The following is a 282,206-nucleotide window of genomic DNA, read 5'->3' as shown; positions in this document are numbered from 1 at the left end:
CAGAGCCCCCTCCCAGGGGTCTCCTGCCCAGAATTCCCCTTAGGCCCATCTTGCATCCCCTCAAATATCTGGAGCCCAGGCCCCAGCAGGATGGCATCTCTTGAACAAACAACAGTCCTGGTAGAAGCCCAGGCACCTGTTGGCCAAGGCTGCCCTGAGGTGGGGAGTGGCCAGGACCAGCCTCACTCCCTGTCTGCGTGCTGAGAGCCAGGGGTCAGGCAGACATGGGTTCAAGTGCTGACTCCATCACGTGAGAGCTGGGTGGCCTTGGTCGTGTCAGTTAATCTCTCTGAGCCTCTTTGCAAGGATGAAATGGGAAAAGGTGCATGAAGAGGTCCAGGAGGTATCTAGGAGCTTGGCACACAGTAGGAGCTTAATTAATGTCAGTCTCATTTACACTTCCCTCCTTGAACTTGTGAATAGTTGGGAAGAGATGTTCATTCACTCATTTATGCTCCCTTCCTCTCTCTCTTTCATACACACACACACACACACACACACACACACACACACACACGCACACACACACGAGTTCCCTCCATGCTGGGGAAGACAGAGGGTCAGTGTCCATTAAGTGGCTTCCACTACTAAGGCCCTGAGACACTGCGAGGCCACACAGAGGCCTGGATCCACCCGGCAGGAGGGGTGGGGACACACTGGCTCCTGTGAGCCCCTGGAGAGTCTTGGGTTCAGGTGGGAGCGGGGTGAGGTGCTGAGATCCTAGAAGAGAAAAACCTTGGGACCCAGGGGCGCCCCATAGCCAGAGGCCAGGGAGCTAGCACAGTGGGTGACCTGGGTGGGTCTTTCCCGCTTCTGGGCCTCAGACTTCCTTCAATGCAACGGCAAGAGCCCCCCTGACTGGCCACCAGGGATGGTTATCAGGTTAGATACTGGTACTAAAACCCTGACACTCCATCACAATACATGGGGCCCTTCATGCACAACCCCAACCGTGTGCTGGTCAACCTTTAACAGTGGGTCTACAGGGGAAAAGCCCTGACGTGTAGCCTTTGCTGATTTCCGTGGTGTAAATGCTTCCACAGCAGTCCATTTCAAGCTACCAACCTACACACCCAGATGGGAATGGCTGTGTGCCGATGGCCCTCGGGAGCGGATGAGAGCCGTCACGACACCACAGTTTCCCTTTCGTCTCCTTCTCCCACCACCTCCCCTTCTGCCGCACTAGCCATGTTTCTAATCTCCACATACACCAGGTGTGTTCCTGCCCCACGGCCTGTGCACCTATCATTGTGTCCTCTGCCTGAACGTTCCTCCTCCAGTTGTGGCATGGCTGGCCATGTCTTGCTTTCCAAGTCTCAGCTCAAATGTCACCTCCTCCAAGTAGTCTGCCCTGACCACCTGGGTAATATTGCTCCCTCACCCGACCCACACACCCCTGACTCTCTCCGATTTCCTGCTGTTTTATTTCCCTCGTGGCACTTGACTCTATTTGAAAGTGTGGCGCACATTTTATCCGTCACGTGCATTTATCTGTCTATCGTCTGTGTCACCTACCAGTGTTTGCTGTCAGAGCCGGGCCTCATCTGCTGGGTCACGGCTGGGTCCCTGGTGTTTAGCACACAGTAGGTGCTCAGACACTATTAACATGAATGAATGTGTGAATGGTGAATGAACGAATGAAGGTCGGAACGTACCTGCCCTGATGACCCTGGGCCCTGCCTGGCCCACTGCACCCTCCGCCGTCCCCCAAGCACCCTCCCCCACCCAGCAGCAGCTCTAATTGGCGGAGGCCCCTTGACGGCACCCCATTGTGGAACCTGTAATTGCCAGCTCCGGCCTCTCCCCCCACCCCAAATCTCCCTCTTCAGCAGAAAGACAGACCCCAGCCCTATTGTGCGGTTCCTGCTGACAGGGATGACCTCACCGGGGGCCTCCTGAGATGGGGCCCAGGGAGGGGGAGGGGGGGATGGGGGGCGGGCCCAGGTTGGGAAAGCCTGGAGGCCTGTGGCCTGGGACAAAGGGCCAGAGGGGAGTGAAGCCCTTCCTGAGAGAGAGGGTTGCCAGGGGAAAGACAAGGGCGCTTTTCATTAGGGGAAATAATTGCTGGTAGGGGTGGGAGTTAATCCATAAGAAAGGATGCTGAGGGAAGACTGGGCTAAGAGGCCATGAGCCTGAGGGGGTGCTTTGGAGACACAGAGAGACAGACAGACAGACCTGGGCCTGAAACCTGCTCACTGTGTGGCCTTGGACCAGGGACCTCCTCACCCTGGGCCTGTATCTTCATGTATAAAGTGGACAAACTTTATACATGGTGCCTCCTGCATGGGGTTGTTACAGGCCTGTATTGGATACCAGCTGTCAGGTGACAGGCACACAGTAAGTGCTCAATAAACAGTCATTGCCCGCCACCCTCTTTCCTAGACTCTCCTCATTCCTCACCTTCCCATCTCCCAGACGCAGCTGACCGCTCCCCAAGCTGCTCACCTAGGAACCCAGAGCTTGGCAGTTCCCCTCCCCCAGGGCTGCCGGGCTGGGCCAGGTCCCCAGCACAACTCCTGCTCTGGGCTCCTGAGCTCAGGACCAGGTGGGCCCACAAGAACCTTCATTCTCACCGACGAGCCCAGAGCCGGCCCATCTGGTCTCTGCACCGGAACCTCTGCCTCGGGGCCCTGTCATCACCCCAGCCCTGAGCACCCTCCCTGCATGATCACCCTACCTGAGGATCCCTGGCAAAGGAGCACCTGCCCCACAGGGCCTGGGGAGCCCTGGCTGTGTGCTTCCTGTCCCTGGGAAGGGGGACAGTGTGGGGTCAGGACCTCTGTGGGATGGAGAGACCAAGCCTGCTGGAGGAAGAGCACGGCGCTTGCTGGGGCGGAGTGTGACGCCTGGTCCAGCCTTCTGACCCCTTGCTATGAATAACAAACATTTTCATCAAATTCTATCAGCACTGTGTCATTTTCAAGAGCAAGATTTTCCGGATTGAAGCGCCGTATGTTAATTTAGTTTCTTGGCCAGGCTTCTATCAAGTGAGGTTAACCTGCTTCTAGTTTATTATTTTTATTTTCATTTTATTGAACTCATTTTCATTGGGATCAATATTTTCCCATATGACATTTGCACTGACAGTTTCATCTTCCCAACAGTTTTTCAGCTGTGTCACATTTTGCCCATCATAGCTTGTGCCACTGTGGGTTTCCTTTGGTGGCAGTTTTTTTTCCACCAAGTTCAGTGTTTCAAAGACGCATGTTGAACGTTCTGAACTTGGTTGAGAAGGTTTGATTCTTCCATCAATCCCTAAATCAATAAGTTTTCCTGTGTCGGAGTTTGATTTGGGGTTGTTTATTCTCCCAGTGAGATTTCTCCTGCACTGGGTAAAGGGCTTGGGGTTTGTGTTGACTCCTGGCAGCAAAAAGCTTTAGAGATGGGTGTACATGGTAGGGTTGAAACACCCTGAGGGGCAAAGTGCCCTGAAGGTGGCCCTGGTCCTTGACAGCAGAATTGGGATGGGGAAAACTTCCATGGGAAACGACAGCCCAATCCAGGCAGGACTACTAATCCAGACCCTTTAGAAATGAAGGTTCAGGTCACTCCACCACCTGCAGGGCACCATGACCAGCTGAGGTGCTGGTCCTCTCTGCCTCAGGTCCCAGATTATTGCTGTGGCAGGCAGTTTCTACAAAGGCCCCCACGATCCCCCTGAGTGCGGGTGGGACCTGGGACTTGATTCTAACCCATGGACTATGGCAAAGGTGATGGATGTCACTTCTATGATGAGGTCACACAAGCACAAGCTTATGACTCTGGTCTTCCTAGCAGACCCCCACCCCTGCTGGTTCTGATGACGTTGCTGTCATGTCGTGAGAAGCCCATGTGGCAAGGAACGGAGGGTGGCCTCCAGCAAGGAACTGTGTGGAACCAACTACCAAGTGTGCTTGGGAGTAAATCCTTCCCCGGCTGAACCTTCAGGTGAGACTGCAGGTGCCGGGCCAACAGCTTGATTGTAGCCTTGTAAGAGTCTCTGAAGCTGGGAGGACCCAGCTAAGCTCTGCCCAGACTCCTGACCCACAGAAACCAAGAAATAATCAATGTGTGTTGCTTTAAGCCACTAAGTATTGTAGAGGTTTATTACAGACAATATATCAGGCAAACATAATAATGATAAGAAGTAGTAATAGTAGTAAGATATATTTATTTTACTGAGCACCTACTATGTGCCAGGCACCATTTTAAGTGTTTCCCATGCACTGTCTTATTTATTCCTCACATTCACCATAACCATCTTATAGTTACCATTCACAGATGAAAAAACAGAGAGGTTAACATGATAGAGCAAGGCCCAAATCCCAGAGCCTGGCTGTGTGCTAAGGTGAGTAACCCAGGGGCAACTACCTGGGTCCCTTTTTCCTCCCAGATCCATCCCTTGTCCACACCCTTTTCTTCCTTGGATACAGACACCCTTTATCCGGTCACAAAAGTGATCATACAGACACAAATGCACCTATGATATTATTCTGCAGACATATTTCCCAGAAACATAATATCAATTTTACCTGAACTTTTAATAAGCATTTAATTCCTTCAACTGTCTGGTGGTCCATTTGCAGGGGAAACTGAGCTACCTGGCTTCCTGAAGATTCTTCTGGAGATTCTCACTTCACCGCCGTACAGGAAATAGATTCAATTAGAAAAATCTATTGCTAATTTGAAAGCTCTGATTCTATAATTTCCTACAGGGAAGACATGTAAATTGCGTGTTACTTAACACCCTTTCATGGCAGGTGAGTTCCACGGGGGGCAATTATAATCCGCTCTCCACTCGTCTTACAGATTCCTGACAAGGGGCGGAAGAGGGAGGAGGGAAAAGGAGGAGGAGGGAGAACAGAAAATATTTTGAAGGCTGGTCTCTAATGGGCTTTAGGAACTGCTAAGCTGGAAGGGCCTGGGTGAGGTCAGCTGGTTTGGTGCCCGCCTGATCACCCATCCCTGGGTCAGAGTCCCCAGGTCCTTTGGCCTCTCCCTAACTATCTGGACCTGGAAGATCACTGGGGTCGGGGTGGGAGCAGGGTGGGGGAGTGCAGCCAGGACACTCAGCTCTACACTCCAGTTTCTGTCACCAGCTGTGTGGCATGCAGCTGTCCCTTTACCCCCCGGCCCTGGTCTCCATCTGTGCAATGGGGAAAGTTAATACTCCCCAACCTGAGCTGTCGGGAACCCCAAACCCAATATTGAGTGTGAAATTAAAAGGGGGGCTTTGCAAACTACGAAGCACTGTCCTTCGTGAAGGGTGCTAATATTGGGAGTCAGACCCTGAAGCACCCACTCAGGGTCTGATTTCCGTCCTCTGCCCCACCTCCACGAACCGCCAAGAAGGTCTTTCTCTAGTTGGACCCAAATCTTTCTGGCTAAGGGGTTTTTCAAGATAAGCCTGTCTCTTTCTGTACAGTGTGGATCTGGCATCCCCCTTCCACCCACACACACTCTCTCTCTCTCTCTCTCTCTCTCTCTCACACACACACACACACACACACACACACAGGTCTGGGTAGAGGTCTGGAAGAATCTTCAGGAAGCCAAGACCACAGAGGGCCCCTAGGCTGGAGAGCTTGGGGGTGGAGTCCGGGACGGAAAGACCTAATTTTTACTCCCTCCCTCCCTCCCTCCCTCCCTCTCTTCCTCCCTTCCCCCCTCCCCTCCTTCCTTCCTTCCTTCCTTCCTTCCTTCAATTATTTTTATATTCACCCATTACCTACTCAAACACGTGATTTTATACATTTAAACATTTATTCATTTTAAACAAACAAGACCTGGGACCCAGGGCTCTTCCTTTCTTCCCCCCGCCCCGCCCCGGCCGGAGCCCTCCTTTCTGACCCGCCTCAATCCATCCTTCAGGTCACAACATTTGAGCACCTTCCCCAGACAGACGCCGGGCTGGGCGCCGAGGAAGGGTCGCTTCTACCTGGAGCCGCCCCCTGAGCTGGGCCTTGAAGAATGCACAAAAGTCCTCTGCTCCCCGCAGGGAGCTGTGAGCAGACCCACCCCGAAAACGAATACACTGCCACGGGGCGCCCTAACAACCCGCCGCAAGCAGCCAGACTTCCACGGGCCTGCGGGCAGGGGCGGGCGCCACCTGCTGGGCACAGGTGAGAAGTGCGCCAGGTGCCCGCTTTTGGCCTTGGTCTCAAAACGAGGCGGTGCTCAGCCCTGGGCAGGTGGGTCCTGGGCTCCCCTTGCGGGGGAGGTGGGACGCTGCATCCTCCTCCCCACAAGTTTCTCCAAACAGCTACTCCGTGTGGTTTTCGTAGATGGGACGTTTTTTATACGTCAGAGGTGTGTCAGACACTATAAATCTTCATTAACTCCCCAAATGTGTACCAAGGGCCAGCCCCTGTGATCGGCACTGGTGACATAGTGACCAACAAGGTAGTCATGGTCCCTGTGGGCTCTGAGGGCAGGAGGCCGAGATTAAACAATTCGTTACTCAGGAGCCGTTTAATTACAAGCATAATCATGTTCAATGGGGAAGGAGAGAGTGCAACATTGCTTCAGCTGCCCTCCCAGGCGTTCTGCAACGTAGGAAGGATGTGACCTATATTTTACAAATGAGGCTCAGAGAGGTGGAGGGGGTCCCCCAACGTCACACAGCAGGAGGAGATGGAGCTCAGATAGGGAGCCAGGTCGGCCAGGCCCCAGGAGGTGGGAGGCTGCAGGGTCCCTGCAGACCCACTGCCGAGCTGCAGGAACAACCCCCAACTCCCTCCCTTACAAGGCCCCAGGGAGCAGCTATTTCTCCAAAGGCCAGTTTCGGTGGGCTTCCGCCATTGCTAGGAATCAGACCAGACCCCCTACAAGAGCCGCCCTTCTCCATCTAACGGGATCAGCAGACAGAACACCAAATCATCAAATGCCATCTGCCAGAGACCCTCTTCCCCACCCTTACCAAACCCCTTCTCACTGAATGAGCCCACCATCCTTCAGGGGAGAAGAGGGCCCTGCAGTAAGACATGCCGGTCCCTGGGGCACCTGGGAATTACTGTCTGCTCCCCGGCCTCAGTTTCCCTCCAGTCTAGGTTGATCTGAAGTATTAGAATCCTCTTCACCCACCTCCCTCATTAGCGAGTGCAGAGATGCACAGACCCCTCAGCGGTGCTCGGCGTCCTCAGTTTCCCCAAGGTGACCTGTCTCTGGGAGACCAAAACCAAGATGGTTTGGAGACTGTGAAGGCAAGCAGGACTCCCTGGCCACGTGGCAGCTCAGGGATGCTGCAGCCAGGACAGGCCCACTTCCCCTGGGGACACTGATGCAACACACTGGCAGCCGAGGGGCTCCGTGGACCAGACCCTGGGCGGAGGGGCCCTCTGTCTCCAAGTTTTGGCCCCTCCCTGTATCTGCAGCGGCTCCTGGAGCCAGTATCCTAAGGCCCCTTGTGGGTAAATCGTGCACTTCTTTATAAACGTAGTGGAAGAGGGGCTGGAACTCAACTCTCGTTCTGGCACTGCTGTTTTAGGAGCCACTGGGGCAGTTACCTACCCCATCCATGGTGTCCCATCTCATCACCGGTCCATGAGGATGCTGACAGCCCCTGTCTCCTAGACGGTGGAAGGATCAGTGCAGATGACCCTCTACACAGAGGGCAGAGCACGGGGGTGCCATTGGCACACAAGAAGAGTTGACCTGATGGTGAGTGTTGCCTAGGCCTCCCTGAATGTGGAATGAAAAACGCTGGCTGTGCACACACCAATCCCCTCACCAGTACTTGGCCCGCTTACACCCATTATGTCACTTTACCCTCACAAAACCCATGCCCCCATGGCCATTTTTCAACTGAGGAAACGAAGGCCCAAAGAGGGCTATTCCCAGCGTCACGCTGTGCTGGGGCCGCACTGCATGCACACCAGGCAGGTCTGGAACCAAACCCTGGTCTCCGGGGAATGTCACCTTTAACTCCTCAGGGGAGCAGCCTGGACCCTGGACCCTGGTCCTTGTGGAAAATCACAGACCCCTTTCTCCCCTTCACAGCCGGCACCTCCCCATTTTAGCCACAGGGGGGCAGCAGCGACCCAGCCATCTCAGGGCTGCGCTGTGGGGCGGCTCTCCCATCCTTGCTGGACCCGTGGTCAGTGGGAAGGGAGCCCCGGGAATTGTGGCACGGCCAAGCACAGAGAGAGAAGTATACAGCTCTGTTCACTCTACAGAGTTTTTCAAAAACTTATAATTAGTTGTCAGCATTTAGAAATCAGATTTCATACCCAAATCCAGAATTTTAGGCTTTCTTGAAAACCGGAGAATCAGGCAGCCAGAACTGGTGCCCGCAAGTTCCTGCTGGACTGGATGGCTTCTTCCCCTTCAACACCACTGTCCCCTCTGCCATCACATTTTTGCGGCCCTTGGGCCTCAGAAGACATCTGCATTTGAGACCAGGGGGGCTCCCTGGCAGCCGTGTCTTGCAAGGCGGGGTTTCTCAACCTTCACACCATTGGCATTTCGCATCAGATAATTCTTCATTGTCTTGGGGCTGCCCTGCACGTGGAAGGATGTCAGCAGCACTCCCAGGTTAGGATGACCAAAAACATCTCCAGACATCGCCAAATGTCCCCTATGCTACTGCTGTGAGCTATCATGAGTTGCCTACACGTACATACAATCAATGAACACTCCCAGCGCCCCTCTAGGCAGGTCCCTGAGCTGCAGGACTATCCCAGGGATTGAGCTGGACCAACACCTTTCCATCCTCCTAAAGCTGGGGCCTTGGGGGTGGGAGAGACATACACGCAGAAATTGCAGCAGAGTGTGGCTAATAGTGGCATAGAGGGGCACTCGGCATGGGGTGGGGGGCACTGAGCAAACCCCTGACCTGAGCAGGAGTCCAGAGCACCATTGTTCCATGATCCAGGCAGAGGGACCAGCTTAGAGCACAGTAGAGCAGCAACAGGGTCATGCCCATAGTTCAGCATAGCTAGGGATGCGTGTGGGCTAGAGCCACCCTGGTAGTTCTGGGGGGCAGCCTCCCTGACCCAGAACTTTCTCCTGCCACACACACACACACACACACTCACTCACTCACTCACACTCACACACACACTCACACACACACACATACACACACACACACCATCACTGCAGGTGACCCCCTCAGCTCCAGCTCACTGACGGCCTAGCACCTTGCCCTAAACCCCTCATGTGCCCTGAGCTCCAGGCCAGTCTGGGTCCTGTCCCCCCATAAGGGGACACCATAAATCTGATGGAGGAGCTGGCCTCCCATGGTTCTAGCCCCTCCCTTGGGTCTTAGCCCCCAGGGGAATGCTGCAGAGGTGCAGGGCTTGATCCTATAGCAACAGCTCCCAACAAGCCACCAAATCCCAGCCCCTGGGGCCTAAGGCTGGCCTTTGGGAGCCCAGCTAGGGTCTTCCGGGCCACAGACTCCACATTCCCTAGTGAAAGAGGGGGAGGGAGCAAGGAGTTCTGGGAGGTCCCTTTGCTGGTACTGGGGAAACTCAGTGGCCTGGCCATCACGTCCAAGGCCCAGCCGGGAGGTCAAGACCTGGACCCGATCATGGCTGAGGTGTCAGGTAAGGGGACAGACGGATGGATGGTCAGACCACATGCTCCCCCACGGCCCAGGGCTAGAAGGGGAGGTCCACTCGGCTCCAAAGAAATGAGACATAGGCTATGGATGAGAGCACAGAAGCTCAGAGAAGCCAAGCAATGCAGCCAAGGGCACACAGCAAAGAAAATGTTGGTGCCCGAGCCAGAACTCAGGTGGGCCTGGCTCCTAGTCCAGCAATGCTAGCTCTAGCCTTCACCATGAGTCCATTTTTTTTATTGGGCCATTTACTTTTTCTTATTGGTTCTCAGATATTCTGGATGTATTCTGCATAATAACCCTTTGTTCGTTATATATGTTGCAAGCATCTTCTACTACATATCTTTTCTTTTCAATCTATTTATAGTCTTTTGATTTTTAAAAAATTTTAATTTTAATGTAGTCAGATATATAAACTTTACTTTTCTACTCAAAATCATAAAGATAACCTCTCTTATTTATTGTCTTCTTATGTAAGCTGTCTATTATATGTTAGTGTTAACACGTCAGACCTGATATGGTGTGAGAGAGGGACCCCATTTCACTTCTGTTTCCCATGGATACCCAATTATCCAGTGCCATTTCTCAATGTTCTGAAATGCCAGCTCTGCCATAAATCAGGTTTCTACCTATGCATGGCTTTGTTTCTGGCTACGTTAGTTATGTTGATCTGTTTGTCTATGTAACAACACCTTACCTCTCAATTTTTATGTTATATTATGATATCTGATAGAGCCGGTCTTTCCCTTGTTCTTCATCTTCAGGAAAGTCTTGGCTACCCCTAGACATTTTCGCTTCTACATTTTAAAAACAGCTTTTCAGGGCTTCCCTGGTGGCACAGTGGTTGAGAGTCCGCCTGCTGATGCAGGGGACACGGGTTCGTGCCCCGGTCCAGGAACATCCCACATGCCGCGGAGCGGCTGGGCCCGTGAGCCATGGCCGCTGACCCTGCGTGTCCAGAGCCTGTGCTCCGCAATGGGAGAGGCCACGGCGGTGAGAGGCCTGCGTACCGCAAAAAAAATAAAAATAAAAATAAAAACAGCTTTTCAAAAAGGCAAAGATTTTCTTGGGATTTTGACTGAAATTGCATTGAACCTGCATACAGTAAATTGGGGAGGATTGAGTCTTTAAAATATTGAGTCCTCTTATCCATGAACATGACATATCTCTGCATTTATTTAGATTTTCTTTAAAATCTTACCATATAGGTTATAATTTTCTCTGTAAGGTGTTATCACATCCTTTACTAGATTAATTCCTAGGTAGTTTATTACTATTTTTTTTTTACTATTGCTAAATGGCATCTTTTTCAAAATCTTAAAATTTTTTATACAATTTTTAAAGGTTACTTTCCATTTACAGTTATTACAAAATATTGGTTATATTCCCTGTGCTGTACAATACATCCTTGAGCTTATTCTTACACCCAATAGTTATACCTCCCACTATCCCACCCCTATATTTCCCCCCAACGGGTAACCACTCATTCGTTCTCTATATCTACAAATCTGCTTCTTTTTTGTTATATTCACTAGTTTGTTTGTTTGGTTTTTTTTTAGATTCCACCTGTAAGTGATATACAGTATTTGTGTTTCTCTGACTTATTTCACTTAGCATGATGCCCTCCAAGTTCCATCCATGTTGCTGCAAATGGCAAAATTCATTCTTTTTTTATGGCTGAGTAGTATTCCGCCATATGTGGTATATATACCACATCTTCTTTATCCATTCATCTGTCGATGGACACTTACGTTGCTTCCATATCTTGGCTATTGTAAATACTGCTGCTATGAATGTTGTGGTGCATGTATCTTTTCAAGTTAGTGTTTTGGGTTTTTTTCAGATATATACCCAGGAGTGGAATTGCTGGGTCATATGGTAGTTCTATTTTTATTTGGGGTGGGGGGGTAAGCCTCCATAGTGTTTTGCACAGTGGCTCACGAATTTACATTCCCACCAACAGTCCACAAGTGTTCCCTTTTCTCCGCATCCTCGAATGGCAACTTTTTTAGATTGCTTTTTCTAACTGATGGTTGATGGTGTATAAAAATACAGTTGGTTTTTTTGTGTTCTTATATACTGAACAAAATTTCTAGACACTTAATTCTAATAATTTATTGGTAGATTCTTTTGAATTTTCTGAGTAGATGATCATATTACCTGTTTCTAGTATTAGTTTCATTTCTTCTTTTCAATCTTTATGCCTTTTATTTATTCTTCTTATAGTACAACCCTGGCTAGAAGCTAATTTCGTGTTGAAAAGAATTAGCATCACTGATTTGTTTCTGGTCTTAAAGGTAATACTTCCATTATTTCATTATTATGTATCATGTCATTTACATCCATTTCCCTTTATCAAGTTAAGGACATTCCTTTCAATTCCTGGTTTGGAAAGAATTTGTATAATGAATGAATGTTAAATTTTATTGAATAATTTTTTTATCTAATAAAGTAATCATATATTTTTCCTTTAAACAGTTAATGTGATGAATTATGTTCATTACTTTCCTAATAATAAGCCAACCTTACCTTCATAAGATAAACACAACTTAAACATGATGTACTATATTTTTCAATTATTATTGTTGACTTCACTATGCTAACATTTTAAAAGAATTTTTGGATCTATGTTCATGAGTGAAATTAAATTGAAAAGTTTTTTAGTGTACTGCCTTTATCTGATTATCAATCTTAGCTAATCCGATAAAGTAAGTTGAAGAGTGTGGACTATGTTTCTCCACTCTGGAGCAGAAATTTGGGTAAGCTTTGACTGCTCAGCAGAATTCACCTATAAAGCCACCAGGAGCTGGTGTTTTCTGTATAGGAAGGTTTTAAACTACTAATTTAATTTATTTAATAATTATGGAAACATTCAGGTTTTCTATTACTTCTTGAGTCAATTTTGATAAGTTGTATTTTTCTAGGAATTTGTCAATATCATTTACAACTTCAAATAAATAAGGTCATTTATAATATTTTTATATTATCCATTTAGTCTGTGCTTTGTCTATAATCACGCCTTTTCTTTCACTCTTAATACTCATTATATGTGCTTTTTCTTTTAATCTTGTAAGAGATTTGTGTAACATTTTTATTCTTTTCAAAGAATCATCTTTTGTCCTCAGTCATCCTCCTCTCTGTTTTCTATTCCATTAATTTCTGTGCTTATAATCATTTGATTTCTTCTACTACCTTTGGGTTTATTCTACTGTTCCTATTCTAACTCTTTAAGTTAGATACTTAGCTTATTAGTTTTGACCATTTCTTATTTGCCAATACAAGCATATAAGGTTATAGACTCTTCTGCAAATACTGTTTTGGTGGCATCTCACAAGTCTTGATGCAAATATTTTTGTTATTGGTCAGTACTAAGTATTTTCTAATTTTGGTTATGATTTCTTTCTTGGCCTGTGAGTCATTTAGGTGTCTGTTTTCAACTTTCCAAAAGTATGAGCTTTTTTTAGGTATCTTTTTGGTTATCAACATCTAACTTATTTGGATTGTGATCAGAGAATAGAGTCTGTGTACACATTGTGTCAGATGCTGTGATTACCGCTCAGGACCCCTGCAGGAATGAAGGACTTACTCCCCTAGATGCTAAGGCAGCCACCCAGAAGTTGGCACTCAGCTGTCAGCCTTTGGAGAGCGGTTGCATGGGCTAAAGAAATTGCCCTGCCCAACTGAGGTCATGCCTCCTTCAGGGGGCAGCCTGCATCTAATCAATGTGGGCGTATAAAGGCCTGGGCCCTTCCCCCAACCCAAGAACTCAGAAGGACCAACCCAGCTTCAGAGCTCTCCATGGAGTTGGTTAAGGCTTCCGTTGATGCTGTACTGTGGCTAAGTACCTCCTGCTGTACAAGCCTGCTTCTTCCCCTCCTTCCCACTGATGCCAGTCCCAAGAGTGTTCCCTAATAAATTTCCTGCACCTTAATCTCCTTCTCAGAGTCAAGTTCCCAGGAGATTCAAACTGCCTCCCTAATCTTTGAAATTTGTTGAGGTTAGCTTTACAGTCTAGCATCTTCTCTAAACTTTCTGTGTATCCTTGAAAACAATGTGATTGGGATACCATAGTCTACATATGTCGAATATATTGAACTTGTAATTGTGCTCCTCAAATGTCCTGTATCTTCACTGAGATGGCCTAAAAAATATCCCATCATGAGGTGGATATGTCTCTACTCCTGTCCTTCCCATGTTTGTTTATATTTTTGCAGCTATGATATTAGTTATATATAAATTGAGAACTGTTGAACATCCCGGCAAATTGAACTTTCCGTCATTATTTACTGACCATCTTATCTCTAAAAATGCTTTTCTCCGCAAAACTCTATTTCTGTCTTATGAATACAGCCACAGCAGCTTTCTTTGTGTTAGTATTTGCCTAGTATGTTTTTGCTACACTTGGACTTTCAACAGTTCTGGGTCCTTATGTGTGAGGTTTATCTCCTGTTGTAGAACATAATCTAGATGTTTTTAGAATCCAGTCTGAGAATCTTCTTTTAACTGAAGAGTTTGGTCCTTTTACATGTATTACTGATAGCTTATATTCTAGATGAAATTCTATAGTCTTACAATGTATTTTCTATTCATTCCAAATTTTCCTGCCCCCAGCCCTCTTCTTTACCTTCCTTTCAATCATTTGAGACTTTTATCATCTTTTTCTTATTCTAATTTTTCCAATTGTTTGGAAATTATTGTACATGCTATGACTATTTATTCATGCTCACCCTAGCCATTTTAACACTGAGCACTTAACTAATAACGTCTAAAGTTAATCAATATATTTGCCCTCTTCTCAAGTAGTTGAAGGAATTTGAAAACTTTAATTTTGACCATCCCCTGCAAAATTATGTGGTGGTGTTCAGTATTTTAGTAGCAGCCTGTGTTTCTCCTACCATAAATGAGACATGATTGTTGTGGAGTCATCCAGTTCTTTTTTTTTTTTTTTTTCCAGTTTCTTTCCAAATATTTGCCCATATCTTTGCCCATTTTTCCTTCTTATGTATCTGGCCTTTTCTCTGGAATAATTTTTATTCTGCCTGAAGTACATTACATTTAGAATTTTCTTTAGGGAGGCCTTTCAGTAGTAGGATCTCACTGCTTTTATTTGTCTGCATATGTCTTAATTTCTCCCTTACTCTTGAAGGATAGCACAGAGCTCTAAGCTGACTTTTTTTTCTCAGCACATAGAAGATATAATCCCACCATCTCCTGGCTTCCATTGAAGACGGTGAGAAGTCAGCTGTAAATCCAACGACAGATCCTTTGGCGATCATCTTTTTTTCTCTGGTGTTCTTAGCCTCTTCTCTTTTTCTTTGATGTTCCACAGTCTTACTATCATGTGTCTAGATAGGAATTTCTTTTTATTTACCTTACTTGGGATTCACTAGGCTTCCTGAATCTGAAGTTTTGTATTTATAACAATTTTACCAAATTACCAGGCATTATGTCCTCATATATTGCCTGTCCCTCCATCCTATCATCTCCTTCTAGAACTCTGAATAGATGTACCCTAGGCCTTGTCACTCTATTCTTCTGGATAATTCCTGTGGTTCAGTTGGTTTACTAATCCTGTCTTTGGCTGTAGCTAATCTGCTGTTCATCCTGTCCATTGAGTTTCAAATTATAAGTCTTATATTTCTCATTCCTGTCAGTTTTCTTGGGTTCATTTTTGAATCTGGTTGCTCATGACAGTCTCTTATTCTCTGCTCATGCTGTCAAATTTCTCTTTTATTTCTTTAGAAACACAAAAATAGTTGTTTAAATTTGTTTTAGTCTGCATAGGATAATTTCAAATCTCAAGTCTTAAAGGATCTATTTCTACCGCTTGTTGCTCCTGCTGGTTCTCTTTTTCTCCTTGTGAAGTTCATTATTTTTCACTGCGAGCTGCTCCCTTTCTCTGGAACTGTATTTGTGGACATTCTATAAGGCTGACACTTAGTTGAATTCTTCAAAGGAGGCATAGAGTTTGCTTCTGCCAGTTGACTGGGGATACAACCAAGCAGGGGCCACTTTAAATTCCCCAGTTGAGTTTGTTTGAAGCACACAAGCAGCGTGAATTCAAACTGAAAAGCATGTGAGGACCAGCATGTAGTTGCAAATTCTCAAGTGAGATTTTTTTTTCCTCTCAACCCAATGTCAAGGTCAGAACAGGCAGGTTTCCTTTCTGTTCTCTTCTGCAGGGTGAGATTTACTTTTCATTCTTTCCTTACCCTCCGGACATAGCCCTTTGGACTCTAACTTTGAAGGGAGTCTCCCATGAAATCCTCCCCTTGAGTGGTGTCCCGTGTTTATCTCCTGTTCCTTGCATCCATCTCACACAGCTACAGAAACAGAAGGTCAAAGGCTCCCACCTCCACTTCATTTCAGACATCCATCATTTCCCTACTTTCCCGCCAACTCAGCAATGTGTCAAGAAATAAGTTAAAAAAATATTTTATCCAGCCTGTTAATTATAACCAGGGGAGCTGTTAAAGGGATCTAATCTGGCAGAGTGCCAGGAACAGAAGTTCTCTTTGAGAACTTTCCAGAACTTGCTTTGGCCTTGAGCCTGTTTGCCACTGTTAACACACACTACCTCATCCTGTGATTACCCATAGGCTTGTTGTTGTGGTTGTCATTTTTGTTGTGTTGTTTTCCCCTCGAGACCACGGGCTCCTCAAGGACCAGGAGGAAGGGAAGTCCAGTGTTCTCACTGGGTGAAATAATGAAGGCACCAGAGAAATGTGTGCTGGAAGTTGAATAAATGAATGAACAAACCAGTCCTCATTACAACACCCACCCTGCTTCATCTGCACAATCTATGAATTTCAAGTCCAACCAGTGCCTTGACTTACACTTTCTCTTAGGTGTCGGGAGAAAGGATGGTAATTGTGCAAGACATTTGCACGTCACTCACTGTTCATCACAGCTGCACCCTGGTGCTTAGAACCACACTTCAACCAGGATATGGTCACAGAAAGCTTCAAAACTAACCGGTAAAAAAAAAAAAGGTTTCATGCCACAAAATGAAAATACTTCTTGCCAGCTGGAATCAAACCAACCAAATTTGGGACCTGTGGGTTTCAGCAACCCTAACCAGAAGGCCCAACCCATGGGCATCAGAGCCTGGCAGAGAATAAGCTGGCCTGTCTGACAGAGCATGGATGCCTCAGCCCTCGTCTTTCTTAAAATGGAACTAATCCTGGTACCTAAATATTCATGGGTCTTTCAAAACCTTGCTGCTTCTCCCACCTACCTTCACACTTCTGACTCAAGGGGGAAAAATAACCCACCAGCAATTCATCTTCTTCAAGGGCTGCCACAAGCTTATATTTTTTCTTTTTTCACAGCTGAGTTATTTCTGATCTGGGTCCTGGCAAAAAGCAACATAGAGCAACCGTGGCTGGGAGACTTTTGGAAGCTGTGCCAAGCCAAACAGTGTCTCAGAGTCTACATCGGATCCGCCAACCTCGCGAAAGTGTATTTTAACTTGACGGAAAAACACCTTGAAATGCTCGCGATGTAAAACCAGTGAAAATGAGGGTCAGAAAGGAAACGCTCACGAGTTGTAATGTGAGGCGGTCTCTCGGCCCCTGAACACGTGGCCTTGGGGCTTGTGAAGAATCACGAAAACATGAGCACTAGGGAGGCTCCAGGGACAGCAAAGTTCAGAGGTAAAAGGCAAGCTTGTGAGTCGGACAAAACCAGGTTTGCGGGCTTCCCAACCTCTCCTCAGCTTCATGACCCTGAGCAAGTCACTCCCCCAGTCTCCATTTTCTGAACCTAAGAGAGAGGTGATGCTAATAAACCTACCTCATAAGGTTGTCATAACAGTCAAATAAAAGTATATATGTAATTATATATAATCACAGTGTTTATCGAGCTCAGAGCAGACTAAGTGTTCGTCGTATGACAGATGCTGCATTTTAATGTGTATCAACACTTGTGAGATTGTGATGATGATGGTGGGGGACAAGAAATTGAACTGAGAGGGAAACAGACACGTTCAAAGTTATTTTTAGAAGCAGGGGCAGGGACTTCCCTGGTGGCACAGTGGATAAGACTCTGCCCTTGCTAATTTCTTTTTTTTTTCTTTTTTTTTTTTTTTTTTTTTGCAGTACGCGGGCCTCTCACTCTTGTGGCCTCTCCCGTTGCGGAGCACAGGCTCCGGACGCGCAGGCTCAGCGGCCATGGCTCACGGGCCCAACCACTCTGCGGCATGTGGGATCCTCCCGGACCGGGGCACGAACCCGCATCCCCTGCATCGGCAGGCGGACTCTCAACCACTGCACCACCAGGGAAGCCCCAAGACTCTGCCCTTCCATTGCAGGGGGAAAGGGTTTGATCCCTGGTTGGGGAAATAAGATCCCCACATGCCATGAGGACAAAAAATAAATTAATTTTAAAAAATGTATGGGCAGAAGCAGAACGACAGCCCAGGAGAGCTAAGGAACTATCATACCTCCTATTTACACCTTTGTTCTTTTGCTCTACTTTCTAGAATATTTCTTCAGACTTATAAGATTGGAAGAGTTCAAATTTATAAAATTTACAGATTTCCAATTCTGCATTTTTTTCCCATTGCCCATTTCTAATACTGTGGTCATACTTTCCTAATACTTACTATTAGCTAAATATCTAACCTGGTCTCATGCTCACTAAATGCCCTCATACATACCTTCTGGCTTCTGTTTTAGATCGACTTTGTGAGGTAATGTAGGTATACCCATTGTGCAGATGAAGAAACTGAGGCACAGAGAAACAAAATGACTTGTCCAATACCAGGAAGTCTGATTTGAAATCAGACCTCCTGGCTTGAGATCTGCCTCCCTTGTGGGAAAGTCAACCCTGATTTTCTCTTCGAAATAATCAAGCTCACATTTGCTGAGGTCTGCTTCTGTGCTCACTCAGGGGACTCAGCAAGGAATTGGACACACTCCTTTTCTTGAGGAAGCTCACAGGCTAATGGGCCAGAGAGACACTAAGGAAATAAAGAGGGGGCTTCCAATAGAGATGACAGATTCAACAGCTGCATCAACTTTTTCCCTCCCCAAACCCTATTAAAAATATAGCAAAGGGATTTTTGGAAGCCAGAAACCAAAGAGAATGGAAAGGATGGGGGAGGAGACAGCAACAGCTACATTTCAGAAGCCAAAGAGCAGATGGACTGACTTTGCAGGTGAGGAAGCTGAATGCTAAGCTGGTGGTGAGGCACGTTAAGACCAACTAGACTTCATGATGAATCCCCAGAAGGCTTGGGGCCTGGGCAGTGCCAGGAAGTGAGTGGGGCTTGGCTAAAATGAGGAAGAGGACTGGTTGGTCATCTGTTCAAGGAATAGTTAATAAAACAGAGTCTTCTCCTCAATTCCAGGCCACCAAGGACAAGCCTCCACAACCACTCCTTGGCAGAAGCCTGGGCTTTACACACTTGTTATGGGGGGGTGAGGCTGGGGAGGTGGTAGGACAGAGGCCCTCTGGACAGGTATATACAGGATTTGGAGAATCCTCGCATTTTCCCACCCATGTCCTAGAACACTAGCAGCCTGGCCCTCACCCTCCAAGCAAGAGATTGGAGGAGACTTCTCTGGGGAATTTGACCAGACCAAGAGGAAAAGTCTTTAGATACAGGTACTAACATTTCCCAAACTAAATATCCCAGACACATGACTCAGAGAAGCTCACATCACCAGATCCCACCCACACACTCAGGAAGACCAGCCAGCTCCTAGTCCCACAGGCAGACAACCAAAGATAATCAGACGCGGAAGCAGAGCAAGGCACATGAGCAGTGAAGACAGACAACAAACAGAGAAAAGCAACTTGGAAGAAATAGAGACTATTTGAGGGGAGAAAAACTTGGATAAAAAAGCTACCAGTGACATTCTTTGAGAAAGAAGAGAAGAAGATACGTTATCTATGAAACAAGAACAGGACACTACCAAAAAATGAACATTCAGAGAATTTAAAAAGAGCTCTTGGACAGTCTCTTCAGCAACTGGTGGTGGGAAAGCTGTACAGCCACATGTAAATCACTGAAGTTAGAACACATCCTCACACCATACACAAAAATAAACTCAAAATGGCTTAAAGACTTAAATATAAGACATGACACCATAAAACCCCTAGAAGAGAACATAGGCAAAATATTCTCTGACATAAATCGTACCAATGGTTTCTTAGGTCAGTCTCCCAAGGCAATAGAAATAAAAGCAAGAATAAACAAATGGGCCCTAATCAAACTTACAAGCTTTTGCACAGCAAAGGAAACCATAAACAAAATGAAAAGACAACTGGAATTGGAGAGAAAATATTTGCATACAATGTGACTGACAAGGGATTAATTTCCAAAATATACAAACAACTCATTCAACTCAATATCAAAAAAACAAACAACCCAATCAAAAAATGGATGGGCAGAAGACCTAAATAGACATTTCTCCAAAGAATACATACAGATGGCCAATAGGCACATAAAAAGATGTTCAACACCACTAGTTATTAGAGAAATGCCAATCAAACCCACAATGACGTATCACCTCACACTGGCCAGAATGGCCATCATTAAAAAGTCTACAAATAACAAATGCTGGAGAGGGTGTGGAGAAAAGGGAACCCTCCTACACTGTTGGTGGGAATGTAAATTGGTGCAGCCACTATGTAAAACAGCATGGAGGCTCCTCAAAAAACTAAAAATAGAGTTGCCATATGATCCAGCAATCCCACTCCTGGGCATATATCTGGAGAAAACTGTAATTCGAAAAGATACATGCACCCAATATTCATAGCAGCACTATTTACAATAACCAAGACATGGAAGCAACCTAAATGTCCATCGACAGATGAATGGATAAAGAAGATGTGGTATATGTATACAATGGAATACTACTCCGCCATAAAAAAGAATGGAATAATGCCATTTGCAGCAACATGGATGGATGTAGAGATTATACTAAGTGAAGTAAGTCAGAAACAGAAAGACAAATACCATATGATATCACTTATATGTGAAACCTAAAATATGACACAAATGAACTTGTTGATGAAACAGAAACAGACTCACATACATAGAAAACAAACTTATGGTTACCAAAGGGGAGAGGGAGTGGGGGATGGATAAATTAGGAGTTTGGGATTAGCAGATCTAAACTACTATACATAAGATAGATAAACAACAAGATCCTATTGTATGGCACAGGGAACTATATTCAATATCCTGTAATAAACCATAAAGGAAAAGAATATGTATTCTACATATATGTATAACTGAATCACTTTGCTGTACACTGGAAACTAATACAACATTGTAAATCAACGATACTTCAATTTAAAAAAAGAGCTCTTGAAAATTAAAATATCGCAGAGATTTAAACACTCAAGGAGAAGAGGTGGATTATAAATTTGAAGAAATATTCTAGAAAGTAGAGCAAAAGAACAAAGAGGCAGCCAGTATAGGAGGTGTGATGGTTCATTTCATGTGTCAACTTGACCGGATCACAGGGTGCCCAATATTTGGCTAAACATTATTTCTGTGTCTGTGAGGGTGTTTCCAAGGTGAGATTAGTATTTGAATCTGTAGACTGAGTAAAGCACATTGCTCTTCCCAATGGGGGTGGGTCTCATCTAATCCTCTGAGGGCCTGAATAGAACAAAAAGGTGGAGGAAGGGAGAATTTGCTCTCTCTGCCTAACTGCTGGAGCTGAGTTATCCATCTTCTCCCATCCTTGGACTGGAACTTACACCATCAGCCTCTGGAGCTACATCACTGGCTTTCCTGGGTCTCCAGCTTGCAGACAGTAGATTGTGCAACTTAGCCTCTATAATTTCATGAGTATAAATAGATAGATGGATAGATAGACAGACATACATAGAACCAATAAGATGTACAGATATAGATGCAGAACCAATAGGATATAGAGAAAGAGATAAAATAAAGATAGATCCTCTTGGTTCTCTTTCTCTGGAGAACACTGAATAACATAGGAGGAAAAAAAGTGAAGGAGTCCAAGAAGAATGACATCCAATTAACAGAAGTTCCAGAAACAGACCAGAGAAAATGGTGGGAAGGAACTCATCAACATTTTGGAGAATTTTTTTAAACGAAAGGGTCTAAATGTATAGATTACAAGGACCCACTAAGTACCCCCCTGGGCAAAGCATGAAAAGAGACTCATACCAGGGCACATCATCATGAAACTTGAGATACCTGCACAAACAGAAGATCCCACAAGCATACAAGGTAAGGAAGAGGGTCACACATGAGGGTCCAAGATAGCTTTAGACTTCTCGACAACACCAGCCGCTAGCAGGCACAGGAGCAATGCCTGTGAGATGCAGAAGGAGAAGTATTCCTGGGACTTCCCTGGTGGTCCAGTGGTAAAGAATCTGCCTTCCAATGAAAGGGACGCAGGTTCGATCCCTGGTCAGGGAACTAAGATCCCACAAGCCACAGGCAACTAAGCCTGCGTGCCACAACTACTGAGCTCGTGCGCCTCAACAGGAGAGCCTGCGTGTCACAAACTACAGGGCCCATGCGCTCTGGAGCCTGCGTGCCACAACTAGGTAGAAAAAACCCAGACGCGACAACTAGAGAGAAGCCTATGCGGTGCAATGAAGAGCCCGCATGCCTCAATGAAGATCCCACGTGCCGCAACTAAGACCCAACGCAGCCAATAAATAAAAAGAAAAATAAAGAAAAGAAAAGAAGTATTCCCAAGCTAGATTTCTTTACCCAGACAAGCTATCAATCCAACATGAGGGTAAAATGAAACTATTTTTAGATATGCAAAGTCTTGAAACATTTACAGTCCATCCTCATTTTTCACGGACTCCTTGTTTGCAAATTCAGCTACTCACTAAAATGTATCTGCAACCTCAACATCGATACTTGTGGTGCATTTATGGTCATTCACAGACATGCACAGAGTAGCAAAAAAATTGGGGCTCTGACTCAACACTCACACTGTAAACGTGTCCTTTTTGCAATCTATTTAACACCACATTTTTCACTTTTTTTGCTTTTTGTTGGTGGTTTCGCTGTTTAAAGTGGTTCCAAGCAGAGTGCCTAAGGGTTGTCTAGTGTTCCCAAGTGCAAGAAAACTGGGAGGTGCCCTTAGGGAGGAAATCCGTGTGTCAGATGAGCTTCGTTCAGGCATGAGTCACAGGGCTGGTGGCTGTGAGTTCAATGTTAGTGAATGAGAAACATATTAAATATGGTGTCTTTAAACAGAAAATACAGATAAACACCCAGAAAGCAAGGTTAGGTGATGATCAGTTGTGGGAGTTCCCTGGTGGTCTAGTGGTTAGGATTCCGGGCTTTCACTGCCATGGCCTGAGTTCAATCCCTGGTCGGGGAGCTGAGATCCCACAAACCGCTTGGGATGCTGTGACCACAGACTCGTAGGAAGTTAACCTCGTGCTTCCCCTGGGAGCAATAGCTCAGTATTGTCTAATTCAGTGTTTGCAGTGACTTCATAGAATGTAACTCCCTCGAATAATGAGAATGGACAGAACTTTCCTTATACTCTTTCCCAGGACATTACTTGTCAAGATACTTCACCAGAATATGGGGGTAAATCAAGAAAGAGGAAAGGGACTTCCCTGGTGGTCCAATGGTTAAGACTCCATGCTGCCACTGCAGGGGGCACAGTTTGGATCCCTGGTTGGAGAACTAAGATCCCATATGCCATGCAGTGAGGCCAAATAGAGAAATTGTAAAAAAAAAAAAAAAAAAAAAAGAGGAAAATATAGGATACAGGAAACTGGAAGAGGCAAGGTGAATCCCCAGGACAGCAACCTGGCCCCACGCCTGGGGAGCTACAGTTCACCAAGCCCAGGCTCCAGGAGTGGAGAAGGCGTGGTGTATCTGACAGTCCTGTGAGGCAAGTTCTGGACTGAATTAACAACAGCTGCATAGAAAACTAAGCAAAGGAGGGTTTCCCTGGTGGCTCAGTGGTTGAGAATCTGCCTGCCAATGCAGGGGACACGGGTTCGAGCCCTGGTCTGGGAAGATCCCACATGCCGCGGAGCAACTGGACCCGTGAGCCACAACTACTGAGCCTGCGCGTCTGCAGCCTGTGCTCCGCAACAAGAGAGGCCGCGATAGTGAGAGGCCCATGCACCGCAATGAAGAGTGGCACCCGCTCGCCACAACTAGAGAAAGCCGTCTCACAGAAACGAGGACCCAACACAGCTAAAAATAAATAAATAAATAAATAAATAAAATTAATTAATTTCTCCTAAGCAAAGGAGAAACAAGACAATTATTAGCTGGGATGGGGTACCACTGAGCCTCAAAGGTTGTCACAGGTATGGCCTTTGCTTCATCTTAACACTTGTGAGCATGTGCTCTATTGAGCCTTGTTTGAAGCAAGCATTTTACATGAATGAACTCATTTTTTAAATTTTATTTTTTTATTTTTATACAATTTTTAAAGGTTACACTCCATTTACAGTTATTACAAAATATTTGCTATATTCCTCATGTTGTACAATATATTCCTGTAACCTCTCTTACACCCAATAGTTTGTACCTCCCACTCTCCACCCCTATGTTGCCCCCCCACACACTGATAATCACTAGCTTGTTCTCTGTATCTGTGAGTCTGCTTCTTTGTTATACTCACCAGTTTGTTGTATTTTTTAGATTCCACATATAAGTGATATACAGTATTTGTCTTTCTCTGCCTGACTTATTTCACTTAGCATAATACCCTCCAAGTCCTTCCATGTTGTTGAAAAATGCAAAATTGTGTTCTTTTTATGGCTGCATAATATTTCACTGTGTGTGTGTGAGTGTGTGTGTGTGTACACACACCACATCTTCTTTATCCATTCATCTGTTGATGGACACTTAGGCTGCTTCCGTATCTTGACAATTGTAAATGATGCTGCTATGAACACTGGGGTGCATGTATCTTTTCAAATTCGTGTTTTTGGTTTTTTCGGATATATACCCTGCAGTGCAATTGCTGGGTCCTATGGTAGTTCTGTTTTTAGTTTTTTGAGAAACATCCATACTGTTTTCCACAGTGGCTGCGCCAATTTACATTCCCGCCAACACTGTACGAAGTTTCCCTTTTCTCCACCTCCTCACCAACATTTGTTATTTGTGTTCTTTTTGATGATAGCCATTCTGACAGGTGTGAGGTGGTATCTCACTGTGGTTTTGATTTGCTTTTCCCTAATGATTAGTGATCTTGAGCATCTTTTCATGTGCCTGTTGGCCACCTGCATTTCCTCTTTGGAAAATTGTCTATTCAGTTCTTCTGCCCACTTTTTAATCGGGTGAACTAACTCATTTAAAGCTCCAGCCCAGCAAGGCCTGGTGGATGGCTATGAACCAAGAGGCTGGGTAACTTGTCTAGGATCACACAGCTAGTAAGTGGTGGAAGGAAGATTGCAACCCGGGCAGGCGGCTCCAGAGTCCATGACCTTAATTACTGAAAACAAAGGTGGCCAGCGTTCTAAGACTATACGGAGAGGTCTGAGGACATGGGAAGGTGTGTGTAGTGGGGGTGAGGTGGGGAACGGCGAACTCCTTGCCTTCCAGAATAAGTCAGCCGATAAAGCTGACAACTACAGAAATCAAGATGCAGTTCCAAAGGCAGGGCGGTAAAAACCAAAATAATTAGTTAAAGGAGGTGAAATAGTTGCCTCTGGGAAGGGCCTATGGGAAAGAGTGGGGGACAGCGGCAGGAAACTGCTGTTTTTCTTAACAAACCTTGTAGAACTATTTGCCTGTATAAGTCTGATCAAAATAAAGGCTAAAAATAAAGAAAAGAAATAAACGACATCCCCCTGATCCTAGACAGAGCCTGCCAGCCAGTGCTGCCAGGGCAGGGTCTGGGCAGGGAGTCTTGTTTCCCCTGTGACTCTGCCTTTGACCTGGTAGACACCCCCCCGGCCTTCTACCGCCCCCAGGGCCATTTCCGCTGGGTGAGTTATGGCCCCGGATTGGTTGAAGGTTCCTGCTGAGACCCCATCTGCATCAACCCTCCAGCTCATTCAGGGGCTGCTGGTATTGACATCTCATCTCAGAACCACGCTTCCTGAAAGAAGCCGGGCTGCCAAGGGCTGTCACCACACACACTAATGACACAGACACGGGCTGACACACGGGCTCTCCAGAGACACTCCCAGTGCCTGAGGTCACAGGTACAAAGTAGAATCCATCCGGGAGGTTGCCTCAGGCATGTGGAAAACCTCTATCCCATCTCATGCCCCCAGCCCAGCCCAGATGGGGCTCCCTGCCCCTTACTCCTGATGCCCCAACACTGACTCATAGCTGTGGGTGGCAGCTTTACTGAAGATTCCCAGCTGGCAGCCCCCTGATCAATGAGGGTGAGTATTAGACGCCTGCTGCATACACATCCCCAGCTCTTTTTCTAAGTGTCAAACTCAACAACCAAAGGTGCTGCTGGCCACACAATTCCCTTCCTCCAGGGAATTTCAGACCCTAAAAGAACACTTTTGTTCCCTCGGGGCTGTGACAACCATGTTTCAACTAATCTGTCCCTTAGCCCCTGTCGGCCCAAGGGGACACTCAGCTAATGGAATTAATGCTTCTAGCCTCTTTCACAGGGTTCTTATGAGGGCCAAATGAATCATGCAGGCTGGGGTATTTTGGGAAACAGAAGGGTGAGAAATCCAAAAAATATTTTGAGAAACATAAGCAACCAGCCCTCTAGGAGGTTAACATAGATGATTACGCCCTTGATTAAATAGCAGAGCAGGCACGGATGAAACGGAATGGAGAGAGAGAAACTTTCTCATGTAAAAGAATTTAAGATATGATAAAGTTCTCTTGAACAGACAAAGAACAATGGAAGAGGTAGCACCTAAAAAATCAGTTTAGATGGATTCTTCCCACCTTTCACAGATGCTGGCAACAAAAACAGTGTATAAAGCAAAGCAAATCTTAGGAAGACTGGCCAAAAATATAAATGAATATTGACCAGACCTCTGGAGGAATGGGATGTTTCCAAGCTTTTAAAATTATTGAGAATATTTTTTTAAAAGGAGAGTGGAAAGGATTGGACTATATAAAGACCAGAAAATCTTCTGTACCACAGAAAAAATTAGCAGGGAGAAAAATGAACCAACAAAGGGTTAATAACAGTAATCTGTGGGGAGAAAGAACTATACTCACTGGTAAGGAAGGCCTTAAACCAACAGGGTTTTTATTTTCTTTTATTTTTTTGGAACTTGACAGAATGATACCAAATTTCGTCTGAAAAAATAAACACGTGAGACCAGCCAGGGAAATTCTAAGGAAAAACAAAACTAATGAAGGAGAGCTGGCTTTACCAGATGTTAAAACGTATTATGAAAGTACAATAATTTTTTAAGTTTAGTACTAGAAAAGAAGTGGACACTCAATCCAGCCCAGAGTACAGAAATCTGTGGGAATTCAACACATGGAAAAAAGGAGGCATTTCATATCAGAGGGAAGAGACCTATTAGTCAAAGCAGGGCATTGAGATAACTGGGTAGTCAGTCACCCATCTGGAAAAAATAAAATTGAATCCCTACCTCACCCCTTATACTAAAATAAATTCCAGATGGATTCAGGATTTAAACAAAAAATATTGAACCATAAAAATTCTAAAAGAAAACATAAGTGAAGTTATTTATAATCTTGGAAAGGAAAGCTCTTTCTAAGCAGGATACCCAGAAGCCATAATAAAATTCATTTGAGGAAATAAATGAGTGAGAAATCCAAAGAGATGAGGAATAATCCCTCTTTGATATTAGAATCCATGATAAATGGAGAGCAGAGAAACACTCTTTCCTATATAAAATAACTCAAACCATAATGACAGTGTCTTCTCCAACGAATGAACAATGGGAGGAATGTTGAATAAATGTGAGACCATGTGAGGAAAAATACAAGCTTAAATCCATTTCCATATACTGAAGAATAAATTGTTTATAAAGCAAATCAAATCCTAGAAAGACTGGCCAAAAATATAAGTAATATTGACCAAGTCTCTGGAGGGATGAGAACCTTCCAGGCTTTAAAATGATTGAGGAAATCAAAAAAGAAAGGAGAACTGATTCAACTGTTTTAAAAAATATATCTTCTGTACCCCAAAAAAATCAAAGTTTAAAAAATATAACTTACATACAATTTTTAAATGTCTAGGTGAAAAAGAAGTATAAGCAAAGTCATGACAGAAACCAAACAGGCTCATACAAGTGAGAAAAAGACTTAAAACCTATCAGAAAAACAGGCAAAAGCTGTATATGAAAAAGAAATTCACAGAAAAAAGAATTTAAAATGAACAATAACTATATGAAAAATTTCAACCTCACTCATAATTAAGGAATGTAAGTAAAAGCAATAAAATACCATTTCTTTACCTATCAAATTGGCCAAAATTTTAAAGTTTGAAAATACCTAAGTTTATAGAGAAATAGTCATTCTCAAACACTGTTAGTGGAAGTATAAAATGATCTACTCCATTCCTCTTCGTGGCTGTATAATACTCTATGTGTGGATGTCAAAAAGTTTAGTTAACAAGTCACCATTTATAGACATTTAGAGTTGCTGGTTCTTTTTTATTACAGTTTTAGGTATAAAAATCAGTACTGTGGTGAACATCTTTGTACATACATCTTTGCATACATATGTGAATATATTTGTAGGAGTAACTCTAGGCAATGGGATTGCTCATTGAATGGACCTTTGCATTAAAAGTTTTGATAGATATGGCCAAACTCGTGGCCTTCCCACGAGGTTACAGCACTTTACACTCTGATCAATTTGTGTGTTTCCCTGTACCTTTTCCAGCAGCAAAATTATAACAGTAATATTGTTTTGTTAAGTAATTTTTTTTAAAAGAAAGATGAGGAACAGGGCAGAAATGGACAGGAATCAACAAATTGTGGTACAAAAGTTTAAAATGTTTCTTAGTTCTGCCTTTGCCATTTACCTGACATATCCCTTCCCCACTCTGAGCCTCAGTTTCCCCATCTGCAAAATAAGAGGAATAAAATGAATTGAACCTGGGGCTTCCCTGGTGGCACAGTGGTTATGAATCTGCCTGTCAGTGCAGGGGACACGGGTTCAAGCCCTGGTCCGGGAAGATCCCACATGCCGCGGAGCAACTAAGCCCGTGCACCACAACAACTGAGGCTGCACTCTACAGCCCACGAGCCACAACTACTGAGCCCGTGTGCCACAACTACTGAAGCCCCTGTGCCTAGAGCCTGTGCTCCGCAATAAGAGAAGCCACTGCAATGAGAAGCCTGCGCACCGCCATGAAGAGTAGCCCCTGCTCGCCACAGCTAGAGAAAGCCCGCACGCAGCAATGAAGACCCAACGCAGCCAAAAATAAATTAATTAATAAATAAATTTATTTTTTAAAAAATGAATTGACCCTTCTTAAACCTACTCACCTAATAACAAAGAGTGAATGGGTCTTACCTGTGAGTGTCCAGGTGGCAACAGCAGGTGAGGGCCATCCCTGCCCACTCTTCCCTCCCACACACCAGAGACACAGTCATATCAGGGTTTCCAGCATGGCCCAGCCCAGGCAGACAAGACTGGGTCTCATTCCCCAACTGTGGCTGAGGAAGGTTGGGAAGCCAGTTTCTACTCTGTTGGAGCAGTCATTGTTTTTCTGCCGGGATGCAGAAAGCTGGACCTCAGGGCTGCCTTTCCTGGTGTCTTAGGTGTGGGCCATTGACTTGGTCACAGCCCTTGCTCAAAAACCATCAGTAGCTCCCCACTGCCTGCAGGAGTAAAGCTAAGCCTCTTACTGAGTCTGGCCTTGAGGCTCCAGATTCTGGCTCCACCTCCTTCTATGGTCTGGCCATACACATGGTCTCTGCTTTCCAAACTGAGTCCTGAATATACACCTTATCTGGGGACTTTCCCTCCTCCTGTGCTTTGTTCACCTGCAAAGTTCTCCCATCCATCTCTAATGACTTCCTCTGCACAATTGTTTTGCTCATAATCTGCAGTGTGTAATCCAAGGGCATCGGGTCAACAGGGAAATTCCACAAGCCTTTATCACAGCTTTCTGGCTTGATGAATCTCAGAAAAAAAAGCAGGCATATTCAAAACAGTGCATAGCATAATTAAGATCAAGATTGGGTATGTTTACATATATGGAAAAAAGACTGGGAGGAAACTACACCATAATGCTCTCATCTCCAGTACCTTCATCAGGGTAACACGGATGATGAAGACGATGATGACAGCTTACACAGACTGAGTGCTCACGCCACACCAAGCAGCACCCTAAACCTTTAACAGGTCCTTCTTTATTCATTTTTATATTTTTCAAGGTCTCCACAATTGACATGTATGACTTTTAGAGTCAGAAAAACAACTGCTGTTTTTTAGCTCATTAGAGTTAAGTCATAATAGATAGAGAATTATTTTCATACAGTTGAATTATTTTCATCCATTCAGGACTCAGATGGATAAGGTCAGACCCCCACCATCCCCTTCCCCATGGCCCCCTCCTCTCCTGCTCACTCCGCCCACCCCTGCAGTGTCCCAGGAAACTGGGCCCTCTAAGTGCCCATGGCCAGAGGCACCAAGCTAGAACCCGTTCCCAGGAGTCCCCTCCCCTGGCCTGTTCAAGTTTCCATGGCTACCTGGCAGCAGGTGTCGGTTAAGAGTCTAGACCCTGGAAATCAGACCAGCCCTGACCCTGCTCTATGCCCCACCCCCGTGTAAACTTGGCCGACTTGACTCCTTCCTCTGTGCCTGTGTCCCAGTTGTAAAGTGGCCATCATAGTAGTACCACCTCCTTCGTAGATGAGAATGAAATGGGATGAGGGCAGAAAAGTGCCTAACCCGAGGTCTGGCACACAGTAGGCGCTCACTACATAGGTACTATGGTCATACTAATTATTACTATTTGTTATGAATTTGTTGGGGATGCTCAAAGGCAGCAGACAGGAAGTCCCCTCAAATAAGTACTTATTTAAAAGCCCTCTGAACAGAGGCCTAGAAAACCATAATCTTGAGGATAAATAGTCTCCACGAGCTGGACAAAGTCTGGGACCGCTGTGTGTGGCGGCGTGGCGGGGAGGATCCGGCGCAGAGAAGGGTTTAAGCCTCGGACAATGGGCGCCGTCTGAACTAACCAGGGCCGCTTCTTTGAGTCGTGAGAAGAGCTATTTTCTTGTTTAAAGCCTTAAAGAGCTATTAGGTTGGGCAAATCACTGGTAAAACAGCTGGAAACTTAAGTAGCAATTTAAACAGCCCATTGCCCTTCCAGCCCCGGGGTGGAATGCGAGCCGCCGGCCGGCCAGTCTCCAGCCCTACATTGTCTGGACTAAGAGGATTGAGCGGGGACCTCTCCGCAGGCTCTGAATGCGGCCCTGAGCTTTATTTAGCAAATCCACAATTTCTACCCAACCCCCTCCTCTTCTTTTTTTCTTTTTTTCTTTTTTTTTAAGTGAGCAGACCAAACTCTAATTTTCCCTCTTTTCTCTCCCAAGCCCCATTGAATCGGCCCATTCTTTCATTATCTGGAACTAATGAAGGCCTTGCAGAGTCCCTGCCCGGGAATGGGCCTGTATGTAAAACATGTTTCATTGATCAACTTCAAAAAGTCTTCGGCGGGGTAGGGGGGGACGGGGGAGGGTCTTCCGGCCGCTTGGCAGGGGAGGGGGCGGCGCGGAAGCTGAGTGACAGCGCGGGAGGAGGGGCCGCGCAGAAAGTGTTTCTGTCCCCGTGATCCGTGTGTTTGTTTTGTGGCCGGCGATTCTGCCGGCGCCGGGACCGCCTGAAGCCCCACAGTTCACCCGCAGTGGACTTGGAAAGGAGGGCTGGGTTGCTTTAAATGTTTTATTTTATTTTTTCTTAATCTCCCCACAAATAAAAATTGGGGCCAACCAAGCAGAGCTCTGGCCCTAGAGCAGTGCCCCCAGGGAAGTGTGGCCACTGGCTTTAAGCTTCCCTTAACATCCGTTGCAGCAACATCCCGAGGCCCTGAGAGACGGTGGCGGGGTCGGGGGTACGGGACGTGGTGGGGGCTGGGCACCCAGACAGGATCAGGCTTGTCGGGCCCACCCGGGTGGGAGCGGACAGTCTGAGCAAGAAGGCACCGCAGCCCAAGGACAGTTGAAGCCCTTCCTTCAACAGATATTTAGTGAGCACCTTCTATGTGCCAGGCACCTCTACCAATTGATTTTATTTTTATGGGTTTTTCTTTTTTTAATTGCAAAAGCCGTGAATGCCAATTGCAAAACAACTCCATGGCACATGATGGATACACAGGAAAAAGTAAAAGTTCCCAGTGGCACTTCCTAATCCCACTCCCTGGTGGAAACTGCTGTTCGCATTTGGATGTCACTTTTTGAGACTTTAAAAGTACACACACAAACAGAAAGGGATTTTTAGTTTCTGTGCTTTTGCAAACGCAGGATCACAGATCTTGTTTTAAAACTTGCTTTTGTCACAATGTAGCAGGAACATTTTTTTTCCCCAGATGCTCTTTAATGGCTGCATATTAATATTCTGTTGTGTTTGTTCCCTAATTTACTCCACCCTTCCCCTACTGAAAGGCATTCGGGTCGTTTTCAAGTTTTCCTTGTTACTAATGATTGTGTCCTGAACATCCTTGAATAGCTATCTCCATCCATGAGCAAATATTTCTGCAGAGATTCCTGGATGGGCAATTGTTGATCAAAGGTAGTTTATTTTGTTTTTCCTTTTTATACAATACATGGAGTAATGTGCATAATATGCACTAATCTTTACTCAGCTCAATACATTTGACACAGGTATATATCTCTGTAGTCCCACCCAGACCAAAATATAGAACATTTCCAGCACCCCCAGCACGCTCCCGTGTGTGCCCTCCCACTCAATCCCCCACCCTAGAGGTAAGGAAAGAGCATTCAAAATTTTGACGGAGAAGCCTTCCGTAAGCTCTGGTCCAACTTACCTCCCACGATAGTGTCCAAGGCTATCTCCCGACAGCCTCTCCAGCACGGATGTTACTGATCTTTGTCTTTTTTGCCAATCCCATTGACCTAGTTGGCACCTTTGATAGGAGTGAAGCTACACTCCCCCCCCCCCCCCGGAAATACTCTGTCCTTTAGGAGTTCCTCCTCTGTTTCTCATCCTCCTCCTATTCACATCCTTTGCCCATTTACTCTAGTCCATTAAGAATTCATTCTCTTGGCCACAAGGAGCTTGGGATTGGTCTGAGCCCCTTCCCCTCCCTACACCCCGTTTCTGAACTCCTCACTTCACCTCTCCAAGCCTCGGTTTTGCCATCTGTAAAATGAGGATAGTCACGCCTTCCTGGCAAGGGTGTTCTGTGAACGAAGCAAGGTTGTGAACAGCTGGCTGGTTTTAAGAACTTAGTGAATGGTACCCACAGAAAGCGTGACCAGCCCTAGTCCTCACTGCATTCTCCCAGCTCTTTCTCCAGTTTCAAAGGGGAGCCCCTGGAATTGGATTTCTGTTACCTAAGGCAGGGGAGGAGCAGATATTAGAGGCTCTGGGGTCCACAGTGGTGAGGCCCCCAAGGTTTACCTGAAACCAGTTTTTTCAAATCCTTGGGATCAGAAAGGGTCTAGGATGTTTCTCAAAGAGTGTTGCAAAGAATCTTAACAGTTGCTGCATGATTAATATAAAGGAGGTGAGGGAATGTGATCAAATCAATGTGGGGCACACCCGGCCAAGCAAAGACATGGGATGGCTCTGCTGCAGGATCTCCCAGAGACTTCAATATGCTAAGAGCTGGGACAACTCTCCAAGAGGATGGGGTGTATGTACAGTGAGGTAGTTCCCAAGTGGATTTGACCCTGGGCTCCCAGAGGAGCAGGCTTTTGCTCTCAGAGAAAGCCACCTGCAGAGAAGACTCTGGGTGGGGTGAAACAAATGCCGTAACCCTATTCACACCGTCCCACCCAGGCCAGAGGGATCTTTCTAGAACACAAATCTGCCATGTCATTCCCTTGCCTTGAACCCTCCCGTGGTGCCCCACCACCTCCAGGATAAACTCATAGCCTGGGCAACCAGACTGGCCTCCCTCTGCTCCACATCTTTGTCTCCAGTCCCACCAAACTAGTTGCAGTTTCCTCTGCTTCCCAGGATGTTTTGCCCCTGTTCCTCTATTTGGAATGCTCTTAGTGTGCCAGCCACCTGTTGAACTCCTATTCATCCTACAAAACCCTACTTACCTCTTCTGTGAAATTTTACCCTCACACCTGCCCTCTCCTCGCCCAACCAGACCTGCTGAGTTGATGTCTACCCCCTCTTATCTTAAAATAGCACCTTGTACAGACCTCAGATGTCTCTCTGAGAAGTAACTATCTACTCACTTCTAACCCCAACTAGACTCTAAGCTCCTGCTGGGTAGAAGCTGTGCCCAGAATAGCACTCGGCATATAATGGGTGCTTTGTAAATGTCTGTTGAATGCCTGAGAGCATGTTGCTCTAACAGAATGTCACCCAAACAAAAACAGTGGTTTGATGGTAATTACAGGACTTTCTTCTCACTGAGTTCTATGGGATTGATTATTCAGGACCAGAATCCCAAAGAGGAAGTTAACGCCCAGTCATTGGTTTGGCAGGGAAAGCACTGCCAAGAATGCCACTGTCTCTTAAGCTCAGGTGAGGTGGCATCCTTCAGCAAGTCCTTCCTGGGTACACTATGATCGCAGAGAACAGCATCGCTTCCCCTATCCCCCATGCCCTTGGAGGGTGGCATTCTTCTTGCTCTTCTAGGCCTAGTGTCAATGTCACCTCCTCCAAGAAGCCCTCCTGGAGACACACAGGAGGTCCTCAGCAGAGTTTTCCCTTATTCTTCCTTCTCTCCTAGAGCAGACATCTGCTGTGCCTGCAATCTGGCTAGGGCACCTCCTTTGGAAACTCCCCAACCTCTCGTAGCCTACAGTCTAGTGGGCTCATCAGACCAGGCATCCAAACCACCCCAGCCAAGGTGGGCACACTACCCTAGCTTGACCCACTGGACTCACTCCTGGGAACTTGAACCTTGACTCAGGGACAGAGACTCATTGAAGCTGATTCATCCTGGACTTGGAAAGCATAGCCCCAGCTCCTGCTACCTGAATCCCGAAGCTGCCTTGGTCCTGTTTCTTCTGAGGCTATGTTTTAGGTTGTCCTCTCTTTTTTTCAGTAAGGTAGCCACCTCTTTCCAATGGAGCTTGTGTGGTTTAAGTTATCCAGAGCCCCCTTCTGTCCCAACCAACTAACTCTAAGCCATGCTCCTCATCCTGCCAAGCTGGCACTCCCTACACTTTGCTCTATATATGTTTCTTGACCCTTACTTTATCCTAAAGTTTATATCAGTTTTTTGATTGTTTGTTTGTTTGTTTGTTTTTAACGGTACGCGGGCCTCTCACTGTTGTGGCCTCTCCCGTTGCGGAGCACAGGCTCCGGACGCGCAGGCTCAGCGGCCATGGCTCACGGGCCCAGCCGCTCCGTGGCATGTGGGATCTTCCTGGACCAGGGCACGAACCCATGTCCCCTGCATCGGCAGGTGGACTCTCAACCACTGCGCCACCAGGGAAGCCCGAGAGTTTCTTATTCTCATTTTACATACAGGGAAGCTGAAACTCAGAGAGACTGAGGAACTTCCCTGAGGACACACAGCTGGTTACATTGTTGTGTCCACTCAGGTCTAAAAGCAGTTTGTGTGGTCGGTTGCAGGAGACTTGCAGTACAGCAAAGAGGAACAAGGGTGGATATGAGAGGCAGGGCCCTCTGGCTGGAATCTTGGCTGCTTCCTGCGGAATTCATGTGCCAGGGTCTCCCTCTCCTGCCTGAGCTTGTCATGAGCAGGGGCCAGGTCTCTTCCTGTGTCCCTCGTGTCCAGCGCCAGGAGTCATTGCTTAGTACATTTTTTTCTTTCTTTCTTTTTGTTTTGTGTTTTTTGTTGTTGTTGTTTTGTTTGTGTGTTTGTTTTGGCCATGCCACGTGACTTGCAGGATCTTAGTTCCCTAACCAGGGATCGAACCTAGGCCCTCAACAGTGAAAACGTGGAGTCCTAACCACTGGACCGCCAGGGAATCCCCAGTAAATTTCTTTCTAAAGGAAATAACTCCTCCTCTGTCTCTTTTGGGCAATAGCACAGCAACTAAATAACTCTTTTCCTTTCTCTAGCAATTTAGGTGGGACCAATGCAAGTCTACAGCAGGGAGTACTTTCTTTTCTTGGACTCAGGTTCTCTACCTACAAAACAGAGGTTATGAGACATGTGACCTCAGCCTTTGAGGATCAAACAAGATGATGGGTGTGAATGAGTCTGGTAAAGTCCTGCACAAATGCCCATTGTCAACATCACCCCACTTTGCCCAGGGAGGCTAGCTGTCAAAGAACATTGCTGGCCTTGGGGCAGAGCCAGAGAGCCCAAACTCCCTGGTCAAGCTCTTTCTCTCTCGGGCCAGTGTCCTTCACTCCCCCAACAGTCCTAGAAGATAAGGGTGTCAGGCAAGAAAACCACAATGGCTCATTGTGCGTGGGAGCTGCGTCCGTCTGCAGCCTGGCGTGGGTGGCTGCGAGGAGACCTTTATCATGGTGACACAAGCTCTTCCTCCTTTGCATTGGGGACATTCTTGGAGTTGAACTAGACTAGGCCTAGGACCAGAGAAGGGCTGGCATGTTCCACTGAAATGGCAAACTGGGTCAAGTCCCCAGAGGATAGGAAAGCCGTGGATCTCTGGGCCAAGAGCCCTTGACGTGTTTCGGGATCCTGGGAGACCCGCTCTGGGATGTCGCTGACCAGCATCATCGCCTCCTGATTGTCTGTTATCTCTGCCACTAATTAGCTCAGGAGAAAATGTGTGAGGAGATTCCAGGCAAATGTCTCCACTGCCATGCCTATTTTCAGTGCCTGCCCTGCCAGACCACTTGCTGGGCACTGAGAACAGAAGGGAGGGAAGAAAACTAGTGACCCCCTAATTCATTCCGGAGCCCCCACTCTGTACCTAGTATTAAGGCTCCTGCCCTGTCTACAGCCATGAATCCCTTGCTTGGCTTCCTGATGGTTCTGCCTCCTTGGAGGACTGTGTTGGGCTTAGGTTTTTAGAGATGCTTGCAGCTCAGGCAGGTGGCCTCCGTGGGCAGTGTCACTGGGAAGAATGCCAGGTAGTGACCCTAAAGGGCTGAGGAGATTGAGGAGATGGAGAGGGGTCCATAGGTTCAAGAGATACTTAAGAGGTGAAGTTGATAGTACACAGTAACCCCTTTCTGAGAAGCAATCTGGCAACAGGTATAAGAAGACAAAAACTGTTGGTTCCCTTCTACCCCGTTACTCCACCTCCATGGATTTATTGCAAAGCAATGATCAGAGAAGCAAGCAAAGATTGATACAAGGATATTCCACTCAGTGTCATTTATAACAGCAAAAAATTAGAATCAGCTTAGACTGGTTAAATAAATTATGTTGAAACTCTGCAATGGAATACTACATAGCTTATTAAAAAGTCAATCCTGAAAGAAGATGTAATTCTTATTCATTTGAATGAGACAAGAGAAAGCAGGTTGCAGAGCTGAATGTGTTGAATAAAACTTGAAAAGCATGCTGAACAAAAGAAGTCAGACAAAAGAGTACGTCATTAGGCGTGATTCCATTCATATAGTTTTAGAATAGGAAAAATTAATCCATAGTCAGAGACATCAGACCAGTGATTGCCTGAGTTGGAGGGGGGTTTGGGGCAATTGATAAGAATGGCAAGTGGAAATTTGGGGAGTGCTGTAAATGTTCTCCACCTTGATTTGTGGTGGAAATTACACAGTTGTGTGCATTTGTCAAAACTCATTCAATGGTGCAGCAACTGTGGAAAACAGTATGGCAGTTTCTCAAAAAATGAAACATAGAATTACAATATGATTCAGCAATTCCACTTATAAGTATATAGTCCAAAGAGTTGAAATTAGGGACCTGAACCAATAATTCTATACTGATGTCACAGCAGCATTATTCACAATAGTCAAAAGTGGAAACCCAAATGTCCATCCACAGATGAATAGGTAAACAAAATGTGATCTATACATGGAATAGAATATCATTCAGCCTTATATAGGAATAAAATTGTGACACATATTACAACAAGGGGTGAACTTTGAAAAAATCATGCTAAGCGAAATAAGCTAGACACAAAAGGACCGATATTGTATAATTCCACTTATATGAGATACTAAATTCATAGAGACAGAAAGTATGAATGGTGGCTCCCAGGGGCTGGGGAGAGGGGAAAATTGGGAGTTAGAGTTTAACGGGTACAGAGTTACAGTTGGGGATGATGAAAGCATTCTGGAGATGGATGATGGTGATGGCTGTACAACAATGTGAATGGACTTAATTAATGTCACTGAACTGCACACTTGAAAATGGCTAAAATGGTAAATTTTATGTTATGTGTATTTTACCACTAACAAAACGTTTTTAAAAACTCAATGAACTGTGCACTTAAAATGGTGCATTTTGTTGTATGTGAAGTATGCCTCTATAAAAATAATTAAAGGAAAATTTAAAAACAAACATAGAGGTCAGAAAAATGTGCTGTAGTGTAACATGATCTTAATTTTATCTTTTTAAGATAAAATTCTGTGTGTATGCTCATAGAAAAAAGGCTGGAAGGGAATACAGCAGAAAGTTAATTGTCATCCTTTCAGGATTTTTTTTCTGTATTGGGCAGATATGTCTTTTCAAATTGGAAAAGATGTTAATTTTTGTTCTTGCACAAATCAGCCTTTGCAGGGCATGTGGTGAGGGCACACTCGGGCCTGCATTTGGGGCACACGCCCCGCATTTCTACCCCCCCACACACACCTCCACGTGCCCATGATGCTTGTTAAGTTATCCTGGTGCAGGGGACTTGGAATAAGCTCCACTGTAGCTTAAAAAAAAAAAAAGATTCTAAGAGCTTTTGGAGATCAGGTCCACTCCATGACTCTCTAAGACAGACTTCCAACCACTCTCCCACACACCCCCTCCCACCTTGGCATCTTTGATATTCAGGTCCTGATACAGGTACCAGCTCTGGGAGATCGTGGCTGATCGCCCCCATCTGCATGGCCCCCGCACCCCACCATCAGCTGATCCTACCACCCTCTTTAGTTTCTCTGCACTGCCTTTTTCACCACCTTAGGCTTTTCTTTCTTGTTTCTTATTGTCTGTGCCCTTGAATGGACTGTGAGCTCCCCGAAAGCAGAGAATGTCTGACCTACTCACTGTTGTATCCCCAACACCTAGAACAGAGTCTGGCATGAAGCAGTTGCTCAGTAAACATCCTCTGAATGAATGAACTGCCTGGCTGCTATGGGCGGCAATGCCCACTCTGTGCCCAGCACTATACACGTGTGATCTTATGAGATTCGCATGCCTACTCGGTGAGGTAGGCATGCTTAGCTCAAGTTTACGGGTGAAGAGACTGAGTCACAGAGAGGTGCAGTGGCTTGCCCAAGGCCACAGAGCAGGTAAGTAGCAGAGCAGGGATTTAGGTCCTGATTTGCCAAGCCTCCGTTCTCTCCCTCTACCCCATCGCTGAACACCTAAAACTACAGGACAGAGGGAGGATCAAGGAAGGCTGGACAGGGAATCAAGAGCACACAGCTTCTCTCATCCTGACTCTGATTGGCTCGGTGACCAAGGGTAATACTTCCCATTCATTCATTCATTCATTCCTGGCTCTGCTGTATGACCTTGGGCAAGTCGCTTAACCGCTCTGTGTTACGTTCCACACCTGTAAATGAGGATAATAACACCTACCTCGTGGGGTGGTTGTGAGGTTTCATGAATTAATATATGTAGTGTTTAGAACAAGGCCTGGCACACCTATTTGTAAATGGTGTCACATCATGGAGACACCCCCCAACCCTGTGCTTTGATTAAGCAGGACTATTTTGTTTGTAAGAGACAGAAGCCAGCACAACTGTCTTAAGAGCAGAAGGGATCACGCATCCAGGGCCTTGAACACTGTCAGGTGTCTCCTTTCCCCTCCCCTCCTTTTCTCTACCCTCTCTCTCTTCTCTTTCCTTCCCCATATCTTCCCTCTGCTTCTCTCTGACTGACCCATTCTCTCAGGCCAGCTGTCCACGCCATGGTAGAACCACAGCGACAGGCAATCCTGACATCCATCCTTACTGCTCCATGCCCACATAGGAAAGTAGACACACCCCACCAGCCCCACTTAGAGAATCCCAGGGAAGACATCTGATTGGCTTGGCTTAGTCACATGCCCTTGCCTGGACCAAGTTTGTGGCCAGGGGCATGAAATACAATGAATGGCCAAGCCAGAGCCACCTGTTCACCACTGAAGCCTTGGGTTGAGGTCTGGAAGGGAGACTCGGTGACCAGGAAGTCTAACTAACCTGCACACCGCATCATCTGACCTAAGTGAAAGACAGATCTACTAACCAAAAGATCTACTAACTAAGTTCCAGGTTTCAAAGCTGAACCAGTGCCCCTGGTGGGGAATCACGCAGGATCAAGGGCCCCAGGTCACCCATTCTGGGCATCTGAGGATGGCAGTCCTGCTGGCTGGCCCAACTTCCCCTCGGGGCAGAGCATGGAGGTGGCCAGGAGAAAGTGGGCAGCTGGATTCACTCCCCAAGGCCCTGAGCAGGAGGTGGGCTGTGAGGACAGAGCTCCTGGGCCTTGAGTGTGGTCTGCCAGGCACAGGGATGGGGAAGGGCATTGTGAGAGAAGGGAACAGCGTGAGCTGTGGCTCAGAGGTGTGAGGCAGCATGGAGCAGAGGGGAAGCGTGGGGCTTTACCAGGCAGAGGGTGGACCCATCTCCCACGGTCTCGAGTGGACTTTGTCCTGTAGGCAGCAAGGACGGGAGAGGTCAGGTCTGTCTTTGAGCACCAGCTCCAGCTACCCTGGTGGGTATGGGTTTGAGCCTCTGTGGAGTCATGTGGATGAGAGCTGGTGTCATCTCAACAAAGTCAGCGGCCCAGGGAATGGAGAAGAAGAGAGCTTATGTGGTATTGACAGGGCTTTGTGGGTGGGGCGGGGAGCGGGGCGAGATGCCAGCCCCAAGGCAGGGAGCCCTCAGAGGAGCAGGCTTGGGCAGAAGGAGCTGAGGGCCCAGTTGGTGAGTTTGAGGTGCCTGAGGGGCTCCGGTGGACACGTCCATGGGGCAGCAGACCTGCGGGGCTGTGTTGAGGCTTCCGCCTCTGTGAAGCTGGGATGTCTCCAGGATTCATTTGCAGCTTTTGCTGTGGATGCGTCTATGGCCTTGCTGCTTGAGTCAGTTCCATACATACACCCCTGAGGGGATGGGTAGGGGTACGTGTGTATGTCACGTCCTCCCCGCTTCCCACTTCTACTCAACCCCTCCCAGTATCCTAGAGTGAAGTATTGCCATCCTAGATGGGTTGGGGGGGTGGACCTGTTAGAAAGATAGGGAGCATAAAACTGGGTAGTACCTCAAATCAACCATATGAATTGCGAACTGTTACATTTGGCCACTATGTAAAAACCACTTTTCTCAATATCAAAACCAAAAAAGTAACACTTTGTGCATTACATGGAGGAGCACCCTAACACCCTTCAGGTGGGTTTTATTAGCGGTAATGGCTTGGAGCACGTCTTTGGGAGTCGCACAGACTGGGTTCGGATCCCACGTCTGCCACTGGCTGGCTCTGTGGTCCCAGCAAGCGGCCTGAGTCTACGTTTTTTCAGGTGTAAGGTGGGGGTGGTAGCAGTTTCTACCTCTCAGGATAAATGATGTAACGCACAGGACATCTGAGCACAGTGCTGGGTACACAGGGACACTCCCTACGTGGTACCTGTTGTTATAATTGGGGAAAGAAGCAGACAGTAGGTCAGAATACCCTGAGTGCTGAATCTCAGGAAGGTCATTTCAGAGGAGTCTGGAATGTGAGCTGGAGGTGTCCAGGACTCCTGGGGACTGAGACCCTCATTTGACAAGTAGGGGCTTGAGCCAAGGAACCTGACCTGTGGGGCCCATGGTCACCCAGCGATCACACACAAAAAAACTAGCCTTGGAGGTCTTTGTGAGCAAACACGAAGCGGTATTATTATGAAGGTTCATTTTTAATAGGAGAGGATGACAAAAGCATCTAAAGTCATCAAGATGAAGCCTTCACATCCCTGTAATGACATTTCATGCCTGCAGAGAACTATATTTTCTCAAAGAACTTTCTGTTTTTAAAGAACAACTGTCTTTAATCAAGAGAATTCTTCCTGAGGAAATAAAAAAAAGTAAGGTCTTCTTATGCTGAAGACTGGGGTCAGCAGGCTGGAGTCGGGGTGGCAGAGGCTGTGTGCCTGGAAGGAACAGAAGCGCTCCTTTCCTCCTCTCCCCTCTGCTGCTCCTCAGACCTCTGCGAGGTGTCAGCAGGGGGACCCAAAGGGCCCCGGAGGACAGTGGTCCTGCTGGCCAACTCAGAGGCACAGAGAATGGAGGTGCCCAGGAGAGAGTGGGCAGCTGGATTCATTCCCCAAGGTCGCATCAAATAGCCAAAGAATCTTTATGCACTCCCTGGAATAATATGAATTCTCAGTTAAGTTATATCTGTCTTGCTTCTTTGTCCATTCATTCATTTATTCAACAATCATTTCTTAGGTCCCAGCTGGGAGCTGTGACTCCAGACATGGATCAGCTGTGAGCCCCACTTTTGGGAGCCCCCAGTCTGGGAAGAAACAATGTGAAACCCAGGGTGAGCTGGACTCTGATGGGGAAGCCCCAGGGTCTGTCGGAGCCCAGAGGGGACCCTACACCCTGCCTGGGGGCAGGGGTGGGCAGAAGAGGAGGGGTGAGCCTCGTGAAGAAGGGAAGTGAGGGCGATCCTGGCAGAGGGAGGCACGTGGGCAAAGGCTTGGAGGTGTGAAAGCAAGATGTCTGTGAGACCATCTCTGCCAGTGGTTTGTCAAGGAGAGGACCGCTGGGGAGGGCAAAGGGTGTCCCACAAAATGTTCACGGGTTCTTTGGAAGGTGATGGGGAGCCATGGAATGTTCCCTCCCAGAGTGACTGTCTGATTCATGCCTGGGCCTCCACTTGCCTAGCTCAGTTTCCAGAGGCTGCGAGACACCCCTGGCTGGAGTCCAGACAAACGGGATCTCACCCCACCAGCCCATTCTGGCTGCACAGACACCACAGTCTCTGTGAGCAGCTGTCTTCCATGCCACCATCACCCACGTGCAGCACTTAACAGTTTGCAAGATGCTTTGAGGACATCCACTCCTAGGCCCCCACCTTCTCTTCCTCAGACCTTGCACGTGGTTTTGTCCATCTCGGAAATCTCCTACTCATACTTGGTGCCCAATTCTAGGGTCATGTGCCCTGGGAGGCCTCCCTGACCACCCCTGGGGCAGAAGTGACCACCTCTTTCTCTGCCACCTCCTTCAGTGCATACCTGGGGGGCTTCTGAGTGTGTGTCTCCAGCCCTCTCCTCATCCGCTCCCTGACTCCTCAGCCCAGACCATGATCTCCTCCTGGAAGGAACCCCTTTTTCTCTGCATGCCCTGAAGGGGCAGGCTAGGGACTGGACTTGGTGTGAGTGAGTGAGAACTGCCTCCGGGATCTGGGGGGTCACAGTCTAACAGGCCACCACCCTGCTTCCATTTCCTCCTTGATCTGGGGGGACAGAGCCTGGAAGAAGAATCCCCTGCTACCGTCAAGCTTGGGAGGCACCTGGCCAGGGCTGAGGGGCCCCCTGACGAACAAGCACGTTAAAGGGCATTATTTCTAGTTGGTTAGAGCCCCTGAAAGGACCTACCCTCCTGCCCCAACTCACCTTTCTTGTCCTGTTACCTAACGAGCAAGAGCTTTCTCCCCCAGAAACCCGAAGCCACACCACTGAGAGGAGGGCAAAATAAAGCCTGATAACAGGGTCTCCCAAATTAAGCCACCAGCCGGAGCAACCACATGGAAGGAAATGTCTGGTGTGATGGGGGGTAAGGCTGGCCCTCTCTGCATGTGGGGGACCCCTTGCCTCAACCAGCAGGCCAGTGCCACGAGCTGTTTGTGATATGAAGTCAGATTGGGAGCAAGGTGGCTGGACAGATTCAACTTTCCAGGGCTGCGGAGACTGCCTACAGAAGGTTGTGTGAGTGTGTGTGTGGTCACGTGTCTGTGTGTGAGAGGCTGCGTGCTTGAAGTGTGTGAATGTGTGTGAGGGTATGTGTCTGTGAGGATGTATATGAGTGTGTGTATGAGTGAGAACATGTATGCCTGAGGGTGTGTGTGGGAGGGTGTATGTGAGTGTGTGTGTGTGTGTGTTGGGGGGCAGGATGGGAGCTGGTGGGGAGAGGAAAGTTGGGTGTGGACTGGTGCAAGCAGAGTGGACAAAAAGAGGAAAGTCTTGTCTTTCAGGCAGGCCTGGAGAGCAGGAGAAGAAAAAAGGAGCTCTTATTAGTGGTTGTCAAGGAGATGGGCCTTGGGGTTTGCTGAACTTTCTTCCCTTAAAGCGTTCTGCCTGGGGCTGAGAAGGGCCATTTATTTCCAGCCTCACCTCCCAGGCAGGGGTCTCAGGTCTGAGTCCCAAAGGAGTCAGGTGTAGACTCCAGGCCAGGCCAGAGCAATTCTTGGGTGGAATGACCTGATGCTTGCTCTGCCTGCCCCCAGCCCACTATCCCGCGGGCTCTGGCACTCGGAGGCCCTAGGCCTTGCATTCTGGGGCTGGGGGCGGTGGTGGGCATCAAACTTTGCTGGGTAAGCGGTCAGCCCCAAGATGGGCTGCGCTGGCCAGGACTGACCACAAAGCAGACACGGAGTTTTCCTGGCGCCCCTCCAGACGTGGATCCTGCGGCAGTCCTATGACAAGCACATTTGTAGGCCATTGTCCTTTGGGGAGTGGTAAATAGTTCATCTGTGGGTTTTTTGTTTGTTTTTTTAACATCTTTATTGGAATATAATTGCTTTACAATGTTTTGAACGTAAATTTTTAAAACGATCTTCAGGACTTTTTCCTGTCTGGCTTCTTCGCCGCTGCATTGCCAGAGACTGGCACACAGTAGGTGCTCAATAAACATTACCGAATGGACAAACAGGCAATTCTGCTTTGAGCGGTTTGCGTTTCTTTCACTACAAATGGATGCCGCTGGGCCTTTCTCGACCTCCGAGGGAGGGTTGGCAGGCCCCCTCCTCTCCCGTGTGTGTGTGTGTGTGTGTGTGTGTGTGTGTGTGTGTGTGTGTGTGTGTGTGTGTGCGCGCGCGCGCGCGCGCTTCTGGGTCGATGGGTACTGCCCCCAAAGGAGCTGCCACCCTCGACGACAGGGGCTGGGGGGCGCGGGTGGGGGGGGCGGTGATCCAGGGACAGAGGGAGGGAGAAGCCTCAGAGGCAGCTCCAGCCTGGCCTAGACCGCGTACCCCACGGCCGAGCGATCCGGCCCCTACCCCCCACCTGCCGCCCGCCCCGAGGGGAGGGGGCGCCCCCAGACGCCCGGCCCGACCCCCCGCCCCGCCCTCCCCTCCCCTCCCTTCCCCTCCCCCCGCTGGCTGGAGGCCGGCCCCCATTGGCCGGCCGCTCACGGAGCCCCGCCCCCGGTAGCAGCGGGCCAATGAGCGCGCGGCTGTCAGCTCGTCAGCCGCGCCGGCTCGGAGACTGGGAGCCCAAGCTTTGGCCGCGGAACCAGCAGCTGCGAGCGCTCGCCGAGCGGCCGGTCGGTGGGGTCCTCGCGCCCCGCACGCACGGCCCGGCCCGCAGTGAGCATGGGCGCGGCGGCCGTGCGCTGGCACTTGTGTGTGCTGCTCGCCCTGGGCGCGCGCGGGCGGCTGGCGGGGGGCAGCGGGCTCCCAGGTAAGCCCTGAGCCGGTGGGTGGCGGGCGCTCGGCGGCGGCGGCAGGGTCCCGGGCGGGCCCCCAGCCCCGCGCCGTCGGGAGGGCCACAGCCCGCGCGGCCCCGCGCCCCGCCCTGCCTTTTTTGCAAAGTAACTTCTGCGGCCGGCGCGGGGCGCCCCCTCCCCGCAGCCCGGGCGGAGCGAAGCTCCCAGAGCCTGGCGGGGCCGCAGCATGGGGCGGGGTGGGCTGAAGCCCCGTGGGTGGGGGGAGTGTGAGGGCGGGAGGAAGAAAGAAAGCACGACGGCCCGCCGAGGGCCCCCCGCCGTCCCCCGCTCCCCGCCTGAAGGCGGGAGGGAGTGGGGACCCCGGAGCCAGACGGGCGCTCCCCCAGGGGAGACGGGAGCGCGGGCGGCAGGAGGCCCAGAGGGGAGACCCGGAGGAGGTGAGCAAAGGGAAAAGGACGGACGCAGAGAGAAAGAGAAGGGGGAGGTTGTAGATGGAGAGACAGACAGACAGAAAAGGAGGCACACAAAAGGCCACAGGAAAAAAACCCCAGAGAAAGACAGACTGGAAGAGTGGAGACCAGAAAGACCGAAGAGGGAAAGGAGGGAACCGAAGGGAGTAAGGAGGCAAACGAGCAGCAGGAAGGAAAACGCTCAAAAGAGGGAGGTGTGAGGGCAGGACTAAGGGATGGGAAGGAAGAGAGAGAAGGAGAGGTGCAAGCGGAGAGGCACCAGAGAAAGAGGGGGGAGAACTGGGGGAGGGAGGAGGGAGCGAGACAGAGGGAAAGAGAGGAGGATGGGGATGGCTGGAAAGCCATGGACAGATGGACAGACAGGAGGGGGAGGGCTGAGGGAAGACACAGACGAAAGAAAATGAATGGGAACCAGAGGGAGGGGAGCCCAGACATCGGACACGGTGAGGGGGTCCAGGAGAGAGAGGCAGGAGGTACCGGAGAAGGGAACCAGCATCGAGCATCAGGCATCGGGCATGGTTGGGGCGGGCAGCAGAGGCGAGGTGGGAGTTCTCCATGGATTTCGCAGGGACCCTGCTCTCCACCCCTTCCCCTCCTGCTCTCTCGGGTGTCTGGAAGGGGCTGTCCCGCAAAGCTGAAGACACATTCTCTCCTCCCACATCTGACCCTGTCCCATGGAGGAGCTTCCTTCCTTTCCCTCCTTGGAGGGAGGGGAGAGACCCTGCTGCGCTCTCCCTGGCTTCTCTGAGCCCCCCTGGCTGCTGCGTGGGGCTCCCTGAGGTCTGTGTTTGGTGGCAGGAAGTCTCTTCCTGGGAGTTACACCCTGAGTGAGGATGCCGGGCCATTTAAACTATTCCACAATTGGAGCCGAGCTGTCTTTCCTGTGGCCCCAAGGGAAACTGGGCCCTACTGCCACACCCCCATGTGTCTGTGGGTGTCTCTCCTGGGCTTTGAGGTCCCTCAGCCCTGTTTGATTGTTCCTGTATGCGCCTGTCTCCCTCTCTCTTGGTCTCTCCGCTGTGTCTGTCTGCACTCCCCATCCCCAGCCCCATCCCATGGAAGCCTTGTGCTATGAAACCACTAATGTCAAACAAGCATGTGTGATGGGAGGACTGGGCTGGGTTGTCCAGGCCAGGACTGTGGCCAGGGAACCTGCAAGGACCCATGGCCTGTGTTTCCTCTCCCTCTGTCCTCTAACTCGCGTGTCCTCTCCCCAGCACCCAGCGAAAGACATGTTTAAAAGGTGTGTTGGGAGGCGCCCCCACTGCCTCTTGGCTGACATCCATCCATTTCCATCCCACGAAGACACGTACCTACGTGTGAGATTGGGGGCACAAGGGGCACAAGAGCCCTAGGCAGTTTACCTCCCTCATCACCGTGCACTGACCCTTGGGAAGTGGGAAGAGCTGTATCTGTGATCCATTGCCCCTGCTGGTCCTGTCTCAGAAGCGGCCCCAGTCCTGTCCCCCTAGAAGGGTGCACATTGACCCTCTCTGGTCTCTGGCTTCCTGCCCTTGAGGCTGTGCTACCCCTCCCGGGGGTCCCTCTGTGGTCACTTCTCCAGAGGGGGATGTTCTGCTGGCCTGATGTTCCTGCTGGCCCCTGGCCATCTGATGGCTGGCTCTGGTCTCCTACACAGGCTGCCTCCTGGCCCCCGTTCCACCTTCCTCTGGGCAGCTGTAGAGGATGGGCTGCTCACCTGAGCAGATACAACCACCCTGAGAAGGGATGCCACCTTGTGTGTGTGTGTGTGTGTGTGTGTGTGTGTGTGTGTGTGCGCGCGCGCGCAAGCATGCAGGGAGGTGATTCTGTTGTGTTTCTTTTTGATGCCTCTCTTCCTTTAGGGGCAGACTGGGGCCTTGGGGACTAGGGCACGGGAGGAAGAGTCCTGGGCGGGGGACAGTGGTTCTCTCACAGAGGCCCCCCCATGCAGATTTAGAGCCCAGATGCTATTCAGGGGAGTAATTCAGAGTGGACAATCTTGAGGGCCAGACAGGCTAGGGTGTGGCCAGAGGCATGATGAGAGGAGGGCATTCCAGTACTTCCGCAGGCTTGCCCCTGGGTGACTGCCCTCGGGGCGGCTTCTGAGAGTTTCTTGTGCTCCCCTCTGGGTCCTTCTGTCTGTCTGTCATCCATCTGTATCCTGTTCATAGCTGGCTGGAAGCAGCACGGCATGTAGAAAAGCTCTGGACCTGCTTCCCTGAGTCAGAGCCCAGGCTCTGCTCCTAATGAGCTACCGACCTTCCACAGACTTCTCTGGGCCTCAGTTTCCTCATTTATAACCCGAGGAATGAACCTAGATTACAGCTATGGTTTTCTGGCTATGCTGTTCTGTGCTCTGAGGGTCCTCTCCCTGTATGAGCTGGGGGGCAGGGGGGAGGTGTATACACAGCTACACAGAATCTATTCTACTTTATTTGCCCAACAGCTGTTCCGACTGAAGATGTATATGGGTGTATGGGTGTGTTGGGGGCAGGAGGTGGGGAGTGCCAGGAACCCTCACAACCTAACTTTAACTTGAATTTGGAAGTTGGCGTATGAGAACCAGGACTGAACCTAGATTTCCGAGGTGGGGAGGATGGGGAGATCGGAACCATCCATGAGGCCGGTTAGCCCCATCGAGGGTATGGGTCTGTGGAGGTGAAGAATCCTTTATTTCTACAGCCTAGGGGCTGGGTGGGGCCCATGTTCAGATCTCCTTCGTGGGCCTGCTGGCTTAGCCTCTGCTCAGTGCGCCATGCTAGCCTCTGTTTCCCCATCTGTAACCCAAAGGGGATGGATTTAAATTCCTCCGAGGACGCTTCTGGCTCTAAATTCTAGAATAAGGAGAGTGGAGGAGGGATGGAGAGATGCTTGTGAGGAGAGCAAGACATACAGAGAGGCTTTTCCTCGCTCTGTTCCTAAGCCTCCGTTTTCTCATCTTTTTAGTGGGAAGAATAGCTCTACTTACTGGAATTGTTGTGAAAATAAATAAGACCCGGCATTTTGGTAACGTTGTGCCTGGCACAGAGTAGCCACCCCATAGATGCTACCAGTCACTGCCTGTCACACCAGGTGGTCATATGATGGCTGTGAGTGTTAATTACCCCGGTGATCAACGGAAGGGCGAGAGACAGAAGGAACCCCCTGCCCCACGCTAGCTGCCCACTTCAGGCCACACCTCACTCGTGGTTCCCCCTCCAACAGGGGCCGTCGACGTGGACGAATGCTCGGAGGGCACAGACGACTGCCACATCGATGCCATCTGCCAGAACACGCCCAAGTCCTACAAATGCCTCTGCAAGCCAGGCTACAAGGGGGAAGGCAGGCAGTGTGAAGGTGAGCCCAGCCCAGCCCAGCCCTCCAGCCAGACCCGTGGGCGCCACAGTCATTGCAGGCGGCCTCTGTCAGCCTTGGGAGGGAGGCTTCGGGCTTCCCGGGAACCTGTGTTGCTTCCTTGGAGGAGGTATTTGAGTCATGGGGGTGCTTAGCTCTCCCTGGGTTTGAAACTTCGGGTTGTTTTTTTTTTTTTTTTAAGAAATTGAAATGGAGCACTGAATGATATATTTGTCCATCTGTCTCTGACTGGATGTGTGTGGGGTAAAGGCCTGGGGTGACCCCACCAAGGTCCCTAGTTTCAAATCTGAAGCTACCCGTGTACCCTCTGTAGCTTCCCCAAGGGAGCTGTGCCGTAGCAGCCACAGCGTCTGTGGGGCTGGCTCAGCTCTTCTGTCTTGAGGATGAGAGCTTGGGCAGAGACTGGTGGCTGTGTGATGTCCGTCTGTCTGTCCAGCCTTCGCTCCCTGCACCTGGGGTGCTGGTTTGACCATGTGGCCTTCGAAACCTCCTCCCTAGCAGGCTGAAGGTTGGAGGGAAGAGCAGCCTCAGCTGTCTTTGGAGCCAGGACTTTCCAAGCCGGACAGAACCTTTGGGAACATTTGTCCAGGAGGGCCTGTGTGGTCATTCTGCCTCTGAGGGTCTGGGGCAGGGCCCAGCATCAGGGGGCTGGAGACAGCTCTCTACATGACTGCTGTGCACCCCTGGGTGAGAATCAGGATCCAAATCTTCCCTGTCTGCCCCCACTTCACAGATGAGAAACACTGAGGCTCAGATTGGAGAAGCCTCTTCTGCAAGGTGCCCGTGTTTCACAGTGGCATGACCAGTACTCGAACCCAGGTCTCTTAATTCCCACCCGAGGCTCTCTCGCATCTCCTTATCTTCTCTCTGAGCCCTGCCAGCTTCCTTTTTCAAAGTGTGAGATTCGTGTTAGGAAAGTGGTACCTGAGAACAAGGTGGGTGCCTCTTCCTTCTGTATAAAGCTTTACAGGAGCTGGGTTTTGTAGGAGACGCGGCTCTGCCTCCTTGGGATGCTGACATTGTTTATCCGTCTCATTTGTTGGGCATCTACTTAAGGCTGAGTGCTGGACAGATGACACTGTCCTGGATCGTGCCTGGTTTGGCCACATCCCTGGCCTTGCTTAGGGCCCAGAAGCCGGAGGGGGGAGCTGGCGCCTACCCACGGACCTCTGGAAAGAGGCCAGGCTGGAGGCAGATAGAGCAGGCTGGCTGCTGGCAGGGCCTGGACGTTAGCTTGGTGGTTCCAACTGACACATGTGAGGCTCTGTGCAACTGTTTTCTGACCTTCTGCTCTGCCCTCTGACCAGGGAGGGCCCAGGGTGACCCCCATCTCTTCCGGTTTAAGCCACTGACCCAGCCTGTACCTCCTCCAGCCCAGCTCCTTAGGTCATCTCCTGCTGTCCCCTGCCCAGGATGCCCATGCTTTGTGTCCTACCTGTTGCCCAGAAGTCCTGCAGAGTCCAGCTCTAGCTTTCCAGTCTGCTTGAGCCCAGGTTGGGGGTCACACTGGCTCCAGGGGCCTGATGTCCTCAGTGTGAGGATAAAAGAGAATGAGGCTTGTGAATGTGCTTCAGGAACTGCCAGGAGCCCTGTCTCTCCAGCCTGGCTCTGGCCTCTGCCCTCACTTCCTGAAACGCAGAAGGCCCTATGCCCTGGCCACACATATATATACCAGGCCAGTCCGTGTTTCTGAGACCCAGCTCAGGTTTTCCCCCTTCTGGGAGCTCCTTTCCCTCCCTTTATGTCCTGGTTAATTCCTAATGAATCTTCAGGGCATCCTGAAGATTGAATGACACACTGTGTAGCATACCAGGGCCCTGCCAGCCTCAGTGCCTGGCCCACAGTAGGTACTCAGTATACAGTACATGCTCAACATACAGGGGAAGGTACCACTACCTGCACTGTCATCATCATCATCATCTGTTCTCACCACCTCTCACAGTGGTTTTAGGCTCAAATGACATCATGTATGGCGAAGACCTTTGAAAATCGCCCACTGCTGTATACCTCAGAGGTGATAGTTATGGTGCAACCTGGTCCCTCCCCTAAAGGAGCTTCAAGTCTAGTCGGGGTGCATGAGCTGAAATTATGTATCAGTGGAAATTCTTAAGGAACAGGTGAGGATTGTACGGGCGGTAAATCGGCAGCTGTTGAGCTGCCGTGTGAACAGCCTGGAGAGCAACCGCCAGGAACCGAAGGAGGGGCCGTTTGGCCACTTGCTCCCGAAGCGCTCTGTGAATGAGCGCTGCTGTGGGTTCTGGGGACCTGAGTGGACACTGTCCCACCTGCACTGAGGTTTTCTCATCCTGGGGGACCCCCCTACAGCCATCGGTCAGAACTGGTGGAGCCTGCTGGAGTGCTCACCCGTGGGCCTTCGGACCCCCACTGGCTTCCCCAGGAGGACCTTGCAGAGATTTCTGGAGGCTATGGAATCTGGAGGGGCTTGCAGGCCCAGGCAGTAGTTGCCTAAAGGGCCTGGGGATCATCCAGGTGTTCACTTCCTGGCTCACAGGTGGAGAAATGGAGGCGTGAGAAGGCAGGGGTCTTGTCTGAGTTGGGACTAGAGCCCAGGTTGGGTGGGCCCGTTTCTCCGCGCTGCCATTTCTGCACACAGTTATTGCTATCTGGGGCTCTCTGTTCTGAGAAGAGGGAATGAACGGTCAGTATTCAGTTGAACACGTAGCGGTTAAAGCATGGCCTTTGGAGCCAGACTGCTTGGGTTTAAATCCTGCCTGTGTAGCCTGGACAAGTTCCTAGACCTTCTTTTGTTTATTTGTGAAATAGAGATAATAATGGTCCTACCTCCTAAAGATGGTGTGAGAATTAAGTGAATTAATGTATATAAAGCATGTGAACAGAGCCTGACACAGAAGGACACACCGAATAAGCATTAGCTGCTGTTACTGGGATAATGATGGTGGTGACAGTGGTACTAATGGTGATGCTAACAGTGATGATGCTGATGATAGTGATATTGATGATGAAGATGAAGTTGTTGATGATATCGATGATCATAATGTTGTCCAGTATATGAAAGGGGTGAAGCCTTGTCTTCCCAACAACTCCCAGCCGGGAGATGGGGTGTTCTGGTTCATTGACTATTCGGATAAACCGTATGCATATATCCATATCCCCACAGAGACATACAGACGTGTGTGCCATTCACAGATGACCATTTACCAAGAATGTGCAATAAAAGATACGAGTGACAGAAGGCTTTCCTTTGTTCTACTAACCCTACTCCAGGATTGGCAAATAGTATGCTGCCACCTTCTCCCCTAGCAGACATCAATAATCCATCACCGGACCCTCCAGACAGCCATTTCTACTTTAGATGAAACCTGCTTTCCCTTCCTGGGCTCCTTTATCTGCAGGTCCTGAGCTGGTGTGGGTTTTGCAGAGCCTGGGGCTGGAGTCTGGGAGGAAATGAGCTGCCTTGTCCTAGAGATCTGATAGACTTTGCTGTTTACTGTGGTAAACACAGAGGACAGATTCTCAGCAAAGCAGGTCCAGAGAATATGGCTTCCACAGCCTCCCTAGCTCTCCCCAGGATGAAATCAGCCTATGGCCCCGCCATGTGGGACTGAGTGAGCCTTTCGTACCCTTCACTGTGTTGCCTTGAAACTCCTGCTGCTTGAGGAAGACCCTTTAGCAAACCTGGCACCTGAAGCAGCCGGAACCCCCTTCTGGGGACGATTTCTCACACGCCTTCAAGGCCATCTTGCCACGTGGCCAGTTCACGTGTGATGATGATGGGACTTCCACGTGTGCAGCCACTGTGTGTCCAGGGAGCAGCCTGGGGCCACATGTGGTTAGCTTAACGCTGGCAGGGGGCTTGCTGTAGCCAGAGTGAGGTGCCTCAGACATTGGGAAAGACCCTGAGCAAAGCTGAGGATAAATCAGTGTTTTCTTGATGATCTGAAGTTCATGGACAGGATCTGAAGTTGCTCGAGGTAAACTCATGGATGTGCAGAGCTGGAGTGAACTCTACCGGGCCTCCAGGGCAGCCCCCAGGTTTTACAGATGACCGCCCCATTTGTTGCCCTCCCCAAGCCCATACAGCCTTCGTTTAGCCCACGTCACACTACGTTGATGTTTCCCATGTCTCCTCCTGGAATGTGGGCTTCTCCAAGGCAGGGTCTGTCACCTGTTCAGCTCCGACCCCTAGAACCCAGCACCAGGCCTGGCACAGGGCTTAGAAGGCCTCTGTTGGGTGAAAGGGTGGATGGATGAGTCCCAGCAGTCACCTCCTCCAGGAAGCCTTCCCTGATGCCCCAAACAGGTCAGCTGTCACCTGTGAGCATCCTTCCTTCAGAGCTCCTGTCACACTGGGTTGTGATGACCTATGTGACTTCACTCAGGGTTGGGCCCAGAGCTGGTGTTGGTGGGCAGTGAATGACCCTTATCAACCTCTGGGATATCAGGAAAGGCCTCCCAGAGCCTCCCAAACTTTGTGGGGCTTTTTGTTTTGTTTTAAATTAATTAATTAATTTTATTTTTGGCGGTGTTGGGTCTTAGTTGCTGCGCGCGGGCTTTCTCTAGTTGCAGCGACCCGGGGCTACTCCTCGTTGTGATGAGGGGGCTTCTCACTGTGGTGGCTTCTCTTGTCGCGGAGCACGGGCTCTAGGCACGCGGGCTTCAGTAGTTGTGCCACGAGGGCTCTGTAGTTGTGACTCACGGGCTCTAGAGCACAGGCTTAGTAGTTGTGGCGCACGGGCTTAGTTGCTCCGCGGCATGTGGGATCTTCCCGGACCAGGGCTCGAACCCGTGTCCCCTTCATTGGCAGGCGGATTCTTAACCACTGCGCCACCAGGTAAGTCCGAGCCTCCCAAACTTTGAAGGTTTTGTAGATGAGGAAGCTGAGGCCTGAGAGGGGAAGGGATTAGTCCAAGGATATCTGGTGGGGACCCGTAGCAGAATTAGGTTGAGGAAATTGGGCCCAGGGAGGTCAGTCTCTAACCATGTCACCCAGCTGAGAGACAGCAGGGCCTGGATTCCAACCCAGGTCAGCGGTGGGGTCCCAGCAGTGTTCCAGGCCCCCATAAGCCTGTTTGAATGCAGTGGGAAGAGTTCCTTAGCTATGGAGTGTTAGAGGGGGCTGGGGAGACCCTTTCACACCTCCCCTCACTGCCATCAGCTCATGTGAGCCAGGCCCTATGAGCCCTGATAGCTGGGAGATACCCGCTCAGCTAACCACTTTGAACTGCTGTCATTCTCTCTCCTTTCCTCTCTAACCACACCCCAGCATCACTGTCTTTATCTAGCTCCTCAAACTTGCCAGCTCCTTCCTACCCCAGGGTCTTTGCACATTCTATTTCCCCATCCCTCTTCATTTAGCTAAGCTGCTGTATTCCCCCTCACCAGGCGCCTTGTGCATGGGCCTTTAGGGGGCCGCCAGGGCCAGCCCTGCACTGGTCTCCTGGTCTGAATTAGTTGGTCCTGTGTGTACTCTTTCTGCCGAGGGGGCAGACCGGGGACAAGGAAGGGGCATTTCATCCCCTTTAAATGCTTCAACTCATTTAACCTTAATTGCTTTGTTTTCATAGACATTCGCTAAGGAAAAGGACCAAATTATAGCCTGAATTGGGTCTTACTAATCTTAATTAAAAGCTCTCATTTATAATCAGGACCAGGCCCCAAACGTGGAGAAAACCACCCTCATATGGCTTGTTTAAATAACTGAGACCCTCTTGATAATCACTGTTTAGTCTGAACCAGCAGTGCACATCACCCCTTCTATGTGTACTTAATTTTTTAGACCATTTATTCAAGTGGTTTATTCCACTTGCATGTTCCAGCTCGGGCCTTTTCCAAAATGTTATAATTAAAACTCTGGAGGGAAATAACTTTTTGTTTTGGCCACTGTATATCAAATATATTACTATTTTCCCTTTTTTTGTGAAAAGGAAAAACATGACAACCTTATGGGCATCAGAGATCACAAAATTAGCATGTATGTAATGAATGTAAATAGTCACTTCCTGAATTTTATATCCCCAGGGTCTACTTGTCAGTCACTGAAGTTAGGTAGATTACAGGGCATGCTATTAAGTGTTTTAACAAAACTCCTAATAACACATACAGTGATCCATTTAGTTTAACATCAGAAAAAAAATCTTAAGACCAATTGGCCTTCTGAGGGAATAATGTCTATGAGCTTATTCAGTCATTTTCATCATCATTATTACACACTGTATTGAGACCCCAGATAAAATTCTGCTTTCTGGGAGGCCAGGAAAGGGCAGTAGGAGGTGGGCTGGGAGCGGGGAGGAGGGGAAATTCTTCTTCAAGTCTTAAAACGTGCAATTATGCATGCTAATGTGTGCCCTGCTGAAGATGAAAGCGCTCGAGTCCAGCAGAGCAGCGGGCAGGAAGAAATTGGATGTGACTTAAAATTCAGCTAGCAATTAGGCAGCGCTGCTTACAGCTGGTCCCAGATCTGCTGCAGAGTTTAGGCTTCTTGGAGTCCATTGTCCATTTCTGGAAGGAAAACTTGAAAGCTCGAATCGTTGGCGTTTAAGCATTGGAGGTGTTTGGCTCCCTCAGCCTCAGTTTGCCCGTGCGTAAAATGTGTCCACTGGACTAGATACAGTTTAGTGTCAAGAATGTTCACTGAGTACCTACTCTGTGCCAAACTTGGTGCTGGGGCCAAGGCGTTTTCCTGACCTCCCTGGTTAGGGGAGAGACAGATTGGGAAAGACGTGATCATAACAGCGCGTGGATAGTACAGCAATGGAAATACAGACCAGACTCAGTGGGGGTGAGGACGAGAGAGAGGGCGCATATCTCTGCCTGGGGAGGGGGGAGTTTGAGAGGGCTCCCTGGAGAGGTGTCATCTGGGCTAAGTTAGGAAAGCAGAGCGGGTCTCTGGCGTTCCTTCCAGCTCTGATGCTCCACAGGATTGTCTGTAGCAAGGATGCAGAGGCCTGTTTTTGTCCTTGCCGACTCAGTAAGTCCAGCAAGTGACTTAACCTTCCTGAGACCTGGTTCCTTACCCATCAAACGGGAGCAGTGGCACCTGCCTCACAGAATGTGCGTTGGAGTGGGGTTGGGGGAGGGAAAGCCACCTCACCATATGTGAGAGTGCGTTGAAGACAGCACCAGGGCCTGCACGTCGAGCTTTCTTTTTTCTCTAAATCCCCATTTCTCCTAGGGTTAGAGGGACTCTGCCCCCACCCCCTCCCCTCGTCTCCAAGCTCCCCAGGCAGCAGGCCTCTCTCGGCCCCTTCCTCCAGGCCCTCTAGCTTCCTCTTGGCCGCTTCTTATTACAGTGGCTGGATTTGTTTTTCCATTGGAGGAATGCTAACCAGAAAAAACCATTATTTCTAAGAAAATAAACCACGGGCCTGTTGGCCTTTGAATGCTACTGAAGTGGATGGCAGCCTTCCCCAAAGGCCTTGAGACAAAGAGGGCCAGAGGGCTTGTGTGTGCAGGCAAGGTCAGGGGGTCTCGGAGGGTACTTGGAGGGGGTCCTCCAGATGCGCCAGGGCTGCAGCCCCTGGGAGGAGAGAGTGTAAAACCCCATCTGGCCGGCTTGGACTTCTGGCCTGTTAATTACGGCTGCTGCTGTGGCTCAGCCCCGCTCCCTCCGTGGGCTCTGAGATGCACCCTCTCTCCCGGAGCCACCCTGCCTCTGTCTGGGCCTCCTGCCCCTTGAGTCTAGGGGAGTAGAGCTGGCTGTAGGTCCGTGGAGACCTGGGTGCCAACCTGTGTGACCTTGGGCAGGTCTGTGGACCTCTTAGGCCTTAGTGTGCTGACTACAGAGTTCAGGGCTGGGGCCAGGATATCCCAGGCCCCTTTGGACCCCTGCAGTGGCAGCTCTGTCTTCAGTGTGCTCCTTGCCATGGTGGCACACAGTGCAGGCTAAGTCTGTAGGGGTTCCAGGGGGGCTCCAGCTGGACTGTGAGCCGCCTGTCCCTTCCCACTGACAGCCCCAAAGGCAGGCCTGGCCCGGCCGGAGCGCTGGCGGCAAGGCTGTCCCTGCGTGAGATGTTCGTCTGTCTCTGGGTCACCCTCCCCCTCTAGGCTGGCGGCTCCTCGTGGCCAGGGTCTGGGCTGAGGGCGAGGGGCCAGGACGGGGAAGGTGCTGGTACAGGAGGGAAGAAGTCGGGGAGGTGGCTTGATCCTCAGCGAGGACCGTGGGCCCTGGCTCCCTATTCGCGGAGATGTGGGGAATTCTTCAGGTGATTGTGTCCAGGTTAGGATGGTGGAGTCTGGAACCAGCCTGCCTGGCTTCTTCCAGTTTGGGCTTTGCCACTTACTAGCTGGGCGGTCTTGCGCGAGTCACTTCAGCTCTCTGAGCCTGTTTCTCTTTCTGTGATGAGAGAAGTTAAGCCCTTCCTACTTGGCCTATAGTAAGGGTTTAGCCACCTGCCGTTAGAAGGTGGTGGTGGGGAGCTGTCCCTGCTCTTATTGTCGTTAAAGAGAAACCCCACTGGGGATTTGGAGAGAAAGAGAATGAAATCAAACTGCACCAGGGCAGCTCAGGCCCCTGCTGCTGGAGCACAGAGGGCGGCCTGTGAGGTTAGGGGAAGACGCCTGAGCTGGGAGTCTTGGTTCAAGTTGCTGTCAGCCTCGACCTGCTGATACGTTAGCTCCGCAGTCCCCCTCTCTGGGCTCGGTTACCCCTTTATCAAATCCAGGGGCGCATCAGTGGAGCTCTAGGACCCCAGCTTACCCATTCCAAGCGGCGGCTCAGGCTTTCAGGCAACTGTTTCTGATGATCCTCCTGTTGAGTTCCAAGGGGGTTGGGCCCGTGGAACAGCGCCTCTGAGCCTGCAGTTTGCTCAGCGGGTGGGAGAATGACCATGCCTCTGCCTGGTGGGAGAGTGGTGGGAGCCTCAGCTCTGGGCTAGCAGCCTCCTGGGGCCCCTTCTCGCTTCCATCTTGACCACTTGGATAGGTGAGCTCTCTGCCAACCAGGGTGCTTCGGTACCCACCAGGCCTGATGTCGGAGCCTGGGGACAGCCCCCAGTGAAGGGTCCAGGGTGCTTTGGAGGGAGAAAAGGAGTAATTAACTGGTACTTTGGGTTTGCTAGGCCAGTCCTGCCTATTACTTGGGAACCACAAAGCCCACCTTGAGCCCGCGCTGGGCAAGTGGCATTTGAGGTCAGTCCAAGGTGAGCATCTGCGCCCCAGCAGAGCCCCAGAGACTCGCCAGCACAGTGGATGAGAGTGCCGAGAGAGTTAACTTAGAAAAACAGCTGTGTTGAGATATGATCCAATGATATATATGCAATGATATATATCCAATGATACAATGCACCCACTTAAAGTATACGATTCAGTATTTACAGAGTTGTGTATCCATCACCGAAATCAACTTTAGGCCCTTTTCATTACTCCAGAAAGAAACCCTGTACCCCTTGCCATCACCCCCAAGCCCCCCAGTCCCCAGAAACCACTAATCTGCTTTCTGTCTCAATAGTTGTGGCTTTTCTGGAGACTTCCTATAAATGGAATCCTACAAAACGTGGCCCTGTGTGACTGAGACAGCATCCTCCGAAGTCAGGGAGCCTGGCTCACTTCCTGGCTCCACTTGTATTAGCTGTGTGACCTTGGGCAGGGCAGGTAACACCTCTGAGCCTTGGCTTCCCTTGCTGTCAAAAAAAGATGTTGGTACCCACTTCTCAGGGTGCTCATAGCAAAGGGCCTGCCTACGGTCTCACACGTCCACGGAGACTCCAATCAAGATGGCTACTCATCGGGGCTTCCCTGGTGGCGCAGTGGTTGAGAGTCCGCCTGCCGATGCAGGGGACACGGGTTCGTGCCCCGGTCTGGGAAGATCCCACATGCCGCAGAGCGGCTAGGCCCGTGAGCCATGGCCACTGAGCCTGTGCTCCGGAGCCTGTGCTCCGCAAGGGGAGAGGCCACAACAGTGAGAGGCCCGCCTACCGCAAAAAAAAATAAATTAAAAAAAAAAAAAAAAAAAGATGGCTACTCATTCGTTCAATGCCGAGCAGACTTTTGAGGAGACACCGTGCTACTGCTGAGCCTGCAGCTGAACAGGACACAGTTCTCGCCCCGTGGCACTCACAGCCCCGAAGGACACATACATCGCAAGTGAGAGCAGTGATAGTGTCCGTTCAGGAGGCCGTGGCGTCCAGAGGGTGGGGAGGAACCCCGTCTGCCAGGGCATCTGCAAAGCTTCAGGGAGGAGCTGATGCTGGGGCTCAGTCTGCAGAGGGTGTAGGTGTCTGTGAAGGGGCAGGAGCTCCGGGCAGAGGGAACAGCGCAGGCAGAAGCGTGGAGGAGGCCCGAAGCCGTCCGGGCCACTGGGAGAGGTCAGCCAGCAGCTCAGACCCCATGGTTACCTTGGATCATGGGTTGGCTGGGGGGAGGACCTTCCCACCCTCTGGCTGAGCCATGGTCATTGTGTGCAGTTAGGAATGAAAAAGTATATAGATTTGTGTTGGTTTTGCATGACCTTTGACCTTTCCCATAATTAACTGCTGGGCCCACTTCTGGCATTGTCTCAGCAGAAGGGAAACCTGATCGATGGATGCCAGGGGTCCACCGAGAGCGGGTCTCATTACTCAGTCATTACAAACCCAGAGCTTAACCCTGTGCCACTGGCGACGGGGGGGGAGGCTTAATCCTTCCTGCTAGGCGGCCCTGCGAAACTACCTTCTTCCCGCGAATGTAATTAGCCAACAAACTGGATTAAGATTTATTCACCAATAAGGACTCAACTTCCTAAGCCATACATCTCTCCCAGAATGGTTGCCTGATCTAAGGAGTGCACGGTTTTTCCTAAAGCCCCCAGACAAAGGAGAAGACATGCAAGCGCCCAGCCAGGGAAGGGCTCTTTGTTAGAGCATTTGGTCTCCACTATCTGCAAGGAATTTTGAGAAAAATGCCAATTTCAAGGGGAAACACGAAGATATTTTCGGTAGTGATCTCTGATAGTGGGGAGTGAGATGCTTTAAAAATCCTCATTTTGAGAACCTTTCCGGTCAGTCTTATTTTTAGGACTAAAATGCCCTAAGTAGTATTAAAATTAGAAGAATCTCTGACTCGTTGTAGTAGAATCTCTTATAGGCACTACAGAGTAGATATATATTTTATGGGGCAGCAAGAATCAGTTTTGAATTAAATGAAGAAAACCACACTCATCCCACTCGAGTCCTTACCAGTGTTGCTGGCACATAACCACAGCTGTGGGATCGTGTGTGCCTGCTGCCATTTTAATATAGGAAAAGTGGAACTGCCTGACCTTTTAAAATCCCATAATGAGCAGCTCCCCGTGCTGTTTTTCTCTGCTCTATTGGATGTTGGAAGCTGTTTTCTGTCGGGAATTGAGTTCTCATTAAAAAAAAAATTCAAGCTGGAGAAGGAGCAGGGATGTTTAAGGCGAGCTGTTGAGACTTCCAATCCTTAGCATTCAAGTCAGATTTTTTGTCCTGCCCGCTTTCTCTGGTATGAACCATCGCTGTCACTGCCCCTCAACCTCAAGGGCAGGTACGGACCTTGGAAATAAAAGCAATGATGCACGTGACATCTCCTCCCCACCTTTTCTCCTTGATAACTTTTTGGAGCATGAAGCACTTTTTATAAGTATTCACCGCATGCACCCCGAGGATGTGGCTCCAACGGGAATAGAGCCTGCGTCTGAACGCAGCCCCTGGCTGGAGGCCTGAAGACAAGGCCCTCAGCCATGCTGGGCCTCGTTCTCGGCATCAGTAAAATGGAATCAGCAGGGCTTCCCTGGTGGCGCAGTGGTTGAGAGTCCGCCTGCCAATGCAGGGGACACGGGTTCGTGCCCCAGTCTGGGAGGATCCCACATGCCGCGGGGCGGCTGGGCCCGTGAGCCATGGCCGCTGAGCCTGCGCGTCCGGAGCCTGTGCTCCACAGTGGGAGAGGCCACAACAGTGAGAGGCCCGTGTACTGCAAAAAAAAAAAAAAAAAAAAAAAAAAAAAATGGAATCAGCAGTCACACCTGCTTTCCACACAGCTTCATCACTCCGATCTCTGCTTCTGTGGTCCTGTGGCCGTCTTCCCTCTGTATGTCTGTGTTTTCACATGGTTTTCTTCTTTCTGTCCTAACATCCTCTCTGTGTGTCTATATCCAAATTTCCTTCTCATAAGAACACCAGTCACTGGTTTAGGCCCACCCTACTCCACTACAACCTTACCTAAAATTTGATTACATCTGCAAAGATCCTATTTCCAAATCAAGTCACATTCACAAGTACTGAGGGTTAGGACATCAACACATCTTTTGGGGGGGCACAATCCAACTCAAAACAGTCCTTTAAGAGTGAATATCTAGATCAGTCTCCCGAGGCAAAAAAAATAAAAGCAAAAATAAACAAATGAGACCTAACCCAACTTAAAGGCTCTTACACAGCAAAGGAAACCATAAACAAAACGAAAAGACAATGTATGGAATGGGAGAAGATATTTGCAAATGATGTGACCAACAAGGGCTTAATTTCCAAAATATACAAACAGCTCATACAACTCAGTATCAAAAAAACTAAACAAAACAAAAAACCAAAAAACCCAATCAAAAAATGGGCAGAAGATCTAAATAGACATTTCCCCAAAGAAGACATACGGATGGCCAACAGGCACATGAAAAGATGCTCAAGATCACTAATGATCAGAAATGCAATCAAAACCACAATGAGGTAGCACCTCACACCAGTCAGAATGGCCATCATCAAAAAGTCTACAAATAATAAACGCTGGAGAGGGTGTGGAGAAAGGGGACGCTCCTACACTGTTGGTAGGAATGTAAGGTGGTGCAGCCACTATGGAAAACAGTATGGAGTTTCCTTAAAAAACTAAAAATAGAGCTGTTATATGATCTAGCAATCCCACTCCTGGGCATATATCCAGAAAAGATGAAAACTCTAATTCAAAAAGATACATGCACCCCAGTGTTCATAGCAGCACTATTTACAATAGCCAAGACATGGAGACATCTCAAATACCTGTCAACAGACAATTGGTTTAGAAGATGTGAAATACACACACACACACACACACACACACACTGGAATATTACTCAGCCATAAAAAAGAATGAAATAATGCCATTTGCAGCAACATGGATGGACCTAGAGAATATCATACTAAGTGAAGTGAATCAGAGAAAGACAAATATTATATGTTATCACTTACATGTGGAATCTAAAAAATAATACAAATAGTTCTATATGCAGAGCAGAAGCAGACTCACATACATAGAAAACAAATTTATAGTTATCAAAGGGGAAAAGGAGTGTGGGAGGAATAAATTAGGAGTATGGGATTAACAGATACAAACTACTAAACATAAACTAGATAAGCAACAGGGATTTACCATATAGCACAGGGGACTATATTCAATATCTTGTAATAACCTATAATGGAAAATAATCTGAAAATATATAACTGAATCACTTTGCTGTACAGCTGAAACTAACACAATATTGTAAATCAACTATACTTCAAATTTTAAAAAAAGAGTAAATATCTAGAGAGCTTGGCTCACCCCCCCTCCATTCCTTTACCCTCTCCGCTCTCCAACTGCCTGTTCCTCATTCTCTGACCTTAACAGTCCTTAAAAAGTGGTCCAACATAGAGAACAGACTGGTGGCTGCTAGGGGGAGTGGTTTGGGGGAGGGATGGAGTGGGAGATAGGGGTTAGCAGATGTAAACTAGTGTATTTGGAATGGATAAACAACAAGATCCTACTATATAGCACAGAGAACTATATTCAGTATCCTACGATAAACCATAATGGAAAAGAATATTTAAAAAAAATATATATATATAACAATCACTTTGTTGTACAGCAGACGTTAATACAACATTGTAAATCAACTATACTTCAATAAAAAAATTTTTTTTTAAGTGGTCTGAGACTGATGGGCATCTTGGAGGCCTGCAGGACCTCCTCTGGGGCTGATGGCTCTTTGATATGTCTTTTACAATAATAAATCTACTAGCTTTGGCAGGGATTTTTTTTTTTGGTTGATTTGTTTATGTGTTTATCTCTTATGTATTAAAGGAGGAGGCTCACATGATTTTAAAAAACAAAAATTCAAGGCACATACACAGAAAATGAGGGAAGGTTTGGTTTGTGAGCAGACGTTCTCCGTTCAGGATGGATGCTGGGTGGGTGGGTAAAGCAGGTTGGCCTCAGAAGCCTGTGAGAGCATTTCAGGTCTGGGGACTGGAGAGGAACCGACAATTCTAAGGGGTGCTCAGATCTGGGGGAATTCTCTGGGACTGGGTTAAGGGAAGAAATGTGAGCAGCAAACGTTCCTGCACTTTTCAGCCCATCAGCACCCACTGTGGCCTACAATATGAGGAGTCAGAGGGAGGAAAAGGCTAGAGTTGTTTTATGGACTATCCAGCAATCTCTTTATAATGTCTTTTGTGTATGGTGATCAAGTAGTTTATCATTTTGATAGTGAAAATGTTGCTGTTAAAAATTATACCCAGACAACAGGCATAAACTGGAACTATGCCAGGCAAATATGGGTGTATGATTATCCTAATTGGGGAAAGACAATTTTCTCAGACCTTATCACCCTGAAAACAGCTTGTTCAATTGAATTTTATGGATGTGGTCACTCTATAACTGATTGTGTTTCCTCCCTTGCCTTGGTTTCTAGGAAACTCAAAGTCATATTTGTGGCCTTCCTTTTGTAATTGTGCTGGAATTACCAAATGTATTTCTGCTACATTCCCCAGCTTTCCCTTATTCTGCAGCCCTCATTTCTTTTTCTTCATCCTAACATCTGTTCTTTTTGAAAATCTTATTGTATGTACTTTGTAGGCTGTTTAGATGGAGGATGTTTGAAGTCACTGATGGATGAATAGGTGTTTGGTTGGATGGCTGGGTGAATGTTTAGCTGGATAGATGGATGAACAAGTAGGTGTGTGTGTGTGTGTGTGTGTGTGTGTGTGTGTATATGTGTGTATGTGTGTGTGTTTGGATAGATGGGTGGGTGTTTGGATCAATGAATAGATGGATAGATGGTTAGACATTTAGATGGATAAGTATTTAGATAAATAGATGCTTAGATGAATGGAAGGATGGGTGTCTGGCTGAATATTTAGATGGATGGATACATGTTTGTGTGGGTGGATGTTTGACTGGATAAGTGGATGGGGGAATAGGTGATTGGATAAATGGAAGGATGGTCAGCTGACTGGATATTGAGATGGATAGATTTTAACATGCATAGACAAATGGAAGGATGATTGGGTGGGTATCTGAATGAATAGCTTATTGGAGTGACTAGATGGATGGATAGCGGATGGGTGGATGGATGTTTGGATGAGTGGATGCATGACTGACTGGCTGGCTAGCTGGGTTGATGGATAGGTGCACACACAAGTGGGTGTGTGTGTGTGTATGGATGTGGCGCAAGTGGAAGGATGAAGGTGTGAATGGATGTTTTGATGATTAGATTACACTTTCTTGGTACATAGGGTAAATGTGCCAAGAGTGCAATAACATATATAAAGTGCTTTGCCTCTCAATGCCTGGCATGTCATGGGCATTCTAACTTACTAGAAAGGACATGGGCTTTGTAAATTGAAAGACACTTGTTCTGATCCTTGCCCTACCACTTACTATGTGACCTTGAACGATTACCTCTCTGCCCTTTACTTTGCTTAACCATAAAATGGAGTTAAAATACCTACTCCAGAGGGTTGCTGTGAAAATTAAATAAGCTGGTATACGTTTCAGGAGTAGATACCTGCATACTGAGGTACAGCATGAGAGAGAAAGAATTCTTCTGCCCAAGCATGGAATAAAAGTCCTTCCCGGGTTTCCCTGGTGGCGCAGTGGTTGAGAGTCTGCCTGCCGATGCAGGGAACACGGGTTCAAGCCCCGGTCTGGGAAGATCCCGCATGCTGCGGAGCGGCTGGGCCCGTGAGCCATGGCCGCTGAGCCTGCGCATCCGGAGCCTGTGCTCCGCAAGGGGAGAGGCCACAACAGTGAGAGGCCCGCGTACCGCAAAAAAAAAAAAAAAAAGTCCTTCCCCTCGGTCTGACTGATCCAGCCTAAGTCATGTGCCCACCCTGGGACCCATAGCAGTTGCTATGCCACCTACTGTCTGAGTTAGACTGATCAGGCTCCACCCCCACAGGTGGAATCAGGCCGTCTTCTTTTGAGTCACCTGCTTGAATGAAGGAAAGGAGGGAGGCAGCAGTTTGCGAGCTGCTGATTCGGATCAGATGAGAGATGATGCTCACGCGTACAGGCGGTGGAAACGGGTGACCAGTCAGCAGACTGTACCCATGTTAAGAGTGTAGAAGATTCACGTGTTGGTAGCTGATAGGTGTTAGTGGAGAGGTGGAAGGGTAACAGTATTCACTGCAATGGGGAACCCCAGGCAAGTGCAGACTGATGAGTTAAAGTTGGGCCGTGTTGCCTTTGCAGTGAGTGTGGATGATCTAGGGGGAGAGGTGGTTGGATTGGTGTATCTGGGGCTCTAGCAAAAGGTCAGAGCTGCAGAGATTGGGAAGTAATCAGTATCTGTCTTTATAAATCCATGTGCCCTTTCAAACACAAAATCTTACATCCTGCTTTAATGTTATTTAAAACTTCTAAGTACATTAAGTATAATGATTAAAAACAATTCAAATGACTTACAGAATTGAGCCTGCTTCCCAGCTGACACTGATGGCCTCTGCAGGCAGGAAACCTCCTGTCTCTTGCACCTTTGGGGATCCAGGCAACTTTATTCTTCCCTCATCATGGCAGGATGGGTGGGCACCAGGAGGAGGCTGCGCAGCTCAGACCCTATTTCTAGCACTTTCAGTGCTGCAGTTTTCAATGAAGTTATTCCCTCTGCTGGCAGTGTCCCAGACAATGCTTGATCACCTCCAGAGTCAGGGAGCTCACTACCTCCTGAGACAGGCCCTGTCTTCCAGATGGACATACCTACCCTTGAACATTAATTGGCCCCCTTGGCTTTCCCCTGCTGTGAGTAGCTCTGCCCTCTGGACCGCTTGGAGAGAGCATGGAGCTGGATGTCTCCCTGTGCCAGCTCCTCAGGCATTTGCAGGAGCGGCCAGGTTTGCTTTCAGTTCCCTCTCTCCAGGCTGGCCCCTTCCTGGCTTTCATAGCTGGAGCCTGGCCTCAAAAATCCCTCTTCGACCAGGTAGAGGAGAGACTGCTTCTCCCCACGTGGTACCTCTTGCAAAGCACTTCTAGTACTGCTGAGACGGGGCAGTACTGCTTCTGGTTTGGCTGTGGGAACACTTCCGGTTCCACTGGGGAACTTCTGGTTCTGCTGTGGGACACTTCTGGCTGCCCCCTTTCCTGCTTCTCCGCAGAGCCTGTGGAGGTCTGGGTGGGTAGGTTGAACACCCCCTCCCCTCTGCTGCCTTGGGGGGTTGCACTGGTCGAATCCCACTTATAGCCCTTCTAGGTGTGTGACCGTTGGCAAGGGTTTGGCCTTCTTGTGCCTCGGCTTCTTCGATGCCCTTGTAAAATTGGAATAACAACGATGGTGCCTATGTCTCAGAGTTAGCACGGGGACTGGGTCGATGATGACGCCTGGTGTTGCCCCCCGGGACTTGGGCACAGAAGGAGCTCATTGAATGTTAACTAGACTCGCTTCTGTTGCTCTCCAGGGTGTCTCAGATCTCTCTGGAACTTCAGAACTGATAGCTCTTTGACCCCTGATGGGAAATGTTGAGAAAGACTTAAAACAGCAAAAAGGGTGACCTTTACAAAGGCTATTGGCCATTGTTTATGAGACAGAAGCCTTTGTTGTAACAAGGAGCAGTAGAAATTCAGACTTCAGACACTGATCTGGAAGGAAACTCTGGGGGGAGTATGTGGACTTTTCTCTCATTCCAGAGGTTACATTTTTTGGTGGTGTGCAAAGTTCATTTATTTCATACCCCCTGCCTCACAAGTAATGAGGTCTCCACCTCTGGGAAGCTTTCAAATATCCTGAAAAGAGGCAGTTTGGAGGCATTTTAGACAGGGTCCCTGCGTGCTGTTAGTGTTGAGAGGGCTTCAAAGGGGGGAGATATGGGTGGGAATCTTGCCTGCTTCTCTGTAGGGGGAATCTGAAAATCACCCCAAACATGCCCGGCACGTGGCCCTGCTCCTCAAGGCGGCGGCCAACCTTGTGGCAGAGCCAGGATCTTCATCTTTGTAACCTTTGCGTCCCCCGCCCCCAGCAAGGACTTTAGTGAATACCTGTTGAGTCATCCCCGAACCACTCATGTCCTGGTGACTTCAGCAGTGGGGGGAAAGGGGACCCCCGGGCTCTTCCTCTGACACCTCTCATGCACCTCATTTTGCAGACATCGACGAGTGTGAGAATGACTACTACAACGGGGGCTGTGTCCACGAGTGCATCAATATCCCGGGGAACTACAGGTGCACCTGCTTTGATGGCTTCATGCTGGCACACGATGGACACAACTGCCTGGGTGAGTGAAGCAGCTGTGCCTGGCCCGCTGGGCACACCCTGCCTGTTTCTCAGCTCCAGCTGGCAGTGTGGGGGGTAGTGGGAAGGATTGCCCTCTTTTGGTTCCTTGTATTAGTTTGCTAGGGCTGCTGTAACAAAAAAGCACAGCTTGAGGGGCTTAAACAACAAGAATTTATTTTCTCCCAGTCCTTGAGGCTAGAAGTCCGAGGTCACGGTGTTGATGGGTCTCTTTTTATTCTGAGGCTTCTCTCCCTGGCTTGCAGCTGGCCCCCTTCTTGCTGGGTGTTCACGTGGTCTTCTCTCTGCGTGCAGGTATCTGACACCTGTCTCTCTCTCTCTCTCTGTCCTAATCTTCTCTTCCTATAAGGACACCAGTCATATTGGAGTAGAAGCTGTCCCAACAACTCATTTTCAACGTAATTACCTCTTTAAAGGTCCCATCTTAAATACAGTCACATTCTGAGGTACTGGGGCTTAGACCTTCAACAAACGAATTTGGGGGAAACCACAGTTCAACCCATAACAAGGATTCTTACACACCTCCAGATTCTCCTGGTTCAAATACATATAATTTTTAAACAGTTGTATAAAATTTATGAGTAATGCAAACTTTCTGGGTAAAATTGGGAAAACGTAGAAGAACAAGGAAAAACTGGAAAGTATCTTGGTTACACTGGTGTGTTTGCCTTCAGGCGTCTCTCTGCAGCCAGGTGTGATTACACTGTAGCTGCGATCAGGTACCTGGCCCCTGTTATCACCCTTTTCCTAGTTGCCTCATAGTTTGATAAGTGACTCACAACCGGGGCTGCTGTAACAAAGTAACAACTGAGTGGCTTAAGCTACAGAAATTTATCCTGTCTTAGTTCTAGAGGCTAAAATATGAAGCTGTGGTGTCAACAGGGTGGGTTCCTTCTGGGGGCTTTGAGGCCTGTTTCATGCCTCTCTCCTAGCTTCTGGTAGCCTCAGGCTTTGCTTTGCTTGTAGATCACATTCTCCCTCTGTTTTCACATTGTCTTTGCTCTCTGCGTGCCTGTCTCTGTGGCCAGATGTCCCCTTTCTCTAAGGACACGGTCATATTGGATTAGGGTGCACCCTACTGACCTCATCTTGATCGTCTGCCAGTAACCTACCTCCGGAAGGGGTTATTTTCCCCGGCGCTGGGAGTCAGGACTTCGCCATCTTTGGAGGGATGTAATTCAGCCCATAACAGAGGTGGTTTGCAGCCTGTGGCAGGAGGAACATCTCCTGGTAGAAACCACATGGTCTCAAAGCAGATGCCCCGGCCCCCCAAGCCCTCTTCTGCTACCGGCTGCTGAGTGACCTGGGGAACGATGGCTGGAGCCTAGAGGGTAAGACCGTGGTCTTGGCCGGAGTGTGGTGTGGCTGTGAACCCGTTCTTAACATCGCTGAGCCTCAGTCACTTGTTGGTAAAGGGAGGGTGTGAAGAGCAGCTGTCTCACACGCTTCTGTGAGCAGGAATTGCGATCGTGCCCGGACGGCTGAGAAGTGTGCCTGTCCCAGGGTTCTCGGTCCTCAGAGCAGTTCCTGTCACCGTGACTGCAACAGAGGTAACACGCTGTCTGCCTCACTAGGTTGTGTGTGAGGATAAAATGGCACAGTGAAGTGGCTGGCACTTGGTGAGTATAAATAGTCAACAGACAAGCATTAGTATTACTGTAGGTGACTCAGCCACCCTTCTGTGGTTGGACGTTTAAACTGCCTGCTTATTTTGTTTGTTTTTACCATCAGAATCCAGAGGTGATTCTGGGCATAAAACTTTTTTTCTTGTTTCCCCAACTGTTTCCTTAGCAAGTCTTCCTGGAACTACTGGGTCAAAAGGATTATTTGGATTTTTTTTTAATGGCTTTTGATGCAGTGCTTCCTGGAAGGGCTCAGTAAACCTTCCATTGTGCCAGCTGGTTTTTTGGTGTATGGCATAGGAAGCTTGCCATCCCAAGTGCTCCGAAACTTTTCCAGAGTTAGTGGTGTATTCGTCTTCAGTTCCTCTGCCTGTTTTTGTTGAATGCATATTGGATCTTAGATGAGCGTGTTATGGGAAACAGATCCATAAACATGTAATTACACCCCAAATAACTGCCAAAACGGAGGTCTGGACTGTTAAAGCCCAGAGGGGTCTGTGAAGAGCTACCCCCGCATGGGGTTGGTGGGGGGCGCTGACTCCTCAGGGGAACTGCATCGAACAGGATCTCCAAAGGTAGGTGAGCAGTTTACTGGGTCGAGGGCAGAGCCTGCGTGGAGAGCTGTGGGTGGCTCCTTGAGGCTGGGCTGGGGGCGGCGGGGGGCCGGGGAGGAAGAGCGGGAGGTGGGGCTGCCGAGGCAGGCAGAGCCTTTGGCGAGATCGCGGAGAACTGAGGCTGTACAGCATTCATTGTGCCAGACGCCAAGTTCAGTGCTGTTCAAGTTTTCTCTCGTTTAATCCTCCCAGGAGCATAAGCATTTAACTTTACTAGTTGCTCGTCCCTTTTTTCAGATGATAGAGTACAATTTCAAAAATTGATTAGTCCATGAAGGCAGAGCTGACAGTCTCTATGGAGCAGCAGGCAATATCCCCAGTGGTCAGGAGGACGGACCTTGGGAACTGCCAGTTCTGGGCTCAGATCCTGGTTCTGCCAGTTATCTGCTGTGTGACCTTTGGCCACCTCTCCTCCAGGCCTCAGTTGCATCACCTGTAAAACAGAATTTGCAGTCCTCTGTCTTGCACGGCTCTTGCGAGGACTGAGTGGGATCGTGGATGTCGAGCATCTTGAGAGTGCCTGGCCCCGAGCACACAAACATAATGGGCATCGGTCTGGTCATCGACTTGCAGACCAGATGTATTGCGATGGGCTGGTCTGACGCCCCCGAGACCTTGTGGGGGCCAGGCCTGCTGTCTGCAGCCCCCGGGCTGCGTGGGACACACAGGCTCCCCTCCTTGTCACAGCTCTCTTACCTGGGCAGTCACCTGTTTGTAAACACCCTTGTTCTTGGCTACGGCAGGTGTACCCAACGCCTCCAGACTAATGGAGTCTGTGCGGGTCTTTGTTTCAACAGGATTTTCACAGCGGATTCTTTTTTTTGTTGTTGTTGTTGTTGTTTGCGGTACGCGGGCCTCTCACTGCTGTGGCCTCTCCCGTTGCGGAGCACAGGCTCCGGACGCGCAGGCTCAGCGGCCATGGCTCACGGGCGCAGCCACTCTGCGGCATGTGGGATCTTCCCGGACCGGGGCACGAACCCGCGTCCCCTGCATCGGCAGGCGGACTCTCAACCACTGCGCCACCAGGGAAGCCCCACAGCGGATTCTTTTTACACTAATCAATTTAAGGAACTGGGTAAGACTCCACCCACCCCCGCCTCCGAGCACAGATTGCAACTTCGTACGGCTCTAAGTCACACATATGGCAGCCGACAAAAGGCTCTCTCTGTTGCTCCTCTGCTTTTAGCTGGGGCAGACGCTTCCCGACAGACCTCCTTATGTTTGGGCTTTTTCCTTCTCAAGACGGAACTCCGGCTCTAGAGAAGACAGACCTTGGCTCCCACTGGCTCCAGCCCCGCCTGACCGCTAAGCTCCCAGGGCCGCAACCCCCTCACCCATAAAACGCTGAAAAAGTGCCCAGCACAGTGTCAGGGTCATGGAGGCTTATAGAGACTGGCTGAAACAAGTAACGCTGTACGAGGAAGCTGGACTTGCATTTGGAAGATGTGGCCCAAATTCTGTCACCACCACTCACGAGTTCTATGTTGGAGACCAGTTACTGACTCTCCATGTGTCAGTGCCCCTAACTGCAGAGTGGGTCAGAAATGCCTGTCTCGGGGTCACTGTGACAATTAAATATGAAAGTAGACCTGGAGAGCTGAACGTACTGATGTGAAATTCTCCGCGGGTGCTGGGTGTTGTCGTCATTTTGTTGCAGAGGTTTCAAGCTGGCAGCCCACAGCCCTCCTCCAGCCTGTAAACATGTTTGGTCTCTCCCCGCCGTGTTGATGATATGACCGTGACGATGGTGGTGGTGATTGAATTATTTGTCAACGTTTATAAATCAAGGGGTGTCACATAAAAATCAGTATTTCCAGCATTGTTCCTGATTGGCCATAGTCACCCGGCCCCTGACTTTGTGGGACTTGGGCAGGGGTGCATATCCCATGTGGTCAAATGTGGAAGTCATTACGAAGCTTCAAACTAGAATATGTTCAATCTTTTCTACCTTGACAAGTATTCCTAATGACTTGGAAGGCTAGACTGGAAGTTAGAAATCTAGGACTCCTTGGGAGTTTTGTGCCAGAAAGTGGTAGCGTGGGCAGTGCCTGCTCTCCGCCCCTTCTTCTCACCCCTGGCTCCATCCTACACCACAGGGAGCCTGAGGACACCCTAACCTGAATGTGTAAGCTCTGGCCATTTGCCCCCAAACCATCTTCCCTTTGGCTTGGTCCTGTTATTTGTCCCTCTGAGAAGAGACAGGCTTGGGCCATTTGGACAGGGAATTTTGGGGTCTCAAACACCCAGAATGTGGTCTAGAGGGATGGGTATGTGTTCCAGGTGCCATGACCCCTTGTGGACTCCTTACTGTGTGGGAAGGGCTGCAGCCGCAGGCAGGGCAGCACAGGGACCCTCAAGGCATGGAGCCAAGAGCACGGGCATCTCTTGCCCACGTCTCAGTGCGGTACCAGCAGCAACCAGCAGGAGCCGCACTGTGGCCGCCCCCTTTGGAGGGTGTGTGTACGTCCCCGATTGCTGCACTCCCCACCATTCCCTATTGCTCACAACCTGTTGGTCATTTGACTGCCTGCTCGGTCTCAGTAGGAATTGTGTTCACGCTGGCTGATGAAGCTTCCAGCACAGGGTCTGCCCTCAGTGGGTGTTTGGTGGGGGTGAGAAGCTGACCGAGTGGTTGGAAGGTTCTGTGTTCTGCGTCCTCGCTGCTTTGCACGGTCCTGACCGTCTCTGGTCAGTCACTCTGAGCCCCACTCCACAACCCACCACCCGTCAGGGACAGTTAGGCCTGTTTGCGTCTCCTGTTGTTTTGTCTCCAAGTCTGGGTCAAAAGTCTCGTCCGGTTGTAACATTCCACTCTCAACCACCACTGAATTCCTTCGGAGTGATGGCTGGAATCGAGCCTGGTCAGCACAGTTTGAAAAGCATTCTGAGCTAACTAGGAGAAATGAGGCTGACGGCTGAAGGGTTATTTTCTTGCCTGGGTTTTCACAGTTGAACCTTTTCTTTTTTTTTTGAGCAAATGAGGTTATTTTCTTGTGGAGATGGCTTGCCTGGGACTGTGTCCTGGAGGATGGCCAAATCTGTCCTCTGGGGAGTAAAACCCTTTTTCTATTTGACATCTTTATTGAGGAATTTCTCAAATATAACAGAAAATGACACCAGAGGGAATTGAAACCATGATGAGATCCTTGCTCAACCCCAAATGACTGCTTTTAGCATTGTAATTACTTGAAATAGCAGTAGTTCTGTTTGAAAAATATTATTCCAAACTCCATGCAATTGGACATAAGAGCAATATTTAGGCTAATAGAATAAGATTTTTTTCATCTTAAATTAAAACCAGCAGTGGATAATTTTTTCCCGACTCCACAAAGCAAGGCTCCTTTCTCCCTAAAGCCATTAGTTCACTTAGCCAGATGTTTTCTGCGACCCCAGTCTTTATCTTGACTTACTGAAAAATATGGTTCTCAGGTTGCCCGCAGTCTGAATTTTGGACTTGCTTCTCAGCACTTTTTCCCCTGATGAAGAGGAGTCATCTGTAGCCAGGTTCAACAGAACAGTTGTTTTGTTAACCAGATCGCTACATTCCTGTTAACACTTATGGAGCACCTACCGTATGCCAGGCCTTGTGCTAGGTAGTCAGCTTCTCTTAGGTGAGATGAGGGAACTTCGGCTGCACCTCTGCCGTGCACCTGGAGTCACCCAGGATGTCATGCTCACATTCTGTCGTTTAGTTCTCACAGCATGCATAGGCAGAAGCCATTAGTATCCCCTCTTTAGAAATGAGGAAACTGAGGCTCAGAGAGGGAAAGTGACCTATGTAAGGTCACACAGCCAGTAAGTGGTAGGGCTGGGACCAGAGCCCAGGTCTGTGCATTTGCCAGTTCAAGCCTGTAAGCCACTGCGCACCCCTTGCCTCATGGCACCATGACAACAGAACCAGCTCTGGGGGGCTGATGCGGATCAGGGAGGGGCTTCCTTCACTGGGGGTTAGATATGCCCTGCTCTGAGTTTCAGAGTCACTGAGAAACCCTGGCATCTGCCAAGCCAGGTTGGTGGGTGGCGTGCTGAAGGGCGTGAGGGCGGCCCCTGCTCCAGAGACTTCCCCCAGATCTGTCCTGCCTCCCAGGCCAAGGCAGGATCTTGCTGCCCACGCAGGAGCGTTGTGTCACCCTTGAGCTTCTTTGGGGCATTGTCTTACCCCGTGTGAACGAGCAGAGCCCTGTTATTACTGAACCCGCTCGTGTGGCTCCCATCACTTTCACAGGAGCACCCAGTTCTTCTGCCCGCCAGCTCACGAAGCCCTCAGGCCAGGGTGCTTGCTGCCAGCCTCCTCTGCTCACCTCTCATCCTTGCCCACCTGCGCCCTCTGGCCCAGCCTTCCTTAAATCCACCCGGTCCTTCTACCCCTCCCAGCTGTTCAGGGCTGCTCCCTGAGACCCCTCCCCCAGCATGACCTGGTGAGGTCCTACTTTTCATTCGAGACCCAACCTCCATCTCCCTTTGCTCCAGAGTCTTCTGTGACCACATCGTACACACCTGCACAGTGGTCCTCCCTTCTCCTGCAGGCAGAAGCTATCTTGTTTATCTTGTCTTCCTCCTCAGAATCTAGTGTGGTGTCTGGCATATCACAGACACATAATAAACATTTGTAGAATGAATGAATGAATGAGTTTGAAGAGGGTCCTCAAGCTCAGCAAACGTCTGTGCTGGGCACATAGCAGAGATCCAGGTGAGTTAGATGGAGCATGTGTCGCAAGACTGCCAGGTTCATGAGAAACACAGAAATGTTCACACTTCTAATGACAGGTAGAAAGGGCTATATTCGCAGTGACACAAGCCTCCAGCCCAGTATTCATCCATTTGTTTATTCAAAAAAATTGTTCTGAGCACCTGCTGTGTGCCAGACCTGGTTTTAAGTGCTGAAGATAAAGTGAGTGGTGAACAAAAGCAACCAAGCACCCGCACTAGGGAGGGGGGAAGACAGTGCACAAGTAAACTCATAACTCAGTAAAGTAAGCTCAGTCAGGTCAACTCCAGGGAAGAATAATAAAATAAGGTGATAGAAAGTGATGGAGGCAGGATGACAGTGTTGGAGAGGGTGGCATTCCTGTTACTATTGCTGCATAAAAACCACCCCACACTTAGTGGCATAAAACACCCTTTGACTCTGCTTGCAGATTCCGTGGGTCAGGAATTCAGACAGGATGCAGCAGGGACGGCTGTCTGAGCTGCACGGTGTTTGGGGCCTCAGCTGGGAAGACGTGAGGCCAGAGATGACTTGATGGGGGCTGGGCTCATCTGGAGGCTTCTCTGCTGATGTCTAACGGTTGATGTTGGTTGTCAGCCAGAACACTGACGGGCAGCCTCTCGGTGCGATCTTTCCACATGGGCTGGTGTGGGCTTCCTCACAGCATGGCCACTGGGTCCCAAGAGAATAAGACACAAGTGCATGGAAGTTTTCCAGTCTAGTCTCAGAAGTCACTTTCACCCAACTCTACCTGTCAAGGCAGTTACAAAGGTCCATCCACGTTCTTTGGGGGGGGGGGGCGGCACTTGGGGAAGGGGGCCTCAGAGAGGAGGAGGAAGCTGCTCTGTGAAGATCTAGGGAAGACCTTCTCTCCAGGCAGAAGGGGAGGACAAAGGCAGTGGCCCGAGGTGGGGACAAGCTGGGTGAGTTTGGGCACAGGTCACTGTGCCTGGATGATCTGGAGGGAGGGAGAGGGTCTGGAGACGAGGTCGGGAGCAGGCAGGGCCAGGTCATGTGCAGCCTTGTGGGCCCTAGAAGGGAGTTGAGATTTTATTCTAAATTAGTTGGGAAACCATGGGACATTTTAACCAGGGATTGATATATATATATATATATATATATATATATATATATATTTTTTTTTTTTTTTTTTTTTTTTTTTTGCGGTACGCGGGCCTCTCACTGTTGTGGCCTCTCCCGTTGCGGAGCACAGGCTCCGGACGCGCAGGCTCAGCGGCCATGGCTCACGGGCCCAGCCGCTCCGCGGCATGTGGGATCTTCCTGGACCGGGGCACGAACCCGTGTCCCCTGCATCGGCAGGCGGACTCTCAACCACTGCGCCACCAGGGAAGCCCAGGGATTGGCATTTTAATTAAGAGATTTGCTTTCTGGCTGCTCAATAGAGAATGTGTTACCTGGAATAAGAGGCAGAGACCCCTGTGGCGATTTGGGTCAGAGATGTTGGTTGGCCAGGTGACAGTGGTGGCAATAATGAGAAGTGGTTGAATTCATGTATGTTTTGAAAACAGGGCCAAAATGAATTGATGATGGACTAGACGTAAGAAGTGAGGGGAAAAGAGGAATCGAGATGGACTACTAGTTTTTTTTTTTGTTTTTTTTTTTGCTGTACGCGGGCCTCTCACTGCTGTGGCCTCTCCCGTTGCGGAGCACAGGCTCCGGACGCGCAGGCTCAGCGGCCATGGCTCACGGGCCCAGCTGCTCCGCGGCACATGGGATCTTCCCGGACCGGGGCACGAACCCGTGTCCCCTGCATCGGCAGGTGGACTCTCAACCACTGCGCCACCAGGGAAGCCCTGGACTACTGTTTTTTTGCCTGGAGTTACTGTGTAGCTGTGCTGCTGTGGCTGAGATGGGGAAGACTGGGGGTAGGACAGATTTTGGGATGGGGAGCGGGGTGGGCTAAGAGTCTGTTTGGCCAATTTCAATTTGAGATAATCAGTAGCCATCTGAATGGAAATGGTATACAATTCAGAAGTCTGTGGGGTAGTCAGGTCTGGGGTTCGGGGAGAGTGTGACAGCCTAGAGCTTCTAAACAGCGTCAAAATCCAGAACTCTTAACGTTCATTCGTTTCATAAGATTCCATGAGCACCTGCCCAGTGCCATGTCCTGTGCTGGGAGCTCACAGTTGGGAGATGGATGACATAGTCCCTGCCCTCAAGAAGCATCGGGACTCAGCCTCCCTAGCTTTGAATCCTGGATCCATCACTTAACTGTGTGACCGTGAGCAGGTAACTTCACGTCTCTGGGCCTCTGTATCCTCATCTGTACGGTGTGGCTGATAGCAGTGCTTATTTGACAGGGGTGATGCAGAGGCCGAATGAGAGAACCTTTGCAAGGCACGTGCCTGGCACACAACAAGGGGTCAACAGATGTGAATTATCTAATTATCACTCATTCCTGGTGTGCAAAGTCAGAATACTTTTTAAAGAAAATGGATGTCCTTTCTGAGCTGGCGAAGAGGCAGGGGGACGAGCCTCGTCCCTGAGCTGGGGGTGAAGCTCAGGGGACAGTTGGGGACACTTGGGGACTGTTCCTTGTGTTCCACACGGTGCCCCTGCCAAGTGAACCACTGCTCACCACCCTCCCGAGTCAGAATCCTCTCCTTCCTCCTGCACTGGTTCTCGTGCTCATCCATCGGCAGGGGTCACGTGGCATCAGGGCTTCCAATCCCAGCTCTACCACATACTCATCTTGCGACCTTGGACCCTTGTCCCCTCTTTCTCAGTCTCAGCTTCGTTTTCTACAAAATGAACATGATCCCCGTCTGGTAGGATCAGATGTGCAGGTGACACCACAGGGCACCAGGCAGAAGGAGAAGAGGAGGAGAGTAGCCTGGGAGGCGGCAGCAGGGCCCAGGGGCCGAGCTGCACGTGTGGGAGGGAAGCACCACAGAAGCCCAGATGCTCCGCGTCGGCGCAGCAGTCACAGCTCTCCCTGCGCCGGGCTGGTCCCTGGCAGGATGAAAGGGCCGCGCTCCAGCCCTTTTGAAGGCGCCCTCTCTCATCCTGGAGGACAGCTGGAGACAATGTGTTGCTCCCTTGAACCCCTAACGAAGGCTCGAGTTGCCTCTGTTTATTTGTCTTTATACTTCAACAGCTCAAATGCATTTCTTGCTGGGAAAAAAAAATGCTGAACATTTTAATGTAAAACTAAACAGCTTCGGACAGTCATACACTTACTCCATAAACACCAGTATCTTTCAAGGTAAACTGGAGAGGTTTCTTCCTGTTCTATTTAGGCCCTCCCCTCCCTGCTTTTCCCTAGTCTTGGCCCACATTCACGTGGTCTAAACACACTTGGTTGGAGGGCTTTGCTGTCAAAGGACAAGTTGGATCCAGACTTGCTTCTCCTCCCAGCTTTTTACAAGTGTTAATCTGATGGAAATTCTTTGGCTTGAAGAAAAGAAACACACGGGACAACAGTGTGCATCTTTATAAATGGGCTTCCTTCTTTCCCCAAGTCACTACAGAACCAGGGAGATCCTGGAGCAGGGAGGGAGGTAGATTGATTGAGACCCAGGTGTGTTTTGGGGGGTGGAGTGGCCTTCTCCAGCCTCAAGCCCGCAGCCAGCTCAGGACTGGGGGCCAGGGGGGAGGGGTCGGGCAGAGCAGCGGGATGCTTCTTACAGAAGGGGCAGGCGAGTGCTGGGGGAAAAGGGCAGCGGGCCAGGAATCAGGCTCTTTGGGCCGTGGACTTGCTGGGGGAGCTTGGGAAACTCCCTACCTCTCTGTGCCTCAGTTTCCCCATCATCTGTGAAATAAGGGGTGGGATTCGACCAATGGTTTTGAGATTTCATGGGGTTTTGTTTCTATCAGCAGAACCATTTGTTTCCAGCAGGATCATACGGTGGTCACACTTCTCTGGCTGAAATGGGAGGCAAGACTGGCAGGGATGAGAGCCCTGCTCTCCATGGAGCCCATCCCCACCTCCGCAGGGTCCCTGGGGTCAGGAGCACTGTTTGGAACCCCTGTTTGGCCTGGCTGCTGTGCCAGAGCCCTTCTCCCTCCAACACCTTGTGATTCGATGACTTGGTGGCCTGGAGTGTCCTCAGGGACAATGGTCAAGCTTCTTGCCCCTACCAACTGCAGTCCCTGTCTGCTTCTTTCTCCTTATTTCTCAGAACTGTACTCTCCAGCATGGCAAACAGCTTCCACTTCCCTAAATGGTACCCCACTCTCCTGCTCTGGCATATCCTTACACCTGCTGTTCCTTCTGCCCGGATCACCCTTCCCCATGCTCTTCGTTACTGCCTTCTTTGGCTGACGCCTACTTGTCACGACTCAGCTCGGGCATCAGCCCCTCCAGAAAGCTTTCCCTGAGTTGCACACCCTTCCCCTGGGGGCCTACAGCCCCCTCAGGCTGCCCTCTGCCTCAGCACTGAGCTCCTGGCTTGTCCCTGGACACCAGGGCCGGGTCTCTCCTGCCCCGGGAGGTCCCGGAGAGCCATGCTCCAGAGTGACTTAGCCCTGCGTTCCTGGGCCCAGTACAGGCTGCTTTGTGTGATGGAGGGATGGGCGGTTGGCCGGTGAAGGGGGCTGACTCTCCAGGAGAGTGCGGTTTGACAGTGGGGCATGCACGAACCCGGCACGGGGGCAGAGCTTCCGCGCTCTCAGAACTCTGAGACCTGCGTGGCGGTAGCAGGGGCGGGTGGTGGGGGGCTCTTAGCAGCCCGCGTGACTGCAGCTCCCTGTGGCTGGCTGAGCTTAGGACTCCCCTGTCCCTGTCCTCATCTCCAGGCCCAGCTCCTTCTAGCCTCTGTTGTAGATGCGGGGAGAGCAGGGACCTAGGAAGCAGAGGCATCAGCCTTGGCTCCCAGCTCCCTTCCTAGCAGTGCTTTGGGGCCAGCACTTCACTGTTCTTACCCCAAACGGAGGTGATGATGTTCCTGGGAGGAAGCTGTAGGCATCAAGCAAGGTGGTCCGTGTGGCGGCAGGGAGGCACCCAGCGGGCGTCAGGAGCCTTCGCTGCCTCTCCTTCCTGCTCTCCCCTTGGTTGCATGTTCAGGTCAGAGACCACATCGCAATACGAGGCGGCCCTTCCCATTGGTAGGACTGTGTTGAAATCTGCTGTCAATCGCCCTGTGCCAGCCTCACCTTTGAATAGGTCTCAGTTTGGTGACCTGGGGAAGAAGTCCTGCTCTGTCCCAGGGCAGAGAATGCCAAGTCCATAAACAGCAAAGAAAAACACCCAGTTGCAGAGGACAGGCCAGGCGAGCAGACACGTTCCTTCATCTTTCTTGTTTGCAGTTCATGTGCCAAGGGCCGGGTCAGAGCTCAGAGAAATAAACAGAAAATAAGTGTCTTGTGAAGGCTCTTTAAAAATACTTCACCACCAAAACATACGCCCCAAACCAGAACTGAACTGTGTGCCTAAAAAGGGGCATTATCAACAAATAAGTGTGTCCCAGCGTATCCAGTACCGTTCTTCCTCTGCCAGTAACCTTGCTTACTTTGGAGCAGTCTGTGCCCTGGGTGGTGATGGGGTCACCCTGGACGTTTGCTGGGCCGGGCTGCCTCTGCACAGCTGCTGCAGCGACCGTCCTTTCCCAGCACCGACAGGCTGTTTATAGTGGCCGTTCACCACCCCCATGCCTCGCCTGCTCCAGCCCCCTCCCCGGATCTGCCTCATCCCAACCATATGCAGCTGGAAATAGACTAGCCGGCAGTGAGGGCTTGCACCCGGCTGGCACTCCTTGTTTGTGGGAAGTAGGTAGCCATGGTGGCAGCCTCCCAGCTGCTTGGTCTGGGGTCTTTGGTAACCCCTCAGGTGTTACCTTACTGGTGGGAGAGGATCCCACAGGCCGGATTGCCCTGCCCTGGCTTATGTGCTGGCCGCCAAGGGGTCAGATGCCAGTGAAGTCATCTGGATGAGCCTTGGTGGAGGCCTCTCTGAGTGGGATCCTCCTGGGGCCCCTCTTGCCATTGGAGGAGTCTGGGGTCCTCAGCCTGGCAGCTGGCTTCTCGGGCTCCGGGCTCCGCCCACCACTCCAGCCTTGCCTTCTCTCCATGTGAATATGAAGCCTGTCCCCCTGCCCTCTTTGCTTCCTCCCACCTGGAGAACATCTTCCCTTGCCTGTCCCAGGTGCTCTAGTCCATCCTTCTGTACCTCTTCCCTGGCCCTCCTGGCAGCCTGACTGGGTCCCCACCCTGCCCTTGGACCGACCAGAGTCACGGTGCTCGTCTCGCAGAGCTGAAAAGGTCTGTTTACTTATCCATCTTCCACAAGTGTAATAATTATACAGAAACACTCAGAGAAATCGATAGAAAAGAGAAAATAATTCCCCCATTAGCTCGCCACCACAACAGGTCAACAGCTTTCATGTCCTGATGTTCTTGTCCGACATCATCTGTGTGTAGAACTGACTATATATGGTTATGATTGTGCATTGATGTTTGTACGCTGCTTCCCCGGCCCCAGAAGACTTTTTTCTCTCTTGGTGTGTAATCACGTAGCTGAGGTGTGGGACTGGAGTCAGAGTCCAGGATGTGGGGGGCCTGGTGGCCTGTGGGCGCTGAGTCAGAGCTGCTGCTGCTGCTGTGGCCGTCTGGTTGGGAGAAACGATTTGTAACCTCTGGGTCAGCAGCTGACCCCCTGAGTGCCCGTATCTGCCAGGTCAGGGGGTCCAGAGATTATTGAGATGTGCCTGGCACTCAGGGAGTTCTAGGCTCTGTGCAGAAGTACTCCCAGAGTGGCATCCTTGGTGTAATGAACACTGCACCGAGTACTGGGGTGAGATGGGGGAGGGATGGGGGCCACCTCACCCTGCAGCAATAAGTGAAAGGTCACCAGGTGGGGGCGGAGGTGGGGTGAGGGCAGCAGGGAACAGCAGATGCCAAGCCTAGAGGTGAAAAGGCTTGGTCAGGTAGGAGAGTGGGCTCAGGCGTGGACAGTGGTGTGGGAGATGGTGGCCTGTCAGCAGAGCCACGCGTGCCGATAGCTCTCCGAGTCTGAGATCTGGAGATTTAAACCTGCAAATGTAGGAGTGGCAGGGAATCACCTTTAGCTGCATCTTGGGCATGTCAGATGCAAACCTGGTTCCTAGCCCCTCCTTCGACGGCCACCAGGGCCCTACCTGCTATTCCAGCTTCACCAAACCCGTGCAGGCGTGCGCATACACACTCACACACACACACACCCGGCAGGCATCCCACGCCCAGACACACCTCTCCCTGCACTGGTCCTCGTGCAGTTTAGGGAGAGGCTCCCCTGCCTCTCAGCTTGGCTCCCGACCCCTGGTCTTACCTGGTCTCAGCACTTCTCTCCCCCTGGTTGGGCAGCTCCCTGAGGGCCGGCCTTAGCCTTATTCTCACTGCCTATTCCCTGCCTTGTTGAGTGAGTGAACGAATGGACAAACACATTTGACTAATCCCAGTTCTCTCGGGGAAGACGTGGGCGTTAGAAAGATGACTTCAGATGAGACGACTGCTCGTGCAGATACACTCTAGGGCGGGAAATCAGCAGACCGTGTGCAGAGTCACAGGGGTCTAACGGGGAATGATGAGAAGTAAAAAAGCTTGTGGTCTTTGCCCCGGAATACCACTTCTGGGAATCCAACTGGAGGAAGAATCCCTAAAATAAGAAGGGCTACGGCTACCCAGGCGTGTCCCTCACAGGGGAGTTTACTAATGGGGTGGAAGAGAGACAGCGCACCGAGGTGGGAGGGGGGTCCCTTACGGCCTGGACAGCGGCAGGTGAGAAGGGTGGCCGGGACTGAGCCCCAGGATGACAAGGGCACTAACTCAGCTTTCAGTGAAGAAGGGTGGGATGGTCACATACAGAGTGATTTGTTACCACTAGCAGAAACTCAGGCCGTGAAAAAAGGCCGAAATAAAATATGCTCATGATTGGGGTTGTAGTTAGAGTGTAAATTTGTTGATCTTTTTTTTCCCGCTGTTTTTCAAAATTCCTTGTAAATTCAAATTTTGGAATAATAAAAGTCTTATTGGACAAGTGATAGGGACCCATGCTAAGTTCTCGAGGGCAGGAATGCTGTGGAAAGGTCATGCCACAACCTGGGCTGGAAAGGGGCGGGGTAGGGTGGGGCTAGCCATGGGGAGGCACACGGGTCTCCCGGGGCTTTAGCCAAGCCCGGTGCTGCCTTTTCCACGAAGCTCCCTGGTGCCCACGTCAGCCTCCACCTCTGCCCTCTTCCAGCCCCTCCGCCTGCTACTTTCTTAAACGTGTCAACTCTATTGGCGTAAAATCATTTCACAGCCTTGCTGTGGCTGCATGACCCACCCAGTGCCTGGCAATGAGGGACTGCTAAGCGTGGGAAGGAACAGGCTGGCTCGCAGAGAGCCAAGTGCAGGAGCCATGGCAGGCGGGGGCGGGAGCCCTGCCACTCACAGAGAACTCCCAGAGCCACTCGTGGAGCCCACTGGCAGGAAGGAGGACGGGAACGGGCTTCCAGGAAGCACCCACAGTAGCCTGATAAGTGGAAAGGCCCGGATTTTATACTCAACAGCTTTGGAAGGTGGAAGAAAATGCTGAGTTTAATTGGGAAGATTTGATGCTTGAATGTATTCAGAATTCCAGGCAGTACCAGTGGTGAGAAATTTGTGCTGGAAGCAAGGCATTTGACCTGGCCAGAGTCAGGCGTGATGGACCAGCCAGAGGACCTGTGTCCATTAGGGCGGCATGGGGAGCTCCTGGGCCCATCTTGATTCTGTGGCGTTTTTCCCAGGGCAATGGGACTCCCTCTGCCTGCCCCATCCACAGGCCCGTGGAGGTCATCACAGCCAGCTGGGCCTGTTTCATTTCTGAGGATGTTCTCTAAGAATCCTGTCAGAACATTTCCCCTTCTTTTCTTAGAGCTTCTTGCTTTGGTTCCAGGGTTTGGTTGGTTGGCTTTTGTCCCCCTCCCTCTTTCCAGTCCTGCATTCTTATCCCCATCAAAAGAAATTTTTAAAAACTCCAGTGCCGGGCTTCCCTGGTGGTGCAGTGGTTGAGAGTCTGCCTGCCGATGCAGGGGACATGGGTTCGTGCCCCAGTCCGGGAAGATCCCACATGATGCGGAGCGGCTGGGCCCGTGAGCCATGGCCGCTGAGCCTGTGCGTCCGGAGCCTGTGCTCCACAACGGGAGAGGCCACAACAGTGAGAGGCCCGCGTACCGCAAAAAAAATAATAATAATAATAAAAACTCCAGTGCCTCCCATAGATGTCCAACCAGGATCACATTCACAGCTGTGCTGTCAGAGGCCCGAGGGCGGGCGGACAAAAGCATCCAGTTCCCATGCTGGCTCCGTCACCCACACACTGGTGACCGAGGGCAGGCCGCTCACTGCTTGGCGCTCCTGGTTATAACACTGCTGCTACTGCCCCGGGCTGAGGCCAAATGGGACATTGTAATGAGAGTGCCTGCACAGAGCAGGGGCTCCGGGAACGGGGGTTCCCTTCCATCTCCTGCAGCCTCCTGTCCTGCCCATGCTAGCGAGATTGAAGGAAGAGGTCTTGCCATAGGTGGCATAGAAAAAGGACAATGAAGTGTCATTCAGCAGGGCACTCCACTGTCTTCAAACCCCTACCCCCTCCACCCGCTCCTGAAGCACTACCCAGTCAGAATGGCTTTTCTTCAACAGAAGACTTTGGTCCTCATACTGGTGAAAGCACACACAAAGCAGGAAGACACTTTGGGCTGTGCTGACTTACCAGGAGCCCCCCATGGCTCCGTTCATTCATTGAGCACCAAAGCTCACGGACTGGCAGTGTTTGAGGGCATCTGTTCCTGCTCCATCCTGACCCCTCCACAAGCTGCCCACAGGCGGGGCTGTGCCCACTGCCACGATGGGACTTACTGCTGGGTGAGGCTGAGGCAGGCAGGCACATGAGCACAGCTCTTCTCCCACCAACCCTCACTCTGCGCCCCGAGGACCCACCAGCCGGTACTCACTCGCGTCACTCATCTAGAGCTGCCTCACTGGGCAGCCCCTCCAGGGCCACACAGCCCATCCCTGATGGGACAGGCCTGCAGCCAGCACCTCGGGGCCAGAGCTGCCTCTCCCAACCAGTTCTCAGTCAGTCACTCGCTCCGCAAACACGGATCACGTGCCCCACGCACTGTTTAAAACCCTGAGATACAGCCACACTCAAGATGTCCCTGTTCACAAAGACTCTATATTCTCTGGGGAGACAGAGGAACAACCGCAAAGCAGACACCAGTGCGTGGACGTACCAGGTGACTACCAGGTGTTTTGGCTGAAGCAGCTGTGGGTTGGGCTGCCATTTGCTGAGATGGAGAAGGCGGAGGGTGGGACCGGGCTGTGCTTTGTTCTGCTCTGTTTTCTGTCATGGGAAGTGGACTTAGGAGTTCGCATGGGCCGTGTTCAGTTTGTCCTGCCTGTTGGACCTCCAAGTACAGGCGCTGATCTCTGAGTCTGGAGGATGGTGGAGCAGGCAGGCCTAGGGGTTTGGGCAATGTTGGCACGTTAAGTGGCTGGAAAAGCCATGGGACAGGGTGACATCTTCCAGGAACGGAGCCCAAGAGGAGCCCAGGCCTTATGGATGTGGCCCCCATAGGTGCACTGACCTCCTGGGGCCTGGGGCCACCCAAGGCTCCTTTAAAAGAGGGATTGTCCATGAAATCGGAAAGCGTGATCCCACGAGGGTCTAGTATCGAGAATTATATATCTTATATAGAACTCTTACAACTCAACAGTGAAAAGGCAAACAACCCAGTTTAAAAGTGGGCAGAAGATTTGAATAGGCATCTCTCCACCGTTAAGCAGCTGATAGGCCTGTTCCCCCAAGAAGGGCGACTCAGGCGGTGAGCAGGCCAGAACCTACGTCAGGAGGGAGCAACTCCAGGAGCTGAGGCTGCTCTGCTGGGAGACCAGAAGGCCGAGGCAAGACTGACCTGCTATATATATAAATAAAAAAAAAAAAAAAGACGGAGCGCTCCCTTCAGATGCGCTTTGTTGTCAGTTTTCCAACTTGGGGGGGACTTTGCCATCCCCCAGAGGGTGTTCCCACCTGTGGCCCCTGGAGCACTTGTGCTGGCTTTGTTCAACAGTTGTTAACATGTATTGGTGGCCTGTGTGTGCCAGACACTGTGCTAAGTGCTTTACCTCCATTATTTTCTTAATTCCCAAAACAACTCCAGATACTATTATCCCTGTTTTACAGAGAAGGAAACCAAGGCCCAAAATGGTTAAGCACCATGCCGAAGGTCACACAGCAAGTTACTTACTGAATCTTGTACCCCAGCTGGTGTGACCTGGGAGCCAAGAACCAGGACCCATAGGTAGCGGTCACAGGGGGACACCATGTAGGTTATTATAAGGTGGAGTGGTCGCCAGCTGGAATTAGGCAGCAAACTCCTGGTCCTTAGATGTACAGTGCTGCTCAGCCATCACTGGGAGACCACAGGCAGCAGCTGGGATTGAAGGTGAGGCCCAGATGAGGGACGCAGTGACCAGACCCTGGAGGCCAGCAGCCTTGGCAGAACTCTGGCCTGCCCTGGGCTGGCTCCTTGGGTCTGGGTGTGAGCAGTGGGCTTGCTGGTCTGGAAAGCTGACCCCACCAGTCACGTGCCTCATCTCCCAGCGCTGAGCTTGGACTCGGGCCCAGCCCAAGGGGCTCGGCGTCAGAGCAGGGCTACAACGGGAGACCCTGTGTCTCCCACACACAGCCGACCTGCTGGGGAGCCAGGAGCCCCAGAGAAGGCCCCAGCTGATGCCCAGACCAGGAGATAGGCGGGTCCCAGGAGACCCAAGTCACACCTCCTGCCTGCTGTGCCAGCACCTCTGACAGCTCGGGGAGTGTCCTGGATCTGGCAGAACCCAGGCCCCAAAGCTCTAAGACCCTGTGTATTTTACCCGAAATCTAATCCATCTGGTTCTCATTTATTTACACTTAACTCATCAAATGCAATTTTGCAAGAGCCGCTCGATAGCCAAGAGGACTTTCTGCCTAAGCCTCCCTTCTGAAAAGGAGCCTCAGAAGGGGAGGGCTGGGGCCTCAGCCCTCGGGGACCAGGAAGGCGTTCTCAGGGTTGGAGGTTGAGTTTGGTTTCTGAGATGGGCCAGTGCCTCTGCCTCTGTTCCCAGACCCGTGTTGGGAGCTGGGGTGCTGGGGCCGGGCACAGGGCCTGACACACAGTAGGCTCTTGGCAGCCAGGAGAACATGGGTGGGGTTCAGGCAGAACATAGAGTCTCTGTTTCAAATTGTGAGGCGTTCATGGGAAGCACAAAGCAACCAAAGCTGGATCCAGAAGTAATTTTTAGTTATTATAAATAGCTGCAAACCTGGATTCTGGGTCCAAAATAGGACAGACAGTCAGCTATTAATAAAAACAAACACCGGCACCTTAGGCCAAGAAGCAGACCTCCTGGGCAAACCACAGGCCTGCCTGCAGAGGCTTTTCAGAAGCGGGTCGACCTGCAGCCCGATGGTGCCAGCTCTGGAATGCCTTCTTGCTGGAAAACAGCCGCGTCCGTCCCACACACGGGCCTATCCCAGATAGGACCCTTCAGCAGCTGGTGGGAGTGGAGGCGGCCTTCTCCCTGTGAGTGGTGGGCACACTGAACAGAAGTGGGCAGAAATCACAGCTGAGGTCCGTCTCTCCCAACCCCGGTGCCCAGACCTATGCTCATGCAGAGCAGAGTGAGGCAGGGGCACCTGACCCCAGACCCCTTGTTTGGACTTGATCTTTGGTGCCGGGGTGCTGTGTCTTGTTCCGACTAGAGTCGTCACAGTGGGCTCTGGGATTGCGAGGGAGAGATGAGAGGCCGGGCGATCCAGGAGGAGCGTGTGGACGCCTGTAGGGAGAGGCTGAGGCCCAAGGCAAGGCTGCGCCCTGGGAGTAGAGGCAGGGCAGACGGGCAAGGAGAAGAGGGAGAGTCACCAGGCTTGGTGACTGCTTGGGTGTGGGGCAAGCGCCCGGAGGGAGGGGGCTTCTCGGGCCAGGGTGGCTGGGAGGGGGGCGGGCAGAGCCAGAGCGAGGCCCCTCTTTGGCCCTCCTGGGCGCCCTTGTCCCCCTCCCTCCCTCCCACCTTCCGTGTCCTCACTGTGCACCCGGCGTGGGGCCTCGGGCTAGGGAGCAGCCTCCCAGGAGCCCAGGCCATACGTCTTTACCCCAGACCGCACGGGACGATCTGTTTCAGAGGGTGTCCCCAGCGCCACCAGCTGGGGCCCCCAAGGCAGGGACTGGCTGCCGTTCAGCTTCCTCCCCCTGCCAGCACCCTGGCCTGCCCCCCACACCCCGACCCAGAAGAGCGGGGGCTCCAGCAGTCCCGGATGCAGCTGAAGACAGGTCTGTGGGAGACGTGGGAGGGAGAACGTTCTCCCGGGGAGGCTGCAGGCCGGGACCTTCCCAGAGGGTGACCTGGCTGGACCAGGCAGCCCTCGATGAGCTCTGTGCCAGACCCTCACAGCACTGGAGCCTTTGGGGTCCTTTCTCCACACTGTGTCCTTCAGCTCTTCTGCTGCCCATTGAAAGGGCTTCCCGAGAGGAGCCTCCTAGAGTCTGCCCCAGGACCCACGGGGCCTCCTCTCTGCTTTGTAGCCAAGTCCCTGTGCCGAGGAGCTCCCCGCCTTCTGGGAACATTCTGCTGTGGTCATAAATAATGATGAAGGACCACGAGCTGCCAGCAGGATTCAGAGGTGGAGCGCTCCCCCGTCCCGTCCCACTCAGAGCTCGCTCAGGGAGCATGGATCGTGGATCAGAAACAGGCTTAGCCTCCACCTGAGGCCTTGGTGGTTGGTGACACTCTGGCTTGTTGTCTGCCCCAGGGACTGTCCCCTCCGCCAGCAGGACTGGTGGGAACAGGGGCCAGGAGGACCCAGACGGGCTGGCTTTGCGAGAGCCCTGGGGGAATCTTCTTGAGGAGGGATGTGCAGGCCACAAAGCTTCCAGAACTCCTCTCCTGCCCAAGTAGCTGCGGGCCCTTCCCCACCTGTGCCCCGCTCTGCACCTTCCACGAGACTTCGCTTCCACACCTCTCACTCCTTGTCCTCCAGCCTCAGGTCACAGATCTCTCCACCCTCGGCCCCCATCACTTCCTCCACAAAGCCTCCGCCTCTGCGCTCGGGTCCCACACGCCGGCGGCTCGCTGAGCAGGGGCTTAACCAGTGGTCTTCACTTCGGGGAGTGGAGCACGTAGCAGGTGCTCAGTGGCTGCGGAGGGAATGAGCAAAAGTGCTTCCAGCGTATTTCGAAGGCAAGAAGGACTTCTGTCTGGACAAGGAGGGAGAGGGCGTCCCAGGAAGAGGTGCACATGTGCGCGTGAAGGCATGTGTGATCGACGGGGCGTTTTCAGAGAACAGCGGGTGTCGATGGGGCGGGCAGAGAGGTGGGCAGGCTATAGAGAGCCGTGAATGAGCCCCTCGGCCTGCCCAGAGGGAACCGCAACGGCGCCCTGCTCCAGGGGACTGGCCTCATATGGTAGAGCTCCCTGTCACTGGTGTGTGCAGCACACGTGCGCCCTTCAGTTTACCCTGCTCTCTCCTGAGCACCCACTCAGCCCGACCCTCTGCTGGGTGCAGGGATGTGCAGGAGACTCTGGGCTGACAACAGCCCAGAGCAGAGACAGGATGGCCAAGCCCGAGGTCCGGGGCAGAGGAAGAAGTTTGTGAACAAAGGTCTGCTTGGTCTGGGAGCCAGGGGTCAGCAAATTCTGCCCGGCGCCAGGAAGACTTCGGAGAGGAGGGAGCTCTTGCCCTGGGTTTTAGAGACATGAGCACGTGGGCCGGGGGTGGATTGTAAGCACAGATGCCCAGGGAACTTACACTCGCCTCTACGACTGGGCTCGAAGCATCCTCACTCAGAGAAGCCAAGTCATGGAAGAGTAGAGTAAGGGCTTTGGATCCAGTCTCACTGGGCTTCCTATCCCCCTCCACTGGTTCTAGAGCAGTGGGCAAGCCTCTTCCCCTCTCAGCTTCTCATGTGAGAATCCGCTTGATAAGAATAATGCCCCGGGCTTCCCTGGTGGCGCAGTGGTTGAGAGTCTGCCTGCCGATGCAGGGGACACGGGTTCGTGCCCCGGTCCGGGAAGATCCCACATGCCGCGGAGTGGCTGGGCCCATGAGCCATGGCCGCTGAGCCTGCGCGTCCAGAGCCTGTGCTCCGCAACGGGAGAGGCCACAGCAGTGAGAGGTCCGCGTACCGCAAAAAAAAAAATAAATAATGCCCCCCGTGTGGAGCTGTCATGCAGATGTATTAAGACAGTGCCTGAGCTCCCCGGCCAGGCCCTGGCCAGCAGTGAGGGCTATTATTTATGATACCGAGGCTGCCAGCCCCACCAGTCAACGTGAATACTCATGTAGGAGGTGGGGGGCTTCCACATAGGGGCCCAGCAGTGCATGGGGCAGTCAGTTCCCCAGGAGAGAAGGAAGAGGACTGCGTGTATCTCAAGCACTTCAGGAGGGCTTCCTGGAGGACACAGTCTGTGTCCTTCCTGTGGACGAGACCTGGGCACCCGCCACAGGCCAGAGGCCGGGGGAAGAACTCAGGTTGCCCGACTCCCAGGTGTAGGCTCTCTCCTTGCCACGGGGCACCTCATATAACAGAATGTGCCAAGTCCGTGGGGACCAAGGAGCAGTGTGCGCTGGGCTTGCCCCAGTCAGGAGGGCCAAGGAGCTAATTGTTTCCCACAGTGCCTGCTGGGCCTGCTCCGGGCCTCCAGGGGAACCCAGTCTGTCCTAGGCCGGCGGGCAGGCATCTCAAGGACCCAAATGCTTCTGTTGGTACCATTCAGACCTCACCGTGGGTCCCATTTGGAGGGCCGGGGACACAGGGGTGTGAGGGGTATGAGGCCAGTCTTCAGCCAGTCTCTAGAGAAGTTGGTGATGACGGCAGGCTACCCAAAGGAATTCTGAGACTGACTTCCTGCCCACCTTGGGGGAGGCCTGTGTTTGGGCCACAGTGGAAAAAGGGTGCAGAGCGGGCAGCCCCCTCTTCCCTCCTGCTTAATCTTAGGGCTTTATCACTTGGGAGCGGGGGTGGGGGGCGGCGGCGGGGAGAATGTTTACATGGCTTCGCATTTGTTTCAAATTATTCTTCTGTGTTGGAGAGTCATTGTTCCCCGCTAGTGTCAACAGTGGCAAGGCCCAGCCACCCTGCCAGCTCACTGAGGCTTTGTAGGTGTGTGACGTCAGTGCCCTTCGGTTCCTAGCCTCCAGTGAGGTGACGGGGTGGCCAGGCCCGATGGGGGCCACCCGGGAGTTCACTGATGATGGGGTGGAAGTAGTGTTTCCACACTATGAATTCAGGGTTTGAGGGCCTGTATCTGTCGTTTGTTTTACCCATTGAACCTTTGCGAGGGCTGGGGAAGCCGAGGTACAGAGCAAAGAATCTGAGAGCCATGGGAAGAGCCTCAAAGAGCGTGACTCAGTCTGCACTGAGTCCCAGGAGCAGCTCCCCGTGTTCAAATCTTATCGTTATGTGTGTGCCGGCACGTGGGCATCGGAGCCTCTGGCGGGTGTTATTGGGACAGAGTCGGGGCTGAGCCAGTATGCTGGGACTCTCCTTAGTTACTCATGCAGGCTGGCCCCAGCTTCGTGTTTACAGATACTTTCAAGGTGACACCCAGCAGCTTGAGTTCAAGAGTAGCCAGTCCTTCATCACCTTAGTCTGAACGCACTTGCTGGTGTGGCCAGCTTAGCAGGGGCTCCAAAGGCACGTGCTTAGGAGCTGGACAGCAGGTTTGAGTCCTGCCTTTGCTCCAAGCAGCTCTGTGACTTTGCCCAAGTTACTTCAACTCTCTGTGCCTCAGTGTCCTCATCTGTAAAATGGAGTCGGTAACACAGCCTGTCACTCAGTGTCGCCGCAAGGATTGAGCGTGTGGGTGGAGTGAGGCCCTGTGCCTGACACACGACGAGCACTCCAGGAAGGTTAGCTTTATGTTGTTATTAATAGGATGAACAGGACACAGTGCCTGGCTCAGAGCTGTTCATGGTCTAGTGCAGGCGGGGGCAGACCCCCAGAGGCAGACACCGCTGGGGTGTGGAGGGGAGGTGCCCCTGGCACTGGGCCTTTAGGGAGCCATCACGAAAACTCGTTGAGTAGAAAGGTCTTCAGAAAAATCCCTCTCTGTCCTTCCCAGCTTCCCCCGGAACCCCCTGTCAGTCTCCTCTCAGCAAGAGCCACCTTTACCGTTTTAGCTCTAATTGTTGGTGGCTTTTATAGTTCAGAGCTCTTCCTCCGTCCTGGCTGCCTCACGGCTGACATTTGAGCTTGCAGGAGAATAATGACCTGCCTCGCCGTCAGCCTCAAAGGCAGCAGCGTGGTCTCATGGTCAGGCAAGTGGTCCGTTGTCCCTGAGCCGAAGTAGGACCCAGCTGACATAGCGCCAGCACTGAGTCCTCCCCCGGTTCAGTGCAGGTCAGTCAGTCTGCCTGAGTCTGTACCTTTTCACATCCTTTTGGTGCCAGTACTAAAAGATGGCTGTGTTAAAAAGAACTGTTTAAAAAGTTCAGTGCCAAAGCTAGTGAGTGTGTGTGTGTGTGTGTGTGTGCACGCCCGTGTGTTGGGGGTCGTGGGATTGGCTCCAAGCAGCCAGTAGCTCACGTTGCCTTTGTGGTTTCATATATTTGCCTATTAAAATGACAATACAGACATGGCACATTAAGGTTTAAGAAGCCGTTCTTTCATTAAACAAGCTGACAGTGTAGGGGGTTATGACTTGGGTAATTGAAACATGCTGTTCTGTTCAAGACCAGAACTTCATAAAGACTCCTTTCAGCCAATAGCACCCTTTGTGCCAGCAGCCTCTGGTCAAAAATGAGTGTCGGCCCTGAGGTCTGTCTCTCCCGGAGAGTGGGAAAGACCGCTCGGCAGCTTTCCGCAGCAGTCTTGGCAGCCAGAGGTCAGGGCCTCTTAAAAACCTCCCCTTCTCGGGGCTTTTGAAATCAATTTTCGAGGCAGAAAGCAGGCTGCCCTGGCCTCCAGCCTCTCCCTTGCTGCAAGGTCTGTACTGCTGGTTGCAAATCTGAGGTGTGATTGAAGAAAGGGGACGGTGGGATTTAGTTGGCGAGGCCCTTTGAGTCGGGGGTAGATGGTGCTAGTTGCAGGTCTTCCTGGAGAGGGAGGGTTAGGTGGCATCAGTGAGAGCCCAGGTTTGGGAGGCGGACCACCAGACTTGAATTCTGCCTCTGTGGGACCTTGGATAAGTAACTTCGCCTCTCTGTACCTCAGTTTACTCATCTGTAAAATAGGCCCAGACCTAGATCTGATGTATAGTGTTTCTGTTAGAATTAAAGGTGTTAATGCAGGTAAGATGCTTGGAGTAGTGCTGGCCACACAGGAAAGCCAGGGCCAGCTAGCATTCCAGCCATTGTAAGTGTCTACCTCTGTGGAGTAACTCCATGAAGTACTGTTGGAGGGTACCACCGTGGGGTACCACCAAGCGGTACCTCTGTGGTATCACTCTGCAGCCAGGGGAGCTGATGGCATCCGTGTCCTTCCAGGTGACCACGCCTCACTTCTAGCTCCAGGTGTGATCTCTCTTGTCCCCTTCTCTTCCTTTTCTCACAGATGTGGACGAGTGTCAGGACAACAACGGTGGCTGCCAGCAGATCTGTGTCAATGCCATGGGCAGCTACGAGTGTCAGTGCCACAGCGGCTTTTTCCTCAGCGACAACCAGCACACCTGCATCCACCGCTCCAATGGTGAGTACTGGCTCGTGCAGCCCAGTCACGCCCCCTCCCCTGTGGAAACAGGTGGCCTCTGGGAGCCCCCTCTCCGCATCTTGATTCTGGGGGCCTCGGGGTCAAGGCAGGGAACTTTGGTGCTGGCCTGAATGGCTGTTTTGTGCTTCTGGTGTCAGTTCTGCAGGGACACCTCCCAGCTCCCGCCCTCTGCCCCTACAGCAGGGCTGTCGGTGTTTCTGGTGTTTTTATGTGGGGACGAGATGGGGCCACAGATAGGCAGATGTGTCCAGAGAAGCTATTTTCCGTTCTGGGCTGGGGGCTGGATGTGGCTAGGAAGAGTGGGGCCCCATTCCCGACGGTCCCCTTTCCCTGAGCGGGGCTGGAGATCTGACCGCGCCGAGGGCTTGTTTCTCAGTCTCTTGTGTGTTCACTGGGTCACCAGCCAGCAGAGGGTCCTTGGGGTCAGGAGCTGGCTGCTCTCTGTAGGCCAGGTGGGATGGCAGGCCGGCTCGGGGCAGTGCAGAGGGTCAGAGGGGGAAGACTCCAGCCAACTGGAGCGCCTGGGGAGCCTGGGGACAGCCCCAGTCTGGGACAGAGCCTGGCCTCTAGCTGAGCCCAGCAAGTGAAGGTCCTTGGTGTCAGGGCAGTGGTGGTCAGTTTGGGCCCAAAGCAGCAGGGCTGTGAAATGGGACAGCTGGCCAGAAGCCAGGACCCACATGGCTTCCAGGCAGAGGAAGCAGTATTTTGGAAGGCATGGAGGCACATCTTGGTTAAGATAATGGCAAGGCCCAGAATCTCAAGGCGGGCTGTGTGCTGCAGCAGAGCGGTTGTGCCTTCCTGCGGCCTGGCTGTGCTGTGCCTTCAAGAGAGTAGATGCGGAAGGAGGACCAGGCAGCCCCATGGTTCCAGCCTCAGCCCCTCGCCGATCGCTGACCCTAGACAAGGAGGAGGTGCTGGAGGGGCCCTGTAGGGCCTCATCTCTGGTCTGTGGCATGGTTCACACTGAAAGGCAGGGAATAAAAAGGGCAGGCGCTGGGCTCCGGGTCCGACAGGATGTGAATCCAGCTCTGCCACTCCCTAGCTGGGAGCCCTTCCTCAGGTGGCTCTGCAGCTCCGAACCTCAACTTCCTCATCTGCAAAATGGGGCCATGACATTGACCCGGCAGGGTCTTTGGAGGATAGGACCAGATCCTGGGAGTAAAGTGCCAGTGTGCACTAAAGCTAACAGAGGCTGTGAGGTGAGACTTGGGGGCCCTGGGCATGATCTTTATTTGAAAACAGTTCCTGAGATAGAAAAGCAAAAAACATTTAAGAAGTACAAAACCCAGGGTAATTAAGTAGAACTACTCTACTGGACTCCTTAGAATTCTTAGTGTTTGTTTAGGTGGTTTCCTCAAAGACAAGGCAGCCCAATAATCCCCATCCCTGCCGGGTCCCCAGAAGGACGGAAAGGCCGAGCTCCGAGGTCCCTGGGCACCTGCTCCGGGCACGTTGTCCAGACGTTCACAGCACTGTAGAAGACCTCCCAGCTGTGGGGCTGTGGAGTTGAGCTGCCCAAAGCGAGGACCCTGGCTCCACGCTGAGTTTTATGAAAAGCAGATTTATGAGGAAGAGAGTGAGTGTTGGGGGTGGGACGGGGGTCCTGCTCTCATCCAGGAGAGGGGTTTACCAGGCGGCAGCTGCTCTGAGCGAGCTGTAAAGTCCCCGAAGCCGGGACGGCCGGAGCCCCTGTCAGCCGGGCTGTGTGGGCCCTGTTCCTTTGAAGAGCAGCTTTCCCGCGAGCAGGGCTCCAGGTGAAGCTGTGCCCCCACGTTGAAAGGAGGGTGAGCAGGAAGGGGAAAACAGCATGATACAAGACAGCGGCCTGTTTGGAACCAGGTCCTGGTTTGGCCTGTGAGCATTGGTTGTACTAAGGATGTTACAAAGCAAACCTCAGCATCAGCCGGCGGTGGGGGGCACGATGATGGGGGGGACAGCGACAGTGGTTGCTGTGAGGTTGCACGCTCACTCTGAGCTGGACCCTCACTTCAGCCTGGCAAGGCCGGGGTATTATGACCCTGCAACAGGTGAGGAAGCTTAAGCCCAGTCAAGTTAGGGGACCTGCCCGAGGTCATACCTTAGGGACACGGCAGTCAGGATTCCAGCCCAGGTCACTAGCTGTGACATGATGAGGCTGGTAAGGAAAGAAACCAGGTGGAGGAATAGACAGAAATAGGCAGGCGCTGAAGACCTCTTTGAGGAAGCCACATGTGAGCTGAAATGGAACAAGGAGGGAGAGCAACTGTGAGGCCAGGTGGGGTGTGTGTAAAGGTCCTGAGGTGGGCATGGACCAGACTCCCGGGAAACGCAGAATGAAGGGTGGGATGGAGGGCACAGTGACCCCAGGATGAGGGGAGCTTGGCAGGGGCCAGACCATGAGGCTGGTGGAATGTGGGCGGGAGTTTGGATTTTGTGCAGGGAGCAGCCATGGGAAGCTGGGTAAGCAGAGGCGGGGAAATGATGCTGGAGGGGAAGGGCGGGGGACTTCTAGGGAAACCAGATGCTTCAGGGGCTGGGCCTCAAATTAATCATGCAGTGGAGCCTGGAGTCTACGTGCCTCACTCCACCCAAAGGCCTGGGTGGCCAGATCTGGATTTATAGGTGAAGCCAGGAATCTAGATGTAACCAGAATACAGATCTGGGGGACTAACCCCAATCTACATGAACTGACATATTGGTTAAAGAAGTCCCTTTTCTCATTAGGACTTTTGTGTCAGTCTCTTCATTTTTAAGTCTGGGCAGTGAATCAATCTAAAAAACAGGAGACAACTTCTTGGAGACCTGCTGAAGGACAAGGGCAGCATTTCCGGGGTCCCCGAAGGCTCTGTGGAAGGTCCGAAGAGGACGGGACAAGCGCGCAGGACGTTGGCCAGCCACTCAGTAGTGCCCGTGGGTGGGGCCGGGCCTGGGTGACCGGACACGCTGCTCACTCCTGAGCCTCTGTTGGTTGTCGTGACAGTTGCCCATCGTGATCGTGTGTTAACTTCAGTGACGATTGTTTGAGCTCAGAAGAGCCATGTTCAAGGTGCTGAGACCCAGCTTGTTTTGTACCTAAGTGGCCTCTGTTCCCCAGATCAGATTCCTCATGTCACCTGACTCTTCCTAATGCCTGTCAGCCCCTTGGAGCCTCCCCTGAGCTGGGTTTGATTAGAGGGGACCAGACCCATGAGCAGGGTCTGCTCCAGGCTCCTGGCCAAGAAACAAGGCCACGGGGCTCAGCCCTTCTGAGTGGCCCCACCTCCCAGGCGATGGCACAAACCCTGGCCGGAGGCGTGTGGATCTGGCCAGGCTGGGGTCGCGGGTTTCAGGTTCTCAGCCATTCTCACCTCCACTGGTCACGTGGCCTCTGCAGTTACTCCTGCCTCTCCGGGTCTCCTTGTCTATAAATTGGGACCAGCAGTCCCTCCCAGGCAAGTGAGGGCTCCGTTAGGGGAAATGCTTTGAGGAGGTCAAGTGCAGTGCCCGCCCTAGGAGTGGCAACTCACATGGACAGCTTCTTTAGGCCTTTAGAACTCATGTTTGATTTGGGGACACAGGCTGTTCCTCTCTCCCAGCTCTGGGTGGGAGGGGACCCACCTGTGGCCTGTCTGTCTCTGCTCAGCACTTCCTTGAGCTGGTTCTGGCTCCATCACAGCCCACACTCACTTCCCACTCAGCCTCTGGTCCAGCAAGCCGTAAGTCCCTCTTCCACCCCACAGCCTGGGAGCAGCTGGGCCAGGCCACTCCCAGCCTCCGCCTCCCCATCGTAGCCATGCACCCAGGGGGCCTCCCCGGTCCCAGAGTAGACGGGCCACCAAGCAGCTAGCACGTTCGAGTTCCCTCCCTCTCCCGTGCCTGCTCTTTTTTTAAAAAAACTTATGTCATATCTATGCTCCAAGAAGGTGTTGACTCCTGGATGAACTTTTCCCTTTCCTTCCAGTGACGAATTCTTTCTTTCAGTCTGAGCAAAATTGATTTAGGGAGAAGAAGGAGCTCCAAAAGCTCTGACGAGCTGTGCGATGGCAGGTCACTATTCCATTCATTCATGTGCCAGGTGCTGGCTGGTGCCCAGGATCCCCATGTGGGAAAAAGCAGGGATGACCCCTGTGAAGCTTTGCATCTAGAAAGGGGATGAAATGCTAAATAAGGATCCTAGGAGTTACCTTCTAATAATGAGCTGAGAAAACCACTCTGGAGGGAGGGACTTAGGGGCTCTAGTGTGGTCGTCTGAACAGCAGAGACAGTAATGAGAATGGTCTCCTGGCCGGCCTGGTGGAGGATTGCTCTCTCACTGGCACTGATCCTGGGCCACCACTGTTGCCGATGGTAGTGGGTTTGAGACATGTGTGCCCTCTCCCCGACACAGGAAGCTGTCCTGCATGGCTGGGCTCTGAAGCCTCACCAAGTGCCCACAGTGGTCCAATCTGTGGTGGTGGTGGAAGGCCCCAGAGTGAGAGGAAGTGTCACATCGTCCCCACAGCTGTAGGAAGCAGGAGAGGCTGGCAAGGGCGCCTAAGGGGCTGTACCTGTCAAAGTTCATCCCTGAGGGCCCTTTGGCACAGAGGAGACCTGTCATCTCTGTGTTATGCCATGACTAGGAGCACAGGTTCCAGGGCCCCGCAGCCTAGGCTGGAATCCCAGCTCCACCACCTGTCATCTGTGTGACCTTGAGCAAGTCACTTAACCTCTCTGTGCCGGGTCTGTAAAATGGGGAGAGTCATAGTCCCGACTTCATAGAGTTAAAAAGATGCTGAAAAGAAAGTTTCAATAAATGTGGGCTCTTATTATTGTTATTTATCACGGATGAGGAAACAGGCCCCAAGAGGGCAGGGCCTCACCCTCTCTGGGCCAGTTTCCCGAGCCAGCAGCAGAGTCAGGGCCTGGGTGCACACTGAGCAAGGCTCTGCTGGCTGAAGCCTGAGCGTCAGCCGGGGGTGAAGAGGCGATCAGGAGTCAGGCCTCATCCTCAAGGAACTCCCTTCCGAGGGGTGAGCCGGTGGCCCTCGCACCTGGGTTTGTCTGTGCTCAGGGCAGGACATGCCCATCAAGACAGCCGTTCATCCGGCACTAGCTCACTCGCTGCTTGACCCGCCTAGGGCTGCAGAGGTCAGACCAGCCCCTGCCCCCCAGGAGCGTCCAGCCCCGTCCTCCCTGTGGAGGTTTGAGCAGTGCGCCAGGCCCCTGCTAGGCACGGGCAGTCGGGAACCCAGACATAAAGAGGACATCGGGCCTCTGTCTGCCCCCGCTGCTCCCCGGGCCCGGGGAGCCCCGCCCCACCCTGTCTACTGACTGGTGCCCCACTCAGCGTTGGTGAGAGCGCCCAGTCACTGCACAGCCTGTCCTGAGCCGGCCCAGGGAGCACTGTCAGGCTCTGCCTCGTCTGTGCTCAGAGGGCTGCCTGTCTCCCACCCTCCACTGTTACTGGCCACCGAACGCAGTTTTCTACCTGCTGCCTGCATCCCTGCAGCCTGGGAGCTCCCTGTGGGTGGAGACCGTGTTCCCCACCCCTCTGTGTCCTGTGCTGACATGGGGCCCATGGCAAAGGCCTGAGGGAGGAAGGAGAGTGATGCTCAGTTCTTGGCGGCTCCCTGGGCCCGGATGCTCCACATCCTCGGGTTGTGCAGGTAGGTTCCTGGTCAGCACGTGCTAGTGGACGCTGTGGTCTGCCCAGGCTCTGGACCAAGTGGTAGGGGCCCAGAGGCTCTGAGAGGCCATTGCACAGTTGACTGCACGCTGAAGCCCTGCTGTGCTGCCTCCTTTCCCACGTTGGAGGCACTGGAACTGGCCATGGGGCAGCTGAGCATCCGTGTCCCTGCAAGGCTGAGGCCCGTGCAGAGCGGATGCCAGGCTGGCATTCTCTCAGCAGGGGCGTCACGGGTTTACCTGAGTGCATTTAATGTTCTGTTTAATATCCTTCTGAGCCTGTTTAAATGCACATATAAATGCACATATAAATATGGGTAGGAAATTGCACTGCCCGCCCACCACTGGCATTCCTGGTGACACTCAGGGCCGCGTTTTCACAAAGCTCAAGATTTGGCATCAAGGGTAATACTGGCTCCAGCCAAAATCAGAGGTGGGAGCCAGGAATAGGAAAGCTTGGCTGCTTCTGCGTTCAGTGATGATGGTGATGGTGAGAGCTGCATGTCCTGGGGGCTTCTGCCTGCCAGACACTGTGATGAGCACTTTTCATGCACTAGTGTGTTGCATCCTTACAGACTAAGAAACCGAGGCACGGAGAGGATAGGAAACTTGCCCAGGGATGCAGCCAGCGGCACGGCAGGATCCCGTCCTCTGGCAGGCTGGCCTCTGAGCCTGGGCAGCCTGTGTGGAGGGTTCCAATGAGGCTTGCAGCCGGTCCAGGCAGGGTGAGGCCTGCGAGAAGCAGAGATGCTTCTCAAGTGTGAGCGTCCCAGGTACCAAGTGTGCCTCTTTAAGCACCAAGAGTTCAAAAACATTCCGTAGTGGAGATCCCCTGAGATGGCTCACCCAATCCCTTCTCTCTTCAGGGTAACAGCCTAAGTTGGCCCCGCCTCTTTTCCCTACGATTCACAATTTTTGTTACAAACTCAGTGACTGAGACAGCCACTCCTGTGAAGGCCAGAGAATGCTTGTTAATGTCTGTCGCTGTGCTGAGTGGCCCAGCTTCTGGGCTGGAGTTAACTCTTCTGATACTGCTGTTGCCTGCCGTTCCGCACTCCTGTCTGTAGGGGGTCTCGATGTGAAGCCAGCAGCCCTGGGTCCACATGCAGAGGCGGAGACTGTGTGAGCCTGAGGGCTCCTGGCTTCTCAGGAAAGGCCTTGGGCTCTGCCACAGCTGTTTGCTCACAGGAGCCATTTTCACCTATTTCCGAGTTTGTGGGTATTCTCTGGGACCTCTCTTAGAGTTCATCCTTTTGTTTATTAGACCCCTGCGTGAAGTATTTTTAGGATCTGTTTATTTTATCTGCAAGTTTGTACTCAACTGTAGCTAGAGACCAAACAATAGGGTTTTTGAAACTTTTTATTTTGAAGTAATTGTAGAGTCATAAGGAAATGCAAAAATAGTAAGGCAAGGTCCCACATACCCTTCACCCAGTTCCCCCCAGCGGTCACATCTTACATCACTAGAGAACGGTATCGAGTCCGGGAAGTTGGTGTTAGTACGGTGTGCGCGTATGGTTCTCGGCCACTTTATTACATGTGGCTCTGTGTAACCGCCTCAGCAGCCAAGAATTAGCATTTTAATAATAATTGAATAGCTGAGTACTCGTCCAGGCACATTATGAGCACTTTGCCTGTCTTAACCAGGGGGCTCTATAAGTTAATATTCGAACCAGTACACTTTTGAGAGTGAAAGGAGGTGCTATTAATTGCGACAGGGCAGCAGGTATACACTGGGACTGTCCCACGCAAACCAAGGCATATTGCCACGCTAAAATTACCTCATTCATAACCCCTTGAGCCCTACGGGGTAGGTACTATTACTTCCCATGTGCAGATGGCAAATAACAGAGGCAGGTAATGCACCTGGGGTCACGTGGATCCTAGGAGTAGGACCAGGACTGACACCTAGGCGGTCTGGGTTCAAATCATGACCACCTTCTGTGGCTGCCTCCCAGTGTTTAAAGAGACTACAACTATCCCGTGGTTCGCCCCTTCTTTGGTCAGGCATGGAAATCGGGTTCTAAAGAGAAGAGGGACTTCCTCACCCAGTGTGCTGGTCAACCTGGACTGGGGCTGTGATGCTCAAATCTGCACCCAGGGTGTGGCGTGGCGTGGCATGGCGTGGCATCACGTACCGGGTGGTCAGTTTGGGCCCTGGGCCACAGTGCTGAGGGGCTCAGCCAGCAGCCTGTTAAGGTCACAGGGAACTTAGTTCTGCCTGAGGGCTGGGAGCCTGGGGGAGGTGGAGAGGGATCGAAGAAGCCCCTGAGGGCGGGTGGCCTCTGAAGGAGCTGAAGAGTGGAGAGTGGGCGGCATGGCCGGGGGCTTTTGGGGGATTGTGCAGCAGTAATGGGAAGGAGAGGGCGAGAAGCTGGCGGGGCCACCTGGGTCCAGACCTGGGTTGAAAGTAATGGAGGCAGCTGACATTGAAAACCAACTTGGAGCAGGGCTCTGAAGACGGAGAGGCAGAGACCCTAGACAGACGTGCAGTCCCAGCCCTCTCTGGGCCTGAGTTCTGGGATGGTGTCTGAGCAGAGAGGGCCCTCAGACACTTGTCACCCTCCAGCACTGTCTGACTGAGGAGGTGATTCTGTGGCGGAGCCTGGTGGGCTGGGTGCCAGCGCTGGTCCTGACCTCAGGTCATTTCTGTAAGCCATGCAGCCTCAATGGAGAGGAAGGGGGACTCGGATATGAGCCCCTTCCCTGTACCAGATACTTTTCTCACGGGGTCACGTATAGATTCTGGGTCTGCTGCCGCTCCCGCCCCCGGCGCCCTTCCTGTCTTTCCACCCTGTGGTCGTCCAGCTGCTCTTCACTGCCTGGGCCCTTCATTCAGGCCGGCCTGGCCTCTCGCCTCCGGCCAGGGGTTCTCTGCCGTCTAAGGTGCCAACTTTATTTTGGTAGCCGGAAGAGTCCGTGTCCCTGCAGCCTTCTTTGCCCATTGGAGAGAGTGGGTCCTAGAACCTGAAACCAGACCCAAAGCTGCCAGAAGTGAGAGGGTCAGGAGACCGTGTCTGGCAGGGGTTTGAACTTTGCTGTGACAGTGACGGGGCCCCCATCAGCCCCAGGGGTGGACGTATGATCCACATTTGGGGAAGATCGCTACCCACTGTGGGCTGGAAAGGGAGATGAAGCGATTTTCTGGGAGGTGGCCCTGGTGGCCATCAGGGTCAGGACCTCATCAGGGGCAGTGTGGGTGGACAGGACGGTGGCTGAGTGGAAGGCGGGCAGCGGGGCAGGCAGGCCTTTCTGCAGAGAGGCCCGGCCCCTGCATCACGTAGGTGCGGAGTACTTCAGTGGCGGTTTGAAGTAGGGTCCAGTGGCTCTGGTCCACGTGGGGCCTTGTTCTTGTTAGAGTCTGGAACCCTGGAGGGGAGCCTGGGGCCCACAGCGGGACCAGCCAGTCTCTACTTCTCATGAGACTGAAGCCCGCGTCCTGCTCAGCCTCTGGCTCGGCGTCCTGACCACAGGTGCCCGGGGCAACGCATGCACAGTGAAGGCGCCCACACTCTCTCCTCGCCCACTCGGCCTGGGACCCGAGCAGGTGGCCGGGATGGTGGGCGTGAGCCCGGGAACCGGGCTTGGTCAGGGGGCAGGGGCTCGGGAGTTTTCTGAGCTCCCCGCAGGGGGCATGGGGACAGCCATGCTCTGGCTTCTGTACTGCACTTCACCACCCCGGGGCCAGGCCGGGGAAGGGGGCTGGGCTCCCCTGTGGCACTTGGAGAAGAAGTGGAGAGCCCTCCTTCCAGCCACACTCAGACCCTGAAGTGGAGCACAGGCCCCGCGCCCTCGGCAGCTCCGGGTCAGCCGCCGCCGGGAGCCTCGCCCTGAGCCCGCTGCCCAAAGCCCAAACCACCACGGGGCCAGCTGGGGACCCCTCAGCAGAGGTCCCCGGGCAGTTTTCAGGCACGGGTCCCTGGGGACGAGTCAGGGCAGAGGGCCGGTGCTTCTCAGGGGAGATGGCCGCCCTTGCCTTCCCATCCTGGCCCTCGTCCAGGGCCCTCCCCTCACGCTCCTCCAGGCTGGTCCTTGACCCTCCTCCGGACTTTGTCTCGGCCGCTTCCGCCTCTCCTCGGGTCCCAGCCAGCAAGGGTCCTCGCCCGGCCGGCCCCACCCTCCGCAGCTCACGGTGCTCTTACACCCTGACCGCTGTGATGCTCGCAGCTACCCCGGGAAGAACTTCGGGCGAGCCCTGTCACCCCAGCGTGGGAGGGAACCCCAGCTGGGCCACAGCCCAAGGCAGCCCTCGGGATGGGAGGCCAGCTTTCTGACGCCCAAGTTAGTTTTTCTTCTCCTGTTCCACCCCCATCTCCGGACTCAAATGCCTGTGGACAAAGGCTCACGGTCCCTCCCGAGCCACCCCAGCCGAACGCCAGCTTAGGGTCCTATCAGGGTGCCTGGCTGGCCGGCTCCCATTGCTTCCCGGGGCGTGATTCCCACATGATGGGGTCTGGGCCAGGCCCTGACCTAAGAGGCCCCAGCGTGCTTCCTGTAGGACCAGGGACATCCCCTGTCCTGTTCCAGGGCTTTCTGTCATCAGCTGTGGGTTCTAGGTTCCCCATGGGTGTGTGTGGCCGGGAATTTCCTGTTTTAAAAGAGGGGAAACGGTGGCCATGCCGGAGAATACCCCACCCCAGCCTCAGGGCTGCCCCTCTGGCTGCTCCTTGGGGCGGAGCGTGGGGCAGGTTCTTCCCCCCGGCCCCCCGGCCTACAGACCAGGTGGGCGGGAGAATAAACAGCTCTCGCATTTAGTGGGCAGATTTATGGTGCTGCCGGAGAAGGCCTGTCCCGGCCCTTTGCAGTCCAGAACGGCCCTTGAGGCGGGGACGATAAATCCAGCCCATTATTTTTTACGAGCCTCCCATCCCATAAACAACTCCTTTGGCTGGTGTGCCCAGCTTCACGCCCTTCTCCTGGCCTGGCCTCCGGCCAGCCCCTGCCAAGCAGCCCTGCAGGGACCCCAGTACTTAGTGGCGTTGGCGGTGGGCTTTCCTCCATGCTGCAGGACCTCGGCCTCCTAGTGTGGACAGCGCAGGGGTAGCTGGCCCGGGCCCTGGCTCCCTTCTCGGCTGCACGTCCTGGGGCCTCAGTTTCTCATCTGTGAAATGGGACAAACATTAGTGTTCATTATAGAAATTTTTATGAGGACCAAAATGAGAGAATATGTGTATACTCTGTCCCCTAGAAGAGTGCCTGGACCTGAAATTGGTAAAACTGTCAGCTGTCACTGGGCATCACTGTGTGCCAAGCACTGTGCCCAGACTGTGACGGGAGTGACCAGATGTGCCGTGTAGCTGTATTATCCCATTCTGCTGGTGAGAAAATGGAGGTTGAGAAGCCAAGAGATTTGTCCATAGTGAGTAAGTAGCACAGTCAAGATTTGAACCCACATCTTACCAGCTCCTGAGACCAACGATGCTGAATGAACAAATGGATAGAGGGGTGGGAGCAGGGCTTGCCCACTGCCTGGAGCCCCTTGCAGCCCTGGGGCCCTGCCTCTCCACCCTCCTCCAGGGGCCAGGCTTCACCCTTCCGCTCAGTTAACTGTTTCTCCAGTCTGCCTGTCCCATCCGCCTTCTGACAGCAGTGGGAGCCACTGTTCTGCGTGACCCTCTGGCCATGTCATTCCCCACTGAGGACCTTCCTGTGCCTCCTCTCCCTGCCGTGCGTGTCATGAAGCTGCCACAACAAACCCTTGTCTCTCCCGCACCAGGAACTCGGCCTTCACCGCCTTCCAAGGCCTTCCAGAGCGCGGCCCCTCGCCCATCCCCCACCTGCCTTCTGTTCTCCCCGTGACCGGGGAGCCCTTTACCAGTCATGGGCCTCGCTGTGTGCTGTTTCCTCTGCCTCAAGTGCCATTCCCCATCCCCCTCACTTCCTGGAGAACTCTTCGTCATCCTTCAAAGCCTATCTCGCTTCGCCTCCTCTTGTGAAGCCGTCTCTGACTTCAAGGCAAGCATGTCAGCCTCTCTGCACGAGCTGATTCCTCTCCTGGAGCACTGATCCTCCCTGCTGCCCCAAACTTGACCCCTCGTCCCCCAGGCCCACACGGTGGCTGACCCAGTGCGTGCCCATGTATCTGTTTACCGAGTGAAGTGACCATTCGGCAGTCTGTTCGAGTTAGAATAAATGGTGGGAATCAGCGGAAGTTGCCAAAGGTGGTTGTTCATGCCCTTGATACGGCCCCTGGGGAAAGGGAAAGGTACTCAACATTTATTGAGTTCCTACTGTGTACCCAGTCCTTGGCGCCCTTTAATCCTCAAAGGACCCTGGGAAGTAACAGCTGCCACCCTGTTGTGCAGGGTAGGGAACGGAGATGCAGGCAGGGACAGCGGGCACAGCTGGGTTGGGACGAGCCAGCACAGAGCCCAGGTGTTGGCGACTCCAAAGCCCAGCACGTGGTGGGCAGTGGAGGTGAGGCACCGGCTGAGGTGCCTGGGAGCTGCTCGTGTCCTTAGGGAATCTCCTGCTGGCACATCCCCCAGCATTCTTGTAGCTTCTCTTCCAGGGCCCCCCAGAGCTGCTGGGGGAGCACTTGCTCAGCTGCCACATTGGCCTTTCCTGCACCTGGGCTACGTTAGTCTGGTCACCTGTCAGGAAAGAGAAACAGACTTGCTCCCTGGTCACAGCCAGGCCATGGCCTGGGTCCTGTGTGAGCTGACTGTCCCCCCATGGCTCCCTTTAGGGTCCCCGTGGAGGGAGGGATAAGGTTGCCAGATAAAATACAGGACACCCATTTAAATTTGGATTTCACATAAATAATGAATACTTTTTTTGGTGTAAATATGATCCATGCAATACTTGGGATATGCTTACACTCAGGAAATACTTGTGTTATCTGAGATCTGGACGTAACCAGGCATCCTATGTTTTTATTTGCTGTGTCTGGCAACCCTGGGGAAGGAAGGGGGCACCCCTAGCCTCTGGAGCCCAAGCAGAGTGAAAACCCAGGAGGCAAGTCTCACAGGCCTGTGATCCCAGCCACCTGGGCCTCAGAGAGGCTTGGATGTGCTCCTGGTGACGCCTAGTGATCAGCCAGGGAACTTCAGGGGACGGGAAGAGGAAGGACGGTTAGCCCTGCGAGGGGATGGAGGGGGCAGGGGTCCAGGGTGAGGGGCGGCTCAGAAGGGACAGGCACTGCAGAGCTGGCCAAACGGGGCCGGGGTAGGGGGTGGGCAGGGCAGTCTTTACTGAGCGCCACCTCCACCTTGAGGGGGTGGGCAGGGACCCTGAGCTGGAGCCATTACATCTTTAGGGCCCTTTAATGACCTTCCTTCTCCACTTCACAGAGGAGGAAACCAAGCGACTTCCAGGCCACATACCTTGGAAAGGGCTGGAATAGGCATAGGAAGTAGATCTGGTAAAAACCAGGCCCGCCCCACCTCAGTGATGCCGACCTTCCTGTGGCACCTGCAGCCCTGCAAATATTTGTCCACGTGTGTCTGCACGCACTGCTGCGTGGTCCTCACAGCCACCAGGCAGGCTCCCTCTCATCTCACAGAGGAGGCTTTCCAGGGGCTCTCAAGGCCAGGACTGGTCAAGGCACCAGAGGTGAGGGGCTGAAGGGAGGCTGGGGTCCACCCCTGCTCTCCGAGAAGGCCAGCCCTGCCCCTCTGCTCTCATCTGGCACTCCAGGAGCCAGCCACAGTCTCAGCTGGCCATCCGTCCATCTGTCCACCTGTCCATGTACACAGAATCTGCCCACTCAGTGAGCAGCTGCAGCAAAGGACTTGGTCTTAGCTGAAAATGCCCCTGTGACGCGTGTGCATCCTGGCTGGCTCTGCTGGTGGCCTCAGCACAGGGCCTGCACACAGGTGGTGCTCAGCAAAGGTGTAGAATGAGTGAGTGAGGGAAAGGGTGAGCCTAAAGGCTGGTCGACAGCCCTGAACCAGCAGTGCCTCGTGAGCCACCTCCTGATGTGATGGAAGGAACACTGAACTTGGACTTCCCTGGCTGTCCAGTGGCTAAGACTCTGTGCTCCCAATGCAGGGGGCCCGGGTTCGATCCCTGGTCAGGGAACTAGATCCCACATGCTGCACCTAAGAGTTTGCCTGCCGCAACTAAAGACCCCACATGCCGCAACTAAGACCCAGTGCAGCCAAACAAATTTAAAAAAAAAAGGAACACTGAACTTGAGGGTCAAGGCATGGGGAGTCAAGGGAGCCATTGGGAGTCAGAAGGTTACATGTGCTAATTGCTGCATGGCTCAGGGCAAGTCCTGTCCAGTGGGCTTCAGCCTCCTCAGTGGAAAAGCAGAGGCTTCATCTGGATGCTCTTTAAGTTCCCTTCCAATTCTTGCTTTCCAGAAAACCAGTCCATTCTGGCTGTTTGCTTGTGTGTAAACTCACTCAAAGCAGGATGGCTTGGTTTCAGAGACGGGCCTTTGTCTGTAAGCGAGCAGGCGCTTCGGGGCCAGCCACGCTGTGGGTGTCGGTTGCACACCTACAACGGGCTCAACTGTGGTCCAGCCACTGGGAGAGCAGGGCAGGATGAAAGGCACAGACAAGAAGCGGGCTGGTCCTGCAGAAGGAAGGGCCTGGTGTCCGGGAGACCCCACCTAAATATTGGTGGAAGGAAAGCACATAGGCAGGTGAGCAGATAAACGTGGAGGCAGTTGGGGGTCAAATCACACAAGGGCTGGACTGCCGAGGCTGCACCAGCTGGGCAGCAGGTGCTGCGGGGGAGGCAGGGTGCACACTGACAAGGGCCAGTCCCCCCGGGGCCCTGGCAGGGGGCATCCAGCCTGAAGGCAGGGGTGGAGGTGGTGGGACGGCCCAGGGGTCTGTGTGCCAGGGAGTGGGCAGTGGGGAGCAGTGAGGAAAGGATCGGGCTGATGAAAACAACGAGGCGCCGGAGGAAGGGCAGAGCAGAGTCCCCTCGAGGGCCCCCGAGGCAGCCAAGTGAGCACAGGGCTGGGGGGGTGTGAAGTGAGCACTTGGCCAGGGGTCGGGTCCCTGCACCACTGCACAAGGTGGGGGAGCCCTCTCCGAGCCTCAGCACTGTCACCTGTCTGGTGGGCCTGCTGACGGTAACTGGCACTCAGGATCGTGGAGATAGTCAATTAGGGAAGTTTGCAGAGAGCCTGGCATGGGGCCTGGCATTGAGGTGCTCTGGGCAAGTGAAGCCCACAGACTTACTCCTATTTCCCAGGTGGGGCCATCCGTAGGGATGCAGCCTGGGGTGGGCTGGGCTCGTGGTCAGCTGGGGGTCTAGTCTGGGGCAGCCAGCTGCTGGCGCCCTGGCCAGGCCTGGAATTGCCCGGGAGGATGTAATTTCAGGGGCACAGGGTGGGAGACAGAGCCCTGCATTCTGCTAAGCCCAGGCCCCATAATGAGAGCCTCTCCGAGCATCATCCAGGCACAGATGCTGTTAGAGTGTAATTAGGGGATCGAGGTGGAGCCGGACCGGCGGGCGGGCAGGCAGGCGGCACAGGCTTGGGGCCAGCACTGCGCTGCAGGCGGCAGCCAGGCCTGGGCCTGCAGACAGACATGTCCTGTTGCCCGAGTATTGGCCGCTGTTCTGATGCAGAGTCCAAAGCCCAGAGTGGCTGAGCCCAGGCCCCTCGCCAGTGTAGCCAGGTTTAGCGAACATTTCTCAGGCCTGAAATGGGCACTGTGCAGTGGCCGGGGGGTGGGGAGAGGGCGAAGGGGTGACTCAGGCTTGGGCCCTGCCTCTCAAGGACCCCCCCCAAGTCTGGTGGGGGAACCCAGCAAACCCAGAAGTTACAGTTCGTGTGGTGGGTGTTATGAGAGAGGGGAGTCCAGAGGGCTGTGGAAGCCCAGGCCCCTAATCCATCCGAGGGACTTGAGGGGAGGGTGGAAACAAGGAGGGCTTCCTAGGAGAGGTGACACCCAAGCAGAATCTCAAATTGCTGGCCGAGAGCCAAGTGTCCCTGTTCCCTAGAGCCATGGCAAGCAGAGGATGGGGAGGACCTAGAGTGCCATGCTGAGAACTTTCAGCCGAACCCTGGGCCCTGGCTGGGGTGGGAGCATTGAAGGGTTTTTAGCAATGGGAAGATACAGTCAGGTTTATGCTCTAGAAAGTTCCTTCTGCAGCTGGAGAAGGGCAGGTCTTCAAGTCAGACAGAACAGGGTTCAAGTTTCAGCTCTACCACATCCTACCCAAGTGACCAAGGGCAAAGTGCTCAATCTCTCTGAATGGTTCTGTAAAATGATGACAGAACTACTTACCTTGCAGAGTGATATGATAAGGGCCTGGGTTCTCACGTCTGCCTCTGTGCCGGGCCTGGGGTTGGGCCCTGCAGATCAGGAGAGAACAGGGTGTGCTCCCAGCCCACAGCCAGCTCAGGCAGGGGGTCTGAGGACCATGGAGGGGTCACTCCCGACTCGGGGGAGGTTTGGGGTGCAAAATCAGGCATCCTGGAGAAGCTGGCATTTGATATGGGCTTGGAGAGACAGAATGTGGAAAAGTGGACATAGCCAGGGAGGGCAGAGGCTGGGTCGTTTCCGTGCTTCCCACCCTGGGGAAAGGTAAGGAAGAGAAGGGGACAGCTCCGGTGTCCCTGCCCCTCCCCTGGCCGTGAATGCTCCCTTGCCTCTTAGAAGTCCACGGGGAGCACAGGTTTTGAAGTGAAACACGGTATGCCTGTCTCATCCGTGTCCCTTGGGCAAGTTACCAGCCTTTCTTGGGTCCTACTCTCCTCACTTGCACAGAGGGGATAATAGCATCTACTTTGAAAAATGGTCCTGAGACTTAAAGGTGGTTATTCACGTAAAGTGCTTAGGGCACAAAAGGCACTCAATAACGGTAGCTACGGTGGGTCGTCTGTCTGCAGCGAGTTTCAGTTTCCTGTTTCGCAGCCCAGAGCTGCCCCCCTTCTGTCTTGCTTCAGGGCTGCCCCTAGATCCGGCCCCCGCACCTCAGTTATTAACCACTCTGTGCTTCAGTGTTCTCATCCATTAAGTGGGCCAGTACAGGACAGAAGCGCCCTGCTGAGGCGGTGGGGAGAATTCGTGAGATAACATATGTAAAGCGTGCGGCTCAGCCTGGCACACAGGAGGCTCTGGGCGGACGTGCACGGCTGTTGTCCTCGTCACCTCTCCCACGGTCCCATCCTTGCTGCCGCCCCTGTGCCTTTCCCCCCATGGCAGGACATTACTACCGTTCCCTTCAGCACCCCCATTCGAAGCATGTGGGAGCCCATATTTGTTTCTCCCTGCCTGGCTTGGCCAGCTTGCCGAGTCTGGGCTGGGGAAGGCAGCAGCCTCTTCCTGTCACCCCCACCCCCACCCCCAAGGCTCCAGCCTCTTCCTGGGCTCCGTAATTTTCTACTGATGAGGTGGAAGGGGAGGGAAATCCCTTCCTCCCGAGTTGGGGGAGGATGTAACAAGGTAATTGTTCTCTTCTCCCTGCTCTGCCGTTCCCAGCTTGCCTTCTCTTCCTGCGTGTTTAAGGGACAGGGATGTGGAAAATGATGTTATTGATGAAGTCGCCATAGCAACGACCCCTGAGAGGCACACATTCCAGCTTTGTTATTCTGGGCCGGGGGCTACGAGAAAGGCTGGCCCCTAAGTACAAACAGATTGGCCCCCAGCCCCACTGCCCTGCTTTAGATGCATCCGTGAACTTTGGTCTACAGAAGACGCGACGTACGCACTGGTTTGGGGCAGGCAGAGTCCGCCATCGTTTACCTCTGTGCACACTCTTGTAGAGCATTAAAAAATGATAGGAGGCCTTTGGGAAAATAGGCCCTGGTGGGAAAGGGCTGCAGGGGCCCGTCACCGGGCCTAGAGAGTGCAAGAACCTGAGGAGGGGCCCGTCAGAAGGAAGCTCGGGGCGCTTGGGAGAGGAAGGTGCAGCCCGGAGTTCTTGTGCATGGTGTGGCCCTGGCACGTCTTTCCCCAACCCTGATCCAGCCTCTCATGGGCTTGTTTGTAAAATGGGCACGGCCATACCCACTTCTTAGGCTTACGGTGAGGGTTACGTTAAATGAAAGTACAGTCAGAGCCCGAGTCCCTACATCATGTCTTCTGGAAAACTGAGAGAAGGGGGCTCTGAAGTGTGTCCCAAATCCAGCCTTTGTCCCTGTCCCCACACACGCTGCCATCCCTCCAGGCTCCTTCGTCCCTTTCAGGGTGATAACAGTAGCCTCCCACATGCTTCTGGCCTGCACTCTTGCCCCAGAAGGTTGCCTCCGTGCAGCATCCAGAGATCTTTCTAACACAAAGTGCATCGCTGCCCAGTTTACAACCTTTCAATGGCTTCCCCTGCCCAGTATAAAGCCCCTCAGGTCCTTACCTGCACCCTTAGCCAGCCTCACTGGCCCAGAGGAGGGGCCTGCACCTTGAGTGAGTGCCTGGGAGGCAGGTCCGACAACTATTCACTTTTCACAGGTGAAAACTAAGGCTCAGAGAGGTGAAGGGATTGCCCAAGGTCATGCAGCAAGCGTCAGAGTCTGAATATGGACCTGGCGATGTGTCAGCAAAGCTTCTGTGCCCTCATCGCTCCCCGCCCCATCCTGGGCACCAAGGAGACACTCGGTCCGAGTCTGCAGAACGTAATTGGATTTGGATGGATTGGATCAAATTAGATTCGACCTGGCGGGCAGCCTGGCCTGACTGGCACCAGGCCCCTGAAGACCGGGATTTCTGGGAACAGCTCTGAAATTATATCTCACTTCCCCTCGAGGAGGGGAGATGAACAGGGCTTTCTGCTGGACTCAGCACTGCATGGTATCAAGATGGGGAGTGAGGCCAAGGGAGTGGCTGCACCTGGCCCCGGGGCAGCTCTCTTGTGGTCCAGCTCCCAAGAGTAGACACGGTACAAAGCAGGGGGCCACAGGAAGACGGAGACAGGGCCCTTCGGTTCCACAGGCTCGCAGAAGCCTGCTCTGTGCCCAGTTCTGGGCTCCGCCCTTGTTCTGGAGAAGCCTGTGGAGCCAGTGTGCCAGCCAGAGCTGGCGGGAATGGGCCGGGCTGCCTCAGAGGAGCTGGGATGGGGCTGCAGCAGGGTGGGGGACCTGAAGTCCATTCCATTGTGGAGCCCAGGTGCATTCTCCTGGAGCAGAAGTGCTTGGCAACACGCACCTTGCATGCCCCGGGGTTCACCTTTCCCATCCAAACTTCCACTTGGCCCCGTGGCCCTCAGCAGTAGCCCCCCCAGTACCACCCCTGTTAGCTCGCAGTGCTCAGGACCGCCTCCCTGGGCGGACAAGAAGGGAGAGCTGTCCGCTCTACCCCTGAGGCTCTGAGGCACAGAGGAGGCCACGCCAGGCTCCACGTGTTCCCCGACCCGACCTGCGCCCTCCGCAGTCCCTCTGCCAGCGTGGCTTCATCTGTAAGGTGAGGGGCTGAAGTGGGCCACCCTGGGGTCTCTAAGCCTGTAACCCAGAGCCTCCCAGAGGGGCTGGGGCAGAGCTCCCCAGGATACTGTGTTAAGTGAGGGGGAGGGGGCTATCCACGAGTGCCTGCAGGACTTCCCAGAGCCTTTAACGTGCATTGTGAACTCCCTACATCAGGCAACCTGGGATGCTGTGTTTCACAGAACACACAGCGCGAATGCCACAATAGTGCTTTCCAAATTCTCTATGCCTCTCGTCTTGTCCCCTAAACAATAGGCAATGGGTTTAATCTGCTCTGAGGTAAGAAAGGCTTCATTTCTCTCTCCTCTTCCTCCCTCCCTCTTTCTCTCTTCTTCCTCCCTTCCCTCTCTTTCTCGCCCCCATTCTTCTTTGCTTTCTTTCAGTTACTGTTTGCTGACCCCTAACTCTGGGCAGGCCCCGTGCTGGGTACTTGGGATACAGAAAAGGATAAAGGTCAGGTCTCCCCTCAAATTACCCACGGTTGGCAGGAGAGGGCAACTTAGCAGCTACTCGCATTTTACACAAGGCAGAAGGAAGCAGGAGCAGTGTAGAAAAGCTTTAGGAACAGCCCTGCTTCCTTAGGAACCCGCTCTGTGCCACACACATTTCACGGTCTTCTCATTTGAGCCTCACGGCAACCCTTGGAGGTACACGTTCTGACAACCCATTTGTCAGCTAAGAAGAGGGAAGGAGGTATCTGACCAGAGGCTCAGGTACGAGCAGGCGAGCCCTGGCCCCGGCCCCCTCTGCCTTCCTCAGAGCATTTTGATGGTGTGAGCATGTGGCCAGGCTGGCCTGCCGGCCTGGGGGCTGGACTCTCCCTCTGGCGCCTTTGCATCCGCTCCCCAGTAAGATCTCCTGAACATCTGCCGTGTGCAGCCAGGGTTCTGGGCGCGGGACACAGCAGGGACAAGACACGGCCTCTCGGAGCTCGCTGGCTGGTGGGCGGGATGGCCGCAGGTAAACAGGCATGGGAGAAGTACAGAGCCGGCCCTCAGCGTTGTGCCAGCTGGAAGGAAGAGACAAAGCCAGGACCCACGGTCTGCGGGACAGAGCTTGAGCCGCGCCCAAAGAGTGAAGGAAGGCATCAGTTAGCCGCCAAGGGGAGCCACTCAGCTCGGCGCTGCCCTGAGGCGTGGGTCTCATAGGCCAGCCCTTTAGCTCTCCCCTTGCTTAGGATGCCGCCAGAGTGACCTTGCTCATAAGAGCCCGTCACCTTTCACAGAGCAGCTGCAGAGGGCGTGGGCCAGGCCTGCCCGAGGCCGCTCTGCTATACGTCCCTCCCAGTGGGAAGGCTGGTGGTGGCTGCAGAGGGAGAGTGGGGACTCAGAGGACAAGCAGGTGAGAGGTCGGGACCCCAGCTGTCATAAAGCACGGCTGCTCAAAGAACGCCACGCTGTTTGGAAAGGCTAGAGAGGTGCCACCAGCAGGAGAGACGAGGCTTCGTGATGGTTCTGCAGGTGAGCTGAGGCTCTGCCCTCATGCTCAGCCGCAGCCGGGTGAAGGTCAGAGAGGAGCGAGGGGCTCTGTGCTTCGTTGAGGGGCTGCCTGGAGAGCTTCACAGAGTCTGAATTTGCCTTGAATTTTCATAGGCTCTTAATTCTGAGGACAACAAATAGTAACAGGTACCATTTATTAGCCCAGCTCTGTGCCAGGTTCCTAGTTCCCAGAAGATGCATGCTGCCTGTCAGTCATCTCAGTCCCACAAGGGTAGCTCAGTGACGCCCAGACCAGGAGAGCCATGGCTGGGAGCCCAGCGGCCTGGGTTCCAGGCCTGCCGTATGATCTGGGACTGTCACCCCTGCCTCGAGGCCTCATTTTCCCCATTTGGAAGATGGATGGCAAGGAGCCGTCCAGCCCTGACCATCTGTGGTCCTGCCAACCATGAAGCCGAGCTTCTCATGGCCCGCGGAAGCCAGTGCCGCCCCAGGGTGGAGGGGAAGGTCGTGCAGTTCCCGCGTCCACAGCTGGGCAGGGGGCTGAGTCACCCGCACAGAGGAAGCTGTACCCCCGGCCCCTAGCTAGGCAGTTGTGGCCTTCTTTGGAGTGGTTGCTAGGGTCATTTTTAAATGTGATGGCAATGCTCTCACGACCACCATGTCAGAAGCCTCCAGAAGCGCTTGGGCTGAGCAGAAGCACTCCAGCCGTACGTGAGCCCGGCTGTTGGTGGCTGCCGCTGCCAGCTGGGAGACCGAGACCCGAGGCTATTCCATTTCCCTTCCCTTCACTGTGGGGACTCGGAGCATCCCCTCCTGGGCAAGACCTGCCCTGGACGGTGAGGTCACTGAGGAGGCCCAGAGCTCAGCCTGAGTCACCTGGAGAGCAGAGGGGAGCCACACAGCTACCCCACAGCGAGGAGTCCAAAAGGCCCTTGACGGGCCTGAGGGCCAAGGCAGGCTTCCCGGAGGAGGGAGGGCCGTAGTGGCACGGGCCTTACCGTGCACACGCCTTTTGGAGCGGCAGCAGTAGCCGACTGGCCCCTATCGGTCAATTCTCAGTTGCCCCGTTCCCATGCTTAAAGTGGCCGAGGTCAAGATTGAGCTAGTCCTCACCTTGAACAGGAGGCTAGTGAGTCACCTGGGGAAGGAGGCCTCAGGGCGGTGTGGGCGGACAGCAGCTCTTCCTTTCATCTGCACTTAGCCTCTTGATGGACTTGTGACCTCTAACCTCTCACTTGACCCCTGACCTCATAAATTCTGGAAACTCCTCACAAATCACCAGGAGGATAAACATCAACCGGGGTCAACTGAAGGGGGTTCCAAGCCGCTCCAGGCAGACAGGGAGGGGGGATCAAGTCTTCTGGGGTGGAGGGGGTTTCCCAAAAGCTGTGGGTGACTCAGGAGAGGGGCCAAACAGACCACCCCAGGGAACCCTTGTTCTCCCTGATCACACCAGGGCCCTCAGAGTGCATTTTGGCGAGATGCTTGGCAGGCGCTGAGTGGGTGGTGTGTAGAGGCCAGGCCTCCGGAGGTGGATGGTCCATAGTTCCTGCCCTCAAAGCCCATGGGCAGCCCAGCTCTGCACTCAGCGAGGCCTCTGGGAGGGGAGAAGACAGGGAACCTGGCTGGCCTTGGGAGGGACAGGGCTTCCGAGTCGGCCAGAGGACGAGCTGCAAGGGCCTGCCAGGCAGGGCCAACGTGGACAAGGCTCCAGATAAAAAAGCCCATTGCAGCTAGAGCATGGGGGTGCCGGAGCAGCCAGTGGTGTGGCCCAGCCCTGAGCCGCTGCCGCAGTCTCCCATTTCTGAAGTTTCCCAGCCAGCAGGGGAGTCCATTGCTAACTGCCCTTTTAAGTTGAGGCCTTGGAGGAAAAGGTGCCTGAGGTTTGCAAACATTTTTGCTTTAAAGAGGAACATCTGCCAACCAGCAGGAATCTCAGGCTGTGATTAGGAACACAGTGACGTGTGTGGCCTGGACCCGGAATAAGCCCGGAGGGCGGAGGGACGCCTGCTCGGGGCTCCCGGGCCTGCAGGGCTCTGCACTGAGGCTGGGGGTTCCGTGGGTCCTGGGGAGCACTGCAACGACCAGGTACACGTAGAGACCCCTTCTGGAAGCTGGGGGATTGTGTGTGGCGGAGCGGTGTCTAGTTCAGGACACAGCCGTGGAGCTGGTGAGGACGAGCCTCTGCTGCCCCGGCGTCCAGTGGGCCAGCACGGCAGCGTCTGACTTGTGCAGAAGTGCAGTGCGAGGGGGCTGAGCAGGCTGCCGGCGCCTCTGGGTGTGACAGCTGGAGGCCGGCCGGGGCGTGTCGGCACCCTGACCCATCAGCACTCCTCTGTGCGCCCAGGCTGAAATGCAAGTCTCCACCTGCCCCACAGGGGCTTGTGGCATCCCCGTACAAACTGAAAAGTGCTGCACACCGCCATCGTTTTAAATGCCACCCACATCCGCTTTCATGGGGAAACCATCTAAACCTCTGACCTGGGAAGCATTCTGTAGCCCATGCCCTGTAATCTGACCCAGGTCAGGAGTGTTTCCTCCGTGGGTCCCGCGAGCTCATTTATGGCCCTCCGAGCAAGGCCTGGCTCTAGACCTGGGCACCGTGTCCTCAGTTTCCCCCTAGGGGATCGCCATCTGGATGACTAGGTGCACCCCCCGTGTGCATGCCATGCACGTGCCAACGGCAGCCCAAGAACACTACGTTTGCTTGTGACATTTCACCGGTTATCTCTTCTAAGCCTGAAATTTTCTCTCTCCCTGGTCCCCAACCCCTCTCTTGTCTGTCTCTTCCCAGAGGGTATGAACTGCATGAACAAAGACCATGGCTGTGCCCACATCTGCCGGGAGACGCCCAAAGGTGGTGTGGCTTGTGACTGCAGGCCCGGCTTTGACCTTGCCCACAACCAGAAGGACTGCACATGTAGGTAGATGGAGGCAAAGGGGTCAGACATTCCCACGCGTCTCCTGCCGTTGCTTTGCGGGGGGGTGTGTCCAGTCTGCTGGACGTTGCCTGAGAAGGGCACTCAGTTCTCGGCGGGGGAGAGAAGGGCAGGGCCCCCCACCCGAAGGGGCCTGGGAGGCATGAGGGACAGGGGCCGTAAGCCCCAGGCTCGGGGTTTCCCTGGCATAGTGCCACTGACACAGCCCCAGACCTGGGCTGGATCTTAGGCAGGGCCCTGTGTGACAGCCCTGCCAGTGCTCATCGTAACCTCTTCCTTCCCCCCTGCCCCCGACCCAAGAGACCCATTGGCCCTGTGCTCGAGCTCCTCAGCAGGAACGGAGGGACTGTGGGTTCTCAGTGGGCCAGGGCAGCCCTTGGTAACAGAATGGTATAAAGAAGGCAAGGAGGGGACTTCCCTGGTGGCGCAGTGGTTGAGAATCCACCTGCCAATGCAGGGGACACGGGTTCGATCCCTGGTCAGGGAAGATTCCACATGCCGCAGAGCCACTAAGCCCGTGTGCCACAACTACTGAGCCTGCGCTCTAGAGCCCGTGCTCTGCAACAGGAGAGGCCACCGCAACGAGAAGCCCGTGCACTGCAACGAAGAGTAGACCCTGCTCACCACAACTAGAAAAAGCCCGCGCTCAGCAACGAAAACCCAGTGCAGCCAAAAAATAAATAAATAACTTTATTTTTTTAAAAAAAAGAAAGAGGAAGGCAAGGAGCTTGATTCTGGGTGGGGGGTGGGGGGTCCCAGCGCAGACTGTGCTGAGCTTATTTCCAGGATCAAAGACCAGAGCTCATAGCCTAGCCCTGAAAGGCCCACTCTAGATGATGATACCTGGGAAATCTGGATTGAATGAGGCCTCTGGTCAAAGGTGCCATTTCAGGACCGGCTTGGAGGTCAGCCCGCAGGACGCAGGCGTAATCCAGCCTCTTACTGTGGTCACCCAGCACTCCCCAGGAGGAATGGGAGCCAGCACATGAAGTGAGACAGTGGCTGAACACGCTTCGTCCTCAAAAGCTTGGAACGCAGTGCATCCTCCCAACGCTGCGTGGGGAGTGGCAGGATGTGGCCTCTGCTCGCTGGGCAGCCAGGATGCCCAGATGGATGTGATGTTTGCTGTGTGTCTGAAAAGAGTGGAGGGAGGCTGCCCGTCTCTGGCCAGAGACAAGCACTTCATAGCAGGCCCACTTTCTGCTGCAGAAAAATGGTATGAAGGAGTCTGAGTCCAGCTCCCAGGCTGGCCACTGAACCAGGAGACAGGTGCTGACCAGCTCTCCTAAAGAAAATGGCCTTTCTTTCCATTCTTCATCCTGTGGAGAAGACAGCTGGCCTTTGCCAGCCCGTCGTCCTTAGTCATCGTGATTCTTCCAGTTGTCCTCCACTCTCCTCAGTCATGGAGATCTCAGGGACACACATGCCTCAGACATTGTCCCCATCACCAAGGGAGCTCGTGCTTCAGCCCCCACTCCTGATTCATCCATTCCCCAAGGCGAAGACACTTCCTCCTGCACAGTTTGGTCCCAGATGTGGACCAGCCTTCCTCTTCTAGTCGTTCCTGCAGGATCGCAGTGATCAATACATATGCTGTCACCAAGGGGAGGACCAATCCGGGACGCTGTTGACAGGGAAATGCCCGGCTCTAACCCAGGCCCTCCTGTCCTCTACACCAGATGGATCCCTTTAGCTGCAGAGAAACCTCCTGCCACCTGGCAACCTTCAGAACAGAAAAGGAATAACTCCAGCTTCCCAGTCCTCCCCGTGGGGTAATCTGAGCTTCCTCAGGACAAGGGCCAAGGACCAGCATATGTGGCGTGGGCAGGCTTGTTGACAGGCTCGGCTAGGAGGAAAGCACATTCCTTCAGTCAGCAAGACTGGCTGACGCCCGCCCTGGCCAAGCCCTGAGCTAGGTGCCGGAGAGAGAGCTGTGGGCCCCAGGAAGTGGCCGGGACTGACTGACTGGCTGCCTAATCCTATAATTCCGTGTGGGGCGAGTGCTACAAGTGCTACAAGGGGACGGTTTGCTCAGAGAGCATCTCCTGAGGGACCAACCTGGTCTGAGAGGTCAGGGATAAAGAGAGCTCTGTGCACGGCCAAGACTCCCCCGCCCCACCCGGACAGAGAAGAGCTATGCCCACGCCCCGAACTTTTGGTAAAGCAGATAGAGTCCCACCCTCTCTGCTCAGTGGCTGGGTGTGGCCAAGGTGTGTGGAGAGTCCAGGACCCATCCTGGAGCCCAGGAGTGGGTGACTGCCCTGCAGCCCTCCTGCCGAGGGATGGCACCCCTGCCTGTCCACCCCGTCAGCTTTGGTTTCTTCTGTGTGGTTACTGTGGATTAGCGTAAAGTTAGCTCTGAGACTTCCCTCTAGCCCTTGAGCTCACTTGAGGCCCAGGAAATTCTAGATCTGGAGTTGGGTCGGGGGCTGAGGCCTGGCCTAGGCAGCCGCTATGAACAAGCGGGACACAGGGGACTGTGCCCAAACTTTCCTCCCTCCAGAGCCCAGGACTCACTCCAGGGCCAGAGGAGGTTTTCTCCATCCTTCTCTGGGTCTTCCCGGAGCTCAGGGCTCCAGTATTTACTTACGTGTACGTGCTGTAGGCTCTCTACGTGTTCACAGCTCCGCCTGTGTGGTCTGGGAGATGCACGTGGGCCTGTAGAGAGGGAGCAAGAAAGTGGCCCTCGCTCCGGTTGCCTCAGACAGGCCCGTGTCCTCCGTAGAGCCACTTGCAGGGTGCCGTCCATCTCCTGGAGCCCAGAGCCTGGAAAGAACTGCCCCCTCACTGGTCCACCCCTGCCCACCCTGAATGGGGCTTTTCTCAGTCCGGAAAGGCACATGATGTCCAGCCCAAGGTGGGGGTCTCCCCTCACCTGAGATCCGTGCTAAGCGCCAGCCCCCCGGGACCTTGGCTTCCCTGAGGCTCCTCCTGTGCAGAGAGATGAGATACCCTGACTGCAGGCTGCCGGGCACCCAGAAATGCTGGGAGAAGAGACACTCCCACACAGAGGGGCCAGAGGGCTTGGTGACAAAGCCCCAGCTGTTTCCTGAAGCAGTCCTGCATGTCCTTGAAATGTCACCCCGGAAGCTGGGTCCCTCCTTCGGATGGTCATAAGCTCCCTGTGGAAGAGGCAGCCCGCCAGGGCCACCGGTCGCTGAGGACAGTGTCTGGGGCAGTGAGGAGGAACCATTCTCCTCGCGTCCTCCTCACCTGGCAGGGAGACTGTGTGTGGCCAGGTTGGCAGGGCCAGCATCACTCAGGCTTGAAACCCCAGAACCTCCGTGCTGTTCTCTGGGTGAAAGGAGGAGTACCTGGGAAACGCAGCTGCAGAACTCAGTTCTGGAACACCTGGGATCCTTCACCGGGGAGTTGCCACCAAGTGACCTCCCTCTGGCCCCAGCCCTGCCTGTGGGTCACCTGATAAAACATCATTCAGGCTGTGCCCGTTTGGAATTTTCTGCCCCTCTGACTGGGGTTGGTCTGAGGTTTACTTCTGCTTACCCGATCATCATTAGGGTTTTCAAATAAGTTCAGAGTGTAGATAGAATTCTGGACAAATGGGTAAGGTCTCCAGGAAGACACCCTGTCCTCAAGGCCCCGGTGTACCATCTGCATACAGATGACGGGCAGCCTGTCATCTTACAGCGGAGTAAAGCAGGGACAGCAAGAAGCCGTGCCATGGAGGTCTTGGATCTCCTTTTGCGATATCCCTCGCCCTGGGAAGAGAGAACAATGTGCATTCTTTTCAATAAACTGGAATTTCTCCTTTTCCCTACTTCAGACGGGCTCCTGCTTGTTCAGCCCCCTTTTCAGCGACCCGGGTTGCTGATGCTGTGAAACATTTTAAGATCCTGGGCTGAAGGGCAGCAGCTCCTCCAGGCCGTAGGCTATGTAACACGTTTAAATAAAAGGTCGCTTTCAAACCTGCATCTGAGATGACATTAATTTGCACATGTTCTGTCTGTTTGGACATTGCCTTGGGAGGATTAGGGCTTAGAGTGGATAGAGATTGAGGTGGCTGCTGGGACTTGGAGGGAATAGGCATCCGTGGGGACATCCTTCCACGTGCCCCAAGACGTAAGCAAAAGAAGGAAAGGTCTGCGAGAGCCAAGGAAACGAGCGCCACCCCTCACGTGGGCCTCCCCCTCCCGCCGCCTTGAAGAGTATGCCTGGTATTAACAGGCATTTGCCCCATCGGGACAGGCTATTGTAAAGTGTCTGTTGCAACGTAAGAAGGATAAAATTGTCTAGCTTATCCCTTTCTTCAACTAACACCATCTGAGTGCATCAGCTGTGTGCCAGCTCTGTTCGAAGCCCAGACGACCCAAAGTCCATTCTCTGTCCCACCCCAGTTCGCCTCTAGGGAGTGAGCGATTCCATCCAAGACTCCAGAGGGGCTGATGTCCAGGGAAATGTGCGCCTCTGCACTGACTGTCTCATGTCCCCACTTTCCTCCCCCGTCCCTTAAAGAAACAGCCAACGGCGATAAACTAATCGTTTTTGTTGTCATTCTGTTTATACACACGTATGTACACTTTGGGCCTAACTAGTAACCTGTAACTATGGAAACGGAGGCTGCCAGCACAGCTGTGAGGACACGGACACAGGCCCCACGTGCGGCTGCCACCAGAAGTACGCCCTGCACTCAGACGGTCGGACGTGCATCGGTGAGTAAGCGCTTTTGCCAAGCACCAGCACTCTGCGCCACCCTGCCCCCCGGGGTGCCCGTGTGGCCCCAAAGTGGCCACACCCCACTGCATCCTGGTTTCCAAGAAGGAAGCTTAGGGGGAAAAAGAAAGGGAGCGCCCCAGGGTACTGATGGGGCTGGCGGGCGACCCCAAGGGGAGCTTTCTGTGAACACTTCCCAGGGTCGCCCATCCACCCAGACCAAGCGCCTCTGCTTTGTGTCACTGCGGGTTTTCTGAGGGGCCTCATCCTCCGCATGCAGGTGGTTCCAGGCAGGTGATCTGTGGGGGAGGAAGGTGGTGTGTGTGCCTTTGGAGGGCAGCTTCTGTCCCTGAAGCACAGGGGTTTCCTCCCCTGATGTGGAGACACACCAGAGACTCGGCCGGCCTGCATCACCACCTCCTTGGTGGTGTGAGCTGCCCACAGCATCTGGAAAACCAAGAGGTGTTCTCAGAAAACTGCTTTCAGGCTTGGTTGTCTAGAACACCAGGGGAGAGGGCTGGTGTGAATCCCGGGTCAGGTCTGGGTGTTTTTAATTGCTCTCCACTCCCGAGCTACGGGGCCTCTCGCCGGACGTCCTCTCCCACCTAGAGCCCCTTCTTCTCGGGTGCCCCCTCCTGACACCCCTCGGGTGTCACCTCACCTGTTACAAGAGTGTCAGTTTCAGTCTCTGTCACTTCCGTCCTCCTGGTCCTTATTTCCAAGGGGAAGCTTGAGTATTCGTGATTATCTCAAGTTATAATCACTAGTAAGTTCTTTCCCCACTCAAAACTAACAGCCTATTTTTTAACTGAGAAAAAGAGGAATTTCAAAGTTGGTGCCCACAGTTCATCCTCTTCTTTCTCTTCAAAACTGGCAAAGTTCAGCAACCCCCCGGAAGTCAGTTATCATATTCATTTTTTTTAAAAAGGCCCTGTTTTTTTATTATCGACTCAGAAGATATTTCTTGAGGGACTTACAAGTAACAGAAAAGGGTTGGCAAGCAAGCAAAGCCATGAAGCCCGGAGTCTGCTGTCACCTTCTGTCCCCTGTGACTCTGCTCCCTTGTACCCCGGGGGAGTCGGGCAGAGGGGCCGGGCCGGGCACCAGCAGTCGCGTCCCAGTCCCGGCTGTCGTCCCAGGTGCTGCCTGCGTGGTTCTCCCTTCCTCTGTGTGGTCTCTCCTCTCAGACAGCCATTTTGGGTTTCATTTTACCTCATTCCTCCTGCTTTTCTGGTGATGGTCCCTGATTGCCTGTCTTGTCTGATAACTGACGTTCGTTAATTATTTTCAGAGCCAAAAGCCAAACCAAACCAAAGAACCAAAAAAAAAAAAAAAAAAAAAAAAAATTCAAAGCAGAACCCGGTCTCAGACCAGTGTCTCTATTGCAGCCTGATCCCATCTAGAACTTCCTCTCCCACCTCTCTCCCTGTCTCCACTGCCCCCCGGGGGCTCTCCCGGCCCGCCGGCCCCCTTCCTGTCTCGTCTGCTGGGGTCTCCCACAGCGTTTGCGTCTGCAGTGGAGCTGCCTCTTCCAGCCCCTGGACCAGCGCAAACAGCTGCCGGCCAGACACACGCCCAGCCTCGTCTAACACTTCTTGTCTTTGTCCACCTGGCTCATCCTCTTATTTTTTTATCCTTTAGTGTCTGCTGCACGTGAAGGTCCCTGCTTGGATCTGCTGTCTAACATAGCTTCCCTCACCCTGCCCCTTCCCCTCCCCTCTCCTTAGAAGTCCTTTCCCAGACCCAGCTCCTGGGCCCTGGACCATTACCCCCTGCTGGCCCAGAGAACCTTTCATCTGCCTTTGCTCACTGCTCCCCGGGCTGCCCGGGAGCGAATGTCCCCACACATCTCCCACTGAGCAAAGAAACGTGAGCCAGCTAACCTCACGTGCTCCTCTACGGGGAACATGCCGGCAGCTCCCGGCCGCCCGGCCGGCTGTCTCTCTCTGTGCACGCTCCTAAAACGGCCGCCCCTCTTTGCAGCCTCTCGTTGAGCACTTGAGTGTCTCGCTCCAGTCCTCCATAGACAAGCAGGCAACCAGCGCTGCCCAAATCGACCCCCTGGTTTCTCTGTGTCTATTTGGTTGGATCCACTGTCGAGTGTCTGCGTGTTTGTCCTTCCGTATGTTTTGTTCTTAATTTTGCATGAGTGTTTGACACATTTTCACGCCCTTGAGACAGGGCGTCTGCTGTCCAGGCGCATCCATCACCGGACCTCGCGGGTCCTGTCCCCTTGTCCTGGGCCTGCCTCTTCAGCCTGAGCCGGGGTGTCTGTAACTGCCTGGGTCTTCGCGAGCTCCGCAGGGGTGCTGTCCACCTCTCCGGCCCTCCGCACGTGGGTCCTGTCTGCTCTGACCTCAGCCTCCTCCTGTGTGTGTTTGCAGATGGGCCCTGTGTCCCACCCGTGTCCTTTTGTGGTCACCCCTCCTCTGCCCCCCTCCCCCGCCCTGCCGCCTCTTCGCTCTGCCCTGAACACGCCGTCTGGAGGTTCCTGGGATGAGCCCCTTGGCGAGGACGCCGCGCTGGCCCGGTATGCTGTGTCAGCTTTGTGTGCGCCACGCCAAGAGGCTGACTGTCTTGGGCCGTGGGAAGTGGGCTCTCATTAACCACCGGCTCCATGTTTGTCCCTTACTTGTGTTTTAGAAAAGGATGAGGCTGCAATTGAGCGTTCTCAGTGCAATGCCACGTCAGTAGCTGATGTGGACAAGCGGGTGAAACGGCGGCTACGCATGGGTAACACTTTTCTTCCACTTCCTTTGTTGTACTTGCACTTTGTTCGTGTGTGTGTGTGTGTGGTATGTGCTGGCGCGTGGGGTGTCTGTATGCGTTCTTGTATGTCAGGCTGTGAGAGCCGTGCTGGCGTGTGGGGTGAGCGTGTTTATCTGTGCGGTGTGCCCACGTGTGTGTGATCGTGCGTGCCGTGGGGGAGTGTGAGGGGCTCTGCTCCAGATGTGAACTCCCTTTTTCCTTTTTAAGGTTTTTACCCTCCATCGAATACATGTATTTCTCTGTGTGTTTGTAGCAAAGAATCCAGAGCCAATGTCTAGTGGCTTCTGCGTGTAAGGAGATGTGCTCTGTAAACCCCCTCTACTTGCAGTAATGCCCACATGTGCAGTTAGGATTCCAGGGTCAGCAAAGCAATGCTGAGACGCAGAAGCAAAGTGGGTGTTAGTGTAGAACAGGGGTTCGGGCAGCACGTCCTCACCTGTCTCCTCGGCAGAGAGGAGCCACGTGCAGGGGGGGAAAAGCTACATCTAGATGCAGGGCAGCGGGGTCTCAGGGGTGTCCAGTCCACCCTGCTTGGTTTATAGTTGGGAAATCTGCTACCCAGAGAGGGGAGGACCGGTCAGGGTCACCTGGCAGCCCCTTCTGGCCCCAAGGCTCCCCAGTCTGTGAATGACCCCAGCCCAAGCCCACTGGGCTGGCAGTCTCAGCCCACTTTTCCCCAGCCCGCCCCCCTCGGGCCCACACTTGCCTTGGGGGTCCATGTGATGTCAGCTGCGCTCTGAGTCCTGCCCTGGGCTGGATCCAGTCTCTAGGGAAGCTTGCCCAGAAACACTTGGGGCCGCTCTGGGCGGCTAGAGGCCTGCTGGCGTGGCTGATCCCGGGCAGGGTGAGGAAAACGGAGAAAATAACTGCTCTGCAACCGTGCTCGGTCTGCAGAACAGAAGAGCCATCCGTCTCCACATTCATTCGTTCCTCTGTTCCTCAGTCAGTGCCAGTTCTGGGGTCGCTGGACCCTGGGTGGCACTAGCTGCCAGGCCTCTGGAGCACAGCTATCGGGTCACCTGGGATTGTCACGGCCTTCTTTGTGGCACTCGTTAGGTCACACCAGCCTTGGGAGCTGTGAGGTCAGGTGGTGCATTTCTCACATCTCGGAGGAGGAAACTGAGAGTCATTGGGGTACCCTGGCTTGCCCAAGGTCACACGTAAGTTACCCTGCACAGCTGAGCTTAACCCAGAGGTCACGGCCACGTGGGCCATCTTAAGTGTTGGCATCACAGGACCGTGGAGGTCGGAGCCTAAAGGTCCCAGAGAGGTCACTTAGTTTTGTGGTCCTCGTAGGGACCTCAAAGGAGCCCAGGCATCTAGGAGGAGTCTGAGTGGGGCTGAGGGAGGGATGTGGCCTTGAGTGCTGGGGAGTAGGCTTGAGGTCTCCCCCAGTGAGGAAGCCATGGGCTGGCCGACAGCTCTGTGAACCCCCAGTCCATGCTGGGCAGGACAGATACAGCCCTGTTCTCAGACGAGAGGACTACAGGCCAGAGAGGCCAGAGGACTCATTCTGGTCACACAGGGACAAGCTCAGGCTAGAAGCCCACTCTCTGCAAGTTCTCTGTACGAGCCTGGCTCACTGACTTGGGCCGTCTGGGTTGGCCTGGAAAGAGCTGGAAACCACGAAGGGGTGGGCTTAGAGGCTCCAGCAGTCAGGCGTGTCCACTGCCCTGCACAAAAGGCTGAGTCAGTACTAAGGACTTTCTGAAGAGGTGGCTGGCAGTGGGTGATGGGGACCTAAGAGCTGCTGGTGCTCTGAGGCCCAAGAGGGCCCAGGCCCCTAGGCCTCGCTTACAGGAGAGGTGGGCACTGCTGCCTGAGGCCAGAGCTCCAGAGCAGGGCAGGACCAGGAACTGGGCCCCCAGGTGCCAGGCACCCTTCCCAGCAAGTGGATGGTGGCAGACGAGGGCTGAGCTGAGTTGGCATCAAGCAGGTGGGTGGGTACTTGCTTTTTCTAATTAGAGTTGGCAGAGAGTGGCTCAGAGCCAGACCCTGGTGCGGGGTCTGGGAGGTGAGGAGGGAGCACTGAGGACACAGGTCCCCTCGCCCCGCGCTCGGGAGGCAGAGCTGGGGGAGCAGATCGCGGGACTTGGTGCCAGGCACAGGAAGGGCCAGGGAGATGGATGCTGATTGGCTGCCCCTGCATTCCCACCTCTCTGTCCCCACTCCCACCCCCTTAGAACCTGTCCTGCCCCACAGACAGAAGAGACCTCTCCCTCCTCTGGTCTCCTGACAACACTTACAACAGGGGGACAAGGGCCAATGGCCAAGACCACACGCCTGGCACTAGGTCACTATCCTCAGAAGCTTCCAGGACAGGCACTCTCTAGAGCCCAGGTGAGCTCCTCCCTCAAGAGCTCATAACTCGTAGCACCCGTCTCCCCTGAGAGCAGCCCATGCGGTACACACTTGGGATCCTACTGGACTTCAAGCCCAAGTAGTAGACCCCACGAGGCCTGGCTGCTCCCAGGCTCGGTTAATAGAGGCAAGGAATGGAGATGAGGGAGGTGACCATCCCCATTCTGCCCTACTGGTCAGAGCACACCCGGGACATCACGTTCAGAGCCTGGCCCCCGTGTGAGAGCAGCCTAGACGGTGTTGGGTCAGCATGGCCAGCCTGCGGAAGGGAGCACAGGCCGTTCATCCCAGTGGCTCCTGGGGCTGGTGGGCCGCTTGAGCTCTGTTTTAGGTCCTGGGGTGGGGGTGGGGTGGGTGGGGGGATGGGGGTAGAAGAGACAGAGGGGAAGGAGCTTGTTCTGTGGCCCAGGAACAGATGAGGAAGCCGAGACGCTGAGGAGTCCACAGCAGGGTCAGACACTGGGTTCCCCTGACTGCTGCGCTGGCCAGCGTGGGAGGTCAGAGACAGGGACTGTTGTGAGAGAAGCCTGGGGGCCCGAATGCCCCACCATGGTCTGCTGTGAGCGGAGCCCGTTGTACTCATGGTACACGGCTCCATCGGAGCAGGGCACGCGTGCTGTGGTCACCTGGTGGCTGAGATGGCCTGGCAGGTGTCTTCCGGCCCTGAGGTGCCAGTTATCTCCTGTGTGGCTGGAGCTTGTTTTTAGGGGGGGTCAGACAGGACTGAGAGAAAGGACTCCCTTCCCCCTCCGCAAGCAAGTGGGCGCAGGACAGCTCTTGTCAGCCCGGAGAGGCTCCATGAGCACCCGCCCATCCTCACCACTCTCGGTGGTGACCACACCTCAGCAACAGACTTGTCCTGCAGGCCCAGGGTGAAAGCCCCTTGCGTGTCTCAGAGAGAGTAAGTGACCTACCTCCTCACTGCAGGCTGCTCGCCCCAATATCCCTTCCCCAAATGGAGATGGAGAATTTAGGTTTTATGTGCTTTTATAGGCTATTTGACCCAGAACTATTTCAGAAATATTTTGCGCCCAGACTGCAGAGGTTACAAGTCCCTTAGATGTCTGCAAGTCGTTTAATTAGCAGTCTCACCTCTTAACACAGCCAAGAACCAGGATGTAAGCAAAAATCAGAGCTTCATACAAAATGTGTGGGACCCTTTACCCACATTTGAGCCTCTCGGTTCCTCTCTGGGAACCTGCCTACTTTTGTTTCCCCAAGGGCTAGCATTTTAGCTACAGGGCTCCAGGTTTTGAAACACTAACCCAAGCGCTGACTGAACTGTGGCAGCGTCGCTCCCTCATTATGGCGCTGGCTGCTGGCCTGGGGCTCTCAGAAGCTCCCCTGAAGGGACAGGGCTCTGCAGCACCGTGGCCTGGGGCCATTCATGGCCAGGTGGCTCTGCCCCACTCTTGGGGTCTCAGTTGCACCCAGTAATTGCTGTTTCCAGCTACCCCCAGTCCCTGAGCACAGGCCAAGAACAGGTACAGTTATGTTTAAAGAGGCTTCAAATATGTAACTGACTTTAGATTCCCATCAAAATCAATTAAAATGTTTGGATTTGAGGGTTGGAGGGGTAAATTTCAATTATCTGGCCAACTGACTTGTGTGAAGCGTCCAGGTAAGTTTACCACAGGCCGCCTGGGACCCCGCTTACAGCAAGATTGATGAGACACTGTGAGTCAGACTTGTCAACTCCAGGTCTTAAATCGGCTCTTTTCCCACAAGTACGCTTGGGATAGATGCTGTGTTAGTTTCCTATTGCTGCTGTTAACAAGTTACCACAAGCTTAGTGCCTTCAAATAACACAAATGTATTATCTCCTATCTCCTGTAGGTCAGAAATTTGACTTGGGGCTCACTGGGCTAAAGCCAAGGTGTCAGCACAGGCTGCGTTCTTTCTGGAAGCTCTAGGAACGAATCCATTGCCTTGCCTTTTCCACTTCTACAGGCCACCCACATTCCTTCACTGGTGGCCGCTTCGTCCATCTTCAAAGCCCGCAGCCCTGCATCTCTGAGCCCGCTTCCATCTCCACACCTCTTTCTCTGACCTCCCTCTTCCACCTCTCAGTATCCTCATGACCACATTGGGGCCCCCCAGATAATCCAGGGTAATCTCCCATCTCGAGCTCCTCAATTTAATCACATCTGCAAAGTCTTTTTTACCACGTAGGGTCACAGGGGGTTAAGACATGGACATTTTAGGGGGCTGTTATTCTGCTGACCACAGATGGTTCAAACTTGGGCTGGGAAGAACCTTCCAGGTCATCTGGCTGCTGCGAGCTCCACTGAGACAGAGCCCACATCTGCTCTCTTCACTGGCTTTATCCCCAGGACCACCAATCTCCCAGCACAGGGCTGGAAGTGTGGGAGTGCAGGACGGTGCCTGAAACCCCGCCCCCGCCCCTTCGGTGGGCTTCTGGCGGCCCCTGCAGTCTCCCCAGCGCCCACTGCTCCCCCAGGCAGTCAGTGCGCTTTGGCTCACTCCCTCTGCTTTCCAGTCAGCACCCCCAGTGTCTCCCCACAGCCCTGAGAGGCAGCTGTCCCCACTTTACAGACGAAGAAGTGAGGCCCTGAAAAGGGAAGAGACACAGTCCAGGCCACGCCATCAGTGAGCAGTAGTCTGGGCCAAGGTTCAAGGCCTGTGGGCTCACCCCCAAGTCCAGGGCCCTAAGTCCGGAATAGAGCAGGCCTGAGGCTCAGGATATAGCTCAGATCTGTAGGCTCAGCATCCATTCCAGGTGGCATCTTCCCTCCTTAAAGCAGGTGCACAGCCAGCCCATTTGAAGGGTCCCCCTAAGCCCAGGAAAGCAGAGGTACCTGTGCTCGAGGCCCAGTGACCACAGCAATAGTTAACCTTTAGTCCCAGCTCCCTCTGGGTCTTGCATTGTCCCCAGTCCCACCTCCCAGCCACCTAGAGGTTTGGTGCTAAAGTAATTCCCATTTTACTGGTGAAGAAACTGAGGCACAGAAAGGTAGCTAGGAGCTCCTCTCCCTGCACTCCCACAACTGGCACCTCCGCATCTCCCTGCCCCTCTGCACCTCTGGGCAGGGAGCCCAGGTTCCCCTTCCATTGAATGGGTACAGTGCCATCACACGTTCCCTGGCTGGCCTCAGAAGATGGGGGTGTGAGCGGAAGGATGGGACAGGAAGAATGGCTGGGGCCCGGCACACACATAAGACAGCACTCGGTAAGGGAGCTGTTGAGAGAGTTCCAGGCTGGGGGCCAGAGGGGCTGGAGACCTGGAAGGCAAGGGGAGACAGGCAGAGTGCGGCAATGACGGTAACAATGGCTAACATTTGGGGGGCACAGACTAAACCCCATGCTGTCCCCAGCCTCATATAACCACACAGCCACCCTGAGAGGTCACTACTCTTGACACACTGCTTCTCCCCAGCTCCCGGCTACTCTGTCTACTCAGGGGTCACCCGCCCACCACGTCTTTTCTGCAGCCACCATCTCTAGGGTCCCTGGGTGTCTCCTAATTTCACCAACCTGTGTCCCAGGCCACCTCGTCCAACCCCTAATTCCAGACCCACACATTCAGTCACAGCCTGGAAGCCACCCTCCACCTGTCCCTCAGGCCCCGTACACGCAGCCTGTCCCAGGCTTCCTGCATCAGTGAGTCATGTCACCTGCCACTCTATACCCAGGTGCCATCTTGCACAGTTCTACCTGGCACAGGTTTATCCAGACCTAACTGGACCTTCCCTGCCACCCCCATCCCAACTGCTCTCCACCAGCGCCCTGTTTCGTCACAAGTCTGGGACCTCCCGACTAGGGACAGAGGTCAAGTTTGTGCCAACTCTGATGGCCCCTGGGGACACAGTGCAGGGCCTTGCGCAGAGAAGGAGCACAGGAAAAGCTGGTCGGCTCGGAGCAGGACCGAAGGCTTCCTGGAGGAGGTGCCCAGGGATGAGTAGGGCCTCACTGCTCACTCTTCACACAGGCAGGTGTCTGGCGAGGAGAGAAAGGGCGGGACCTGGAGCCTGGATGAGCCTGGCAATGGGAAGAATAGATCTGAGGCAAGGAGGGTGACGACACAGAGCAGTTCCCCAGGTCAGGCTCAGCAGGAAGGCCAGCTGGAGGGAGATGGCGGGTGAACCTTGCGGCCCGGGGAAGGCCCCTTCCCCTCCAGCCACAGCCTCCCTGCTAACAGGGCTGAGCCCCAGGCACTGAGCTCGTGTTCAGGAAGAACCGAGGTGGTCAGACTTCACCCCTGTCACTGAACTGATCCCACGTGCGGCTAGTCTCTGGTCAACTGGGGTCCCCGGCTGAGGCTCTGAGCCCCTGTCCTCAGTTTAGTCACACACACGTCCTCAGTCTCTCTCTCTCACACACACGCACCATGGGCTGGTGGAAGGAGGTGGGACCTGGTGACTTAGCTGTGTCGGGGGGTCGAACTTGGGGGAGAGGGAGGGTGCCAGGCAGGGCTCATCAGAGAAAAAATAGGGAGGCAGGGCACTGGCTGGCCCCGGGTGGGGGGACCGAGGCTCGGAGAGGATGGCACTCACCCACAGCCCCCCTGTGAGTTGGGCAGAACCAGGGATCCTGGCACCTGGGCCCTGGCACGCTGGGGACCAAGTCTGGCCAGAGGGAGCAGTCCAGCCCCTGTCCTGAGAAGCAGCCAGCCGTAAGTCCCTTGGCTTCCTTTGGAGCCTGAGGCCTTAGAGCTTTCGCCTCCATCTGGGCCTCAGACGAAATTTGAGTCTGATTCTAGCTGGTCTGTAGGCTCATCTCATCAAGTGTGAAAGCTGTGGGAGACTTCACCTCCACAGCTGACACACAGCACACTTTTGAATGCCACTTTCCCAGCCCACAGAAATGAGAGTGGGGCAAGGGCAGGGTCCCGGGGGTGGTGGGTGTGGGCACGCCCTCCCCGAGACCCTGAGGGCGGCTTCCGTGAGGTGGGACTGCAGGTGGAGGGGGTCCCTGCAGCTGTGTGGGCAGTGGGCTCAGAGCGCACCTACCGGGAAGCGTGGGCTGGGGCACACCTGAGCCCTACGCACTCCTTCCGGGCCTGACTCATCTACGAGACCGTGTTCCCCAGCCGCCCACCCCATCCGCCGGTCCCCTCTCGGTCCCCAGTCCCCTCTCTGTCCTGCTTTAACTCTTTCCTTCAGGATTTGGTCCACGTGGGTCCCCAGTCCCTTCAGGGATGTGACCTCAGTGTCCCTGGCTGCCTGATCGCCCCTCCCCGTGCCCACTTCCTGATGTTTTTGCTGGTCAGCGTGGCTCCCCTGCCCAGCCACACTCAGGAGGGCCCTGGAGTGGTAATACTGATTGTCCACCAGAGCCACGAACGGAAGGCACCCCAAAGAGGCCAAGGCACCTCTTTTTTTCCTCAGTACAGTTTTCAGAGGAGCCCCGGAGTATAGAAACAGATGACAATGACCAAGCGCCTCGGTACCCCTGCCCACTGGTTCCCATCCCACCCGCCTGGGTAAGGCCTGCCCCTCAAGCCCACGCTTGCCTCCATGGGGGTGTCTCTAGCTGGCTCCAGCAAAGGGCAAGGCCAGGTGGCGGCCGCTGACTATTGACCAGCGCATAGCCAGAGCTCAGGGCTTTCCGTGACGGGATTTCCTGGTCTGTCCCAAGGAAGTTGGGGCGGTTTGGGGTTGCTCAGCCAGGCTGTATCTTTCTTTTAAGAACTGTGTGTTTATCCTCAGAGCAGGGACACTTGATGGGAGTGGCGCTAACCATGGCTCCTCTTTCTGGTTTGTGTTCCTGGCCCAGGCTCTGGAGGCAGACCCGGGCTCTGCACCCCCACCACCGCACTCACGTCTCTGAGCCTCGGCTTTCTCTTTTGCAGAAAGAGGGTTGTAGTCCCTACTCTGAAGCAGGCTGGTGAGACCCTTGGCATGCGGCACCTGGCCGTGTGTGTGGCACATGCCAGGTGCTCGGTCACATCCCATTCTTCCCCCGGCCGTTAGCATTTTACTGCCAGCAAGGAATACAGCTTCGAGATGGTGAGGCCCAGGCAGTGAGGCGGGAAGCCCAGGGCCTGCCTGACCTTGGTCAGGTCATAGGTGGGCTGATGCAGTCAGAAGGGGGACCTGGAGAACGAGAAGGGTAAATAAGCACCTCTCAGAGGCCAGCCAGGTGCCCAGAATCTGGACCCTTCCAGGAGGCCTGCCCAGCTCACAGACTGGAACTGTGGAAAGAAAGGGCAGATGCAGACCCCAAGGGCCAGCTTTGCCCGGCCCTGGCCCCAAGAAGTCACAGGGGAGGAGGCGTGGGGGGCACACACCAGTGCTGAAGGCCCCACCCGGAAGCAGGGAGGTTTGTGCACGGGGGCTGGGCCCTGCCTTCCTCAGCCCCAGACTGTCATATCGCCTGTCCTTCCCCCTGTCCCGTGTCCCTGGGGCAGCCATCAGGAATCTGGAACGAGGCTTCCCCTCTGTTGAGCAGCCTTGGGGCTAAGTGTTTGTGTGCCTAGACATATTCAGTGTTCCCAGGACCCGCAAGGGTGCCATTCAGCGTTTCGGATGAGGAAACTGAGGCCCAGGGAGGTGAGTGGCTGACCCAGCTCCACACCATCCTGCTCTACCCCCGCAGCACAGCGCACTCCCTCCAGGGCAGGGGTGCTGGTGACGGGCCTGTCTCCCCACTCTTTGCCCAGGACCGGCACTAAGAGCTCAGAGAGTGTTGGCTGCTGTTGGTGGGTGTTCTGGGGAGAAGGGTCTAACACCCAAACCTCCCCGCTCACACACCGCTGGAGGGGCGGCGTAGCACCAACGAAAGGTCACCGGCCAGGTGACCTTTCTCAGGCTGCTTCTGCTCACCAAGCCTCCTGCACCTTCTGTGGAACGGGTATATGATGCTGTGCCCTCACTCCTGAGGATGGCCTCACGGGAGAGGCTGCCTGCAGCCCCCTTGTCTGCCCTCAGCATCTCTCCACTTAACTATCAGAGTAAAGGCAAGAGGCAGAGGCCAAGGATGAGGCTTGCTGCCATGGCCCTGCTCTGCCGCCTGCAAACCTCCGTGTCCTTCTGGGCCATTCGAGATTCCCCCAAAGCATACAAAGACACCTCCCCCCAGGGTCTGCTCACCTCTCCCCTGCCCTCAGCCCCTGCAGCTCTCGCCACAGACCGCAGGGCACCGTCCTCAGGTCCGGGAGGTTCTGCTCTCCGAGCAGTAGTGTGAAAACAGCCCTCACGGGGCAGGCCCGTGAGAAGGCCTTGCCCTGAAATCCCAAGCCCCCTGGTGTCTGCAGGAGACAGTTCTCCGGACAGAAACTGACCCCACAGCGAGCGGCCCTGCGCAGGGCCGAGTTCCCCGGCAGGCGGAGCCCCGAGGGCTGGCGTGGACCCACTGGCCTGTTACCTCCTCGCGGCCGGGCTGCAGTCAGCAGAGGGCCGAGGGGAACTCACAGTCACCGGGCCGTGTGCTCCAAGGCCAGGCCAACCCCTCGAGGACTGGGGTAGGGCGGGGCTGGGTGCCAGGTGGGGCCTGGCGAGGCCTCCTTTCCTACTTGCCCTCACACTCAGGCTTGGGAGCCCCCTGCTCATCGGGCTGCAGTCCTGGCCTTCACGACCACCTGCCCCCAGCCACCTCCTCCCCCCAGGACCTCCACACGCACTGTCACCATCCCAGTGGCCACCAGCCTGCACCCCAGGGCCCAGCTCCACTCAGAGGCCCAGGCGCGCTGGGGTGGCTTTGTCCAGCACCGTGGGTTAGAGCGCCCCCCGCAGCTGGTGCTCAGCAGTGGACGCGACCGAGGCAGAGCAGGGGCTTCTGGGCAGACGTGGAGAGGCGGGGACCCAGAGGCAGGGTGGATAGGAGCAGGGTGCGGGCACGCAGCAGGCGGGCATGCGGCCCTGCTCCCAGTCCTGGCCGGGTGGCCGGGGAAGCCACTTCTGTTGGCCTGACCCTCCTCATTTCCAGAGGGAACCCGTGAGGAAGATCAACCTCAGTGTGGGGCTCGGTGAGGGACACAAGCCTGCTGACAGTGGTCATGGCGGGTTGCAGGGTGATCCAGAGGCCAGGGGGCAGCATGTAGAGACTGGGCAGCCAGGGAGACCAGGGCCACTGTATAAGGACCTTGCCGGGGAGCGTGGCCTTTATCCCAAAGTGATGGGAGTCCTAGAAGGCTCAGGAATCAGCTGAGGGGAAAGGGTCAGAGGTCAGGGAGTCCATGGCTGGGCCGGGAGAGCCGGTAGCCGACCCCTCTTCGCAGCGAGCTCCAGGTGATCTTGGCGGCAGAAAGGCAGGTGGACCAGCCCCGACTGAGGCCTGACAGATCTCGGCAGGGGCTTTGGGCTACTCCCGCCACCAGGGTGACGCCATCAAGGGGCAGGGCAGACCCTGGGCTCGCAGGGTCTCTGTAGGTCGCTGCGCCCACACCTGGCCCACCGCTCAGAGCCTCTGGGGGCGGGGCCAGAAACCTACATGGTCGACAGGCTGCAGGTGGAAGACCCTTTGCCCAAAGTCCCAGAGCTTGTCGGGAGCTGAGTGTGGCACTCGGGCCTCTGGACCCGCGTCTCACCGCAGGCGGCTCACCTTGGCGCCCCGTGGTCAGCGTGTCGTGCTATTTGCAGACGGTCTCCGAGGCCTGAGCTCCCTCCCACCCTCTCACCCTTCAGTCCAGCCCACCTCCACCTCAGCGTCACCTTCCAGTGCCCGTGACTGTGGCTGCTGCTGGTAGACTCATGGTCCCCTGTGCTGTCGGGTTCATCTCCGACGCTGTCCCCCACCAGGCCCAGCAGGGGACAGGGGCTCAGTCACCTCGCTTCCTCTCATTCTTCACGGGGCCTCCAGAGTCCTGTTCTTTCATCTGCTGATTCAGCAGAAATCAGACCCTTTGCCGTGCTGGTCCTGCACTGGGTGCTGGGCACTGGGGTCATCTGGAGAGTGAGTAGTCACTGCAAGCCCAGGGCCTGGGAGAGCCAGGGGGGCCAGGAGAGCTCGGGAGGGGCCTCCTGAGTCGTGACAAAGGCGGGAGGCTGGGCCATGGCAGCCACCCTGCTCGGGGCGGGTGAGCTGAGCGCTGGGGGGTGAGCCCAGGCTCCTGCGAGAAAGGCAAGGCAGGGCCCTCTCTGTCTCCCCTGATAAACCACTAACCCCTGAGGCCTGGGTCGGTGTCGGGTTCATCTCCAGCTCCTCTCTCAACGGCCACCCAGCACCAAAGGAGTCGATCCCAGACTGTTGGTTGGACAGAGGAGGGAACCGTCTGCTGCCCCGCTAGGCTGAGACCTCCAGAGACCAGGGACTGGGCGTAAGGCATGTCTGCCCAGCGCAGAGCAGGGATCAGGTGAATCAGCAGCTGACTTTGGGTACTGAGGCTTCACAGGCAGAGGTTCTAAGGGTGGCACCAGGAGTGAGCGTGCGGTCACAACTATGACAGTTCACCGAGCACCATCACATGCGCACCTTGTCTGGGCCTTGCAAGGACCAGGTGGCAGATGTTACATCTCCACAACATGCAGCCAGAAGCTCAGGCTCTGAGACATGAAAGGACTTGCCCGAGCTTGCGGGGCCAGCATTCCAAGCGGTGTTTTCTGCCCCTGTAGCTCCTGTGTCAGCCACTACACTGTGACTGAGACTGTCCTTCAGGCCGGACCTTGCCCCAGACCTAGGGTGGTGCAAGCACCCAGCGCCAACTCAAGGGGCGTCCTGCTGCCGTCCGAGCCCTGGCCGGGCTGCACGGCAGGTCCTGCTGAGTGGCTGCCCCGCCACTGCTCCCCTCCCCGCCGACCCCGCCCGGCTTGGCCCAAAGCGGAACTCCCCCAGGGAAGGACTAAAGACTGGCCTTTTAACACATCTGGAGTTTTCCCATCTGCTGGAAAGGAGCTCACTCCCAAGCCCCCTCCCACTTCAGTCCCCCGATGCCATGCCCCGCCTTCCCCCCTTCACCAGCCCAGCCTTGTGAGTGAGAGTTCTCCCCTCTCGCTGGATGAGGAGGCCCGTGGGCGCACCTCGCTGCCCCCTCAGGCCACTGGCTCTGCTGCCCCACTTCAGGCCACCCCCGAGGATCCCCCCCGGAGGCCTGGCTCACTCAACAGCCTGGAGTCTCGCAGTCTTGGGTTCCAGTACTGGCTTCTCCCAATGGCTGTGTGACCTCTGCGCTCGCCCGGGGCCCTGCCCTTAGAAGGGCCCACAGTTGGCTGAGCGCTCGGCTGTCTGTCGGAAAATTCTTAACAATTTTTGAACAAGGGCCCTTCATTTTTATTTCACACTGGGTCCCACAAATCATGTAGCTAATCCTGCCTAGAAAAGGTCCTTTACTTCTCTGAGCCTCAGTTTCTCCACCTGCAAAGGGCCCAGGGTGGGGGAAGGCACCTCCTAGTACGCATCCTTGGGGCAGATGGAGTAGCATTCGTGGAGACGGGGAGCACTGGGCTGGAGAGCCGAGTACGCGCTTGGCTGTGCGGGCCCCGGGCTGGGACTGGCTGGGGTGGAGATCTGAGGCTGCTGGTGGGTTGGAGTACACCCACCGGGTCCCACCAGCCCTGCCCCTTACCAGCCACGCTGCTCTGCGCCGATTCCCAGTGTTCAGCGCCAGTTCTGTACCTGGGAGGCGAGGGGCCGTCCACAGAGCTGCTGTGAGCGTGGGGGAGGCTAGTGCAGCGACGCCTGTGGGATGGGCTGGTCAGCACCCAGGGGAGCCCAAAGAGCTCTTGTACCAAACATTGTCTAAGGTAACACAGGAGACTGAAAGGGTGCTCGCTACAGGGGAGAGACCTGCCCTGAGGGCGCAGAGAGCAGGTGACCCTCCAGGCTTGACCCCAGCCCCACCTCGGCCTCCTCCTCCTACCCAGAGGGCAGGTGCGGCCAGCAGGTCTCCAGGGCCCCGGTCGCTCGGGAGGCCCAAGATTCTGAGTCCCATCAGGGCCTCCAGAGACGGGAAGGGCCTGCAAGCCCCCTGGAGCCTGGTTGGCCGGGTCCATTTCTCAGGGACACAGCCCCCAGTGCCCACGCCACGTCCCACCTCCACCACCATGGAGAGGCCCAGTGGTCATCCCGCTGTCGCCAAGTAAGGCCACCCAGCCGTGCCCCAGCCCAAGCTCTCAGCACCTTCTGCTGCCCGCCCCCTGCTCTTGGGCGTTCCCCCGCCTCTCCAAGGCCTGAGCCTTAACTACCTGCACCTGGAAAACAGGCAGGTTCTCTGCCCCCCTCTCCAGAGAGGGGCTCTCCCATATAAAAGGCTGGAAAGGCACATGGGGGTACCTTGGCTCTGGATTTGAGGGCAGGAGGTGGGATTTCCCTCTCTGGTTGTAACCTCAGGGTAGGAAGCTAACATTTGTTGAGCAGCTACTCCAGGCTGGGCCCTGGGCCAGACGCTGTTGAGTGTGGGGTTTCTTTGATCCTCCCCTCAGACCTGGGAGGGAAGGCTTGCTATCCTCACCTGCCAGGTGTAGGTGCTGAGGTCGAGCCCCGAGGGGCGGACTCGCTGGGTCACTCAGTGAGTGACAGAGCCAGAGTCACACCCTGGCCTCCCCACCTTCACTGCCCCAGTAGACGGGCAGCGGGGGAGACAAGAGGGCCTGCGCAGGCGTGTGCGGGTCAGAGCTTGGCCCACGCGCACATCGAGGCCAGCCCGCATGCGCACACGGAGGGCGGGGTCCTCCTTTCTGCGTCTGGAGGTTCCTCGTGGAGGTCTCTGTGCTGACCTTGAACCATGAGCAGGCAGGAGGCCTCCCAGCCACTGGGCAACACGCCCCACAGCAGGCAGACAGAAGCTGGAGGGCTAGAGTATGGGGAGACATGCTGAAAGCCTGGGAAGAGGCAGGGGCGAGGAGACTGGCCTTGCGGTAGCGGTTACAGCTTGTTATACCATGGTGAAGACTTCAACCTCGAGAAAACGGGCAGCGGCCCCGTGCAGCAGGCAGGCCCTGAGTTCAGGATGTTAAGGACAGCCGCCATCGTGGTCACCCTACAGAATCTCACACACACACACACACACACACACACACACACACACACTCACTTTCCTCCTCTTCCTGCTCCGTCCACCCCCTACAAGTTGAAGTTCAAAGGAAAGGCATTAGCAGCAGAGACTCCTGGCAACTGGGCGTTTCTATCCATTTAGTCATCACTCCTGTGTTCATCCCCAAACTCCCGGAGAAAACGGAATGCAGCTTGCAGGAATGCAGACACCACAGAAGGACAGATAGAATAAACAGGGTAGGGGGAAAGTTCTGGGGAGAGACCCGCTGGGGCCAGGCAGCCAGGGGCAGCCACGGTAGACAGGCAGGGGATTTCAGGTTATAAGAGGCCCTTGGCGCTTCCCTTCCTAGCAGCAAAGGGGAGAGGGAAGTTCCCACAACATCAAAGCACGCCAGATGCTCAGGAAGAAACCCAGGTTGAAAGGCTCAGAGGCCCGGGAACTAGGCTCCTCCACGTGCCCCGGTGACCCAGCTGTGCCAGCCCCTTCTCCGGGCCTGGGGAGGATCATTCTCACCACACGACGAGCTCAGTGACCTTAGTTATGCCCCAGCCACTCCAGCCCTTTGAATTTGCAAGAGAAAAAAAAAAAGGCACTAGACTAGCTTCAAGTGGACAAAAAACAGACGCCTTTGGCTTATCGTTCAGCGAGAACAGACGTTGGGCTGAGAGCCTCATCAAGGTGATGGATGGTGTGCGGGCTCTGGGAACCTCCCCTTGCAACTCCACGGCCAGGGCCACAAGCCATTCCGCGCTGAGACGAGTTTGGGAGCCCCAGTAACTGCCAGTCTGGGTTTGGAGTCCAAGTCCAGGCAAGGCAAGGGTTTAGGAATCTGTCCCTGGGTGGTTAAATACCAGCCCGGCTGATCTCAGCACTGGCCCTGGTGGTGGTGTAGACCCTGTTGGCACCGCTCCCTGCAGTTTGCAAACAGTTTTCCCATCCATCATCATCAGAGGGGAAACAGTGTCATTCTCCCGTTTTACAGATGGGGAGCCTGAGGTTCAGAGAGGCCCCACAGCTAGAGTGTATCAGAGCCAGAATTTGCATTGGAAACATTTATTTATTTATTTATTTTTGGCCACACCACGCGGTACATGGGATCTTAGTTCACCAACCAGGGATCGAACCCGCATCCCTTGCATTGGAAGCACGGAGTCTTAACCACTGGACCGCCAGGGAAGTCCCCAGGGCCAGAATTTGAACTCAGGTCTCCTGTCTCAGGAGATTCCCCCCATGGGTGGGGAAAGGCGGTGGCTTCTGTCCAAGGAGACTGAGAGTATCTTTTTCTCTTTCCCTCCTCAGAGACGTGTGCAGTAAATAACGGAGGCTGCGACCGAACGTGCAAGGACACGGCCACCGGCGTGCGCTGCAGCTGCCCGGTTGGATTCACACTGCAGCCGGATGGGAAGACGTGCAAAGGTCAGTGCGCACCACCTCCCTCGCCAGGCCCCAGGTGGTGCAGGCAGGGCAGGAGCGGGGCGGCACACTTGGGCTGGGTATGCGACCACATGTGGCTTCAGGGGCGAGGGTGGTCAGCTGTCACGTGCATTTCTGTTGGAGAAGCTGAGAAGAGGGAGAGTCAGCACCAGCGCTCCCCAGCAAGGCTCAAGGGAACCCCGGTTCCACTGTATATTGACAGGTTCAAGCGGGGCTCTGATATCAAAGAATGTGGCTTCACCCTGGGTTGAACAAATGGGGTACCTTTACTTCGGGCTTCCTAGGCCGGCAGAGGTTCCTTGTGGCCTCCCAGGGGGCAGGGCGTGGCCGGTTCCTGTGCTCACTCACCTTGGCCGGGGTGCGTTTTGCAGAGCTGGGGACAGCAGGGCACAGGGCTCGGACCAGGCCAGGATGGTCTTCTTGTCGGCGTTAGAAAACTGAGGACACTGTGTGTCCTCATCACTGGAAGAGGGAAGGTGTACGGGGGTATCTCAACCAGAGGACTAAGGATGCAAAATTAGAAATAGGGATTGGGAAGGTCAGGAATGGGCCGGTCTGCCGGCTGCTGGAAGCCAGAGAAGGGTGAGCTTTCTCTGCCCACTGTCCCCGGCTCACTCCGAGGTTCCTGAGGGCCTGCGGGGGCTCAGCCGTGTTGGGGACCCCTCAGGAAACAGGAAGCAAAGGGGCTGGGAAGCCAGAGCTGGCTGAGCCCTAGGACTGAAGGGGCCAGCCCTGCAGCACAGGGGCACCAGCCCAGACAAAGACCTGGGGTGTTATGGAACCCCCAGAGCTGCGGGCCTTGGGCCGGGAGTCAGCCCTTGCGAGGAGTGAGGTGCAGCCCCTCAGCACTCCCCAGACCAGCCCTCAGATCCCTGCCAAGGCCGGCTGCCCTCCTCCCATCACCCTGCCGGGAAGCGGGCAGGCCCGGAGGCCAGCATGGAAGGGCAAAGGAGCTAGAACTTCCAAAGCCCAGTGGGTGAGAATATGGACAGCAGAGGCCCAAGGTGATTTTAAATAGTCTGAGATGGGCTTTTGAAGCCTGTAAAAATAGACAGCATATGACTTCTCCTCCCCAGCCGCTCTGCTGGGAAGAACCTAGAGATTATTGACAGAAATAATCGTTCTTCCACCTATTTATTTGAAAATAAAGCCCTTCTGTAGCCTCCGCTCAGCCCACTTAGAGCGAAGTGTGTTCCGGGTGGGCGGGGGCTCTCTGAGGCCTTGCCACGTGGGCTTAATGCCAGGAGGGCTGGCCAGGGTCCACCACAGACCCAGCCGTCCTCATAGCCCAGCGATGTCACAGCAGGCCCAGCCAGTTGCCCTTGGAGCTAAGACAGAAGAAGGTAGAATCGGGCCACCCACACCCCGTCCAAGGCACAGCGCTGACGCAGGACCAGAGGGGCGGGGCAGGGCTTAATTCCGGACTCGAGGCCAGGAGCTCGCCTCTGGGAGCTGACCTGTCTGGGCTGGAAAGGGGCCTCGGCAGTCACATGGCCCACAAGGAGCACCTAAGGGGACGCTGACTGCTGCCCCCTGCCCATCCTTGCTGGCGAGAGGGGCATCCATCCTCCCCCCACCTTGAGTCTGAGGTAGGGGGAGGTGTTGAAGAGAGCTGTCTGAGCCTCCGACCATGTTTCCTGTGTTGAAACAACTGGGCCCTTTACCCAGAGCTGCTCGTTTGCCTTTAGCCAACCCTCCTCACTCCCACTGCCCTGGAGTCAGGAAGTTCTCTCGTTCACGCATGCACCAGATGGGTTTTCTGGGCTCCTCCTGTGTGCAAGTGCAGGGGAGACCAGGGAATGAAACAGAAATTCCTTGTGCGCAGGGATCTTCTATTGAGTAAAGAAGACAGACTTTAATTTTTAAAGTCCGGGCAGGGGGTAGGCAGAGCGGGGAGGTTGGAGGAAGAGGCTCTAATCCAGGCAACATGACTGCTGTGCAGAGGCCTGGGGTTCCAGGACCCAAAGCAGCCAGTGTGCCCAGATCTGGGGCAAGTTCGGGGGAGGTCCAGGAGAAGGGGTTGGCCCTTCATCCTGCGAGCCTCGGCCAGGTCCCAGACACTCTTGGGCAGGGGGACACAGGCCAGGCTTTCGTTTGGAGACAGTCCCTGACACTGTTGGGACGGGTTTCTAGGCAGGGTCGGGAAGAATAGGCTCGAGGTGACAGTGGTTTGGGCCCGGGGTGGCAGCGGAGGTGGAGGAGAGCAGTCTGGGTGCTGTTATACATGTTAGAATCTGAGGATCGTGGGACTGGTCCAGAACTACATAGGATGAACATCATAGCGTCTTCAAATCAGGGAACCCTGGAAACCAAATGTTGACCTCGAGACCCCAGGGTTTGGTGTCTTAGAGCCTTGGGCTTACAGTCTGAGTTTCCTGGGGCCTGGCTGGAGGGGCGCAGGGCAGGGTGCAGGGGCTCGGGGCAGGGGACAAGCCAGCTGGGGATCCCCGACAAACCGAGGCCCTGGCCCTGGGGTTCTGGCTCCTCGGTCAGCGTGCACGCCCTGGTCTTGGCAGGGCCCAGAGGAGGATATCAAAGGTTCAGTGTTTTCTGGAAGCCAGAAGGTCATTGCTAAGCAAGACCAATGGCTGGAGGTCTCGGAAAATCCAGACCTGAAAACCCAGGACGGACGAGGATCACGTGGGCAGGTGGAGGCCTGCCCTGAAACATCAGGGCCATGGGGGGCTCTGCAGGATTTGCCCCATGCCCTTGCTTTGTCTCAAGAGTGTGGACAGTCCAGTCTCAAGGCTCGCTGTTTGGCGCTGTCCTGCTTGATATTGGGAAGCGGGCACCTTGCTAATTGGCCCTTCTGAGAGGAGGGAGGTCTGGGGCCTCAACTTCCTGAGCCAGAGCCTGGATTTCCTCAGGGACACCAACCCCTCCTCCCAGCACCTGCCAGAACAGTCTGGGAGAACCGCCCCCAACCCCACCTGTTTGCCCTCTTCCCTCACCTGCCCTCTGTCCGGCCACCCTGGCCCAGCAGCTTGCCCTCCCCACTAGGCTGCTCCAGGGTGATGCCAGCCACTCCCACAGGCCCTCCCTCTGCTCCCACCCAAAACCCTCATCCCCGTGGCCCCTGCGTTGCCAGCCTGTGCCCCCTCAGTTGTATGGGCAGAGAGGGACAGGAACAATCAACCTACTGTGTGTTCCCATAGCTCACCCCTCACCTTTCCCCCCAGCACGCATTGATGTTCAAACATTGGGTGATGCATCGAATGTTCCACTAACCTTCTCTCAGCCCCCCAACTCACTTATTCACTCATTCATTCATCCATTCGTTCAGTGCCCCATCCTTCTGTGCAGGCCTCATGCTGGGCCCTGGGGCTCCAGGTGGGAGCCAGGTGCCCCGTCTGTCATCCCCCTGAGGGCAGGTCCCATGACAAGGGAGCAGCTAACTCTGGAGAGAACGTCAGGGAAGGCTTTCCAGGGGGGTGCTTGTTCCCCGGGCAGGGTGGGGTGAGGGCTGCCGAGGCAGGATCCAAGCGTGCAAAGAGGAGGGCGGGGCCGCCGGGCCGGGCCAGGCTGTGGAGGGGAGACTGTGAGCCTCTGTAACCAGGTAGGGGACTGCTGGCCGCTGGTGGGGCCCGGTGGGAGCACAGTAGAGAAGGAGGGGGGTCTTGGAGGGATGGGAGGTGGAAAGGGGGCAGAGGCTTATCAGAATGAAGGCCGAGGGGCTGTGGGAGCCCACTGCCCCCTCACTACAGCTGAGGCTAGAGCCTGGGACGGGGCCTCCCCCACTCTGACCCCCAGGCAGCCCGCTACACCAGCCTGGGCCTCAAGCAGACAACGCCTCGCACCTCCTGTCTAGTTGCTATGACAGCCCCTTAGCCGACAGGCCCAGATGGCGTAAGGGATGGGATTACGGGGTTCCAGAAGGCCTGAGGCATTCCCAAGGAGGCAAGCCCCATCTGTACATTCAGTCATAGTGAATGATGCTGGAGAGGTACCTGCTAGCAACCCAGTTTGCAGATGGGGAGCCTGAGGCTCAGAGAGGTGCCTTGCCTTGCCCAGGGTCACAGAGCTGAGAGGGCCCTCCGTTCTCCTGTCAGAGGCTTTTAGCCAGAATCTCCCCTGTCTTCCTGTAACCCCCAGGGGAGGGGGCGACGGAGAGCCCCAGCCTCCGTCCTGGACAGGCCCTCGCTGCACTTGAGGTCTGCTTCCTCTGAAGGCCGCAGGGCCAGCGTGCTGAACTGGCGAGGCTGTCTTTGGAGTCACCTGGGGCTGGACTCAGGTCGGCCTCCTGCGTGGAGCTGTGACCTCCCCTGCAAAGTGGGAGATCTGGCCTCGGGTTGTTTTGACCATCACACGAGACCTTGCCAGAAAGTGCTCGGCCTGGTCACCAGCACGAGGTGATGCCCGCCCAGCAGGTGCCGTGACCCCCAGAGGGTCCTACTACTTCCTCTGGGGCATGGGTTCATCCTTAGGCCACTTTGTTCCTGAAACACAGGCTTTGGAGCGCATGCAGAGTTCCCAGTGCTGAGCGGTCTCTGGTTTTAGCCATCATCTTGGTGCACACGTAGAGTACCTCCTGTGTGCAGAGAGCTGAAGGCCCAGCCTGTGAGCAGCGGACCCAGGGTCACACACACCCTAGCGGCCTCCCTTAGTGGGGCCACCTCAGGTCCCCCGCCCTTCCCATCTTCCTGGCACCAAAAGCGCCAGCATACACAAACAGAATGGGTCCTTGGGGAGGTACCTCGGGGAGGCTGGCCAAGGGCAAGGAGGTGGCGGGCACACCCCCTGGGTGTCCTGTGTTCCCCAGAGCCCAGCCCCACCCGGGCCTCCACAGGAAGGCAGCTCTGGGTCTGCCCCTGCCCGACTAGCTGTGCCCATTCCCCTCGCAAAGGCTCCGAGAGGTGCCCACCCAGGGGTCTCAGCCCTGCTGTCTTTAACGCCCCCGCCGTTCTCCTGATGTTTGGGGGTTTGTTCTGGGGTGAGGATCATTATGTGGGGGTGCTGCCACAGGGCTTTTCAGCAGGTGTCAAGTCCAGCCTGTTTGGTCTGAGGAAAAGTGCTGGGAGCGGCGTGGTGAGAGGCTGCGCCTGAGGCCGGAGTCTTTGGAATAGAACCAAGTCTCCTCCGCGGGGCTCGGGGAAATGGGCACAGATTGACCTTGACAACTGGCGGTGCCAGTTACACAGGACAGGGGTGTCCGGGCCTCACGCTCAGGCCAGGCTCAGCGGGTGCTGGAGTCTGAGTCAGCAGCTCTGTTAAGATGTGGCCAGTGACCAGCACAGAAAGTCCTCTCTCTGCCGGGGGGCGGGGGGATGCCTCTTTCACCGCCTCCTTTTGTGCCCTCCTCCAGTCAGCGTGGGGACACCTTCCTGGACGTCATCTCCTACTTCTGTTTCCAATTGCTGGGCTAGGTCTGGGGGGCCGGGGGGGTGACCAGCATGGGGGGCCCCGGGGCCAGAGCCCAAGAGGAACTTCAGAGTGAGAAGAGGTACCTCAGGGACAGGGTCTCTGACGGCTCAGTTTGCCAGATGGACCGGGAGCCCGGGGAGCACGCCCAGGGGAGCAGGGCAAGGAGGGTGGGAGGGAGCTCATGGGGGTCAGTGAGAGCTCGTGAGGGAAGAAGCTCCCATCACTAGAGGTGTGCAAGCCGAGGCCCACCGGCAGGGATGCTTGAGGGGGTCGCGCTGGGGGGCCTTCAGGGTGCAGCCGCAACTCGTGACATGATGAGTGAAGAAACAGCTCAAACTCACCGGCAGGCATGGGGAGGGGGGAGCGGCAGGAACCAGGCTGGGAAGGGAGGCGGCCCAGGAACGCCTGCTTCCCGCCACCAGCTGCGGCACCTGGAGCCAGTTACCTTCCCGGCCTCGGTCTCCCGGTCAGTAAAGCAGGAGCAATAAACCTACTTTTTTTTGCGGTACGCGGGCCTCTCACTGCTGCGGCCTCTCCCGCTGCGGAGCACAGGCTCCGGACGCGCAGGCTCAGCGGCCATGGCTCACGGGCCCAGCCGCCCCGCGGCACGCGGGATCCTCCCCGACCGGGGCACGAACCCACGCCCCCTGCATCGGCAGGCGGACTCCCAACCACTGCGCCACCAGGGAAGCCCAATAAACCTACTTTTTAAAGAGTTGTTTGGGCACTGGCTGAGCACCGGCGCTTTAGGGATGTTATTTCATTTCATCCTCATGATGTCCTTCCAAGTAGGGGTGCGTCTGATCCTTACTTTAACAGACAGGGAGCCGAGGCCCCAGGGGTCCAGTAGCTCGCCCAACCCAGAGTCACAGCCACCAGGAAGCAGCCCCTGCTCCTGGCCTCCCTGCTTCCCTGGCACCTCCCCGCCTCCCTGGCACCTCCCCGGGGGTGAAAGGGCGTGGGAGCGTCCTGGTCCCTGTTGTCTGGCCCGGCACCGCAGACACCAGTTCCCCTCCCTTCGGTGCACAAACGCCAGGCTCGCCAAGTCCTAGGGGCAGCGGTGTCTCCCGTCCTCCCACCCCCACGGCTGTGAGCCAGCCCCCCTTCCTGGGCTCAGCCGGGGGACCCGAGGCGGCCCGGGCAGCGCGGCCCAGCCCACTCTCTTCGCCTCCTCCTGCCACCCGGCTCCGCAGACATCAACGAGTGCCTGGTCAACAATGGGGGCTGCGACCACTTCTGCCGCAACACCGTGGGCAGCTTCGAGTGCGGCTGCCGGAAAGGGTACAAGCTGCTGACCGACGAGCGGACGTGCCAAGGTGAGCCGCCCTCGTCCTCGTGGGGTCCCGCCCCTCTCAGGCCACACAGGCTCCCAGGAGGGTAGGCGAGCCTGGGGTGGGCTTGTCCGCTGGCCGGGCCGGGCCTGAGGGGCCGGGGGTAGTTTCTGTGTCCCTAGCCTGTGCGCTTGCCCTCCTGTCTTCCCGTCCTTTATGATTCTAGGGGCCCTGAGAAGCCATCCAGCCCCACCTCTCCCTGATATAGATAGGAACTGAGGCCCAGGGAGGGGTCAGCCAGTGTCCCAGGTGGGCCAGCGAGTAGGTAGCAGAGCCGGTTCCTCCCTCCAGAGGGGGCCTCCCAGGCCACCGTCAGTGGCTTCAGAGGCCAGGTGGATGCTGCCACCTGGTGGAAGCTGTAGCACGTGGCAGGCATGCTCCAGCAGCCCTTCCTCAGGGTCCCTCCACTCGGGTCGGGGGGAGCCAAGCATCAGAGCCTGGGACAAGTCCCGCAGACGCAGACGTCCTGGATGCAGTGACAGCCCAGAGGATGGGCAGTGGAGAGACGGGTCAGGGAAGGCTCTGGGGGAGGGGACACTGGTGAAGTGCTTGAAGGATGAATAGGCATCTTCCAGGGGGAGCCAGGGAGGTAAACCCAACCAGGAAGTGGCGCTGTTGGGCTGAGGGGGGTTGAGGAGCCAGAAGGAGCCCTGTGGAGCTAGATGAGGCCATTGAGAAGGAGCCGGCTTCGGGGCAACATGCAGAGAGTGGGGCCGGGGGGTGGGGGGCTGGCTCAGTTCCATCGCGGTTCCCCTGTTGCCTTCCCGTCATTGTGTCTCCACGAGGTCCCAGGAGCCACAGGCTGCACCGGGCCGCATCTGGCTTGCGGTTGCAGCATCTACCTCGTTACGTAGTGCTGCTCAGAGGCCGGCCTGGGGCAGCATGAGGCCCTGAGGGCCCCGAGGAAGGCGAGAGCAGAGGCTGGTAAGGGAGGGTCCGGGCCAGCCTGTCCTGGGGCTCAGCACGTGACCTGAGCCCGTCGCTTCCCCTCCCTGGGCTCGGCCTCTGCCTCCCTGCTCGGACGACCCAGCCCCGTCTTCCTCTCAGGGCACAGGGGCCCACTGGGAGCTCGGCACCTGTCCAGGCTCCGATCAAGGCTCCTCTGCACTTTGACTTTGTTTTTCCGTCTGCCTTGCCGCGTTCTGTGGAGGGCTGAGGGAGGGCCCTTGACTTTGCATCCCCAGCTGCCCCGTGAGAGGGGCAGGCAGCAGGGGCCACGGAGGAGGTGACGGCAGGACTGCTCCGGGCTCTGGCTGAGTCTCCTCCACCCTCTTCCTGACTCAGCTCTGCAAGGCCCTGGGACTCTGGCCCACCCCTGCTCCAGCACAGCCCCTGGGTCCCCAGCCCCAGCAGGCACTCAGGGCCCTTGGGATGGGGACCCCAGACACCTCCCCAGCCCCCCTGAGCTCCACACAATCCCTGAGGATCCAGTGCTGCCACCTCCCAGCCTTTGCCCGGAGCGCCCTTCCCCCACTCTCATTCCTTCATTCCAGGCTAGCCCCATCCTTCAGGGTCTAGCCCAGGTGCCACAGCACCAGGAGGTCTTCCCAGATCCACCCCCTGGAGGAATCACATCTTCCTTTGAGCATCCACAGGGGTTCCTTCCTGGTGCTCGGGTTATTACAAACACATATGTTATGAGTGCGTCTGCAGTCATGTGAGCAAATGTATTCAAAGAATAAATTCCAACTACAGTGCCCGTGGAGAGGCAGGTCAATGTCTGCCTTGCCCTCAGGACCCCCATCAACTGTCCCATGGAGGCCATCTTGCTCAGAACTTACGGCCAGGATAGATTTGTCTCCTGCAAACATGTAGTTCATTTCCTCCTTTCCAGTAACAAGCACTCTGTGGCCGTCCCTCATTCCCTTTTTACCCTGGCTGCCAGGGTGGTCAGAATCAAATTTCACATACTATCAAGGCTACTTTGTTATTCCTCGTGGGTAGCATCTTCCCTACCCCCATCCCCCTTTCTGTCTGTGCTGTTTTCCCCATTTTCTCCAGACACATCTTGGGGTGATGGGAGAACACACTTTGGTCGGCATTCAAGTGGCCTATTTTCATGTCCCAGTTCAGCCCCTTCCTCAGGCAAGCCCCTTAGTTTCCTGCAGGTGTGGATTAAGTACCTACCCTAATCACACTGGAACGGGAAATATCAAAATGGCAGGGATTCGTAATAATCCCTTCTACTCAAAATGTTTCTACCCTGCCCACCTCAAGAAAAGATGTGAGGCAGCTTCTCACCCAGACACATGAGGCTAATGGAGACAGAATGGGAAATTGGGCAGCGACACGAAGTCTGACGTTTGCTGTGTGTCGGCTGTGCACTGAGCCTGGGGCCCCAGGACTGTCGGGCACAGAGGTCTGTTGAGTGACTGAGCGAGGGGCAGGCCGTGCCATCTACCACACCCTAAACCTCCTCCCAAACTTTGTCTCCCTGTGGCCACACAGACATCGACGAGTGCTCCTTCGAGCGGACCTGTGACCACATCTGCATCAACTCCCCGGGCAGCTTCCAGTGCCTGTGCCACCGCGGCTACACTCTCTATGGGACAACCCACTGCGGAGGTCTGCAGCTCGCCCGCCAGGGCCACCTCCCCCCAGAGGCACGCGCCCGGCCGCACGGCCACCTGCACTGCACCCCACACCCCAACCTTGACCTTGACTCTGACGGGCCTGGGAGGGACTGGTGGGCAGAGGGGCTCAGCCAAGGGTAAGGCAGGAGGGTGGGGGGATGGGCAGCAAGCATCCACTGGGTACCAGGCCTCAGCCAGGCTGTGGACACGGGCCTGGAAACAGCAGTTTCTGGGGAACCCCAGTCCGGAAGGGAGGATGGCTGCACAGAGGATCCCACAGTTCATTCCAGTGGAGGGGGTAACAACAGAGAAGGGCAGAAGGTGGGGACAATGGGGGTCTCCTAGAGGAGGAGTGTTTGGGTCACGGTGGGGGAAGCGTGCCAGAGGGGTCAGCGTGTGCAAAAGCACTGAGGCAGAGGGAGCACAGAGGGACCGAGAGGCAGCCAGTGGGGGCTAGAGTCCCATGAGGGAAGGGGCACACGGTGGGAGATGCAGACAGAGGGGACACAGGGCTTCGTGAGCCCCAGGGGACTTGTGGCTTTATTCCCAGTGCGATGAGAAGCCATTGGAGGGTTTATGCGGGGATATGACGGGCTCAAGTTCATGTAACGAGATTCCTCCAGCTGCCACATGTTTAGGAGAGTGGAACCCAGGGCACCAGTGGGGACACGGCTCCAGGCATGGGAGTGAGAGCTACTGGAGCCTGGGCAGGGTGGGGAGGGATGTGGAGAGAGGGAAGGTTCTAGATGCCTTTAGGTGCCACGGATGATGGGACATGGGGAAGTACAGGCTTGGGAGGTGAAGCTGGCAGAGGTGTCAAGAATGGCCCTGAGGTCCCTGGTGTCTCTCCCTTTCCTTTGACCTGGTGGTAGCCACACTTCCTCTGTGGGCAGCTGTGAAGTTTAGGTGGGCTCAGGCACAGCTGGTGCTAGGGGCGTGGCTCGTGGGGTGAGCTGCAGATTCTTCTGGAGGGACTCCCAAAAACCTGGGCACCAGCTTCTGCACACAGGTCTTTGGCCCAAAAGAAGGCGGGGCCTTGGGAGACTTCCTGCGCCCAGGTGCCTGTTGTGCAGGAGGGAAACTGGCTGGGAAGGGCACGTCCGAAGTCCCACAGTGAGATACGGCCTCAGGACCCCAGGGCCGGTGCTGGTCATTCCGGCCCCACAAGACCTGACTGCAACTTTATTTTGTCCCATTTCTCTGCCCTCCCCCAAGTCTGGGCTCAGCTGCCCAAGTTCAGCAAACCACTGAGGTTCCTGGGGGAGGGATGTGTGTTGGTGCCTGCGGGAGCCCTGTGTGTGTGCAAGCTCGTGTGTGTGTCGTGTGCGACCACATGTCTGCATCCAGTGACAGTATCAGGCTGGGGTCAGGGTCAGGGGATTCTCGGCCCTCCTGTCCTGGGTGGGTCCTGCCCTGCCGGCCCCAAGGGTGTGGCCTCGGCTGGACCGTCCAGCCCCCCCTCCTGCCCTTACGCCTACCTGTGCTTCCAGATGTGGACGAGTGCAGCATGAACAACGGGAGCTGTGACCAGGGCTGTGTCAACACCAAGGGCAGCTACGAATGCGTCTGCCCCCCAGGGAGGCGCCTCCACTGGAACCGGAAGGACTGCGTGGGTGAGTGCCCTGGGGCGAACCATGGCAAGGACCCCTGAGAAGGGCCTGGGTGCCAGGTCCTCCCCTGGTGCCTGGATGGCTGGGGCTCCTGGGCAGGTGCTCTCTGCTGCTGGGATACGGCTGATGGGAATGAGGGCTGACAGAAGAAGAGGGGTTGCAGCGGGGAGAGCACGCTTGGTGTCAGCCAGAGGCACAGAAACGGGCTTGGGGGGGGGCGGGGCACGGGGAGCACGGAGGTGGAGACCTGGGGGTCCGCGTGTGCAGCCAGAGCTGTGGACTCAGGAGGATCTGACACGTAGAAGCAGCAGAGGGCGGAGGCCTCAGTAGCCCCAGCTCCCCTTGTCCTGCCAAGGAAGCTGGTGGGAGGGGAGGGCTGGTTACACGGGGTGCAGCAGCAGCAGAGCCTGGACTGGGGAGCGACTGGTTCTTTGTACACCCGCCACTGGCCCGGCAAGGGGCGGGCCTCCTAGAGAGCTCAGGGCTCATGCGCCTTCTGCTGCTGAGCTCTGGGGCCTTGGGGCACCTCTCGGCTGAGTGCTGGACAGTCCATTTTCACTGGTTCCATAAACACACACTGACTACCTGCTGTGTGCCGGGCCTGTACTGGGTCCCAGGAACGGCTCTCAGGTCCTTGCCCCGCCATGCTCCAGCATCCCCAGGGCCTCGAGAGTAAGCCTCTAGATCTCAGAGTTCATCTCTCTCGGCTCAGAGCCCTCCAGGGAGTCCTCGTCGTGCAGAAGCAAAGTCTGGATTCCTGGAATGGCCCAAAGGCTGCTACAGCCCGGCCAGCTTGCCCTCCACCCTCACCCCCACCCACCCCGTGCCAGCCTCCCTGACCTCACAGGTGCAGCCCCCCGACCTCAACATAGCCACGCTCGGGCTCTTCTCTTAGCCTAGAGGACTCGTCACTCCCTGCACAGGGGTCTGCTTGGGGTGGGGGGATTCCTGACCACACCTGGAGCAGCAGCCGGCCCCCCACCGCGCGCCCTCCGCCTCTTGTCTCCCGTGCTCGCCTCCTCCCATCGCAGCCACTGGCTGCCCCGGGGTGTCATCGGTCTGGCCTCGCTGGACACACACTCTGCACACCCAAGCAGGTATTCTTTGCCTGTCTTGTTCACTGCCATATCCCCGGCACCTAGAACAGGCCCAGCAGCCATAGACACTCAGTGAAGGATTTGTTGAAGGAATGAAGGAAAGTATCAGAGAATGGATACCATCACTTAGTAACCCGAGGTCAGACAGCTGAATTTATTGCTTACTTAAGTGAGAATTGCTCTGCTGCTCAGGCAGTCTTGTTGAGCAAAGCAAACCACTGGTTTTGCCTAGAGTTTGGGGGAAGAGCTCGTGTGGAGTTGTGCTGGTTAAAGGCAGGTGATAGTCTCAGCAGCATGCCTTTGCAGGGCTCTGAGGGAGACTGGGCTCACACCAGCCTCAGAAGCCTGGTCGCTGAGTGAACTGGCCCAGAGCTGGCTGACTTTCCACGCCCACGCCCTCATCAATTGATTGGCTTTCCAAGGTGTGTCCACTGATCATTCGGGTCATGTGAGGTCTGGTATTTACTGATGACCAGAGCTATTGGGTACAGGCTTTCTCTAGGGATATGAGGACACGTTTCTTTGTTTGTTTGTTAATTCTCAGTCCCCTTTTTGGTCGTCCCTCCTCAGTCAGAGCTGCAGGAGAGGCCACCAGGGCTTGTCCAGATCTTCACCACTGCCACCAAACCAGCCTCTATGGACGGTCATCGGTGGAGGTCTGATCATCAGGTCACAGTCAGTCGGGGAGGTTTTATCGCATTTTTGTCTCTGAGCCGTTTGCTGGGACTAGGACCAAGCGAAAGCAGTTGATATTCTAGACAGTAGATGTGGAATGATGAGACAGACAAGTGCGACTGCAGGTTTTACTAGAAGGTGCTGGAAGGAAGGCCCTCTAGAACCATGATTTAAGGGTTCCCAGGGCTGACCGGGAAAACCGGTCCCACCTGCCCCCTAAGCCCACAGTATGCAGGTTGCTTTCTCATGTAGCCTTGAAGTAGGCCGTCCCACCTCACCTGGACTGTGAATCCAGGCTCAGAATGAAGTGCCGGCAGGGGCACAAACTCCCCTGGTTGCCCAGAAGATCCAAGGTCATACTATTATCTATAACTACTTGCACTAGGCAGTCAGACTGCTTTGTCCTGCCCCCCACGCCATGCCCTAGGCTGTATTATTCGCTGTATCACCCTAAGTGAGGGACACATTTTTGATGACCGCTAAAGCTGTCCAGTCCCTCTGGTTGGGGCCAAGAGCCTCCACCATCTGCTTCACCAGGTATTATTACGTCCCTCAGGTGTTCTACGGTTAGATACTTTGCAAGGAGGCATCGTTCACTGAGGGTACTGGCGAGTCATTCGCTTGTTACAGTCTCAGAGACCCACAGGGCAGGTAGCTGAGGTCCTGGGGTGGCACCCATGAATCAGATGTCCATGTGAGACACGGGGTCAACCTCAGTGGAGCGGTAGGTATATTGTCTGTGGGTGGTGTTGTGACAAACAGTCAAATACATTGCAGGACAGCTAAACTGGTCTCTCCTGATGGGAGGGCATTTTCCTTTTTTATGTATTGCCTACAAAGAGAATCATAATTACGTTCGTGTAACACACTTTATAACATTTTAAAATGTTGGCTTCCCTAGCAATAGCTTGGGAGAACCGATTTAAAGAATCAGGAGGGTAGGGACTTCCCTGGTGGCACAGTGGTTAAGAATCCACCTGCCCATGCAGGGGACGTGGGTTCGAGCCCTGGTCCAGGAAGATCCCACATGCCGGGGCAACTAAACCTGTGTGCCACAACTACGGAACCTGTGCTCTAGAGCCCGTGAGCCACAACTGCTGAGCCTGCGTGCCACAAGTACTGAAGCCCACACGCCTAGAGCCCGTGCTCCGCAACAAGAGAAGCCACTGCAATGAGAAGCCCGCGCACCACAACAAAGAGTAGCCCCCCCTTGCCGCAACTAGAGAAAGCCCGCGCACAGCAACAAAGGCCCAACGCAGCCAAAAAATAAATAAATAACTTTATTTTAAAAAAAGAAAAAAAGAATCAGGATGGTGGTTATCACTAGTAAGGCCTAGATCTAGGTGAGTTATTTGTAAGGGAAACATGATAGGGTAAACCAGAAGTGTGCAGCCTTAAATGCATAAGGTGGGAAAACGTGATCCGAAGAATGAAGAACAAAGATATGCAAAAGAGCGTGTGGAAATCAGTGGGTACAGACGTCTAGGAGAATTCATTCCAGTCGTCTTAGGCACAACCTCTCTATTCTGTGTAGCCATCAGCTGGTTCTGAGAATCTTGGGTAACAGTCAATTTCTGTGAACTGTCTGCTTTGGGGGGTTCTCTGAAAAACCTCAGTTTAAGACCTCTAGGGCTTCCCTGGTGGCTCAGTGATTAAGAATCCGCCTGCCAATGCAGGGGACACGAGTTCAAGCCCTGGTCCGGGAAGATCCCACATGCCATGGAGCAACTAAGCCCATGAGCCACAACTGCTGAGCCCACATGCCACAACTACTGAAGCCCATACGCCTAGAGCCTATGCTCCGCAACAAGAGAAGCCACTGCAATGAGAAGCCCGCGCACCACAACGAAGAGTAGCCGCCCCTCGCCGCAACTAGAGAAAGCCCACACACAGCAATGAAGACCCAACACAGCCTAAAATAAATAAATAAAATAAATAAATTTATTTTTTTTTAATCTGTAAATGGTGACTTTACAGTAAGTTCTGAAAAATTCATTTTTATTTCTTAAGAAAAATTAGGGGTAATAAAGACTGTGATATTTCTGAGTAATTCATGAATAACTCTCCCAGTAAAATGTGTCTGTATGTTACTAAGTAAATAAATTGGAATATCTCAAAGAAGGAACACAAAATCTAATAATATTTTAGCTCCTATGAGTGCTGTTATTTTTTTCAACAAGAGACTGCTTCAGTTCATCCAGAAAGTAAACATACAATTACTAGAGCGTAATTATAACCCATGAAATCCATCTGGACGTGCTCAAAGTGTCGCTTAGGGCTTGGTTCAAGTCCATGTCCCATCTTTACACTTTACCCAGGATTCTGAAGGTCACAGCCACACCACGAACTGGCCATTTCCTCTGCCACCCTGGAAAAGCTTCTCACCAACGTTGTCTAATGTCACCGCCAGTTTGTCCCTACAAGGATGGGTTGTCTTAGGAAAGATGTTAGCAAACGTCTGAGTGAGGTGGTCTGGTGGTCCCAGGAGGCCGCTCTGGCTTCACCAGGCATCATCCTCATGGCTCTTACAACTTGCTCCCCCTGCTTCTTTACAGAGTAGGAAGCCAAACCTAGTGTGTGATGGAACCCTTGGGCCCCTCTGTCCTTGCCCCAGGACTTCGGCCAGAGCAGCCTGTTTCACATGATGATCTGGAAACATTTCCACCAACTTCCACCTCTTCTGCTGTGGGCCTCTGTGCTCCCGTTATGGGCAGGAAACCTCTCTGTTTTCAAAGCATTCTAAGGTTGAGTGCTTCCGCTCATGTGCATATTTACCTTTTATGTTTAGCAATTTAACATGCTAGAGAGAGCCACGGGTGCGGCCCTAGAGCCAACTGGAGCCCCTCCGGGCTTGATTCCAGCCTGGAGGATTCTTGCCTGTCCAGCCTGGTACTATCTCTCTTCCTTTTTTTTTTTTTTAAGTACTTTTTTTTTTTTTTTTTTTTTTGACTGCGTTGGGTCTTCGTTGCTGTGTGTGGTGTCTCTCTAGTTGTGGAGAGCGGGGGCTACTCTTTCTTGCAGTGCGGAGCACGGGCTCTAGGCACGCCGGCTTCAGTAGTTGTGGCTCTCAGGCTCTAGAGCGCAGGCTCAGTAGTTGTGGTGCACGGGCTTAGTTGCTCCGCGGCATGTGGGATCTTCCCGGACCAGGGCTCGAACCCCTGTCCCCTGCATTGGCAGGTGGATTCTAAACCCCTGTGCCAACAGGGAAGTCTCCTGTCTCTCTTCTTTTTGTTTTTTGCTCTTATTAACAGCTTTTTTGAGACATAATCACATGCCACAAAATTCACCCATTTAGTGTACAATTCAGTGTGTTTTAGTATAATCACAGAGTTGTGCAACCACAATCCACTTTAGAGCATTTTCATTACTCCCCAAAGAAACCCCATGCAGTCACTCCCCATTTTCCCTCAAGCCCCCCGGTCCTAGGCAACCATAATCGACTTTTGTCTTTTATGAATTCGCCTATTCCGGACATTTCATGTAAGTGGAATGCAATGTGTGGCCTTCTGTGACTGACATTTCATTTAGCGTAATGTTTTCAAGGTTTACCCACGGTGTAGCATGTGTCAGTGCTTCATTCCTCTTTATTGCTGAGTTACATTCCACTGTATGGTTATACTGCATTTTGTTTATCCACTCATCAGTCGATGGACATTTGGGTTGTTTCCAGTTTTGGGCTATTATGAATATTCATGTGCAAATTTCTGTATGAACGTATGTTTACAATTTTCTTGGGTATATACCTAGGGGTGGAATCGCTGGGTCATATGGTAACCCTGTGTTTAAATTTCAAGGAACTGCCAGACTATTTTCCAAAGTGGCTGCACGATTTTACATTCCCTCCAGCAGTGTGTGAGGGCTCCAGTTTCTCCACATCCTCACCAATACTTGTTATTAGCTGACTTTTTGATTATAGTCATCTTACTGGGTGTAAAATGGTATCTCATTGTGGTTTTTATTTGTAATTCCCTGATGGCTAATAATGTTGAGTATCTTTTCATGTGTTTATTGTCCATTTGTATATCTTCTTTAGAGAAATGTTTATTCAGTTCCTTTGCCCATTTTTTGATTGGGTTCTTTGTCTTTATTATTCAAGTGTAAGAATTCTTTATATGTTTTAGATACAAGTTCCTTATTAGATATAAGATTTGCAAAGATTTTTTTCTCATTCTGTGAGTTGTCTTTTCACTTTCTTGATGGTGTCTTTTGAATCATGAAAGTTTTTAATTTTCGTAAAGTTCAGTTTATCTCTTTTTTTCCTTTGGTTGCCTGCGTCTTTTATGTCACTTCTGAGAAACTGTTCATTGCCTAATCTAAGTTCCCAAAGATAACACCTGTTTTCTTCTAAGAGCTTTATATTTTTAGCTCTTACATTTAGGTCTTTGATCCATTTTGAATTAATTTTATATGTGTGAGATAGGGGTCCAACTTCATTCTTTTGCATGTGGCTCTTCAAGTGTCACAGCATCATTTGTTGGAAAAAAACCATTCTTTTTCCCCATAGAATTATCTTGACACCCTCTTGAAATCAGTTGGCCATAAATGTATGGATTTGTCTCTGGACTCTCAGTTCTGTCCCATTGATCTATTTGTTTGTCCTCATACCTATACACCACTGTAGCTTTATAGTGTTTTTAAATCATAAAATGTGAGTCCTCCTACTTTGTTTTTCATATTTCAAGATTGATCTGGCTATTCTCAAACTTCCCTTGAATTTCCATATGGATTTTAGGATCTCTTCATTTTTTAAGATAAGTCCCATCAACAAAACAATATTAAGTTGGGATTTGGTGTGGAGCATCCAAAAGATCTGTTCTGGATATGAACACTTCTGAAGTACAGATACACCGAGATGAGTCTCTCCTTCAGGAAGGGGTAGGAGAGGGAATTCCCTGGCGATTCAATGGTTAGGACTCGGCACTTTCGTGACTGTGGCCCAGGTTCAATCCCTGGTCCGGGAACTAAGATCCCAAAATCCACATGGTGCAGCCAAAAAAAAAAGAGGAAGGGGTAGGAGAGTTGCTCGATGGTAGTATGAGAAGGAGAAAGGAACCAGACACCATGATTAGTTCACTGACAAGCAGAAAAAGTACTGGGTGTTTTCAGGTCACAGGAGCGATCATACTGTATGTGGTACTCTCAGATTTAAACGTGGTTCTGGTACAAGATCTGAAGATGTTTCAACTACTTTATCCAAGGCTATGATTGCTCTGAGTCAGGAAGGACAAGCCTTGGTCACGGGTGCTCCCCATGTTTTTGAGTTTGTCCCCTGAGAGCCTGGCCTAACCTTTGCATGTTGATACCAAAAAAAAAAAACAAAAAAAGATTTCTTGCAATCGGGGAAGACTCAGTCTGGACTCTTCCTGGGCTCTCCTCCAGTCGTTCTGCTGATGCCGTGGAAACTTTGCCCCAGGGATTCTGTTTTGTGATCATACACAATAGAGGTATATTAAGGTTCCCATCGGCTGTAATCTGAATCATGTGTAGGAGAATTTTCTGAGACTTCAGGGAGTGAACCTTCTCCCAGAGAGCCCGGACTGGTGTTGGAGGGAGAAGGGAGCAAACCGCTCCCTGGGCCCAGCGTCCCCCTACGTCCAAACGGATGTGGACCCTGCTATCTCCCAGTCCCCTCCCACCAAGACGGTCTGGCCAGGGGACGGACGTGTGGTGGGCGTTCCTCTTGGTCCATGCTCAGGGGCCCTGCCGGCTCCAGAAAGCCACCCCTGGCCCCTCAAGCCTCTCTTGTGTCTTCCTTCTCCTCAGAGACGGGCAAGTGCCTTTCTCGGGCCAAGGCCTCACCCCAGGCCCAGCTGTCCTGCAGCAAGGTGGGCGGTGTGGAAAGCTGCTCCCTTTCCTGCCTGGCCCACACACTCTTCATGCCAGGTAACCCAAGGCTGTCCCCGGGATGGGATGGGGGGCGGGGCTCCCTTCCCTGGGATCCAGCCTCTGCTCCCTGCTGTTCTCCAGGAGGGGAGCCCAACCTAGGAATGAGGACCCCCAGCCCTGGTCACTGAGTGACCCTGGGCAGCTGTCTGGTTCTGTGGGGGCCGCAGTGTCCTTCTCAAAAGTGCAGCGGACGCATTCCTGCCCAGCCACTTAGCCTGTAGTTGTGTAGCAGAAACGGACTGACGTGAGGGTCAGTCCTGACCCTCATCGCATTCAGTGACCCCTCCGAGGCCCCCAGGATGTGCGGGTGCTGGAAGGGGGGGCACCCAGGCCCATCTCAGCCCTGGCCTCTCTACAGACTCGGACGACAGCTACAGCCTGAGCTGCGGTGTCCCGGGCCTCCAGGGCAAGATGCTACAGAAACGCAACAGCACCGGCTCCAGCACCGGGCCCAGCTGCTCAGGTAGTCCCTGGCCTGTCCACACTGCACGCACCTGCGGGACCCCTTGACTTTCCGTCCAGCACCAGGCCAGGGACAGACAGAGAGGCATGGCCCAGGGAAGGCCTCCTGGCCTGGGGCCTGCCCAGTATGGCTCAGGGTGCCAGGGAGCTAAGAGCAGGGCCAGGACCCAGAAGCAAGCAGGCTGTAAGCTGAGTCCCAGCCCAAGGGCAGTGGACCATGGAAGGGCCCTTCCGGCTCTGGGCCACAGTTCCAGGGTGGTTTAGTGACCCTAAAGTGCTATGGGTCTATGGATCTCAGATTCCATTTCAGTGAAAGGACTCACATCTGCTGCGGCCACAAGGTTCTAAAAACTCCCAGAGTCAGAGCTTCCCTGGGAGACCACCCACCCGCCCCACCCCACCCCCCAGGAATACTGGAGGCACGCACACTCCCATGCACTTTGGGACACAGCCAGATCCCCTGCCAGCAGGAGGTTGTGCTTCGGCAGCTTCTCCTATTCAGGATGCTGGATTCAATGATATGCTTAATACATATACGATGTAATCCTAAGCTTCTGTGACTATAGGATTCTTTGGTCCAAGGGTCTGCTTTGCTCTTGGAAGGAATCAGCGGCTCTGGGATCTGTATCATTTAAATCCCCTTCCCTTCCTTGCTTCCCTCTCTCGTCCGTGCTGCCCCTTTTCCTGAAAGCACCAGCCGCATAAAGTAGCTCTGGTGATGGGGGAGAAAGGCAGGAGGCTTGCCCTTCCTCCTCCACCGACCGCTGGCTGGATGGCCCCTGGGGCGAGCATGACCCCACCGTCCACCCACCCTTGCACCTTTTTCAGGGCGAGAAACAAGGCGGCAGAGGTCCCCACCCACGGCTCCCGGTGGGTTTGTCCCCCTGGCAGCCCCCTCACGCTCAGGCACTCCCTCCACAGCCCCCGGCCGAACCACCTCCCTGCCCAAGGGAGAGGCCGCCACCTGGGGGGATTTGGACTTTCCCCAGGTGTCCCTGCCACCCTCATCAGGCAGAAGGCCCGGTTCAAGATTCGAGATGCCAAGTGCCACCTCCAGCCCCGAAGCCGGGAGCCAGCAAAGGAGGCCCTGAGGCAGCTGCTGCTGGGTGAGTGGGCCGCCCTGGCACCGCCCACACGGGGGGCAGGGGGAGGTCCCCAGGCCTGGAGGCTGGGAGCCCAGGGTCCAGCGGGACTGGGTTTCCAGGGGTAGGGGCCTCTCTTCGTCCTCACCACCGTGGTCCCTTAGCCCCAGGAGCCACGCCTGGTGGACCATAGAGAGTGGTGGTGTCCCTGGGGAAGAAAGCCAGCATTTGAGTGGAAAAGCATCCCTGGGGTCCACCGGTCCACCTCACTCAGGGTTAAATGAGCTCCCCCAGAGCAAGGGCTTTCTGCACAGCCTGGTCGTGTCCAAACGGGAGGAACCCTGGGCTCACTCAGCGGCTCTCTCTAGAATGAGGGTGACCCAGAAGGGTGTTCCAGGCTCGGGGAGAGACTGGGGAAAAGGACCAGGAGGAAAGCATACCAGCTCTGTTTCCATGAAGATTCCCGAACACCTTAGGATTCCTCCTCAAATCTGACAAACCTCGGTGCCCAGCAGGCCTAACCTGGGCCGAGCGGCCCTGAGCTGGAGCTGCACAGCTTTGCTAAGGAAGATGCACGAAGTGCCTCCCATGCAGCGGTGTGATGGCCTCTGGAGGGCTGGGTGCAGGGCCTGGCTCAGCACCCCCAGCCCCTCCTGAGACCTGGCCTTCTCCAGCCTCAGTTTCCCCGTGTGCACATGGACTCTTAGGCAGGGTGGGACCCTGGCCACCAGCAGTCTGTGTGCAGGGTGAGGTAGGACCGTGCCACCTTCGCCACAGTGGCCCCTTCCTTGTCCAGAAAACTGCCACGTGACCTTTGTGACCCTCAAGTGTGACTCCTCCAAGAAGAGGCGCCGTGGCCGCAAATCCCCATCCAAGGAGGTGACCCACATCACAGCAGAGTTCGAGGTTGAGACAAAGATGGAAGAGGCCTCAGGTGGGTGAGGAGTCCCCTCGTGAGGTGCTGAGGGCCTCAGCGAGGACAGTGGGCTGGGAGGTCTGCTGGGCATGAAGCCAGGCTCCCACCCAAGCCACGGCTACCGGAGGTGGAGGCCAGCCAGGCCAGCGGGGGAACTGGCAGGGCTCAGGGCCGGACCCTCAGAGCAGCTGCCCAGCCCAGGGTGGAAGCGGAGGCCCGGGGCCGTGAGAGGAGCAGGGCTGGGGCCTGCAGTGACTGCCACACGCCTCTCCCCACTGCTCCACGCCCTCACCGGGGCCTGGAAGGGCCCATGCCTGCAGCCTCCCCGGGACCGCTGAGCCAAGGACCTGTCTTTCCCAGGTTCCAGCAGGGGCCTTGTGGGATGCTGGCTCGTGTTTCATACCAGCAGTTCCCTCTGGGCTGTAGATGAGAGCTGAGTTGTGACAGAGGAACAGAGATCTGTCACAAGCGTGTGCTGTGTGTGCCTGGCCCTGGACGCTGTGGAAAGAGGGGACAGACCCTTGTCCCCACACTGGCAGCATGGCCAGCCAAGGGAGACACCGGACGGCGGGCACGTGAGAACGAACAGGGCACAGCACCGAGGGCCCTCCCCTAGAGAGGGGCCCGGAATCTCCCCCAGAGAGGTGCCATTTGAATCGGGACTTGAAAACAAAGTTCACCAAGTGGAACTGGTGGCAGGGATGGCGCTCAGGCAGAGTGAACAGAACAGGCAAAGGCCCAGAGGCCAGGGAGAGTAGGGCGTGTTCCGGAAGCAGTGAGGAGGGCAGGGCGGCCGCAAGGCAGAGTTCACGGTGAGTGTTGGATGCTGGGGGTTAGAGCTAGCAAGGCAGGCAGGGGCTGGACCACGAGGGGCCTGGGATTCAAGGCAGCAGAGCTGGATGTGGTCTTGGGTGCAGTGGCAGCCTCAAGGGTTTTTGAGCAGCAGGCGGGGCCCCCATGAGTGAGCTGTGCCCTGGGCAGGGGATGTGTTGCAGTGGCAGAGGCCGGGCTTCTACTCAGATCTGCTGCGGGGCCCTTGAGCGGCTCATACCTCTCGGAGCCTCAGTCTTCTGGAGCCTCAGTCTCCTGCTGTCAGACATTCGCAGCAAGGGCGCCTCGGCCCGGGGCTGCCGCGGGAAGGCTCTGAGCAGAGGCACGGCCCAGCGCAGCGCCTGGCTGGGCAGCCTGGCGGAGAGACGGCTGGCAGCGGCGGGGCGGGGGGTCTCAAGCTCGGGTCTTGCCCGCCCCTGCAGACACCTGCGAGGCCGAGTGCGTGCGGAGGCGAGTGGAGCAGAGCCTGCAGGCCGCCGTCAAGACTCTGCGCAAGTCCGTCAGCCGGCAGCACTTCTCCGTCCAGGTCGCAGGCACTGAGTACGAGGTGGCCCAGCGGCCGGCCAAGGCCCTGGAGGGCCAGGGGACGTGTGGCACAGGCCAGGTGCTGCAGGACGGCAAATGCGGTGAGTCCCTGCCCTCAGCCACTCCAGTGTCGCCCTGCAGACTTTCTCTGTCCTTCCTTCCGTGTGGGCCCAGGTATAGAGCCCACGGGAGACAGACACGTTGGGCCGGGACAGGGAGACGAGGCCTGCCGGGGAGGAGTGCCGTAGCACTTAGACGTGACGGCTGTCATTAAAGGGCACTCCCCTGGTGCCGGGACCGAGTACACGTGTGACCCCGCCTGCGGTCCTGAGGAGGGGCGGGACAGAAGGGCCCCAGGGAGGGGTGTGAGGGGCATGGAACCAGTCCATGGGGCTCGAGAAGCCTTCCCGGCGGAGGCATGTGGGAGCTGAGGGCAGAGGAGGAGCAGAGTGAAGATGCCCGGGAGGCTGAGGGCCCCCCGGCGGGGCGGGGGCGGTGCTGCCAGGTGCAGGGAAGGCCAGGCCACCGCAGGGGCCGTGGGCAGGGCGGCCAGGTCCAGTGAACGAGGCTGGGGACCTGACCGGCCCCCATCGAGAGGGGACGGGTTTAGAGACAGCCCCCCGTGGCTCAGAGGTGAACTTGACTGAGTCCTGGTTCTAGTGGGGTTGACGGTTACGTGGGAGAGAAGGCAGGCAGCCACCGTGTGAGCATATCCACAGGCCAGATGAGGGCTTGCTGGCCCCGGTGCTGCCCTGGGCGCGCTGGGAAGCACTGGCCCGCGCTGAGCCGGCAACAGCCTCATTCGCCCTCTGCCGTGGGAAGGCCAAGTGGGGGGCAGCAGCGGGGCGGAGACCTAGCCAGAGATGGTAGAGCCTGGAACCAGGGGTGGCAGGAGAGGCGGACAAGGAAGAGAGAAATTGAGAGCACGCTTTGAGAGGGAGGCGAGGGAGAAGGAGGCTTCAAGGACGACTCCAAGGGTTCTGGCCACTTGGGCAGAGATTGCATCGTTTTCGGATCTGGGAGAAACTTGGGGGAGGGGGCTGGCGGAGGGGGTGTCCCAGCTGTCCTTGTTAGTCTGAGACGCTCGTGAGTCGTCCTGGTGAAGGCGCTGACTAGGTTGGAGGCACAAATCTGGAGCACAGAGTGTAGCCTGGGCCAGAGACACAGGCTGGGAGCCGCTGGAGAGGAGGTGGGATTTAGGAGTGGGGGGAGGGGCGGTGGAGCGGGCACAGCGCCGTTTCCCCGCAAGGGGGGAGGGGGAGGGACTCGGGATGTCATTCTTTTATTTTTAACCACTTATTTTGAAACCATTTCAAACTTTCAGAAACACTGCCAGACAGAACAAAGAACTTCCGTATTTTCTTCATGCAGATTCCCCCACTGCGGATGTCTTACAGCATTCGCGCTGTCACGCTTTCCCGTGCGTGTGGCGTGCTTGTGCGCCTTTACATCACCCGCTAAATTTCACCAACTCTTCCGACAGCATCCCTTTCCTCTCCGAGTTGTGTTTAGTGGTCATGTCTCCAGAATCCTTCATCTGGAGCAGTTCCTGGCTCTTCCCCTGCCTCTCCTGTCCTGCCCCCGGCTGGCCCTAAGTTCTGTAAAGTGACCCTCAGCTGCATCTGGTGTTTCCTTGTGACCAGACTCGGCCTGCGTTCTTGGCAGGAAAACCACGCTCCACGTCTGCTCTTCAGCGCCCCCTTCAGGAGGCACAGGGTATTGCCCTGGTCCACCGCTGGTTCCTCCACCTTAATTCACCCTTTTCCCTCTGCAATTGATTAGGATTTCATGGGGACGTATTGGAGTTGCACCAACACCCTGCTCCCCATCAAACTGCCATCCACTCGCTGACAGCCACCAAATTAGCCACTTCTACAATTGTTGCCAAGCCGTGTTCTCTATTTCTATCATCCTTCCTACATTTATTAGCATTCTAGTGTAAGAAAGAGCTTTCCCTTCTCCCACATGTTGGCATGTATCTATATATCTATGCATTTATGTCAGTGTGGACTCACAGATTCCTCACTGGCTTGTAATCCACTCCTAACATGACTTAGTTCGGTGCTCAGATCGTCCCCGCTTCAGCCAGTGGCCGCCCCATCAGCTTGGCCCCTGTGTCCTTTTGACATGGCTCCATCACTCATCGAGCATTCTCTTACTGTCCGGCACTAAAGATGTTTCAGACTCAGCTTGTGCTTTCCCTGCCTTGGAATCAGCCAAATCTCCAAGGACCCCTGTTCCTTTTAGAGGAGGAGAGTGTGTAGAAAGCGAAAGCTGAGGTACTCATTGCTACTGGCGTGTCACTGCTTCTAGGCCCTCTCATTGGACAGAACTAGAAAGTATAGGTATGCGTATTTTACATGGAGACCTATGTACCTATGCTATTCCTGTAGCTCTGCGTGTGTGTGTGTGTGTGTGTGTGTGTTTTATAAAACCATGAGTTCATACCAATACCTCCAATTCAGTACCTCAGTATTCTTTCTAACTTTTTTTTTGCATGTTATTTTTCCACGTTTCTCAATATCTTGTCCCATGAGGCATTCAGCTCCCTTTCTCCTTAACTTATTTTCTCCATCAGTTCCCTTACTCACTCATCAGTTTGCTTATGTGGCCAATGCAGCCAACCACACTGGCTCTCCTCAGCCCAGCATCTCTGTATCCTCAGTCCCCAGGCCCCTGTCACTCCCACAGCCCCTCTGCACCTGAGCCCCACGTCCTCAGGTGCCAGCTCCGCCACACGGGGAAGGAAAGGGGAGCCGGCAGGGGAGCTTGGTTTGGATGAAGTTGACTGTGGGGCATCTAGGAGGCCGTTGGTACACAGGCCGAGGGCCCAGGGCTAGAGGGCAGCATGTGGAGCAGAAAGGGGACGACAGTCCCTGCAGAGACACTTACGAGAGGGCTGAGACGAGGGGTCTGCAGGGGACCCTGAGTGGCAGCAGCTGGGAAGGCGCATGAGACCAGGACAGGGTCTTCACAGATGACCACCGCCTGGCTCCTACCCCCTGCTCTCCTGGGAAGGGTCTGGGCCCCTCTGTGCCCCTGGAGCCACAGGGGCGAGAGCTGGGCCCTATGTGGAAGGGCAGAGCCTGGGCTTGAGGCACCAGCAGACAGACGGCCAGACCGCCTGGACACTGCTCCCCACCTCTGCCCCCAGCAGTCTCTCCACGTTGCCTCCGCAGTGGCCTGTGGGCCTGGCACCTACTTCAGCGGAGAGCCAGGCCAGTGTGTGCCATGCACGCCGGGGACCTACCAGGACGGGAACGGCCAGCTCAGCTGCACACCGTGCCCCAGCAGCGACGGGCTCGGCCTGGCTGGTGCCCGCAACGTATCCGAGTGTGGAGGCGAGTAGGGGCCCTCCCTGAAAAGAGGAGCCGGGGGTGGGGGAACAGGGCACCTCCTGTCTCCACCGAGGTTCCCAAGGCAAAGGCTCGGGTGCCTCGTGGTCTTTTGTAAAGCTCTTTGCCATTTCCAGAGCCTGTCAGGACTTCCGCACAGCTGCACTTACAAAGTGCGTTGCAGACCCACAGTGCATGTGCCAGAGTGCACGGTGGTGAGCAGGCGCTGGGCTGCACTTGGTGCCATTTAAAACTGCACCATGCAGGTTGGAAAGGACTTTACAGTTTACCACTTGCTCATTCACAGGTCAGCTTATAGCGGAGGTACATAGTGCTTTATAGTTGACCAAACACGTGACACCTCATGGGGCACCCATCATTGTCGAAATGCTTTGTGGAGTGCAGCCAGATACTTGGGGAAGAACTGTGCTCTACACAAAGAACTTTACAGTTGGCCTTCTGGATGGTTTGGAGAGCCCTTTTTCAACTTACCGAGCACAATTTGGTTTGCAAAGAGCTTTTCCATTTACTACCCCCACTTAACCTCATCTGTGAAATGGGCTTGTAGCCTTCCCCCCGTCAGCCTCCCTTCCCGGGCCATTGTGAGGCTCACCCAAGAGAACGGATGGGAAAGGTGTGCTGGTGAGTGGGACCCTTAGGGTGGCGGAGACCTCCAGCCTTCTCTGGGGGACAGAAGAGATCAGAGCCCGGCCCTGAGCCCCTGCAGGCTGGCCCGCTGCCCTCTGGCCCCTGCCCGCTCCAGGAGTGTGGTCTGTGCCCCAGGGGAGGTAGTACCTGTCAGAGAGCACAGAGAGGCCACTGGGGGAGCAGAGAATTCCAGGGTCGGGGCTGAGAAGGCACTAAACCCATGCCTCACTCAGCGCCGGAATACCCTCTACATCCTGACTTCTTGCTAGAATGTGTTGTCTCCTCCCTTTGTCCCAGCTGTGCCCTAGGGACCTCACAGAACCCCCTCCCTCTGCTCAGGCCCAGCCAGGCAGATAGACAAGGCAGCATCAGCCTGGAGCTTAAGAGCCCCAGGTCCTCATGTGAAGACAGTGTGGCCCGCCCCCTGGGCAGAGCCCCCTAAATAAATGGCCTCCACGACCTCCCGCCTCCACATGTGGTGTCCACACTTCTCAGCTCTGGAGCGAGGCCACTTCTCAACCCACAGCCCTTCTAGCTGGTGGGAGGAGAAAAGCCAGGCCTGACCAAGACCACACAGTGCCCTCCTCCCCCTCGACCCCCCGCCTTGGTGCCTTTCCCAGGACAGGTGAGGGCTGAGCTGAGCGCCAGGCCTGGACCGAGGCGCCCCGCCCCCCAGCCTGAGCCGTGACCTCTGACTCGCAGGCCAGTGCTCTCCAGGCTTCTTCTCCACCGACGGCTTCAGGCCCTGCCAGGCCTGCCCCGTGGGCATGTACCAGCATGAGCCTGGGCGCACGGGCTGCTTCCCCTGCGGAGGGGGACTGCTCACCAAGCACGAGGGCACAGCCGCCTTCCAAGACTGTGAGGCCAAAGGTGAGGACTCCCCCAGTCACCCCTCCGCTCAGGGTCCGTTTCCCTGGATGCCCCTCATTTCCTGCCCTGGCAAACCTCCAAGGTCAGAGGAGGCTGGAGCCTCAAGCAGTGGACACTGGTGACGAGCTCTGTGCTGCACACGAGGACGGGGACGGCGGGGGTCCAGCACATGCCTGCCTCGGCTCGGATGAGAGAGCCAGGCAGGCACTGAGGCTCCAGCCTGGAACTTTGAGCCCCCATCCCCCAGCTCCTCAAGACACTGGGGAGGCTTTGAGCTGCACCGGGAGGAAGGTTGGGAGGGGCAGTGGGGCGAGGTCAGAGGTCAAAGGTCTTCAGGGCTGCCAGGGCCCTGCAGTGCGGCCCCTCCTCCCCTCCACACCACCGAAGCTCCACCGCCGCCCGAGGCTCGACTCTCCATGGAGGGACAGTCCTCCCCACCTGCTGATGGCCCGACATACAGACTCTGAATCTTCCCCAGCTCTCCAGCCCCACCTCCCCCTGGCTCCTGCCAGGTTTTCCCCCCTTTACCGTTAGCCTCCCAGGAGTGTCTGGACTCCGCTTCCTCTCCTCTCATTCTCTCCGAATCCCCGCCAGCCAGTCCGACTGTCACCGCACTACGCCCGCCCAGCGTTTGCTCCCATCAAGGGGGCCCACAGGGTCCCTGAGTTGCTGGAGCCCAAGTCAGTTCTGTCTGCATCTCCCGAGACTGGGCCGTGGCCCCCTTGGGGCGCTCTTCCTGCTGCTCCTCGGCCTGGGCCCCAGGCCCTGCTCAGCCTCCCCCAGCCCCGCCCCCGAGTGCTGGGACGTCCCAGGCCCCTTGCACGCACTGCTCTTGAGTCTGGATAAACTCATCTGCTCGCCTTAAGTAGCATCTCTGCACGGGTGCCCCCAGCTTCTGTTTCCCGTCCAGCCTCTCCCCTGAACTGGACTCTGCCCTCCCGCCAGGCCACAGCTCCACATCGTATCTAACAAGCATCTCAGATTCCACAGGTCCAGGCTCCCCGCCAGTGCACGGTGGCTCTTCCTGCCAGGTGCTCAAGGGGACCTTGGCGTCACTCTGAGTGCTCTTTCCCCCTCACCTCACACCCAGTCTGTCCGCAGCCCCTGCAGCTCTAGCTTCTAAGCAGCCCGACTGGGCCTTCCCTGGCGGTCCAGTGGTTAAGACTCCGCACTTCCACTGCCGGGGGCACGGGTTCGATCCCTGGTCGGGGAACTAAGATCCTGCATGCCGCACAGCGCGGCCAAAAATAAAATAAAAAATAAACAAACACAGAGTGACCCTGACCCAGGCCACCGCCACCCCTCCCCGATGGCCCTGGCCTGTCCTGCCTGGGCCTCCACGCCCCCCCTCCCCCAGAGCCCACTCCCAGTGCAGCAGCTGGGGACACGGGGCAGCTCCAGGTGGCCTTCCTCGCTCAGAGGAAAGCCCAGTCCTCACCGTGGCCCCTGACCTTTGCTCTGGCCACAGCTGGCACAGACACGGCCCACCTCCGGGCCAGCTCCGCACTCCTTGGGTCTCCACGCCGGTCCCCTCGGTGCCGCCCTCCCTCACCTCCCTCCACAGCCGGCCCTATGGCATCTCACTCCCACGCAGCCAGAGTACGATGTTGGCCTCGGGGCAGGGCTCGGTCTGCCTGGCTCGCTGCTCAGAACCCATGGTCCACAGCACACCCTGCACTGTTGTGGTCAGGGGCAGGGAGCAGAGGGGTCGGCCACTCAGGGACTGGGCATGGGTGGTGGAAGGTTACCAGGCAACGGGGAGGGGCCTTGAACTCTGTGCTGAGTCAGCCCTCAAGGGCAGGGAGCCCCGGGGAGAATGCCGCCTGCCCTTTCCCACTGGTCCCCCCCCCACCACAGTGCACTGCTCCCCCGGCCACCACTACAATACCACCACCCACCGCTGCATCCGCTGCCCTGTCGGCACCTACCAGCCCGAGTTTGGCCAGAACCACTGCATCACCTGTCCGGGCAACACCAGCACAGACTTCGACGGCTCCACCAACGTCACACACTGCAAAAGTAGGTGCTGCTTTTCCCACGGCCAAGGAGCTGCAGGTGCCGGGAGGGGACTGGGGGCAGGTTGTGAGGGCAGGGTGAGCCCTGACCTCAGGTCGTGTCCACGGTGACACGGATCAGGAGGCCGGTGACTCCTCCCTGGCCCGTCACCTCCACACAGGCACTTGGTGGGACACCCTGTGGTGTGGAGGGTGCAACCAGCTTGGCCGGCCCCCCCTGCGCTCCACGGAGCGACCTGATCGCGCCGTCGTTCGTCGGTCCCCGTGGCTCACCTGTGCCTCAGTGCCGGGCCAGGTCCCACTCCAGGGTCTGGGTCTGCGGAGGGAAAAGTCAGGGCCCGTGCCAAGGAGGCTTGTGGGGCAGCTGCCCGCACCAGACCCTGCAGCTCTGAAGGCGCAGGATGCTCAGGGTGTACCAAGGGTGCAGGCGGAAGAGGGAGACCAGACGGCCGCCCTGTGTCTGTAGGAAGCTCCGTTTTAGCCCAAAGAAACGTGGCAGCGTAAGACAATCTGGGAAATAGATCGTCTCTGAGCCCCTCACCAGCAAGTCATCGGGGCCTAACCCACAGGATGCTGTCTTTAGGTATTTCTAATTCACTTTTCAGAGCCCTTTAGGGCATGTGTTCTGGTATTTTACCCTTTCCCTAATCAATTTCCAGCCAGTGACCCCTTTCCTGGGCTGCTGGTCATGTTTGGAACAGCCTAATGGCCCGTGAAGGAGATTTAATCCTCGACGTGGACTCCATCCCCTCTGCCCCGGCTGGGCTCGCGGCCTCCTGCGACAGCTCAGCATAGGCAGGGTTTTAAGTGTTTAAACGTCCTAATGAGGAAAAGTGGGGGAAAATTGGGAGGGAAGCTTCTGGAATGATAAGGTGAAAATGAAATGTTGCCCAGAAATTTTGATGTGAGGAGATCTTTAAATGAAAATGTGTGAGAAAATTATGTATATTTAGTATTTACACTCAATTTTCTTTGCATAACTTCCTTTATGCAGTTAAGCTAGGAACCGTTTAGCTCATAAAAAAAGTCACATTTGGCCTCTTTGAGGATGCACGGTTTAGCTAAACTTGAAAAGGTAGGGAAGCATGTCTCTTGCTGGTCCCTGAGCCTGCCTGCTCCCTGGAGAGGGCCACACCTGGCACCTGGGGGGCACTCAGGGGATGTTGAGCAAAGGGATGCACAGACGAGTGAGTGGAGAGAAAGGGGACGTTGGGGCACACTTGGCCTTGGCTGAGACACGGAGGACAGCACGGGCTGGCGGGGAGCTGGCAGCTGCGGGGGCATGGACGCGCCTGCCGGGGGGGCGAGCAGCTCCAGGCAGGAGGCAGGTGAGGTTCAGGTGAGGCAGCCCAGGAAGGAGGCACCCGGGGCTGGGCCTCCGAGAACCAACACGGAACGGGGTCCCCCCCCCTGCTGAGGGGTCCCCGAGGGAAAACCGGCCTGGAGCCTGGCCTGCTGGCGGGGAGGACCGGGTAGAGGGGGGCCCAGGAGGGGGCAGAGCACCTACCAGCCCTGCCCTGGGCCACCAAGGCTGCTGAGGGCCAGCCGGGCCTGACCAGGGCACGGGCCGTGGTGCCCACAGACCAGCACTGTGGCGGCGAGCTTGGCGACTACACGGGCTACATCGAGTCCCCCAACTACCCTGGCGACTACCCGGCCAATGCTGAGTGCGTGTGGCACATCTCGCCGCCCCCCAAGCGCAGGATCCTCATCGTGGTCCCCGAGATCTTCCTGCCCATCGAGGACGGGTGTGGCGACGTCCTGGTCATGAGGAAGAGCGGTACGTGCCGTCCAGGGGTGTTGCCTCAACCACACGCCCACCCCTCCCCCGTGGCACAGCTCCGCAGGGCACTCACCTCCGACTTCAGGGGCTGGGCTTTCCAGAGCTGTGTGGAAAGGTCCGGAGAGCTTAGGGTGTGTCCTAAGTGTGGGAATCAGGACCTGGTCAGGTCTGGTCTCGATGCTGACCACAAGCCAGTCTCTCATCCCATTTCTCCCGCATCCTGGCACACCGCCCAGGGTGAGCCCCCAGGAGCACCCCCTGCCCCACAGGGCCTCTTCCCCCCTCTGTGCTTGGAGGGGTGGTGAAGGGCCAGCCTGTGCACTCACACAGGGCGCCCCAGGGCCCGCTCCCCCGCTCTGTGAGCTGCAGCCTCCCAGCTCACCACCCCCATGGGGGCTCCGGGTGAGACTTTGGGCTAGGGGCCAGCCCCTCAGCAGTGGGTGGGCACGAGCGCGTGCCCAAATGGCCACGGCAGCAAGAAAGGTGGGGAGCCCTGAGACCCCCCAGGGACTGGGTAGAACCCCTTATGGCCTGTGCCTCGGCTGGGGACCTCGCTGCTATGGTAAGGCCGCAGTGCCCCCAGGGAGCAAGCTCCAGGTCAGTGTTAGGGAAGAAGGAGGGGGACAAGACAGACACAAAAACGTGGCTGCCCACCGGGGCCTGGGATGTGTCCGATACACAGAGACCGGCCAGAGGAGCAGGAGAGTGGGGGGATGGGGGAGGGGGGAGGGCCTTGTCCACTGTGTGCTGCATTGTTACCAGGTGCCTGCACCACCCACTCAGTGGAGCTGATGAGCAGGAAATGGCCCCCAGTGTGTGAATGGGAGGCCTGGGAGGCCAGGAAGGGCAAGGTACCCGGCCAGCGTCCTACAGCCAGTCAGAGCCCAGCCCGGGACCATCCCCTGCCCATTCCCGTCACCAGCCTCCCTAGTCCACAGCATCTTCCCCTCTACTGTCTGTCCACAGAGCTGAGCTCTAGGGAGGCCAGCCTCTCCCACCTCGAGGACACCTCAGGAAAGCTCCCCCAGGGAGCAGTGAGGAAGTGGGGCACCCTTTGGCCAGCCCCAGGCACCCCAGGGGTCAGCAGGCTCACCCTTGTTCATCTGCTCACCGGGAGAGGAGACTGACCCTCCACCCCAGCCCCGGCTCTGTGCTGGGTGCAGGCGTGAGCCCTGTCCTTGAGGAGCAGTTGGCAGGGAGACAGTGACAACCCTATAGAGAGGGGCTGTAGTACAGTGTTCACAGAGCAGAGAGAAAACAGAGTAGGGTGGGGGTGGAGCAGCCAGGGAGGCTTCCTGGAGGAGGAGGCACAGAAACTTGTCTCAGAGGGACAAGTAGGAACTGGGGCTGAGGGTCGGGAAGGGCGTTTGGGGCCGAGGGAACAAGTGCGGGGACTGGAGAGCTGGAGTGTTTGGGGGACTGGGTGCTGTGGGTGCTGGATGGCTGACTGAGTGGGGAGGCCAGAGGCCTGTGGCAGGTCAGGGACCGGGTGAGGAGCTGTGGATCTGGGGCAGCTCAACAATGACGTGCCTCCTCCCCCTGCCCCGCCCCCAGCCTCACCCACCTCTATCACCACCTATGAGACCTGCCAGACCTATGAGAGGCCCATCGCCTTCACCTCCCGCTCCAGGAAGCTGTGGATCCAGTTCAAATCCAATGAAGGCAACAGCGGCAAAGGGTTCCAAGTACCTTATGTCACCTACGACGGTGAGTGTGGCCCCAGTGCGCACCCAGGCTGGCCCTGGGGACACAGAAACAAATCATACCTCCCCGGCCTCAGGGAGCTCCAGCCTTGGGGGACTGTGGGGTCCAGACAGGCCCATAAGGGGGACAGGGTGGTGCAGATGAGGGAGTTATTAGTGGTGTCTGCAGGCCTCAGAGGGAGGTGCTACCCAAGCAGGGTTTTGAGGGTTGTATAGGGGTTTTCTAACTAGTCAAACCTGGAGGAGACCAGTGTGGGTGGAGGAGACAAAGGCACGCAGTCTGAAGCCCTGGGGGAGGGCTGAGGCTGACGGGAGCAGGAGGCAGGAGGGACTTTCGCCTTCAGCCTCTACCCTCACCTTCCTCCCTTCCCACCGGTGGGCTTCGCAGAGGACTACCAGCAGTTAATAGAAGATATCGTCCGCGATGGACGGCTCTACGCCTCAGAGAATCACCAGGAAATTTTGAAAGTGAGTGAGCTTCCCTATGGGAAGGGATCATATAATCCTGGGATAGTGGCCTGTGATGATCCAGGGCCATCCCTGCCCCCAGCCCCAACCCCAGCCCTGCACAGAAGTGAGGAGAAGAGTGATAACAGGAGAAGAGAAGGTGATGGGAGCAGGCGGTCAGGGGCAGGGCTGGTCCAGTGCATCTGTCCTTCTAGCCCAGGACCTGCTGACGTGCCGGTGGGCAGGTTCCTTATGAGCTCTTGGCCTCACTTTCCTCATCTGTGAAATGGGGAGAGCTCGACAGCGTGGTCTCTTAAAATCAGGAGAATCCTCCGCTGCCTTTGGGACTGACTCCCTCCTCATCCCGCCCACGTCCTGAGAAGTAGAGCCACCTAGTCATCCTGGGGCTGTGGCCGTCACACGGCGGGCACAGGCCGGGTCAGGGCCCAGGTTGTCACCGTGAGGAGCCAGACTCAGGGATCTGCTTGGGCTCTGGGGGTCGGGCCCCGGCCCAGCCCTGGGCAGACAGCACCCCCAGCCTGGGAGCCGAGGGTGGCGTGGAGGGCAAGAGCGGGGCCGGCCAGTCCCTCGCTAACTTCTGCTCCAGCTGCCACCTCCCAGCTGGGCGGCCCCAGGCAAGCTGTCTGAGGCCCGCCTCGCGTCTGAGAAACTGGGATGGCTCACAGAATCTCCGAGCCCAGGCCTGGAGCACTCCTGCATACAGTAGGCAGTGTGTAAGCCAAGAGGTTTGCCCCCTGCTGCCCTACCTGGATGAGACCTGGGGGTCTCGGGGCACGAAGCCCCTCGTCGCCCTCCTCAGGTACCTGTCTGTTCAGTGGGAACCAGAGGGTCGTCCTGACTCTGTGCCTGACCCTCGCATCCTTGTCCCGGCCCTCTGCCCTCAGCTCCACCCTGCAGCTGGCAGCATCTTTTCAGAGCTAGAAGTGTTCCCATCTCTTAGGACCAAGCCTTGGCCAGCGAGGCCCAGCCTGGCACAGCTACCACCTGCCTCTGCGGCGGCTCTCAGGCCTCCACTCCCCACGTCACTGGCCATGGCCTCCCAGGAACGCTAGCCCCATTCTCTCCTCGGTGGACGTCCTCCCGTCCTGCTGCTCTCAGCTCAGGCGTCCCATCCTCTGGGCCTCCCTAGCCAGGTTGCACTCTGAGGACCCCAGGTGGCCCCCCTTCTTGGCCGTCAGGCCTGCAGTTTAGGTTTGTCCTGTGATTATTTGGCCCCTGTCCCCCCGCCATGGGGAAGGAACCACAGGGCTTCCCCCTCAGCACCCTGTCCCCAGCACCTGGCACTGCGCCCAGCACATGGGAGGAACTCCACCTGTGTCTCCAAGGGCATGGGTGCATGTGTACACGTGGGAGAGGGTGTGTGTGTGTGTGTGTGTGCGTGTGTGTGCCCGCTCGCACATGCCGGGACGAGTCACACCCCAAGACGGCCGCTTGAGACGATGAGCTCATGGGGCAGGAAGCACGCAGTGTGGTGGCTGCCGGTCACTGGAGGTTCTCCTCCAGGGTGGCATCGCTCCACTTTACAGATGATGACCCTGGGCTCTGAGAGGGTGCCCAGCTGGTGAGTGACGGCGCCTGAGTGTGGGCCGCCTGGACCCTCGCGGCACACCTGTGCCGAGCACCCCTGAGCCAGGCTCCTGGCTCTCAGGACTGCACTTCCTCTTCCACCCAGCCCTGAGAGGAGGGCTCGTCACCCCGTCATTCAGATGAATAATTCAAGTTCAGAGCAGCAGGGCCATTTTCCCAGGGCTAAGGCACTAGGGAGGAGATGGTGCAGCTGCGGTTTCCAGTCCGGCCCATTGGCCTCCAAAGCCTTGCTCTCTACTCCGTGTGCTCTGGTTTTCAACCTGGGGGGGGGGTTGGCTGTTGTGTTTTTGCATTGCACCCTTTTAAGATAAAATGTGACTGGAACTCCAAGAGTTAAAACGAATAGACTATTAAAAAACCAATTAGGCTATTAAAACCGAAAAACTATTCGTGGCAAAGAGTCTGTAGGGTCCTGAAACACACCAGCCAGCCCAGCCTCTTCCCCCTTCCCCCATCCCTGCAGACACCCTCAGGCCCCGCCAGGGCGACGGGCATCGCAGAGGCGAGTGGCCAGGGCCCTCCAGCCTGGCCCCAGGCCCGTCACCCTGGCCTCACCGTGTCTTGCAGGACAAGAAGCTGATCAAGGCCCTCTTCGACGTGTTGGCACATCCCCAGAACTACTTCAAGTACACAGCCCAGGAGTCCAAGGAGATGTTCCCACGGTCCTTCATCAAACTGCTGCGCTCCAAGGTGTCCCGGTTCCTGCGACCCTACAAATAACACTGGTGCAGCTGCCCTGCTTGGGGTGCCGGCTACCCGGGGAGGAGAGAGCTCCTCCCCTCCACAGTCGAAGCTAAAGGCGGCTCCGTGGGCCTCCACGCTGCCTTGGGAATCGCCGTGGCGTCTGCCCTTCAGGAATCGCTGACCAGCCCGTGGCGGGCGAGACCACATCCAGGCAGAGACCCCAGCCCAGCTGCATTCCTCTGATGCCGCCCCCGTGGGAAAACATTGCTTAAGGCAGCCTTTCTTGCTCCTTCCAGGACACCAATAGCGCCCTCTCCTGAGCTGGCACCAGCGGACGCCACCCGGACCAGGACGCTCGGCCACCACCCAGGCGGGTCCCGGGCAGAGCTGACCTTTGGAGGTTGCACGTGCCCTCTGCCTGGTGCTTCGGGGAGAGGGGCATGGCGGCCATGTCTCAGGGGGGCTCTCAGAGGCAGAGTCCAAGACAGGAGGCCAGGCCGTGGAAGCAGGGGTGGTGAAGGCTCGTCTGGGGGCTGTGATAAGCCAGTGTCGATGCCGGCAGGGCGTCCGCACCCGCCAGCTCCTCTGGCCGTGGGCCCAGGACACGGGCGAGTGCGGTTGGGCTCTCAGGATTCTGTGATGGGACAGAAAAGAGGTGCTGGGAGAGGAAACTGTAGATTTCTGCTTTCCCGTGATAGAGCGTCTAATTAAGTACTATGTGTATATGAATATAAAGATAAAGATATATATACTTCTATTTGTGGGTACTTTAGGAGAATTCTCTTTAGCAACTGTAAATATTAATCGCCACCCCGTCTTCTCCCAGCTGTTGCTGGCTTCCCTGACTGATTAAACTGCTCCTCCAAGCACTTGCCACGTCTGTTTACGAAGGCCAGGAGCCTCCAAGACCAGGGGTGAGGCAGGTCGGCCCTGGACACGCGGTGGAGTACAAACGCTTGGGGGACTGGGCTCCACGCTCTGCCAGCGTGTTACCCTCCGATGGAATGCAGTGGAAAGCAGTGTCCCTTCGGACCCCTTCCTGGGGTCACAGGGCCCAGTGGTAAACTTTAGAAGGGGCCTGTGTCTGACCCAAGGCCATGACCGTGGGGTTCAAGCTGAGGACGCTTGCCACCAGAAGGCAAGGCTTTGCCCCTGTGAGCACAGGCTGTGCTGAGCACCGGGGCCCAGGGAGGAGAACGGGCCCTGGGACGGGGGGGCCGCCCCCAGGCAGAGGCAGGCCGGCTGTCGGAGGCTGGGCTTCCGGTGCAGTCTTCTTTCTGCTGCACCCTGTGGCCTCCCTCTCAGAGTCTCTCTGTAAAGAAGCAAAGTCTGGAGTGTGACCGGGCTGCACTGTGTCCCGCTCAGCCAGGAGCCAGGGCCTGGGATGGAGCTAGCGAGGCCCTCTGACAGGCCGTGGCCTTGCCCACTGCCACGCTGCTGCTGCCACCAGCCGTGGGACACACAGACGTTCTGTGGCTTTAGGGTTAACAGACATTCAGAATCCCAAGGAACACGGTCGAATCCTCAGACGAACTCCCGTCACCCATTCTGGTGGCCTCTAGGTGGTTTCCTCCTCGCTCCAGACCCGTGCATGCCGCTAGGGACGAGCACGCCCTTTGAGGACGGCTGTGGCGCTGAGGGCATGAGGCCTGGAGGTCCCGGGCTGGGTGGCGAGCAGGTCATGGCGGCTTTTACAGTCCACAGCGGGGCTCGGCGCTCAGGAGTTCCTCGCCGCCGTTACCTGCGTCCTCAGCAGCGGGTCCCCAGCTTGACTAATGCTGCCGTCAGCACCTTCTCTTCCAAAATCCAACTCAAGCGGGGAGGGCGCTGCACTCGGTCGGTAGCTCAGTGTCAGCTGGGGAGCCCCGTCCAGGCCACACTGCCCCTCCCCTGGTCACAGTCCTTGAAGGCCAGTCACAGTTTCCAGAAAGAGGCCTGTCCTCCGTGTCAAGCCCTTGGTCCTCCCCAGAAATTAGGTGTGTCCTCCAGAATCAGCCCCCAGCAATAGCTACCCAGGGGAGGGCACTAGGAAGGGTTTTTGGGTTTGGGTTTTGGTTTTTTTTTTGCGGTACGCGGGCGTCTCACTGTTGTGGCCTCTCCCACTGCGGAGCACAGGCTCCAGATGCACAGGCTCAGCGGCCATGGCTCACGGGCCCAGCCGCTCCGCGGCATGTGGGATCCTCCCGGACCGGGGCACGTGTCCCCTGCATCGGCAGGCAGACTCCCAACCACTGCGCCACCAGGGAAGCCCTTGGGGTTTTTTTTTAATGCTCTCAAAAAGGGTGTTTTTGATCCAGAGAGGACCAGGAAGAGCTGTCATATCTCTTGAACTCTTTCTGCCGCTCCTTTGGGTGGTTTCTGGCAGTTGCCACCCACATACCCACTAACCTACCCACCCTTTCGGTGGGTCCACCCTGATCCACGGCTCTCGCCACCACTGTGGTCAGACCCTGCCCCGTGTCTCCCGAGCAGAGCAGGACGGGGCAGTGCAGATGTGGGCCCCGCACCGTCTCGAGTGCCAGGGAGCCCGCAATCCAAATTCGCCAGCCGCCCACTGTCACCATCCAGCCCTCCCTCCCCAGTAAAGCCACCTGCCGCGCCATCAGGGGACTCAAAGTCCAGGGGTGGGGTCTTTTCTGAACCTCGTCAGCCCTCAGCCCCATGCTGGGGACCCTGGGGGTCCCACTTATTAAACGCAGAGCTGTCGCCACTCCTTGGGGCCTGGTGGCCCCAGGAGATCTACCCGGGCAACAAAGCTTGTTTCTTCATGTTTCCATGTCGTGGACGCAGGTGGTAGATTGGCTGACACAAGGTGGCTATTCCACCTGGCTCCAGGTGGAGGTGGAGAGAAAAGGGAAGGCGGACAAGGACTGGCCCAGGTAGGGCCGTTCCTGCGGTGAGTCCTGAAGAAGGACGGAAGCCGAGACAGGAGTGCAGAAGGCCTGAGCTGCCCAGGGGCTGAGCCAGAAGGAGCACATCCCACTCCTGGATGGGACGTTGGCCTTGAGCAGCCACAGAACCATCCCAGCCAGGGCCTGCCTGGCACGGACCCTCAGGGGCTAGCCAGTTGATAAACTCCAAGGAAAGGGGCTAAGCAACACATTTCTGGAAGCAAAAGCCTGCCCGCTGGCCAGGGCTGAAAGCAGGTGCCAAGGCCTGGCAATTCTGATGAGCTTGGTTCTGGCCTAGCAGAGCATCAGGCTGGGGCGACCAGAGCAGCTCTGCAGAGATGGCAGTGGAGACTGAGGGACCTCTGCCCCGTGGGCCAGGCACCTCCTGGTACACTCTGCTTCCATGGAAATGCGCCCAGGAAAGGGAAGGAATCCGCTCAGGTCTAGTGGCCAAGCCCTCAGCGAGGGAGTGTTGAAGTCGCCTCATCTGCTTCCCCGAACTAGGCTCCTTTTCCCCGATTGTGCCTTGCAGCTGCTGCGCGGTGCTGGCCCCCCTCCTCCCCCCGGGCTCTCCGTTTAGGGTCAGACAGCAGGTCGCACCTGCCAGGGGTGGTGGCCTCTTTCCTCAGTCTCTCCCATCTCTTCGCCTCTGTGGTGACAGGCTGGAGGAGGCCGTGGGGCGTGAGGTGGTGGCCTCGGGCAGCTTTCCCTCCTGCCACCCATGGGTTTGGGACACGCAGGTAGAGTAGAACTGAGACCCCAGGCCAAGAAGTTTCCAGAGAGCGATGGCCCCCGGAGACCCTCTTCCCCACACCTGTTACAAACCCACCTCTCCTACCTGAACCCTCGTTCTCCCAGAAACACAGCCAAGGTCACCCCTCTTCCACGACAAGAGGCCCCCCGCCTGCTGGAGCTGAAGCAGGGGCCTAAGTGACATTTCAGGGGCTGAATAAGACTTCCAGCACCTCCGCCGCCCCAGCTGAAAACTAAGAGACTGAACTAAGTTGGGTCACTTAGCAAACCTTTGCTGAGCACCTACTGTGTGCTAGGCTCCTAGAAAGGCAGAGAGACCATAGCCCCAGGGGCTGACAGGATGTCCTGGAAAGCCCTCTGGTCACAGAGATAAAGGTGATGGAGGCCTGGGTGGCAGAGCCCAGCGCTCCCGGTCAGGAGAAGTCCATCCCTCCCTCCCGCGCCTCCCGGGACCCTGGGTGGGTGCGGTGCAGGGCACCTGCAGGAGGGGCAGAGCAGAGCCTGGTCACCAAGCTACACTTCAAGAAAGACACCTCGAAGGAGACGCTGCAGCCAGCTGGGCGGAGAGAGAAGCACACAAGCCAAGACCGCGGACCCCGGGAGCCCAGCCAACACGCCCAGGACACCGGTCTCCGCCCTGACGCCTCGCCCGCTGCCAGCACCCGGCAAGGTCAGTGCTCCAGAAGGGAGGCTCCTTTCTCGTCACCCAGGGACCGTGGCTGCGTTTGCCTCCTCTACTGCATGCTTGGGGGGTCCGACAGCCTGGCAAACTGCATCTTATACCAAGGACCCCTTTCCTCGCCAGAGATACACTTGGTGGCAGCTCAGCCCTTCTGACAAGAGCAAAAGCGCCGAGCCGACGTCACTCAGGCCAAAGGCAGAGGGACTCGATGTCTGGGACACTGCCCGTCGCACAGGTGGAGACGGAGCAAGTAGCTGCTGCTCTCCCAGGGCTGCCCCTGCCCCTCAGCGCCCGCACATCACCTGCAGCGCTGAGTCCTGAGCGCTCACTGTGCGCCAGCCACAGGGCCGGCCCGCCTGGCTCCATGGAGACGGCACCAGTGGGGGCCCAGGCGACACGGGCGTGGCCGCACACCCCCTCCCAGCAGCCTGCACGGATGGCCCCCGAGAGCAGGACCCTTTGTTTCCCTGAGGCCTCCCAGCCCCTGGATGGAGTCTCTGAAATTGTCTGTGCCCCCAAGTCTCAACAGGAAGCAATGAAGGGCCAGAGTCGCCTCCCTCGCCCCCGCCCCCCCCACCAAACCCCCCAGGGCTCAGCCCCATAACATGTGCACGTGCTCAGTGCTCTTCAGGCTGGGAGGCCCAGCGACAGGCCCAAGGCGAATTGTTAGGAACTCATGGAATTGGGAATCCAACCCAAGCCCGTCTAATCCCAAAGTAGGAAATGTCCCTCTGTGAAATGCTGATCACTGAATGGTACAGATTGGGAAACTCAGCAGGGCAGCCTGGCAGTGGAGGGCCCGGGGTGGGGGGACATGAAGGAGAGGGCAAGAGGGAGGAGGGGGTGTGGACCTAGTGACCTCCCCCCGCTGGAACAAGTGCTAAAAGCTCATTCAGAGAAAGATGGCCTTCTGCCTTCTCCCCGGGTGGACAGGTCACTTCCATTCAAGCTGAGCCTGCCCGGTAAGCTGGGCCATGGCTCAGCACTCAGCCTGGGGGGTTCTGGGTGCCTTGAGCCGAGGCCGGCGCACAGCCCTGCAAGATGCCAAGTGTCCCTCCCCTACCTGCCCTTCTGCCAGCTCCTCAGCGGACAGGCGTGGGGAAAAGTAGGGGGAAAAAGGGAAAGCTGGCTGATGCCAAGTATTTTGTATTTCAGTCCAGAGGCCACGTAGATCTGCAGGGAAGCTTCTTATTCCACTGAGCTCAAAACCTTAAACAGTCTGAGTGAGCAGATCCAGCCCATGTGGCTCCTGAAACAGGCTGTCTGAACACCACTGGGGGCGGTGCAGGGTTGGGTGGGGGACCGCAGAGCTGACCCTCGTTCTCGCAGCCTTCAGTTTGGGCTTCTGCGAAGGCGCCGGCGGTACTGTGCAGGCGCTTTGGCAATCTCTCTGCCTGCAAGGGTGACAAATATCAATGTAACCACATTTTTATTTTAGTTGCCTCAAATATTCAAAATTTTGTTTTCTCCGTCATGTTCATACATATGCATGTAATTAAACATTTGTGAAAAATCACTTTAATAATAAACAGGAAATGAACTTAAATACTGCCCCTTCCTCTCATTCATCAGTGGTTAGGACAGAGGCGGCAGGGGGCGCAGAGGCCGGTGGAAAAGTTAACTGGAATCAGACAGTTTTTTCAGAAATTCCCTGGCTGTATCGAAGACTGAAAGGAAAGGAGCTACAGAAAGCTTCTGGCACACAAAGCAGCAGTTTGAGACGTGCGTGTGGAGGACACCCAAAGTTAGAAAACATGTTCCTAAATGAGCCCCCAGAAAGTAAAACTTCGTGTTTCAAATCCCATTTCTCCTCATGACCGGCATCATGAAAGGAGAGATGTTCCTTTACACAGGGGTCACGGTCAGTGAGCACCAGGGCATCTGGGACCCCTTGAAATTGGATGCACAATCAGTGTTCTGTGTGTGTGTGCAGGCACGTGCCTGTGAGCACACATGCATGCGTTTCTCTGGGAATGTGACCCATGGCTTTCATCAGATTCTCAAAGAAATCTAGAACCACAAAAAGGCTAATAGCCACTGTTCTCCTCAGTAATGTGGAGACCCTCTGGTATCATGCACTCGACAGGAGAAAAAAACAATTTTATAAATGACATTAATATCCCAAATTACACAATAAACACCAGATTTTTTTCTTGGTTTAATGAAGTGATTTAAAAGTCTAAGGAAACTTCTGGGAAGGTACCCAAAAGAACTGAAAGCAGTCTCGAAGAGATATTTGTACACCCATGTTCATAGGGGCATTATTCACGACAGTCAAAAAGTAGAAATGACCCAAGTGTCCATCAATGGATGAAGAGATAAATAAAACAGCGTCTATCCATACAATGGAATATGATTCAGCCTTAAAAAGGAGTGAAGTTCTGACACGTGCTACAACGTGGGTGAACTTTAAAGACATTATGCTGAAGGAAACACACCATCACAAAAGGACAAACACCGTATGATTCCACTTATATGAGTCCCTGGAGGAGTCAAATCCACAGAGACAGAAAGTAGAATGGGGGTCGCCAGGGGCTGGGGAGGAAGGAGAAACAGGGAGTTGGCGTCTAATGGGTACAGCGCGTCAGTCTGGGAAGATGAAAAAGTTCTGGAGATGGCTGGAGGTGATGGCTACACCAGAATATGAATGTAGTTAATGCCACTTAACTATATATATATATTTTTTTTTTTTATTTTTATTTTTATTTTTTTTTTTCCGGTACACGGGCCTCTCACTGTTGTGGCCTATCCCGTTGCGGAGCACAGGCTCCGGACACGCAGGCTCAGCAGCCATGGCTCACGGGCCCAGCTGCTCCGCGGCATGTGGGATCTTCCCAGACCGGGGCACGAACCCGTGTCCCCTGCATCAGCAGGTGGACTCTCAACAACTGCGCCACCAGGGAAGCCCAACTATATATTTTTTAATTAACTGTTATTGGAGTATAATTGCTTTACAGTGTTGTGTCAGTTTCTGCTGTACAGCAAAGCAAATCAGCCGCACGCACATACACATCCGCTCTTTTTTGGATTTCCTTACCATTTAGGTCACCACAGAGCACTGAGTAGAGTTCCCTGTGCTATACAGTAGGTTCTCGTTAGTTATCTATTTTATACATAGTAGTGTATATATATCAGTCCCTATCTCCCAGTTCATCCCACCCACCTCTTCCCCTCTTAGTGTCCATATGTTTGTTCTCTACGTCTGTGTCTCCATTTCTGCTTTGCAAATAAGTTCATCTGTATCATTTTTCTAGATTCCATACATAAGTGATATTATATGATATTTGTTTTTCTCTTTCTGACTTACTTCACTCTGTGTGACAGTCTCTAGGTCCATCCACATCTCTGCAAATTGCACAATTTCGTTCCTTTTTACGGCTGAGTAATATTCCATTGCATATATATATGGACCACATCTTCTTTATCCATTCTTCTATTGATGGATATTTAGGTTGCTTCCATGTCCTGGCTATTGCAAATAGTGCTGCAATGAATATTGGGGTGCATGTATCTTTTTTATTAACTGTATTTTTTAAAGGGTTTAAATAGTAAATGTTATATTATGTATCTTTTACCACAGTTTTTTTTTTTTAAGGAGAAAACAATGATGACATCCTCTGAGCACACAACACATGATATTTCTACCAAAACTCCCATGAAGACACGATCAAAAGATACGGGCTCCTTGGACTGGAAAATGAGCTGAGAAGCAGGGCAGCTCACAAATGCAAGAGAAATGGGGTGGTGAGCGTGGACTTACTTATTCTCCAGATTCCAAAATCCAAGATGAATTCCAGATTCTAAGAGAGCAGAAGGCCCACAGTCCACCTTGTTCCAGCCTTGCTCTGTGAGCTGTGGAGACAGGGGAGGAGATTCCAGCTCTGCCTCAGTCTGGAACTGGCCTGGTCCACATTACGCTGCTCCCAGACTCTCTCCAAACTCTAAGAGAGCATCTTGGCATATAAAGTGTAGATGCCACCTGTTGCTTTTCCTTTCAATTTTAGGATTAAGAGATTAAATACATAATATATTTGCACAAATGAAATTCACATTTTAAAGCAGTTGTTCTTAACAAGCAAGCTTCTGGGAGGGTCAGTATAAATAATATTTTGCCAATAGATTGAAAATTTAGATACCAAAGGAAATTCCCTGGTGGTCCAGGGGTTAGGACACTGTGCTTTCACTGCTGAGGATGCAGGTTCGATCCCTGGTTGGGGAACTAAGATGCCGCGTGCCACACAGTGAGGCCAAAAAAAGTTTTTAATTAAAAAATTTAAAAAAAAAGAAAATTTAGATACCATGGATAAATTCCTAGAAAAACCCTAATTTAACCAAATGACACAGAAGAAATAGAAAATTAGAATCATCTTACCACTAATGATTGAATCTGTAATTTAAAACTTTCCCGTAAGTGTGTATGGAAAAGCAAATGGCTAAAAATGGCCAAGACCCTTCTGCAGAAGAAGGATAATTTGAAAGAACTAACCCAAGCCAAAATCAAATGCTACTAAAATCTAGAGAAATGAAAATTGGATGAATTTCGTATGGAGATGAGCACACGGACCAACTGATGATCACTGAGCCTGGAAAGAAACCTGCACACATTTGGGATGACAGAGGTACATGACATGTCACTGGGGAAGAGTTGACTTTTCAGTAAACAATGATGGGAAAATTGCTTATCCATATGTTAAAAAAAAAAGAAATTGGGTCCCTATCCCATACCTCACCCCAAAAAAATCAATTTCAGATGCATTAAGACAAATATGAAAGGAAAACTTGAAAACTTGTAGAAGATCTAGAAAATATATATTTCTGAACTTAAGAGGGAAAGATTTCTTAAACAAGACATTAAAAGCACCAACAATTAGGGGGCTTCCCTGGTGGCGCAGTGGTTAAGAATCTGCCTGCCAATACAGGGGACACGGGTTCAATCCCTGGTCCGGGAAGATCCCACATGCTGCAGAGCAACTAAGCCCGTGCGCCACAACTACTGAGCCTGCTAGGCTCTAAAGCCCGCGAGCCACAACTACTGAAGCCCGCGTACCTAGAGCCCGTGCTCCGCAACAAGAGAAGCCACCGCAATGAGAAGCCCACGCACCACAACAAAGAGTAGCCCCCGCTCGACACAACTAGAGAGCCCGCGTGCAGCAATGAAGACACAACACAGCCAAACACAAATAAAGCTATTAAATCTGGTCAAAAGTATGGACCATTTAAAAAAAAAAGAATATCCCATAAATCATAACTCCATATCTTTAATCTCAAAAACCAACAAAACTAAGCAGTATACTGTTTAATTAAACATACAATCATATGTAATGAAAGAATTTTTAAAGCATGGAAATAATAAACCTCTAATCCAGTACAATGACTTCCCTTGCCAGGGGATAGAAGGTAAATTAGTGGAGGAAAGCACAGCAGTGTTGTTGGTTAATAACCTACGTAGGGTTTCAGCTATAATTTTGTACGCATTAACTATTTAAAAAGATAACAAAGGGAGAGGCATGGTTTTAACACATTTCCTTAGGAAAATGCCATTGGGAGACAAGCCCACAGTCTCTTGGTCAGCGGTCAGTGCAACCGGCCAACTCGTTCCCCTAGCGTGGAAGCAGATCACTGCCTCTTTGGTTGAGAACAGGCTCCATGGTGCAGGAAAAACACATTTTCTACGAGCACCCTCAGCACAGCTCCTAGCAGGAGATGCTTTCAGGACCAAAGGTCACCTTGTGCCTTTGTCATTCTTTCTCCCCCAAACTCTCTCTTTTCCTCTCTTCTTGTCCCTGGGTGGGGGCGGGGGAGTGGTGAGTGAAGCAGAGACGTGACTTTATGTTGATTAGATTGCATATTCATATGACATTTGTCTTTCTCTGTCTGACTTATTTCAGTATGAGAATCTCTAGGTCCATCCATGTTGCTGCAAATGGCATTATTTTGTTCTTTTTTATGGCTGAGTAATATTCCACTGTATATATGTACCACATCTTCTTTATGCATTCATCTGTTGATGGACATTTAGGTTGCTTCCATGTCTTGGCTATTGTAAATAGTGCTGCAGTGAACATTGGGGTGCATGTATCTTTTTGTATTATAGTTTTCTCCAGATATATGCCCAGGATCTCTTATATGTGGAATCTAAAAAAATGATACAAGTGAACTTATTTACAAAACAGAAATAGAGTCACAGATGTAGAAAATATACTTATGGTTACCAGGGGAGAAAGTCAGGGGGAGGGATAAATTGGGAGATTGGGATTGACGTATACACACTACTCTATATAAAATAGATAACTAATAAGGGCCTATTGTATAGCACAGGGAACTCTACTCAATACTCTGTAATGACCTATATGGGGAAAGAATCTAAAAAAGAGTATATATATATATATATATATATATATATATATATATATGTATGTATGTATAACTGATTCACCTTGTTGTACACCTGAAACTAACACGACATTGTAAATCAACTATACTCCAATAAAAACAATTTTTTGTTTGTTTGTTTTTAGGAACTTCCCTGGTGGTCCAGCGGTTAATACTCCACAGTCCCAATTCAGGGGGCCTGTGTTCAATCCCTGGTCAGGAAACTAGATCCTGTATGCCACAACTAAAGATCCCTCATGCCTCAACTAAAATCCCGCAAGTGGCAACAAAGATCCCGCATGCCACAAGACCCAGCGCAGCCAAATAAATAAATAAATAAATAAATTTTAGAACTGCATATTCAGAGGCCCCCTGTATAGGTAACATTTCAGCTGAGACCTGCAGAATGAGTTGGAATTAACAAGGTGGGAAGAGGGCAAGGGCTCCCAGGCCGAAGGAACAGCACGTGAAAACCCTGGAGGCAATGGTGAGGCATTGCAGTCCTAAAGCTGAAGAAGGCCAGCAAGGTGGAGCTGAAAACTGAGGGGAAGAGTGTGCTGAAAGGAGGCTGACGAGGTCAGCAGAGCTGGACCATGCAGGACTTTTGAGGTCACATGAAGGGCTGAGTTTTTATTCCTGGGCACTGGGTAATCACAAAAGGTTTCAAGTAGGGATCTGATTCGATTGGGTTTGCATTTGGGGAGGAGAATGAAAAACAGGCCTGCCCTGTCAAAGGGGTGAGTCACAGACATTCACATGACCTGACCAGTGTGAGAGAAAAATCTGTGAGACTCAGGTTCCCTTCCCCAGTGGGACTGGATCCCTGGCAGGATGTAGGCTGGAGCTATCGGAGCTACTTTATCACACAAGAGGGTAGCCTATCAGAGAGGGAAGCCAATGCATAGAAGAGCAGAGCAGAGACAAGGACAGAAAAAGTAGATCCTGGTGATGTTTGTGCCCCTTGATCAAGCTGAACCTGAAGTCCACTGAACTCCTTTGTTATGTGTCATGTGATAGTTCTGGCTGCCATAACAAAATACCACAGACGGGGCAGCTTAAACAACAGAAATTTATCTTCTGGAGACTAGGAAGTCCAAGATAAAGGTGCAGGTGAGAGTTCTCTTCCTGGCTTGCAGATAGCCACCTTCTCACTCTGTCCTCACTAGGTGAAGAGAGAGAATGTTCTGGTATCTATTCCTCTCCTTTTAAGGACACCAGACTTATTGGTTTAGGACCCCACCCTTATGGCCTCATTTAACTTTTATCACCTCCTCACAGGCCCTATTTACAAATTCAGTCACATTGGGGCTTAGGGCATCAACATATGAATTTGGGAAGAACACAAACATCCAGTCCATAACTCTGTGGAAGCCAATAAATACCCTTTTTCCTTAAGCCAGTTTGAGTTGGATTTACTGTCCCATGGAGTGGGTCAACTACAGACTGATACGGAGGGGGAGGAAGATGCAGATGCTAAGACAACAGATAGGTTTTCAGCTAGTGCAACATATATTTGCTCATAACAAAATAATTATTATTAAGTATGATATATATCTGTATAGGCATAGACTATAAGGCAAGATAAACAATATAACATAGTTGCTATTAGTGATCAGGCCTGTGAAGTACACAGTCATTCTTACCTAGTTATAATATAATATTATGTACTAAATATTCACAGTGAGGTCCTGCTGCCCCTGCCTACCTACCACCTGAGTTGTGCCTGTTCTGTGGCCTACAAGATGCATGAAGCCTCTGGGAAATTACAGAGTTTGTGTGCATGAGTCACATGTAGGAGTTAGAGGCTGAGTGGTCCTGCTGCAGATTGAAAAGAGAAGTCTGGACACTTTTGCTGTTCAGAGGGTTTTGTCCCCTCTTGTACAGTATAAATCCACAGCTTTTTATTTATATTTTGTTTACTAGTATTTTTTGTCTTATTGTGCAATAAACCTTTTCAGGAGCAATAAACTTTTTTAAAAGTCCACATTTAATTTAAAATTAAGTTTTATATTTCCATTTTTCAGAGTCGATTATGAAATTGAAACTTCGACAGAATGTCTGTGGACATTTACCTTTCACCCCGGGGGCCAAAGAGGTATTAACTGAAAACCAAACCAGATGACACAATTCTCATTCAGAAGTATCACATTGACTTCGAAAGTTAGTAATTATTTTAAGAAGGCTGTGCCCCAAAATGAATTAACATGTGAAGCTGCAGAAGTGGGTTGACATTTCATTCTGTAAATCATGACTCTTCATTTAGATCAAATGACTTTTTATACATTAGCTTCACTCGTTTTTCTAATTCCAAGTTTTCTTGTGCTCATTCCACTGTTAATGTGTTGGCTGAGGAATTATTCCACTGTGGATGCCATATTGTTATCAGAGTCATTAGATGCTGCCATTTCTTGCTTCCCATTCATGGAATCAAAATTAAGCTTTTGGAAGTTCATTCTCTCCAAAGTGCAAAACTAACATCATTGTGAATGCTACTCAGCTAATATAAGTTGAACACTGAAGGCATTTTTTTCTTGCGGTGATAATACTCACATAAAGTTCAACAGGCACAGCATAGGGGGACTAACATTCTTACTAAATCAAGAACCCCTCAGGAATTCCCTGGCGGTCCAGTGGTTAGGACTCTGTGCTTTCACTGCTGAGGGCCTGGGTTCAATCCCTCGTCGGGGAACTAAGATCCCGAGTGCCGAGCTGCACGGCCATTAAAAAAAAAAGAACCCCATGAAGCAGAAATACACCTGGAATTGGATGTGGTTAATAATTACATCCAAACAAGCTGTAAAATTGAATTAGAAATCATAGTTGTCAAAAATTTACAAATATTTTTTCACAGTTAGAGTAACTGAACTGCAGAATTTTCGTGACAAAGCTGATGTTAAATAGAAAAAAAGCACTTCAGGGCTTCCCTGGTGGCACAGTGGTTGGGAGTCCGCCTGCCGATGCAGGGGACACGGGTTTGTGCCCCGGTCCGGGAAGATCCCACATGCCGCAGAGCAGCTGGGCCCGTGAGCCATGGCTGCTGAGCCTGCGCGTCCGGCGCCTGTGCTCCGCAACGGGAGAGGCCACAACAGTGAGAGGCCCGCGTACAGAAAAAAAAAAAAAAAAAAAAAAAAAGCACTTCAGCATGGTAGTAACATGTTTTTCCCTGTAACATGTTTCTTCACCATGTCAATGAAAAAAATTAATCAGTCGATCTAAGAAAGAAATGGAAAATTTTATTTGAGCCAAATTGAGGATTATAACCTGGGCAGTCTTTCAGAGAGCTCTAAGGACTGTCCTGCCTGTTAGAGGTCAAAGCACAGGGATGTAAGTTTTTGAGACAGAGGGCTATATGTTAAATGACATATTATCGACAGTTTACACAATCCAGATCTACGTGTACAAAACAAGTAGTAGGTCATGGGTCACGGTGGCCTCTTCTAAGATTAAGAAGGAAGGTTATCTCCTAAGGACTAATGATCCTTGATGAGATTAAGAAAGAAGGTTATCTCCCAAGGAGGTCGGGTTAATGTGGATGCACAATATACACTAACGGGCAGGGAGAGGGACTTCCCTGACTGGTCCAGTGGTTAAGACCCCGTGCTTCCAATGCAGCAGGTGGGGGATCAATCCCTGGTCAGGGAACTAAGACCCCACATGCCATGCGGCACGGGCAAAAAAAAGTAAAAAAATTAAAAAATAAATTTAAAATTGGTGGGGGGGCGGCAGGGAGGAGGACCAAACAGGCAGATAAAAGTTTGATGTTTAAGTTTTTCTTATCTCACCATAAAATATGAATTTTATTTCATCATCATCAATTGGAGTTTGGAAGTTTGAGCTTTTGCATAACAACTTAAGTGTCCTAGTCACATTGAACGAGTCCTCTACATTGGTGCATTTTGTTCAAATTCAGCTTAAAAGTTTTAATCAAGGACTTCCCTGGTGGCACAGTGATTAAGAATCCACCTACCAATTCAGGGGACATGGGTTTGAGCCCTGGTCTGGGAAGCTCCCACATGCCATGGAGCAACTAAGCCCGTGCACCACAACTACTGAGCCTGCGCTCTAGAGCCTGCAAGCCATAACTACTGAGTCTGCGTGCCACAACTACTGACGCCCACGTGCCTAGAGCCTGTGCACCACAACGAAGAGTAGCCGCAGCTCACCACAACTAGAGAAAGCCCGTGTGCAGCAACGAAGACCCAATGCAGCCAAAAATAAATAAATAAGTTTTAATCAAAATATTCAGCAACTGAAGCACAAAAAAAAAACCTTTAGTCTTTGAGCTTTCCAGCAAATTACAATTACTGAGAAGTTGCAAATGGGAAAATAACAAAACGCATCCCTATGGAAGCAACATAACTTGAACAACTAGGACGATCAAAGAATGATTTTTGAAATTCTGTAACTGCACTCTGAGCTTGGGAAGATGTCGGTGTGGTCGGTGCGGGACACCGGTGGTCGATACGGGACACCAGTGTCTCTGGGCCTCGGTTTCCCCTTCAGGCACTCGCTGGAGTCCCTTCGGCTTCCGACCGCGTGGAGGATGGAAGGCCTCACTCCCGGCACCCCCCGGGGCAGCCGCGGGCTGAAAGAGAAAACACCGCCCCCACCAGGCGCGCGTGCGCACACGCCGGCAGCCCCAGGCCACAAACGTACCACCCCCGCGCGCTCACGCACGCGCAGTGGCGCGCGCGTACCCTTCGGAAGGCCAGTCCTTTGGGTTCCCCGGGTCCCGCGCTCCAGCTTTGAGCCCCGGCTGCCTTCGGCTAGCCTGGAGGCCAGGCGTGTGGGCGGGCTTGCGGGCGGCGGTGGGCGGGGCGCCCAGAGGAGGGCGGGGCGGGCGGGCGGAGTCGAGAGGGCCGGGCCCGCGGGCTGCGGCGGCGCTGGACTTGGTGCTGGCGCTGGTGGAGGCGACATGCAGGCCGACGCGAGGCTGGAGCGCGGCAGCCGGGTCTTGACGCCGCAGTCGGCGCCGAGCTCGGAGCCGGACCCGGAGCTGGGCACGGACCCGGAGGAGGACGCGCGGGCCCGGGCCAAGTTCGCGGCGCTGCACGGCCCGGCGCTGCGCGCGTCTGGGGTCCCCGAGCGGTACTGGGGCCGCCTCCTGCACAAGCTGGAGCACGAGGTGCGGGCTGGGGTGACGCGAGGAGGGCGAGGCGCCGGGCGGGGAGAACCGGGGTGCGGGGCGCGTCCCGAGCGACCCGGGCTCCCTTTGAGAGGTGCAAGGGAAGCTGGGATGCGGGTCCTCGAGGCGCGCATCCTCCAGTCCGTGTCAGCGCGAGCCCGGGGCGCGCCGGGGGTGGGTCGCTCAGGACCCTTCTACCAGGAAGGGTGTGGTCTGCGGGCCAGCTCTTGGCCGAGAGCCGCTGGGGTGGGGCGGCCGAGGGCCTCCTGGAGGACGCGTGCGGAGGAGGTTGGGCGGGCGCCTGGGGGAGTTGGTGGCTGGGAGAAGGAGAGCGAGCGCGTTCCGGGGCGGGGCGGGCTTCTGTGAGACGCGCAGCGGAGAGTTGGGGGGCGGCGTTGATGGACGATGCAAGGAAAACAGGCCGGTGGTCTGAGGATGAAGAGCCACGAATGCCTTAACGACCAACTTAGACTTTACCTCCATGGCAGTTTGTGGCCTAGGAGTGGCGGCCAGAGCCTGTACCTGTGGCCCCGGTCCTGCCAGCATCTGGGGCTGGGCCAGGGCCGCGGCGAGAACTGGAACTAAAATGAACTTTGGCTCCCGTTGTGTGCCAGGCCCTGTGCTGCGTCCTCCACACTTCCGAGCCCAGAGCAGTCCTGGGGGGGTGGTAAGATTCATCACCCCCACTTTATACAGTGCAGAAAACTGAGGCTCAGGAAGAGGAAGTGACACTCCCAAGGTCTGTCAGACTTCAGAACTAGAAGCATGCTTTCAGCCACTACCTGCCTCAGGGAAAACAGACGTCCAATGAGTTTGTGTGGCTTTAACTGTTTAGGTCATAGAGTTCTTTCGTGTTTCTTCATTTGAGTTGAGCCCCGGGTCACCTTCATTTTGCAGATCAACGAAGACAGGCTGTGGGAGGTGGCGACAATCTAAACAAAAATGAAAAGAGCTCAGATGCTTCAAGGGTCTCCCTTTTTGTGGGGTCGGCTCCTTTCTGCTGGCCTGTGCTCTAGCCTGTGTCTCCAAAGGGCCTCCGCAGGGTCCTGGCTGAGGGGTGGGCCCTGGGTTTTGGTGGTTTGCCCACGTGCTGAAGCCAGAGCACGTTCACGGGCCCTCTGTTGGGGCCTTCTGAGCTGGAACCAGGCTCCTGCAGGGGCTGCCTCCTGGGCCGAGACAGACTGAGCAGTGCAGGTGGCGAGGTGGGACCCTGGAGCCAGGAAAAGGCTGCTGGACAAACTGCACCCTTTCAGCCAGTCTCTCTGCCTCTAAAATCAGGGTTGGACCAGGTACCTTCCTGCCCAAAACACAAGTAGTTGCTATAAAAAAAAGGTGCAGTATTATTGGTACCTACTTTTTGTAACAGTGAATTCCCTTCCCCCTTATGACTTGCCTTCAATTCGCCAGCATTTCCTGAGCACTTACCCTAGTCCCAGGCCTGTGCTGGGCAGGAGGGGACCCCAGCGGTTTGTTAGGATAAAAAGGTCCTTGTGTACTGGGTGAAAGGAGCACCCTGGAAACACCCTGGCTCCGGCCCCCAGCCTCTGCGGGCAGTGAACTCACCTGGGCAAGTCACTTGCCCGTCTGAGTCCAAGTCTCCCTCTGGAAAGTGAGGACCAGGAAACATGGCTCCGACTTCCACGGTCTTGGTGGGGGATTGGGTGGAGAGGCATGCCCAGCTCATAGTCACCAGAGTGTAATGTCCCTTCCATCCTGGCCGCAAGATCTGCAGGCCGCCTGGCCACTGTTGCTCTGCTGAGGGACAGCCAGTACTTTTCCATGACCCTCCCTTGCCCTTATGGGTTATGGGCAGAGCTGTGAGTCACCACTGCCAGACCCAAACCTGCAGCCATTGTTCTGACAAACCTGCTGCTGTGGGCCCAGGTGTGGGGGAGGTCCACAGGCACCTGCTGACCAAGGAATGGGGCCCCTCCAGCCCCCCACAAGCCAGGGGCCCCGGTGTCTTGGGAAGGATGGGGAGTGTTTTACAGTAAATTTCAGCTCTTTTCTGTCTGCAGGAACTTCCCAGCTGCAAAACCATTCCCCTTCCTTACCTCGTTAGGGCCTCCTCCAGACCCTCTGTGAGGGGATGGTGATCACCCCCATTTCACAGCTAGGAGAAGCCAGGCCCTGTACTGTCCCCCCCGTCCTGTCAGGTTTGGGGGTAGAGGGCTGAAGGTATGGGGTTCTGGGTGGAAGCCCAAGGTGTGAGTCCCAGCCTCTGAGCTGCTCTCTTCTCATCTCCAAACTGGAGGGAAGGTAGTGGCTTCACCCTGGGCTCGGGGGGGTGGTTAAAGGCGCTGTCCCAAAAAGTGCCCGAGCTCCCCTGCAGATGGACCTGGTCGGCTCCACAGCCCTTCCCGCCCCAGCTTCTCTGCCTGGAGTCCTTGCACCACCACGGCATGGCCACACGTTTAAATCTTCCCCTTCCTTCACCGCTCACCTCAGGTGACAGCTTCCCCGTAAAGTCTTACCCGGCCCTCCAGGCCCCCGCACCGCTTACCTGGTCCTCTCAGATGGCCCCTCTGCCACTCTGGGCAAGGTCATGAGTGATTCATCCTCACAGCCCCAAGTGCCCGTCCTGCCCAGCACATCCCAAGCAGCTTGTGCCTGAATAGATGGCTGATTTCCAACTACTGGGATGAGTTTATCTTCTGTTTTTAATGGAGTCATGAGAAAGGTTTTAGGGGCAGCTGGCCTTTGCTGAGTCCCTGCTATATGCCATGGACTCTCTGTGTACTGTTTGATTGATGTATCGCTCTCAGCTCTCCTGGAAGGTGGATGATGCCCCCTTCCCAGGTGAGAGACTAGTCTCAAAAGTGTCGTGATGGTAGCAAGTGCTTACAGAGGGTTTGCCAAGCTTAGCTTCTTCTAAGCTCTTCACATGTGTTAATCATTTAATCCTCCCAACGAGCCCCTCAGGTAGGTTCTTGTATTCCCATTGTATGGATGGGGAAACTGAGGCACAGAGTAGTTCAGTGTCTTATTCAAGGTCACATAGCCTGGCTGCAGAATCTGCCCTAAGGCCCCTTGCCGACTTGTGGCAGACACCAGGTACATGAGTGTGGCTATATGGGGACCGACTAGCTCGTCACCTTCACCAGCTGCATGTGGTTGGCAGTTGCCCTTTGCTAGGGAAACTCAAGGACCAAGGCCCTTACCTTCTGTCCCATCCTAGCGCAGGACCTCAGGAGACTAGACCCAGGCCATGGTTTGTGCAGACCTGGGCTGGCGTGGTGGCGTCAGGAGGCTCTTGGGCCCCTGTTTCCTTCTGGGTCACCTCCGCTGCCCTGGTGTTGGGTTGGTGGTGCTGGTGAGAACAAAGTTGGGGTGCAATCCCTAGCCGCCAGGATCCACACTCTTCCAGTCATTTCCAGTGTGACTGGAGCCACCCTCTCTGCCTTTTGAGCCGCATTTTCCCTGTAATGCAAGAGGCCAGACTAGATATCATGGGACACATGCATGCAGTCCCACCTCCAAGCTTGGGTCCCACGGGCTGAGGGGCCTTGGACGATAGCGCCAGCGATAGTGGGGGAGGTTAGGGCCTCATTCTCACTGATGAGGAACCCGTCTCCCCACCTGTAAAATGGGTAGCTGAGCAATAAAGAGGTCCTGCTTCTCCTAGGGGTTCAGTTTGTCCTCGGGGTCGGGGTGTGGCGGAAGGAACGGGCCAGGTGTCATGCCAACACCCCCTCCTGTGGCCCCCAGGTCTTCGACGCTGGGGAGATGTTCGGGATAATGCAAGTGGAGGAAGTGGAGGAGGAGGAGAGTGAGGACGAGGCGGCCCGGGAAGCACGGAAGAAGCCCAACCCAGGCGGCGAGCTCTGCTACAAGGTCATTGTGACCAATGAGAATGGGCTTCAGGCGGCTGACCCCAACAGGTAGGAGCCATAGGCCGGCGCCTTTCGTCCGCACCGTGGCTGTCAGGGCCGGGCTCCCTTTTAGAAAGGTGTCACCAAGGCCGTTGCCACTAGGGAGAAGCTGTCATCGCAAGCACGCGTGCTCCTGGGTGCCAGGCGCTGGCGCCTTAGCCCTGAGACAAGGTCCTGTCAGCCCCGACGCTGGCGACACTCCTGCGTTAGTCGTGTTTCATGCTGTCCTGGGAGCAGCGTCCCCCCCACACGCCTCTTAACTGTCCCAGCGGTCCCTCCATGGAGGTGTGACAAGTTCCTGTTTTGCCAATGAGGAAACAATGGGGAAGGACTTGCCTAGGGTCACACAGCTGGTTAAGATCGTGGTGTCGACCCCAGGGCAGCCCTAACTCGTGAGCCCGGGCTTGTCCAGGGACCCCGGGCCTCCCCCCCCGCCCCGGTCCTGCTGGATCTCAGTCTCTGGGTGGAGCCCTGGGCTTTACACCCCGGCACGTGAGGAGTGTGGCCTGCTTGATTCCTCGCGTGAGGGCGCCGAGGCTGGGAGTGGGCCTGGGCCTGGCACGAGGCCACAGGGTAGAAAGGCTAGAGCCGAGACTGGCCCCCAAGCTTCCTGCCTCCCAGGGGCCGAGGGGCTGTCCTCCGCCAGGAGAGGCCCACAGGCCCCTCTGCCCAACTTTGCCGGAACCCCAAGGGAGAAACTTGCTGGCCTCTGGGGGTTTCCGGGCTCCTGTGACCGTAGCTCCTCCAGGAAGTCTGGCTCCTTCACCAGCCCCTGGTGGGGTGGGAGGGCCCCCACGGGTCATGACAGCAGCCAAGGTCCTCCACTCCCATGCCCTCCGACTCAGAAACTTGCAGTCTCCCCTTTCTCATTAAGTTCGGTACAGCAGACCCGTGCGGGCGCCTGCTTTGCTGCCGCCTGTGCCAGCCGTGGGGCCCAGGCCCAGTGGCCACCTCGAGCAGCTCCTGGCCTCTGCCCCCTCCACGCACACCGCCAGGCAGGCTTGGGGAGGGATGGGGCTGGCGTCTGGGCTGGAGCCCGGCTCCGCCGTCTTTCCTGCTCCTGGGCCTTCCTTCCCTCCAGACCTCCGTGAGTCCGCCCCACCCCGCCCCAACGGCCAGGCCCCAGCCTCCATCCTCCCCCGCCCCCACCATGTCCAGCAGCCATTGTGTGCATCTGCCCAGGTCACCCCCAGATGCTCCACTTTGAAGGCCTGGCTCTGTGCCGTGTCTCACATGGCCATAAACTCTACGCATGAGGACAGGAATAAATCATTTGTTTCAGGATATGCGAACAAAAAATAATATAAGTGCAGTAAAATAACTACTGCTGAGCTTGCCCCCTAACCTAAGAACTGGAGCGGTGGCTGTTCCTTCCATGTTAGCAGGGGGCCGGGCCAGGGCTGCTTCCCCAGCAGGCAGAACCCCGTGCGTTCAGAGCCTCTGAGTCCAGCAGGGCTTGGATGGTGCCCGGGCAGCCTGACCTGTGGGCTGGGAGCAGTCATGTCCTTGGGCCCGCAGTGGGGACACCCTACCCTCCACCACGCTGGTGTGAGAGCTGTGCAGCTGGCCCACCGGGCTCCTGCAGAGAGAGCGGACTGTGTGGACTGCAAGTGTCCGTGCACGTGGGGACTTGAAGCCTCTCCCGCAGAAATCCCTGGCGCTTCCCAAGAAGTGCCCAGAAGTCCTGGGCAAGCACGAGTGAGCTCTGAGTGGGGCTCCTTTGCATGTCTGCCTGCAGGTAGCAAGGTTGGGGGGCGTGGGCCTGCCCTGCAGCAGTTCCAAATCCAGTTGAGGACAGTTAACTGTCGCGGTGATCGCTGTAGTAATCACTGAATACATGAGGATTCAGTGTACGGTCAGCATGCTGTTTTGTCTCATTTGATGCTCACGTCATTCCGGTGATAGGGGATAGGGACCGTGTTGCCCTGTTTTAGAAACTGGAAAAGGGAGAGGAACTGTCCCAGGCCCGCACAGCGGGTGGTCGGCAGAGCCAGGATCCCCACCCAGGCCCGGTGTGGCGTCCAGGCCTCAGCCCAGCCTCTTCCTCAGGCGGATCCCGCCTGCTGGCCCTCTTTCCACCCTCCCTTCTTGCCCTGCCTGCGTGGTAGCCTCGCGCTCACCTGTAGCCTGTGCCCACAGCATCTTCCTTATCGACCACGCCTGGACGTGCCGCATGGCGCACGCCCGCCAGCAGCTGCAGCAGGTGCCCGGGCTGCTGCACCGCATGGCCAACCTGATGGGCGTCGAGTTCCACGGCGAGCTGCCCAGCATCGAGGCCGTGGACCTGGTGCTGGAGGAGATGTGGAAGTTCAACCAGACCTACCAGCTGGGCCACGGGGTGAGCGGGCAGCCGGGCCCCAGGGTAGGCAGACAGGCCTTCGCTGCCCTGTGCTGTCAGGGCTAGCGGGAGGCGTCCTTTTACCCCGCAAGTGAGCAGACTCATCTTCTGTGGCCAGTGGAAACTACCCTGGTTCCCCGTGGCTCTGTCACGGGCCTGTTACTCTTTGCCTTGGGCCAGCCGGTGCCGGGACCCAGGTGTCCACGGAGCCTTTGCGCTCACGGTACATGACCCTCTCCCAGGCCCCAGTGACCTGGCTGCCTCTCTCCTGGCCTCTTGTGGTTCCGTCACCCTCCTAAAAGCCCTTAGTGATACCCTGCTGCTTTCGGGAGTAGAGCTGAGTCCCTTCAGCATGTCCTTGGGCTTACATCACCACCCGCCTCCCCAGCCTCCCCAGACCCACCCTTACGTTCCAGCCCCTCACCACCTTCGGTCCGGGAAAAGGCAAAAGTTGCTTCTCCTGATCTCAGCTGTTGCCTCCTCCAGGAAGCCTTCCCTGAACTCAGAAGTCTCCCCGCTCCTCCACCTGCACACAGAACCAAACACATCCATGTAGCTACTAGGCTAAATGCATTCTTTCCGTACACCTTTGCCACACACGTGATCACACGGCAGCCCGCTGGCCTGTTGTCCTTGTCTGCCAGGGCAGGGCCGCCGGCCCGGAGGCCACGGGTTCAAGGGACTGAAGGCATGTGTGGTGGGTGCTCCAGGCTCTGAGAGTTGGGCATAGACGGGCCGGTGGTAGGTGTTTGGGGCGGGGAGGCGGAGCAGTGGGCGAGGGTGGCGTGTGCTCTGCCCGCAGACGGCCGAGGAGAAGGTGCCGGTGTGGTACATCATGGATGAGTTCGGCTCGCGCATCCAGCACGCGGATGTGCCCAGCTTCGCCACCGCGCCCTTCTTCTACATGCCCCAGCGGGTGGCCTACACGCTGCTGTGGCCCCTGAGGGACCTGGACACGGGCGGTAAGTCAAAGCCCGCCCACCCCAAGGAAGGGCTGGTGCTTTTCTGCCACCCCCTGACTGCCCGTGTGTCCTGGTGCAGAGGAGGTGACCCGGGACTTTGCCTACGGAGAGGCCGACCCTCTGATCCGGAGGTGTGTGCTGCTGCCCTGGGCCCCCGCCGACCTGCTGGACCTCAGCTCCTCCACGCCCGAGCCAGCCGACGAGCACTACCAGGTGTGGCCTCCAGCCCCGACCCCTGGGCCTGTTTGCCTGGTGGGTCCTGGAGCTTTCTTCACCCGGTCACCAAATGTTGCTGAGCACCAGCTGGCTGCCATGGTGGGGAGAGGAGAGTTTGCGGGTGTCTGAGAGACAAGGGGCTCAGAGCTCAGGGAGCAGACGTGAGCTGCCTGGGGCCACACAGCTTGGCGCCAGCCTGGAGCCTAGACCCCGGGGTCTGGGTAGAGCTGGTGGACTGGAGGTCAGTGCGGCTGTTCCCTGTTTTCAGGGGCTGGGGTGTGGGGGCAGTGGGCGCTCTGTGGCTCGGCTGTGAATCCCAGCTCCGTACCGTTTCTCCATTTCCTGACACCCCCCTCACCAGGGATGTGAGGACACTATGTTCAGACAGAGCATGGGATGTCTTCTGGCTCACAGTAGGCCCCCAACAAGTGGTCGTCATGGGTGTCCTTGCTGGGGATGACAGCAGTGCTCCAGTTCGTGGTCTGGGTCCCACCAGGGACCACTCACAAGTGCCTGGCTGGTGGTGAGTTAGTGCAGGGCCCAGTCCGTGAGGCAGGCCAGGTTAGGGAGCCAGGGTGGTGCAGCCTGGGGTAGGGCAGCAAGTAGAGCCTGTGGGAACAGAACCAGGCAGGGCTGAGCAGGAATTAACACCCTGGCCCTCTCTCCTCCTCCCCTGCCCTCTGATCTGCCACTGCTTCCCGTCAGCTGGTCCCAGTTGGAAACCAAGAGATGCACAGGCCTCTGCTTAGCACTTTATGGGCATGCTGTGCTGTAATCCTTACATTAGGACATCTGGACCTATTTTTTTTTTTTTTGGTAAGGTTATACACACCTTACTTCTTTTTTTTTTTTTTTTTTTTGCGGTACACGGGCCTCTCACTGCTGTGGCCTCTCCCGTTGCGGAGCACAGGCTCCGGACGCGCAGACTCAGCGGCCATGGCTCACAGGCCCAGCCGCTCCGCGGCACGTGGGATCCTCCCGGACCGGGGCACGAACCCCCGTCCCCTGCATCGCAGGCGGACTCCCAACCACTGCGCCACCAGGGAAGCCCTGGACCTATTTTTATCTTCATTTTACTGAGGAGGAAACTGAGGCACAGAGAGGTTAAGTAACTTGCCGAAGGCCACACAGCTGCTGGAAGAGCGGGAGTCCAAAACCAAGGGGTCCTGGTAACTTGTGGGCAGAGGCTCCAGCCTTGCCCCACATGTTGAAGTTTCCCTGCTCCCATGAGCACATCACGTGCTCACTGAATGCCCCAGAGGATTGTGCAAAGGAGTAAACTAGTTAACTCGCATTAGAGGGGGAAGCGTGTGTGGCGTTAGCTGTTCTGTGATGCTGCTGACTGGGAGGGCTGGGCTGACACAGTGGCCCTGTTGGCACTTTTCCCTATGAATTTAACCTAAGCCAATGGTAATTGAACTGATCCTGTCAAAAACTCAGGGATCACCCTTCTCAATTCAGAGGTGTGTTTCAGAGCCTCATAGAGTGCCTGCACCTAGTAGGTGCTTAAACACTTGAACAAGTCAGTGAATGCGAAGCGGGGAGGTTTAAGAATGGCTTAGGAACAAAGACTTCCTGATCTTGAGGTTGTTAAAGGAACATGAATTGAAATTAGCATTTGGGGGGGGGTTGAGGAGGATGCCCTCCACTGGCCAGGAAGAGGAGAAAAGAGTCCAGACACTGGTTTTCTAAAACGTTCTGGTTGTTTTTCCCCATTTGACCTATCTGGATCAGGCCTGTGCCCTGGGCCCTGGGGTTGCATGTATTAGTTAGCTAGCGCCAGGTAACAATTTATTCCAAAACATAGCAGCTCAAGACAGCAGACATTCATTATCTCTCGCTTTCTTTAGAGAGATGGGGAGCAGCCCGGCTGGGTGCTTCTGGCCCGGGGTCTCTCGTGAGTGCAGTCAGGCTGTCGTCTGAGGCTTGATGGGGCTGAGGACCGGCTCCCACGTGGCACACTCACACGCCTGGCAAGGTGGCACTGGCTGTGGGCAGGAGCCCTCAGTTCCTCCCCAGCCGTGGGCTTCTCCGCAGGGCTGCTTGAGCGTCCTCGGGACATGGTGACTGACTTCTCTCGGAGGAAGTGATCTGAGAGAAGGCGGGGAGGAGACTGCAGGGCCTTTCGTGAAATAGCAAACTGTTGTTCCACTTCTTTCTATTTGTTATAAACAACTCATTCAGCCTAGCCCACGCTCAAGGGGAGATGAATGAACTCTGCCTTTCAAAAGGAATGTAGAAGAGTTTATGGACATGTTTTATTTTATTTTATTTATTTATTTATTTGGCTGCGCTGGGTGTTAGTTGCAGCACATGGGATCTTTGTGGCCACGTGTGGGATCTTTTCAGTTGCAGCATGCGGGCTCTTGGTTGCGGCATGTGGGATCTAGTTCCCTGACCAGGGATCAAGCCCAGGCCCCCTGCACTGGGAGCATGGAGTCTTCACCGCTGGACCACCTGGGAAGTCCCTATGGACATGGTTTAAACCATCACACCGCTTAAGCTCAGAGCAGCTTTTGGGGGCTCCCCGAGGACCAGGTAGCCCTCTCCCAGGACAGGCTGGGCACCTTCTGGGCTGCTTGTGACTTGGAGGAAGCATTTAGGACGATGAGCAGGTTTAGAGCAATGTTTACGTTGTTCTTTTGACACAAAACAGGCTGGCACCTGAGGGGCCTTGAGCCCCGGAATCCCGGGATGGGGGTAGTCAGAGGGCTCTGGGCGCTGCGGTGCCTGCGAAGGGCTCTACCTGAGGTCCAGGTGTGCCCCCTGGGATCCCAAAACCCTGATGTACAGGATGGGGAGGCATGTGCTCCTTTCTTTGAAGGTCTGTTTCTACCTCCAGTGTTTTCCTTCTAGGCCATTTTGGAGGAAAACAAGGAGAAGCTGCCACTGGCCATCAAGCCAGCGGTGTATCCCCGCGACCACGTCTTCAAGTACGTAGCCCACCCTGCCCCCAGCCTGTGCTGAGCGTTTGCGTCGGTCCCTTTCCTCACATACGCCTCACAGTCCCCATGACTCCTGGAACAGTGCTCAGTACAGGGCGGCCTCAGTAAGTCCCCTGCCCCCTGGCAGCACAGCAGTGACAGAAACACCACGGGCAGGGTCTCAGGCTCACAGAGAGAGCGCCCGAGAAGTGAGGGAGAGCTGGGGTGAGCGCGGCCTCTGGAAGCGGGGAGCCAGTGCTGACAGTGATGGTGCTGGGCACCCAGGAGAGCCACCCAGATTGGCTTGGGGGCCGCTCCCAGGTGTCTGCAGGTGTGGGCTGGCAGCTTAACGTAAGTCCGGGCAGGCCAGCAAGCCCAGGCTGGACCCGGGGTGGAAGCAGATGCTCCCTTTTACGGGTGAGGAAGTGGAAGTCCTGGGTGACGCCCACCAGGCGTCCAGCTGGCTCGGCGGCGGGTCCCAGGTCAGCCAGGGGCAGGTTGGCCTCTGTTTCCAGGGGGAGGCCCTCCCTCTGGCAGCCCACACTTGCTCCAGCCGGAACGGACACCATGCTCCACTGGCCCCTTCCCCCAGGTTCCGGGGGTCTCCTCCCACTGGCCCTCGGCCCGGCCCTCCTCCCCTTACCTGAGTTCACCGCCCAGCATCCCTCCAGCCCCTCAGGTCGGAGGCTGCACAGAGGCCCCCGTTGCCTCGCCCCCTCCCCACAGCTGCACTCTGCGCCCCAGCCATGGACTAAGCGCCCCGTGCCGGCCCCGCTCGAGCAGCCAGCTCCTCCCCTCTCTTCCTCCCTGGATCGCCGTCCAGGGCCAGGCCTCCCCCCCGCCTTCACACTCCACAGTGTGGCTGCATCCACCACCCCCGGCAGACAGGCTCCCAGGCCCTGTCCTCTCCTCCGCCTGGGGCCGGGCCCGGCCTGGCGGGCGCCGGTGTAGAATGAGGCCTTATCGGAGGCGCGTGTCTCAGCCACACGCTCACCTGCACACTCACCTGCAGGCCCCCGGGGCGCCAGCTCCCTTCTCTGAGGGCAGAGGTCCCAGCGCATGGACCCGTCCTGTCTCCACGTGAGAGAAGGGAGCCCATGCCTGATGAAATGCTCGGGTCCTCCTGGTCCGTCCCCGGGAGGAGCGTGAGGTGGCCCTGTGGTGCCATCTCACACGTGGGGGGTCCGGGTTCGCCGGGGTCCGAGTGGCCCCGTCGCTGGGCGGACAAGCGGAGGCCGTGGGGCAGAGCCCGGCCGCCGACCTCCGCCCGCCCCGCCCCCCGCAGGGTCTACACAGACGTCCAGCAGGTGCTTGGCCACCTCAGTCACCCGCGCTTCACCTTCACCCAGAGCGAGGCGGACGCCCACATCCTCTACCAGTTCTCGCACTTCAAGGACTACAGGTGAGGCGCCTCCCAGCCCGGCCCCCGCCGCCGCCCCCCGCGGCCCCCGCCCCCGCTGACCGGTGGTGCCTGCCTGGGCCCCGCAGAAGGTTGAGCCGGGAGAGGCCCAACGTGCTGCTGAACCAGTTCCCCTGCGAGAACCTGCTGACGGTGAAGGATTGCCTGGCCTCCATCGCGCGCCGGGCCGGCGGCCCCGAAGGCCCGGCCTGGCTGCCCCGCACCTTCAACCTGCGCACCGAGCTGCCCCAGTTCGTCAGCTACTTCCAGCAGCGGGAGAGGCGGTGAGGACCCCCGCCCGCCCCCCAGAGCCGCGGCGGCCGAGACCCTATGCCCATCAGGCTCCCGTGGACCCCGCCACCCCGCCTGGCCCGCCCCGTGGCTGAGCGCCTGCCGTGCGGCAGCCACTGTTCCGGGAGCTGCAGGCTCTCGGTGTGCTGCTGCTCGGCGGCCCTTCTTCCCGGAAGGCAGCTCCCTTGGCCCCGTCAGGCTCATCACTTCCGAGGCCCAGCCCCTAAGGTCTCCTGTAGGACCCCTCCCTCAGCCCCTCCTCTGCTGCCACAGTACTGGGGACACAGTGCCCGGGAGGGTGGGCCCAGGGCACAGCCTGGTAGTCCCCTCTACTCCCAGGGGCGAGGACAACCACTGGATCTGCAAGCCCTGGAATCTGGCCCGCAGCCTGGACACCCACATCACCAAGAGCCTGCACAGCATCATCCGGCAGCGCGAGAGCTCCCCCAAGGTGGGGCCCTGGGTTGCTGGGAGGGGGGGCGGGGCCGCGGGAGGCTCTGCGAGGGCCTTTGTGGGTAGGTCCCGGCGTCAGCATTCTTCAGCTCACAGGAGTCTCCAAAGCCACCACCCCCACTCCTTCCCCTGCCCTTGCCAGCGGGGGAGAGGGGCTGTGTGACAGTCGGGTGAGAGGAAGGAGCCCCCCTGGGTGTGTCTGACCTGCATCCCCACACGCACCGTGCCTCACAGGACCACCCGGCAGGAGGGAGGTGGCCAGGCCGGGGAGCCCCGCGGGGCCCTGGACGAAAGCGCTGTAGTGGCACAGGGCCCATCAGTGGGGGAACTGAAGGGCACAAGGTTGTGCACCTGGACAGAGGCCCAAGGGAAAATGCCACCGCGATGGCCCTCGTGAAGGTTTCCAGTGGTGGGATGGGGAATTGGTGGATTTATGGCTGAGAATCTGTATCCAGTTTTCAAAGCTAAAAACTGGTGGCATCTTTTCGTTCAATTAAAGATGAAGATAAAGAGCTCGTTGCAGCTAAGACACAGGTTTGAAAAGACAGGGAGAAGCGGAGTGCAGGGAACAGGTCCCTTCATGGCACCGGGACGGGAGGTGGGCTCGGGCATGAGTGTTCCTCCAGTTGCGGTGACAGCACTTGGACGTCCCACGAGTGGGAGCCACAGCTGGGGAGGTCGGGGTGCTCTGTCCTGGCCCGGGTACGACAAGCCACCTGTGAGCCTGCATCTGTGTCCTCAGGTTGTGTCCAAATACATTGAAAGTCCCGTCTTGTTCCTTCGAGAAGATGTGGGGAGGGTCAAGTTCGACATCCGCTACATCGTGCTCCTGCGGTCGGTGAAGCCCCTGACGTTGTTCGTCTATGACGTGTTCTGGCTGCGGTTCTCCAACCGGTAACTGGGGAGACTGGGCTGGGGTTGGGGGCTGGGCGACAGGGCCCTTCTTTTACTCGGGATGAGAACGCCTGCACGGGGCTCCTTTACCACCAAGCACCCAGCAGGGACCCCGCTGAGCCCGTTTCTGTTAAACGGCAGTAATTCTCACCCTGCCTGTGTCACCACCACCTCGTGGAACAGGCAGCTGCCCCCTCAAACCACGACGATGTTTACCGGCCTAGTGGGGGTCTTCGTGGTTAGCCCTTGGCCGGGGGGGGCGGGGGCAGTGTAGGGCCGCCCCACTCTCGGGGGAACCAGCACCTGGCGGGGGGGCTCTGGGCATCTGCGTGCCCGGGACCCACTCGAGCGTCTGTCCGCTCATCCTGCAGGCCCTTCGCACTCAACGACCTGGACGACTACGAGAAGCATTTCACCGTCATGAACTACGACCCAGAATTGGTGCTGAAGCAGGTAGGGGCCTGGCGCGGCCTGGGGAGGGGTTCCTGTGGAGGCTGGCACAGACGGGACCCGACACCCATCAGCTTGTCTTCTGGGCAGCTTGCGTCACGGTCAGGGGAGCTGCCTTCTGGTGCCTGCGTCCCCTCCCACAGCTGCCCCCACAGCTCTGAGGGGCATTTGCTTGGGTTGAGGGGGCCCCTGAGGCTTCCCGGTCCCCTGGCAAGTCTGAGCAGAGCAGGGTCTCAGCCGGGAAGCACAGGCCACCTTCTGTTCGGGACCCGCTGAGCATGAGGACGGGTAGGGGTGGGGAGGCACACAGGTTCGTGTCCCACGGCCCCCAGGGCGGGCAGCTCTGCTGGCCTGTGACCCTGCCTGGACCCTGGGCCCTCTGTCTTCCCCGTGCTCTCCGGGCACCTCAAGCAAAGGGCGTCAGCACAGCTCCTTTCGAGGTGAGGGCATGATCCCCCAGCTGGCCAGTGGTGCACCTGGGACAGGTAGGGGAGGCACAGCCTGGGCAGAGGCAGAGGCCGGCTCTGGGTGGAGGCAGAAGGGAAGGAGAAATAGGCCCCCCGACGTGTGGTCCACGAAGTCCTCTTGGACCAGCAGGTTGGTTATGGCTGTTTTGGGCAGACAGGAAGTAGGGCACAGGCACTCTCCCGCCCTGCTCCATACAAGGCCTGAAGGTGGCCTTCTGGTCCCCGCCTCCCTCGAAGCAACCACTCCTGAATGTGGGGATTGTGTTTCCAAGGTGCATGGTGATTTCTTAGTAAATGTGCCACCCCGAGCTCTCTCTGTGCCATATCTGAGGAGTCCTCTAGGGGGCTCTGCGCCGTCCGAGTGGCCAGGCCATGTGCACGGCCGGCAGGGCCGCTGCTGGTCCTTCCTCCTCTGTCCTGGGCTGTGTTGACAGCTGGTCCCTAGGAGCCCGAGCCCTCGCCGGGGTCCCGGGATGTTGCTGAGGTTGTCTCTGAGGACCTGAGTGCCTTTCCTCTACATAGCAGGTGTCGTCCCGAGGGTCACGTTTCCTCTGAAGCCCCCGCGTGTGGGGATGCGTGTCCAGCAGGGCGAGAACGTTGGGCTTCCATAGGGAGCCCGTCCTGGTCCTCTCTGGGAGAAACCTGAGCTGACGGCCAGCTTGCTCAGGTGTGTTTTGGGTGACGTCTTGGCCTGAGGAGCCCTTGCTGTCCTCAGGCACTTTGAGCTGGGGCCGGGCAGTGAGCTCAGGCCTGGGCCCTGCAGACTTGGGTCCGAGCTCTGCGTCCAGTGACCATCATGAGAGGGACGTGGTGACACGTTGGCCTGGGCCTCCCAACGTTCAGTGCCTCACTGGAGCCTCAACAGCAACTGTGCAAAGTGGGTTTGCTGGGCGGGGAGCGTTGTCCCGTTTTACAGATGGAGACACTGAGACTCCGAGAAGTGAATGTGTCCAGAGCTCAGACCCCGTGTCCTGCCTCCCATTTGTGCCCTGCGGGGGTGGAGCTGGAGAGGCTGCTGGCGCCAACATGGGGCCCCGGCGAGTATCAGGGCTCCACGTGAAAGCGGGGCAGGCCAGGCCTCCCCCGCCCCTGCCCAGAGGAGGCCCCGGGCAGAGCTTGACGGGCCCTGTGTCTGTTGCAGATGCACTGCGATGAGTTCGTCCCAGAGTTTGAGAAGCAATACCCAGAATTTCCCTGGAAGAGCGTCCAGGTGAGTCCTGGCAGAGCTGGAGGGGCCGGGGCTTGCCTCGTGGGTCGGCGGCAGGCAGGTGGGGGCCTTTGCCTCCTCTGGATGGTCCTGCTCTTCCCACCAGGGCTGGTGAGGGAGCCGGTGTGGGCTGAGACCCCTCCTCCCCTCTGGCCCGGGTGGGGTGTTGTGAGGGTTCCTTGGAGGGGGCCTGGTGAGGCATTCAGGACACCCTTGGGACAGCCAGACGGCAAAGGGCTCTGTATGTGCCAGGAATTGCACATCTGAGGGTACACGGGGACGTGCTTAGAGACACAAGCTGGCCACCACTTGCTGGAGGGAGCATTTCGGGAGCTGCTCGGTGCAAAAGGGGCCGTGGGCTCCAAGGCGAGGGACCCAGGCAGCTCTGCAGGAGGTGGATGCCAGGAGTGAGGGAGCAGGGCACAGGTGGCTGTGGCCAGGTCTGGAGTCACAAAGGATGTTGGAGGAGGTGACTTGGCCGTTTGGGGACCAGGGCTCAGGAAGGGGCTGTGAACCCCATATGGAGAGGCTGCCCTGAAGGGCTGGGCCCAGCGTCAGCCGTGCGGGCCCCTGACCCTGTCTCCCCCGGCCCCCAGGCCGAAATCTTCCAGGCCTTCACGGAGCTGTTCCAGGTGGCGTGTGCCAAGCCGCCCCCACTGGGCCTCTGCGACTACCCCTCGTCCCGGGCCATGTATGCCGTCGACCTCATGCTGAAGTGGGACAGCCGTCCAGATGGTGAGGGGGCTCCCCTGCCCCGTAATCCAAAGTGCCCTCCCCGCTTACCCAAAGGTGGTCATTCAGCCCTCCCCACCCAGCCCACACGGGGACAGAGGGAGGGTGTCGCTGCTCCCTCGCCATGGTCAGTACTTGCCTCAAATTAGCCTGAGATCTGGGTCAGGGGAGGCCCACCTTTCGGCACCACGGCCTGCAGGGCAGAGCACGAGCAGGAAAGGCAAGTGGGCGGCAGTGGTGTCGGAAGGGAGCTCACAAGGGGAGGGGCCCCACGTGAAAGGCAGGGGGAGCAGCAGCCCTGCCGCGCGCCTGCCTTCCAGAGTCCCCGGGATGCGGCTCGTGTCGCTCCTGGGACTGCAGGTAGCTCCGGGCTTCCCCCTGGACAAGCAGGCTTCAGGGCGGGGCCCCCAGCCCACCTCCTGGGAGTGAGATGCCCGTGCTTTTGCGCATCAGGGAAGCGAGTGATGCAGCCGCAGCTCCTAGAAGTGAACTTCAACCCAGACTGCGAGCGGGCCTGCAGGTACCACCCGGCCTTCTTCAACGACGTCTTCAGCACCTTGTACCTGGATGAGCCTGACCGCTGCCCCGTCACCCGCCTTGTCTAGGCGCCCGCGGGCCCTTCTGTGGGTGCTCGTGGGCGGATCGCAGCCTCGGTTCCCGGAGCTGCTTCTGCACCGTGCTCCCGCCCCCCACCCCCTCTCCTCCTCCCCCCACCCTGTGAGCCATGGCCCCAGCCTCACACCCTGGCGGCTCGGGGCCCCTCCCCCGTCGGTCAGGAGCAGGGCCAGCCGTGCTGCCCCCGGGGCTGAGCACTAGGCCCCTGCTCACACCCCCCTCACTGCCGTCTGTGTCTGTGCGGTGATGAGTCTCAGCTCAGCCAAGGGCTTTATTCCGGAGAGTTTGCTTCCTGGGGTGCTGTGCTTCCAGAGGGCGTTAGTGAAAGGGGTCTGGGGAGCACGATGCGCTGTTCTCAGAAACGAGCTTCCCTAGGAGCGCCCATGGGAGGCCAGCGGTTAACAGGCCCAGACTGGCTGCTTCCCACGCTCTGCCCCAGGCCCTGTGACAGGCGTCCCCAGGTCCCCGCTAGGAGCCTGCTTCTCAGACCCAGCCTTCTCCCCCTTCACCAGCAACCTCCCTCGAGGCTCCGGGGCAGGACAGCCACTGCCTTTGGTTGCCGTTGCCTTTCCATTTGGCCCCGTGGGAAGGGCCAGATGTGGCACCAGCACCTCCCCGCCCGCTGGGCACTGCAGTGTTTCCAGCCTCGCCTGAGGTTGGCTGGGACGCTCCAGTGAGGGGACTCGGGGACAGGTGTGGGCAGCAGAGCACCAGGCAGTGGGTGGCTGAGAAAGATGCTTCCAGGGAGAATGCCATCTTCCACCAGCTAGAGTCAGAATGGGGGGGGTTTGTAACTTTTTCATTTATGGGAAGAAAATACAAAATTTTCGTTCTTTCCTAATGTTGTTTCTGAAATTTTGAGTCAGTTTTCAGGGTAGTTTGTGTTGCCACAGTGTACCCAGCCCAGCTAACCAGACGGCGGGTCTGACTTTTGTGGAGGAGCTGCCTGCAGAGCTTTCATGTGTGTGTGCACGTGCACGTGCGCGTGTGTGTGCATGTGCACGTGCGCGTGTGTGTGCACGTGCGTGTCTTGTGTGTGTGTGTGCGCATGCATGCATGCGTGTGTTGGGAGGTGCTTGTTTCATTCTGAAGCCAAGAGTGATCCTTGTAGCAAAACTGGACTTGACTGCGCCTCCTACTTCCATGTCTTTTGGGTTGTGTCTGTCTCTGCTGTCTCTGCTAACCAGAAGTTCAGCCTGTGTTCTGGGGAAACACCCTTTCCTCCAGCCAAGTAGAGGTTTAGAGGGCAGGACACCTCATCTCTGGTTTTCTCCGTGGGAGAGCTGCTGCGTCCTGTCCCCTCCTGGACTTGATTTGTACCGCAATAAAGTATGCCTTCTCTACTTTTGCCTCCCTTTCTCTTGGGGGCCCTGGAACCACAGGCCTGTGTGGTGTATCAGTTGTTTTCCCTGCTCATTGTCAAAGAAAACCAAAATACCAAGACGTATGCTTTGAGAAACAGAAGAAATGGGATAGTATTTAGGCCTCCAAGTCCCTGTCTTTGTTTGGGCTGCTATAACAAAATATCATAAACTGGGTGATTCAAAAGCGGAGGTCTCTTTCTCGCTGTTCTGGAGGCTGGGATGTCCTAAAGTCACAGGGGTGGCAGATTTGCTGCCTGAGGTGGGACGCTCTCCCTGGTTCATAATCGGCTGTATTCTCACTGTGTCCTCGTGAGGTGAGAGGAGCGAGGGAGCTTTCTGGGGCCTCTTTTAAGAGGGCATTAATCCCATACGTGGGGGCCCCACCCTCATCACCTAATCACTCACTTCCCAAAATCCCCACCAACTAACCAGCACACTGGGGGTTAGGGTTTCAGCATGAATTTGAGGGTATAAATAAGCAATAGTTCCTGACCCAAAGCTTGGTTTCCTAGCACCGGTTCCATTTCAGAGTGGGTTGCGGTGGGGACAGATGTGGAGCTGAGGCCCATCTCTGCATCATGACCAACACCCAGGAGCCTTGGTCCCCCTGTGAGCCCTGAATCCTGGCTCCGTGCTTACACCTGGGGGCCTCGGGGATGGAATTCCTTCCTGCCTGATTCCTCATCCTGGGGGTGGGGATGATAGGAGACTCTGCCCACAGGGCAGCAGCGGGTGGTCAGTGGGCCCTGTCAGCCAGCACAGTGGCGCCCCCTGGTGGTTTTGAAGGTTAAAACGAAAGCAGAGGGCCCCCGACACCCAGGCCAGGTTCCTTCCCGTGCCCCTCAGAACAGGTGCTCACACCAGGCTGTTCATCAGATACCTCCCATGATGCTCCTGCTTGTTCCCAGTTAACTTGGAACCTGGTTGCCCAGTGCAATCCCAGTGGAATCAGCATAGTCACTGGGATCAGAGGACCCCGTGATCCAGGCTTTCCATAATTATAAATGTACTTTTCCCCGATTCTTGAGGTCCTTACACCTCTGATCAGTGAAGATCGGACAACCCTCAGGAAGACCATCAAGCTGGGCTTCCAGGGTCCCAGAAGACTCGCAGTGGAGACGGTTCTTATCCCTCTAGATATTTTCTGGTACCCATCCTCACCTGAGTCCGTTTCTCTGTGTTAAGAATTCATCAGAAGTCAGACTCTGACGTTTGGGCTTGACAGGAGAGTCCCAGTAGCAGTGATAATTGTACCAAAGTTCTACAGGGCGACACAGAAGAAATCCAAAAGGTAAAGCTTGAGATGCTGATGGTGAAATTTAGAAAACGTCCCCAGTAATGACCTATGGCCACATAAACACGGCAGCTCTTTCATGGACACAGAATAGAATCTCTTGCTATAGGAGAGGCAGGCTTTCATCTTGCAGGGTCCAGAGCAGCAACCATAACATCAAAATGCCAGGCAAACTGAGAGTCGCTGTCGCTTCCGTGCTGACGACCAGCCGGCTGAGCCCTCTTGGGCTGTGTGGACTCTTGCTTGCATCCTTTATGGCTAGAAGGGTTCCGACACACGGGTTTAAGGAGATCTCAATTGAATGAAGCAGCTCCAGGAGAGACGCAGACCAGAAGGACTTGACAGATCTGCGTGCTGTGGATTTTCCTATTAAACCAACACAGAGACTGTCAGAACCCTGAAGTCCCTCGTGGGTGGCGACAGCTCAGAAATGCCATCTAATCACGAAGCACGGGGAGAGCATCGTGAGAAAGTAGCAAACAAAACAGCAAAACGCACCCTCCTCTCGCCCGTTTTCCCAAGTGTTTCTATGGCCGTGTGTGTTTTTATGGCCAGTAGAAAGGATGTGGGATGTTACTAGAGATGAACAAACCCACGAATGTATGGAATGGAAAAAAGGGCTCTGCATGAGCACCAATGAGAAAATTCCAGAAGTCTCAGGTACACTTAATGTGCTAAGTCTGGCAGGCACATGGGTGCCCACGATGCTTCAAGGAGCACCCCTGACCGTCTTGGAGAACTTTAGAAATAAATTAGTGAAAAGGATGTGCAGAGTCCCCCATCTGACTCTTCTGCTCCAATGAGCATCAGAAAAACTGGGGAGGGACTTCCCGGGTGGTCCAGTGGGTAAGACTCTGTGCTCCCAATGCAGGGGACCCAGGTTCGATCCCTGGTTGGGGAACTAGAATGCTGCAGTGAAGATCCCGCATGCCACAACTAAGACCCAGCAAAGCCAAAAATAAATAAATAAATACATATTTTTTTTTAAAAGAAGAAGAACTGGGGAGCTGGCCGAGGGCTCAGCTAAGTGCTCGTGGCTACCAGGCTGCTGGATTCCTGAGCACAGTCTGTGGGACGTGAAATTCCACCAGGGTTGAGTGTGGGCGAAGTGACAGCCGCTGAAAGAGCTGCCCCTTCTCTCAGAAGAACGCAGTCAGCTGTCTGCCCATCTCCCGAAGCATTTCGTACTGTTTGGTCATGTCCGGATGCGAGGACAGAAGAGGCGAGGTGAGAGGGCGAGGCGGCAAAAGCCACTGGCTGGGCTTCCCTGGTGGTGCAGTGGTTGGGAGTCCGCCTGCCGATGCAAGGGACACGGGTTCGTGCCCCGGTCCGGGAAGATCCCACATGCCGCGGAGTGGCTGGGCCCGTGAGCCATGGCCGCTGAGCCTGCGCGGCCGGAGCCTGTGCTCCACAATGGGAGAGGCCACAGCAGTGAGAGGCCCATGTACCGCAAAAAAAAAAAAAAAAAAAAAAAAAAAAGCCACTGGCTGCCAAAATGAGTGTGAGCTCTAAATACGGAAATTTTATTTTTACTTAATTTGAATTAACTTATTCAATGACCGAAAGCAAAACAGACAAGCAACAAAAAGGCCAGCAGCTTGGACCAGCCCTGGTCCTAGGAGTCTGCTGCCGGGCGCAGCACAGGTTGCAGGAACTCAGAGGGCGTGGAGTCAGCACTCCAGCAGCAGCCTGGGTAAGACGCTCTGCCCGGCCCCACTCCCAACAGCTGCCCGCACAGGTCACGGGTCACCCAATTCGAAGCCGGGGGTGACACCTCCAAATCTGGGTGGACCTGGGCCAGGGAGGGGCTGCTGTCTGCTGGGTTGGGGCATGGCCAATACTGCCTCTGACCTCCCCTCCCCAATGGAGTGTTTGCGAGGCTGTCCCTGACGGGGTGAGGCTGGCATGAGTCCCAGCACCCAAGGGACAGGTTGGTCGGTGTCCCCTGCTCTGGGCCCAGCCCCATCCTGGCTGAGGCCAGCAGAGGACCACGCTTGGCGCCTGAGCAGAGTCAGGAATTGGACCAGGCAGGCTGTGGCCTGTGCCCTTCAAGTGGCTGGGTTGGGCTTCCTGGACATGAAGGAGGTGGGCAGGGCCTCCTCCCTCAGCTGTAGCTATGCCAGTGTCTGCTGCTCCACCCTGGACGGGCCACCTCCACTCTTGGAAGGGTCCCGAGAATTGTGGCGAAGCCCTGGCCGGGTCCAGCGTCATCTGGATGATTCAACCCAGACGCATCCAGCAAGAGGACGAGCCCCTCACCCTCCCCACGGCCAAGGGTCCCACCCAAGTAAAAAGGCCACTGCCAGGAGGTTAAAAAACTTTATTTGGCTTATAAAATTCCACATTCTGAGAGCGAGCTTCGAGCAGTGCAGAAAGCGCAGGACACTGTTTCTGGGGTGGGGGCTCGGCCTGGAGCACCTCTGAAACTGCTGGTGACCCCTGGGCTGAGACCGGACACACAGGCAGCCTGGCGGCCAGGAGAGCCTGGGGGCCACCACCACCAGCAACGCCTGACCTGCAGCGGCTGCGGTCCTCGGAGGGCGGGGCGCCTTCATTCCGAGAGCCGACGGCCACGGCTGTGGTCCTGGTTGTCGCGCCAGACGCAGTAGTTGAGCGTGGCCGCAAAGGCCAGCCAGGCCAGGTACGGGTAGAGCAGGCAGGCGGCTGGTGGGCTCACCTGGTGCCAGGCCACGGCCGTGGCTGCCGCCACTCCACCCATCAGCAGGAGATCCACCAAGGCCTGCACAGACACAGAGGGACGACAGGGAGGCCTGAGGCTCCACGTACCCATGGGGCTATGTGTGTCCCAGCTGCCCACCACCACTGCACCTGAGGGAACTCTCCATCCGCCTCTCAGTGACCTGGCCAAGCCCCTCCCCCATTTTCTGCCTCGGTCTCCTCATCTGTAAAATGGGAACAATCGCCCTTCCCTGACTATGCCATGTGTGGGGTGCACAGCACCAGGTGTAATGTGGGTTCTCCTATACCAACGGCCCCTAAACCCATCAGAGCCCCGCAAGGCTTCCTGCATTGGAAGAAGAGCAGCTGAGGGGCCCTGGTCCCCTAAGAGCTTCTGAGGAGACGTGAACCAGGAGCCAAGTGCCTCCTCTGCCCCCACCTTTAGACCCTGACCCTGGAGGTCTGGGATATGACGCCCCATGTCCCCCAAGGGAGGGGCCGTCTCCAGGGACCACGGAGACAAGCCAAGGTCACACTTACCCAACCCATTTGTCGGGCACCGAAGAAGAGGGGAGGCCATGCCCAGTTCAGAGCCAGCTGCCCAGCGTAGAGGCCCAGGGGAACCACAGCCTCCTTCGAGAAGCCCCCCAGCTCTTTCCAGATCATGTAGGAGCCATACCTGAAAGAGAGGCTGCCAGTCAGGGCACCAACAGGGGAGAGACCAGGAGCCTCCCTGCAGGGCCAGGAGCCAAGCTCACCTCTGGGACCACACACTGATGGCTCAGGCATGCCCTGCCACTGACCGCTGTGTGACCTCAGGGAAGTTGCTTAACCTCTCTGGGCCTTTGTTTCTCACGGGTTGCTGTGGAGATTCTACTTAATATACTGGCAGTGCCTAGGGCAGTACCTGGCACATGGGACACTCAATAGATATTTGACATTATTATCTTCATCAGTGCTGTAAAGGGGGAAGCACATAAGGCATGCAAGGAAACAGGATGGGACTTTTGGGCTGGGCCTTAGAGGATGCGTATGAGTTTGCCAGGGGGAGGCAACGAGGATATGCAAAGGCTTAGAGGCATGCACAAGACCCCCTGAGTCAGCCTATGTTACTGGTGGAGTCTGGGGGGCACTGGGGAGGTGAAGCAGAAGAGGGCCTGGTCATGGGGCTCTTAGGGCCACAAGGACAACAATAACACCACCAATAATAATAGCTAACGCCCTCCAGCATTTACACACGCAGGCACTGCTCTTCCCGAGCATTAGTTCGTTCATTCTCATGATAACGTCATGAGATGGGCAGTAGTACCGCCCCCATCTTACATCATGATAACGTCATGAGATGGGCAGTACTACCGCCCCCATCTTACAGGTGCAGAAACTGTGGCACAGAGAGTCAAAGCGCTAAGAGCTCTTGGCAGGCAATCAGTAGGTGAGTCAGCATTTGAACCCGGGTGGTCTGAGGCCAGAGCCTGGGCTTTTTATTCTGTGAGGGGTTGGACCTTATCAGGACCACAGGGAGTTTCCACGGGGTTCCACAAGAGAGGTGCCAAATTTATGCTCCATCAGGGTCTTGATGGCGGTGGGAGGCCTGGAGGCTGGAGCAAGTTAAGGCAGAAACAGTGGTGCCTGGGCCAGGACGGGGAGGAGAAAGCAGGATGCAGGAAGTGCTGCAGCCTGACTGGGCAGGGCCTGGGGCTGGCAGAGGGTGTGGCCCAGGTGACACCCAGGTTTCCAGGACTATCTTACTCCCATCAGAACCCTGGGGCGGACTTCCCTGGTGGCTCAGTGGTTAAGAGCCTGCCTGCCAGTGCAGGCGACACGGGTTCAATCCCTGGTCCGGGAAGATCCCACATGCCGTGGAGCAACTAAGCCCGTGCGCCACAACTACTGAGCCTGTGCTCTAGAGCCCTCGAGCCACAACTACTGAAGCTCACGTGCCTAGAGCCCGTGCTCCGCAACAAGAGAAGCCACTGCAATGAGAAGCCCATGCCCCGTAAAGGAGAGTAGCCCCCACTTGACGTAACTAGAGAAAGCCCGTGTGCAGCAATGCAGCCAAAAATAAATAAAAATAAAATAAAATAAAATTTTTTTAAATTAAAAAAAAAAAGAACCCTGGGGCATCAGCCTGGTCTCTGCTACCTGCCCTCTGCAGTCCCACCCTGCACTGGGCTGGCACAGAACCAGTTTGCAGGGAACCTTCCAGAAGAGGGTGGGAAGCTGACCAGTCTCCTGGGTGCGGTTCCTGCTGGAGCCACCGGGGGGCGTGGGGGGCACTCCTCCATCCAGTCCTGCTTTGCCTGGTGGCAGTTCCTGGGCCTAGTCCAGGAAATCCTGTAGGGTCCCGACTCCATAGCCCTGTGTCTGTGGGAGGTCCCTTGTCAAATGGGGGGGTCATGAAAATTAACCAAGACAAAGCCTGTCACCAGGCAGGTGCTCAACAAATGGCTACTATTACTGCTGTTGTTCTTACTGCTACCAATCTTGGAAGCATCCACATGCCCACGTCTGACCTTCGCACACTGAGCCGGCCTCACCCTCCTGTTGTGAAAACAGCCAGAATGCCAGTACGGGGTTGCCCGCCCCTCCCAGGAGGCCCCAGAGGAAAAAGTTCAGTTGTGCAACCAACAGGCCCCATAGTTTTCTCCACCCTCACTTGCCAAACGAGGCCAGGAAGTGGTGCCCGCTGCCCCGGGAACACCTGAACAGTTTCCACTCTGGAGGAGAAGCTCTGCCCTCGGGCCTGGGCCTCCCCCTGCCCTGCCTGCCCCGGAAGGTGGACAGGCCCAGCTGTCAGGCCAGCACCCATGCCCACCTACCCCATGGCCGAGTACAGCGTGCCCCAGATGGGAGCCAGCATCCAGCGGGGCGGGTGCCACGAGGGCTTCTGCAGGGCGGCGTACCAGCGGAGACTCTCTCCGTGGACATAGTGGGAGCCCAGGAAGCCCCCCAGACTGGGCACCAGCGTGAAGCCCACGGCGGGCACCCACGGCGGGGCCATTGCTGCTGCAGCTGCTGTTCCGGAAAGTTCTGAAAGAGAAGACAGGGCTGGGGTGAGAGGCGGTGATGCTCCAGAGCTGGGGTGGGGCCTCCCCTGGCGTTTCCTGAGGACCTACTGTGCACAAACCAGGGGTGGGTCTGTTACCAGCCCCTCATCGCTCATGGATCAACCAATCAATTGATGGAACACGCAGGAAAGATGTGTGAGGCTGGGGGGCCAGTGCTGAGTCTGCCCTGCAGCCCCTGCCAGCCCAAGGGCTCCAGGGAATGCGTTTCCACCCCCACTCCCACCCCCACCCACGAGGCTGCCCTGCCTGGCAGGAGCCTCCCAGGTGCCCCTGCCCTGTCGGCTCCACGTCCGCCCCTGCTCCAGCTGCCAGGCTCCTGTGCTCTCTCACCCTCGCCCTTGACCTTGGGTCTCCTGGCAAGTGACCCCTCCTCTCTGCTGCCTCAATCACGGCCAGTTTGGGTCCCCTCCACCAAGAAGGCTGCCCAGCCCTCCCTCCCCGGGCGGTACTGCGAGGCCGCCTCGGTCCGCACCCTGTGCCTGATGCTCCAATACTTCTCATTCAGTCATTCGTCATTCATTCAACAACAGGTATCAGACAGAGCTTGGCTCGAATACCCGCTCCCACCAACATATTGTGGCCTCCGGCAAATGAACAGGACATCAACGTGGCCGACCTGGGTCCAGCCCAATGTGGGGGGGTCTCTTTGTACACCATCCCACGGGCCCACCCTGAAATCACCTCCCCTTCCCTGTGTTTCAGAGAGAGAAAGCAACCTCCCTGGGGTCACACAGCACTCTGGGGTCAGGCTCTGCCCAGGTCAAAAAGCTGCTGGGCCCTGACGCCCAGGGCCATGGACGTGGTGGGTGGAAAGGGACAGAGTTTAAGGCTGGTGAGGGCCCCTCAGCAGCCCTGAGAGGCTGACGGGGCTCAGGGCAAGGAAGGCCTGGATGCTGTCACCATCACCTCCAAGGCTGGAGCCCCCCAGGCAGGGATAGAGGGGACCCAACCTTCAGGTCTCTCCGTTCTGATCGTCAAACACTCCCCCTTGCCCAGCAGCCCCCAGGTCTGCGCTGAGGACCTACTAGGTGCCCAGCAGCGCTCAAGGCTCCCAGGGAACTGAGCTCATTGGGGCTGACAGTCCAGCCAGACAGCAAGCGGGGCCCTGGGCTGGGCGTCGGGGGCCAGCTCTGTGTAACCTGCTGTGGGATCCCAAGCCTATCAGCACCCCTAACTGGGCCTCGGTTTCCCCACCACAAAATGAAGGGGCTGAGCTCCTGCTAACACGCCCTGACTCTAGTTGGAGAAGCCGGAGTGTCTGTAGGAGATAAGAAGCCACACAGACGGATTATGTTCAGAAAACTTGCAGGACGGCCTGCTGGGATGGGGGCTGGGCACCCACGGCAGATGGAGTGGAAGAGGCCCAGACCTCAGACAGGGCACCCCGACCCAGGATCAGAGAGAAGATGGTGCTGGAAGGACACGGAGCACTTTCTCCCAGGGACACAGCAGGGGAAAGCGGCGGGGGTGGAGAGAGGCACGAGGCAGACAGGGCAGCAAGTACCAGGAAGAGGCTGTGCCCATCCGGAGGCAGTGGGGAGCCATCGGGGCTTCCGGGCGAAGGGCGAAGGCTGCCCAGGGCAGAAGGGGCAGCTGCTGGCCTGGGGCGCCACGAAGCTCCGTGAGATGCAGAAGCAACCTCAGTGCCCAACGCCGGGGACTGTTAAGGATGGGTCAACCCCCGAGTCCAGCTTGGAGGACTCTTTAATGATGTGAAAACTGTCCTCAACATAACATTAAGTGCAGAAAGCAGACTATAAAATTGACTACAGAATTATCCCAATTTTAGCAAAAAATGGATATGCATTTTAAAAACGGTAACAAGTGCGTGAAGATGTTAGCAGCCATCACCCTCATAAAACAAACATCTCGGGCTTCCCTGGTGGCACAGTGGTTGGGAGTCCGCCTGCCGATGCAGGGGACACGGGTTCGTGCCCCGGTCCGGGAAGATCCCACATGCCGTGGAGAGGCTGCGCCCGTGAGCCGTGGCCGCTGGGCCTGCGCGTCCGGAGCCTGTGCTCCGCAACAGGAGAGGCCACAGCAGTGAGAGGCCTGCGTACCGCAAAAAACAAAAACAAAAACAAAACAAACATCTCCTGGGGAACGGCTGTGAGCCTGGCCCGGGCACAGGCCCGACCCAAACACTGTCTTTCTGTCCTCACCCCGTGAGGAACCCACACCATCTCATCCCACCTGCCGACGGACCCATGGTGCAGAGCGGCGGGGGCGTTTGCCCAGGGCCCCTCCACAAGCGGGTAGCTCGGGAGTCCAAGGCCCGCACTCAGCAGAGGGATTTCCGATGCTTTGTTATCGCTTTCCGAAATGTCTAGAATGAGCATAATTTTAAAAGGAACAGGCGGAGAGTGTCAGGCATCCAGCAGAATCCAGCTCTGCCATCTAGCGACTCTGATTCCTCCCTCCCTGGGCCTCAGTTTTCTCGCCTGTCGAGTGGGGACAGTGAGCTCATTCCCCACGATTACTGCACAGATGAGCCGTGAGGATAAACACTGCCCAGGGCTGGCTGGTGACAGGTAAAGGTTCCTGTGCTTCTCCCCCAGCCCCTCCCACCCCACCCCCCGGCCCTCTGGTTTCCAGGGTGCCCGCAACTGTTCCTAGGGTGGGGGTGAGGGTCTGATCTCACCACAGTATGAAGGCCCACCTCTCCCGGGGCCAGGAGAGCACTGGCCCAGTGCCGCTGCCAGGTGGATATGGAGCCCTGGGACCCAGCCACGACTGTGTCATCTCGGGGGAGCCCAGGCCACCTCAGCCGGCTTTCTCACCTACGCCATGGGGCACAGCCCTGCTCAGCCTGTTTAATAAATGTGTTGAATCCGCAACCAAGTGACAGCCCTTCGGCAACCATAACAAGCTGTGTTCAGTGCCTGAGGGTCCCCTGGACCGTGACATGAGCTGGGCAGGTGGGAGGGCTTCACCTCGCAATGACTCTCACACACAGATAGGGACACTGAGGCCCAGAGGGTCGGGGGCTGAACTGTGCCTTTTCCCAGGAAGGTCCCAATTTATGCCCACTTTGTCCCAAAAGAATGGCCCCTCTCCCTCTCAGCAGTGCTCCTTTTACAGGTGACCAAGGTTAATGCTACCAGTGTAAGACACATGACACGGTTCACAGAGGTGGACACACTCGCTCTGGTATTCGTGCCCCAAACACAAACCCCAGCCCAATCATGAGAAAACATCACAATCCCAGACGGAGGAACATTTGACCAAATACCTGGCCTGCGCTTTAGCACTCTTGAAAAGGGTCAAGGTCATGAAAGGCGAGGAAAGACAAAGGGAAATGTCACTGACTAAGGACAAATAACAGCTAAACGCAATGTGGGATCCCAGACGGACGGGGTCCTGGGCCAGCTGAGCACGTTAGCGGGGGTTACCGGCATGGTGTGAATTTCCTGGTTCCACTAGGGGAAGCTGGGTGAAGGGTATGCAGCAACTCTCTGCATGACCTTTGTAACTTTACCGCAAGTCTAAAATTAGTTCAGAATGAAACATTAAAAAGAAAAGAAGCATCCTGTAACTTTACCGCAAATCTAAAATCAGTTCAAAATGAAACATTAAAAAGAAAAGAAGGATCCTGGTTTGGACACTAATGCGCATAGCCTACTTTCTCCTCGATATTCTTGTCACTGCTTCCCCCGAAGCCCCACCCCTGACCCACCTGCCACCAAGGCCCCTCAGAGTTTCCTGGCCATTTATTTGTTTTCTATTTCTTATTGCTTTTGGTTAATGGAAATGAGAGTCATATAACATAAAATGAACCATTTTAAAGTGAACAGTTCAGTGGCATTTGGTACATTTCCCAATGTCGTACAACCATCTATACCAAGTTCCAAAACATTTCCATCACCCCAAAAGACGCCCACCCATCAGCTCACTCCCCATTCCTCCCTCCCCCGGCCCCTGGCAACCACCAATCTGCCTTCTATCCCTGTGGATTTACCTTCTCCACACATTTCACATAAATGGGATCACACATTATGTGGACTTTGGGGTCCAGCTTCTCTCACTGAGCGTGTTTTCGAGGCTCACCCACGTTGTGGCCTGGGTCCATACTTCTCCCCAAGGCGTTGTGGGCAGGGGCGCTTGTGTCACCCTGCCATGGCACCCAGCCGGTGCCCGGGAAATCCCCAGCGTGCCAGCTGACGGGGCTGGAGAGCCCACCACCCTGGTCCCTTGCTATGCAGAACAGACGCCCAGGAAGAGGTGGTGGCTCTCCCCTCTGCGGTGACAGAGTAAGGCCTGAGACCACGCTTCTGCTCACCCTTCCAGGCTGCTGTGTTTATGCACCACTGGGCCAAGGGGATTAAAGGGTCCGCCCAGCCTGAGGGTCAGAAAACTGGTAGGTCAAATGCCCCACATGGAGAGAGCCCAGGCAAGGAGCTTCCTGGGGCCTCATGAGGACTGCCAGGCTCTTGAATCACCCGATTAGGGGACCCACCAAGCTGAGTCATGCTGGGCTGGGCTGGGCAGGGCAGGGCAGCTGGCTCAAGCAGGCCTGAGAGAGAGATCCATCCTGTGATGGGGTTAGGGTTAGGGTTTGGGTTAGAGCCACTCCAGTGGCCAGGAGGGGGCTCAGGGCTCAGGCAGAGAGGCAAAGCCACCCACCTGCCCTTTATTTCTATTTCCGACAGAAGGTGACTAAGAACCCAAACCTTGGCTCTGCCTCCAATTTTCTTGGTGAAGCCAAGCCAAAGCTCCGCTCTGGGCCTCGGCTTCCCCTTACATCAGGTGGGTGTAACCTGCCCTGTGTGCTTCATGGGGTTGTGGGCAGGCTCAAGGGAGGTCCAGATAAGCCAGGGGATGTGGGGGTCAGTGTTGGGGACCACTCATCCCTCCAGGAGAAGAAGCAGCCACATGGCGCAGACCCAAGGCTGAGAAAATGTCAGCCTGTTGGTCACCGAACACTCAGTGGGTGAAAGTGCTTCCAAAAGGCCCCGCCCTCAAGGCCTGGGGCCACTGAAACAGAGGCCAAGAACAGGCAAAGCAGAGAGCTCAGGGCCTGGGGTCAGGAGACAGTACAAGGCCTTTGGGAGGGGTGGGGGGCGGAGCCTGGTGCAGGGCCCGGCTGTATTCATCCTGGGTCATCAGGGCTTCACGCCGGCTGTTGTGAAGCCACAGGGGTGAGGCCAGCTGCTTCTCTTCTCAGGCCCTGAGTTCCACATCTCTCGGCCTCCATAGTGGGCTCCACTTTCCAGATGAGGAAACCGAGGCACAGGGAGTCACAGAACTTTCCAGGTCTGGGTGACTCTGAGACCTCCTGAAACACCCCTCCAGCTCCTGATCTGGGAGTCTGCTGGCTTCAGCTCTGGGCCACACAGCCAGTCACAACGATGGGCTGTGTCACCTCCCCTCTTCAGCTTCCTCCTCCATCGTGACAAGGCGCCTAAGCCCTGCCCCAGAAACCTGCGGGGGGCCCAGGGCTCATCTCAGGCCACTCCCACCCCACCTCAGCCATTCCACCCCCTGCCTTGGTGCCAGAGGATTCTCTCAGGACCAACAGCCTCACTCTCTCCAGCACCAGGGCCAGTGTCCCAGCCCCGACGAGGCATCAGGTCCCAGCTGGGCCCGTGGGCAGCCGTTTCAGGATCTGAATCCTCCCTGCCCCTGGGGTGAGACTCAGGATCTCTCTCGTAGTGATGCTTCACTCCTGGGCCTCTGTGGCCCCGTCTGTGAAGGGGAGGTTGCGGCCATGGGCCTCTGGTGGAGCTTTCTGTTCTCTGAGGCCTCCCTATAGAAGGTGACAGAAACTGCTGCTCAGAAACAGAACAGAGTTTTGCCATTTCTCTGGTCCCCACCTCCAAGCTGTACCCAGCCCCTCCTGGGCCTTATGTCTCCTTCAAGCCACCACCGATGGTCCCAGGGACCTGTTTTAAGGCTCCTTTTTTTTTTTTTTTTTTTAATGACTCACAGCTAATCATCCTCATTATAACCTCTGTTAATCTTTTTCATTATGAAAGTATCCAATGTATCAGACAACAGGTCTGGAAACCCAGCTGGTCTGGGATGGGGTGGGGCTGGGGGTGACAAAGGGGAATCTGTTTTATGGAGAATGACTATTGAGACATGCTCAGGCATTGCTTGCACAATCAAAAATAAGTAAGAGAAAATATAAATAAGAGACAGATTCAGAAATGAAGTAATGAAAAGTCAAAAGTGTATACAGCACAAAGTAGGCTCGCCCCCTGTCAGCACCTCCCCTACCCCCGTTCAGCGATCCACCGTCAACGGTTTCTGGTTTCTGGCTGAACCAGCTGGACACCATTCAGTCATGGCCACGCATACACACACACACACACACACACACACACACACACACACTCCAGGCACACACTCCTCTGGGCATGCACTGTGGAGGAAGCAGGGCTTTGAAGACAGACCACGAGCGTTTGAACCCCAGCTGTACTGTTCTGTGCCCCTGGGCAGTTTCTTGGGTGAGCGTCAGTTTCCCCCCATTTCAAAGGGCTCCCTTGGCGGCCCAGGATTCTATCTGAGCCTCCCTCTGGGGAGGCTGAGCAGCCTGTCTCCCTGCTCCCCGAAGAGGCTTTCTCCTCAGCCCCTTTCCTGACCAGTGGACAAGAGCTACTGCTGCCTGGGAGCGGCCCTTGGCCTCCCGCTGCCCTGTGTCAGGGTCCCCACGCCACTCCCCACAGAGACACTGGGGCCCTCGGCCCACATCCAAGCAGCCTGGCCTTTGGGCCGCAGGCCTCCTGTGCACCAGGCACTCTGGGCCGTGCTCCTTGTACACAGCCTCCTCCTTGGCCGTGACCCTTTGGGACACCCTCAGTCACACATCCTTAGGGGAGGCTCGAGTTCTGACCCTCCTGCCGAAACACGTTTTTGAGCTGTTTTGCAGAATTTAAACACATCTCCCTACCCCCAAGTGCTCAGCTACCAGATCAACTGGAACCTAAGGGACAAGAAGCTGACCTTTGCTGACCGGTTGTAACTTCAATCAACTAAAGCTTGGACTCTATAGACCTCTGCCCCAATTCTATGTTGAATTCTCCTCTGCTCAAGCCGCTTCATGAATATGCAGCTTAAAACTTCCCCAGGTTTGCTGTTTGGGGAGACACTTCTTTGGGAAAGCTCCGAGGCGCTCTCCTTACTTGTTGGAAGTAATAAATCCTTCCTTCTCCCGATCGGCTTGCTTGTGCCTTTTGGCTCCGCACCACCCACCGAGAGGCAAACCCAGTTTTCCGGGAACACCACGACCCCTCCCACCTGGGCTCCCAGCTCCTTTGCAGCAGGGGATGCCCTGCCCACACCAGGACGTGTAGGTTACAGTGCACCTGAGCACTGGACGGGGATCTAGGGACCCGGTTCTAAGGCTCCGCGGGGCCTTCACTGGCTTTGGACAAATAACCTCCCTTTCTCTGGCCTGGGTTTCCTCCCCTAGAAATGGATCAGGAGCCCGAGGTCTCCCAGGCACTTTCTGATCCTCAAGGTATCCCGCTCCTCCACTCCCGCCCTCTGCCGGCCGCGGCTGCTCAACCACCGGATTGGGCGGGAAGGGGGGGGTGCCTGGTCCCTCCCGCGGCTCCGCTTCCCGCGGGGCCCGAGGGCCCAGCGGGGTGCGGCGGGGCGGGGTTGCCCAAGTTCCCCCTTCCGCGCCCCCAATCCCGCCGGAACCCGGCCGCGCAGGAGCGCCGACCGCTGAGGCCAGGGCCGGGGGGAGGGGGGGTCACCGCCCCCCTCCCGCCGGCCGACCCAACGGCCGGGTCCCTAGTGCTGCCCCGCGGCCGCCCCCCGGGGCCCCGCCACCTCCCGCCGCAGTTTCCCCTCGGGCCCCGCGCCGGCGGGCGGGCGCTGTCGGGGGTCGCTGCCGCGCGGGGGCCCCTTCCCGCCGCCCCTTCGAAGCCCCGTCCCCACTCACCGGCAACGACGACTCGCTAGGGGAAGGGCGCTGCGCGACGGGAGGTGGGGTCCGGGCCCGGCCCCGGCCCCGCCCGCGAGGCCCCGCCCACCCCGGCCCCGCCCAGCTTGGCTGGAAACCCGGGCGGCGGCCGTCGACAACCCCGCGGTTTGGGGCGCTCCCTCCTCTGGCTGCCCTGCCAGGGAGACGCACTTCCGCCTCCCGCGGGCACGAGCGCGCCTTCCGGCCGCCTCTCCTTCCCACCGTGACCGCCCCGCCGCGCAGGCACTGCCGGCTGTGCAGGCAGGTCGCGTCTCTTCTTGTGCCTCATTTCTCCTATCTGTAAAGTGGGCCGATAGAGATCACCGATCTCAGAGAGGGGAATTACATCGCCTGACGGCAGAGCCCTGAACATCCTTCTGCACAGCAACCCTGGCCACCATCTCCGGAGGAGAACCCCAGTTCCTTTAGCTGTTGCCCCAGGACAGGAGGCAGCACTGCCCTCTTAGTCCTGGCCCAGGCTCTCCGTGGCTGGCTCCCTCTGCCTCCATCTTTTCATCGGTAAAATGGGCGCAGCATGGTGGGACTAAGGAGGATGCCACATGGTAATGCAGGAGACCACAGGCGCTTGGCATTCAGTGACCATCACAGCCCAGAGGTGGCCTCCAGTTTGCCAGGGTCACCCTGATGGGACAGCATGTCCAGGCCCAGACCTTGAGCACTTCACTGCCTTATCTGCACGCACTGCTTTATTACTGCAACCCAGGGCCTGTCGCTGCCCTCTTGACTAACTTGGCCTGGCAGGGCCCGCAGACTGCCAGAACCACAATTGCCCAAACTGGACACTTGGGGTGGGGGTCGGGAGGCCCAGGTGAGCCCTGCCTGCTCCTCCTGGGCTGAAGTCTGACTTTCCGAGGCCCTGCCTTTTTTGCCTTCATGGGCCTCTTCTACCTTTGACTGCGTTTGTATAAAGGCAGGTATAATCCAGGCTGGGTTCTTTTCACGTTTTTCTTCTGATTTTAAAAGAAATTAAAATATTTTCCTGGATCCCTTGAGGTACCATGGGCCCACACATTGTGGCCACTGTTCCTCATGAAGTTGGTCTGGCCACGCCTCCCAGCAAGCTGCCAGCCCTCACCCTCTTCCTGTAAGGAGGTGCCCAGTGGCTTGGCTGAGTGGCAAACCCCCCTGCCCCGGAAGACCCGTGGTGGGGAGGCAATGCAGCTTCCCTCCCGCCTCTCCCCTCCTGCTTGCAGGGCTCTAGGCCCACAGGGCATCCTGGGAGGCAGCGATTTCTGGTCCCAAATACTTGCTGGGCACCAGGGCCCAGTGGCGGGGGGGCAGAGAACAAACACACTAGGCCCACCCTTTTCACAGATGAGCCCCTGCAGTTCAGAGGGCCAGTGGCTGCCAGAGGGATTAACACTGCAGGTCTAGATGAGATGTGGATGCCCCTCCTGGGGTGCTGAGAAGCCTCCTGTTACTTGTGTCCCCCTCTGCCCAACCCCACACACCCCACCTGAGCCTGGGCAGCGGCCATCATCCTCCCTAGCTGGCCCCCAGGGAGTCCCTTCCATGCCCCTCCTCTGCTCGGGACCCTCTGTGGCTCCCTTAGGATACAGTCCAAGCCTCTTATCTGGCACTCAAGGCCCTGACTACCTGACCCTATCCCACCTCCGTGCCTTTGCATACACTGCTCCCCCTGCACAGAGGATCCTTCACTCCCACCCTGGGCAACTCCACGTGTCCAAGTCTGACTGCTCCCCAGTGTCACCCCAGGAAGCTCTTCCAGAACCCTGACTCTGTACCACCCCCACTCTAATCGGGCAGTGACCTCTGAACTTCACAGCACTGAACACCGGAGCCTCTCCTGGGCATTTGGCATGTGCCAACCTCAAGGGATGTATATATTGAGCACCACAGGTTGCCCAGCTCTGGGCTCAACCCTGGAGGGTACAACACAAGCAAACCCAGCCCCCGGCCTCAGTCGATCGAGGAAGGAGGCATGGAGAACACCCTCCCAATCCCCAGAGAGGTGACAAGGTCACACAGCTTGTCAGTGATGCAGTCAGGATTTATACCCCGGCAGTCCAGGGCCTGCACTCTTAACTATTGTGTCATTCATTAGGCTTCTCAATTCTAAGTGTGATTTGAGTACAGTATTTTCTTATATTTTATTTGTGTGTTTACTTTCTTACATGAATAATTCATATTTATTGTAAGGAAATTGGAAAATACAGGCAAAAAGAAAAAAAGTCACCCACTCTCCCATTACCCAAGCACAGTCAACACTTTGTGAGTTTTTCTATGCCTTTTTCTAAGCATATGCACATGTTTCTTTACAAGAATGCCTTCATGAAATAATTGGTTTTGTAATTTGTTTTCTTCCCCTTACAATAAATCAGAAACCTCTTTCTACATTATCAAACATTTGTCTACATTTAACACGTATACGCTTTAGAATAATAACAAGATGCTGTCTGTCCACCCCCAGGTTAATAAGAAGAAGATTCCCAGTGCCCTAGGAACCTCCTGGCGCTCTCTCTGGTGATTGCTCCTGCCACTCCAGAGGTCACCTCTGTCTTGACTTTTGGGTTAAACACACCCTTACTTTCCTTTAGAGTTTTGGGGTTTTTTTGGTTTTTTTGCAGTACGTGGGCCTCTCACTGTTGTGGCCTCTCCCGTTGCGGAGCACAGGCTCCGGACGCGCAGGCTCAGCGACCATGGTTCACGGGCCCAGCCGCTCCGCGGCACGTGGGATCCTCCCGGACTGGGGCACGAACCCGTGTCCCCTGCATCGGCAGGTGAACTCTCAACCACTGTGACACCAGGGAAGCCCCTCCTTTAGAGTTTTATTAAGACCCTTAGGTATGTCTCCCTGAGCCCTATATTGATTTGCTTCAAACAGCTGAGGGGCAGCATGCAGCTGGCTGGAGAGAGTGGACACGATGGCCGGGCCAGAGGAAGACCCCTAGGAAGGTGAAACTGAACTGAGCCGCTGGGGCACAGTCTGGCCTCAGCCTCCCTGAGCATTGACAGGAGTCCCTCTGGGGCAGCTGGTGGGCAAGGCTGGGTGTGCAGCTCCCCTGTCAGCACATCTCGCCAGGCTGTGGTGTGGACATTCAATATGAAACAGTCAGAGGCATGGGCTGTGTGTCTTCTTGCCTCTGAGCTCACTGCACCTGTGTCCAGACCTCAGGAACAGGGGTAGACACTTCCGTGAGACGGAACAGTGTCCTTCACTGAGCCAGGCAGCAGGACATGGAAGGGAGCACAGGGTCTCGTCAGCCTGTGATCAAGACAGCCAAGTGTGGATGGGAATCTAGGCCAGGCTCACCAGACATTTCAGTTCCTAAACAGGCAGGACAGTGACAGGTGGCAACTTGGTGATGACAGCCCTCCGTGCATCTCTGATGTACCGGCTGCTCGAAGGCCTGGTGCACAGGTCATCCTGGAATCTCTCTTCACCACCAGCCTGGGGGTGGTCTTGATCCCTCTGGTAGCTGGCCAGCACATCTCGCCCTTCCTGGTTCCCCCGTGTTTGCGATGAGCCTATCCTCCAAGGATGCAGTCTTTTTTTTTTAAATTTATTTTCTTTGACTGCGTTGGGTCTTCGTTGCTGTGCATGAGCTTTCTCTAGTTATGCGGTGAGTGGGGGGCTACTTTTCATCGCAGTGCGGGCTTCTCTTGCTGCGGAGCACGGGCTTTAGGCGCGTGGGCTTCAGTAGTTGTGACGTATGGGCTTAGTTGCTCTGCAGCATGTGGGATCTTCCCGGACCAGGGCTCGAACCCATGTCCCCTGCATTGGCAGGCGGATTCCTAACCACTGCGCCACCAGGGAAGTCCCCAAGGATGCGGTCTTAAGAAAGGCTACATAGGAGGTATCTTTTTTGAGATCTTGCACTCTATCCTGTGGTTGACTGATGTTTGACTGAGTAAAAATTCAAAGTTGGAGATCATGGTCCTTCAGCATCATGGAGACGTGCCGTTTTCCAGCTGCCATGGTGCTGATGAGCAGACTGAAACCATTCTGCGTTCTGAGCCTTTGTGTGTAACCCCTTTTGTTCTTCCTGGAAGATTTTAAGCTTTTTGTCCCCAGAGTCCCGGAATTCCATGCTGATATTCCTCGATGTGGGTCTAATTTCATCCAATGTTCCAGCTCTCAGGAAACTCATATCTTTTTTCAGAAACTGGATTTTTAGAGGGGATGATTTCCTTCCCTCCATTTTCTCGCTTCTCTTTCTGGAATCCCTATTACTCAGAATCCTGGACTTCCTGGGCTTGTCTTCTAACTTCCCTTCCTCTCCTGGTTTGCTTTTTTCTTTTTCTGTAAACTTCTGTGACGTTTCCTCAACTTTCTCTTCTTGGCCCTCTATTGATTTTTTAAATTCAGCTATCCTATTTTTTTATTTCCAAGGGATTTTTGTTGTTGTTGTTTTCTGAAGGTTCTTTTTTTTAAAAAAAATAACTTCCTGGACTTCCCTGGTGGTCCAGTGGTTAAGACTCCGTGCTCCCACTGCAGGGGGCACAGGTTCAATCCTGGTTGAGGAAGATCCGGAATGCTGCACAGTGTGGCCAAAAAAAAAAAAAAAACTATAAAAAAAATTAAAACTTCCTATACATTTTTCACTGATGCAATGTCTTCTCTTACCTCTCAACTATCAAGGATAATTTTCTTAAAACAATTATTTTCTTCTCTCATCATAGTCTCTGATTCCTATGCATTGTAGTTATTTTATTTTTTTCTGTATGTAAGAGGCTTTCCTCAGATGCTTGGGAATCTTTGCCTGGCTGCTCATGATAAGAAGAAAAAAGGAAAATAAGTCTTTGGATGGTATTTGTTGAATTAGCTTCACTGTAAGTTGAACTTGTTGGTCATTTGTCTGGTAACTTCCTGGACTGTCAATATCTTCAGCATTTTCCTCTTGTACTGGTCAGATTCCCCAAGGCCCTCCAGTTCTTGCCTGGAAGGTAGGGGTCTGGTAGCACATTTTTGGGAGCATGGGAGGAGATCTCTGCATTCAGCAGTCAGTATCCACCTGTTTCAGCAGAGAACCCACATTCACCATGATCCCTGGCCTGCCCAGCCCTTTCCAGAGCTAAGCATTTGCCAGAATGAGGGAAAGGTATCACCCAGGGGCTAGAGAGAGAGAAGACATCTAAAGATCTAACTGTTCTTCAAAGACACCTTCAAATAGTTCTCTTAATTTCAGACTTTTTTAATCCTTAGATCTAGAAGTGCCTAGGGCTACCAGTTCCTAAGCATTTAAGGATTCTGTTGTATGAATAAGGGTTGGTTCTCAGCCTTCGGCTGTCTGGAGTCTGCTGAATCAGATAATACTGTTCATCCTGGTTTCCAGCTTGAAGAGATTCTGTTGCTGTTCCTGTTCTCCCTGCCCTTGTGTTTTATGTCTTTAAAAGATTCTTTTCCTCTGGGTTTATGTGCTTCTGGAGGCAGTGTGTGCTCTGTTCATGTCTTAACCTGAAAACCTCTTCCATATCTTTTATCACCACAGCATTGTATAGATTTGCCATCATTCATTTAACTAATCTCCTCTTGCTGGATATGCACCTCATTTCCTCCTTTTCCGTGTCAAAAGCAAGGCTGCTACGGATGACCTGAGAGCTCATCTGATTCTTTTCTCAGGACAAGCTCACTGTAGTAGACTTGATGATGTAAGTCTGATCTCGGAGAGACAGCAGTGAGCGGTTCTGAAAAGAGATTGTAGTTCCCTGCCCAGGAGTCGAACCTGGGTAGCCTAGATGAAAACCAGGAATCGTAGCCGCTAGACCACGAGGGGCTAGAGACTAGAAGCAAAGGGGCCCTAGCTCTTTCCCCCATTTGAAAGCAAGAATGTTTCAAGGAGGCAAAAACTGTAAAATCAGGTACAAAGTTTATTATTAGAGACACAGCATAACATGTGGGAGAGCTCACAGACAAACAGTTTGATTAAGACAGAAGCAGGACAGAAATACACACCTGGAGGGAAAGGCTACGGGGCCTCCTCTCTAATGGGGGGTGGGTGGGCAGTAAGTCAGAAGCTAGCCAGAAATACACCCACAGAGAGGAGTGTGGGAGTCCTGAATGAGGAGCTCAGTAAAGAGGTGATTTAAATCACGTATATAGGACAGTTCTTCGGGTCTTTGTTTACATTTGGCCAATTATCTTGTTTCTTTTTTCACACCTGACGGGTCCCAGGACCCTCCCCAACATGTATGTGCAACATTTTGCTAAGATGGATCCCACTGCAGAGGCCTTCTAGCTGGGTGTATGTCCACACATACTATGGGGTGGCGGCTGCTCCCTTTCCGACCCCCAAGGAGCCTTCCTGCGTGCGTATGTGCAGACAGGGAAGTTTTTATTGACCTCAGGAGTGGGCGCCTTATCTCTTTACCTTAGCAGAGCTCAGCTTCTGCCACTAGCTTTGTCCTTAGAGTGCCTGGGTGAGAACAAAGCTTCAATTTTACTCCACTTGACAAACCCCAGCTGTGCAGCCCAGCGGTCCATCTATCTCCTACCTCAGGTCTACCTAGAGCTTTCTCATTCTGAGGTGTGGAGTGAGTGAGTGAGTGAGTGAGTGAGTGAGTGAGTGAGTGTGTGTGTGTGTGTGTGTGTGTGTGTGTGTCCTGGGCTCCTTAGAAGAGGCTGGCAGGGAATGAAAGAGGAGCAGGGGCGTAAAGGGGTGTAGTTAGAGATGAGGTCAGAATTAGACTCTCTCTGACCCAACCTCACACCCCAACTTCCAATCCTCCTTTTGTTACTAACCACCTGTCTTTGAGCCCTTGTCTACTCATGTGTAAACTGAGGATAATAATAGCACGTATTCGTTACAGCGTTGCTGTGAGGAATTAAACAGACTAATGTCTGAAAAATATCCAGGGCTTTGTTCAATGGGACAAATATTAATTGGACGATTATTTTGTGCCTGGCACCGTGTCTGGTTTGTAGGAAACATAAAAGAGAGGACAGTGCTGGGAAAATCAGATACAAGAAAGAATGTGGAAGCGTTTCAAGTACTTTTCCCATGCTAGGTTGAATATTACATTGCATTGAGTTGTTTAGTTAATAAATATGTTTGAGGGCTCATTGTGGTGCGGTGTCGCGTTTTATTTTTTCCTGCGGGGGTTTAGGTAAGCGTGTGGATCATCCGGCGCACAGCCGACAGTTTCAGAGCAGGGACGGAATCGGTAACAGCGGAACCTTTCTTCCCGCCCGGCGATGCCTCGCCCCGCCGGCAGGAAATGCGTCAAGGACCGCGCCGCGCTGCGCCGCCACAGTCGGGCCTCGGTCGCCCTGGTAACGCGCGTGGGGCCGGTTCCTGAGCATGAACGTCCGGGTCGCGCGGGCTGCGTGGGCCTGGGGCCGGGGCGTGAGCTGTCGCCGCTGCGCCTCGAGCCTCCTGCTGCCTCCCCCGGGCGCGGTGGACGTGGAGGAGCTGCTGCGAGATGCGACAGCGGCGGAGGAAGGGCCCCGGGAGGCCTCGGTGCGGCGGTTGCCGGGCCAGTGCTCGGTGCTGCTCTTCCCCGGCCAGGGCAGCCAGGTGGTGGGCATGGGCCGCGGTCTGCTCCGCTACCCGCGGGTCCGCGAGCTCTACGCCGCCGCCCGCCGCGTGCTGGGCTACGACTTGCTGGAGCTGAGCCTGCATGGGCCGCAGGAGGCCCTGGACCGCACCGTGCACTGCCAGCCCGCCGTCTTCGTGGCTTCGCTGGCCGCCGTCGAGAAACTGCATCACCTGCAGCCCGCGGTGAGGCCCGAGGCCCGGTGGCAGGCCGGGGAGAATGGGCTCTGCCCGAGCTCTCGCAGCTAGGTCGCGGTCCAGCCGAGGCTCCAGCCTGCCAGGCCGGCGTGCTCCAACGTCTCATCTGTTCGGCAGATCCTTACTGAGTTCCCACCGTGCCGGGCACTGTTGTAGGCCCAGGGGATACAGCCTACAACAAACAAAACAAGGATCCCCGCGCTTGGGGAGCTTGCATGTTAGGGCAAGGAGATAGATAATAGAGAATAAATATGCTATGTAAATTACGTAGTGTGTTAAAGATAAATGTTTCAGAAAGAAGAATAGAGCAGGGAAAGGGGCCAGGGAGTGGAGGGCCGGGTTGCGATTTTAAATGATCCTTAATCATTTAATTAATTACTAAATGATTTTAGAAGGATTAAGTTTCACCCTTAAAGGAAGGGTCATTGAGAAGGTGATATCTGAAAGTATCAGTTCACTTGAAGTTGTGAAATGATTGCTATTAATATTATCACAACAGTAAATGTTAAGCTCGTACTTTACCCCATTTCATCCTCACAACAGCCTTGTGAGGTAAGTACTGTTACTTTGTGGGTAAGGAAAGAAGACTCAGATATTAAAGGAATTAGTTTAAGTGGTCATGTCGAGTTATGATAATAACATTCATCCAGTGCCTGTCCTGGGCCAGGTCTGTGCTGAGCGATTTAGGGGTGTTATCTCCATGTAATTCTCAGCAGCCCTGTGAGGTCGGTCCTGCTGCTCTCCCCATTTCACAGATGAGATGACTGAGGCGCAGACGTTAGGGAACTCTCCCATGCTAAAAATCAAATCCAGAGGTAACTCTGAAGGTCATGCTCTTAACTTCTGTACTTAGCGTCCTCTGTCTCCATCAGCCTGAGAGGCAGCACCAGGGCAGAAGCAAGAGAATCCAGAGCCCTGGGTTGGCATCACAGCTCAACCAAGGAGTCCGCCAGTAGGCTTTAACTTGCCTTGCCAGTTAAAGTTTCTCATCAGTCAAGGGCTGGATCAGTGATAGTCAAGGCCACTTCTGTGTGTTGTCTTCTAGCTGGAGCACTAGGCCAGCAGAACCTGGCTCACTGAACTGCTGAACCCCTGTCAGCTTGCAAGTGCAGAGCCCCGGACTGAACTCGCCTGAGAACTTGGCCTCATGTTCTTCTGCATGTGTCGCTGCAGGTTATTGAGAACTGTGTTGCTGCTGCTGGATTCAGTGTGGGAGAATTTGCAGCCCTAGTGTTTGCTGGAGCCATGGAATTTTGTGAAGGTACATAGGAAGAGGTTTGGTTTTGGGGTTTTTTAAAAAAATATTTATTTATTTGGCTACATCGAGTCTTAGTTGTGGCATGGGGGATCTTTCCTTGCGGAGCGCGGGCTCCAGAGCGCACGGGCTTAGTTGCCCTGTGGCACGTGGGATCTTAGTTCCGTGACCAGGGATCGAACCCACGTCCCTGCATTGGAAGGCAGATTCTTAACCATTGGAACACCAGGAAAGTCCCAAGGTTCGGTTTTATGCATGCAGTATTGTCTTGCTGGGCTCACTGAGGACAAGGGGCACTACCAAAAATAATTCTGGACCTACTCAGGGGTAATAGAGAAGGGAGCCATGGGTGGGGGTGACAATGGGACCTGAGGACCAGACTTCACCTTGATTCCCTTTTAAGCTTGAAGGGTTCATTAGGGAATTCCTTTCTTCTTGTAGTCTTGTGAAATCTTCTTGCTTTAGTGTCTCCCACTACTTACGTGCATTCTTAGTCCACTCGTGTACCTCCAGTGCCTGTCGTGTGGTAGATCATCAATAGATTCTCATTAAGTGAAAAAGAAAAAATCAGTGTTTGATCTTGAGCCATACCAGTTCCACTTCTTAAGATTTTTGTGTATAAACATGTAAACATTTTTGCTTATAGTTAAATACAAAGGACTTGAATAGACATTTCTCCAAAGAAGATATACGAAGGACCAATAAGCACATGAAAAGATGTGCAACATCACCAATCATTAGGGAAATGCAACTCAAAACCACAGTGGGGTACCACTTCATACCCACTGGGATGGCTTTAATTTAAAAAACAAAAGAGGAAAATAATAAGTGTTGACAAGGATGTAGGAACCTCACACATTGTTGGTGAAATGCAAAGTGGTGCAGCCATTGTGGAAAACAATTTGGTGGTTCCTCAAGTTAAGCACAGAATTACCATGTGACCCAATAGTTCTACTCACAGGTCTATACCTAAGAAATGAAAACATATGTCCACACAGAAAAACCTGTACACAGATGTTTATAACAGCATTATTCATAATAGCCAAAAGGTGGAAATGATCCAAATGTCCATAATCAGATGAATGGATAAACAAATTGTAGTAGATCCATCCAGTGGAATATTATTCAGCCATAAAAAGAAATGAAATACTTATGTTGCAGTGTGGATGAACATCAAAAACATGCTAAGTGAAAGAAGCCAGACACAAAAATCACATATTTTTATATGAAATGTCCAGAATACATAAATCCAGAGAGACAACAGATTAGAGGTTACCGGGGATGGAGGGAAGGAGAAATGAGGTGTTTTATGGGCTGATGGAAAGTTTTGAAACTAGAGCTGGTGGTTGTACAACATGAACACAACAAATACCACTGAATTATACACTTGAAACTGGTTATATTTCATGTGAAATTCACCTCATTGTTTTTTAAAAAAGCATTATAGGAAGGAAGCATTATCAAGGAAGTGGAAAATTTTTTTCATATTTCCACATCCTAATAAAACCATTTTATACAAATACAGTTTTATGTGTATGTAATTTGCAGGATTATTGACGTTCTGTGTTTTTTCACTTGACAATTTGCATAGTTATTTAATGCCTGCCTGGGAGGGTTTCCACGTTGCTGTGGGTTCTCTCCTGCCTGCTAACACAGGCTTTTAATGTATTTGCTCCACAGTTCTGCTTGTGTAAGTGCTAAAAGTCCAGTACAGACATATACGGTGCCGGGTGAACGAAGGTGTGTTAGAGAGAAAGGGTGCAGGGTTTGTTCCTCAGACTTTGTTGTCCCATCAAACCCTGGATTGGTCCCTTAACCACTCCTTGGTCTGGTCATCTCCCTCCCCAGCAGGGAGAAGGCCCAGGACCAGGATGATAGCTGTCCAGTAATTGCAGTCCATTCTTTTTTGTTCTGTTTTTAAATTTTATTGAAGTATAGTTGATTTACAATGTTGTGCTAATTTCTGCTGTACAGCAAAGTGATTCAGTTATACATATATGCTTTTTCATATTCTTTTCCATTATGGTTTATCACAGGATATTGGATGTATATCCCTGTGCTCTACAGTAGGACCTTGTTGTATCCATCCTGTATATAATAGTTTGCACGTGCTAATCCCCAACTCCCAATCCTTCCCTCCCCCACGTTCCCTCCCCCTTGGCAGCCACAAGTCTGTTCTCTATATCTCAGTCTGTTTCTGTTTCGTAGATATGTCCGTTTGTGTCGTATTTTAGATTCCACATATAAGTGATACATGGTATTTGTCTTTCTCTTTCTAACTTCACTTAGTATGATAATCTCTAGGTCCAGCCATGTTGCTGCAAGTGGCATTATTTCATTCTTTTTTAGACTAATATTCCATCATATATATGTACCACGTCTTCTTTATCCATCTGTCAGTGGACACTGAGGTTGTACCAGGGACAGCACCCTGCCTTTTGATGATAGTGGTACCATATATGTATGGTTCAGATATGTAGAACTGCGGCTTGTAGACTGGTGTTGGATACCAATATCAATGTCTCCAGCACACAGTGTGGAATTTGTGCTTTGTGTTTTGGGTCTGGGCTTCTCTTCTCCATTACGTGCCTTGATTTTTCCAAATGCACTTCTCTCTGGGTAGGTTTGTATGCAGTGAAAATCCGAGCTGAGGCCATGCAGGAAGCCTCAGAAGCTGTCCCCAGTGGGATGTTGTCCGTCCTCGGCCAGCCTCAGTCCAAGTTCACCTTTGCCTGTCTGGAAGCCCAGGAGCACTGCAAGACTTTGGGCATAGAGAACCCCGTGTGCGAGGTGTCCAACTACCTCTTTCCTGACTGCAGGGTGATCTCAGGACACCTGGAGGTTGGTGTTCATGGGAGCAACCTTCCTAGACCCCAGTCCAGTACAGAAGGTTGGAATTATTCCACACCTGGCAGCGCACAGAGCGTAACAGGTGCTCTGCCCAGCCCTGGTCCTTGGGAGGCATCTGGGGGCCAGGGGTGTGTGTGGTGGAGCGATCACTGCAGAGAGAGGCAGGAGGCTGGGGTACTATCTCCGCTCCACCACGTACAGACCTTGGGCAAATTCCCAGCCCACGTGGAAGGTAAAGGGGCTGGGCCAGATGATCTCTAGGGCCTTCCTGTGATACATTCTGGGCTTCTCACAGCCTCTGATCCAGTTGCTTCTTTAGAGAGAAAAACTGTTTCCTGCTGGGTTACTCTGCCCTGCTGTACTTTTTCTTAGGTGTCTGTTTTTGCACCCTTTCCTTCTGTCCATCCTTCCACTCACTGCTGCCCCAGACATCCTTTCTCGGGCAGCTCCTGTGTGGCAAGCACTGAGGACACACGGACAGATCAGCCGGGGTTCCTGCTGTCAAAGAAAGGCTGGCTGTGAATGGATGACTCCAGGTTTCAGAGCACAGTAAGGGTCAGGCTGACTACCAGGGTGCCAGGAGGCGGTGCCTGGAGGATGAGGTTGCCAAGAGCAGGGCATCCCAGGTGGACAGGAGCGCCCGACGGAAGGGGCAGTTCTATACCGTGTGCCTGGCTGGGGAGTGTTGAGTGCAGACCGGATGGGTGCTTCCCCGTCTTGTCTCCTCTGGTCCTCCGTCTGGTCCTGTGCTCTGTGGACGGGAGCTCTACACCGGGAAGCTGAGGCACAGAGCCACGTGCTTAGTGGTGGTGGAGGCAGGGTGAGAGCTCCCGTCCATGTCCCTCTGAAGTCCAGGTTTCCTCCACTTGACCATGTTGGTTCATCTCCCTGTTAAGGCCTTGCCAGTATGCAGGTGTCCTTATGTATCTCCTCTGAATCAGTGAGAGGCTCTGGGGCAGTTCTGAGATGACGGGAAGACCAGCTATGGTGGCCCCAAGCAAATCACGGAGCTGGTTGCCTATTCCCATTAATAGCCTTGGAAGGAAGCCCATAAGTAGGCCAGGAGGGGCCCCCCAGTCAAGGCAGGAGTCTCCCAGGCTCCCAGACAGGTGGGCATCCAGTGCAGGTGGCGATTCTTGGGATTCCCAGGTTTGGCCTTTGGTGCTGTTGGAAGTGCTGCAGCAAAGAGCTCAGGTGTGGGCAGAGTCCCCTGAGCAGGTGAGTCCCTTTCCAACAGTGGATGTGAAAAAACTCCTTGCCCTTTGCTAGACCCATGCCTGGCTTGAGAGCCAGCCACAGGAGCCTCTGGACCCTGAGGCTGTATCCTTGACTCCTGTGGCCCTGACCTGGGACTTGAGTTGGATGAATCCAGAGACTTCCCATGGAAAGCACCTAGAGACCGTGGCAGTGGTGCAGAAGTACCACCGACTAGCTGTCTCCGTAGATGCCGGTGATCAGAAGTGTCCAGGCATGGTGGGAAGGGCTTGGGCTGTGAAGTCCATGAGTCTCCTGTTCAGAGAGGTGCTGGGGGCGCATCCCTCAGTGAGGTGGGGATGGATGGAGCGTGGGATTGGGTGTGAAGCACCAGGTCAGCCAGGTCAGGCTAGACTCTGCTGCAGTGACAGCCCAGACCCCTCTGTGCTTCCCACACGCATGGTTCACACTCCATGACGGTTCGCTGTGCTGGGCTCTGCTCCACTTGGATTTCGTCCCAAGGCTCAGGCAGCTGAGCAGCCTCGGTGTGGAACAGATGGACTCACCCACGGCAGAGGGGAGTGACACGTGATGAGCCTCGGGCTGAACTGGCCATGCCTGGGCAGCAGGCTAAACTCCTGCAGGGCGGGGCCCACAGAGAGGGATGAACGAGCACCATCCAACCAAAAATATTAATCCCTCCTACTTTTCGGGGGCACAAATAGCTACCCTGCTGTTTTTTTTTTTTTTTTTTTTTTTTGGCCGTGCCGCACGGCTTGCAGGATCTCAGTTTCTCAATCAGGGATTGAACCTGGGCCACGGTAGTGAAAGCCTGGAATCCTAACCACTAGGCCACCAGGGAGCTCCAGACCCTGCTGTATTTTTTCCAGTGGACATGGATGGGCTTGGTAACAAGTTAATAATTGCTACCCTTCTATAGGGTTTGTATACCAAGCATAGTTCTTCATAGCCCTATTAACTATTGTTGTTATCACCATTTTACAGGTGAGGAAACAGGCACTGACAGGTGAAGTAAAAGTGCCCAAGTCATGCAGCTGCCGTGACTTACCTTGAGTCTTCAGGAGCAGCTGGCCCAGCTTCTGAGCAGGCCGTGGATGGTGTCAGGTTGGAGGGACGTGGCAGACAGTTTAGTTTATAGGAAGGCCTTTGGTGGATCCCAGTGAAGGGCTGTCAGGGTGGCAGGCCTTGGGCTGTGTCCTAAGGGCACAGGGTCTCTTAAGAATACATACTGTTTTAAAGATGTTTGCAAGTGGTTCTAAGTTTTGGCCTGTTAGTCCCAGAGGCCCCTTTTAATCAAGCTCTTGTCTTCTCTAGAGAACCCCAGATGAGGGGTTTCAGACCTTGGACTGTGAAGTGAGGCTTGGAATCTTGTGAATTTTCATCTTGAAGGTTATGGAGTAACAAGAAAACAGGCTTAAAAAAATTATGAAGAGTAGCAGAATTCTAATTGAAAACTAACACTTACTAGATACTGCTTTTTCGTTCATCAGATACCTCCTATTTGATCACTTCCCAGCAATCTTACGAAGTAGGTGAAATTGTGCTCATTTTATGGAGTAAAAGAAGTTCAAAGAGGTTGCCTGGGGCCACCAGGCTAGTGAGGGCTTCTGGGACACTGACTTTGCAGCTGTGCAGGATGAAATAACATGTGCTGGTGTGTAGAGATAAGCATATCCTATACGTAGGACTGTGATGACATCAGCCAGTGGTGACTGCCTCTCTGTTTCTTCCCCTAAGATTTGCTTGGCTTAAACCTCCCTTCTTTTGCTTCCAGGCTCTGCAGTTTCTCCAGAAGAATTCCTCCAAGTATCACTTCAGGCGCACCAAGATGTTGCCGGTTAGTGGTGGGTTCCATACCAGCCTCATGGAGCCAGCTTTGGAGCCCCTGGCACAAGTTTTAAAAGCAATTGATGTCAAGAAGCCTCTGGTGTCCGTCCACTCAAACGTTAATGGGAATAGATACATGCATCCAAAACACATCCAGAAATTGCTGGTCCAGCAGGTGGTCTCCCCGGTGAAGTGGGAGCAGACGATGCACGCCATATATGAGAGGAAGAAAGGCACCGAGTTCCCCAAAACTTTTGAAGTAGGACCTGGGAAGCAGCTGGGAACCATCCTGAAGAGCTGTAACCTGCAGGCCTGGAGGTCCTACAGTCACGTGGAGGTGCAGGAGGCTGACGAGGACCTGGACTAGAACCTGTAGGGGCCTCCCAAGGACCTTGGCGTGGAGGGGGCGTGGCTGAGGAGGCCGAAGGGGCTCCAGTAGGCCGAGCCCAGCCAGGCCGCCGCCTCCAAGTGATTGGGAGGGATTGTTTGCAGAGTGCTTTGAATGCCACATAAAAAGCACTGAAAATGAGTATTTCTTTACGTGACACAGTCCATTTCTCCCCCCTTGAAACACGTTCGAGTGCTGGGGAGAGATGCAGCCGTGACGGTTCTGTGAAGACTGGTGAGTTCCCACCCTGCCTCTTGAGCAGCAACCCCCCACCCCGCCTCTCGGGGGCGCAGGGGCTCCTCTGTACTAGGGGCTGGAACAACCTGGCTGGCAGGTGTGTTCTGAGGACTGGGAAGGCCTGGCCTGGTGCCGTGGGCAGGTGGCATGGCCACAAGGCTGACCAGTGCCAGATGGGCTCCTCTGCTGCCCCGGCATCCTCTGGCCACACACGGCCAAAGCCTTAGCTCCTTTATCGCTGGAGTCAAAGGGCTTTAGGACCCAGTGGGCTTTGGCAGCCATTCCGTCCACCCCTTCACTCAACAGTTGGGAGACCCAGGGCCCCATCTGTTTACTTACCGCACAGAAAGTATTGAGTGCCTGCTGTATGCCAGGGAGTGAGTGGCCTCTGCCTTGGTAGGGAAGAGGGTCCTTTAGCAAGGCGGGAGTGGTGCGGGGAGGGTGGCAGAGGGCTCTGTTTCCTCCCCCACCCCAAGTCTTCCCTTTAGACCGCAATCATGGAGTGCCTGCTGTGTGCCCGGGGCCTGGTTCGGCCCAGGCCTGCCCGCAGAGCTTATCCTCGGCTGCTCCACACCAGGAGCGGGGCGCAGATTCTCTGCTCCTAACGTCCGTATTAAATATGAGTCATTCTAAACTTCTTGGGTGATTTTTTCATTATTCAGCAATAGTAGGAAAACCATATTGGGAATGAAATCTGTGAGCTTGTTTTTGGGGTTTTTTTTTTAAGATTTTTTAAAAATTTTATTCTTTATTTTTGGCTGCATTGGGTCTTCGTTGCTGCGTGCGGGCTTTCTCTAGTTGCAGCGAGCGGGGGCTGCTCTTCGTTGCAGTGCGCAGGCTTCTCACTGCAGTGGCTTCTCGTGGAATGCAGGCTCTAGGCGCGCGGGCTCAGTAGTTGTGGCGCACGGGCTTAGTTGCTCCGCGGCACGTGGGATCTTCCTGGACCAGGGCTTGAACCCATGCCCCCTGCATTGGCAGGTGGATTCTTAACCACTGCACCACCAGGGAAGCACTTTTTTTTGTTGTTTTTTTGATGTGGACCATTCTTAAAGTCTTTATTGCTTCTGTTTTGCTTTGGTTTTTTGGCCTCGAGGCATGTGGGATCTTAGCTCCCCGACCTGCACCCCGTGCATTGGAAGGGGAAGTCTTAACCACTGGACCACCAGGGAAGTCCCCTGAGCTTGTCTTTAAATGTTGCTGCTGTGTAGGCACATGTCAAACCCTGGGTAGGGTTTCTCTTTTTTAATTGAAGTCTAGTTAATTTACAGTGTTGTATCAGTTTCTGGTGTACAGCAAAGTGATTCAAATTCAAACCCCAAACTCCTAAGGGTTTCTCATTTTTAGTTCTGTGTTTCTCAACTGGGGCCCTGTTGGCCTTTGAGCAGAACTGGTCTTCATTGTATGGGACTGTCCCGCCCTTGTGGGCAGCTGTCCTGGCCCCTAGCCATTACATGCCAGTAGCATTTCCGGGCATTGTGACCCCAAACATGCCCACACGTTCCCACAGCCCTTCCACGCTGAGAACCACTGCATATATTGCCACAGAACCCAATTTTCACTGTGGCCCGAGTTTGCATGCTCTTTGGAGCACAATGAAGAAAGAACTATTATATTTCTTCAAACTTTGTTAGAAAATTTCAAACCTTCACAGAGAACTTTGTTATTGTTTTTAAACAATGCTGAGGCTGTTGGAATCCCCTTTGCTGAGAGCTCTGAGAAAGCAAGCTACCTGCACGGTCCAGGCTGTGGGTGTCTGGCTGGTCTGCGGGCAGCTCTAGGTACAGTCCCACACAAGGGAGCCAGAGTAGCCGTGGAGGGCGGGCGGGCCTGCCTGCAGGCCTTACTGTTCCTCTGGACATAGCTCTTTGCCTCAAGGGCTGCCCAGTAGGAGGGAACTCAGGGACGCAGGTGGGCAGGGTTGCATCTCTACTGCAGGAGCCCTGGAGGGTTGGGTGAGCAGGCCCTTCCCCTGCCCCTGCTGACCCTGAATCTGGACAAGTGACAGAGGCAGGGGATTGTGAAGGGAGCTTTGGGAGGAGTCCTAGGGTGAGGGCCTGGGGGCCACGGTGGACCCTACATCCTGTTCCTTGGCAGGACCTTGGACAGTTCCTGCCCCCTTGGGGAAGATACCAGTGCTGTCCTTGGTCTGCAGGATCTAGCCCACCCCGAGTTGGGACTCGCACCTGCCACATCTCTGGTTCCATGTCCGTAGAGAACTTTGGCCTGCTTCTCCTTCCAGCCACTTGACTCCCCAGGTCTACCTGGAACTGGGCACCGCTCCCCTCCCGTGGTCTGTGTGTCCACTGTGCGTGCGGCAGTGCCCCAGGGCCTGCCATAGAACTGCTGCAGGAGATCGGGGGGCACTGTGTGGAAAGTCTCTAGGAATCATGAGGCCAGTGGGTGACCACACGTCACCCCTGCCCTCTACCTGAGAGGGACAGGCCTCTGGCTCTTCCTTTTAGGGACTGGAGAGTGCTTTCTGGTATTGCTGTTGACTCAGATTGAAGCCACTCTCAGCTCCTAAGGGCTGAGCATCTTTCCGCTACTGTGGAAACTGCCACGTGGAGCAGCCAGAGCGGGTTTGACTCTGGATCCCAATCTGATTGGGATGGGAGGAGGATCCTGGTGTGATGGAAGCCTGGGTCCCCTTGGTCAAGTCCCCTACCTCTGGGCCTCAGTTTCCCCCTAGTCGGGCGGGCTTGTCTGGAGCAGATGAGAGTGAAGTGCTGGCCCAAATGGCCGGAACCGCATCTGCTCAGAAGGTCAAGCACTGTGTGGGAGCTAAAGCTGTAGCAAGCTAGCTCATCAGGGCCCCAGGGCTGTGTGAACTGGGAGACACAGTGGGTCAGACGCTGCCCCGAGCTGGGCAGTCTGCCTCCATGCCCAGGCCTGTCTCCCAGCCCAGGGCCTTTGTACTGCAGTTCGGATCCCCCAGCCCCTCCTCAGAGAGGACTTTTCTCACCCACAGCAGGCCCCATCATTTTCTCTGTCCTTTGGTGCCCTCAGAACACATCCGACAATACTCTTAGCTGATTTATGTGCATTTCTTCCTTCCCTAAAGTGAGTGTGAGATCTGAGGCAGGCACCCATGCCATCTTCACATCCCCAGAACCTGTACCAGAGCTGATGTAGCACAGTGGGGGCTCCTGATACCCATGGGTGGAAAGAATGTTGCAAACCCCAGGACAGGATGATCCTGGGGAATGTATCCCCAGACTCCTGCAGGGAGAGGCCACTGCCCAGCCAGCATCAGCTGCCACCTGGGGGGCCCATATAGTGTTTCCAGGCTGTCTCTTCTCTGAGGAGCCCCCGACTCCTTGAGAAGCCACAGGCAACCCTGGCCACAACCACGTGGGTACATGGTTGGGTGGGCAGTTTGTCCTGAGAGCTCAGGATGGAGCAAGCTGGGTGGTCAGGGAGGACTTCCTGGAAGAGATGCCTCTGGCTTTGGCCTTGCCACATCCTTAGCCACTCTGATTCTACAGTGGGTGCCCGGGCCTTGGAGTCGGTACATCCACACAGGGTGAGGCTTGGGGTCACTTCCAGGTCTATAAGCTTGGTGGGGATGGGGTGCTTGTCTGGGATAGAAAGTGACCTTTCTAGATGAAGCAGCCTGCCACAGATGGGGCATCTGAGCAATTGCCTGGGATTTGGGAGATTCTGGGCTCACCCTGTGAGGTTCTGAGGGCCTGACATAGTGACACCTTACACAGGAAAGGGAGTGAAGTCAGGCCTTAAAGCTGCGAAGGGCCAGACGTTGGGGAGCTGTGGCCTAAGGCCTGGGGGCCAGGTGGTCCCTTCAGTCATGAGGATTGCAAGGTGCTGGGGGGGTGGGCAGGGTGCATCTCCTGCGGGGTCTGGAGTCGGGGCAGGGTCTCACCAGCCTGGCTGGAAGGTGGAGAGGCAGCTGCATCTGCTGGATCAGCTCCGGGGCTGAGTGGAGGGCAGGGAAGGCTCCCCAACCCTGGGCCCAGGAGGGGGCAGGAAGACAAGGCTGCAGAAGGTGCTGGGTTGGGGGAGTGGAATGTGGGTGGGGGAGCTGGAAGAAGGTGGCTCACCCCAGCCCCCGGTTGGCGTGAGGTAGGGGACTGGGGGTGGGGAGAGGCCAAAGGGCCTGGCAGGATCTAGAAACAGCACTGGGTCCAGGTCTGGGGTGGGCCGAGCCCGCAGGGTGGGAGGCCTGGCATCCTGCCCCTGGTGTCCCCCGCCCAGCCCCCTCTCCGCACCACGATGTGAGAATCCCCAGACTGCACTGCTCCAGAAGGAAGCGCTGGCTAAGCAGATGTGAGGAGAGCAGGCAGCCCAGTTACAGGAGGCACTGACAGCCCGAAGGAAATAATCCCTAATGGCAGACTTCAGGCACTAAGGCACGACAAGGAGGGATAAACCAGCTTGTGTTGGGCCAGACGCGCCAGCATTTGCAGGTGCAGGAAGGAGCCGGGAGGCGGTGTGGTACACGCGGGTGCACAGGTGGCCAGGAGCGCGCCCTGCCCTCCCCCAACCCCACGGGCCAAGTGCAGCCCACACTGCAAACCCCCGGAGAGGACCAGAGGCTGGCTGGAAACCAACATTTTATTGAGCTCTCCTCACCCCGCAGAAATCTATTCCAGCAGATTCTTTTTGCCAGGGGCATCACGGATACGGGGGTGTGGCCAGCACTACCCCCGCTGCGCACTATTTGACCAACCCCAGAGAGGGAGGCCCCTTCTCAGGACAGGCCACCACAGGGCGGGCCAGGGCCAGGAGAGCAGGTCATTAACCGGTAACGACCCCAGAGGTATAATAAATTCATTTCTCTTACAAAAAACGAGGGAAAAACTAGTATAAACCTCAGTGTCCCAGCACTCAGAGTTTAAATATAAAAAAGGGGCAACAGAAAACAGTTAAAAGCCAGCCAAACCGACAAGGCCACCTCCAGGGTGGTGGCGGAGTGGGCGGGGGGCCAGCCCCACCCGACACGGGCCAGCAGCGGGTCAGTGGAGGCGGCGCCCCCAGCTGAGCGTCACCACCAGCAGCAGGGACAGCGCCAGCTCGGGCCACGGGCTGGGGGACACCTGCGGGATGAAGGTGGGGACGAGTGAGGACCTCCAGCCTGCAACAGGCCTGCTCGCTCCACACCCACTGTGTGGCCGCAGCAGGGACCAGGCAGGCGAGGGCGGGGCAGGGTGGGGGAGCACTCCGCTCAGAACTGGGGGGCTCTGGGGGCGAGGTGACCAGAAAGCTGAGGGGCACAGGAGGGGTAGGAGAGGCCAGTGGCCCTGAGGACACGGCAGGAGTGGAGGCCAGCCCACCAGGGGCTGCCTGTCTGCCGGGAACTGGTGTGGGGGACGTTCTGCTGTGCTGGCGGGGAGGGAAGGGGAGCAGTCAGGAAAGCTGCTCAGGACAAGGAGCCACTGTGAGCAAGCAGTCTGCCGCGTGGAGGCGATTCCTGGCAGAGGGAGAAGCCCGGCACAGGTGTGGAAGCAGGCAAGGATTCGTGCAGCTGGTCCACAAACCAGAGTCTCAAACCCAGAGGCCTTTGGGACCAGGCAGCAGTAGAAATGGGGGAAGCAGGCAGGACCAGGTAGTAGGGAGTGGTGGGGACTGTGGCATCCAGAGGGGGTATGCCCCGTGGAGCAGCTGCTCTACAGCTGGCACCACTTGCAGGAATGTAAGTCAAGGTCATGGAATCAAGGCTTACCCTGTCCCTGAGGGTCAGGAAGCTCCAGAGGCTTCTGTTCTCCCTGAGGTTAGTGAAAGCCACCATAAAACTTCTAAGAACGTCCCTCAGTCCTATGTGGCTGTAGGGAAAAACAAGCTGTAAGACAAAGGGGGGCAGGGCCATTACGCAGGAACAGGGGCAGAGATGGCCTTGACTGTAGGTGACAACTGTGGGGAGAAGCGGGCCTGTCCCTTCCCACCCACTGTCACCCTATCCCCCTTCCCTGGATGCCTCCACCAATGAGAGGCCTCTCTCCACGGGCTGTTTGTGGTCCCGTAGTCATCCTGCTAGGGGTCCGGACCCAGGGCAACGCCCCGCTGCCCACCGGCCCAGAGGCAGGTCCAGGGGAGGAGGAGCCGTGTTCTGAGAGAGGCCCGGGCTCCTCAGAGGAAGGCTGCCTCCCCGGAGACCAAGGGACCGTGTCAACTTGCATCCCGGTCTTTTGTGGTAGGGTCTCTCCGTCCCCACCTGGGCAATTCTGTGAGGTTCCGGGAACCTGCAAGGAAGCCGGCAATTCCAGGAAGCTGAGTCCTCACGCAAGAGCCCGTCCCATGGAGGAGGCTCCGCCCACACGGCTGGGCACGGAGCTCTGTCTCGGCTCACTCAGCAATTCCTGTCATTTTAAGTCAAGGCTCTGCTGGAAAGGGGCTGTCTCGGCTCGATGAGGGGAGGAGAGAAAGGCGCTGGGGTCTGTGGCCCAGGCCAGCTCCAGGAACTGGGGACCCAGCGCGGGGAGGGGGAGATGCGGGCTTCAGGGCTGCCCAGGAGTGGAGCCACCGGGGGCCAGCCCTGGTCTGTGGGGGTCCTGGGCTGGGCAGGGGCTCGTCACCTGTACACGGTCATCCGGATGGGCTCGACGAACTGGGGCAGCAGCAGCCTCAGCTCCATCTCGTCGGCAATGGAGGCCAGCTGCATGGCCAAGTAGTGGGGGCCGTCACTGCAGGGAGGCCACAGGGAGCTAGGTGTGTTTGCGCTGGTGACCCACGGCCCCAGACCGACAGGTTCGTCGCGAGGTTCAGGGGCAGGGAACCTTCACACACCCCTCCTCTGGCTCCCACTTTGCTTCAGAAGAAGCCCGTGGGGTCCCCTCCCCTGGAGTGCAAGTCCTAGACCCCGGGGAGAGGGCTGCCCAGGAGAAGCCTGTGCCCGCCCCCCCTTGTGGGAGCGCAGGGAGACACTGCGAGCCTGTGACAGCAGTCAGCTTCCCTTTCCCCTCCCAGGATAACTGAGTGCCCCAGAGAACCCTGGGAGGGACCCTGGCACACGTCCCCTGGACCCCAATCCTGAGATTACCTCTGATGGCACCACCCCTTCTCAGAAAGGGGGGGCTACCTGGCCCCTGTCTAGGCCCCCCATTCTCACTGAATGAGTCCCTGATGGAAACGGGGCCGTGCACACACCCACCGGGCACCTGGGCCAGCTTCAGCTCTGTTCTCAGCGGGCTGCCCACATTCCATCCCGGTGACTTGGCTGGGAATACCCAGGACCCCGAGCCCCTCCCAGCCTAGCCTTGGCCACCTGCCCAGTCTGGGGTAGGGGTTTGCTAGGGAGGGCTGGCCGGCAATCAGGTAGTGGGTTGGGTTGAAGTCAGGACAACACTGTCCCGGGCTCCATCTACAGATGCAGCGTGGAAGGGAAGGTGGCAGATTTTCAGGTCCCTCCAGCCCTAAAGTCCCGACCAGTCCCAAACCCCAAGTCCAGGACCTAACGGCTAAGAGATTCCTGAGGCCTAAAGCAGGGGGAAGCATCCAGAACCCTGGTGCTGATGCTGGGACAATCTCTTCTTGGCTGCCCTGACAACTGGGGTCAGGTCTGCATCTGAAGTGGCCTCCTTCTGATTTTCTAAAACTGGATCCATCTCTTAAGAGGCCTTGAGGTGACTGTGGTCCTGAGGGCCAGGAGGCACCCTGTCTTAAGGCCACAAGCTTGAGTCATTTTGATGGCCAGTGCCCTAGGGCCATCCTGGGACTATGAATATGCTGGGTGCTCTGAGGGGCCCCTCTGTGAGCTGCTGTCAGAGCACAGCTGCCTCGCCCAGGGCACCTGCCTGCATGACCACGCCCAGGGAATTTCCACTCTGCAGCCCTGTCTGGAGAGCCCAGAAGGCTCTGCTAACCACCCGGCCACAGTCACTGACCAGGAATGGGGGTGGGCGGGGCCCAGAGGCAAGTGGGACCTACCTGTAGGGGGAGACAGGGTGGAACTCCAAGATACTGGTCACGCCGGGTAGCCCCTCCCCTTGGTCATCCAGGAAGCCAGGGCCATGGTTTTGCAGGAAGGTGTACAAAAAGAGGTTCCTAGAGAGGGGTCTTGCTTGATACATTTCTTCTCTGGAGAAAAAAGACGAAGACTGGATGCTCTGCGGGGTCACTCACTAGTCGCCTTACCTCTACCCTAGCTCCCCCTGGCGTGAATCCTGCTGTGTATGCTGGCTGTGTGCCTCTGGGCAAGTCACCGTGCCTCTCTGTTCTGTCATACACCCCTCAGGGATTTGGAGAAGACTCATAAGTGCCCTTGCCTTTTTCTCTTTTTTTTTTTTTTTTTGTGAAAAGAGAATCAGGGAATTCCCTGGTGGTCCAGTGGTTAGGACTTGGTCGGGGAACTAAGATCCGGAAAGCTGTGGGGCATGGCCAAAAAAAAAAAAGAGAAAATCAGACTACAAACATAAGGTTCTAATACTGGCCCCCAAGAGGCCTGTAGCCAAACTAAAAAACCCAGGTGTCTGGTGTCACAGTGGACTAAGGCTGGGCTCCAGCAGGAGAGCCAGTTCCTTGGGTTCTGCCGGCTTCCAATTGCTACGCCCCTCGAGCAGAAAAAGCAAATACAAGCTACACAAGGAAAAGTCATCCACAATCCCAACTCCCAGAGGGATATTGCCAGTTTCTAAACACATGCACAGCACACACATTTTCAAAAATGGGATCACTCCTGGGGCAGGGAGCGGGGGTGGGGGGGGAACGAACTGGGAGATTGGGATTGACATACATACACCACTGTGTATAAAATAGATAACTAATGAGAACCTAAAAAAAAAATGGGATCACTCCTTACATAGTATTTTATAATAACCTCCTTTCTTCCCTTGACTGTCTCACCTCTCCACTCCCCTGGCACCTTGCTAACAGAACTATTTTCTTTGGGGTGGCCCTGATCTGGGTTCATCTAAGGCAGTCTGACACTCCTGTTCTCACTTGCCCGGCACGCCTCGAAGCTAGTGGTGGGCATTAAACCCAGTTCTAGTCAATGAGGTCTCAGAAGTCTGACATGGGGGCTGAAAGGGAGCAGACACGGCCTGGGCAGTTTACATGTTCACATCATCGCTTGTGATAGCCAGTGAGGCCTGTGACCGTGTTCACCAGAATTTACCCCACACTGTATCAAACAGCCTTCAGTTCAGAATATAGTGAATGAAGAACCAAAGGGCCTGAGTTCAAATCCCAGCTCTTCCACTCAGCAGCTGTGTGATGTCACAGTTTCCTCATCTGTAAGGTATCAAGAGGCCCCCCCACTGGGCTGTTGGGGAATGAAGGAATCTCAACTTTAAGTACTTGGAGCAGAGCCTGGAACATGGTGGGGAACAGGCACTGTTATGACCCCTGTACTTCAGTCCATTATTCTTATAATAATAATAAATTGTAGGGAATTCCCTGGCAGTCCAGTGGTTAGGACTCCCCGCTTCCACTGCAGGGGGCACGGGTTCGATCCCTGGTCGGGGAACTAAGATCCCACATGCCGCAGGGCACGGCCAAAAAAAAAATTAATTGTATTAATAACTAGTTGGCTTACACCCAAGCCTCCTGCTCCCCAGGCCAGAGTGAACCAGCGTTCATCCCTGAAGTGGACTGCAGGCAGGATGTGCACGGGCACAGAGACATGGAGCTAAACAAGCAGGCGTGCGCTTACCATGTGCTTTCAGCATTAAAGGGTGACGGCTGGAAATGCAAAGAAAGACAGGGCAGGGGCTCGTGGGCACACAGGTAAGGTTCCTGGGTCCTCCAGGTGTCTCGGGGCAAGTCTAGACAAGTTATTCTCAACAATGCATCCAAACTGCATGCAGAGATGGACATGATGTCATCAAGGGCGCAGACAGGTATTTGGGGGTCTGGGGCACTCTGGCCTTTGAGAAAGAAAACCACATAAGGACAGCATTGTTCCAGAGAGAATAAATGCCCAGAATTTGTATCAAAGAGAGATGGCTGTTTCAGTTTCCTAAGAGGGAAACAGTTTTACATCTGTTCCAGATGAAAGCTCAGTGTGAAAGGCAGGTCCGCAGGAGCTGGGGCTGGAGAGATCAGACGTGTAAACACAGCCACAAAGGCCACAAAAGAGCCCTGGCCTGACATATGCCACCCGCACCTGTCAGGACAGCCCCTTCCCCTGTGGGCTGAAAGGAGCTGTCAGGTCAGACCTGGTGGGTGGAGGGAGGGTGGCCCCCGGCAGGGTGGGGGGAAGGGTGCTGCCACCTGCTGAGGGCACCTGCAGGCAAAGTGTTAAAAGCAGGCCTGACCCAGCGACTCCCCCAAACCAGCAGGCCAGCACACACATACAGGGTCACGGGGACTTTTTTAAGACCCCACACCCAGCAGAGGTACCACTCTGGGTGCCTAAATCTTCACACATTTGTTCTAGAGACTGCTGGGTATCGGTGCAAAGCCATGAGGTGAATCTAGATCCACCTGCCATGCTTGAGGAAAAAGTAGACGACAAAACTAGTATGGTTTGAAGCCACTTCTGTAGCCAGGGTTGACTTTCATCCCTTCCCCTTTTGATTAGGGGAGGCTGAACCAAGGTCACAAATCCTACTCCCAGGCCCCAGACCCCCGCGGGGTTGGGGCGATGCATGGACACCACTTTGGGGCGGGGTGGATTCAATTAAGTTAGGTTTACCTTAAGAAAATTGTAAGTGAGTCTTAACAAGCTAGATCAACATACAAAAAACAGCATTCCTACAAGGCAAATAGAAAATAATTATAGACAATAAATACATCTACAGAAATATAAGGGTTTTGATCAGGAATGAATTTAAGAAAGGATGCTTAAAATCTTTATGGACAAAAATTTTAAATTCCATTAAAGGGCTTAAAAGACCCAGATGAATGGAGACAGGTTTTAACATTGCATAGGTTGTAAGCCCTGTGAACTTGACCTTGTGTTAGGCTGGCATTTCAGGAATTGTGACCAGGAGCTCTTGCTGCTCCCAGGCCCCAGGCCCCAGGGTGTCTATGCAAATGGCTATTTTCCAGGGAAAGCTGCCCCAGCCGTCATTTGCATCAGTCTCCCTGATCCCTCACGCCTCCACCCCCTCCCCAGCCCCCTGGGCACGGGGCTCTTCTCTTCCCAGGGATGGCTTATGGTCCCGTGGACAAGCCCTTCCCAAGGTGTCACAAGGGAACTTCACTGGGCACATGGCCTGAACCTCACCTTGACCCACCGTCTCAATATCCCTCGTCCCCAGTAGACATGCCTAGAATCCTTGGGCACCTTGGGTACCAAATGGGATGAGGGGCCCTACCAGGCAGGTGCCTGACCAGGGACAGTGGCTACTGGCAGCTTGGCCAGGCTGGGGGTGAGGCCTGTGCTGTGTCTGACCAGCTCCATGGATGGCTGAGCAACAGAGTGGTGCCTCCCCAACCAGACTGAACTGTTTGGGGGCAGGACCCGCGTCTGCACCTTCATGTGGGTCCCCAGACCCCTCTGGACCTCTCTTGAGCTGGCCTGGGAAGAGAAGAAAGACACCAGACTCTCTTCTCCCCTTGCTCATCATCTGAGCCCTGCACGATGCTCCAAGACAGGTGGGGGAATCTTGGGTTAACGTCCTAACCCACCCACTCACTTGCAGTGAGATCTTGGGCAAGACCCTCAATTTCCTTATCTGTTAAATGGGGATAATGGTCCCAAGATAATAGGGTTCCTCTTCCAGGCAAGAACAAGCACTGTCTTATAATTCTGGCTCATGTTTGGGTATCTACTATTGTCAGGCAGTGATTTAAGCCCTCCCTGTATATGGATTAACTCTAAAATGCTCCCCACTTATCCTGTATCTAAATCAGAGAAGTGAAGATTGAATCCAAGTCCTCAGCCCTCTTGCCCCTAGCCAATGCAAAGATTCTGGCTGGTATTAATGGAGGAGAATCAGCAGCCAGGCCTAGGCTGTCCTTGGGCCTCTAGATCTGAGTGAGAGGACAGTGTGGCCAGAGGGCTGGGGGCAGGGTCCCTACAGCAGCCTGCCAGCTCTGGTCCCTCCCAGCTACCCCATCACCCCAGTGGAGGCCCAGGGCCGCTCCCTCCTGTCTGGCCCTGCTCCTGCTGGGGTCTCCAATCTGATCTCCACTCAGCAGCCTCAGATCTGACCCTGCCACCCCCTCTTAGCTCCCCAGTCCCCTCGGGAGACATGCTACACCATTACCAGGGCCCTCTTCTCCCCCTGGTCACCTTAGCCCTGCCACCCCAATCCTGGACCCGGTTCCCACCACACTACAGAGCATGTGCCCAGACGTGCCAAGCCTCTAGTCTTTGCCTGGGCAGCGCCACTGGCCATCCTCAGTCTCCTTTTGACATCGCTGTTGGTCCCTGCTCGGTGTCCTTGGGTAAGTCAACCACTGTGACAAGCTTACTCACTCCTCAATGAGGACGCTAGCAATAGCCATTTCACGGGGGACAAACAGAAGCTGGGCCTTCCCTGGCGGTCCAGTGGTTAGGACTCCCGAGCTTCCACTGCAGGGGGCCCGGGTTCGATCCCTGGTGGGGGAACTAAGATACCGCAAGCCACATGGTGTGGCAAAAAAAAAAAAAAAGAAACGTAAAAAGAAGCTGCCCTTACTGTTAATCTCTGCTTCCTGGTACACAACACAGAGCAGATAAATGCTTGTCGAATGACTAAACAAAGCCAAGTACTGAGGTCACTGCAGCTGCAGATCCAGGAGCCTGGACTGGTTTCAAGCATCTATTTTTTTTCCAGCATATTTGCAAATGAGTAGTTTAAAACCCTTCTTTGATGAAAGGAAGGCACACCCATCCAGGCTGCAGCCCACACATACCCTCCTGCACACTCAGTGGAAACCCATCTTCCTCCAGAGCTCGGGATGCAAACTGCTGTCCCCACAGCCATGAGGACGCCTGCAGGGCTTGGAAGGGAGGGCAGGCTCTGGACCAGCCAGCCTGCAGTGCCACTGGCTGTGTCTCTTCCACACACACACTGAGATGGGAACAGCTGCCCCCTCTTTGGAGGGGGGGACCCTCAGTTGCCCTAAGCTCAGCCTTCCCCCTGTCCCTACAGGCCTTGCAGCAAAGCAGGAACAGGTGATGACCCCTCTGGGACCACATCAGAGCCATCTGGTAAATGCAGTCCTGGGTGCCAGGCCAGTGGCTGCTGGGTGGATCCAGCTGGAAAGCCCTGGTCCCCAGTCTTTTCCTTTGGGGCTTCCCGCCCCCTCTGTGAGCAGGGCAATGCCCTGGCTTACAGAGCACCCAGTGCTCAAAGCATCAAGTGGAAAAGCCCTGACCTCAGCAAGACAGACCCAGCTTCCAGTCCCAGCTCTGCCACGGCTGTGTGACCAGAACCAGAGAGGGCTCTCCAGCACAGAAGCGGCACAGCCTCCAGGACTGTTGAGAGGAATAAAAGATACCACTGTTGCCCATTTTCTGCCACCTAGCAGGGGCTCCACAGCTGGTTAAGAAATCAACAGACCCAGAAGGGAATGGGAAACAGCTAGCCCCTACTTCTCTGGGGGCCAATTTGACAGTCTCTACCCAAGTCACAAATGCACACAACCCTTTGATTTCTGGAAATGTGTCCTCCGTGAGGCCGGCCTGTACCTGGCAGGATCTTGCTGCGCCAAGATCCTGAAGGCGCATGCACACAGCAGGGAGCACGGCTTAACTGTGCTGCCACAGGGGTAAGAAGAAAAGACAAACAGCTCCACCTGCGTGACTGCATCTCCTGAAGGAGAAAGGAGATTAGTAAAGAGGGGAAGGGGCCTCTCCAGGACAAAAGTATTAAGGAGGCTGAATTTTTACTATAAATGCTTTCCTCTTCCTGAACATGTGCTGGTATCACTGATTCAAAAAATAAAGCAAAAGCAAATAAAGCAAAAGTCTGAGATGCTGATGTTTGTCTTAAAGGTCTGTTTCAGGAATCAGGCATCCAACCCCTCCCAGCCCCACTCCCCGCCCCTGCACCACCGCTCCCTCCCCACCTGGCAGGAGAGGTCCAGACTTATGAACCTGCAGATGCCCCAAGCAGCTGGTCTGACGTGGGTGGGGCTCACTTCCCTTAAGTGAAGGAGAAATACCTGGGGGACAAGGAGAGAGGAAAGATAGGAGGGAGAGGGAGAGGAAAGTAAGGAGAGGGAAAGGTATTTCAAGCAAAAGGTTGGAAATTCACCTGTGGGGTGGGCAGGAGTTAGAAAGCCGCAGCTTGGAAGGGACCCCCCTCCTCAAGTCCTACTACCGCAGCAGCACCGGAGCCCTCCCTCCACCTTGAACCCCAGCACAGGTGCTGGCCCGGGACCAGGTGCAAACACTGCCAGCCACTGAGCAAGAGATCCAGGATTGGCTTGGCTTGGCTTCCGGCTGGAGTGGCCTCGGGCAAAGGCTGCCCACTCTGGGCCTGGTGCTTATTGCTCAGTAACCCCACACCCTTTTTATTTGCATCTACTGAGTCCAGCCTCCATCACGACTGAGGGTTGGAACAGGGAAGGGCTTGTCACACACATACGCTGTGGAGGAGCTACATTAAATCTGGCCTCAACCCCAGGACACACCCTTGGCCGCAGTTTAAGGTCACAGTTTGGCTGGAGTTGCTCAGGGCTGATTGGGCTCCAGGTCCCCAGTGCCTGGCCCAATGAGCTCCGGAATGTCAGCAGAAAGAATGATGCAAGACCAGCGCCCCCTTCTCCTCCCCACCTGGGCAGGTTGGCCCCCGCAAAAATGGAAGGAGCTGGGGCCTCTGGGTAGCGTGGAAAGAAGTCACGGTTACTGTGAGTGACAAGAGCAAGCTAAGGACCTGCTGTTTATGCAAATGTTTACATCTCACTGCTTACACAGTAGTTATGAATGGAAACGCTGTACCGAAGGGGCCCTGGGCTGGGCGCACACCTGGGTTCTGCTCCAGCTTGGCTGTGCTACTCTGGACAAATTCCTTAGCCCCTCTGGACCCCTAATTCTTCACTTGTAAAACAAGCACTGGGGACAGATTCTTTTCTGTCCTTTCCTGCTCAAATATCCATTAAAAAAAGAAAACTGTAGAGAAAGTGTAAAAGATTAATAATTCTCTTGACAAAGTAATTTTGAAATGGTTTTCAACCAGTTTGCTGAGGTCTGAAAATTTCTGTCCCACCCCAAATTCCTCAGTTGAAAACCTAATGCCCAGTAATGGGAAAAGGAGGTGGGGCTGGGAGGCAAGTAGATCATGAGGGCTCTGCTAGTGGGTTACGTCTCTTCTAAATGAGGCCCAGGAGAGCTCCCTTCCCCATCCTCCACTGAGGATACAGGAAGTCTGGGGCACCCTGACCTTGGACTTCCAGAATCCAGAACTGTGAGAAATAAATGTCTGTGGCTTATGAACTGTCCAGCTTGTGGTACTTTGTAAGAATACACACTTCAATGAATTGAACAGAAAAAAGGCAGGGGAAACATGGTGAGGAGACCCTGGAAGGCCAGGTCGGAGGGGATCCCAGTCGACCAAGTCCTGTTGACACCCCTGTGCTTCTCCATCACCATTAGAAAGGAAAGGTGCCAAGATACCGCTTGGGTCTGCAGTTTAAGATGCACGTATTTCAAACAATAAATGCCAAAGAGGGTGTGGAGAAAAGGGAACCCTCCTACACTGTTTTTGGGAATGTAAACTGATGCAGTCACTATGGAAAACAGTATGGAGTTTCCTTTAAAAATTAAAAATAGAGCTTCCATGGAATCCAGGAATCCCAATCCTAGGCATATATCTACAAAAGGTGAAAACTCAAATTCAAAAAGATACATGCACCCCCAATGTTCATAGCAGTGTTATTCACAATAGCCAAGACATGGAAACAACCCAAGTGTCCATCAACACATGATTGGTTTTAAGACGTGGTGTGTGTGCATGTGTGTATATACACAATGAAATATTACTCAGCCATAAAAAAGAATGAAATATTGCCATTTGCAGCAATATGCAATATGTATGGACCTAGAGATTATCATACTCAAACAGAGAGAAAGACAAATATTATATGATATCACTTATATGTGGAATCTAAAACAGTACAGATGAATTTATTTACAAAACAGACTCAGACACAGAAAACTTATGGTTACAAAAGGGGAAGGGGGGGATAAATTAGGAGTATCAGATCCACACTATCATATACTATTTTATATCATATACTATCATATACTATCTACTATTTTTTTTTGGCCGCGCCAGGCAGCATGCGGGATATCTTAGTTCCCCGACCAGGGATTGAACATGCTACCCCGCAGAGTCTTCACCACTGGACCACCAGGGAAGTCCCCACACCATCATATATAAAATAAACAAGGATTTACTGTATAGCACAGGAAACTACATTCAGTGTCTTGTGATAATCTATAATGGAAAAGAATTTTAAAATATATTTTTTCTGAATCGCTTTGCTGTGCACCTGAAACTAACACAATATTGTAAATCAACTATACTTCAATTAAAGTTCCTAAGAAGAATTTAAGTGAAGGACTACGCCCTGCTTTCTTCAGTTCTGGGTCTCCCTCCAGCGCTGTGGCGTCTCAACCACTCACCAGATCCTGTCACGGACCGCTCCAGTCAGCAGCCTTGGGGGCTCCCATTTCCTCCCTGGGACAGATCTCAGCTCCCCACTCCCACCTTTTCACACCCTCAACCCCACCTTTACACCCTCCCTCTGCCTTCCCCAGGTTGGCATCAGGGACCTGCTTCTTCCTCCAGGCCCAGCCCAGAACCCACCTCCTTCCAGGACAGAATTATCTGTCCCATACCAAGCATCCTGCGTAAACAGACCTGGATTAGGCACTTAGCCCATTACGGTCTCATTAAATGTTTACTTGTCTATCTGCCCCGGCTCAGAGCAGGAACCCAGTGAGCGGGGACAGCCCAGTGGGAACCAGACAGTACAATGTCCAACAGAAAGAGGGAACTGGGCTCACAGGACAGTCAGCTCCTGGCTGGGGCACCCTGGACTGGACAGCCTCACCTTTTGAGAGGAGGCAGAGGCTGCATGCATGGTATACAGTCAGCGCTCACTAATGGGAAGCTCTCGTCTGGTGAGCCTGGAGCTCAGGAGAGGCGCATGCCCACCCTGTGTCAGAGCTGGGATTTCCCGGATGCGTCATTGTCGGCACATGGGAAATCCGGCCCATCTCCCTGCCGGGTCTCAGAGCCTCCTGAGCTCCAAGCCAGACACAAGTGACCCTCCCCAGATAGCCACGTGGGGCTGCCAGCTCTGGCCCAGAGCTTGCATCTCCTTTCAGACTCTGGGTGACCCCGTGTCTTCTCCCACCTCCAGAAAAACAGGTTTACCAAGCAGTGCCTGACAAGGCCCAGCGGGTGTTTTGTGTTGTCACATCCTAATATTGACACTAGGATAATCAGCTGCCCTCCCCGAGCCCGCCCCAGTGCCCTGACCACCAGGCCTGGCCTCTCCTGCCTGCCTCAGGGCCAACGAGGGACTCGGACCGGGGACTTATTTGCTTACATCCAGGGCCCGGCCCCAACCAACCCGCGGCAGGACAAAGCCACGGCTACACACGTCCACTCCAGACCCGCTGCAGGCTTCCTGGTGGCCGCCGACAACAAAATCCCGAGCGTGCCGGGAACTTCCTTGAAACCCCTTGGAATTGTTCTGAGCCAAGAAAAAAACAGCCGGACTCTCGTGGGATCCACTATGTCCACGGCAGGGGAAGCAAGAAGCCATTAATTGTCTACAAACTTAATGGGTTCACTAAAAACAGGATGCTTTCCAGGGAGAGGGGAAAACACCTCCGAGGTCAGGGTCAAGGCCCACCGATGGATGGAGCCCTTCGCGGTGTACCCCCTTCCATTTACTAGAGGATTGGACATGAAAAAATGGACTAACACTGCTCTCTGCTTTCTTTGCAGCTCAGTTTTTATACCTACTAACGACTTAATAAAATTTACAATAAACATACATACAATCCTCTAACCGGCTTCTTCCCAGAGTGCCCAGGCTGTGACGTGCATTGGAGATGCTCTAATGAGTGTGACCTTTCTAAATTCCTCTTCTAATGGAACTACAGGCTAGTGTAAATCACACGAAGTGAGCACACATAATTTCCACACTGTCTTGAGTGTCCTGAAGACAGTAAAGTCAAGTTTAGGCCAGCCCACACTCTGGAGTGTTTCTCCCAAGACTGTTCCTCACTTTCTGAGACGGACTGCATTCTGTCTATGGAATGTGTATCTCTCTAAATAAATCCACTTCTTACCTATCCAAAAAAAAGGCACTAGGCCAGAGGAACCGCTGGGAAGAGTGGGAGGGCTGTGGCTTTAGATCAGGTAGTCAGGGAAGACTTCTCAGAGAAGGAAGCAACTGAGTTGAGATGATGAGTCTGACATGCACAAAGACCGTGCTGCTAAGTACATCACTCCATTTGTTTTAGGCCTCACACCCTCCCATGCAAGGCCACACAGAATCCCTGATGCTTGGAGAAATATTCCTGCTGACATAGTTCCACCAAAAACAGAAGAAGAAAGACCACCTGGCAGCCATTTTAGAAGGTAGATTAAAAACGTTCCCCACCCTTGCAGCGGTTAAGAATCCGCCTGCCAATGCAGGGAACACGGGTTCCATCCCTGGTCTGGGAAGATTCCACATGCTGAGGAGCAACTAAGCCCGTGTGTCACAGCTACTGAGCCTGCATGCCACAACTACTGAAGCCCGCGCACCTAGAGCCCACGCTCCGCAACAAGAGAAGCCACTGCAATGAGAAGCCTGTGCACCGCAACAAAGGGTAGCCCCCACTCACCGCAACTAGAGAAAGCCGGCACGCAGCAACGCAACGAAGACCCAACACAGCCAAAAAGAAAAAAAAAAAGTTCCCCACCCTAAAGGACATTTTGAGGCACTCCCTGAAAGCCCACACTCTGGAAGCCACCCTCTCCAGACCCCTCAGGCATTTTTAAACCAAACCCAAGCAAAAATAAACTTGTACAGTCTAATGTTGGTAAGGCTGGAGAAGCCACAGTGACCTTGAGGTTAAGATGGTGGGAAATCCCCAAATCCTGGAATGAGAAGGGAGGGGAGATTGGGGGGGATGTGCACAGAAGAGCAGCACCAGCAGCCAGGTGCTAAGACTGGAATCCAGGCCATTTAGGGATCAGGTGCAAATCACCCAAAAAGTGCTGTTCCTAAGGACCCATTCCAAGGGCATGTCCAAAATAAGTAGAAATAAGATTAAAGTGTTAACTCCAGAGAAGTCAGTAACAGCCACCAACACTTGGGGGTGGTGTTCCTCCGTCCCTGTTGGGAAACCTCATGGACCCATTTTACAGAATGAGCAAACTGAGGCTCAGAGGTGAAGTAGCCCGTCTAAGACAACACAGCTGGAAAGTGGCTGCGTGGAGAGTCTGGCCTGGCTTCTAGGAAACGGCTCATAATGCCTTCTGAACTATGTCTCAGTTTCTCCATCTGTAAAATGAGGCCTCCCATCCTTGGAGGCTGGCCAGCACAGAGCCCTCCCTAGCGTGGTAAGGATAAAGCCGATAACCCTCCCTTCCTCCCTTCCTGGGCAGCTGGAGCGAAGCCTGCGCAGAAAACCAAGCCACATGGGTGCTTGAAAAATGTTACAACAGCAGCGGCAGCAAGAGCAACAGCAACAACACCCGGCCCCCAGCGTGGCTCCTTCTGGCGAAAATTACAGTAACAATGAACGGTTTACAAAACGACTCACACCCAGGAGGTAACGAGCCCGGGGCACCCCACCCCCACCCCCAGGGCTGGTTGGGGCCGCGCGGGGCGGGCGGCCGGACCCCTCGTGGTCACCGGATAGAACGTGCTCGGCGGCCCCTCCAGCGCCGCGGCGCCCGGCGGTCCCCGGTTTACACAAGAGAGCCGGGCGCCTTCCCCGCGGGGCGCACCTGCACTGGGCGTGGGTAGGAGGAGGGCGCCGCGCCCGCTCGACGCGCAGTTCCTGTTCCGGACTTCCCCGCGTCCCGAGTCCGGGCGGTCTCGGGCCCCTCGAAGGTGCGCGGCTCCGGGGCGCCCAGGGGTCGGCGGGGACCGGTACTCGACGCCATCTTCCGTTTTTTGGTGGCCGCGCGGCTGTACCGTCTCGGCCCTGGGCTGGCAGCCCCGCTCTCTGGCCCGGTCCCCCGAGGACGTGGGAGCCCGGCCCCGGAGGCCGCGCAGGAGGGAGGAGCGGGGCGATGCGGCGCCGGGTTCCCGGGTCGCGGCGCAGAGGGACCGCCCCATTGCACAGATGCGGAGACTGAGGCCCGCAGGGGCCCCGGCTGCCACGATCGCCAACCGGGAACTGAAGCCCCCGCCAGCGAGGAGGTGTTTCGGAGCCGGGGTCCCCAGACGTCGCCCGCGAGTAACACACCCGGAACAGGGAAACCTGGGTACGGGTCCCCCACCTTCCAGCCGGCGCCCAGGGCAGCCCCCGGGCGCTTACCTGCCGGGCTCGGGCTGGGCAGAGGGGCGGACGCCAGCGGAGTTAGGGTCACAGCGGGGGGGGGGGGCAGGGCTCGGACTCACCTCGCGTCGGCGGTGGCAGTGGCGGTGACGGTGGCGGCGACGGTGGCGGCGACGGTGGCGGCGGCCGCAGCGCTCGAGCCGGGAGGCGTATTGTCTACGGCTAGGGGCCCGCGCGCGCGACCATATAAAACGCCGGGCCCCGCCCCGGCCCGCCCTCAGGGCCGCCTCCCCGGCCGATAGCACGGACTCCAGGACCCAGTCGGGTCCGAATGGCAACAGAGCTGCTACAAGTGTGATCTGTTTACTTGTTTACTGTCTTTCTGCCTCCTGCGGTCTGCAAGTTTGTTTTGTCGCGTGCGCTGGTTTGCTCCGGGGAATATTTGTGGATGAATCCCCTGGCTGCATTTGGGTGGGTATTCCAGGATCTTTATATCCTCAAATAACTCCTAGGGGATTGATGCTTTTTCCTTGCCCTCGAGGCTCAAAGAGGACTTAATGACCTGCTAAATAACAGCATGAATTCAGCGCTCAAATAGTGGCGCTCTTAGTGCTGGCAGCTTCAGGAGTTAGGTTTCGTTTGGTTTTTTTTTTTTTTTTTTTTTCAATTTTTTAAACTGTGGTAAAATGCACATAACAAAATTTGCCATCTTTACTATTTTTAAGTGTACTGTTCACTGGTATTAAATACATTCATAATGTTGTGCAACCATCACCACCATCCATCTCCATAACTTTCCATCTTTCAAAACAAACTGTATACCACTAAACAATAACTCCCCATTCCTCCCTCCCCCAGGTCCTGGCAACCATCAGGCTTTAGGTGTTTTTAAGCCTATTTCACAAATGTGAAAACTAAGACTCAAACTTCTGTAGAAACAGCAGCAGCAGCATCCTACCAAAGCCCGGGGTCTTCCTGCCCCACTCCTTCCCACCCCGCATCCTTCCGACTGCACCATCCATCACACCTCCATTCCCATCGCCATAGTGGGGGCAGCCCGCCCTGCTCTGGCGCTCCTGGGCCTAGGGGGAGATGAGTGGCAGAGAAGGGCCCCCAAAGCCTCGGGGGAGGGAGGAGAAATCAGAAAAGGTCCAGGCAGGGTGGTACCCAGCCCTGGGGTGGGCTAAGGAGGTGTAGGGTCTCAAGTCCCCAACCCGTTATTGCTGGGGTGTGTTGAGGTAGAGGAATGCAGAGCAGGGCACTGGGGTTACAAAGTAGCTGTCGTCCCAGGAACAAAACAAAGCTTGTTTACCTCAGTCCTGCTGCCCCTTGGAACAGAGAAACAGCCGGGTCCGGGGAGCTCCCCTCTCCTTAGTTTTTTTTGTTTTTTTTTTTTTGCGATTCGCAGGCCTCTCACTGCTGTGGCCTCTCCTGTTGCGGAGCACAGGCTCCGGATGCGCAGGCTCAGCGGCCATGGCTCACGGGCCCGGCCGCTCCACGGCATGTGGGATCTTCCCGGACCAGGGCATGAACCCGTGTCCCCCTGCATCGGCAGGCGGACTCTCAACCACTGCGCCACCAGGGAAGCCCCCCTCCCCTTAGTTCTGCCATTTGCTACCTGTTGGAGATCCCCTCACCCCTTCCTCCCACCTCTGGAGTGATGACACTGATACGGATTTTTCCTTCATTGTTCTCATCTGTGAAATGGGATGACGGCATGCCCCCTCCCCCCCCACCCTATAGGGTTATAGGGAGGATCAGAGGAGATAATCATCAAATGTTTAGTAAACTCCCAGCAGAGTTTAAGCTTCAAGGCCCCTCCCACCCTCTCTTCTGGCCTCTTCTGATTTTGTAATCCTTTCTTTGAGGGCCTCCCAAATCACATTGACTCCAAGCCCTACAAAGCCTGGATTGCCCTGGGCTGCTAATAGCCACAGGGTGCTTTACAGGCAGAGGGAGGAGCCCTCCAAGATAGGGGCCTCTCTCCAAAAGCACTCTTCAGATGACAGAACAGAGACTCAGAGGGGAAGCAATGGCATTGTCTCATCTATGTGTGTAAGAATGCTTCCAGAGGGGTCCCAAGGCTGAAGCCATGGTGCCAGGTACAGAGTAGGTATTCAGTAAACATTAGCAGAACAGCTGGAGGAAGGAGGACAGTTTAGGGACAGATGGGGGATAGAAGTGCCCAAGGAGGGTGTGGGTGAAAATATTTGCCTTGCAAGGTCCCCAAATAATATGCAGATCAAATGGACAGGAGGAAGCAAAAACCTTTTGAATGGGAATTGGGCCTGTAGAAGGCCTTGCCTTCCTATCAGTCCAAAAAGGATTAGATGGCAAATGATAATAGCAATAACAATAACAATAGTAGCTGCCATGATCTCCTCAGATCCCTCAACCCCAGGGCTAAGCACTTTCTATTATCACCTATAATTCTTTTTTTTGTTTTTGTTTTTGTTTTTGTTTTTTTTTAGATGTTGGGGGTAGGAGTTTATTAATTAATTTATTTATTTTTGCTGTGTTGGGTCTTCGTTTCTGTGCGAGGGCTTCCCCTAGTTGTGGCAAGCGGGGACCACTCTTCATCGCGGTGCGCGGGCCTCTCACTATCGCGGCCTCTCGTGTTGCGGAGCACAGGCTCCAGACGCGCAGGCTCAGTAGTTGTGGCTCACGGGTCCAGTTGCTCCGCGGCATGTGGGATCTTCCCAGACCAGGGCTCGAACCCGTGTCCCCTGCATTGGCAGGCAGATTCTCAACCACTGCGCCACCAGGGAAGCCCCTCACCTATAATTCTTAACACTGTCCCATGTTACAGACACCAGTGCACCCACAAAGGGTCCATGTACGGTAAGAGAGACCTTGTGGACCCATTTTACAGATCAGGAAACCGAGGCTCTGAAAAAGGAGGCCAGCCACTTGCTAGAGACCACCCAGCCCTTAAGCAGCAGAAGCAGATTGAAGCCTGGGTCTCCCTACTCCTGCTGCAGTGTCCTTTCCACCCTCCATGGCTGGCCTCCAAACCTCCTGGGCCTCACCTTCCCCTTCCCCATCAGGATTTGCTGGCCTGTCCCAGGGCCATCAGGCTGTGGATACTGCTGTCAGAAAGCACCATGATCCCGTGGGCAGTCCCTCCCTTCCCTGGGAGCCTCCTTCCTGAAGACCTGCATGCTCTGGAGCCTCTGGATCCTCCCAGCCCCAGGCAAGCCCCTCCTGCTGAGGCCATGACCATGTCTCTCTGCAGTTTAGGGATCCATGACCCAGCAGACCCTCTGCTCCAACTTAGAGTTGAGTTTTGTCCTTACTGTGACTTTCTTTGATCATTCAATTAACAAGTATTGATTGACACCTACCATATGCCAGGCAAGGGGTAGGTGATGGGGATCTAGAGATGACACATTCATGGCATTAATACAGGGCCCACATCCAAGTGGGGGAAACAGTGGAGGAGAAACCAGTGACAGGAGAATAGAGCTCTGGGCAGCTGGGCACACAGCACACACTCAAGGAGGGAGAGTAAAGCCAGGCAGTGTGTGAAGAGTGGGGGCGGGATGGGTCTTTTAACCAGGCTGTGAAGGGAAGCCTCCGTGAGGATACAACCTTCCTGCAGAGGCTTGAGAGAAGTGAGGACGCCTTGCAGAGAGATGAGAACATTCCTATGCCAAGGCCCAGGAGGGGAGGAGAGGGCAGGTGGGAGCCCCAGGGAGAGGGCTGGCCAAGCATGTTTGCCAAGTGCTGGCCTTGGCATCCAGGGCCCACCTGTGGAGCCAGACGCCAGAGCAGGTTTTAAATGGCTGTCTTTCCACGTGCCATCCCAGACTATTGTCCCAGCCTTGGGACACCTTACCTGGAAAATCCTCCAGCTTTGACAGGGACTTTGTAATATCAGGAGGGATCCAGCAAAGGGCTTCGAGGTTCTCTCCTGAGCTGGGCCTGAGCTTCTTGCCAGGAGCTAGAGCAACCTCACGGTGACATTCCACCCACGCCCACCTGGTGAACACCTTGTGGGGATACCTTCCCAGGACAAGAGGCTGTTGAGAGCCTGGTGGGCTGGGCGTGTTGCCTGGGTGAGTTCATGTACCCTACGTGGCCTCCTGAAGGGTAGATCTCCTCATTTCACAGATGAAGAAACTGAGCCTCGGAGATGGGTCCTAAGAGATCCATGACCACACAGCCAAGAGATTGCAGGGCTGGGGCTTGAACCCAGGTCTCTCTGACCTGTCTGATTTGGGGGTCTGTAGCTAGGCTTCAGGAAGTCTGTGAACCCCCTAAAGTGAAACAAAATGGCAGTTGGGGTAAAAGCATTTTCTGGGGAGGGAACCTGAAGCCTGGTGGGTGAGGGCTGGGACTTTGGGGCCACACAGCCCTGAGTTAGAATCCTGACTCTGCCACCTAAAACTTGCGTAGCCTCAGGTAAGTGCTTGGGCCTCTCTGAGCCTCAGTCCCATCCTCTGTGAAATTTCCCACCTCCCAGGGCTGCTGTGAGGATGAACACACAGGAAGTCCTCAGCGTGATGCCTGGTACACAGTAGGTGATGGGTAAACCCAGAGGCTGTTATTGCAGACAGGGATTAAAAACTGCTGAAGAGTTTGAGGGAATTCCCTGTCAGTCCAATGGTTAGGACTCCGTGCTTTCACTTCCGAGGGTGCGGGTTCAATCCCTGGTCAGGGAACTAAGATCCTGCAAGCCACACAGTGCAGCCAAATTAAAAAACAAAACAAAACAGAGAACTGGTGAAGAGTTTGACATATTCACAAAAGAAACTGTATCTTGGAGATGCATCATTTATTAAATGAAATACACTTTACAGATCAGTGTGTCCAGTACAATCCCACATTAAAAAAAAAAATCCATATAGAAAAGTCCGGAAGGAAATACAGCCTTGCAAAATGGGAATAGTGATCATCTCCGGGCATAAGGGTGATAGGCGGTTTAATGTTTGGCCTTGTGTTCTTCTGTATCTTCCCGATTTTCTATACAGAAGTATATTAACTTATGCTAGTATCAGAAATACATCACTTTTTATTCCAAGAAGAGGAAGAAAAGTATGTTTGGTCTCGTCCCAGGCCGGAGCTGAGCCAGAGACAGCAGCAGGTGCCTTTTGCTCCAAGTGAGACAGAACCAGGATAGAGTACACAATGGGTCTTAGGCAGGAAGTACAGGAGCTCAGGAGAGGGAAAACTAATAAGAGCTGGGATCCTAGAGAGGAGGCAAACATATCAGGAAAGGCTTCCTGGAGGTGGAGGTATTTGAGGGCACCCTGGAGAAGGGGCTGGATTCCAACTGGAACAGAAAAGTGGGTTCGGCCTTACTGTCCTGTGGGTACCTGGGAGCCATGGAAGGCCTCTGAGCAGAAGAGGGACTAGACCTTTGGGAATTGGAATCTGGCAGCCATGTGAGGAGGTATTAGAGGGGAAATGATGCCCCGGAGTCTCTGAGAATGCCCAGGGCTCCAGAACGGGGACACCCCAGCCTCCATCCAACTGATAACAGTGCCCAGGTCGCCCCTCCCCCAAAGCTCCGCCTCCTTTATTTTGTGTTCCACACCCAGCCATACTCACTGTCCTCCAGTTAGTGAGGCCCTCTGTGGACAGAGTTGTTGTGAAGCCTCTGGGAAACTTATTACATCCCCATTTTACAGGTAAGAAGACTGAGGCTCAGAGAGGCCAGCTGAGCTGCAGGGTAGAGAGGTGTGGATGCTGAGGGATGAGAGATGAGACCTTCCCTTCCCTGGCCTAATGCACCAGAGCTCCACTTTCCCTCACTTTCTGGGGAACAGGGATGGTGATACCCCACTCATACATCATGACTGTTCCGGTCACCCAGTGCTTGGTGGGGCTACTGCTCCCCTTCTTCCCTCGCTTGCTTTATCTTCCTTCACAGCACCTTCTGCTCTTTGCATATGTATTTACCTGTTTACTTGTCTATTGCCTGACTCCCTGCCCCCTACTGGGACTAAGCCAGACTTGGCTTGTTCACAGCTCATGTAGTAGGTGCTCCGTAAATACCTGCCGAGCAAGTAAATGCATGAGGGTGAGCATTCTGGGGCCAACACGCTCGTCTATTTTTGGTCCGTTTCCTCCTTCTGTCCCTCCCTCATTTTTCAGACGTGCAGACAGTTCTCCCCCTTGAACGACATTTTTAAATTACTCACAGCTTCCTTTTCGTCTTTAGCAAGGCGTGTGAGGGGAGGGTGATGCTGCTCCTTGTAGGACCCCATGTAGGGGGTGAGGTTGCACATTTACACGGTTGTCCCTGGAGCTGTGAGGGAAGGTGGGGGGATTCACAAAAAGCCCATGGGGGTTGGTCCCTCTCAGAGTCTGGTGATGGCGGTCCTGGGCGGGGGCGTTGAACCTTGGCACGGCTCAGTTTCCCCGGGGCATTGGGTTCAGAGACCTGGATCAGGCCAGCCCTGCCTAGACTTGCTGCCAGGCAGGTGTAGGCTGACTCTACACAGGGCCAGGCAAGGCTGTGTGACCGGTGTAGCCACGAGGACCCCAGGCTTCAGGGTCCGGAGTCCAGGCTGTGTGACAGCTGAGGGCACTCGGCCTCTCTGAGAACTCGCAGGGACTGCGGGGGTGACCGAGGTCAAGGCCAAGGACTGGCGCCTGGTGTGTGGTGGGTCTCCGGCCAAGGGCCAGTGGAGATGGAGAGGAAGTCAGAGGTGGGGTGGGGTCCCTGGGTGCCACCTGGGGAGGCCCCTGGGGACAAGAGTCAGTGGCAGTAAGATGATTTTGAAAAGTCAAGGCTGGTTCTTGGCAGCTTGAATAACATCTTGGAAACCCAGAGAAGAGAGTTACCCCAGCCACCTTTTGGGGGGGGACTCAATTCCCCCCCAAAGCTTTGGCAGGAGCCTCCTCACAGCCATGAATAGGCAGATGGATTTCTGCCCCTCTGGCCCCTTAAAATTTTCTGCTTGTTGCAAACCCCTTGTAATGAGCTGGCCCAAGGCCAGCAGCACAGCCCAAGCTCCAGGCAGCTGAACTCCTGGGCCCCTTCTGAGCCTCGGGCCAGCTCAGAGCGGGGGCACCTGATGCAAGAGAGCCTCCGGCCTTGGAGGGTGGCCACAGCTGGCCAGGAGCAGGGCGCCACCAGGGGCGGGGACCAAGGGGCCTGGAAGCAGATGGCTAAGGCCCCCAGGAAAGCCAGTGGAGAACAGAAGTGGGCAACCAGTAGACTTCACAGAAGCTTCTCCATCCCCCCTCCTGATATGTAAGAGGCACTTCAGGCCAATGCAGCCAAATTAAACTCGTCTCCCCCAAACTTACATCTCCCACGGTCTCCCCGTCTCAGCTGATGGCAGCTCTGTTCTCCTTTAATGTGGGCCAGATCTGGGGACTCTTCTTTTTTTTTTTTTTTTTTGGCCATACCACGTGGCTTGCAGGATCTTAGTTCCCCAACCAGGGATCGAACCCGTGCCCCCCACAGTGGAAGCACAGAATCTTAACTACCAGACCACCAGGGAATTCCCAGGGGACTCGTTTCTAATGAGTATAACGTGGAAGTCTGAGGTAGACCCACATGTACTAACACGGAAAGACATCTGTACCTGTGCTGTGTTAAATGAGATAAAAAGGTTGTAGAATAAGTATAATGTGAATTGATATACGTAGAAGAATATTTTTCATTTGCCTTGAAAGTTCTGTAAGGAAAACACTAGAAGGTCAAGGTTGGGTAACAGGTGTGGATATCACTCACTGGTCTTTTCTTTCTCTTGTACATTACTTGTAACTTTTGCCATAAACATGTATTATGTTTCTGGTCATAAAACAGTAACTTTTTTTTTTTTTTTTTTAATTTTTGGCCTTGCCGTGCGGCTTACGGTATCTTAGTTCCTCAACCAGGGATCGAACCTGCGCCCTCGGCAGTGAAATCGCCGAGTCCTAACCACTGGACCACCAGGGAATTCCCAAAATAGTAACTTTTTTTTTTTTTTTTTTTGTGGTATGCAGGCCTCTCACTGTTGTGACCTCTCCCGTTACAGAGCACAGGCTCCGGACGTGCAGGCTCAGCGGCCATGGCTCACGGGCCCAGCCGCTCCGCGGCATGTGGGATCCTCCCGGACCAGGGCACGAACCCGTGTCCCCTGCATCGGCAGGCGGACTCTCAACCACTGCGCCACCAGGGAAGCCCAAAACAGTAACTTTTTAACAGTGAAAGAAGCCAGACACAAGAGAGAACATACTGTAAGAATCCGTTTATATGAAGTTCAAGAACTGGAGAAACTAATCTACATGATGGAGGTGAGACTAGTGGCCACCTCTCGAGGTGGGATGGGTATTGACTGGAAAGGGGCATGAGGGAACTTTCTGGACTGATATGCATGGTGGTCGCAGGGGTACCTACACATATAAATATGCACTGAGGTGAATGCTTCAGATTTGTGCACTTTTGGGTATGAATGAATGAAATGAATGAAAACTTGATACTTGAAACTTGATACTACAGACTAAAGTGTAATAAAACAAAGCACAATGATCAGACCTGAGACAGCCAAGAGCGAGGATTTTAATCAAGACCCAGTTTTACAGCTCTCAGGGGTGCTTGGCAGGCTGAGCCCACGGTGGAGCCAGAGGGGCCAGCTGTGCTGGTGACAAGGGGACTATCACAATTGAAAACAGAACCAGCACGTTTCAGAGCAGATTATGAGGCTTAACCAGCCAGGTCGCTCAGCTCAGAGCCACGACAATTTAATAGACACGCGCTAGGGCCAAAAGACTAAATGGCCCGTGTGACCAAAATAACCTAATCTCCTGCAACCTGTCAGGGGGACAGAGAACAGCCTCCACTCGGTCAGACAATTCCAGGAATCCGGGGTCAGGGAGGGGGTGATATCTGCTCCTGAAGCATTGTAGAGGCCCTGGACAGCAGGCTGTGGACATCCTGCAGTGATGGCCACCACTGTCCTCTGCCAGGAGCAGGCTCAAGGCCCCAGGTTATCGCTCAAGTTGGGTCTGGCGGGAGGGACGAGGCCCACGTGGGTGCCGGCAGGAAGGAGCCCCAGTCCTGCAGAATCTCCTTTCACCCAGAAATAACATCCCTTCTGACAACTGAGTTTATCAGCATGATAGCAGATTTTTTCAAAACAATAACAGCAGTCCTAGCAGCTCTCTCAGCCGGCACTCAACAGTGACGGCTGGCCATGGTGTCAGCGGCAGCTGCTGTCCACACCTCTGCTCTGGGGGAGGAAGCCCCTAGGAAGACCTGGTCTGTACCCCAAGACGGGAGGCCGTGTACGTTTTCACCCCTCTGCACCCCACATGCTGGGCCCTCAGTAGCCACCTGTTTCACAGATGAGTGAATTTCCCCTTCGCCATCCCGTTTCATCTTCACAACAACCCTCCAGGCTAAGAGCTGAAGGTCCCACTTTACAGAGGAGGAAACTGAGGCCAGGCAGGTGAAATGGTGCACCCGACTCAGGAGCCAGTTTCTCATTCCAGGCCCCGGGTTTCCCTGTCTCATGACTGTTAATTACCACTCTCTCAACTCCCCTTCTGCCTGGAAGAGCGAGGAGGACCTGGGAGACAGCATTTGGGGATGGTTTCTCTCACAGGAAATCATTTCTTTCTTTCTTTCTTCCTTTCTTTTCTTTTCTTTTTTTTTTTTTTTTTTTTTTCTTTTGGCCTCACTGTGCAGCTTGTGGGATTTTAGTTCCCCAACCAGGGATGGAACCTGGGTTCTTGGCAGTGAGAGTGTGGAGTCCTAACCACTGGACTGCTAAGGAATTTCCAGGAAACAATTTCCTTTTATTTAAAGTTCTTCAGGGGAATTCCCTGGCAGTCCAATGATTAAGACTTTGTGCTTTCACTGCCGTGGATGCAGGTTCAATCCCTGGGTGGGGAGCTAAGATCTCGCAAGACGTAATGTGAGGCAAAAAAAAAAAAAAAAAATTGGAAGCCTTGTCCTTTTTTCTGAGGAAGTGTATGTATTCCCATGTCCCCACTAATAACAAAAGAAGTGCAAATAAAGCAATAATGATACTGTCCAACATCTAAGCCTTTGATAACACACAGCGCTGGCAAAGCTGTGGGGACCCTGTCTTCTTGGGCACTTCTTGGGAATACACTTGGATGCAGCCTCTTAGGAGGGCAGCTTGGTCAGCGTCTCAAAACATGCCAGATGCACGTGTTCTCTGACCCAGATATTTCACATAAGGACATTCTGGGTGGAAGGGATAGCGTGAGCAAAGGTGTGGAGATCGAAAAGCTGAAGTGTGGGCGTTTGACAGAAAAGGATAGTCTGGCCCTTGGCCTCCGAAGGGAGGGAGGTGCTAGCCCAGCCAGGTGGCAGGACATACTCGTCCCTGCAAGGACTGGGCTGAGCCCTCAGTGAGTTGAATGCGCTTCAGGGGAAGGAGAATTCTGGAGAGGAGGCCCTGGCTTGGAACCTGGTCGAGGTTGGAAACAGATGCTTAGCTGCCTGTGCTGGGCTGGTGTGCACAGCCTTTGAAGCCCTTGCAGCATTTATTTCTTTTTTCTGTAATCTGGGAAGGCGTGTTTTATGAGCCCAATTCCCAGACGAGCAAGCTGACAGGCTCAGCAACAGGCCGGGTCTACCATAAAACTCCAATTTGAACTCAGGTGTGACTGACGTCCAGCTTCAAGGTCCCTCATTCGTTTATACCCAGCTGGAATCTTAGCATCTCCCCTGGGCAGCATGACTCTGGGGACAACAGAGGGTGTCCAAAGCCAGGGGACTCAGCGTCTAGAGGAGTGGTTGGAATTGGGAAAAACTATTCAGCCAATGGCATAGAGGTCTGAGTCCTCTGACACCCCAATGCCTTTGAGGGTGGGATTGTTGGATCTGAGGGGAGAAATGAAACCTAGTGCAGTTTCAGGACCAAATCTCTGCCTGGGCCAGAATGTCCCTGTGAATTTTCTGTGGGATGTAGCCCAGGTCCGTGTGGGCCCCGGGAGAACTGCGGGGCCTGGGCCAGCCTCCCTGCCTGCACAAGCCTCAGGTTCCGTCTGTGCTGAACAGGGATAACTAACTGTGTCAGCCTCCAAGGCCACAGAGGGACGATGCGGAGACCCTGGTGTGAACTGGGCTTCCGTTCTCATGTTCCCATGGGAGGCTGGGTAGCTTAATTCATTGGCAGGAACGTTTCTATGACCTCCTTACCAACACCTGCCCTCCCTGTCCGCCACCTCCAGATGTTTTCTTCCCCACACCCTCAGTCTATAAACAGCGGCCAGTGGTACAGTTTCGGGGAGTGGGGGTAAAGCATGTGGTGCACTGGGCCGGAGGGAGGGATGAGGGCGTATTACATTCAGGTCTGGGGACTTCCTGGGTGGTCCAGTGGGTAAGACTCTGCACTCCCAATGCAGGGGGCCCAGGTTCAATCCCTGGTCAGGTAACTAGATCCTGCAGGCATGCTGCTACTAAGAAATCCGCATGCCGCAGCAATGAAGATCCTGGGTGCCGTGACTAAGACCCAGTGCAGAGAGAGAGAGGGAGAGAGAGAAAGAAAGAAAGAAAGAAAGAAAGAAGGAAAGAAAGGAGAAAGAAATAAATATTTTTTAAAAATAAATAAATAAAATAAATTCGGGTCCGTGCACCTTACACAGTTTGTTGAATTCCAGTGGCAGTGCTGCAAGGCCACGTGCACAGACACTACGGGATGTGAAACCGAGGCCCAGAAAGGAACGTGTAGGACCGAGCTCAGATCTGAAGAAAAGGATCAGGATTCAGGCCTCTTCTTCCCAGTCCTTACTGGTCACCTTCCATGGGGCACAGAGTTGAGCAGACACAGGCAGGCAGTGGAGGCAGACAGGGGACTGGTCCTGGTCGGCCCCATAAGATGGGCTCCCTGAGCCTCCCTTACCTGTATCCCCACTTCTCAGCCTCCATAGTTCACAGAACTGTCTGTCCACAGTCCCCCTGCTGCCAGCTACTATGGAAGAAAGAGCCCCAGATGCAGAGGCCCCCAGACCTGTGTTCAAATCTCTCTGGCACCTGCCAGCTCCCTCCATCCTTCAGTGGCCCTCACCTGGGCCATATGGAGGAGGCTGAGGCAAGAATGTCTGCAAGGGCTCGATTCCTGAGCCTGACTGGGCACTGAGCATGCAGGGCGTGCAGGACCCTGAGTCTTGGGAAGATCAGCCCAGTCTCCCTCGGGGGCTTCTGTGTCTGTGATGGGGGCCTTTTGCAGGGGTGGGGAGGGAGGGAAGGGCAGATTCCCCAGGAAGCTGAGATCTGTCTGGTAGAGAAGGTCTAGACTCTAGTCCCTTCCCTTCCAGGCCCTCATCCCAACTCTCCAAACCTGGGTCCTGCTGTGGGTGAACACACACACACACACACACAAACACACACACACACACACACACACACACACGGCATGTGATCCTCATCTGAGGGCTTCTTTTTCATTAATGATGGATAACAATAACAGCAACAGTAATGATAGAAACCGCCCTCTGTGCCTGGACTGTCCTCCATATCCTCCCCTGCGTTAATCCTCACAGCGCTCATCCCCCTAAGCTGGTTCTGTTATCTACTAGTAACTCCATTTGAAAGAGGAGCGGGGCTTCCCTGGTGGCGCAGTGGTTGAGAGTCCGCCTGCCGATGTAGGGGACGTGGGTTTGTGCCCCGGTCCGGGAAGATCCCACATGCCGCGGAGCGGCTGGGCCCGTGAGCCATGGCCGCTGAGCCTGCACGTCCGGAGCCTGTGCTCCGCAAAGGGAGAGGCCACAACAGTGAGAGGCCCGCATACCGCAAAAAAAAAAAAAAAAAAAAGAAAGAGGAGGGACCCGCACCAGCACCCCAGGTCAGGCGTCCAAAGCCACAGCCTGTGGTGGGGCGGTTCCTTCCTCTATCACTGACTGAACACCTACTCAGCGCTACCTGGCAGAAGGCCTGAACACCTGACCCCGGCTGGGCGACAGTGGGGGGAGCCCAGCATGAAGACCAAGGGAGAGCTCCTATGGGCACAGAAAGGATGAGAAGGGAGGGCACTGAGAGCTGGGCCCTGCAGAAGCACCCCCCAGCCCAGGTGGCTGTTCTTTGGGGAGCTGCCCTCACCAGCCCACCGGCTCTGGGCTTGGAAAGCTCTTTCCAGAAGCTGTCTGTGCATCCACTCTGTGCAGTGACAGGCATTCTGACCTCTGAACTCCCTCAGCCTCCAAGCCCTGGGGATTCTCTCCTCCCCCTGCTGTCCGTGAGCTGCCTGGGGCGTGTAGCTGGGACACGGGTGAAGCCTGAAGCGGCCATGTGTCCCCTGGCACCTGCTTGTGGATTTACCCCTCTTTCAGCTACCCTGTGCCAGCCCTGGCTTGGGGGCTGGATGGGGAGCCTGGGCCCTGGCCCCGCAGCCCGGGCTTCTGGACAGGACCACAGGGCATTCAGGGCCAGGCCTGGGACATGGGCACGAGATGGGAAACCAAGGTGCTCGGGGTTGTGTTTTCTGCCTGAGTGGGGAGCAGCGTGGCGGAGGATGAGGGGAAGGACAAGTCTACAAGGGGCCTGGCCCGGAGTAGACTCACCACCGATTTTGAAAAAAAGGGAGGAGAGATGGGCCTTCCCTGGTGGTCCAGTGGTTAAGACTCTGTGCTTCCACTGCGGGGGGCATGGGTTCGATCCCTGGTTGGGGAACTAAGATCCCGCAAGCCATGCTGGTGAGGCAAAAAAATAAAAGGGAGGAGAGAAAGAAGAAGTGACAGAAGAAACTTATAGACAAAGGAGTGAAATGGAGGAAGCCGGAACAGGTTGTGGAGGTCAGAAATCACTGGCCCCATAGGGCCTGTGTGTATTTCTTGTCCACAAATAGTACATAAGTACTTATTCGCTTATGTGCTAATGGTCCCTCTCCCCCAAGGGACCTGTGTTTGTCCCACTGAAGCCAAGCTTGGGGTACGGGCCCATAATTATCTTTCAAATGATAATGACATGTTTGTTTTCTAATGCTGGTCCTGTCTTCTAAACAGTATCAAGAAAGATGCTGGTCCTGAGGGGTTTTCCCAAGAGGGTCTGTTCTCACCAATTATTATTATTTTTTTGGCCATGCTGTGCAAGTTATGGGATCCTATTTCCCCGACCAGGGATTGAACCCAGGCCCTCGGCAGTGAGAGCATGGAGTCCTAACCACTGGACCACCAGGGAATTCCCTTTTCACCCATTTCTTTTTTTTTTTTTTTAATTTATTTCTTTTTATTTTTGGCTGTGTTGGGTCTTCGTTGCTGCACACGGGCTTTCTCTAGTTGCGGCGAGCAGGGGCTACTCTTTGTTGTGGTGCGTAGGCTTCTCATGTGGCTTCTCTTATTGCGGGCTCTAGGTGCGGGCTTCAGTAGTTGTGGCACACGGGTTCAGTAGTTGTGGCTCACAGGCTCTAGAGCACAGGCTCAGCAGTTGTGGCGCACAGGCTTAGTTGCTCCGCGACATGTGGGATCTTCCCGGACCAGGGCTTGAACCCATGTCCCCTGCACTGGCAGGCGGATTCTTAACCACTGCACCACTGGGGAAGCCCCCTTCTCACCCATTTCTGAGCCCACAGGGATTCTACTCCTTTGGCCCCAGGCCAGGCAGCCCCCCTCCCCCCACCCTCACTCTGGAGCCAGAAATGGGTGTGACAAAACCAGAGCTGGGCTCCAGTGTCCAGTCCCTTCCTCAGTCCTTAGCAGTTGCTCGGTCTGGATCTTGGTTCTGGCCTTCTGGCCTCACGCAGCAAGGGCCCGGGGTGAGGGTACTAGGGACCCCAGTAAAGTGGGGGGAGCAGAGGTCTGTGTACCTGCAGGGCAGGGCCAGCCGGCTGGCTTGAGCCTAAGCAGGGTGGTGGGTTGGTGCTGGTTCTGTAGTAATGCTGGGCGCCACTGCAGGTTCGTCATGGCCTCAGGGAACTGGGCTGGGGCTCCATCAAAATCCTTGAATGGTTCTGGCTGGCACCTTGACAATGGCAAGCCGCCCTTGGAGGCTGCATGAGTCAGGCAGGTCATTCAGTGCCAGTCACAGCTGGATTGATAATAGCAATGGGCGTCATGGCCTTGGGCAAGTTAATTAGTGCCTTCAAGCCTCAGATTCCATTTTTGTTTCCCAGATACCATACTAAAGAGTGGGGATATCACACCCATTAGGATCCCTGCTATTTAAATAAATAAGTAAACAAACCCAACAACAGGAAATAAGTATTGGTGAGGACTTGGAGAGATTGGAACCCTTGTGCCCTGTTGGCGGGGGGTATAAAATGCTGTAACCAGGGTGGTCGAGGCCTCTGGGCTGGGATGAACCTTGCTCTGGGTGGAGCCAGGGGAGCCACAGCCAGTACAGTGGTAGCAGTTGGACTGACCATTGCTGCTGCAGGGTTTGCAGGCTGTCTTACGCTTTGCAAGCCAGGAAACACATGGAGCCTCAAGTAAACAGGTTTTTCAAAGTCTACCAAAATGTGCCTTCTGTGGTGGCTATTACAGAGGTGGGTTTGAACCCAACATGACAAAATGGGAAGCAGCATTAGCATGGTAATTAGTGTAAACCCTACTGCCAATAAAGGAAAAATAAGAAATATTTATTAACGAGCTATGCTTTTAAATCACATGACAAGGGGGTATCTCCTTATATAGCAGCCCAAAATCAGTGATGCTAAAGATTTACTAGAAGGTCAAACTGAAAAATGAAATAAATGTATGATGAATTTTACTTTTTTTTTTTTGGCCGAGCCACGCAGCTTGTGGGATCTTAGTTCCCCAACCAGAGATCGAACCCAGGTCCTCGTCAATGTAAGCACGGAGTCCTAACCACTGGACCACCAGGGAATCCCCATATGATGAATTTTAAGTTCTTATTCATTTATGTACTTGAGTACCAGCTTTTTTTAAATAAAGTGCCTCAAAACTTAAAATGGTGTAGACACCCCTCAAAAAATGAAACACAGAATTATCATAGAATCCAGCAAGCCCACTTCTGAGAATATCTCCAAAAAAATTGAAAGCAGACTCTTGAACAGATATTTGAACACCCATGTTCAGAGTTATTCACAATGGCCAAAAGGTAGGAACAACTCAAATACATGTCCATTGACTGATGAATGAACAAACAAAATGATAAATACATACAATGGAGTATTATTCAGCCTTAAAGAGGAAAAAGCATTCTGACACATGCTACAACAGGGATGAAACTTGTGGACATTATGCTAAGTGAAATAAGCCAGTCACAAAAAGACAGATTCTGAATGTTTTCGCTTATGTGAGGCACCTGAAGTAGTCAGATTCATAGAGACAGAAAGTAGATAGTGGTCAACAGGGCTGGGGGGAGGGGAATGGGGAGTTAGTGTTTAGTAGGAAAAGTTTCAGTTTTGAAAGATGATTGAGTTCTAAAAATTGGTTACGCAGTGAACATATTTTATCACACTACTGAACTGTACACTTAAAAAATGGTTAATATAATAAGTGTTATATTGTGTGTATTTTACCACATTAAAAAAAAATATGAGATAACACTACTCACCATGCAGGGTCCTTGAGAGGGTGTAACGGGGGGATTTCTGGCTAAGATCTTAGGGTGGTGTCCTGCACGAAGTAGGGGCGGGCTTCACGGGCCTGCAACCTGGGCAGCCATACAGGGCCCCTGAGCTCAGATCAGTCCCTCACTTGGTTAATGCTGCTGTAGTTGTGTTGAAATTCCTAATAATTTTTGAACAAGGGTACCTGCATTTTCATTTTGCATAGCGCCCTACAAATTATGTAGCTGGTTCTGCCCCTCAGGCAATGGGAGGCTGGTGGTTCTTAGTGAAAAAGACACCTGGACAGACCTTGCCATCACCCTCGTTCAGAAAGAGCTGGTGAAGGATGTGCTGTGTTGGGGGTGGAGAAGGGTATGGGGGCCACATGACAACAGCACCCCTCCCTGGGGGTTGAGGAGCAGTGGGGCCACCTGCCAAGGGAGGAGAGGGCCACAGACAGCAGAGGCTGGTAAGGGGCTGGGCCAGATCACCCCAAGATGGGGCTCCGACCATCCCCGAGTTGGTATTTCAAGTCTCCCCCGGCAGACGGTGGCCCCAAGGAATCAGCCTCAGAAACCAGCCATCGAAGGAACGTCTCATCCGGGAAACAATGTATATTGAACACCTACTATGAGCCAGCAGTAGACACACCATCTGTGATCCTCCCGTTCTCATTCACATTGTGGGTTTAAGGACTGAGGCCGGGAACCAAGGAGGGACCAGTGGCAGCAGTGGGGTGTGAACCCGGCCAGTCGGGCTCCAGATTAGCGCTGGCTCCACTAGATGGCGCTAAACGTAAATAATGATGGGCGCAAAGAGCTCCACGAGCCAGGGAGGGGTTGTGCGGAGGTTTCTGGAATGCCCGCAAGCAAAGCTCAGAGCATCACCTTGAAAGCGCAGCCGTCTCTCCAGAAGGCGGCTTTTTGTTTTTCAGGGAGGCAGTAGTGTGAACGATCAGGTTTCCTAGGTTCAAATCCAGGCTCTGCCACTTAAAAGTTCCACACATTTTCACAACTTTTTAATTTTTATTTATTTATTTTTCTTGCTTAATATAAGTTTTGAAATTCTTGCTAGCTTTTCATTGCTTTTTTTTAAAAAAAATTCACAACTTTTTAACTGATGAAATAAAAATATAATAACAATTGAGTATAATTTTTTTGTAGTACAGGTCTACTAATGAGAAGAATGGATTTCTTTGGGGGGCAGGAAGGGAGATAATTTCACTTAATTGGGGTCCAAAGTTAGTGTGTTCCCTAACAACAAATCAGCTGCAAACGGTCACAAGTAAAAATCATTCTTAGCTTTCTGGAGCAGGTAGTGGGCTGGATTTGGCCAGTGGTTTGCTGACTCTTGATCTAGTATTTTAACTGTGTTAACTGTTTCCTTGGCATTCAGTTTTCCTTTTGCTGAATTTTGTGCCTTTCTTGAATGTTCTTCGTCTTCAATGTTTTTGGCTGAGTGTCTGAACTCTCTCTTTTATGAACTATTCTCAAGGTTCACGGACTGAACTGAATGTTTATGTCTCTCCTCACCCCCCCGACCCCCACCCTCTCATTCCTGTGCTGAAATCCTAATCCCCAATGTGATGATATTAGGAGGTGGGCCTTAGGGAGGTGATTAGGTCATGAGGGTGGAGCCCTCATGAATGGGATTAGTGCCTGTATGAGCCGCCAGAGAGCTCTCTCACTCCATCTGCCATGTGGGGACTCAGCAAGATGATTATCCATGAATCAGGAAGCAAGCCCTCACCAGACACCGAATCTTCTGGCGCCAGAACTGCGAGAAATACATGTGTTGTTTAGAAGGCACCCAGTCGCTGGTGTTTTTATTCTAGCAGCCCAAATGGACTAAGATGCGTGGCTTTATCCTAAATGTCAGAGGACTGTCTGCTCTCTAAGGAGACCGACCAGTGATTACCTTACTTAATTTTCTGGCCAGCTGTCCATGTCACTGCTTCTTATCTCAGGGTAATTTCAGAGTTTTGTTCAGAAAACTAATTTTGGGGGGAACTTCTCTCTTTTGCGTGGTGGGGAGCATTTGTCCTCATTTTTATTGGAGTTGCCCATTTATCTGTTCTTATCTCATCTTCCAGTAATTCCTCACTGTTTTGTCTATTGGGAGTATTTCTCCTAGTCTTCCAACTATGTCATGGATTTCTAGCAGATGATCACTTATGCAGAAAACCAAATCTAGAAAGTGGATTAAGACTATTTCTGTAGTTCAACTACCTTAACGCCAAAAGGGAAACATGTCTTTGAAAAGAATTTAACAACCAACATATATTTGCACAATTGCAGTTCAGTACTTTATACAATGGTTATCCTTCAAAACGTATAAACTGGGATCTGCCATAACTTGTGCTGTGATACCCCCAGGTGACATCTCCCCTTGTGCCTGAGTCCTTCTCCCCATGTGAGGAAGATGGGACTGCCCCATACGAGCAATCCCTCTTGCCTGCCTGGTGGCGCTAAGAACACCAGTGATAACGCAGCATGGCAAACAAATCCTCAATAGCCACAAAGGCATGATTTAGGAACAGATGATTTTTTTTTTTTTTGGCTGTGCCTCGGGGCTTGTGGGATCTTAGCTCCCCAACCAGGGATGGAAACCCGGCCCCAGCAGTGAAAGCGCCGAGTCCTAACCACTGGACCACCAGGGAATTCCCAGAAACAGATGATCTTAAAACAAAACCTTTTAGAGAAATTCCTTTATTTGGATGTTTTTGGTATTCAGATTCCTGGATAGTTAATCTTCTATTGTATTTTTCTATCTCTTCTTCTGCCTTTTCAGTGAGATTTTGGGGTGTGAAAAGATGTCCAGTCCGCTGTTTCAAAATGGAAAAAAGTTTGTTTTTTATTTTTAAAATTTTAAAAAATATTTATTTTTATTTTTATTATTTATTAATTTATTATTTATTTTTATTTTAGTTGAGGCAGGTGGGCTCTTCATTGAAACACAGGCTTCTCTCTAGTTGTGGTGCACAGGCTTAGTTGCCCCTCAGCATGTAGGATCTTAGTTCCCCAACCAGGGATTGAACCTGCATCCCCTGCATTGGAAGGCGGATTCTTAACCACTGACCACCATGGAAGTCCCAAAAGTTTGTTTTTTAACTTTATTTTATTGAAGCTTTAAAAAATTAAAAAATAATAGTTTTGTGCTACTAAAACATTCAGACAGTAAAAAAATATAGGGGCTTTCCTGGTGGCGCAGTGGTTGAGAGTCCGCCTGCCGATTGAGGGGACACAGGTTCATGCCCCAGTCCGGGAAGATCCCACATGCCGCGGAGTGGCTGGGCCCATGAGCCATGGCCGCTGAGCCTGCACGTCCGGAGCCTGTGCTCCGCAACGGGAGAAGCCACAACAGTGAGAGGCCCGCGTACCGCAAAAAATAAATAAATTAATTAATAAATTAAAAATATATATAGGCTATAAGAAGAGAAAGTACTTTCTATTCCAACTCCTGAAGGGAATGACTCTTAACAGTAACTGCATATCTTTTTTCAGGCTTTTTTTTATGCCTCTTAAATTATATTTAATGCATATACATATTAATGATTTTTAAAATCATACTATACAAAGTTGTATAATTTGCACTTTTCATTTAATATATTATATATATGTTTCCAGGTCAGCACACGTAGATCCACTTTATCCCTTTAATAGGTAAATACTATTTCATTAAATTGATGAACTTTAATTTAGCCAATAAGACTTCTGCTAAAAAACATTTATATTTTTTCCAATTTTTAATTATTAGAAATAATACTGCTTTAAATGCTATTGTACACATATCTTTGTTTACCTGTGAGAAAATTTCTATAGAATAAACTCCTAAAATGGGAATTTATAGGTTAAAGAGTATATAATTAAACATGTATTAAAAGTCTGATGAATATTGCCAAATTGCCAGCCTTCTAAAAGCTATGCTAATATTCACTTCTATTAGTAGTGGATGTGAGTGCTTTTTTCCCATATCCTTTCTAACATTCGTTGTAACTATATCTTAAATTTTTGCCAATTTTGTCAGTAAAAAATACCTCATTAAACATTTTAATATCCTTAATTTTTAGTGACTTGGGCATATTTTCATATTTTTACTTACCATCTTTCTTTATCCTTCTGCTCTAGAATTTGTGGTTCCATCTCTTCTGCCAATTTTTGTATTTTTTTCTTATTGATTTGTGCAAACTCTTTGTATATTGTGGATATTAACTAATGCTTTGTCAGATGATGGACACATTTTCAGTTTATCATTTAACTTAGTTGATTGTATTTTTGGCCTCTTATAAGTTATATTTTTATGACTTGTGAAGATGGATCTTTCTAGGCCCAACAGGAAACTGAGATACTATACAGGAAAAACGTTAACAGATTTTAACTACATTAAAACTAATAACATATTAAGGAGTCTGGATGTTACCTTGATGGCAATGGAAAGTCCTTAAAGACTTTTTAACTAGATTTACATGATTAGATTAGCATTGAGATTCTTAGTTTCCTGTCTTTCTCCTGGGACTACCTAGCTCCCAGTTAATTCTTCGCATTGGCTAGAACTTTTCCTACTATTTGCTCTTGTGCTGTTGGTCTCCTCCCACTGCCTGCACCTAAGCCTTCTGGTATTTTGGCTGCTGGTGACACTGTTTGGAGTGGCATGTACTCTGCACAGGGGCAGGACATGGTAAGACATGTTAAACATCTTCCTAGGTGCTATTCACCTAGGAATTTAAACACTTTTGCACCCTTGAGAGATGGAGATCATTATTCCCATTTCTGCATGAAAAAAATGTAATTAAGAGGCTGGAGGCTTCCCTGGTGGCACAGTGGTTAGGAATCCGCCTGCCAATGCACGGGACGTGGGTTCGAGCCCCAGTCCGGAGGATCCCACATGCCGCGGAGTAGCTGGGCCTCTGCACCACAACTACTGAGCCCACGTGCCACAACTACTGAGGCCCACGGACCTGGAGCCTGTGCTCTGCAACAACAGGGGAAGCCACCGCAGTGATAAGCCCGCGCACTGCAGTGAAGAGGGCCCCCGCTCGCTGCAACTGGAGAAGGCCCACGCACAGTAACAAAGACCAAATGCAGCCATAAATAAATAAATAAATAAATAAATAAATAAATAAATAAATTAAAAAAAAAAAAAAAGGCTGGGATTTTTCCCATGCCCAGACACCTAGAATGTAACAGAGCAGGGATGTAAATTCTGTTTCTCTTCTTTTATGCTGCCTTCAAGTACACTTTCGTGGCTGACAGATGTCTGGGGTACGTGCTCTTTTATTTTGTATTAATTCAACAAGTATTTGAGCAATTAGTATTTGTGCCATTTTTTTTTAATAATCTTCCCAACAACCCTTCAATATAGGTGCTGTTGTTCCATTTACAGACAAGAAACTGAGGCAAGAGAAGTGACAGTGACCTGCCAAAAGCCACAAAGCTAGTAGATTTTGAAGCGAGGATTCAATCTAGGCCTGGCTTGTTTTTCTGGGTTTTTTGGCCACGCGCGCGCGGCTTGTGGCATCTTAATTCCCCAACCAGTGACTGAACCCCGAGCCCTCGGCAGTGAAACCGTGGAGTCCTAACCACTGGACCGCCAGGGAATTCCCCTGGCTTCAGTTTTAAATTTCTCACTAGGCTAGGCTGCCTCTTCCTAACAGAAGGCGTTTTAAAAATCTAGTTTGAGGAGCTAAACCTGTCCCACGCTCAGTGAACACTTCACCAATGAGGTTACCTTTGAGTAGGCCATTTATTGATTACTAGTTGCTGAGCACAACTTGTTATCCTTACAACAAACCCTACAAGGGAGGTGCTATGAACAGTCCTAGTTTTACAGATACTGAAGCTGAGCAGCAGAGGGGATAAAGAGCCGACTGGACCCAGGGCCCCAGGCATCATACCGCTCTACCTCCCACTATCAGGCTCGATCCCGACCCCTCGCAACCTCATTTCTGGGCCCTGAAGGTTGCAAAGCTCCCGGGGGTGGACGGCTGACTCCTCGTAGGATCTCAGCGCCAGGCGTAGCGGGCCACCGGGATAGGGGTGTAGAGACCGGCAGGGAAAGTCTGACCCCGGAAGCAGTCGTGGGGCTGGCAAGGCCGCGTCTTCGGTTGCCAGGGCGCCGCCCCGGA

The 282,206-nt window shown here is 54.1% G+C and overlaps 4 protein-coding genes and 1 pseudogene across 8 annotated transcripts; 4 read left to right on the top strand and 1 right to left on the bottom strand.

Moving 5' to 3' along the window:
- Window positions 1-44,996: 44,996 nt before the first annotated feature.
- SCUBE1 (signal peptide, CUB domain and EGF like domain containing 1) lies at window positions 44,997-174,963 on the top strand (the record flags this gene model as incomplete). Of its 3 annotated transcripts, XM_079715644.1 has the most annotated exons (23): window positions 44,997-45,235; window positions 48,878-49,009; window positions 67,300-67,428; window positions 92,881-93,015; window positions 116,216-116,341; window positions 120,914-121,030; window positions 123,675-123,764; window positions 139,351-139,467; window positions 146,040-146,162; window positions 148,626-148,742; window positions 150,241-150,363; window positions 157,896-158,015; window positions 158,377-158,481; window positions 159,470-159,586; window positions 160,359-160,496; window positions 161,732-161,935; window positions 165,014-165,175; window positions 166,520-166,687; window positions 168,545-168,706; window positions 170,285-170,482; window positions 172,040-172,192; window positions 172,577-172,656; window positions 174,811-174,963. In XM_079715644.1, the coding sequence occupies 23 exons, from the start codon at window positions 45,148-45,150 to the stop codon at window positions 174,961-174,963; spliced, it is 3,057 nt and encodes a 1,018-aa protein (XP_079571770.1). The 3 variants fall into 3 exon arrangements, with proteins under 3 accessions (XP_079571770.1, XP_079571771.1, XP_079571772.1); XM_079715645.1 differs by lacking the exon at window positions 123,675-123,764 and having other exon boundaries at window positions 45,148-45,235; XM_079715646.1 differs by lacking the exons at window positions 116,216-116,341; window positions 120,914-121,030; window positions 123,675-123,764 and having other exon boundaries at window positions 45,148-45,235.
- Window positions 174,964-190,540: 15,577 nt separating this feature from the next.
- On the top strand, window positions 190,541-207,560 carry TTLL12 (tubulin tyrosine ligase like 12; the record flags this gene model as incomplete). Its single annotated transcript, XM_079715357.1, has 14 exons — window positions 190,541-190,750; window positions 194,459-194,631; window positions 196,762-196,960; window positions 197,763-197,922; window positions 198,002-198,135; window positions 200,995-201,071; window positions 202,348-202,464; window positions 202,551-202,745; window positions 203,092-203,203; window positions 203,948-204,099; window positions 204,471-204,552; window positions 206,158-206,226; window positions 206,820-206,958; window positions 207,409-207,560. The coding sequence occupies 14 exons, from the start codon at window positions 190,541-190,543 to the stop codon at window positions 207,558-207,560; spliced, it is 1,971 nt and encodes a 656-aa protein (XP_079571483.1).
- A 4,971-nt stretch (window positions 207,561-212,531) lies between these two features.
- On the bottom strand, window positions 212,532-223,934 carry TSPO (translocator protein). The gene is made up of 4 exons (XM_079715038.1): window positions 223,867-223,934; window positions 215,727-215,937; window positions 213,448-213,586; window positions 212,532-212,968 (listed from the first exon to the last, which is right to left on the bottom strand). Exons 2-4 carry the CDS (start codon window positions 215,906-215,908, stop codon window positions 212,780-212,782), a joined length of 510 nt encoding a protein of 169 aa, XP_079571164.1. The 5' UTR covers window positions 215,909-215,937; window positions 223,867-223,934; the 3' UTR covers window positions 212,532-212,779.
- Window positions 223,935-231,170: 7,236 nt separating this feature from the next.
- On the top strand, window positions 231,171-239,266 carry MCAT (malonyl-CoA-acyl carrier protein transacylase; the record flags this gene model as incomplete). 2 transcript variants are annotated; one of them, XM_079714587.1, is made up of 4 exons in its annotated part: window positions 231,171-231,590; window positions 232,776-232,863; window positions 235,481-235,698; window positions 238,697-239,266. In XM_079714587.1, the coding sequence occupies 4 exons, from the start codon at window positions 231,171-231,173 to the stop codon at window positions 239,114-239,116; spliced, it is 1,146 nt and encodes a 381-aa protein (XP_079570713.1). In that variant the 3' UTR covers window positions 239,117-239,266. The 2 variants fall into 2 exon arrangements, with proteins under 2 accessions (XP_079570713.1, XP_079570714.1); XM_079714588.1 differs by lacking the exon at window positions 235,481-235,698 and having other exon boundaries at window positions 238,697-238,892.
- Window positions 239,267-274,865: 35,599 nt separating this feature from the next.
- Window positions 274,866-275,255, top strand: LOC307060394 (mitochondrial import inner membrane translocase subunit TIM14-like; annotated as a pseudogene). The gene has a single exon. The product of its transcript is annotated as a mitochondrial import inner membrane translocase subunit TIM14-like (transcript).
- The last annotated feature ends 6,951 nt before the right edge of the window (window positions 275,256-282,206 follow it).

The sequence above is a fragment of the Hyperoodon ampullatus genome (genome assembly GCF_949752795.1).
Source record: "Hyperoodon ampullatus genome assembly, chromosome: 11".
In the NCBI taxonomy this organism is placed as follows: Eukaryota; Metazoa; Chordata; class Mammalia; order Artiodactyla; family Ziphiidae; genus Hyperoodon; species Hyperoodon ampullatus.
This window is presented reverse-complemented; position numbering and strand designations above follow the sequence as displayed.

Excerpts from the sequence above, each read along its gene's own strand:
- TSPO (XM_079715038.1), bottom strand. The coding sequence starts at position 215,908 with ATGGCCCCGCCGTGGGTGCCCGCCGTGGGCTTCACGCTGGTGCCCAGT. Across the intron at positions 213,587-215,726 it reads ACGCTGTACTCGGCCATGGG|GTATGGCTCCTACATGATCT; the intron begins GTAGGTGGGCAT and ends CCTCTCTTTCAG. Across the intron at positions 212,969-213,447 it reads GTGCCCGACAAATGGGTTGG|GCCTTGGTGGATCTCCTGCT; the intron begins GTAAGTGTGACC and ends GTGTCTGTGCAG.